This window comes from Aplidium turbinatum, chromosome 17 (genome assembly GCF_918807975.1).
Source record: "Aplidium turbinatum chromosome 17, kaAplTurb1.1, whole genome shotgun sequence".
Taxonomy (NCBI): domain Eukaryota; kingdom Metazoa; phylum Chordata; class Ascidiacea; order Aplousobranchia; family Polyclinidae; genus Aplidium; species Aplidium turbinatum.
The window spans coordinates 20512522-20789702 of NC_137488.1; the positions used below are offsets into that span (position 1 = coordinate 20512522).

The following is a 277181-nucleotide window of genomic DNA, read 5'->3' on the forward strand; positions in this document are numbered from 1 at the left end:
TTTCATGTTTAAATATTCAAAAAAGCTACTTCCCACAACATTCAATGATATAATTATGTGTAAACAATCAAGTAGCCTAACAACAAGAAGTAACTCTCCATATATTCCTATATATTGCAGAATTGACACCTGCAAACAATCAATACGGTACATGGGGCCAACAGTTTGGAACAAGCTTCCAACGACCATAAGAAATGAATGTAAAACTGTAAAAGGCTTTAAATCAAAAATGAACAAGCTAAATCTTCCTTGAAATAATCCTATCTAAGTATTACATACACCAAACATACTAATATTTCTTTGCCCGGCAATGATAGGCCAATGTGTGTAGATTTATTAGCAAAATAATAAGGTTGTAGGTACTCCTACTGGCTTTCTTGTTCTTGTGTTTATTGTCCACAGAAGTTCTACAGAGTCTGCAGAAGTTTTTCCATCCTCTTCGACCAATCGCCATCTTTCGGTGAAGCGGTGGCCATGTGCTCCAACCAGTTGTTTTTTTTTATATTAATGTCTTGGACTGGATCGTCATGCTATTATCTGTTTGTCTGCAATTTTTTTCTACGTAATATGCCGAATTGGATTTTTTTTTTTTACTTTTATTTTGGTTTAACGTGTAAAGCATACGGTAGGCCTAACCCAAATTTCTCATATTACTGTGACATGCCACTACTACATCCCCGCCAGCGATGCCTGTCATTTTTGCATTAATTCAACGTTTGCTAACGTTGGATCGGTGTGGAGGTGACGAGTTTAGCTGACTGGGGTCTAAAATTATCGCTTTATCAACGCAACTTTGTAACAAAGCACGCTTGATATCTTCAAGACATAACTTCCCTGGGTATAATTGGATTTCCGCAAAATGATGATGTTGTTTTTGCTAGTTTGTTTTATTTGTTTTTGTCATTGTTTTCATGTCGTCAAGTTATAGCCTATCTATTTTGTGATTCGTGCAAGGCATGGTGCGTTGCGCTTGAAATGGCTTTGCCCGTGGTAGGATTTCTTTGTGGGGTTTTCTTTGCCTGCCTTGCTCTTCTTTGCTATGAGCTAAACGCATCAAGACGTGTTCCCCTTACGACCATCAGCACTCTTGATAACGCACCATGGTCGATCTTCATAGCAACTGTCCATACAAATCTTAAATATATCAGCTAAAGTTATGTGGGCTAATAAAGTTATAGCCTATATATATAGCCTATGTTTATTTGTTTTGTAACATTTTTTTATTTATTTTGATTGTGTCGTGATCTTCATAGCAACTGTCCATACAAATCTTAAATATATCAGCTAAAGCTATGTGGGCTAATGAAGCAATAGCCTAAATTTATGTTTTTATTTTATTTTTTTGTAACATTTTATTTTTTTATTTTCCCTTTACATCTTAAATTTTTCTGAAGGTGTTGCGACCGTGCCAAATTTTTTTCAACTCAATAACTTACTTTGGTCACAAGCACGTTTTAACGTTCGCGTTTTGTCGCTTCTAGCTTTTTCTCGACCTTTGCTATGTTGACGTGTATTGTTTTTGATATGATGGTCAGGAATAAAAACAACTGAACTGAACTGAACTATTCCCATTTCAACGAGCGCGTCTACAGTGCAACGTGAATTTGGATAAGAAAGCGTTTCAAAGGACCTCGCACCTCTAATTAAATTGTGCAGTTGTGTGTTGAAAGCTGAATAAAATTGTTTGGATATATTATCCGGTATTTTTGCAGATGTCACTTATGTCCGAAAACTTACAAAACCAACGGGGGATTGCGTTTTCATGTCAAGTCAAAGCACGCTGGAATCTTTCTTGTTTTCTTTACAATAATTCTTGCTAGGCACACTAAACAAGTGATGGCGTGGTGTGCCATTACTACATTGAGGCATACAGCATATTATCGGCATTATATCTCTGAGCTTGTGATTCTACTTATCAATTATTGCCTTTTCACTGTTTTATTTGTTACCTACTATTCTATACCTAAACATTAAATTGAGAGCCGCTCTGATATCAATCATTCATTAATCTGAGCGGGATATAAATGCTATCATTATTATTATTATTATAATTTCACGATTCAACTTGCAACAGTGCAAGACTATAGCCTAAGGTTTTAAAAACATTGTAAGACTTACGACGCTAGTCTAGACGGCTTATTAGAAATTCAGGTCCTTCAAAATTGATTAAGTTGCTGACAGGCTAACAGTAGCCTGGCTGGGTTAACTTTAGGGCTGCACTAGAGTTTAATTTTAGGCTTCTGACAATAACATAATGTTAAATAATAGGTTGAAAATAGCCTAACATGTGGATAGCACCTTACCCATGGTACAAAACTATATTACTAATTAGCCAAGCACCTTAGGCGGTGAGATAGCTCAGTGGTAGAGCTCAACGCACATAAAATCGAAGGAACATCCCATCTAAAACTCTTGTGATGTCCGTTTAATCTACTGCGCAAGTGTCTGTAGTGAAGCGTGACGGCCGACACGTAAAACGGAGCAAAAAGAGGAGTTTCCACTCATTGTGTTATATCTCGTTGGTTAGTGTCAAGAATAAACACTTAAACAGGTCACTTGTGAAAGAATGATTTTTATTTTGGATCAAAGCAATTTCAGTGGGCTACCATACAACATGTGATATGCCAGGTCTATAAGGTATTTGAAGATAAGAGAAATTTCATGTGCATATATTCAGAAAAAAGTAAATGCAGAAGAAAGTTTCTGCTAAAAGTATCCAGCATTTAATAAAAAGCAACTCAGATGAGCTATAAAAGGTGGATAACACGTGGTGCAAGTTCCTCAATTGCCTAAATAGGCCCTAAATTTTTTTCCAAAGTTTGCTTTTGTTTAATAGATTCCCTTGCATTTGATGTGCACTTGCACAAGTGCACTCTTATTCTTCATGGTGCAGACTGCAGAGGCAGTATGACATTTCCATTTCGAGATGTTTTGCGCTGCAGTGTACGGGAAGACATGTGCAGTGCGGCAGCGGAAAGGTTTTTTCTGCTCGTGACATCACTAGTCAAGGATATTTATAATTACGGTATTGTAAATGTTAAAAATGAAATGATAAATCATAAAATAAATTGAATATATAGGTATGTGAATTCACAAAGGGCCCAACTCCATTTTTTTTCATTTCACTTTTTGTGCTTTCCGATTTCTTTCAATCAAAATAAATAGCCTACCGGTATGTGAATTCAAAAAGGGCCCTCTAGTATTTTTTTCATTTCACTATTAGTGCTTTCCAATAACTTTCAATGTCTTGTAAATTATACTAAAAAAACAGCCAAATTTTTCAAACATATCGGTAAACACATAAAAAATACCCTATCAATATTTCCATTGATTTTGAAATGGGCCTAACTACATCTATTACACTTCAACTTCTAAATAGTTTCTCCACAGAATCTTCACCGAGTGAACTTATTAGGTATGATGCTTCTTACCAGTAAGCATAAAATCATTATCGAAGTTTCACCACAAAAGTAAATGACCAAAATAATTAAAACGGTTGTGAAAAAACACTTTGTGGCAACTGGGCCCTTCTTGAAATCAATATTCAATTGCATCCCACCTGTTTATGTTAAATACATTTCTGCAGATCATGTTACCGGAACTAACGTTATCGCATTTTAACTTTCTTTTAAGATAGTAACGGTGTTCTTAGAGATGTTTCAGTGTAGTAAGGGCCCAAATTTGAGATGTTTTAGTTTAATAAGACCTAAATCATCTTTATAATGGACAAGTACACGCAGTAAACTTTAGAAAATCAAACAAAATTTCACTGAAACGCAAATATCTGTTATTTGTGGGCCCCCTGAGATGGTGAGACCGGGGGCCGGGCCCCCATTGGCCCTCCCCTTAACACAGCACTGCTCACCCCTATTCATACGTTTTCAAACAGACTGACCGACAAACACTTAGCAGACATCCTTAGAATCAAAACAAAGTCCTTTAATTCAAATGTAAACAACATTTTAGAAAAACGATGTCAAAAATCTAACTGACCACATATTATAGAAGTAAATTTCGGCTTCTTTCTATATGTATGTTATTTGTTGCTATTTTCAAAGATGAAATTAATGATTTCTAATTGTTTTTTGATATACCTATTTCTCTTGAAATTTACTAGGTTCTGTGGCCCATTGAATTATTTCATGTGACAATGCGGCTCACCATAATAAAACTTTGGAGATCCCTATGTTAAGGGAACCATCGATTCTTGATAATACCATTTCTTTAAGTATTTGTACAAATAAAGCCTTCTTTAACTTGCTTACAAGCATCGAGGGAGGAAAAGCTGAGGTTCTCATCACTCTAATTCTTTGGTATTCATCATTATCGAGAGTAAGGTGGCAGCTCCTTTCTCTAGGCCACCTTTCATATCCTGGGTGAGCGGTGTTTATCAACAACCAGCTTAAGCTGGGAGTCGAACTTAGATCCATGGTTAGAAAGCGAGTATGTTATCAGTTATGTTTTCGTAAATGTAGGCAGGGCCGCTGAGAGAATTGTTAGGCGCGGTACTAATGAGACTCTTGGGAAAATCAAGACACTTCAAAGAAATACGTATAACAACATCCAAGGAATACGAGGGGGTTTCTTCAAGTTCCCAGGCCCCTTGAAAAGGTTATGGGCCTCTACAACCATCCCGGGCCCGGATTCAAAAGCACCATGGACCCCTTTTGTCAACGCTACTAAGTGTAAGTGTCCTTTTCATCAGGCAAAGTATCGTTGAAAAAGTATCCCTGAGACCAAAAATAAGCAGGCCGTCTTTTGCCTTGTGAGACGTGATTGTGGTTAATTCTTAAAAACAAGAATCATAGACAGCAAATCAATCGCTTTTAACATCGATTCAACGTCTGCAGACGTTGAATCAATGTTAAAAGCGATTGATTTGCTGTCCGGGACGCGAAATTTTTTTTCCTACGAGATTTTTGTCTCATTTATTTTAGTCACTTTAAAAGTAAGATTTTCCGAAAGTGTTTGAGAGATTGGTTGATTCAGATTGCGAAATAACTATTTGCCAATAAAATTCTGCAATGATAATAAAATATAAGCTTTCCCTAACCCTACTTTTTTGAAAAGCTCTTGTGCACCGCAAAAATTAATTTAAAGAAAAAAAAAAGTTTGACTTCGACGGGGGTCGAACCCTCGTTCTCACGATTACTAGGCAGAGGATGATACCACTGAACCAACCGTGCCAACGAGAAACTGTTGCATTACACACGGTTTTAATACAAACTTTTACCAAAATATGTAAATGAGACAAAAATCTCGTAGGAAAAAATATTTCGCGTCCGGGACTTACCACACTAAATTCTGTTCCGCATGAAAGAAACTTTCCTGGTTCAGTGCATAACATCACGTGACTAGCATTACGTTGCACCAGCTCGTCGCAATTGTTCACTAGCGATAAGCGACGTAAGTCGGTCACTTCCCATCTGTTCTGCAGCCATTCAATGTTGAGGAATATGCACATTTGACTGGATGAGCAACGGATGTTGACTGAAGAAACAAAGCATTAGGATTTATAAATATAAATTATTCCTTTTATGTTTCGATCATTGTGACAAATAATACAAGTCCGCCCCGTTATTTCAGTAGTTACGCGCTCAGCTCGACCACGCGTCGCTGGTTCGACTCTCGGGGTGACCGCTTGAGCAACGCATTTCAGGACTGCTCTCTATTCAGCGACACCAAGTGAATGAAATAATTTCCCGGCAACAACACTTTAACAATCGGAAAACTTCCCTCAGTCAATCTCGGTAACCGGCCCTGCGTCAAGAGCCTCTACAAGTATGCGAAACTACCAGGAATAACCAATCAAGGCTTTGTCAGTCCGAGGATAAAGATTCAAAACCAACCAAACCAATTGTATTTACAGATGGAACGCGGCAGACAGCGACATACAGCGAAAGCCTGTAGGCTACGAACGCACAGGCAACAATTAGGAATCCCATTGAATGAGTTGTTGCATAACTACAGATTATGCGTTACGACAACAGACGTATAAGAACTTGGAGAAAATTATTCTATTCATTAGCAGAAAGTAAAAAAAAAAGTTAAAAGTTACTGCTTTGGTTTAGAAATCCAAATACTTTTTAACAAGAGATATATTTTAAAAAGAGATAATTATTTGATCAGTTGTCAAATTCATTTGCATCAAAAGTTTAGAAATTATGCTTCATTTGGCTAAACCCCCCTCCTGGTTCAACCTTTGGTTACGTCACTGACTGAAAGCACTACCTGTCCATGGGTCCAAAAGCTCTTTCGCCATCTCTTGTGACGCCACACTGTCTCTCATTGCGCTTCCGATGACAACCGTCGATGACGTCATAGCATACGTCAGTAATGATCCAATGCAGACGAAAAATAATAGAATCTGTTCCATCTGCTTGATTAGGTCAGGACGTGAAAGCCAAAAGTTGCCTAACTACATAGCAAGTTGAAAAACAGAAATGTATAATTTAGATTGAGATGACGTTTACATTAATCTTGAGTTCATCAGGTTTCAGTTGTTATTGGTCGTCATCTGCTTCTGATTGCTGATCATACAACGAATTTATTTTCACACGAGTCAATTCTATCATAAATACCTAAAAATCGATATCTATCAGCTAGCACTTGGATCATCTTCAGTTAAGCTTATTCAAATAGAATCTAATGTATTATTCAAATTATTCATTCATTCTTACTCAAATACAACCTAATTCCATTTGAATAAGCTTAACTGAAGATGATCTAGTTACTAGCTGATTGAAATCGTTATTTAGCTATTTATGATTGAACTGACTCGTGTGAAAATAAATTCCTTTGTATTACAAGACATATAACCGAGTCGTTCATATCAAGCATTGTTGCGGGTTTGACACCTGTCAGAAGAAATTTAATTTTCTTGATTTTTAATCTTGATCTTTTTAATCGTTATACACAAAACGAAGTGAACGGATGATAGAAAGACATTAACAATCGGAAAAATATGTTGTTACAAGTACAATACCACTACGGGATACCAACCACTGCACCTCGCGCTGTCGACTTTTATTGTTTTTAATTCATCTGCGCTATAGCCTACGTCAGGGCTACTCAACTGGCGGACCGCGGTCCGAATCCGCACCTTCTGGGTGTTGAAGGTGGACCTCTGGCTTCTGGAAGAATGACCTCATTGCCACATTTTAGGGCCTCTTTAAACGGATTTCCATTAGGGAAAAGCGATTTTTTGTGATTATCCAAGGAGCTGGAGGCTTCGCCCCCAGACCCCTCAACGCTTAGCCGTCTTCTCTGATGTGCGATCTACACAGCTACACTCCAAAGAAACGCAATACATTCTTTCATTTCTTATTTCTTTGTTTGTGTCAGACAAAAATCCAAGTCGTGTTACATACTACCTGAAAAGTGTTTCGGTGCTAGTAGGCTACTGGTTGTTTAAGTTTCGTGGTTGCATATAAAATATTCACCGGACCGCAAAAATATTCAACTTGTCAAAATGGACCTTTGCTAACATTGGTTGAGTAGCCCTGGCCTACTTGATCTACTCTAAACGCCAAAGTAAGTTGTTCGAAACCTTATTTAACTTTATTTGGTTCAAAATCGCCGCCTGAAAATCAAAGTGGACAATGTTCATTTGGTTATTTCTTAGTTTTCTTCTCTAAAAACAAAGAAAGAATTCTAAAAACTTAGTCCGCTATGGAATTTATTGCATAACCTACAAGTCTGGAATTAATGTACCTCTTAGCTCTAACTTAAATATTTAGCTTAAAATTATAACTTTTTGAAACCTTGGCTTTTGGGCAAAACGCGCTTTGGTTTCAAAGGAGTTTAAAATATAACTCGCTTTCATATTTTGTATAAAGATTTAAGTTTCTTCACCAAGACACTAAAAAATCATAAAATTAGATTATGACAAAATACTTTGTGTTAAAACTTCGTTTATTTTGAGCTATTTTAGTTTTGAATACCTCTCACAAGTCACTGCGTTTAACTTTAAGTAATATAATGACTGCGGTCCCAGTTTACACCGAACTTCATTTTGAATTAGAACGCCACAACTTCCTGGAAGAGACCCACCTGATTATCTCGCAAGACTTCACAAATACCTGGTTGTTACGTCATAAATGCCGTTATGACCTTCTAATGCCAGTCTAGGCATTTTCAAAACGCGATTTTGCATTATTAAATTTTCCAACTTAATTCTTTTTCATTCTTTGTAGCACACGACGCTATCTTGCACGAAACTACTCAGCATTTGCACCCAATCATTCAATAGACCTACTACCGCCATTATGACATCACAAATTGATACATTTGTTGCAGAAAAATAAAAAGTCTATTGGTATCAAATATTTATGGACATGACCGAAAAAGAACGCAAGAACTGTTAATATCGTTCAACTAATTCATCCATGTGAGTTACTTGTTTCAGTTGTTAGGTGTGGTGGCAGTGCCTAACTATATTCATCCATAGATATGCAACAGCTTAGAATTAATTCTTTTACAATTAAACCATTATTACACCATAATTAAACAATTAAACCATTACGATTTGGCACTTTTTCCTTTTGGTTCTTTTACTGTATTCTATTTCCACAATATCGTATTTTCTGTATTTCAACCAAAAAAAGCGAATTGAATCGAAAATTGTTTTGCGATTGAGCAAAGTAGAGGGGCCAATGTTGTTACTCAACTCTTCATTGACCGAGATTGTGGCGAAACATTACGGATTGTTGACAAACAATGGTGACGAAAGAAAATAACTCCGTAAAACTTCTTGATTATTTAAACATCGTATGCTTTTAATTTTCTACTTACTTTGTCTCCAGAAGGAGCAAATTAATGCCATTTTAACTTTTGAGTGATTAGCCTACAGAAAATGTTCAAGTTTTATGTTCATTGATCTACAATCTACATCTACAATATTAAATTGTTTTGGTTGTTGTTAAGAGTTCATAATTTCATAGTTTACTGTCCAATGTCCATTGTCGCATGGATTGAACTGTGGCAGTAAATTAATTGCTTAGCCAACTCAAACATTATCATTAACCCTTTCATTCTTTTTCTATTCTGTTGATGCAAATAATCGCGTCGTCACAAACGAAAGAGATTTCGTATCAAAAGTAGGCAACCCCACAATGCGGCTTACAACAATGGATACATTGTTTTGAAACAGTTGTTTCAGACTTTAGAATACTGACCCCTCACAATCATCAAGAGAACGGAAGAATTAAACAAACAGATCAACTTTTAAAACCTTGTTTGAGACAATAATCTATTTTTGTCACGACATAATTGCTTCTTGTTTGCAAACAGTAAAACTACCCAGGATGATGAGAGTAATTACTTCTTTTACGCAAGACGAGAAAAAGTATCTTCTGAAGTGTGCTAGAACAATTCTAAATAGCTTACAAACAAACAAACTACATGTTGAAGATGCCAAAAGAAATTCTTCATCAAAAATAGCATTTTGCGTTGAAGCAAAGCACTGTCTTTGCTTTCGAAAGGATTTCAATACAACTTTGAAGGGAGAAGACATATTTTAACATTTCACACAATTTTCAATAGGTCTACACTTCAATGAGCAACCCAGTGTAGCCTGCTTTAGGACACTGCACGAGCATGGCACCAGGAACGCTGATTGAATTACGAGAGCTTTTAGTTCATGAAATTTCGCACCGGCGATGGTGCATAGGCTACGACGGGGTTGAACCTCATTGTTTTGCTGCACCAACAAGTGCTTATCTCATCATTGTGACCACTGTCAGATCATACAAAATCGCTCTTTAAACCCAACAATATTTCATCTTTCCCTCTCCACCGCCGTCATCATGTGGGGTCTGACTAGGACTTGACCCCTGCTTGACCTTTACTGAAAACTTTATTGAGGAGGAAATTGGTTCGGTTTATCTACGACGGTGCCTCTTCTTGCAAGAGCGTCGTGTCTATGACGTTGATATCCACGTTTATGAGTTCACTGAGGGTAAAAGTGATGTTTATGATGTCATAAGAAGTTAAATATGACAACAAAGCTACAATCAGGTTTCTGTTCAACGTCAATAATTTCTCATTCGCGTTTGTGAAGTCATTTGCTGCAAAGTTTCAAAAGATGGGCATTTAAAAGGTAAGTTAGTAGCAGAAAGATTTTTTTGCTTTTCTTTCTACTGTTTGTCACATACTGACTCATTCCTGATTGAATGAACATTGAAATATTTTATCACGTTTGTCTACGCAGTACACTCCATAGGTTTGTAGCACAAATGGGCTCTGGTACGGGTACAGCCAAACGGCCTCTAGACTAAGCTACGTGTTAAAAAAAAGTCATTTCTTCAGATCGACCCCGGGGGTTCCATCTTCGACTGCTTTGCTTATTAGTTGGTTGATGTCATAAAGGACTTGTTGGCTTATCAACAAGCATATTCTGACGTGTAAACACGTTGCCAAGCAACTTACCAATCGTGTCCTTCCCCAAAAGCAGGTGATTGTGCACAACTTGCTGTTAACATTTAAGCGGAGATGTACGTATACGCCGCAAATTCTACGTCGCATACTTGCGCGTAGACTTTTTATTTACGCTAACGCTTGCGGCCACATTTTTTGGATAGTTTGCGCTTGAGGCTACGCCGTAAAGTTTTCGCGTTTTTTTAGCGCATAGCGTCAACGCATACTTTTTAATGTCTTTTTTTCGCTACAACACGCCAATACCTTCCAGCGCTGCAGTTGAAAGAATGTTTTCAATGGGCAAAGACATATATATTGGAACCAAAACACAGCAAAATGTCAGATGAACACTTTCAGATGCTTGTGTTTCTTCGTGGAAATTCAAAATAAAACTTGTTTGTTTCGAGTGGTTTATACCGTGTGAATGTTTGGCACCTAGCAAACAAAATTAGTTTACGCTAGTGTATGCGCTGACGCTGACAACTTTTTTTACAAGTTACGTTGACGCATACGGCGTATGGTTTTTCGAACGTTTACGTTAACGCTGACGGCGTCAATATTTTTTGTATGCGCGTACATCACTGCATTTGAGTTTACTAAGATTTCCTCGCTTTAATCCTAGTGATAGCAAGCTTGTAGGGTAACATCTTACGCTGCTGCTGGTACTACCTTTTTTTCTAAATCTAATGATATAAAACATTATTAGCCCCCCTTTGCATAGGTTAGATACACTTTTGAAGTGATATCTTTTAATCAATATTTCTTAGACATCAACTTATTCCCTGTCTATCAATGATGTCAACAACAGCGACTAAAGCGAGTTGAATAATGCATAGACGTACACTCGTAATCTGTCGGACCTACCGGGGGTGGCATATACTATGTTAACCCTAACCCTTGCTATCTTCTCCGAGGAACAAGGCGATTGTTACTGATTTTCCATATTATTATTCAAGTATTCATAGTGCAGAAAATACTTTAAATCCTTATGTAATTGCTTCAAGATCAAAACTACAAATTCATAAAGGCCCAATAATAACACAAAGTGCTTCTCACGCTCGGACGTCATACTGTACTGTAATTCAATCTAAACTTTTGTAATTTCTACAAAAACGAGATCGTTTGCTGGCCGAACATGGAAATATGTGTTTGAGAGTTTATGACGAAACAAGAAGAAGCTTGTGTGACGTGTAAATTAGAATACAAGTTTGTTAGTGTCTTTCTAATTCAGTGATGGATGATGCGGCTGAGAAGAAAAATGCCAATTTCAATAACAGCCTATTTGTTCATCGCCGAAGATTATTGAGCAAATTTATTTTCACTGAAAGTGTCATAGAAGTTATTGTTCGGACAGCTACGTCTCAATTTCTAGAAGTGCATGCCCTTGAGCCATTTGCTCGAAAACTTACCAAAACCTCGCAATTAGACCTAGACCCAGTAGCATGTACAGGGGTTCAGGTGGTGCTGTTGGACCCTGGTCCGGAATAATTTTATGGGCTCGTAACTTTTCCAAAGGAGCGGGGAGCTTGAAAAAATCACCAACATTCTTTAAATGTAGAAGTAGAGCCTAGTGCGTTTTTCTTAGAAGTGTGTTGATTTTGTACCCAAAAACTTAATTGGTACGAGGTCCAAAGTACCCTGCCTAAACCTATAAATTAGACTTACCCAGGTTTAAAAAGTGTGGAAAACTACACACTTGAAAAAAAATTTCAAAATGAAACCAAATTTTGTTTCTACCCGGAAGATGTAGCCCATATCTACCCCTACAGACAAAGATTAGCCTATTTAAACCAACGAACCGACAAAACTAACACCAACATACATAGAATTCACAAAGCAAACAACAGAGAATCTTGGAAACTTTTCATGGAAAAGGCAGTCAATGCTAGGAATCAAGTGTGACAATAAAAGAAGAAGACACGGAAGGTTTTTGTCTTCGGTTTCTAGTTGATCATTCTTGCAACAATCTCAGTTTGGTTTCATTTCGAAAGTCTTTTTATAGAGTAAAATTTTATTTCATTTTACTTCCACTGCTCAAAAATAAGTTCGCACAGCCTTAGTTACTGTGCAGGATGAATTTATCACGATGAAAAAATAAAGTTGAGAGCTAGATTTTGTAGGCCAAACCAATATAGCCTACTCAGTCGCGCCTCTATGCGGCTGGATGGACGCTGTCTGATTTGTAAAGCGCTGAAGAGCAACGCTTGCGTAAATATCAGTGTTGTTGACGTTGTGTAGGCAAACGTTGTATCAATGTTAAAGACGACTGGTTTGCAGTCTGGGTATTGTCGCATTCGGGCACAAGAGGTGTCACCGGTGGTGTTTGTTAAACAAGTGTTTAGAAAGCAAATTCTTGCAATCTTTGGGTTTATTTTAAACCTCCATACAAATACACAACAATTTTTAGTAAGTTGTATCTACGTGGGCTGCCATAAGTTGACCAAAAAGAAAAATCATGAGTAAAAGCCGGGGAATGTGTTTCACAACCAGTGTTGGGCGCGATAACTCATTTTTCAGTTAAGCGATAACGATAATCGATAAACGAAAAATGCCTAAAGCGATAACGATAAACGATAAATCAAAAAAAAGTTAAGCGATAACGATAAACGATAAATTATCGCCGATAATGTCCGATAACAATAATTTTTTTTTCTTGATTAGCGCTGCCCCATCCCATGCAGCACGAACTGTTTTCATCAACATGACGAAAAATTGAACATAATAAACTGTAAAGGGACAAAACTTTTTGTAAGTTATGCATGAATAGAATAGCAACAGCGGCAGTGGGTATCGAATCTTCAACCTCTTGATCCAGAATCAAACCACTGAGGTAACCGCAGTGCTTATAATTATACCTTCAGATACCAGTTGGATGCTTTTATCAATTGAGTTACACTGCCGCTTACGTGCAGTAGGCAAAATAATTAAATCAAATGAAAATACCATAAAAAATTTCAAACTTTGTAGGCTATTTGCTTTCTGCAGGGCTGTTTACAGCAAAGCCAGCAATAATTGAAAAAAATTCAAAAAACGCAAAATCAAACGAAATTTATATCGAAACAACAATATCGGATTTTTCAATGTTAAAATTAGCCATTTAATGCCATAAACTCCCTGAGCTTTCGATCCTCGGATTCCACTGAGTGAGTTTACAGCGCTTCCCCAGTTCTCTGGCTGAATTCTAAATGATTTTTCATTCAAATTCACTAGGCTATTATTTGTTACGTTTTTGTCTCTGTGGCCTCTCCTTATAAACCGATTTCTCATTATGTTGAATATAGTTATTTGTTAACTCTGATTTGCGAAATTACCATTCAGCATTCATAATATTGTTGCCCCACGAAAACTTATGACGTTTATTATGTGACCGGCTTTTTTATTACTTGTTCATTAGGTTAACATTTTGGTGCTCTCTCACTTTGGGCAGGTTTCCCCCTCCCTACTTTTTTCGCTCTGGTGAGAGCACTGAACTATAGGCCTACTGTATTGTTCTTGCATCTTTTCTCGACGGTCATACATAGCTTATCTACTTCATACTTACTGTATGGCTAGTTTTTTTTTAACTTTAAACAGAAACAACTTTTAACTTGCTACGCCCCTAATCTAAGCCTATAGGCTATGCAATAAAATCCCACTCTCCAGAGTCTTGATCTTGAAAAGTGCAGTAAAATGCACGATGCTGCAATCAGAGTTCTCTTTCTGCTGCAATGCTTACTTGAAAGCGGCCTCGTATTTATAGGCATAGCCAGGGGGGGAAAAGGGGCCATGCCCCCCCAAATTTTCCAAGTTTGGATTCCGAAGTTGAGCCCTTTGTTGAAAATGTAATAAAATTTGTAGAAATTTATTACGTTTTCCAAGACATCTGGCTATTAACACCTCCAAGGACTTGTTTTAGACACACAGAAAGACACCAATAAATTTTGCAAATTGTAAATCGCGCAAAATTTACGCGATTTACGTTTCTTTGAACTAATTTGTGGAAGCAATTTCAGAATGGCTTACTCTGTTGGGTTTTTGTGTAGTTATTGAGTTGTTGTGTAGCTGAATTTTGGTGTTCTCTAATTTTAGCCGCACTTTTGCCCGTTCGTGTGTAAGAGCTACCTTTAATAAGTTAATAGCTGTTTATCTGCTAATAAATTTCATACAAATATTACCCTAAAAGTGTTTTCAGAATGCGCTATAATCCATTATTTGAGTGTAATTTTTCAATTTTTTTTTAGGGGGTTATGCCCCCGGACCCCTTAGGATACGCGTGCCTTAGGCACGCTCTAACCCCCCACCACTTTCATTTCTTGCGCATCAACGATGGCTTATCAAACACTTTGCTGTTCTTTTCAATTCATCAAATGTTTGCCCCCCCCGCCCAATTTTTTTTCTGGCTACGCGACTGCTCGTATTGCGACACTTTCACAAACCACTTGCCAATTTCTTTCGCTTCGCTTCAAAGGAAGCTGTGTACGTGTGCGCGTACATTTTAATTGCAAAATTCACTCGCGATTGCCGATTGCAGCAAAACAACAAGAGAATTGTTGCATGCATTTCATTGCAATCTGCAACTCTAAACATTATTGTGTTGTCCGGGCCGTCGCTGCTGGGGGTGTGCCCCCTCTCCTGACAACTACCTGTGCACACACACTTCAGGCACTGAAGAAGAATGGTTTCAATTTTACTTTCATTAACTAGGTGGCTATTAGTAAAAATATTAGGCTACTTTTCATGGTCCTTCCACTTGTGTGTTGATCCGAAATAAAATTTATCGGCGATTAATTATCGGCGATAATCAAATATTGCCTTTGGCGATAACGATAAACGATAACTGAAAAAATAATTGAGCGATAACGATAAGCGATAAAAATTTATCGCCGATAATTATCGCCGGTAAATTATCGCCGATAATGCCCATCACTGTTCACAACCAATGGGTCACCATTAGCTTACAGGCTACAGCAACGAATCCAGGGGAGAACTTGGTTATTTGATTTGATCCCATACAAAGTGTGCATCTTAAACAAAACAAAATAAACAAGTTCGATCACAAAATACGCTGAAAAGAGAAATTTGACCTACAAGGCCAAATTTGCTAAAAAAAAATTGTCAAATTGTTATAAATGATGAGACGTAGCCTATTAATCTTTGTGGGGCATGCAATTAGCACAAGAAAAGTGAAAACCGTAATGGATATTGCTTCAATAGAAATTTGTTGTTCTTGCATTGGCTAGTTTAGATTGTCGATTGAGTTGCAGAGTTTTCGGTTTTTCTTGGTTTTATTTCATATGATGATGAAAATTGATAGATGACCCTGAAAACAGCAGACTACGGCTGAGCGTGACGATTACTTTTAATGACGAGAGGTACCTCATGAATCTCAATTCCTTTATTTTCGTGAGATCAAATTATTGATAGACAATTGATGAACAGAAATAGATTCTACATGTTTTTTTGTGTTTCTTGTTCTTGTGTTTTTTGTCCACAGAAGTTCTACAGAGTCTGCAGAAGTTTTTCCATTCTCCTTTCGATGAAGCGGTGGCCATTACGTGTTCTAACCATCTTGGACTGGATCGTCATGCCATTGTCTGTTTGTTTATCTAAGAATTTTCTACTTTTTCTAACGTAGGCTAATATGCCGAACTGGATTTGTTTTACTTTTATTATGGTTTAACGTGTAAAACATATGGTAACCCAAATTCCTCACATTACTGTGACATGCTACTACTTCTACTACATCCCAGCTAGCGATGACTGTCAATTTTGTATTGATTCAAGGTTCGCTAACGTTCGATCGGTGTGGAGGTGACGAGTTTAGCTGACTGGGGCTAAAATTATCGGTTCATTGACTCAACTTTATAACAAAGCACGCTTGATATCTTCAAGACATAACTTCCCTGGGTAAAATTGGATTTCTGCAAGATGATGATGTTGTTTTTGCTAGTTTGTTTTTGTCATTGTTTTCGTGTCGTCAAGTTATAGCCTATATCTATTTTGTGACTGTGAGTCGTGCAAGGCCTGGTGCATTGCACTTGAAATAGCTTTGCCCGTGGTAGGATTTCTTTGCGGAGTTTTCTTTGCCTGCCTTACTCTTCTTTGCTATGAGCTAAATGCATTAATAAGACGTGTTCCCCTCACGACCATCAGCACTCTTAATTACGCACCATGTCCGATCTTCATAGCAACTGTCCATACAAATCTTAAAAATATCAGCTAAAGCTATGTGGGCTAATATAGCTATAGCCTAAATATATGTTGTTTATTTGTTTTGTTTGTACCGTAACATTTTCTTTTTTTATTTTCCTTTTAGGCCTATCTTAAATTTTTCTGAAGGTGTTGCGACCATGCCAAATTTCTTTCAACTTAATAACTTACTTCGATCTCAAGCACGTTTTAACGTTTGCGTTTTGTCGCTTTTACCTTTTTCTCGATCTTTGCTATGTTGACGTGTATTGTTTTTGATGTAATGGTCAAAAGTAAAAACAACTGAACAGAACTGAATGTTCATTCGGAAACTTGAGGTATCTCTGCTTGCTTTTTAGATTTTTGTGTTTACGTCATCATTTGCTTTTTTGGTGCATATGTTGAAGCGCGGGAACGTTTTATTTTTATTTTTTCTCTTGTATTTTAAATTGCAAAATCTTCATTTCTGTAGGGTAGTAGCCTAACTGACAAGTAGACCGTATGGTCGTCTCGTTGTCTCCCTGTCGGTATGGGAACTTGTGTAACTTTTGCATTGTGTATATTACTTGCATATTTCAAACATGTAGGCTACTCTGTTACTGACAAATAAACTATTGTCTGATTGATTGATTGATTGAATACGTGAAAGTGCCTACCCACCCGGTAGCCACTTTAACCGTATCTGTCACTGCTTCCTTTTGGCGTCAAGAGTTACTGGCCGAGACCATCAGGTCTACGTCTCTCTTATTGCTATTTACTCCGTCGGCTTATACCAGGGGCGCCGGAACGATTTTTGACTGGGGGGGCAAGATTACGAAAAAAGGGCACTTTTTTTTACTAAAAGGCAAATTTTTTTTCAATTTTTAAGATAAGATTTAGCGATAATGCTACTGTAATCTATCAGCTCACTATGTATTGAGTAATAATAGCCTACAAGTGTCCAGTATACAAAGAAGGGCATCATGCTATATGTTATAATGATGTAACCTACTGTCAAGCCTTAAAGCAGCCTGCGGCCATGGCCGCTAAGTAGTGCTTAAATGACCACCGGTGCTACCTCCACAATCGGCCAAGTTTGGCCACCGGTCTCTTCTAGCCAAATATTTAATTTCGCAATAGAATGATCGTGGATTAACTGTCGAAAATATGTAGTATCAAAGAGTGACGCAAAATTAGGTCAGCGCGTCATAATCGCCACTGTTGCATTGTGCGGGGATATTTGTTATTGATGAAATATATCCATCTGCGATCACCAACGCTGTAAGTCTTGTTTGTAATTCTCGACGTTTATATTAACAAAATCTTAATCCGAAGTGCTATTTTCCATCGGCTGGCAATATTGTCGTTTTTATGTCGATTCGATGTTGTCGGACATTGAATCGTTGTTAAAAAGGAGAACTAGATTAGTTGACATCCAAGGGGAAAACATTTTTTGATCATATTTTGCAAAAATTATGCTTCTTTTAGTAATGTCCTTCACATCATTGAAATACTTATTTTATTACCTTGTCGTCATCGTCAACACAATCATGTCGAGCGTTGTTTTTCGTTGCTAAAAAGAATTCTAGGGGAGTGGCGAACTTCTTTAAAATCAGCCACATTGGAGACACTCGTGCAAGTGTCGTTAGATGGTCCCGCCGTACTGGATTGCAATCCCGATAAAGCAGTTATTGCGTGGTGCAACGATTCTATTGTATAGGACGTCGCCCAGGCCCAGATTTCAACAACGCTAAGTGATCACTTTAGCATTGTTGCAAGTTTAATTCTATTTACTTGTGCTATCGTTATTTTGTATTTTGGCCTCCAAGCACGCAGATTTGGCCGCCGAGAAGGAGCTCTAGAAAAAAAAACGAGTTTTAAGGTCTGATAGGCTACTGCGTTGCAAAATTTTCTGCCGTAAATATTATTATTAGGCTAAAAGCGAATAGCAGAAATTGTTATATTGCAAAATGTGCAGTTGCTTACATGACTTTAAAAGGGCACCATTGCCCCCCCTGCCCCTCCATCTGCAGAAAATTTGAGGGCAGGGGGGGCATCCGCCCCCCTGCCCCCCCGCTTCCGGCGCCCCTGCTTATATCAAATAACAACGGGAAAAAGTATGCCGTTTGTCAAAAGCCTTATCTATCACTTCAATCAATTTATTTCGCAAAATATATTCGAGATTGTGTATTTTAGGTAGAAAAGGTGATAAAGACTCGGTTTTTGACCTATTTTCGCCATTTCTTGGTCAAATTTCTCAGTTCACATTTTATTTTGAAAGTCCTCTTGCATAGAACACAGAATTTCATCAATTTTGTTTTTCCGTTTCTGTGCAAACAGTATTCCATGCACTTTTTGCACCACAAGCAATTTGCGCAAATAATAAATTACCTTCCCAATTGATGTCTGCCAGCAAAGAATGACTCATATCGCGTCAAAGACCAACTCCCTACCCAGACAGCAAAATCGACGTTGAATCAATGTAAAAATGACGGATTTTGCTGCCTGGGTAGAAAATGGAATTTTAGTGCCGTCGTGTTATGACTGACAAACACAAAATGAAACCGCACGCTAATAGTAAACTGTCAATCAAGCTATTGAATATCAGAAAATTTCTTGCATTTTATAACTGGCTGTGACAAAAGGTTTATTGTGAACTTCACAATTATCCGATACCAACATAATCGGGATTAAAAGTTTGGGCAAAAAAAAAAGTAAAAGTCAAGAAATCTCAGGTTTCTAGCGTCACTGCTTCTATGTGAAATTGCTGAATTAGCAGAGGGCGAGACCATAGGGTCTACGCCAGTAACAGATACGGTTAACAAGTCGAAATTCTGCCACTGAAATTGACTAGAATAAAACCGCCAACCAATCATAAGCTACGGTTTAAGTGACGTAAAAAAATGGCGAAAAGAAGATCATAGAAAGCAAATTAAGTGATGGTTGGCTTAGGGGTTAGGGCGGGTTAGGGCTAGAAAGTAGTCATTTCATTGACGCGTGTTCAATTCTCACCACTGCTATTGCTCTTTTTCTTCTGCAATTACCAAATAAAGTTCAAAACAAGCATTAACTCACTGGATGAGTGCGAGAAGGGTCACAATTGGACGGTAGCCTCTTATAACACGTTCTGATTGGTTGGCGGTTGCATTGTAGTCAATTTCAGTGGCAGAATTTCGACTTGTTAAAGTGGCTACCTACCCACCCAGGCCCATGTTCAATGTTGCCACACGCAGGGATTTATATTGATCACACGCAGCCAGCTTATATTTCCAGGTCTTAAATTTGCGCAAATCCAGTTTTAAGACATGGTCCTGGAGAGTTAATTCAATTCAATTTATTTTTCTTTGCTGGCGCGAACATGTAGAGAACGATAAAGTAATCACACGAATTTTACACCAACAAAAGGAGAAGATGACAAAACCAAAAGGTTTAAAATATGCATCAATAAAACTGTTTGAAAAAGATAATCTTAAAAATGCACAGCCACCAAACCTAGAAAAGAAAGCGTAAAAAGAAAACTTTTATTTCGTCGATAATAAGATAGACCTACAACACTTGCTAGAGTAGCAAGGGCGATTTAACACAAAAGAAATTCAAAAAGTGACAAGTTTCCCGAAGTTTTTACTTTGAGAGTCTGCCATTCAAAACTTGGTTGTGATGTCATAAAAGACTCAAAAAAATAAAAATTGCAGGAAACCGGCTCAGAAAAGAGCACAAATCTTACTTCCGACATTAAAAAAAAGAAGATTGAGCAGGGTTGATTAAGGTCTCTAAAACTACAGTACGCCTTTAGTATGTTCTTTTCCTGAAAATAAAAACATCTGCAGTTTAAAAGTCTACATTTTTAGAGGACATCACTGACGGATCTGTGACAAAGTTTGCGAACAGTCATGCAGGGTTTTTTGAATAACTCTTGTCGGGATTTCGCGATTTGTTGCGTGGCAACACTGGTCATGTTGAGCTTGTTAGCAGCAAGGCTTGGCCTCTGTCTGGGTTTGGAACTTTGGTCTGGTCTTTGACTCTCTGTTACACCCCATAACCCTTTCACTACGTCTTCCATGTGAGAAGCAAGATGCTTGATAGATGTAACAAAGACTAAAAGGGTTGTAATGTTGTGCACTGAACCAGGTAGAAATTCTGAAAGAATCTGAACCACCTTTGATTGATCGATTTGAATCTTTATCCTCGGACTGGGAAAGCTTCTTTAAGAGCTTATTCCTGGCAGTTTCGCATACTTGTAGAGGCTTTGAATCACTGACGCAGGCCTGGTCACGAAGATTTACAGCATGAAGTTTCTGATTGTTGAAGTCTTGTTGCCGGGAAATTATTCCATCCATTAAATGCCGCTGAATGGAGACTTGGAGAGCAGTTCTTAATGTGTGTTGCTCAAGCGCAGACCCCGAGAGTGGAACTAGCGCAACTTGTTCTTGAAGCTTTTTTGTTCCAGAAGTCACACGCTAACCAATTGAGCTAATGGGGCGGACCTTGTCAGACTTGTGATGTACCGGTATCGTAGTTTAGCGTAGTTTATATAGGCTATACCAGAAGAACGTCTTATGTTACACAAACAAAACTGTCAAGAAATTGCATTTCTTTTATAATTCATATGTTCTTTTCAGGCAGAATTATCATAGTTTATGTTGAATTTAAATGTTTTTGAAACTGACATGGCAAAGTCCATGTATGCGGATGTTGCATAGCAGATCTGTCCCCAAAAGACAAAGTGTGCCGGTTGCTTCAAAGTACAGAATGAACAAAGTGATTTTACCAAAGTCATGTGATGTCGTATATTGCCACACACTTGATCATTGTCACGATGTGTGTGATGAAATAATGACTTCAATATCGACTCCCATTGTTGTAGGACTTGATGCAGAGTGGCGACCCATGTTGCATCCAAGCACGGTTAATAAAGTTGCTGTTGTTCAAATTTGTACTTCATTTGAAAAATGTTACATTTTTCATTTATCACAAATTGGTCAACTTCCATTACCCTTGAAAAGTATTCTGAACAATCGCTGGATCGTAAAAGTTGGAAATTCTGTTGATGAGGACTTGGTTAAGTTATGCCAAGACTATTCGATTAAAAGTAATATTAAATCAAATTCTGTTATAGATTTGAGTAAATATGCTCATAGCATTGGATTGAATCATGAAAATAACTCACAATGGAGTTTAGCAACTTTAACGGAGAGTTTACTACAAAAGCGTTTAGAGAAAAACTTATATGTGCGTTTGAGTGACTGGGAACATTTTCCACTTACAAATGAGCAACTCTACTATGCTGCTTTAGATGCTTTCATGAGTTTATTGCTTTTTAAGTATTTGGAAAGAGAAAGAATTTCTAATAAATTAACAGTTTTTCAAGTTCCGTATTTAGTTAAAAAGCTTTATAATTAATATCACATGTGGTACCCTATTTTTAAGTATTTACTGTTTGTCAATAAAAGCATATCAGCAGTTCAAAATGATGTGCTGCTTTGGGCGGTGGAGTGTCGCGTTGTTTGTGCCCAATGTATAATATCAGATTTTTGTTATTTTTGTGTTGGTAATTACGCTGTCTGGATTTTCTCTGAATCTACTTGCCTAAACCTCTGCAACCTCGCTGTCTTGTTTTATCAATATTTCAATCTTGTATATAATATGGTAAATTTTATGGTACGGCACTTGAATGTTATATTGGAATGAAACCTCAACATGTCAGAAAGTTTGATTACAAATTAAATAGGCTAGGATACAGCTATATCGTCATTCGTCATATCCATTTCAGGCCTCGAAATTCGTTTTTGTTGACGGCGGACAAACGTGACCGGTCTGAGCACCTATCTCGGCGGACAAATTAAGTCTCACGGCGGACACACCAGTTTTAGCGTCGATCGTCATGCTTAATCACTTTATCTTGATAATTCTTCGCCATTTGAGAACTATAGCTACGGATTAGAAGGCTTTTTAAAACTTCAGCGAAGTCACTGACTCTGAAAAGCTTTTATCAGACCAACCACGTGTACTTGAAGAGTCAAAGCGCCGGGCAGCTGCTCAATACGCCGCATAACTGATTAACTTCCACCGAACGAGGTCGTGTGGCTTCTTGCGTCACAATGCTCCGGGCACGAGTCGAAAAACGTCTACACTGAAACGCTACTATTTTCTGTTGTGCAAAGTTTCACAGGCTTTTTTCTTTAGGTTTATTTCTGCGCGTCATGTGAGCGAAAGTGAATTTTCCCTTGGCCTTTCTTTCTTACTGTAATACCAAAGCTAAACAAATTTTGCTGCATCTCGCTGTAATATAGCCTACTCGTATAATCTAATTTTGTAACCAACCTTGCCTTATCAATATTACTCGGAGATCAAAGCCAGACATTATGACGTAAGACTTGAACTAAGTTGCGCGTGATAAGTGTAGAAGTACCGGGACTCCCATCGATTCTTAGCGAAGAATTCACCTTTGCTACGCTGATTCAATGTCATCAATCGTTGAAGCAACGTAAATGTCGAAAGTTTTCCTGCTTGAATGGAAGCTAAGGGATACAGTATTTACATTTTCTAGATGCGCGCTAGAATGCACCGGATACTATATATTTGCAACAATTGTTCGTGCTATGCAATGACGATTTCTATCGATATTTCTCGGCGGACAAATATGACCGATCTAGATGGTACTTCCCGCGGACATCACATGCTGTGACGGCGGACATGACCGCCGTGTCCGCCGTGAATTTCGAGGCCTGCCATTTGAATTCTCAACTTTGCTTTTCTTTTTGTTCTGAAGTTGTAAGTAAAATCGTATGCGTGCTTGAAACTGTGCACAATGTTGCCACTTTATTCCTTGATGTGCTGCTGCATTGCCTCCTGTTGCCAATGTGTGGAAGTCAAACACTTGGTGTTTGTTACATCTCAGAGGGAACTTTTAAGTTTCTGAAAATCTAATGTCTGTATGGAATCTTGATAGTATGCAAATTGGAAACATGTCAATATCCTTTGCTAACGTGTCATTCCCGGCTTGGCTTACAAGTACAAATTATTTGCTTTTTATTGCTTTCCATTTATTCTACTTCTTTGATTTGTCAATATTCTGTCAAAATAATAAAATGTCAAAATGTCATAATAATAAAATAATAGCCTAACCCAGTTTTAAGTTCACTGGAGTGTTTTCTAAACAAATGATCGGCAGCGTTATGGAATTTACTATTGTTATGTGATAATATAAAGATGATTGTCATCAAATAATTGCAAACAAACTTTGTGTATCTTTTTGTTTACCAGCCTCAGGATATGTTATTGTACATGTCAACAATATTGCTGCTCATTAGAAGTAGGCCTATTCTATTTAATTTTAAGTGTACATTTTTGAGGGCTTGTATTAAAGCGTTTATATGCACTGTTGTCCTAATCATAAGTCAAATAAGTTTATACTATGAACTTTTGACAGTGACTCTTTTTTGAATCAAACATAAACTAGTTAATAAATGCCCAAGTTCTCTTTAAAAATGACTGATACAGGAAAATTTGTCTTTAAAAATTGGCAAGAGGTGAAAATGTCATAAACCTTCAGTTCAATTGTATTTCTATAGCCACATACAATTTACAAATGCAATTTCAACTTTAGTAGTGTTTTGGGGGTGTGTTAGCTATAGCTGCATTATGTGTTTCACCACCTAAAAGTTTTTCATGCCCGCTTGTACTGTACACACACAGGTTGCCACTTTGTGCTTTGGTGTGCTGCAGCATTGCATGTTATTGCTCTGTCTTTTTCCCACACTTGAAAAGAATGTAATAGAAATAAAAAGAAATGAAAATTTACAAACCAAACAACAATGGCATTCAACAATCAACATTTTTGTTGCAACCAGAAGTGTATATTCAGTAATATTCACGTGTTTACCAGGAGCAGCTAAAAGGCACCTGCTGCCACATTGTCGATGCTAATTATATGCAAAAGAGTGGATTAACTTTTGCATTTAGCTTGCCAGGATTACAGGAAGTAGTTTACTTTGCTTTTTGTCGGCTTTTGACTGCAGTTGCAACATGATGAATTTCGTTATGTATTTTTAAGTAGGCTATGAAAGTACTTTTTGTTGATCATTTTTCTGTTTTTAGACGTGTTTCAAATTATAAGATTTTGTAGTGATTATAGAATGAGTCATAGTAATCTATTTACTGATCTGGAGGAGGAACCACCTGGTGGGATGCAGGAGTCGGAAACTGATCGGAAGAACGATTCTCCACCCTCTTCACAGGAAGACTCACTTTCGTCATCTCCTTTGGTTAGTACTGTCCCAATGAAGAATTACGCTGCCAATGATTCAAAGCAAAGTGACAACTCAAAACACCATGTAAAACCTTCAAAGAGGTTGCCTGAGCAACAACCTGGTGAGATATGTTGTGAAATGTTTTGTATGTGTCTTGTAATTTAATTTTAGTCTAAGTAATTTTTATTGCATTGTACAATATATTTTGCAGTACGGTATTTTCATTGATTGTATTTATCTGTTGTTTTCTTTATTATTTGTTTCACATGCTAAGTATGAAATTTTCGTCCGCCATGCAGCACTTTATTAGCTTACTGCAAATTAATTCAATTGCAACAACAACGACTTTCAGTGTCTACAAATGGATAGAAAATAAAATGATTGCTTGTTTTGTTTGTCAAGTGATCGCTGGGTAAGCTTTCCCGACTGCCCAAGCATGAGGTCAGGACACAAGATGTTAGTTCTGTATTTCGAATTTCATTGTGGTGTATCGTTTTGCTGCGATTGGAAAATTTTATGTCATGTATTGCTTTGCTCAATTTCCTGTAAAGGTTGGAAGATGAAAGAAGAAGACACAGAAGAAGATGATCCTGATGCTAAGAGAAGCTTGGGGAACAACCAAGAGTGAGAAGAGTTTTAACTAAATCTCATCTTTACTTGTCATTAACAATAAAGATGGTTGCTTTAAATCAGTCATGTTTTACCTTTATTGAAATCTTCAGTTTTTTGTTGCTTGTCTATTGTATCATACAAGTAAACATTCCACCCTGTCTCACTGTATCACTCTACGTAAGTGACCATCCATTTCCTTGAAACTACTTCAAGTTTCATATTGTAAGATTGTGCCTGAATACTTTGAGTTGATGAATGTTGATGGTGTGTAGTTGTGTACAGGTTTACGTCAAGTAGTTGAAGATTTACATTAAGTGAACCGGAAGGCAAAGAAGCCAATCTTGGTATCCACCTTCAGGCATGCCTTTAAGTGTCTAGCCAGAGACACAGCCACATGCGCTTGAGCGGTGTTGAACCAGCGCCCTTTCAAATGTCAAACCAGTCCCACCACTTGGCTATGCAGCCGACCTATATACAGTATGATGGTGATAACAAAGAGAAGAATATAATTTCAAACTCTTTTATCCAGGAGGACAAAAGGTGAACCAGTCACTCCTCCATTGAGGAGGAGCTCACGAGCAAACAAAGGAATTGGGAAGGAGATATTTGATCCTTCCTACATCCCAATGTCTCATAAGAAGAGTTTGGATCCACCCAGTAAGCATTTATCTCCGTTGTTGTTTGGTTTATTAACTGGCATAAAAGATTGTGAACATGAAAAGTAATAAATTAAATGTCATATTCAACATCATATCTCCGCTGTCCTTGTGACCGTAAGTGCAAAAGTTTAAACCACAATTAGTTATTTATTGTTTCGGTCTATCATATAGGTATTTGTAATGCACTACAACATAGTCCAAATTTCTCCTTTACCGCTCTTTCCAGAAATGCATAATGCATGGTTGATATTAGCTATTGAATCCATAAAAATATAGTGGGCCAATCCCAGTCAGGATCGTCATCATCATCGACCATGCCTGAATAAGGCGTCGGCTACCGGGATTCTGTACAGCGCTTTGAGTATAGCCTACGTCATAATACGCAAATCAAAACAGTTCAAAATAATATTTTCAAGAACGATTCGATTCTCCGTGCACGGATTGCTCCATGTCTCCGGTCCTCTCTGCCACATCGTCCCCTAACAGAGGGGGGAGGATCGTGGTGGGCCGCTCCCCCAAACGTCGCAAGGTACCTAAGACGACCCAAGAGGAGTCTGAGGAGCTACCCAATGCAGATATGTGAGTGTTTTATTTAAGGAAGTTTAAAATATTTCAAAGTTTATAACATTTGATGATCCAATGAGTTTTTGCACTGATGGAATTTATTTTTGCGTTGTTGTTTATTTGACTTTAATATTATTTTGTTACATTTTAGAAAGTCAAGTTCGACCAAGAAAAAAGAAAAAGGTAAAATGTTTTATTTTTTTTTTCATTCTAAAGGGTGTTTCATTAAGACGGATCGATAAAAACAGTAAATAAAACAACGTTAATTGGTAAATTTTATTGATTTCTTTAAGGAATTTATGGAAATGGGCTTCATCACTAAAGATGATTTTTTGTGAAAAATCTTCACCGGTTTGTCTTTGCTCGTGCGCCCGATCGGCGAACGTACGACGCTTCAAATGATCAGCATGCTTGAGTTCTTGTGTCAATTGAATTTTGTAAGCGTGTAGAGATAAATCTTTTGTCAAAATTCGATGCAACGTGGTTGCGGAGAGGTTCAATTCCTGCGCGCGATGGCGAATAGTGGTACCTGGACTCTCGGCCACATTCTCGCGCACTGCAGCAATGTTTTCAGCCGAACAGCATAAACGAGCACGCAATGGTGTTACTTTCGGTTCCCAGGTCGCATCATCTCTCGAAACAGCGAAGTGAAATGGCCAGCAAGATCGTGCGATTTGACGCCTCTGGATTTTTTCCTTTGGGGTTACCTTAAGAGTAAGGTCTATGCCAACAATTCCATAAATTCCATAAAGAAATCAATAAAATTTACCCATTAACATCAGGCCTTAAAACTCGTGTTTTTTTCCGGCAGCCATCGTGGCCTACCGAGAGCTCCTTCTCGGCGGCCAAATCTGCGTGCTTGGAGGCCAAAATACAATAACGATAGCACAAGTAAATAGCATTAAACTTGCAACAATGTTAAAATGATCACTTAGCGTTGTTGAAGTCTGGGCGACGTCCTGCAATAGAATCGTTGTACCACGCATTAAATGCTTTATCTGGATTGTAATCTGGTATTGCGGACCATCTAACGACTCTAAATTGTTTTAACTGCTCGCAGCTCAGTAAACTGTTTCAACTGCATACCGCCTTTTATAAAACCTGACCATTTATTCCGTTATGATGTCACCATTGAGGGTGTGAAGTCACTAACCCACAGCGTTGTCAACTATGAACATGAAGACACGTGTTTTACCCACGGATGTCAACTAACCCAGTTCTCCTTTTTAACAACGATTCAATATCTGACAACATTGAATCGATATAAAAACGACAATATTGCCAGCCGATGTAAATTAGCACTTCGTTAAAATAAACATCGGGAATTGCAAACAAAACTTACAACGCTGGTGATCGCAGCTGGATATATTCAATACAGCAGTGACTATGATGCGCTGACCTGATTCTGCGTCACTCTTTGATACTACATATTTTCGACATTTAATCCACGATCATTCTATTGCGAAATTAAATAATTGGCTAGAAGAAACCGGCGGCCAAACTTGGCCGACGGAGGAGGTAGCACCGGCGGCCATTCAAGCACTACTTAGCGGCCATTCAAGCACTACTTAGCGGCCATGGCCGCAGGCTGCTTTAAGGCTTGAACATTGTTTTATTTACTGTTTTTATCGATCCGTCTTAATGAAACACCCTGTACGTACAATTTTAGACCAACAGTTTGCTGAAATCAACCGACTCAATGATAAATTTCAGGCCTCGAAACAACTTTTTTTTTCCGGCGGCCAAACGTGTCCGACTGCAGCAAGCTGTTCGGCGGCCAACCACAAGCACATGGCGGCCATCGGAACATCGACACGCATCAACATACAGTCTTCAAAATTAGCACATTTTTACTTCGGCAGAAATGTTGCCGAGGCCAAACGACAAAAGTTGAAATTGCCTCGGCAATTGCTGTGAACGTTTATTACAAAACAATTGTACCTAAACATGCAAAATGAGAAGCGAAAAATATACTAGAGTAGTTCATCACGACCGCACTGTTTGATTTGTTGTGATGTAATAATACCAAAAGTAGCGATAAAGCGAGCAGCAAGATATCAATCAATCAATCAATCATTTTATTTTTCGTCATTAACGCGTCCGCGGCGAAAAAGATACTAACTACAAAAATCCATAGGTTATAGACCTACCAGCTAGTTAATGAACGGGAAAAGGTGGCAAAACCTTGGAAGGTTTAAAACGTGCCTGAATGGAAAATTATGTAGTAGGCTAGCCTATATATCAGTAGTTAGCACGGCCACACGCTGTCGTCGCACGCTGTTACAGTAATTCACGTTAAATAACTCACGGGGAGAAAAGTAAGTTAATTTTGGGTTGATTCAACGTTCGAGTCAGCACAAATCGATTTAATTTTCCCCCGGGTTATATTGCGTAACAACAATGCCCAATAAGAAATTTACGTTTGTTTTACATTAATTCGACATCTAACAACGTTGAATGATCATAAAATAACGTTAATTGCTCAACCAGGTACCGTAACAAATTAATAGCTCCCTGCGAGAAGATTGCCTCGATTTACGTATACACTAACATAATTTCGGCACACTTGGGATACTGCGAACAACACAAAGTATGTTTGATAAGAACTAGCTGTCAGAATCGGAATCATCAGATGCTGTATCGGAGCACGAGGTTGTCGCGTCGTCACTGGAATAAGACACATCAAGAGGCTCATGGTTTGGCTGTAAATCTACACCGTCTTCGCCGTTCGCAATGAAGCGTCCACGTTTTGCGGCTCTCGGGCTTTGATACTAATCCACACGCCTCTTTCTTTTTCGTAGAGCTCCATCAGGGTGTTGACTAAGGAACAAATCTATGGCTGTGCCATAACGGCTGATGAGAGGAATGTCTAACCCTAACCTTACAAGCGCTCTTGTGGCCTCGGCGATTTTATTGCCGATGCTAATGCGCCATTCATGCATCTGCGTCAGCAATGAAGACTGAATATATCACATCAATGAAGTGTATTGTGATGTCACTTGCATCCTGCTCATGACAGACATCAGCTGCTGGGTCCATCAATAATGTTAAGAATTCAAGCATAGACAGTGTGTATTGTGATTGATCGGGTGCTTTGACTGCTTTCTAATCCTTTGTGATTATAAGTGGCAAAGTACTTTATTCACAAGGGCGCTTGCGCAAAATTTTCTCGGAACTTCATGGCGGACAAATACGGCCGACGGAAGGGCGAGACCCGGCGGACAAAATCTTGGTTTTTGTAGGTTAATCGCGGCCATGGCCGCGATGGCCGCCTTCAGTTTCGAGGCCTGAATTTGTATTTTGAAGCTGCAAATACCAACTTTAAATCTGGTTGAGAAAAGTTTATTTGAAGGCATCAACAGTTTCTTCAATAAGCAAAGCTTCATGACCAAATGAACTGATTGTGCTCCAAAAGAGGAAAGTAGTTTCAGTGAAGATCAAGGTTAATAACTAAAGCATACCCTTACCCAGCTCACACAGAGGTTATCCTCAGAATGAAGTAGATGAAGATCTAGTTTATGATAATCTGTTCGTAATCTCGACTGTAGATACTTGATGCTTTTGCATTGCACAGCTCCTCATGGAACTGATTGCTTTTATTTATTTTTATTTTTTTATTCAGGGAAAACTAAAAAAGAGAAATCTGATGAAGAACACAAAGCGTATGTTCAATTGTTCATTGGTTGTTGTCGATATTGTCGCGTTTCAAAACCAACCCAAAGTAAAGTCATCGAGGGCTTACAGACCCAGTATCGTTTATTTACGAACTCACCCACTCAAATTATTAAAAATTGCTTGGCAGTGAGTAGTTTACGAAGGAGGGAGCTCAAGAAACTGGCCACCTTACAGCATCTTACCATATTTGAAAGGCTTGGTTCTTATACCATAAGTACTATGACTTCACTGTCGCTATTGTTGTAGGCATGTTATACTTTTTCAACATGCGTGGTATCTCATACGGGTCTGCTACTATTCGGTGAGTCCGATTCGGTGAGAGCCTTTTTCGGTGAGAGCCCTATTCGGTGATTTTTTTGAATTTTTTTTTGAAAATTATCGGGTACCGTAGCCTAATTAAAACCCCTAACCCCTAACCCCAAAAACCCAAACCCCAAAAACCCAAACCCAAACCCCCAAAACCCCAAAACCGCAAACCCCAACCCCCAAAAACCCCCAACCCCCCAAAAACCCCCTAACCCCAAAACCGCAACCCCCAAAAACCCCCAAACCCCAAACACCCCCAAACCCCAAAAACCCCCAACCCCCCAAACCCCCTATCCTCTATCCCCCAACCCCTAACCCTATAACGGCAATGATAATTAGGCTACGGCGCGCAATAATTTAAAAAAAAACTCACCGAATAGGGCTCTCACCGAAAAAGGCTCTCACCGAATAGGGAACTCACCGAATCGGACTCACCGAATCGGGCCATTTCGTCTCATACATCCAACTATGTTTGAAACTGCAGGCCAATCAGCAAAGTAGATTTCAGCGACGACGATGACAATGTGCCACTGAAGCAACTCAAAGATGATGACGATTCATCATTATCATCATCATCATCATCGTCTTCCGATGATGACAGTGATGATAGCGATGACAGTTACAACAACCCCGATCGGCTGTGGTGCATATGCAAGAAGCCACACAACAACAGGTTTGTACTGACTGATCCCGCACGCACTTGAGTGCCAGGTGTTGCATTTTAAAACCTTGGTCTAATACAGACTCTGTAAATAACATAAAACAGTAGTTTTGTGAGTATGAAGTGATTCCAGGGTGTTGAGGATTGTTTAGCTTCCCAAAGAGCTTCCAGTGTAGTCTGTAGTAATTGTTTGTTGATTGGTAGAAAATGTTATTCCGGCGGATCGTGAAAGTGATGACAGCAACAGACCACGGGTTGTGCTCTTCATCGTGTGATCTGCTAATGAAGCCAAGTCGTTCAACGAAATTGTCAGGTTATGTCGGGCTTGTCGGCTCCATCTTAAAATTTCATCTCTTTAGATTTATGATCTCCTGCGATCAGTGTGAGGAATGGTACCATGGAGACTGCGTTGGGATCACATTGCAACGTGGGAAGAAGATGGAAGAGAATAATGAAGAGTATGTCTGCTCGAAGTGTGTCAAGGTAACACGCATGTGATTTTATGCAGAGGTGTGGAGCCGGAGGGATTGTGGCGTGTCCGGAGAGGGCCAGTTGTAAACTCAGGAGTCAGAGCCGTATATTTATTTTGCCCGACTCCACAGCCTCGGTTCTGTGGAACTATTAACACAACCGTGTATTTTGTTCAGCGAGTTTCTTTTGTAATTCTCTGACAAGGTAAAGTCATTTTATGGTGTGTTGTAGTAAAATAGTTCTTGACCAATTCAAAAAAGGTGACGCGCAAACGCAATTTCAGGCAACTGGTGCGCATGCGCATTTCCAACCATATGACGCGCATGCGCATTTAACAAAGTCTACTGTAGTTCTACTTAGATGCAAGTCAGTGTTTTAACAATATTTTTGTTCCAAGATTTTAGATCTACACTTTTTGCTGGGTCATTCTATTCTAATACAGTCACACTGTGTAGCCCACCCTCTCAGAATTTCTTCATTTTTAATATGTTAGAGCTATTGGCAGTGGCGCGGTCAGACCTTCAACATTGGGGGGGGGGGGGGGCAAAATATTGACAGTGCAAGACAGTAGCATAGTCAAAAATTTTGAAAGGGGGGGTGTTGACAGCCGGCGGGCGAAGCCCGATGGCGTGATCGCCGAAGGCGACACTTAGCGGCGGGGGGTCTGGGGGCCTCCCCCAGAAAATTTTGAAAAATTACTTTCAGTTTGGTGCATTCTGAGAGCATTTTCAACAAAATTGTCGGTATGAATATTTCTGTAAAATGGTGCTGTCCGGTGGCATAGCAAAAGGATAAGATCATGTTTTCTTCGGCATTTTTCGAAAATAAAGCTAAGTCTCTATGTTTTCTTGTTGCTAATTCTAGACAGATATTTGAATGTTTGGTACTGGCAAAACTCGCTCTTTTAATGCAGTTTCGTTTAAAATTAGGCAAACTTTGTTTTAGAGACATAGGTTGATTGCTTTTTTTTGCGAGATTATTACAGTTTTATTATTTATCAATTTTCTCCTTGGTTGATTCAAAAAACGATCTTATTCCGGTAAGTCACTAACTTTTATGCTCTGAAGTCAACCCAAAGTTTAGAAAATGTAACGTCATAGAGGTCATACATCTTAATGAAAGTCAAACAAAAAGCTTTGAGACAATGAAGTTCCTTTAGGTTATTTCTGATACATTCAAGTTTTGTATGACGAATAGCTGTTTAGATGTTAATCTAGATCGAACAAGCGATCTCAGCAGTTGCGGATGGCTTGCATCCTTGCACAGTTTGACAAGAAACTACATCATAGGCTACAACTTTTCTTGTAAACAATGTATTAACATACGTAAATTCAGTTTGAAAGGTTGAAACCCCCAAACCCCCCTCCCTTGGCTACGCCACTGGTGCAAGACAGTGGTATATTATTTAATTTCTCTTGTTTTCTACCAGGGCTGGAAAAAATGTTTAGCTTCCCGGGAATCTGTTTTTAGAGAAAAAATTTCCCGCGGCTTACAATCACGATAATGAGAACCTTATATTTTACTGATCTCCGGAGCTGACGTAAACCTTAAAAGTCATGTCGACATATTCTTGATGCCCCCCTTATCGAAAATTGTTCTTTGTAATACCGCTTTGAAGGAGGATTACGACTATGAACAAAAGAATAAATTATAAACTTCATTTTGAATTGAAAAGACATGACGTAGCCTAATGTCTTCCAACCTTAGTTATATATTTTTTCATTACGTAACGTCTTGTAGGAATAAATTGAAAATCAGTATGATCACTCAAAATGAAAGCAATGGGTCTACGAATCCTCACTAAATCAATCAGTCAATGGTCTTGTTGCACTGAAGATGACAACCTTATATTTCACTGATCCCCGGAGCTGACGTAAACCAGGCATAGATCTGTTGACTCAATGCAAACCCTTTGAAGGTTGGAGGGGGGCTATCAATTCAACTTTTTTGTATCAACAGTTGTATCTCTAAAACCACTGAGGCTGCGACTACGAGATTTACTGACTTTTCCTAACTTTTATTCACCTGTATTGAGCTGAAATTTTGAGCGAATGAAGGTTATAAATTGAAAGACATAAGGCATTTCTCAGCGTATCCTCTGAAATATTTCATATTCTATTGTGAAACATTTTCCCACCAGCTGGATGAAAGTAATTAATTTGGTCCATGTCTCGTTAATCCTAACTGTTTCACAGCGTGAAGGGCATTGGCTGTATGTAAAATAATGTAAAAAAAATTAATCACAACATTACTATGCACGTTCTTCATTACTCTACCAAAAAATAATGTGTAAACTCACGCTACAAATTACACTCATAAGTGACCTCAACATTTCAACGTATATGAGCAGTTCTAAAATTCACATAGTTTTAATTTTCGGATATGCTCAGCGTGAATAATTTTACAAAGTGAATCCCAAATTTTGAAACCATGCCAAAATAACAGAGATATCACTCCTAAAGCATAAGAAGAATTGACAGCCCCCCCCCCCAAACTGAGCAAGACTCCAGGAGCCCAATCTTCTATGGGTTAAAAGTCATGTCGACTTATTCTTGATGCCCCCCTTATCGAAAATTGTTCTTTGTAGTACCGCTTCGAAGGTGGATTACGACTATGAACAAAAGAATAAATTTTAAACTTCATATTTGTATTGAAAATACATGACGTAATGTCTTCCAACCTTATCACATTTTTTTCATTACGTAATATTTACCACCACCAAACCACTTTTGACGATCGAATTTGTTAATATATTATTCGGTAAAATGTTTAGATGATGTCACGTCATTACGCTGATTTGAGATATAATTTCATTCATGACGTCGTATGGATGAAAAACTTTTACAAGTTTTATACTCTGCTGAGATTAAAGAAGTAACATAAATGATAAATATTGGAGAAATTGAGTCTCCTTTACAACTTAAGAATCGAACAACGCAAACTGCTGAAACAAAACGTTTTGTTTAAGTGAAAGAATCACTGCAAGCAACCAATGCCAAAATGCGCGCGGAAGAAGTCATGGGAGTGTGAGGTATCAAAATTTTAACAGGTTGTTATTTTTCTACATCAATGTGACGTTAGTTAAAACTTTAAAAAGTCTATATCTTTGCTTCTGTAGAAAATCTTTTAATCTACTGTACAATTTAGTCATCAAGGTTTTCCATACTTTTTTTTAAAGAGAGAGCTTTTACCCCCCCCCCTTGCAACTTGAGTTGAATTACTAGAGGTTGGGATCCAAATATTAGTATGTATTAATAAAAAATTTTTTTAAAAAGATGATGCCCAAAGCATTGGGGGGGCAGCTGCCCCGCCTGCCCCCCCCCCTTCCGGCGCCACTGGCTATTGGGAAAAGATGAAGATTGGCGTTTACGCCGTCAAAATCCATCAAGCGGTTTTCAAGATATCGACGATTACATTTTTGCCACTAGAAGCGCTGTTTTCGTATCACAAAAACAAAAATGGCTGATAATTCTTAGTTTTTAATATACAGAAAGAATAAAAATATGTATCTTATAGTTTTTTGGGGTAAGGAATTCAAATATGTTATTACATTTGTGAAAAAAGCAAAGGAAAACACTTTATTTTATTGAACAAAAGTTTTGGGGTACTCTATTTCAATTTTCAATGCCCCATATCTTAAATCTGCAAAAAGATTTTTTCCCCAACCAATGCTAAACTGTCAAGAAAAGCTACCTGCTTCATGTGCAAAGGCATGATAAATACGTTTTTTTGTAAACTTCTGCAATTGACATGAATGTTTCATTGCTGATATTCACAATGTTTTCAATCAATAGACTTGAAGTGTAGTACATGATCACAGTCACACAGAATAGGCATTATGATGTTGTAGCGGTTGGGGAACTATCTGACTAGTTGTAAGACTCCAGCAACCGCCCAACCGCTACTCTGGAAAGGGGTTTCTTGTTTGCGGGAGTATGAAAACGAATGTACTCCACTACTCCTAACAGACATACACTTTCAGCTGAGTAATAACAAAACTAGGAGGCAATTTGTGCTTTCAACAAAAAGTTAGTTTCAGACTTAAGATACAAGGCAGGTGCTGTTCTGATAAGGAACCCTCATAAAAATCTTTATCAGAGACTGACCAGCATGCTCAGCTGAATATTAAAATGGTAATTTGAGACATCAATAATACATAAATATACATTGTCATTATACGATATGTTGGAATCCTACAATGTCACAGTAAGTGTTCTGGATTAACAAAAAAGGCTACTTTCTTCTTTCCAAAGATATGATAAATGTGTAGTGTTGCAAACTTTTGCAGTTGGTTACTTGGTATGAATGTCTATTGTTCATTGCAAGAATTTATCAGTTTTTTCATGCAATGGTTGGAACGACTTGTGAAGCATGATTAAATTTGTTAAATCAATTCAGCGATAGTTATTCAGTTATGAAGAAATGCAGAAATCTAAATAATCAATAACAAAATGGCAAGGCTATTTGATTTAATTCCGATAGTTAATGAGACTTCGATTACTACCGGAAGTGTATAAAGTGTATATTTATCTTCTTCGTTTGAACCTTTTTCTTCGCCACTTCAATGGTCGAGGGGCTCTGCCTTTTACCACCCTTGGGCAGTGGTGGCGACGTGGTCTAGATGTTTATAAGTGTATATTATAAAGTGATCAATGCTGTCAGAGTGCTCAATGTGATGTGTGTTACCATCTTGACTTTTAGGAATTTAATAGGCAAATAACTTATTGTAGAACATGCTGTACAATACACAGCATTAACTACAATTTATGTGTCAAAGTTATGGAACTGGAGAAGTGCTTTATTGGCAAATCAAACGAGTCTGATGAGTATCATAAAACGTATTGGCAGTGCAAGACAGAAGCGTAGTTGGCAGCCGGCGGGCGAAGCCCGATAACGTGTTCGCTGAAGGCGACACTTAGCGGCGAGGGGTCTGGGGGTCCTCCCCCAGAAAATTTTGAAAAATTACTTTCAGTTTAGTGCATTCTGAGAGCATTTTCAACAAAATTGTGGGTATGAATATTCCTGTAAAATGGTGCTATCCGGTGGCATAGCGAAAGGATAAGATCATGTTTTCTTCGGCATTTTTCGGATATAAAGCTAAGTCTCTATGTTTTCTTGTAGCTAATTTCAGGCTGAGATATTCGAATGTTTGGTATTAATTGGCAAAAGTCGCTCTTTTAATGCAGTTTCGTTTAAAATTAGGCAAACTTTGTTTTAGAGACATAGGTTGATTGCTTTTTTTTGCGAGATTATTACAGTTTTATTATTTATCAATTTTCTCCTTGGTTGATCTAAAAAGCGATCTTATTCCGGTAAGTCACTAACTTTTATGCTTTAAAGTCAACCCAAAGTTTAGAAAATGTAACGTCATAGACGTCATACATCTTGATGAGTGTCAAACAAAAAGCTTTGAGATAATGAAGTTACTTTATTTCTGATGTATTCAAGTTTTGTATAACGAATAGCTGTTTAGACGTTAATCTATTCTAGATCGAACAAGCGACCTCAGCAGTTGCAGATGGCTTGCATCCTTTCACAGTTTGACGTGAAATTACATCATAGGCTGAAGCTTTTCTTGCAAACAATGTATTAACATACGTAAATTCAATTTGAAAGGTTGAAACCCCCAAACCCCCCTCCCTTGGCTACGCCACTGGTGCAAGACAGTGATATATTATTTAATTTCTCTTCTTTTCTACTGCTATTGTTTATTGCGATATAGCCTACCAAAAGTCCCACATTTTTGACATGTGTGATCTGTTGAAAAAAATAAAATTCAAAATAAATCACAGTTGGATTCCGTATGGGACTTGCAACTGCCATGGCTAGCGAAATTCTGCCTTGCTTTTTTCCAGATTGAAAAACCACTTTTACAAATGCTTCACTGAAAGTAAAAATAATCAATTAAAACGCCAACCCCAGCCAGCTTAATCTGTTGTTTTTACATCGATTCAACGTTGTAGGGCGTTGAATCAATGTAAAAGATGCACAAGCTTGCTCGCGGGGACGCAAGTCTTCCAACTTAAAGGCAATAAGCAACGCAATATCCTCAGAAATAAAAGAATGAGAAAAGAATTTTACTACAAGTGAAACGCATTTTAACGTCTAATAAACGTAGGAACATGTTGACTTTACTTGTATTATTTCGTCATACTGCATTTTTTGCATCTTAATACGTATATAATATAATTGTTCGCTCATTGTGTGTTTTAAACTTTATCGTCATTATATTGCGCATGAAATCTTCGTGGATAAGATAAAGACACATTAAGAATAAAAAATCATTTAACACCGGTGGAGCAAAATTGCAGTTTAATAGAATAAACTTTAACTAATATTAACAGGACAATAACATACCGAGCTGTTGAAAACTCGACAGGGAAAGCAAAATGTGGCATCCTTAGCTTCTGAATACTCCAGCCAGAGATAATCATCAAACCACTGGTTACTTACTGTATTACTTTAGTAGACTTCGTTTTCAATCAACATTACATCCTTGAAACATGGAATGACCCACTGCTGTATGCACTGCCACCACTCAAGAACCAAGCAAGAGCCAATCTGCTGAACAGCCGGTACCAATTGTTACGTGACAGGCAGCAGGCAAAGTATGCGTGAATAGAATCACAAATTCGTAATAATAACAGCAGCAAGAAGAGCAAGTTTAAAATAAAAGAGAAAGCTTTTATCCCCCTCCCCCCCTTGCAACTTGAGTTGGCTTCAGGTTGGGATCCAAATAAAAAAAAAAACAATATGTAAGAATATAAAAAAAAAAATGAAGATGATGCCCAAAACATTGGGGGGCAGCTGCCCCGCCTGCCCCCCCTCTGCCGGCGCCACTGCGTATAGGTTATTTCAAAGAGCCGGAGTCAAAGTGAGAGATTGCAAGGATGACTCAAGTGCAAAAGTTTGCAACAAATTACATTTATCTGCTTTTACACATGAAACAGATAGCCTTGATGTCTTGTTACTTCAGAACATTTACTATGACATCATAATGCATATGCTGTGTGATCATGTATTTTTTATTAAAAGTGTATGGAGAATCAGCAGAGCCCTATTTATGGGATATGCATTTCACTCTTCAACTGTAGAGCATCATTAGTGCCTTATTCAAATAGAAAATAATGTGATTATATATTACACTTCAAGTCTATTGATTGAAAACATTATAAATGTAGCAATAAAACATTTATGTTAATTGCAGAAGTTTACAAAAAAAACGTATTTATCATGCTTTTGCATATGAAGCAGGTTGCTTTTCTTGACAGTTTAGCATTGGTTGGGGAAAAAATCTTTTTGTAGATTTGAGATATGGGGCATTGAAATGGAGTACCCCAAAACTTTTGTTCAACATAATAAAGCGTTTTCCTTTGCTTTTTTCACAAATGTAATAACATATTTGAATTCCTTACCCCAAAAACTATAAGAATACATAATTTTATTCTTTCTGTAAATTAAAAACTAAGAATTATCAGCCATTTTTGTTTTTGTGATATGAAAACAGCGCCTCTAGTGGCAAAAATGTAATCGTCGATATCTTGAAAACCGCTTGATGGATTTTGACGACGTAAATGCCAATCTTCATCTTTTCCCAATAGCTTTAACATATTAAAAAATGAAGAAATTCTGTAGAGTGACCCTGCATTTGGTGGCGAGGAAGACAAAAATCTGGCGACTTGCCCCAAACTAAACATCAACTTAAAAATGCACAAACCAATTTTTTTATTTCAAAACAAAATTTTTGAAAACATGTTTTGCTGTTTGCTCATTGTTAGAATTCAAGATTCGGTATGTTACAGTTGTATAAGTTGGATTACTATTTTCAGCAAAAGAATTACGAAAACGACGGTTTGTATAAACCCGCTGTTAAGGAACCACAAAGAAGAAAATCAACGGAAAGTACTAAAGAAAAAGTAAGTTGAACATTTGCTGTTGCAAGCCACTGTGCTTCTGGTCTATCGCCAGTGGCCTTGTGGTAGTTGCTACATTGCTTGGGAGCATTGTGTAAGTCCTGTTGCTCTTCGTGCAATATTGGCTAAGGAAGCTTCCATACAAATCTTCCACGTTGTTGTCAACCAAGCCAGCTTCTCAATCGAGAGACCTGGGTGCTACCCATTTCGTCCCCTGAAAAGATCGAGAGAAATTTTGAAATGGTTGCGGCAGCTGCGATCAGCAACTTCGGCTCTGTTGTATTTTTTTCTCGATCTTTTCAGGGGACGAAATAGGTTGCGCCCGACCTTGAAGATATTCGTTTCACAAATTTGTCATTGATCTTCACATGTGTATTTTTCCTATCATTTGGAAACTCAATGTTTATGTTATACTTACGTAATAATCAAAACAGTGTGGCAAAATCGCAGTTTAATGTTTAACCCACTCTGGTGAGACTGAGGTTGCGGATCTTCAGTTTTCTTTCTCGAATTTGCTTTTATTCCTCAGGCGTCGCTCCCTCATAAACGATCCGTGGCTCTTGATGAGAAGCTGAGGGCATCCGGGAAGACATTGAAAGGATACGCCCTCCTTGGCCAGATACAACGCTCCTCCAGCAAGCCTTCAGGTAGATAGACTTGATATATTCAGATAGACTTGCGGATTTTCAATAAATTTAATAAATTTCAACGAGCAAAATAACTTCAGGACTTTGCTTCATTGAAGCGAATGATCTTGTTGCGAAAAGTGAAATTTTGAATTCAAAATCGTATTTACTTTTAATAGTTTTGAAGAATTTATTGCTCGGACTTTTCATTAAATTGTGCACAGATAGAAGTGAAGGGTTTTGATATTATTTTGTTTGGTTTGAATCCGTTCCAGTACTAGAAACGTATATTGACAACTTGTTCTGCGGAATGAGCGGATGCAGAACTAACTTGCATAATCAGTTCATTCTCGAATTGAGAAAACCTCATCTGAAGTTTATTCTTGCCAGTTTTGCATACTCGTGAACTGTAGAGGATTTGAACCACTGACGCAGTCCGGTCATCAAGATTGACAGAGTAGTTGTTGTGGTTTTATTATCATCCTGCCATTGCATCCATGGTGACAATAAACGTTTTACAGATTCCGGCGAGCCTCACCGGAAACGTTTGAAGGTGTTCCCAGAAGGGAAAGCCAAGCAGAGTTCAGACCAGGTGAGGTATTTTAACTTATCACATGCAACTTTATTAAGTTATTGAAATTATACTTGTTGTGTTAGTCTCTAATGAATCACAAAAATCTCAGTATCTACTCACACAGTAATCCTTGCATACAGGCTCGCGTGCCGTGCAGTGATGCGTAATTACCATTGCGCGCCGTCTTTGGGCATAACAGTGCATTATGCCTTTACACTACACTACTCACACTTTGAAACATTGTGCACAAAGAATTGCCAACAGATTCTATGCATTCCGGTAGATTCCATACGTTCCAGTGGATTAGATCGCGTTCTACGTTGCCAGTCATCACACTCCCCCACAAGTGTTTGTGTCAACAATGAACAGCACTCGCAACATTTTCATCATTCCCTTGGTTTAATGAATAGTTGGTTAATTCTTATGCCCGTCCAGTTTAAAGAACTGGACGTGGAGATTAATCCACTTCGTATGTAGCTTCACCGAAACTTTCTACAATCTACATTGTAGAGCGGTGAGAGCAACGTTTATTTGTGATAGATATCACCGTGATATAAATCACAAACTACCATTGTTTAAGTTGCTACATTGATAGCGTTTTGTGGCGACGGAAGAGCTCTCCTAACCAGTCGACCACCGATTTGTAAACCAGCAGATGGTTATTCAGGGCAAAACCACCGCAACGGACAAAAAACCAAGCTCGGGTTCTTCCAGCCGGAAATGCATTGTGACGTCATGCGACAACGACGCGCTGCCCGGTTCGGTATATTGCAGCAATCAGTGCATACTACGTCACGCTAAAGAATCCCTCAAGACTATATCGAAGGTAGGTTGGAACCAGCTAATTGCCAGCTCGCCATATTGTATTATGAGCAGTAGAAGTGTATTCCCATCTTACAGCCTTCAACCGATAGAGTTGATTGTGACTTTCGTCAGATTAATCATGTTTGATTGTGGCTGTCAAGTGGCCAACTGCGCATCGAGGCCAGCTGCGTGGGCAAGTGGTGAGAGTCTCAGCACGACGCTCGAAAACACTGCTCAAGAGCATGCAGTTGTTTCGTGGGCAGAACACGACACTTAGTGCCATGCTTGAAGGTGGACACGGAGATTGGCTTCCTTGCTTTGTCCTCCACTGAATCTAAATCTTCAACGATCGGCAGTAGACCTGGATACGACAACAATTGTGACGACCGACTGCAAGTGAACGAGTGCGCTCTTGTATCACGGAACTGTGCACCTTCAAACAATTTCCATGTCGCTACTTTTTAAACGATTGCGATATCCCGCAGTGTGTCAGTAGCGAGCTATTAATCGTTGCTGTCTTTCAGGAAAAGTCAGGTGAAAAGAAAGTGAAGAACCCGAAAGAAACGCGTGAAGGAAAGCCGAGACGACCGCACAAGTACGTGGTTGGTGAAACGTTGGTTGGCGCCCAGTAGTTACAGACCTGTGTTTCTCGGCATTCGAGTGCAGCAAGAATTCAGCGATAGACACGTGTTTCGCCCATGAGGCTAGGCTCATCAGTATCGCACCACTAATTCATGCCATCTAGTTCTCAACCGCTGCTTTTATCAGTCAATTGCATCCTTACCCTTGTCACCTTGTGGAAAGAAAACAACTAAACTAACTGTCGCCTTTGTCACTTGCAATGTATGCAAGCACCGGCACATAACCTAAGCCTCCCATCAACATACGATTGAGCGTTCAGTTCAAAAAGGACAAGTTGCTGCCGATATTGCTTTGAGTTGTTTTGGCAATGATCCCCTACTTGTAGTTGTAACAATCTCTTGTACAGAGATCCAAAGAAGAGGATTCCGGTGATTTGCAAGAAGACACAAAAGATCTTGACTGGACCAAACGCTCCTTACAGAAGAGATTTGAGCGCGTTTTTAAAGCAGCACCCTTCTTATGAGGTAAGTGGGGTGATCGGTTTTGTATGACGTAATAAGATGGTTGTAACCGAAACCAATGTGGTCACAATTGAGGCAAGAACAAATTTCACAGTTCCTGATTGGTCACATGTTTGACATTTTAGTCATGTGACCGCTGATCACGTGTTTGGCGGGAAATTTGGTTGTTGGTGTTGTTACATGTGCAGTGAAGATTGAACAGTAGAGATGTGATTAACTGTTATTTGCGAATTGACTATTGCTATTGCCTTTACATTTGTCCTGTTACATTTATTTTTGATCAGCGGAATGGCCGAGTGATCAGAGAGATTATTAGTAGGCGGGAGGTTAGTTTTAACTTCAACTTTAGCCCTAGTTTTAGAATACAACAGCTAACAGGACATTCTAAGACCTCTGGATTTTTTTTTTTTTTTGAAATTGCGGTCCAAAACACAGGAAAGTGGTCTTTTCGATTTGTCCTTTTGAAAATGCAAAGCTCCGCGGCTCCGGTTCCAGCTCCAAAGCTTTGCTTTAGTTGGTGTACTAGGTAGGCTCATGGCCATGGTAGGCTTTAATAAACTTGCATCGGACGTGAAAAGTCATCCCGGATTTTCAACCGTTTTATTCTCTTTCCTCTCGTTTGCTTTATGAGAATCCGTGTAGTGTTTGTACAGCATGTTTATTCTGCTTCACTGCGTTCACTCCTTTAATATCGACTCCTGTTTAGAAGCACACTGCTTGAAGCTCACGTTTAATCCAGAGTAGCATTAAACAGAATACAGTGGAGTTTTTATTCGCAAACATTTGTCATTCGTTCTTATGGCATCAGCACGGTGGTAGCAGTTGCCATTGGTGGCATAAACACAAACGATCTGAGGGTTGATATTTGAAAGTTGAAAATTGTTGGTTAAAAATACAACATCGCGATTAAATGGCGTTGAAAGTGAAGAATTCGTTGAATGAATTTACCACAGAAAGATTTTATTCTGGCACATTTAAACTTTATTGATCTCCATTGTCTGTGTAAGCATTAATTGCAGGTGTTGTCACATTAAGCTGCACACGACACTGGTGATCGGTTATGACCAGCGTCGCAAACAGTTCGTTTAGCGTCGTCAGTGACGTCACAATCAGTTGATCGATGTGCTCTCTCATGTGTCTCCCATCGATGTCCTCGGTGGTATTTCTATAAGCAAGCTCTTCAGTTCAACGTGTCGTTCTCTGTTTGCTTCGTTTCACCGCACCCGCATTGCCAGATCATGTGATCTGGTGGACCAGCCAATGAGCAACGTTCATTGTTTGAAACGTCAGAGACCACGTCACTGGGGGAATCGGCCTTCACTCTAAAGCAGTGGAGCCGCAGCAGCACATTCCTGTCGAAGACAAAATTCTGTTTAATTGCCACGACACCTGCTCTTCATGGCAATCCTCATGAGATGCTACAGGCGTTCATACAGATTTGGTGGATTGTATAATTGTTACTGTGAGGCGGTTGTGACGACATAATGCCACAATGCAACTTCATGTGCGTGTCGCCTTCTTACCTCGATCGTTGCAGCTTCATGTTGCCATATAGCTCCCGGTTATTTGTCAGCTTTGCCTCTATGACGTTGTTGTTAGTGTCAAACTCTTCATAAAATGTATCCTCGGTCACTTGTTCATCGTCAGTCGATTTCTTTCGTTTTGTTTCATGTTTCCTCGTCATCAGCAATTGCGTGCGGTTTAGCGCGAAATTGTTGTCGCGCAAATCTAAATTTCTCAAATTGATGTTGCTATGGACGACCAGCGGTTCCCAGGCAACTATCGCGTTGCCACGCAGGTCTAGCGCCGCCAAGCGACCGTTTCCAACGAACGTATCCGGGTGTATCTGCCGCAAACTATTGTATGCCAGACGTAGTACCTGAAGATAATGAATCTTTGATTTAGTGATTGTTCGTAGTTACTGGAACATATCTTCGCCTTCATATCAAAGATTCAAACAAGGATAAAATTTGTAATCGCACATAACAAATAAGTCACACAAGCATCTTGTATATCGAAAGTAATGAACATCACAGTTCAAACTTCATTGTATCTTATTTCCCTTCCTAGTTGCACCTGTGCCTCGACACAGATGTTACTAAAGTGAAGTAGGCAACCGCTTTCCACAAGGGAATGCTGGTAGCGCTATACGACGATGATTATTCTTTATTGGTGTATTCGGCAGCTTCTCTGAAGCCGTCTGCACGTTCTAACGAGATTAGCCGTTACAGTCCCACACAGCTGGTTGGTGATTCAAGACCCAATACTAACCTGCAAGTTCTTGAGGTTTTTTAAAGTGTAAGAGTGTAGGTAGGTCAGTTGGTTGGCGCTCAGATCCAGAGTGTGGAGGTTCCTTAGGAATCGAAATCCTCCAGGACTCACCTGCGGAGGAAGGAAATGTTAAAAAGGTCGGAACTTCCGCTTGAATACACTGAGAATATCAGCGGATACATTACTTCAGAAAACTGAAATTTCTCGAAGACTTATTGTGAGTTTAAGATCTGTATAACTGGCCGACTTTTGTGTCATATCCAGGTTTGCGCCCGCCAGATGAAGATTTAAATTTAGTAACTGAAAGGCAAGGAACCCAATCTTTGTTGAACGTTGAAGCTAAATTTATTAGTTTTTTGTGGATCTTTATGTTGGCCATCTTGTCTTTGAAGATTTAATTTTTTTTTTAGAAAATTTGCTTTTTGGGTTCTGGTCTACAACAATATAGTTCGTGCCGTTTTTTTCACACAGTTTTGTCGTGGGTAGGAACAAACATTGGAAAACCGTTGTCACTTAAAAATCGTCAATGCTGTTGATGTTGTTATAACGATGTAATCTGATATACGCTTTGCACGTAAGAGCAATTTCTAGGGTAGACGCCAGACGGTCCATGATGGTCAGTTGATTGTGACGTCTGTGGTTGCTGATTGTTTGGAAGCTTTCGTTTGTTTCCAAAGCATTTTGCGAACTCGTCCGCTATCATTCTATCGGATTTCGTTTGTAGTCGGTGGTGCTCTGATCCAATTTCGTGCTTAATCTTGCAATAAATTACTCAGCAACATCCTATCTGGCGCCTCTGTTTGTCTGGTCCTGTCTGGACCACCGCTTCTCGTGGTGACTTCATTCACGACACACTGCACAAGTGCACAATGCTAGCTCAGAACTGACATGTTTTCCCACCGACCAAAAAGTCAGCATTTGTATTTTTTTTCTTGTTTTCTGTTTTAATTTCTTGTTTGTTGTGAAGACAATTATAGCAGCTAAGCGCTCAAACAAGTAACTCAGTGGATCTTTCTAGATCTTAAGTACATCAAAATTCTTTGTTTAGCTGAACAGCCTCAACCAAGCAGGTTGTCACTTTACATCGTTTCAACGTCTAGTCGAATTAGTTATCTTTTCATGGCTGATCATATGTTAGAGATGAATTGTGTTTGTGTATGCTGCCTATACGATCCCGGGAATAACTTTTTGTGTCGTATCCAGATTTACAACTATGGTTGTTTGTAGTTCAGGTGTCATTAAGTGGCTAGCTGCATGTTACTGCTTTTGAGGGGTGTCGAACAGGCGCCCTTGCGAACGTTGTACAAAGGCTCTCACCATTTAACGACACAGCTGAGTGGATGGTTATTACAATGCTAATGGACGCTTACCGATCGGATGCGGTTGTATGAGGCGTTGAGATTGAGTAGGTTTGGGTTATGGGAAAGCTCTTTCCTTCCTATCCAAGTGATCCTGTTCATTGCAACGTCTAGTTTTTCCAGCTCCTTATTTCTTGACAAGTCAACTTCCCGAAGACTTGCTAGCCTGTGTGGATGGAAATAGATTAATCATCTTACGGCGCAAGATAGTTTTGGAGAAAATTTTGCTAAAAGGAAAGCAGCAGCATTTGGATTTAATAGGTCCTCAATGATCGATCGGCGTTAATACATGGATTGCTACCCGACTAGTAAATCAGTTCTTTCGACGTTGTATCAACGTAAACTTCACTGGCTGGGCATATGCTTAGTGCTTGATGGACATTGCAAAACGGGTGAAAAGTTTCATTTTAAGAATTGAATAGTTCTTGGGCAAAAGCAAACATCGTCAACCTGTGCTAGTAAAAAAGTAGAACCATAGCGACCTTTGGATAGAACCGCACAATACGCTTAAAAGGGCGGAGTAGTTATTGTGATTTATTGTATGTGGAATGCCCGATAAGAAATGCAATTTGTACCACTATGTCCACTATTCTTTGAAGAGTTACATTTAGAAGTTGGTTGTTCTCTTTCTAGACTAACGTTCACACAAGATGTTTCAAACAGAAGTTGCTTGTTACCGATTGTCAGGGACGTATAGAGCCAACAAGTTCTTGTTGTTGGTCAGATCCAACCTGTTGTTCCATCCCACAAATTGTATTCGGTTTCCACCCAAGTCCAACTGCTGGAGGTTCCTGAAAAAACATGGTTTGGTGGTTTTAGCTGAAGTTGTAGAGGAGACATCAACATAAAAACTCTTCCAGCTGCAGCTCTAGATGATTCCTCATCAAAACGTATCTCCCAACGCAAAAATTTGCTACAAATTAGATCATTTTCGTAATTTCTGGGCCACGTTTGATAGGGGTCTGCTACTATTCGGTGAGTCCGATTCGGTGAGTCCGATTCGGTGAGTTCCTAACCTCTAACCCTTAACCCTAACCCCAAACTCTAAAACGGCAATGATAATTAGGCTACGGTACCCGATAATTTAAAAAAAAATTAAAAAAATCCCCCTTTAAGGGATCGGATTCACCGAATCGGACTCACCGAAACGGGCCATTCCGGTTTGATAGACAATGTATATCAATGATGGGCAATATATTTCTATAGTATCTTGACTTAAACTATTGTGGTTACGTTTATTTGGCACGCACTTTTCTTTGGTCTAGATTTGGAACTGTCGCTGTTGCTAATTATGCAATGCCAACGCATTGCCTTGCATTAGATGACACAGTCGCCTTAATAACATCAGAGACACATTTCTCTAAAGAGAGCAGCCAGGTATTAGCCTTAGATTGAATAGGCGCCCTTTATATTCTTTGCGTGCATCGTATCCACTTATGTCGTCATAATTGTTGCAACGCGAAACCACCACAAGTGATTAGATTAAACTTGAACTTGCCGGCCAAGCAACTCTTGGGAAGCTCTATGACTTTCCGCTCTCGCAAGTGAGCGTCATCTCAAATACTTTAAAGCTCCGCGTGTTTTTGGGGAGTATGTGTAAGTTAAACCACCGTAACATGTTGGAAGGGATGACGTACATTTATTCCAATGCATCACCAGTCGGACACGACTGGCAGAGCTGAGTGAATTTATTTGTTATTACATCGTTTTATGTCCTTTCACCATCTGCAATCGTTGAACCAACGTAACGAATGCAGCAAATCGATGGGTAACCCCCGTGTTGTCCATGAACCCCCCGAGCTCATTGTTACGACAATAATACGCAGAAACACAAACCTATTTTTCTTGAACGCTGCTTTGTGCAGGAAAATGATCTTATTTTGATGCAAATCCAATTTCTTCAACCCTGCCATGTAGGATGTGGTTCGTCTGGTGATCCGCTCAATGAGATTTCGTGAAACGTCCAAACTCTTCATGCTGTTGTTCCTCCGGTCGACGATGGCGCTAGAGAGTTTTCGTATCCCGTTTTGTCTGCAACATAGTTTCAATTGATGGTTGCTGAGCGCAGTGTGCGCCCACAACCGGATCTGCTCCTTGAGTGGCCTTGGCAGCAAATTATTGGCGTTTCGAAATTGCCAGAATCGATTTTCAATCCTCAGAATTGAGCAGATGTTATGTGTTTCTTTCGATAAACAGAATTTACTGATCAGAGGAAAAAATAGAAGTCTGAGGAATATTTTGATTAATTTTGTTTCTAAATATTGACGAGAAACTTTCAGTGCGTGTTTCGTGTAATGCGCTATGTCAGTGTATCACTTCGGTGCTGGGCCCGCGCATATATTTAGACTTTGTTAGTTTGTAGCGCTTTTGACAGCTCGTTGGCTCTGCTTGCCTCTTGCAAGTTTTCCCACCCCTGACTACGCCCTTGCTACCGAGGCTGAGCTTTGTTAAATAGTTTTGCGGATTTGAGTCCATTTGCGGTTGTTTTTGTGTTGAACGCAGTTGTTTACTGGTGATCACCAAAGCTACCTCAGCCAGTAAGTCGGTTCTGCATACGTTGAATCAATGTAAAAGAGGATTGATTTGACGTCTGGCTGATCATGAGCAGCCACAACCAGCTGACGTTAAACAATGTTTTCCACGCGTGCGGGATTCTCTTTAGAATTTTAAAGATGTTTATTTTTAACTTATTTCAGTAGGTCCAGTGGCGTACACAGGATTTTCTCAAGAGAGGGGGGCATTCGAAATTATTTTCGAATTGAAACGAATTAAAAAAACGCCCATTTGCTAATAGTAACTAGTAAGTCATATGATGCAAGATCAGCCTACCATAGTCAGCTTGAATTAACGACAATAACCCTTGCGTGATTTAAACTAGTGAATATCGAGCTTCTGCAGCAATATTTACAACATTTTTTCATTTTAAATAACCAAAAAAAAACACTAAACAAAGTGAACTAAGTGGGTTCCTAAACAACCGCCCCCCCCGGCGGGTACGAGGTAGTTAATACGGCCCTGCTACTCAAGACCACTCCTGAACAATAACATGTTTGCACTACAAAATCACAACAACGCTAAAAAAATCAAAAAATTTGAAGGGGGGAGGCATAGCCCAATAGCCTCCCTGTGCGTACGTCACTGAGTAGGCCTATCCATATTTTATTTACTTAATTGTAACTTATCAGCTGAGTTGCTATGTTGGGAGTGAACTCAGTGACAACTTCGAAGTGTCGATTGTTTAATGTTTATCTCAAAGAAGCACGTTATGAGTTGTTTACATGTGTGATACTGATGTGGTTGGGTTTGTGTTTAAAGATTAAGTTTTTATTTGTTTTTATTGTTTACATCGATGTCTGCAGCTTACTTTCTGGTCAGGTAATTGTTTATTTCTTTGTATCCAATCCATGCTAGTCGCGGTACGGATGAGATACTTTCACGACTAGGTGGTCATGGTCATGCCCGGTCGCGCCCATGTTTACCCTCCACTAATGGTTCGATTTTTATGTCTATCCAACCAGGTAAGAGTTCATATAACCCCTGAACACACCTGGCGCCTTTGCAATGATCCAAAACGAATAAAAAAAAATGCAAATCTTCACCGGACATTTGCAATTTTCAAAGCCATGGTATTTAAAAGGCAATGTTACTTTTATTGATACATATTTTTAATGCAGTAAATCTTTGTAACAACCGACTGGCTCTTTAAGTCTTGCTTGTGCCCACCTGACGCTGGCAAACTGTAGTTTCGTGTTTGATTTGAAGACTCCCTTGAGTGCTCCCTCGCCCCTCCTTGCACTCATTCCCAGCTTGTTGTTATTGGCAACCAGACTGACGAGATTCCTGTTTTTGACGAGGCTTCCCTTGAACGATTCTATGTCGTTGTTGCTCACCTCCAGGTATCTCTGGAACATAACGTCACTGCATTTCTCCGATCTGCGTCATCGATTTGATGACGTCATACACGGTCAGTTGACACTCACCAAGTTCCTGAACCTTCGCATGACCCAAGGGTCCAAGGTTCGAAGCTGGTTGTTGTTGAGGAGGATCATGACCGCAGACCGGGACACCATGTTGAGTCGGAACCATCCTCCCATCCCTGGGCACACAACAAACTTGGACCGGTACTGGCACATCCTGGTGGAAAGATATTTTAAGTAGGCTCATGAACAGTGAAGGAAAACAACACCGCACATTGTTTGCATTTCACGAAAACATACAAAAAGTGATATGTGAATTAATAAAATTCAGGGTAGATTTCAAACGCTTCAGACTGCAAGGAATGTGCTCCCACTGAAACATGCCGATTTATGTGGAGAATGGTGATATGGTTCACTGCTTTTAGGTCACGTGATAATGAAAAAACTGTGGTGCTCGCTATAACTTTATTGGTGTGCTGCGATAGCTGCAACAATTAGCCTCGCGCTTTTGATCTATTATTCTGCGTCATGGCGACCGATATACACAGGTATGTTCTGTACGATATCGACATGGTGTTGGACGGTTACTGGCCCTAAACTGATTATTTTGCCAACCTAAACAAATTTACGGAAGATTTTGCATAATTTCACTTTTCAAGATATGTAGGAAGGAGAATTGTATCTTGTTTTTGTAACTTTTTTGTTTTTTGACGTTGAAATAACCGTTCGTCGAATGTTATTGCTATCGGTTATCAGTGAGGTTGGGCTATTTGTGAAGAGTAACTGAGTGACTGGATCTCTTCACCTGGTGAAGACTTGAGATTCCTGTTCTCAAAGAATCTAAACGTAAAGGCAAAACACTTTTCTTGTAAGCTTCCTTCGAGACGTTGAGCATGTTTTGTTAAACGAACAATAATGTTCTGAAGAAGTATGTTGACAAGGACAAAACTTTTGTGCTCGCTTGATTTGGCAATAATCTCGCCAGTTGATTCATCAGAAAACGCGAAACTTTTCATCAAGCCGACTATTCCACACACACTGGTGATGTTTATGCAACAATATAAGTGCTTGTAACATGAAGAGATGTATCAACCGCAACTTGTCATTATCCACCTGTGCATGTAGTTGGATTAACGCGTGAAACATCGTGTCTCTGTACGAGTTCAATCTCTGGATACTTTGCGAACTTGACCGGTAATCTTTTTTCTAATCCTTGATAAATGGCATTTTGATCTATTGCATATCTTAACAACATCGGATTTAAGAATTCCTGTTTAATGCGTTGTTTGATGGAGTTTTGAATTGTCTGGCAAGATTACAGTAAATGCTTGACCGTCGGTCCTTAACGATCTTTATAATTCTGATGTCATCATCAGCCATTCATTCATATTCCTTCACTTTATGTGGCAATCCGGTTGCTATTTGCTGTTCCACCTGACAACATTGAGCCATATCAGATCTAATCGACATGGCGACCTTTGAAAGCCCGGTGATTGTCGCATTGCTTGCTCTAGGCTTGAACTGATACAAGAAATCTTAAAAAGTTTAAAAACAACGTGTTTTACAAAGTGATTGTGAATTTTATGCAATGATTCCCCAAAGCACTTTAGCGAAAGCGTTTTCAACCTAATAAACAACGACGATTTTGAAAATCTTTAGAGTAGAATTTGCCGCAAGTTATGGAAATCATTTCAATTTCTGTGAGGTTGAATGTTTTGGTGATACCTCTTTCAGACAGCTACAATTGGCGTTAAAACTTTTACGAGGTTTTGTGGTATCAGTCGTTTTCTGCTTTAATTCAACGTCTGCAAACGTTGTATCATATTGATGAAAACAGTGGCTGATCTGGAACGACAGATGCCACTTCATTGAGCTTGTGGTAACTTTGCATACCTGGTGAGTCTTCTCTTGCTGGTCCCTGCTATTCTGCCGATCGACTGTTCACTCGATTCGACCAGTGATGTAACAATGATGACCAGAGCGATCCATGACGTCACTATCCTCATGACGCCTCTGTCGCGTGATCCGACAAGAGTTAATTCCAAGCAGTTTTGAGATCGGACCCTAAGCAATTTCTAGGTTCTTCTCCATTTGAACCGCGCAAGCAACGTCATTCGTTATCTTAGTCACTTACTGCGCCTGTAAAACATTTGTTTCTATTTAGTTTGCTTGTATCGTAGTTCAGTTCATACCTGGCTTTGATGTTATTTGTAAGAGTCGAATCAGCCGCCGTTGTCCCTCACTGACAGTGCTGTCTGTTGTTGAATAATGTTGAGCAGCTAAGAGCTTACAAACACGAAATTGATATGAAAGTTGTCAAATTTTTAAACGTGATTACTGAAGCATAGCCAAATGGCTGACAACCGCCTTCAACCAATATGTTGATGGACTACGTCATAAGTTATTTGTCATCTCAGCTGTAAAGTACCTTCTTATATATCACTTCTGCCCATAAGCTTGCTGTTAGGTTCTTATGTTCATCACTTAAATCGAAGACAGTATGCCTTGTTTACTTCGATTACTAAAGTCACGAAAGCGATACTGACCTTGCTTGGGTTGATACAGCTAACTTGTTGCACACATAGTCGACCTTTTATTTTTACGTATCATCAACAAAATAGTTTTACCGTCCATTTTGATCACACGTTTTCTTATGTGCGATCTAAATAATACTACGACGAAAACACCAAACGGGACGCAATTGGAAGTGGTTCGCCTGGTTAGACCAGAGATGGTTGAACCAGCACTTTTAGGAATCGTTGCGTTCACGCATGGATTCCATTTACGCTGAACTTATGACAGGATATCGCACATTGGGTTATCTTGTAAAGATAGCTTCCTGAAGACGTCAGTCTAACTCACCTGGTCAGTCAGGTTGCGTATATTTTCGTTGCCGTACATTTAAATGACGCTGCAACCTCGTTTAAGCTAGTTGGTCACAATCGAACGCTTTTCTGGTATTTTTCATAAGTTCTTAGTGTCCTAACAATATTTTCGCGTTTGGCTGGGTCTCACTCTTTAACTTGACCACGATTTTCTTTAAATCGCTGATTTCCAATTGTATTAATCGACCCCTTTGGGGGGACACGCTGCCCCTTCAATGGAATGCTGCCGCAGATGCATCCTTTTGAGAAATCCAATGATTTTCCCGCTTTCCAATTCGCAATAAAATATAAATAAATTACCTTAATTTTACACTTTTACATTTCAAAAGGTCTCACACTTTCCGCATGTAGTTCTGTAAAGGGATCTCCAATTTGATGACGTGCGTCAAGTTGGTAGTATTGGAAAAGTTAATTACTCCTTTTCCTAACGTCACCGGCGGTCTTCTACAACGGAGAGTCTGCACCAGAAAATGCCTCAAATTGATTTCTGGCAATTTGTTCAGCTGTGATCTTATGTGGCGACACCGTGTTGTCGTCAACTCGTCATGGCACTTGCTTGCTGTAAAATTAGATATATATATTGTACCTAAATTTCTCATCTGCTGGCACTTGTAGAACTTTTGTAGATAATCTTTCCTAATAAAATACCCTAGCCAGTTTTAGAATAAATTTAAACTGCATTGCGTGATGCTGTGTACAATCAACATGTTGAAATTGCCTCCAACTCACTGTGTAGGGTTGTCACTTGTCATCAGTTACAGCTTCAATGCACTGAAACGTAAGTGGTAGTTTTAAATAGTGAACTGATACACTGCTTGAACAAATATTTGCTCCTCTCTCTCCTGGATTTGCTGCTTTAGCCTCGCGTTGCTTTGCTCAGGCATTACTCTCGTAAGAATATTCTCCTTTGAAACATAATTTTGAGGCCTTTAAACGTTGGTTCGATGTCAAAATAGTTGATTTTTCTTAGCAATCATGCAAATCGCGTGTTGCTTTTGCTCTGCCGCTGAACCATTTGTAGACGCTGTGTATTGCTATAAAGAATTAACTTGTATCAATCGTTAATAGATAACTTAGCAAACTGATTTCTTTTTCTTGCTTTTCTGTAAAATGAGATCTTCGTTTTCTAACTTTCTTTACATAAAGTTTACAGTTTGTTACTCCCCAGTTAGAAAGCCAGCCACGTTGAATCAATGTGAAAAGTATCTGATTTGCTGGCTGTGTCTCCAACAAACTTGTTGAGCTTTTTTTCTCTGCAACTCTTCTGCGAGCAAGCGCGACGTCTGATTCAATTACATCGCGGCGTCATTGCCAAGTCCATCGCTGCACGTCATCAATGCTAGGCGCGACGGTTAGTTTTGCATAATTATGGCCACGCTTGTACCCATGCCAGAGCGCATATTCATTTTTGCCACCTGCGTATTGCGTCACATTGTTCACAGTTGTCACAATCCCAGCTAACCCGGCCACCATCTAACTTTCAACCGCAAGAAAGCTTTGAGAGTCTTGCCAGTTACTTGTAGAGGTTTTGAACCACTGACACGGTCCGGTCTCAGGATTGAAAGTTTATCGCTAATTAATTGTTAGTGGTGTCATGATGGGCAATAATTCAATTTTTCTTATAAAAGGTAGAACTGCACTTGTCTTGCGTTTTGTTTGGTGAGTGAAATTTGCCACAAAATATCTTGGCCAGGTTTTTAAATAGGGTAAGGTCGTTAATCAGCAGAGATGAGCATCTACTACTTTAAAGGTAGCGCGCTAGCCGCTACCGCTACTCGGGCCAAAGTAGCTCGCGCTACTGCTATTTTTTCCGCTCCGTTGGACACAGCACTTTGTGACGTCGAAATAACCTTGAAAACGAACGATACCACACGCCGCCATTTCAACGTCGTTATAGTAAATTTATTGTTACCCATCTTTCAAGAATAATATGAAACCAAGGAACTTTCAGAAATAATTAATTAAACTACCATTCAACGTTTTATAGGCAGAGATGAGCATTCTCTGCCTATAAAACGTTGAATGGTAGTTTAATTAATTAATTATCTTTCAAGAACATTAGCACTTAAAAATGGAATATATAATAAATAATGAAAATTGAAATATCACTTTCATCTCTCCTCTATGCCAGTTCGTTTCCTCATTTATAATTTATACCGATCCCAGGTACTTGCTAGCACCTCGTTAGACAAATGCATTGATCTGCGCCACGTTCTGCTTTGTATGTACAGAATTGTGTGACTTCTTGCGCTACGCAACAATTTCTGTTTTCTAACCAATAATGGGTTTATCCAATGAATGATGTAATTATGACGCCATAACGAGTTTTTATCTTCATCTTAATCTATTTTCTTCAGTCTGCTATTTGCCTGAGCTGAAATAAATAATTTAGTTTGCAATTCTAACGTCTTTAAGCGTTACCGTTATCCGATATTTGTCGAGTTTTTAAGCACAACATGTACTTAACACTTTCAGTTTTAACGATTCTTGATGGGACTTGAGGTTTGTTTTTGACCTTATTGTTGTAACGGTTTTGTTACTTTAGTTGTTCTGGAGTGAAAATGCAACTTCGCTGTGCATCGCATCAGGTTGGGTTTCCAGCAAACGGTTGAGATTTAACACAAGACATAATTTACGCATTATACTGTGTTGTAACCATGAAACCATGATTTGGTCTTATTAAACTTAAAACTCGAATCTGCAAGATAAACAATTACATTTAATTCAAAGTTAAACCAAACCCGCTGAACTTACATCTTCGATACAGCCTGCACAAACTGAAACTGCAAATAGAAACCAACAGAGAAGAACAATGGAATCAACACGTCGGTTTCAGGCGCTGGCTTTAGGAATCAGAGCACTTGTTCAATTACAGCTCACACTGCATTGCAAGTGCCATGTGACCAGCAAACGATAACATTACCAAATGGCTGTCAAGGTTTGCTTTGTCTAGTTCCGCTAATAACCGCCTTTAACCTTGTAAGGTTTATTGTGACATTTACTTTTGCCATGACTGACAGATATTCCAGGCCACAGATACAGATAAACCAACTTCTACAGATAAACCAGGCCACATATAAACCAACTTGCTTTGTTTGAGTTTCCATCTTATAGCGTTGTCTATGCCAAAATTGTTTGCTTTGGCTACAACGTCCATTTAAAAGTGATTATGTGCTGAGCGACTTGGAACACTTTGGGACACTGCGCGACAAAGGGAACACTGGAAAAATTTACGAACTGAGCATCTAGTTCATCAAAGGCCGCATCGGCTATGATACTGTTGATGATGATGATGTGCTGAGCATTCTTAATAACATTATATACGTCTTGTTATAGCGATGAAGTGTTTGTTGGTGTTTACTCTGGCCTTTCGTGGTCAAGAGTTTCAAGATATTCGTCTGGGCTTAATAAACATTTCCTTGCATTTACAACTCACCGAGGCCTCACTACCTGGCCACCCTGCCTTGGCCAGGTAATTGCGGTCGGTTAGTTCACGCTACTTTGGGTTTGTTGACTGGACGATGAAGGTGATGACTGAAGGCCTTTCGCATTCACAACTTTGTGTGCATAGGTTTAGTTTGTTAGGCGTAAAATCTTTCATCACGTGGCAAAAATCGGCCAGTTTGTCTCAAGTTTTTCTTAGGGTTGACAAATGAAAAACGAGCCGCATTTTTAAGCGTCGAGTTTCTTCTCACAAGTTTTCAGCGCTTCATTTAAGTTTTATTGATGGCTGAAAATTCGTTTAATGCAGCAAAGCAACAGCTTCATTCGAGCAAAAATTACAAGAATGAAACTATTCTACACCCATGGAAGTGTTGCTCCGAGTCGTCCTAACGATTGTTGTCTTTTAAACGGCAACAGTTGCGCTCAAACGAAGAAAGTTTCAGCTGATCCTTATTTTTCCATCGTTTTTATTAATTCTTGTTTCATATCACATCTTAACTTGGTGTGGTGGGATGGGAGGATTCACTTCCCTCAGGTGGGTTACCCTTTTCACCAAGAGTAAATGCGAAAGAAGAAGGAATGTCTAGGCGATGTGTTGAATCTAAGGTTTGTTGCACGCTGCCGGCTTGTTACGTCATAATCATAACTTTTATTTCTAGATTTACCGTCCGCACCCCAGCAATTCGGGGAAGGATCGCCCGAAACCTTCGCCTTCCGGTGGTGACGCAACAAAGTCCACCATCGACTTCTATCGGCACGTGGAGAGCCAGAGCCGGAAACGCGATCGGTATGGAGCCGACCCTGAGTCCGCTCCCCAACCGAAGAAAGTTAGTTCACATTCATCATCATCATAATCCATCGTCGGTTTGTTCCCCACTAGTGGGGGTGGCCGATTGTTTCCGCGCAGCAATTGTTTTTATCCCTTTTCTCCATTTCACCCTGTCCCTTGCATCTTCCTCCTTCAGTCCGATTTTTTTAAATTCATCCTTCACTTGTTGTTTCCACGTTCTTCTTGGACGACCGCGTTTCCTCTTCCCATCTACCTTTAGATCTAGTGCCTTTCTAAGAAAACTTCCTTCCTCCCTCCTTATCACATGTCCATACCATCTTACTCCACTTGCCCTTGCCATTTGGTCTATGGTCTCTCTCATCTCTAGCATATCCAACAATTCTTCAGTCCTTTTTTCCCTTCTCGTTTTCACCCCACACATAGCTCTCACCATTGAACTTTCTGTTCTTCTCAGGATTGCCAGTTCACTCTCTCTCAATACCCATGTCTCGCTACCACATAGCATTGCAGGCCGCACACAGCTCCGATATACTTTTCCTTTCATCCTTAGTGAAAATTTTCTGCCATACAACATTTCCCCACATTCCCTGAACTTTGCCCAGCCCAATCTTGCCCTTGTTGTCACCGCTGCTTCACATCCACCACTTCCATCTATCCGATCACCCAGATAACAGAAGTCTGTCACTGTTTCGATGCCATGGCAGAACTCATCATCATGGCCTTCCACTTCATCCTTCCTTTACTGCATTTCCCACAAACAAAACACTTCGCCAATCTTGTTGCGGCTCTCTTGACATTAGCACATCTTGCATGTACCCACTTTCCACATTCCTTGCATTGCATTGAATTTCTCATCACTCTCTTGCCACATATTCCACAGGGATCTGCTTTGCTCTCAACAACTGTTCCTTCTGCTCCACTCACCATCACTTTTGTTTTTTCAAGATTCACCTTCATACCCTTGGTTTCAAATGCTTCTTTCCATTTCTCAAACTTTCTCTCCAGTCCCTCCATACTATTACTTGTCAAGACCAGGTCGTCTGCATACAAAATTTCACTCAATAAGCCCTCCCTCACTCCTTCAGTTACAACGTCAACCACAATAGCAAATATCAGAGGTGACAAAACTGATCCTTGGTGTACACCAACCTTCACAAAAAACTCGTTTGAATAATTTGATCCAACTCTCACTTTTGTTCTTGCTTCCTCATACATAGACATCACAGCTCTCACTAATACCTCTGGTATACATTATGTTGCGTTATTTTTAACCCTATTCGGATGCACGTGAAAGCAAGCTTGCTTTGGTGCAAGATCATCTTCTGGTAGTCTGTAAACTTTAATTATATGCTTCCACCTTATTGGCTTGTTCATTTGCACGTCAGCCTTTTAGCACGTGCAGGTTGGAAGACACCTGTTGTGCACCCCCAACAACTTGACCCTCTTTGCTCCCTCAGGTTTCTGACTCGACCTCACAAGACAAGCGACACCGTCTCACCTCCAACGTGGTCAAGATTGCCGGCTCTTCTGCCAATCAGCACAGACCTTCCAACCAATCAGGGTCCACCACGAAGCCCAGTAAGCCACGAAGCGAGAGTTCAGACGCGACTCGGAAGCACGAAGGTGTGTTGTCTTTAAAATATCCATTGTTGTTGTGCAAGAGGGGTGGCTTGTTGCCCATACAGTGGCTTGCATTAGATGTTGCCAGGGCCATATAGAGTTGAGGGTCAAATTGAACTTTTTGCAATAATGGGCGTGCATTTGGGCCGGCATATCGAAACAGCGCTTGGTATATGTTTTATCACTTCACCTTTTGGTCTCTCTCACTCAAACATTGATTTTAAGATTTTGCAAAGTTTGTAACTATCAACAGTTTTGTTCATTACCCAAAGTCCAGTCTTCGATCCTCAAATCAAAGTTTCGATTTTCCCTCCACCAGTCAAAGCTACGCACATGGCCCGGATGGCAACGTAGTGATCTTTCATTGGTGGTTGATCACCCCTAGTTCATAGTTCAATGCTACGTCACTTAGTTTTTAAATTGTGACGTCATATTTCCGACGTACTGCTACATTTGTTCAGTCCCTTTTTCAGCTGCAAAATCGAAAGACAATCGAGGTACGGAGGTGAAACGAAAGATCTCGGTCGATGCCACCAGCACTCGAAAGTGGCCAGAAGACAAACCCAAGAAATTGGAGAGGTCCCACAGTGGAGGGGCGACAAAGGGGTCAGGGGCCGCCCCTAAACCGGAAACGAAAACAAGCAGCAACTCGGATGTTCGACAAAACATCAAGAAGAGTCTCTTTGTGAGTGACAATGTTCACCTTTCTTACGTTGGTTGATGTATCTTCAGCGACTACATGCGGAATAAAAGAAAACAAATCGACACCAATTCCAATGGGAACCAATAATTTACAATATTTGTTTCAGGATATTTTGAAGAGTCGGTCAAGCAGTTCAGAAGACTTGAAGATGCACTACGACTCCATCACTCGGCTTGCCTCCAAGATTGAGGAGTCTCTGTTCAAAGTCTACTCTGACACCACCACCAAGTACAAGAACAAGTACAGAAGCATCATGTTCAACTTGAAGGTGAGGGTTGCCACATTGTTTATGTCTTGAACCATGGAGAAGACTGTAAACGTCTTTATATTAATTTTTTTATTTTCATATAGTTTTATATCTTTTTAACGTCTCCTTTTTGATAATAATAAATAATAATCATGCTTTTATTGCGCCCATTGCGATAACATACAGTACACTGCGATCACAGATGCGATACAACAGACGACAAGAAGAAGCGAAGTGACATATAATCTTCGAGTCAGCTGCTTATTTTGGCTTGCCATTTCTTTCGCCGAGACACAGCCGCGTGCTCTGGAGCGGTGTCGAACCCACGTCCTTTCGAACGTCGCGCAGACATTCTCACCACTCGGCTACGCAGCCGACTTTGATAGAGTTTGGTATGGGGCCGTGTTTAGGATAAGTCAGTAGTTCTCAAACTGGGAGGCACGCCCCACTTTGGTGGGCGTGAAGATTCTCCAAGGGGGGCGCGAACGTGGTGGGCTGTTGTACTAGAATGCCACAGTATTGTACAAGTCATGTTGGTAACGGTAACGAAATGTTGGTAACATTTTACTTAGTGCCTCGATTATTGACTAGTCAGTAATAATGTGACCTGGTTTTGGCTTTATTTCCCAACGCCTGTTTTTGTGGTTTTAGTTTAGTCCATTGTTCGGTAACAATGGCTGTTTGTGACTTTCATCATCATTAAGTTCCTTCCTCTCGTCGGGGGTTGGAGGCAATGAGACGCCAAGTTTCTCTGTTGTGAGATTTTTTTTACTGCAGTTTTGTAATTACTGTAAGTCCTGGCCAGTCTTCAATATCATTAGTCCAAACTCTTGGTGGTCTGCCCCTATTTCGTTTGCCGTTCATTTTTCCTTCTAGTAGTTGTCTTTGAATAGAATTATTGCGAATCATGTGGCCAAAATATTTCAATTTTCTTGATTTAATTGTTTGTAGAATTTCCATGTTGGTTTGTATTCTGGATAGTACATCTTTGTTTGTGATTTTATCCTTCCATGAAATTTTAAGCATTCTTCTATAAATCCACATTTCAAATGCCTCAAGTCGTTTAACCATTTGTGATGACAGTGTCCATGTTTCTGCATTGTAAAGTAACGTAGTCCAGATAAAACATTTCATAATTCGTTTTCGAGTGTTGATGTTAATTTTGCGTGTTGTTAATGTCTTTTTCATTTTTACATTTTGTGACTTTATTTTGTGTGAAAGTGACTTTTCTGCACTTGCAAGTGCGAAGCTACAAGCTCGGAACAAATTTAACTGTGAATCTGACCTGCGATGTGCAATTGTGCATTGTCTTCAACTAAGCCACCAATTAAAGCTGGTTGAAAAAGCAGCTATACTCTTCTCATTAATACGGGGGAAAGTAGATTGTGCTCCACTTAATATTTTGTATAATGGAAAATAAACTTTGTTTGTTTTAAAATCCAAAACGTGTAAACTTTATTTTTAACTTTGATTTATGTATTTTGTATTAAGGGGAGGCACAATGTTTTACAAGTGACGTCAAGGGGGGAGCAGCCCCAAAAGTTTAAGAACCCCTGGGATAAATTATTTGCACAGAAAGTTGGTAAACATTATTAAACAACAGCATTCCTGAACTCAACGTTTCAGCTGAGGACAACCACCCGTTGTGCTGAACCACGTGTATGGATTAGCACAATGAAGGGATTCACTTGGAGACCAACTTGAAACTGTCAAACTCGTTGATATGGTCTGCACTGAATGCTGAGATGTTTGGTTGTGGAGCAGGATTAGTTGACATTTCTATAGAGTTGCAACGCCCATCTGGTGAATGAGAAAGTAGAAGCAGAAACATAAAAATTGATTTTAATGCTTTGCTGTCTACATTGCAACTTATTTTTACAAAAATGATATTTATTGTTAATTAATAAAGTTGAAGTACTGAGCACTCTTCATATGTAAGTTCCTCTTCATCTTTCTCCAGGACACACGCAACCACGGATTGTGGAGGAAGGTGATCATTGGTGAGGTAACCACATCGGAGCTGGTTCAGATGACTGCTGAACAGATGGCCTCCAAGAAGCTTGCTGAGTGGCGACGCAATGAGCTTACACAGGAACTCGACATTATCCAGGTGGGAGCGGCCCGTTTATGACGCGGTAATTGTGACGTCACTTGTCGCAGTGTCTTTATGACGTGATGTGTTGCAGAAACAAGAAAAGGAGAAAGCGAACATCCGGCCTGTGGCAAAGATCACGCACAAAGGAGAGATCGCGATTCAGGAAAATCTATCCGATCTCACGGACAACATCAGCAGGAACACGAGCTCGGCTCCCACTGTAAGCAGCTTACGAATATGTTCGACCATGTTTGCAAAACGGTTAAAACCGAATCATTCATTTATGTATTAAGCAGTAGCGTTTTGTTGTTTATTTTTAGAAGATATGTTTAATATGCCATCATTGACCGTGTCGGCGTCTAGATTATGAGCTACGGCAGCCACGGCTGTGACTAAACGGGAGCGATTATTCACATTATTATTGCCATGAAAACCAGGTTGCTCCTGCGCGAAAGAAGAGGATTTCCCTCTCGGAGGATGATCCATTCGACGTGTCCGCCCCCCTTCCCAGCGACACCACCCATCAGCACCAGGATCACTTGTTTGACCTTAACTGCAAGATTTGTACTGGTGAGACATGACTGCATTGCATACTCCCTAATTGTGAAAGATGAATGGAAGTTTCGATGAGTTATCACCATCAATCTCTACATTCAGTCTCACCCCGGAAGTTGAAGATTCTATTCTTATTTATCGCCGATGTGTTTGTGCTTTTTCTTTTTCTTGACACATTTTAGTAAGCCCGCTGCAACTAAGGAATTGCATTGTGTGATATAAGATCTAATTTTATCAGGCTTAAATTACTAAGAATATTTTTGACATGTTTTGGCACTTCTTGCATTCGTCTATGGGCGTCACCATCATGTGATGTGCTCTTTTATTTCTTCGAATCATCGTGCATAAGGCAACTTTCGTTTTGTTAGATCACTATCACTTTCTTCATAGACTTGCTCTCATTGTTCTTCATCACTCCTTGTTCCTTAATCTGTTGTTGCGTCACAGGCAAAGTTAAGGAGGAAAATGTGGATCATGGAGAAGCTCCTCCGGAAGTGAGAAAGAAAGTTAAAAGATCCACATCCATCATCTTGAGCACAGAGGCACAGCAGAGTACCACGAGCAACCCCTCATCATCACCCTCTTCATCCCCCGCCCCCACTTCCCACATCGTCATATCTGAACAACCCAGGTGCTTCACTGTGATGTGTCAGGGGTGGCCACAATAGTTACCAAGGAAACAATGACTTGTTAATCGTCTGCTCAACATTTTAAATCGACAACCACCCACAGAGCATGTTTAATTAACCATCAAGATTAGAAAACAATCTTTCACCTTCCCTTTGCTGTTCAAGGTTTGACAATAGTAATAATCTGGAGCGGTGGTGTGTTGGATTTAACTTGACTAGTTTCTTGACAGTGGACACGGAAATTGGGTTGCTTTTTTTCACGTTCACTTGGTCTTCGAAGTCTTAATCACTTAATCAATGCTGACAGTGAGCAGTGAAAGAAAGTCTTAATTTTGTATTAACTTGTGTCTTCTTCCAGGCAGAAGAGGCGGAAGAGCGATCCTATGGAAGAGACTGACATCAAGTCTCATGATCGGAGTCTCTCTCCTGCATCATTTCTTTCCGCTCTTTCCCATGAGAAACAGAAGAAGAAGAAACCTGTTCTTCCTGCTCCTCCTCCTCTCTCGGACATAGCGGAGCGGGCCGATCCGGAGACTCCTCCAGAACAAACAGAAGAAGGTGATTGGCTGTTACAATTATCGTTTAATTGTTTGCTTCAGTATCATCTCGATTGCAATACGTCATGGAGAGGAAGTTTATGCTCGGACTGAGAAAATCTTTTCTGAAGCAAAATCGTGGGACTGGCATACAATTCAACCCAGCGCTGCACTCACCGAGAGTCAAACCGTTGCCGCTTGGTTTTAACATTTTAATTGAAGTATCGGTATGAGTAAAAATATCAAGCGTCTTCTGACAACTTTGTTTTGCAGTCGCGGAATTAGATGATGCGAAGAAGAAAGAAGATTCCAGTGAGGCAAGCACTCCAGAGGAGAGCAAGAAAGTGGAGAAGAAAGATCCATCATCGAAGCCTTCCAAGTCCACTTTGATCTGGTCTGGATCGATCAGTATGTTGGAACTATCGACGTTCAAGGCGAACGTCTACCCGGTCAGTTGATTGTTAAGTCACACCCACCCTCGTTGAGGAACCGCTGTCATTGTCTATGACCTGCATAAACTCATATTATTTGTATCTCATTCTATTTGAATAAGATACTGATGAAACCGCCTTTGCAGTGGCCACAATGTTATTAATAAATTATACAAGCTTCCAAACCAACAAAAATTATTAGCATGTGCTTAACTGTCTTGTCTGTCAATTGCGGAGTGGCGCCGCTTTTACGAAAATCGTTATTTCTTTCGTAATAATAAACAGTTCGGATACACTGCTCTAGAGAGAAATGTCTACGGCTCTAATAAGGACTATGGCCTGCTCAACTGAAACCGCCGCTTGTGAGTCTAAGTTGAGACATTTCGTCAATCGGACACCACTGACTTCTTCATCTTAGGTGAATGGTTCCCATGACAACCTGGACATCGACCTACCTGTCAAGTTGGCCCTGGGGGGTCGCATCCATCCCAAAGTAGTCTGGGAGTACCTGGTCAAGGTGAGCAACCTCCCTACCAAGCAGTTATCGGTGGTTCGATTCCACGCGGCGGCAGATGAGGACAGAGTCGGATACGTAGCAATGCTCTCTTACTTCAGTAGCAGGAAAAGGTGACTAAGTTTTTAATTCATGCAACTTTTGTAAAGGTTACAGATTCGCAAAATGTTTCATGTATAAAAATTCACCATTTCAATGTTCAGGTTTTATCAAACTTAGTCATTTTACTCATCTTAGTCTGCTAATCTTTGCCAGCCCGAAACAGAATAATTTGTGATCTTTATTAGGTCTTCTGCATTCTGCCTAGTGTGTCACAATAAAAGCTTCATTGTGACCTTTTGTGCATCTTCTGCATGCTTCTCTGTCCAGCAGACTGGCCACGAAATGCTCCTGCGTCATATGGATTCAAAATTGTTTTCACTCTTTTTTTTTTAAATCCTAGATTCGGTGTCGTAAACAACCAGGATCGGCTCCTTGTCAAGGACATGTATCTGATTCCTCTACTGGAGTCCCAACCCATCCCTGATCAGCTCCTCTCCTGCTCCCCCGGGGTGGACACAGCTCTCCCTCCTAACCGACCCTCTATGTTGCTGGGCATCATTGTCAGGCAGTCCACCAAGCCGGTCAAGCCTGTGTAAGCCATCTCGATAAGTTCTGTTTGTGTACATCTTTTTTTATGTGTTTTTTTATTTTGACAAAACTCAAGGTAATTATTCAAAAAATTCTTTTGATTTGGTGACGTGTTTTCTCATTATTTGTTAATAGTTTCTATCGTAGTGAAGTTTAATGCGTTATGTGCTTTACACTTTGCTACACCATTGGGGATGTATGCTTTATAATGTAATTTTAAAGCAGCGTTGTTCTATACAATTTGATCGAACCTTCCATTGTGTAGTAGTCCAGTTTTTATCCGGTGATGTCCCCGTTACCGAGGGTGGCCGGATTCACCTCCAAGTGCCGCAATCGTCTTCACACCCTGCATCCACATCGATCTGTCTAACGCGTCCTCTCTTGTCAAGCCCACCTTGCTGCTTTCTTCCTCAACTTGCTTTTTCCATGTTTTCTTTGGTCTTCCTTGTTTTCTCCGACCCTCCACTCGCAACTCCAGCGCTCTTCTCAAAACATCATCTTCATCCCTTCTCAAAACATGCCCATACCACCTCACTCCATTCGCTTTTGCCAACTTATCAACACTCTCATTCAACCCAAGCAAGCTCATAAGTTCTTCGGTATTCCTTTTGTCCATCAGCTTTACACCACACATTGCTCTCACCATCGCTCTCTCAGTTCTTCTTAAAATCGCCAATTCGTTTTCCCGTAAGCACCATGTCTCACTTCCGTACAGCATTGCAGATCTCACACAACTAGTATAAATTCTTCCTCTCATTTTCAACGGAAATCTTCTACCACATAACAACTCTCGACACTCTCTGAATTTCACCCAACCAAACCTTCCTCTTGCAGTCACTGCCGCTTCACAACCACCACTGGCATTCAATCTATCTCCTAGATAGCAAAAGGCATTTACTGATTCAACTTCATCATTCAGCTTTTCAACAGGACCAATCATTCCTTCCTCAATCTTCTTGCATCTTTCACATTCAAAACCATCTCCAGATCTGCATGTCACTCTCTTCATCTTTGCACATCTTCCATGCACCCATTTCTTGCATTTCGTACATGTAACAGAATTTGCCATCACTCTTCTTCCGCAGACGCCACATGGGTCAATTTTGCTCATTGTGATTTCCCCTTCCGTTCCGCTTATTACGACCTTTGTCTTTTTGATGTTCACACGCATACCTTTACATTCAAACGACTCCTTCCACTTCTCAAATTTCCCTCTCAGATCTTCCATTGTGTCACTCAACAAAACCAAATCATCGGCGTACAGTATCTCCATTAATGAATCTTCTCTTACACATTCGGTAATCACATCAATCACAATGGCAAAGATTAGAGGAGAGAGGACAGAACCCTGGTGTACACCGACCTTCACCGAAAACTCACCTGAGAGGGCAGATCCAACGCGAACTCTCGTCCTTGCACCGTCGTAAAGACCCATTACGGCTTGAACGAGAGCTTCTGGCATTACTTTTTTTCTCATTGCCCATTCCATCACTCTTCTTGGAACTCTATCAAACGCCTTTTCCATGTCCACGAAACACATGTACAAGTTCTTACCCTTGTCCCGATATTCCTCTTGCAACCTTCTCAAAATAAAAATAGCATCTGTCGTTCCCTTCCCAGGCATAAATCCACACTGCATCTCGTCCAGCTTCACCACAGATCGTATTCTATTCTCCAACACCCTTTCCACTACCTTCATTGCATGCTCCAACAGTTTTATTCCCCTATATGACCCACAATCCATTACATCACCCTTTCCCTTGAAGATGGGTATCACCACACTCATCTTCCATTCATTTGGCATTCCTTTTCCATCTAACACACGTTGACTGATTTCCTGCATTACTTTCAATCCTGTCTCTCCACTTGCGCGTATCATTTCCACAGTGACTTCAGATAGTCCAGGAGCCTTCCCCGATTTCATTTTCTTCATTGCTTGCATCACCTCCTCTCGTCATTGTGAGCTGGTCAAACGGAATAGATAAAAGCGCGGCTTGTTCATTCAATGAGCGACGACTATTTAACAAGTTCAACACAACTAAACATTGTGACGTCACAGAGACGTCGAGCCTGAGAAGCCGGTGGTGTCGGGAGCTTCATCGGAGCAGAAAGTGACTCCTGGTGATGAAGATGAAGAGGAGTATGTTCCTGGAGAGGATCCCATCATTAAAGGTTCATAACTCTTGCTCTATCCTAAAATAATCATACTGATCATAATGATGCTGACATCCTCCCGAGATCTCATTGTTGAGGAAATGAAACAACTCTTCCACTTTCATCGCCACTCGCCACTCCTTGCAATACTGTTATGTTTACTCATTTGAAATTAAATTGATTTTCCAGACAAGATTCCCTCTCCTGGCGCCCTCCTAACAGAGGAGGAGTTGCAACCAACCTCCGAACCAAAACCATCCTCGAGTGGATCCTTATTCGAGAGGAACCGGAGTCTCGCTCCATCCTTGCGCTTTTTTATGAGGAAGCAATCCGAGGAGGAGCAGAGTGCGAAGGTGACTCATTGTGAGATCACTGAAGTGAATGCGTGAACTATGACGTCATTTCGTACCGGACCGCAAGCGATCGATTGCAACATAAAGTCAAGCAAAATTTGTAATTTTTGAGCATGTCATGCAACGCGAGATAAACGTTGGTAAATGTTGAAAACGCGTATGTTGGTAGCAGCAGTTGCACATTTTAAGTTTACATGACATAGATGCTTTTGTGATGTCACAGGAGGGAGAAAAGACGACAGAGGATGATCAACCCTACTCCCCTGGAGAGGGGCTGGATGAAGGTGCGTACATCATCGATTACGTCACTGTGACGTATAAGAATGACGTGTGTTCTGTTATGGTACTATACGCATTGTAGGTATTGATAGCGCAGGGATGTTGATGCCGTGAGAGACTTTGAGAAAGTATCGCATTGGCAACATAATATGATGATGGATGGGACTTGTGGGATTGTGATGCGGTAATTGGGAAGCTGGGAGTGAAGTCACTTTGTGATTATTTCAGTTATTCGATTGTTAATTGCAGGTTCCGAAGGAGGAGATTATGATCCTGCGGATGCTATTGTTCAGGATGAAGATGAAGAGCCTTACGATCCAGAAAAGATGTTTCCTGAAGAAGAGGTGAGCCGATCGTTATTTGGTGATCATACATTTCTGAATTAAACTTCATTAATATTTTATGAAGTGGAGACCGTTCAGCTTCACATACTTTCAAGTCAAGTTGTTTCTGGTGATCATTATTTTGCTGATCAATTTGTGTCTTCATCTGCGTTTTACATTCAGGAAGAATATGATCCTGAAACTGCGTTTGCTCCAGTTTCTCCTAAAGGCAACGATGACATCCCATATGATCCCGAAGATCACGACAAGGTCCTCCAAGAAGTGTCTGGATCCAAAGAAGTGGAGGAGCTCGTTGAGAAACAGGTGATTGTGAGGTAGTTTTGAATTTTAAGAAACGTCAGAAAGTTCCATTTTTTTCCTCGTTCCAACTTTCTCCTTTAGTGATATTTGTCTGAAACGGTTTGTTACGTGGAACATACGTCATATCTGTGAATGAGTTGATTGGCTGCTTGTAGTTGTTGCCACCATCGGCTATAACAGGGCTTCTCAAACTTCAGTAAATAATCTTCTATGTGATCCCTTGGTTGACGGTTTACAGTGGAAACTAACCACTGTAGGCCCATTTTTAATTGGTTTGGCCACCCTGAACTTGCGATTTGCAACCCCGTTTAGGGTCGCGATGCATAGTTTGCCACCATAGACTATACCAGGGCTTCCCGACTGGCGGACCGCGGTCCTAATCTGGACCTTCTGGGTGTTGATGGTGAACCTTGAGCTTTTGGAAGAATAATTTCATTGCCACGTTTCAGGGCTTCTTTAAACAGGATTCTACTGGTAGGAAGCAATTTTTACTGTGATTATCCTAGTTGCTGGGGGCTTCGACTCCCAGACTCCCCAATACTTTTTCAGAAATCCAAGTCGAGTTACATTTTATGTAAAAAAGTGGTTTGGTACAGATAGTTTAACTTTCATGGTTGCGTGTGAAATAACTTCTTCACCGGACTGCTAAAAATATTCAACTTGTCAAACTGGACCTTTGTTAACATTAGTTGAGTAAGACCATTCATTTTATGATGTTGAATATTCAACCAAGGAATGCTCGGTGGCCGCATTGACGACTATGAACCGGGCACCACATTGCTTCTTCTTCGCAAAATACTTTATTGTGTTGTCATTATATTCGTATGTCGTCATACCGCACCAGTGACTTCACAATGCGCGTTGCAGGCGTTTATCGAGAAAATGCAGAAGGAGCTGGAGGAAAAGAAGGCGAAGTTGGCTCAAGTGGAGCAATCTCTCCTGCAATCAGCTCCCGTGGTAAGTGTAGATTCCGATGAGGTTCTTACCTTTTTTACTGAGTGCATGTACTTACCCACACAACACATTATTTCTTCTACATCACAAATTTTTTTTTCAAGATTTTGATTTATTTTTTTAGGAACGATTTATTTGAAAAACTTTTTTCTTCTGCATATACGTCTTCCAGTTCTAAGAAATGTTCATGGGAAAGCGCGACACCAATTTCATTACTTTACGATGAGTGGTTCCTGAATGCTATTCCTGTGTTTGAAACTTCAATGGCCGTGTCCTGCATGTCTATGATGTGACAATAAAATAAAATCTTGTGACTTGTGTGTTGAGTTTTTTTCCCAAAACTCCGCTAATTACACATTTTGACAATGGAAATATGAGGCTCACCACAATATATGCTGCACAGTGAGGGTTGTTCGTTCAGTATCTTCCACGCTTCACTAATGTTGCTTTACTTTGATTATGCTTGTTTTGTTTCACGTTGCTTCCATTGTTTACGTTGCTTCCATTGTTTACGTTGCTTCCATTGTTTACGTTGCTTCCGTTGTGTTAAGGATCCCCGAACCCGAGTGGATCCCCGACTCGCCAAGCGGGCGGTGCAGGAAACGGAGAATGCTAAGAATGCCGAACCTTCTAAGCCCCCTATTGTGAAGGAACCCTCAGTGCAAGAGCAACCGCCGAAGGAACTCTCAAAGTCACCTCTCGTACACGAAACCCCTAAAGAGTCCCCAAAACCTGTGGATCCCCTTCAAACTATTCTATCTGTGCTAAACATGGCCCAGTCCAAAAGCTCAACAGCGACATCGGGTGAGTGCGTTAGTGTTCACCCGAAGAGATCAATCGATAAGCTTTAAGAATGGCCGCTTGGACGCCCACTAAGGGCACATGCGTTTGTTTCGGAGGGACACTTAATGGCGTGCCTGAACGTGCATTCAACCTCGCTTATTTAGTTGCAGGAGCATTGAAGATTTTCCAGAAGCCGTCATCTCCTCCACAGCTTCCGGACTCCACCACCAAATCCGACGCGGAGGATGTGGAAGCCAATGAACCCACAAAATCCGACCCCTCCGGGCTGGTCTCGTGAGTTTAGTTTAAAGTACTTTCTTTAGAGTGTGTAGGCCAATGTTTGATTTGTTTGGCGATTCCTAACATGACGATTTGTGACCCATAGTTTGGGAGGCCATTCCTTGTTGAAGTACTTTTTAGTGCAATTGATTGAGTTTCGCTTTTAGCAGCATGATCGTTGCTTACGTCACAGTGTAGATTCTAACGATCTGTTTAAGCCCAGGCCTCGAAATTCGTTTTTGTTGACGGCGGACAAACGTGTCCGGTCTGAGCAGCTATCTCGGCGGACAAATTAAGTCTCACGGCGGACACACCAGTTTTAGTGTCGATCGTCATGCTTAATCACTTTATCTTGATAATTCTTCACCATTTGAGAACTGTAGCTACGGTTTAGAAGGCTTGTTAAAATTGCAGTGGAGTCATTCTGAAAGGCTTTTATCAGACCAACGACCTGCGCTTGAAGAGTCAAAGCGCCCTGTAGCTGCTTAATACGCCGCATAACTGATTAACTTCCACCGAACGAGGTCGTGTGGCTTCTTGCGTCACAATGCTCTGGGCACGAATCGGAAAACTTCTACACTAACGCTACTATTTTCTGCTGTGCAAAGTTTCACTAGGCTTTTTATTTAGGTTTATTTTTGCGTGTCATGTGAGCGAAAGTGAATTTTCCCTAGGCCTTTTCTTTCTTACTGTAATATCAAAGCTTTAAAGTTTTGTAACCAACCTTGCCTTATCAATATTACTCGGAGATCAAAGCCAGAGATTGTGACGTAATACGTGAACTAAGTTGCGCGTGAATAGTGTAGAAGTACCGTACTCCCATCGATTCTTGGCGAAGAATTCACCTTTGTTACGCTGATTCAATGTCATCAATCGTTGAAGCAACGTATAAATCGAAAGTTTTCCTGATTGAATGGAAACTAAGGGTTACGATACAATATTCACATTTTCTAGATGCGTGCTAGAATGCGAGGGAAATTATATTCTCGCAACAATTGTTCGTGGTATGCAATGGCGATTTGTATCGCTAGTTCCTGTGTTCTTTCTCGGCGGACAAATATGACCGATCTAGATGGTACTTCCCGCGGACATCACATGCTGTGACGGCGGACATGACCGCCGTGTCCGCCGTGAATTTCGAGGCCTGTAAGCCTGATGCTGCGAGTCAGTTGTGGCAATATCGAATTACACGAGCTTTCGGAACACAGTTCCCTAGTCATGTGCTATGACGAATGGTGTTGAATTCAGTGAGTGGTTCTTTCATGTGGCTCTTTGGTTTAGCTTGAGGCTGCCGGCTGTTGAGTTTCTGTGCTGTTAGGCGCTATTGCTGTGAATTTTGTTGAATCAGTTGTTAGTAGATTAGGTGACGTAGTTCTTCCCTTTCGGCACGGTTGTTGATTTTTGGATTTTGCCTGCTGATAAATATGGCCTCTTTGAAACGTAATTGTACCGCGTCATTTTCTCTGGCAATAATTTTAAATTCAAAGTCGGCGTGGCACTGTTGTTGATGATCAAAGACCGAACTTTTATCTGAGCTGAGGTGTTTTTTGATGCGGGAGTGGAGTGGGCGGATCGTGCTGCCTATATAGCTTTCCCTGCATTTTTTGCATGTGATCTTGTAGACACAGTTCTTGGTGGTACACATATCGTCGTTCCGTAGTTGGCAGTTTTGCAGCTGGCAAGGTTCGGATTTTTGTGTTTTTTTAAGTGCGTTTCGGAGGGTTCGTGAGCGTCGAAAGAGGCGGACTGGCAAGTCCAGGTCTTTGAAGACTTTCTTTATGTTACGATCCGCGTCGTCGCTCATATTTAAGGAAATTCGAAATGTATTGGGTTGCATGGTGTTTGAGGTGGGGGCCGTCGGTGTAGTCGTCGTCTGGGTGGTTGCTCAAGAAAGTCCCCGGGGCATCCGCCCTCCCTGACCGTCCCCTCGAATTCAGTCAGGCGCAGCGCTGGTCCATTGGGTGAAGAATATCCATCCCCCCTCTGCATTTCGTTTAAGAGCATGGTCCTCCCACTGCCCGTGAGCAGGGCCGAGTCGAAGTGTGGGAGCAGCCTTGCCCCCGCCCTCCTCTGGCAGAACTCGCGGTGGACTGCGCCGTCCCCGTCGATTTCCATGGTGAAATCCAGTGTACCACCAAGAACTGTGTCTACAAGATCACATGCAAAAAATGCAGGGAAAGCTATATAAGCAGCACGATCCGCCCACTCCACTCCCGCATCAAAGAACACCTCAGCTCAGATAAAAGTTCGGTCTTTGATCATCAACAACAGTGCCACGCCGACTTTGAATTTAAAATTATTGCCAGAGAAAATGACGCGGTACAATTACGTTTCAAAGAGGCCATATTCATCAGCAGGCAAAATCAACAACCATGCCGAAAGGGAAGAACTACGTTACCTAATCTACTAATCAACTGATTCAACAAAATTTAACAGCAATAGCGCCTAACAGCACAGAAACTCAACAGCCGGCAGCCTCAAGCTAAACCAAAGAGCCACATGAAAGAACCACTCACTGAATTCAACACCATTCGTCATAGCACATGACTAGGGAACTGTGTTTCGAAAGCTCGTGTTATTCGATATTGCCACAACTAACTCGCAGCATCAGGCTTAAACAGATCGTTAGAATATACATTGTGAAGTACTTTTTAGTGGTGCGGTACTAGTTAGTGATACTTTTAGTAAGTAAATTTTAGTGGTGCGGTACTGATGAGCCCAGCCTCATGGGCGAAACACGTCTATCGCTGAGTTCTTGCTACACTCGACTGCCGAGAAGTACAAGCCAGCTTGGGTTACTGTGTTCATGTTCTAACGTCACCCAGGGCGGGTTTCGAAGAGAGGTCCCACCACTGATGACGTGTTGCTGCACAAACTATTGTCGCTGCTTAGCGTTGATACTGCGCCAACTGGTTTAATATTTTCACGGTTGCTTCTGGTACATACTTTTTTCTGTGGTATCTCAATAACTTATATCGCTTTCCTGAAGAAGTAATTGCACGAAACACATTGATGTGTTTGATCCTGTGGGCAAATGTGTCTTGAGTAATAGCGCCTTCAGAGGTTTTGACGCGCAATACATTTCAGTTACACGGTGTCGCCAGAGAGTGATGACGAAGGGAAGAAATCAAGCAGGAAGGATGACAGGTAGGTCCCGATAAGAGCTTGTGTCTTCCGGTTGATTAGGAAATAATGAAGTCTGCACTACTGGGCTGACTCCCAGCGACTAAATGTCTTTGTAGGGTTATATCTTGTGATTTCATCGAATTATTCTTTGTGACGTCATGTTTAGGCGACGACGTTCATCATCGTCGTCATCACAGTCGTCACACGATGGACATCGACGTCATCGCCACGATTACGACAACAAAAAGCATCGACGTCACAGACGATCTAGGTGGGTTGCTTCTTCTGATTAGTGATGCGTGGTGTAGCGTCCAGTCGGATTTAGGTGAAGGACAAACTCCCCAAACAGCAAAGTAACCGACCATTGTTTTTTCAACGTAACAAAGTTGCTTTGTTGTTTGGGTCAAGGCTCGGGGAAAGGCAGGGTCTCCGTGCTCGATAATTGTTTAAAAGGTGATCCAAAACCTAAATGAAATGTTGCAAGCCACTACCCTTTCCGTGTATGGCATGAAAGGCTAATCTTTGAGTTTTTGAGACACACTGCGAGTGAGGATTTTACTGAACATTTGTGATGGATTGTAAATCTCGCACGACTCCCATAAAGGTTTGAAATCGGGCACAAAAGTTAAAATGCTTAGTCAAATCCTCACGCACAGTGTCTTTCAAACGCGAGGAAGCACTGCAATGAATTATCAAAGCCTCAGTAGATAGTTGTATGCCGGAGGAGCCTCGCGTTGTTAATTAAATCATCGCCTTGTCATTCCAAGTACATGACGGGACACAGGTCTATATCCGAAAAAGTTTTTAGTTTGGTGTCTAACGTTGCGTGCCTAACGCTTTCAGGTCGAGGTCGCCGCATCGTCGTGGACGTCACTCACCACGTCATCGTCGCCATGACGACCGACCACATCACGACCGGACATGGAATCGAGATCGAAGGCGGTAACACACAGACGCTGTACGCGATTTATTGTGACAAACAAGTGACGACTACGAACAATGTTACTTTCCCACCGCGATTGGATTGTCAATCGGCCATTGTTAGGTAGAACGACCAATAACAGATGTTGAAGATCGTGAACAAAGCCGGGAAGAGGAAGCGGGAGTACAGATCGAACTTCTCCACGTTGTTCTTCAGTGTGTCCTTTGGTGCTGGATCGTCATTGCTGTGATCTGGGTTAAAATATGGTTCCCTGAAGAGAGCTCCGCTTTGTCACATTTTGTAGACTTTCTGATTGAAACATCTGTCAATCATTCTTGGCTGGGGCATTCAAAAACGAAACAATATTATTTCAGTCAGCTCGTCGCCAGAATGTGACGAAGCAGGTGCGGGCAGTTACGTCATGAGATGCCACAATTCCTCTGGAAAGCTTCTTACTGCCGATACTGGCAGTTCATATTCAACGATAGTAAGCCACAAGGTATCTCACCTTCATGATGCTGGGTCTTCATGTCCTTGATCTGAAAGCGGAGTAAATCGGTGTCAAGTGGGAGCAGTACAATGAAGATGTTCAATGCCCAACCTCAGGATTAATTTAATCCATTTCACAGATAGGTTTTACTTTTAACCGTTAGTGTAGATGCAACAAAAAGTTTTTTTCCCGTTTGGGCTGTTTGTGTGCCTGATGTCTCCATGATATTCATGGCTTGGCTTAATGTCTTGAAATAGATTTCGGCCATAAATCTCATACGTACGTTTAAAGCTTTTCCATTTGATTCTGTGCCATCTGGGTGTTTGTCTCGTCCTTGTCTCATTGATCTGTGGCCAGAAGAAAGATACAAATAGATGAAAACGGCCGGAAAATTAATGAATTGTCATTTTCAAGAACTTGGTTTTGTGAAATGCATCCCGTTCATTGATTGCTTTCGTTAATAAATGAAATCGTTCTCGCACCTTTTATATCTCGAAGCCACGTTCCCGAGGGAGTATCTCATCGCGAAATGAGCAGCCGCGTATTCCAACAGCGCAAGGAAAGTGCATCCGTAGCAGAAGGACACGTAGAAGTCAATAGCTGTGAACAAACGAAACCATTGTTGCCACACAATGACGGTCAGGAGTTGCTGACGGTTACCGAGCAATTGTGGGGTCTGTTAGCTACCCGCAGAAACACATCATATAACAAAATCCATCATTTTTTCATTGATTCAACGTCTACAGACAATGTAAAGACAGATCAATGTAAAAAAGTAATTTCAAACAAATGACCGAAAAGTCTCAGCGAAAAAAAAAACAGTATAGGCAAGTGATGTCACTCGGTGTGAACTAATTTTACGAAAAATTTGTTTAGAACTGTTGCTCTTTGGTGAATAGAAACACGTAGCGACTGAACCGGACACAAGCTACAACCAAAGGTGGGCAGTAACTAGTTAAAAAAGTAACTAGTTACTTTTTGAGTAACTGTAACTTCGTTACTTTTTTGAAAAAGTAACGATAAGCGGTAACTAGCTACTATTTTATCGTTTTTCAACAGTTACTAGTTACAGTTACTTGATTTCCCAAACAAAAATGGGTCGTTTGTTTTTCAGTTTATAGCAGTTTTTTTGTAGTGGTCAAATTATTTGTTTGGGAGAGATTATAGGCATTCGGCGACAAGAAGCGAGGTTGTGTACAGAAAGGAGCTGTGTAAACTGCGAGATAAGATTTTGCAGTGTACCAGCGACAGAAAGGAGGCCGCGTAAACTGCGAGGTAGGATTTCGCAGTGTTCTATACGGATTGATGTCTGTGACGCCACAATCCGTTGTTTGTTCCCCCACTAAGCTGTCTGTTTTTAGAAATTTCAGCTTCTCCTTTTTTGTAAAGCGATTCTTTTTTTGTAGATTGTGATTATATAGCTTTGAACACAGGTAGACGCGGTAGTCAGTAGTAGAAAGTCAAAATGGATTAGTTTTTGTCTAAAGTATCAGAGACTGAAGCAAACCCCACTGGTAATGCCACCAATATGCCAATATCTGGACATTCTGCAATCAGAAGAGAAGGCATATATGGGCATGACGAGGAAAAGACTACAAGAACTTCGAAACAGCGACAAGGTGGCTGTCTGCCTGCCATTACTACCCGATTGTTGAAATCTTTGGAAAACAGATTTGGCCATGTTTTTGATGATAGTGACTGCCAGTTAGCTGCTGCTTTTCACCCACAATTCCGACTTTTTTGGCTTTACAAGGGTGAAGAAATTAAGACGCCTCTACATCCCAAAATTGTTAACCTATTACAGAACCACAGCAATTCAACATCGACGATGCAGCAAGCAACAGCGACACTGATGTTGACAGGCATGCAACAGATGACTTTTTTGCTCTGTTATTTAAAAAAAAAAAAAAAAGGAAGTTAGTGCCGCAAAAATTTTAAATGAATTTTTCGAACGTAACCCAACAAAGGCAGTTACGTCTGATGCATTCCCCAATGAAGCCATGAGGCGTTTGTTCTTGCGTCCGCCCCGTTAGCTCAGTGGTTACGCGTCGGGCTCAAGATCAAGCGGCGCTGGTTCGACTCTCGGGGTGTGCGCTTGAGCAACGCATTTCAGGACTGCTCTCCATTCAGCGGCACCTAGTAAATGGAATAATTTCTCGGCAACAACACTTCAACAATCGGAAAACTTCACTCTGCCAATCTCGGTAACCGGCCCTGCGTCAAGAGCCTCTACAAGTATGCGAACAAGTACCAGGAATAACCTATCAAGGCTTTGTCAGTCCGAAGATAAAGATTCAAAAACCATTCAAAAACCAAACCATACAATACCCTTATCCCCTCCAGTGCTGCTGTTGCAAGACTGCTCTCCCTTGGAAAGGATATTTTGGCGCCAAAGCAAGCTGGACTTAGCGATCAACATTAATTTTGAAATATTGATGTTTCTGAAAGGAAATTGATGTTGTGACTCTTCGTTCATTTTAGATACCCGTATAAAAATATTGACACGCTCTATTGCTTATCACGGAGTGTCCTGTACATGTCGTTTTTTCAATTTTTTATTGTTTTATATTCGGTTGGCGGACGTTTTGGTTTTGGGGTTAGATTATGGATTCTTAGAAGCATTATAGTATGTGGACAGCTAGCGGAGTGGTCGCTGTTTTGTAGTTAGGCAACAGCTGTTTTGTAGTTAGGCAACAACAAAGTATCATCTTGCCCTTTATCATGTATTTTTCAACTTGTACTTCATAGAAAGAAGAATAGTTGTAGATCAGTACTCATATACATTCATCTTCTTTGAAAAGTAACTGTAACTAGTAACTGTAACTAGTTACTTTTTAAAAAACGGTAACTGTAACTGAAACTAGTTACTTTTTAAGCGAAGTAACTGTAACTGTAACTCAGTTACTTTAAAAGTAACTAGTGCCCACCACTGGCTACAACTAATGGACCAGTACGCAAATATACAATCTTCATTAGGCTACACGATCATAAAAACGGCGGTTATCACTAATTTCAACTGTTTCCAAACAAAGTACAAAATTATATTGACCTTTGACCTCTGAGGTGGTTTTTGGACCGTTTCCGTTCTCACCAATCATGAGGGTGGTCATCGACAGGACAGTGGTGGCCCCTAAACCCACTCTAGCTGGAACAGAGGTCATGTTGATCCAAAATGACATCCATGAGAGCATGACCAGAAGAGTGGATGGAATGTATGTCTTCATAATGAAGAAGAGCATATTCCTCCTCAAACCGAAGGCAAGCACCAACTGGGAGTGATTTCCTAAACCAAACCAGTCGATTATGCACTTTCAGGATTATGGATTTCCTAACGTGGTGGAAATAATCAGGAAAAACAATGCATTGATATCACCACTGGTTGAACGTTCGTTTGTTTGAATTGTCATCCTAGGATAAGAAAGCCTGTGATAGGTAGTTTCTGGCAGTTTCGCGTAGGCTACGTGTGAAGGCTTTGAACCACTGACGCAGGCCCGGCCACCGAGATTGATAGAGTAAAGTATTTTTCTTGTTGAAATGTTGTTTACAAAATATTTCATCTACTATGTCACGTTGAATGGAGAGCAGTCCTTAGAATGCGTTGTTCGAGCGCACACTCCGAGAGTCGAACCAGCGCCTCTTGATGTTCAGGTTTCTTTGTGTGCAAAGTCGGGCGCTCAACCAACTGAGCTAACGAGGCAGACAAATGCGATGTGTTGAAATTCAGTTCAAGTGACCTGAAATTAGGTTGGAGCACGTCTGTGACATTAAACAACGATAGGAATTGTTGAAGCAACTAACTATGCGCCAATCTAAGTTAGTCACTAGATGAAAGTATAAAAAAAAAATTTTTGCGGCAAAATCTTAACTGAGTCGGCACATAATTGCCATGCACTGACGTGGAAGCGATGACGTAGTTTTCAACCACTGACCTACAAGAGTGCTCAGTGAATCTTTGTAGATGAAGCAAGAAGTGATGTTGAACTGTGGGAGGACAACATCCTTCATTCCTGTCACTGAGCCCTGATCATCTCTGCAACTTTCTTCTTTGTTCCATCGATACCGAAGATGATCATCAGTGAACGACCCTGGAATGGAAGCAATTATCAATTAAGACAATAATCCCCAAGAAGATGGTTTTGTTGCCATCACTGACGTAATTGTTCAAAAATATAATGACGTCATTGCGACGTCAACAAGGTTGACTTTGTCACTCAATCATGATTCGACTCTTTTTGTATGCAAACGGAATTGCAGTTTGTCATCCATACAAATTACGCCATTGTTAACTTCTGGCGTCATATACGTGACGTCACAATGTACATCTGAGAATGATTCTCACTCAGTTGTATGTATATTTTTCCAATTTTTTTAACAGGTACGGTACTCAAATATTAATTTTTCTTCCAATCTATTGCAGCCGTCTTATGGTTTGAGTCCAATGCAATCCCCTGGAAGGGTTTACAATTTGTGTGGCAACGTTGAAACACTTTTTCAGACTATTTGAAACAATGTTTATTGTGGACTTACAACTGGCAAGCTTCAGTCGGCAAACTTGGTGGTCCATCGGATATTTATTAAATTTCATCGGACAAGAAGCCTGAAATAGCACAAAACATTATTTCTATTGCACAAAATCACATTTCCGCACATTTCAATTTATGTGTTTATTTTGCAGCGTTGAAAGAGCCGCATCGTCCTCTGAAAGAGCTTAATAAAAATAAGTTAATGTGTGAGAGTTATCGCAATTTTTGCTTAGGTGGCACATATTCACCTCCAGATTGCTATCCACAGATGCAAAAAAGCTTACAATAAAACCAGTTAAACCCACAACCAGCTCTCCCAAAGGATCTTAAATGTCCCAAATGTAACCGAACTTTTAAAGCCTGAATTAGACTTAGGCCTACTAGCTGTTTAAAAACTCATCGTTAGACGAGGGATAGCTATCATCATTAGAAGCAGCAAAGGAATATGTAATCATTGAGTCAGCTGCTTCTATTACTTTAACATGTCATTGAGGTTGTTGCTGAGACATAGCCACGTGTTTTGGATCGGTATCGAACCAACTTCCTTTCGAACGTTGTACAGTCGGTAATAAACATTTTGGCAACAGCCTCGATTTGCAAACAGCGACTGAAATTATCGAATTGTTTGAGATAGCTCACCCTGCTGGTGATCCTGAGGACATAGAGGACCTTCCCGTCCGGATAGAGCGTGATCAACCCGTTCCTACTTGTGACGTCATGAATGAATGACGTCTGGGCGTTGACCATATAAGTGTCCGGAAGCCAGATCCTGTCGCTGAGAGAACTGTCTACTGTGAGGGGCTAAAGAGTTCATTGCAACATGCAAGTTATAATGAAAGCACTAATGAAAGCACAAGTACAAACAATAAGTTTTCTGGACGCTGTGCAATTAAAGACATATATAAATTCTTCCTACTTTGTCAAAAAATGAAATAACAATGTAGATTATCAGTAGTGACCTACAGCTACTGGTGGCCATGCAGCCTACTGTAGAAAACGTAGTTAAAATTAGGCAACTGGTTACACTTTTAATGCAGATTCTATGTTTTTCACATAATAATGATAATATATCATACACGTAAAAATTCATATATGGAAATTTACAGTTACTGCATCTCTAGTTAAAAAGTTACAATTAACACCAGCAAAGAAAATGACATAACAAAAAGAATATCACTTGATTGGCAAGCCTTCGGCCGAGTAAGTTCAATATTTAGATTAGAATTGCCCCTTTCTCACAAAAAAACAAGTCTAAGACCAGTGTGTTCTTCCAACTGTTAGCCTACTATGGCGCAAAAACTTAGAATCTTACAAAAAGTTAACTCTTAAACTAAAATCAGTGCAAAGAGCACATGAAAGAAATATGATGGGGGTGACATGGCGAGGCAAATAAATGCTGAATGAATTTGAAATCAAACAAAATTACTGGATATTGTGATAACTATCAAAAAACTAAAATGGTCATGGGCAAGTCATATAACAAGACATCAGGACAATAGATAGACTAACAAAATAACAACTTGGACACCCTCGGAAAACGGTACCCGGTCATTTGGTCGACAGTCATTTGGTCGACATGACGTTAGGTCGACAGAACGATTCACTTTAGGGTTAGGTTAGTTAACTAACCGTAACCCAAACCCAAACCCTAACCCAAATGTCTTGTCGACCAAATGTCTTGTCGACCAAATGTCCTGTCGACCAAATGTCTTGTCGACCAAATGTCTTGTCGACCAAATGTCTGTCGACCAAATGTCTGTCGACCAAATGTCTGTCGACCAAATGTCTGTCGACCAAACGTCCTGTCGACCAAATGTTTTGTCGACCAAATGTCCAGACGACCAAATGTCCTGTCGACCAAATGTCTTGTCGACCAAATGACTGTCGACCAAATGACTGTCGACCAAATGACTGTCGACCAAATGACTGTCGACCAAATGACTGTCGACCAAATGACTGTCGACCAAATGACTGTCGACCAAATGACTGTCGACCAAATGACTGTCGACCAATTGACTGTCGACCAAATGACTGTCGACCAAATGACTGTCGACCAAATGACTGTCGACCAAATGACTGTCGACCAAATGACTGTCGACCAAACGACTGTCGACCAAATGACTGTCGACCAAACGACTGGCTACGGGGAAAACAAACGCAAACGAGGAAAGTCAAAAATGAGATGGAGACGAGATTGACAAAGAAAGTTTAACCACAAACTGGTACATAAGAACACACGATCGACTAGATTGGAAAGAAAAGGAAAGGGCCGCCCAGCGGTGTACTACCAAAGGCTGAAAATGATGAAGATGACATCCCCTAGACACAGATTAACATTCGGATTGCTTTATTTCGTAAATACAAATTTATTTCAACAGAAAAATATCTCCGCTAAAAAAGTGGAGTCTCGTACTTGATCCAAGCATCGGGGGATGAGAAGATAAGGTTCGCATTATACTAAGCCTCCAGCACTGACGAGAGTATAATAACCAGTATCTTTCTCTCGGCCGCCTTTCCTACGATACAACGGGATAACCTACCGTACAATCTACAAATAATGGGGAATGGTAAAAGTGTTTCCGCCGTGGGGGAAACACCCTGGAAAGTACTTCTGAGGTACCTTGTGTAATCCGCCTCTATTGCGAGGCTTGTTCAACCGATCATCTCTCCATGACTGGAAAAGCATGAACGAAATCCTGTATTCCTGAAAGCAATGCCAAAGTTGTAAAGGGGGATCTCATTCGTTTTTTCTGCTTCAACCCAACCGCGTGAGGTTGCCATTGGTTCAGGGGCGTATCCTCAATGGAAGCAAGGGAAGCATTGCTTCCCTTGTCAAAATTGAATAAAGAGAAGATGATATTTTTTAGTGAAACGATTTCGTAATTTCTTTACCTGAATACGAATTAAAACAGCTTCTAACTCATGTCCCCGTATGATTTCAACTCAGTTTTAATTTTAAAAAAAAGTTGGAAGCTTAGGGAAGCGGAGATTCGTATCGCATCCCTTGCTCTCGTTTTTGCTATAAGAAGATACAAAGGAAAATAAGCAGAGCAAAGTTTGCGCGATTTACGTTTCTTTTAACAAATCTGCGGAAGCAACTTCTGAATCGCTTCCGTTGCTCTGTTGGGTTTTGCGCCGGCACCGTACATAATCAGAAAATCTAACGCGCTTTCAGGGTTCAGCCTCGTAAGGAAAAGTTTGAGCTTAATGTTAGCTGTGCACTGTTATCCTGGCAGGATAGACTTTGGTATAAGACAGGATACGTGAGGTCTAGGCTAGACTTGACTGAAATGAATACTGACTTAAGCTACTACAGCAGTACTGTAGGTAGCTGAGCAGTTAAATTTCATGTATAATTATAGGCTTTTGTGATTGCTGTAACTTAAAATAACAAATTACACTTCAGTCAGCTGAATAACCAATGAAAGTGGAAATTCATCTATTTTATGATCTGTACAAATTTAGTTATGCTGCTTCTTGGTAGGCTAAGCCAGTACTGGTACAGCACAAGTTAGACTTTTTTGTAACATTATTAGGACATTATATAGGGGTAGGCAGTACTGTGTGAATTTTGGGTCATATCTTCAAAACCAGCTTGCCTGTCTTTTTTTGGGTGTATTTTTGTCCAATTAAGCCAAATGTGAAAAAAAATTTGAAAAATTTTCATTTTTGGCGGTTTGCACCCCAAAAAACTGAAACGAGCCATAATTTCCCCTTAAAATTCACCGCATCACTTTATTTCTTATTAAAATCAGCTGTAGACCTCCTAGAAAGTTGTTTGATGACTCTATTCCTACTGATTACAACCCAAAGATGCCGAATATAGCATTAGTTTTGTCCTATCTCTTGTAGATTTAGAAATATTTGAGAAAATGTTCAACCGCAACCCAATTTTTCACTAATTACGGGTTAGTTTTTGATCTTTTTGCAAAAATAATCATCTCCCAGCTTAAAAAATCATTACTTGTATGACTGATGTAAGCTAGTTGCACCTTTAAACATGTTTTTTAGCATTTATATAAGTACAAATTGCAAGTATTACTGGTCATTAGGCATAGCGCTTGTGAAAATAACATGCGAATCAGTGTTACTATGTTGTATGTATATGCAAAATAATGTTAATAATACTTGTAGAAAAATTGAGTTCATCAAGGACTTTTATTCAACTATTTGAAGTGATGCCTTCTCAACCATACAATTGATGGTACAGCAGGCCTCGAAATTCACGGCGGACACGGCGGACATGTCCGCCGTCACAGCATGTGATGTCCGCGGGAAGTACCCTCTAGATCGGTCATATTTGTCCGCCGAGAAATACCGCAGAAACTGGCGATACAAATCGTCATTGCATAGCACGAACAACTGTTGCAAGAATATAATTTGCGCTGGGAATGAGAAATTATCGCATTCCAAGCGCGCATCTAGAAAAAGTTAATACTGTATCTCTTACCTTCCATTCAAGTAGAAAAACTTTCGAATTTTACGTTGCTTCAACGATTGATGACATTGAATCAGCGTAACAGAGGTGAATTCTTAGCTAAGAATTGATGGGAGTACCGGTACTTCTACACTAATCACGCGCAACTTAGTTCAAGTCTTATGTCACAATGTCTGGCTTTGATATCCGAGTAATATTGATAATGCAAGGTTGGTTACAAAGTTAGATTATAAGAGTATAGGCTACTACAGCAAGATGCCGCAAAACTTAAGTTTTGGTATTACAGTAAGAAAGAAGAGGCCCAGGGAAATTTCTGAAAGTGAGAATGAGGGCGATGAACCTACTACTAGGAATTTTAGTGGTGATAGACGCATATATATTAAAGGAACAACGAATGTAAGGATTAGCTCTGTCAAAGATCACAACACATCGTTTACCCCAAGCCATCAATTTCCGGTCATCAAGGCCATCGACAATATGAGTGACAAAAAAAATCAAAATTAAGAGGTTGTTTGAAATCGCATATTTTATCGCTAAAGAAGAGCTCGCATTTACGCTTTTCCCTCAACTAGCCGGTCTGGAGAAAAGACACGGAATAGATCTCGGTATCACGTATCCTAACGACAAGCAGTGATCTCGTGAAGATTGGCGCACGTCTTTGAAGATCGATGTTATTGAAGCTCTAATCATGCGCATATGTTTGAATGGCCTTGACTGCGCTGATTATAACTCCGAGCCTGCCGTGGTCTCGTGGAATACTGATACTATTTTGGAGAGGCGACCGCATCACGGAGAGGGGAAAAAATAATTGTGCTTTTTCTAATGTTTTGTTTATTCTTTTCGTCACTTTCGCTCACATGACACGCAAAACTAAACCTAAAGAAAAAAGCCTAGTGAAACTTTGCACATCAGAAAATAGTAGCGTTACGCGTTAGTGTAGAAGTTTTCCGACTCGTGCCCAGAGCATTGTGACGTAAGAAGCCACACGACCTCGTTCGGTGGAAGTTAATTAGTTATGCGGCGGATTATTTTTTTATTATTTATTTGCATCAGACACAAAAAGTCCATAGAATTTAAATTTTTAACAATCATCATATTATCATCATCATCATCATATTTAGTAGCTACACGGCGTCAAGCGCACGTCGTTGATCTGATGAAAGCCTTTCAGAGTGACTTCGTTGAAATTTTAAAAAGCCTAAACCGTAGCTATGGCTCTCAAATGGCGAAGACTTATCAAGATAAAGGGATTAAGTATGACGATCGACGTTAAAACTGGTGTGTCCGCCGTAAGACTTAATTTGTCCGCCGAGATAGCTGCTCAGACCGGACACGTTTGTCCGCCGTCAACAAAAACGAATTTCGAGGCCTGGTACAGTATTATGATTTCTTAGGGAAAATGTTTGTTTGAAACATACCATTCACCATTTGCATCACAGTCCAGAATAGAAGTTGAGTGCAAATCTAGAGTGTCTGGTTTTCTAGGATTTTTCCATATGTCAAATTGTTACCCTTTTTAACTCTTAGAAGATGATACATTTGGAATGTGCCCATCATTCCTGTTCTCACAAGAAGCAATATACCAAGTGCTGCATTCACCCTCAGTGATTACAGTAACATAGTACTTTTACTTTCCATATATTCAGTTCCAACTTCTGCCACATTAGATTCAAGAGCTACCTCAGCATCTCTGTTTGTTGGTAATAGGGCACTAGAATAAGAAGATTCTTGTCCAGCCAAAAGTGTACAACGGTTGACTAATCTCTCTTCATGTAAGTTCTTGTTGACCTTGAACATACTGTAGTTGGATTGTCCAAAACATCAGACATGTGCGTATCGCGATAGTATATCAATTCATTTCGTACAATCCTCTCTTTCATGTCAGGATGTGAGCAGAGAATTTCGTGAAGCTCCTCAACACTAGTTGCAGGGCCATCCCATCCTTTGCAAAGCTGGAGACCCTTTTGTGTGTACTGACTCTTTTTCTTGCCCCTCTCGATTTTTTTTCAGCAATCCTGATATTAAGAAGCTGCTTCTGTTCATTGTACCATTTGTTTTCCATATAATTTAGTACTTTGACAACATCATTGAAGCCTTTTCTTGTATCTTTATGGAAAGAATTCGATAAGAGAAGAGTACAGTTATTTCTAATTCCTTTGACAGTGAAATTCTTCTTTGTATTTTTGGCACTGCTGCTCGCCTGCCAAACCTAGCCAAGTGCCTTTCAGCTTCCAAAGTATTAATTGGTAACCCACTTAATTGTTCTGTGGTCAATAAGTTGAGTTCTGTTGCATGAGGTTGTTTCCCAAATATCTCAGCAGCCTCAGTGCACATTTTTAGCCATATCTTCTTTGACAAAGCTGATGTTGGGTTGAGGAGTGGGATATGAGGATAATGGATGACAGTTTTCCTGCAAGAAGATCTGTATATAGTTGAGGAAATGTTTTCAGAAGCTCTTGTTGTGAATATACTTCAACAAAATAAAGGAATGGCAGTGTTACTTTGTGTGTAAAGTATGCAAGAACTTCCAACTCAGTCAAAAGAAACTCTGAATCCAGCAGCAATCGTATTATTTCAACATGCTGATTACTCAAATGCGTTTCATAAAGAAGCATTCTCAAATAAGGCAAGCTTTGAATGATAGATCCAACACAGTAACCAAGTTTAGTGAATCTCCGTTCATGGTAACTGGCTATGTGCTTGACCTGATTTTCTTTTTGTAGAATGAAATCAAAGAGACCAGCTTGGCTAGTGCTTCGTGCTGATTTTTCATGACTAACCAGATACAAAATGGATTTGATGGCACACTCAACGACAGTTGTTTTACCACGAAGAAATGGTTTCACAGCTGGGTTGATGCCGTCAAGTTTTATTCTAAGCTCAAGATTGTTCTCTATTGCAGCTAAAACAATAGATTAGGTCGATCAAGTGCTTTAACAGGATGGGATTTGCACAGTAGATGGTTAGGTGGAGGAAGAGTTGATACCAGAAGTTGTGTAACTTCCTGTTTAATATTTAGATTTTTACTCACAGAATCAGTCATGATAGAGTCAGTTTTCTGCCACAGATCTTTAGGAGAGACGTCCTCAGTTGTAGGTGTTACATATGACAATCTTTTGTATGTTTCAACAAATAATCTGATGATGTTTTCCCGGTCCTCGTATGCAAAAAACAATTGTTTTTGAGAAAATCGACGTTGATCTGAGAAAATATCTTTTCAAAATATTGTCAAAAATTGACTCGCCATCGGAACATTTTGCGAATATTTCAAAATCTATAAGAGATAGGACAAAATTAATGCTATATTTGGAATCCTTGGGTTGTAATTAGTAGGAAAAGAGCCATTAAGCAACTTTCTAGAAGGTCTGCAGCCAATTTCATTGAAAAATGATAAGGAGCGATGAATTTTTAGAGGAAATTAGGGCTCGTTTCTGTTTTTTGGGGTGCAAACCGCCAAAAATAAAAAAAATTTAAAATTTTTTTCACATTTGGCTTAATTGGACTAAAATACACCCAAAAAAAGACAGGCAAGCTGGTTTTGAAAATATGACCTAGTACTGCCTACCCCTACATTATACAGTACCGTAGCCTAGTAAAGTTTTTATCTGTTCTTTTCTCTTCAAATCATTGCTTAGGGTTAGGGGTGTGTTACCACTGTTGATGTTCTTTAATTTTAGCCGTTTTTGCCCGTTTGTGTGTAAGAGCTACCGGTATATACCTTTAATGCCTAATATTCCGAATTTGAAGAAGCTGACTGCTAGTAATACATCTTTAGATAATTTAAAGAAACATGTGCAGTCTAGTCACCCACATGCCTGCAAAAGATTCCAGCTATGCATTGAAGACGAATTGAAGATCGGTATGTCTTAAATATAACATATGTAATTGTTAGTGTTAATACCATTAAAAGACAACAAGTATGAGAAAATATTACTGGAAGTTGTTTCTTGCATTCGGTAAAACAGTTGTAGCCTACTATGATTTATATACCATGAGAAGACAATCCACCTGCAAGAAAAAATTTCACAAGTTGAGTTGGTGGCAACCACTGCAGAGTGCAGATGTGGGTGCTCTTGCACAAGACGCCCTGTTGGTCAACCAGAAAAAATGATGACGTCACACACATATTGGAATAGACTATTATGAAAGAAGAAGAGCGGGGTGGAAATGCACTGAAACACACCGGAAAGAAATTGTCTCCCATTTATTGATTTGTTGTTCAATTTCAACAAATTTGCTATCGTAGGAAAGCACAAGCATAGATCTAACCAACTAAGTTAATACCAAGTCCCAAAATACTACTAGCTCCATCTAGTGGTCACTTAAACTTGACCATCAAAACTTCAACCAAAACTTCACCAAAACTTCATTTTAAATCATAAACAATCTAAATCAAATCCAATTAAAAGAACATGTTACTGTGTATTGAAGTACTAACTTTCATTTTTATATCTTATTTAATATGCGAGCAATCGTTGTTCGAAGACAGCCCCCCAACGAAGCTTTTGCCCAATGCATTTCAATGACGAATCGATCGTCTTTCAGTTCACGCCCTATGTGATCACGATAATTAATTGTCTCCCATTTATTCATTTCTTGCTCAATTTCAACAGATTTGCTATCGTTGAAAAGCAGAAGCATAGGTCTAACCAACTAAGTTAATACCAAGTCCCAAAATACTTCTAGCTCTATCTAGTGGCCACCTAAACTTGACCAAATGCAAACCATCACCAAAACTTCATTTTAAATGATAAACAATCTAAATCAAATCCAATTAAAAGAACATGTCACTGTTTATTGAAGGGCTAACCTTCATTTTTATATCTTATTTAATATGCGAGCAATCGTTGTTCGAAGACAGCCCCCCAACGAAGCTTTTTCCCAATGCATTTAAACGGCGAATCGATCGTCTTTCAGTTCACGCCCTGCGTGTTCATGATAATTAATTGTCTCCCATTTATTCATTTCTTGCTCAATTTCAACAGATTTGCTATCGTTGAAAAGCACAAGCATATATCTAACCAACTAAGTTAATATCAAGTCCCAAAATACTACTAGCTCCATCTAGTGGCCACCTAAACTTGACCAAATTCAAACCATTATCAAAAGTTTATTTGCAATGACAAAAACATTTAACGACAACCAATTAAAAGAACATATTACTGTTTATTGAAGTGTTAACTTTCATTTTTATATCTTATTTAATATGCGAGCAATCGTTGTTCGAAGACAGCCCCCCAACGAAGCTTTTGCCAAATGCATTTCAATGGCGAATCGATCGTCTTTCAGTTCACGCCCTCCGTGTTCACGATAATTAATTGTCTCCCATTTATTCATTTCTTGCTCAATTTCAACAGATTTGCTATCGTTGAAAAGCACAGGCATAGATCTAACCAACTAAGTTAATATCAAGTCCCAAAATACTACTAGCTTCATCTAGTGGCCACCTAAACTTGACCAAATGCAAACCATCACCAAAACTTCATTTTAAATGATAAACAATCTAAATCAAATCCAATTAAAAGAACATGTCACTGTTTATTGAAGGGCTAACCTTCATTTTTATATCTTATTTAATATAGGAGCAATCGTTGTTCGAAGACAGCCCCCCAACGAAGCTTTTTCCCAATGCATTTCAATGGCGAATCGATCGTCTTTCAGTTCACGCCCTGCGTGTTCACGATAATTAATTGTCTCCCATTTATTCATTTCTTGCTCAATTTCAACAGATTTGCTATCGTTGAACAGCACAAGCACAGATCTAACCAACTAAGTTAATATCAAGTCCCAAAATACTACTAGCTCTATCTAGTGGCCACCTAAACTTGACCAAATGCAAACCATCACCAAAACTTCATTTTAAATGATAAACAATCTAAATCAAATCCAATTAAAAGAACATGTCACTGTTTATTGAAGGGCTAACCTTCATTTTTATATCTTATTTAATATAGGAGCAATCGTTGTTCGAAGACAGCCCCCCAACGAAGCTTTTTCCCAATGCATTTCAATGGCGAATCGATCGTCTTTCAGTTCACGCCCTGCGTGTTCACGATAATTAATTGTCTCCCATTTATTCATTTCTTGCTCAATTTCAACAGATTTGCTATCGTTGAAAAGCAGAAGCATATATCTAACCAACCAAGTTAATATCAAGTCCCAAAAAACAACTAGCTCCATCTAGTGGCCACCTAAACTTGACCAAATTCAAACCACTATCAAAAGTTTATTTGCAATGATAAACAATCTAAATAAAATCCAATTAAAAGAACATATTACTGTTTATTGAAGGGCTAACCTTCATTTTTATATCTTATTTAATATGCGAGCAATCGTTGTTCGAAGACAGCCTCCCAACGAAGCTTTTTCCCAATCCATTTCAATGGCGAATCGATCGTCTATCAGTTCACGCCCTGCGTGATCACGATAATTAATTGTCTCCCATTTATTCATTTCTTGCTCAATTTCAACAGATTTGCTACCGTTGAAAAGCACAAGCATAGATCTAACCAACTAAGTTAATATCAAGTCCCAAAATACTACTAGCTCCATCTAGTGGCCACCTAAACTTGACCAAATGCAAACCATCACCAAAACTTCATTTTAAATGATAAACAATCTAAATCAAATCCAATTAAAAGAACATGTCACTGTTTATTGAAGAACTAACCTTCATTTTTATATCTTATTTAATATATGAGCAATCGTTGTTCGAATCAGCCCCCCAACGAAGCTTTTTCCCAATGAATTTCAATGGCGAATCGATCGTCTTTCAGTTCACGCCCTGCGTGTTCACGATAATTAATTGTCTCCCATTTATTAATTTCTTGCTCAATTTCAACAGATTTGCTATCGTTGAAAAGCACAAGCATATATCTAACCAACTAAGTTAATATCAAGTCCCAAAATACTACTAGCTCTATCTAGTGGCCACCTAAACTTGACCAAATTCAAACCATTATCAAAAGTTTATTTGCAATGATAAAAACATTTAACGACAACCAATTGCAAGAACATATTACTGTTTATTGAAGGGCTAACTTTCATTTTTATATCTTATTTAATATGCGAGCAATCGTTGTTCGAAGACAGCCCCCCCAACGAAGCTTTTGCCCAATGCATTTCAATGGCGAATCGATCGTCTTTCAGTTCACGCCCTGCGTGTTCACGATAATTAATTGTCTCCCATTTATTCATTTCTTGCTCAATTTCAACCAGATTTGCTATCGTTGAACAGCACAAGCACAGATCTAACCAACTAAGTTAATATCAAGTCCCAAAATACTACTAGCTCCATCTAGTGGCCACCTAAACTTGACCAAATGCAAACCATCACCAAAACTTCATTTTAAATGATAAACAGTCTAAATCAAATCCAATTAAAAGAACATGTTACTGTGTATTAAAGTACTAACTTTCATTTTTATATTTTATTTAATATGTGAGCAATCATTGTTCGAAGACAGCCCACCAACGAAGCTTTTGCCCAATGCAATTTAATGACGAATCGATCGTCTTTCAGTTCACGCCCTGTGTGATCACGATAATTAATTGTCTCCCATTTATTCATTTCTTGCTCAATTTCAACAGATTTGCTATCGTTGAAAAGCAGAAGCATAGGTCTAACCAACTAAGTTAATACCAAGTCCCAAAAAACTACTAGCTCCATCTAGTGGCCACCTAAACTTGACCAAATTCAAACCATTACCAAAACTTAATTTTAAATGATAAACAATTTAAATCAAATCCACTTAAAAGAACATGTTACTGTTTATTGAAGTGATAACTTTCATTTTTATAGCTTATTTAATATAAGAGCAATCGTTGTTCGAAGACAGCCCCCCAACGAAGCTTTTGCCCAATGCATTTCAATGGCGAATCGATCGTCTTTCTGGATTCGCCCTGCGTGTTCACGATAATTAATTGTCTCCCATTGATATTGAAAAAATGCTAAAGTCATAGAAAGGATTAGGATCAGGCACACAAATAGCCTAATTGGTGGTGTAATGGCTTGTCCGAATCAAGTAATGTAGCCTAACAAACACTGATCAATAGGAAAGCGATGTGTGCTCTAGAGCGGTGTAGAACTTTGATCCTTTGTGAGGTCGTGGAAGAATTCTTGTCACTCGGCGCGCAGTCGACATCAACTGGAAAAGTTCGGTTGAGGAAGCAAGTGATGTCAGCTCCAAGTGCAGGAACCAGAAAATTGTTCCTATTTGGATGGAGAAACTTCTGCAAATAATAAAAAGAAACAACAACCAGCGAGACAGTGGGTGCGGATACTTATGTTTTGTTCAATGCTTAGCCAAATAATTTTTTCACAACACTTAGGCTAAGCCGAATAAACCTAGGCTTAAATATGGATCAAAGGTAAGTAACGAAACCGTAATGAAATGACTTGGGCTTGCATTCTCGTGTTCTTTCATAACCACATGAAGTCATTTTTCCAAAGGCATCCGTGTGTGTAAACAAAATGATTCATAGGTCCAAACCATAAACGTTGACACACAAAAATCATGTTACAAACGTAACTTTTATTAAGTTAAAAAAATAATTTTGTTTCATGCGACATTGCACTTTTGTTAGCCTAGTTTGTTTGTAATAGAATAAACATCACAAAGTATGTGGGCAGCAACTCTTTTTTATCATTAGGTAGCCCTGAAAAGGGCTGTTTTTTGGCAAATGGACGATATGGCGGCTACAGTAATGGGTAGGACTCCCTTATGGCTATGGGACAGTTGTCTGACACTTTTTAATGATGAAAAAAAAACGATAAAGAATATTAGCCTACAGTCATCACTGTTTTGATTTCATGTTATGAAACAATGACTAAACTTTGCAATAAAATTGCTTTAGTTCATGATTTGTTTTAAAATAACGTTTTATTAGAAATAATGTCATATTCGGCCCATAGGTGCCACATCTCCCCTACATATTTTTACTCTCAGTACACCTAGTCTACACAAATGTTTAATCTACATGCATTTTATGTACTTCATCCAATCCATTTAATGTTTAACATAATCCACGTTAAGTGTTTACATGTTAGTGTATGTCATTTTAAAATAGAACTACAAGAAACGCTCGCTAGACAAGTTAGAGTATGCACCCCATCAGTGCCGGTCTTTGGGGTGTGCAAACCGTGCGATCGCACAGGGCCCGCAAATTAGGGGGCCCGCAATTTACTCAAAAAATGCAGTAATTTTGTCATTTTCAATGGAAAAATTCAAAAAGGAATTAACAACAAGAAAACATAGAGACTCAACGAATTCAACCTATTTCGTCCCCTGAACATTTCGTAACCTGAAAAGATCGAGAAAAAAACACGACATAGCCGAATTCGCTGATCGGAGTTGCCGCAAACATTTCAAAATTTCTCGATCTTTTCAGGGGACGAAAAAAAAAAACATTTGTTACACGATTTCAGGGTACGAAATCGGAGTACGAATTTTTCAGGAGACGAAATAGGTTGCATCCAGACTCAACATAGAGACATAGCTTTATTTCCGAAAAATGCCAAAGAAAGCATGATCTTATCCTTTTGCTATGCCACCGGACAGCACTATATTACAGTAATATTCATATCTAAATTTTTGTTGAACATGCTCTAAGAATGCCCCAAATTCAAAGTAATTTTTCAAAATTTTCTGGGGGAGACCCCCCAGACCTCCCACCGCTGATTGTCACCATCGACGATCACGCCGCCCCTCCCCTTTCAAAGTACCTAGCTACGCTACTGAATTGGATCATTGGCATTGGGGCCCGCAAAGCATATTCCGCACAGGGCCCGAAATACCCTAAGACCGGCACTGACCCCATTCATCGGAATGAATCTCTGTTCCTGGTGCGATGTGGCGTAGAATTTCTGCCTCCAGTGTAGCCCTGTCCCGCCACGGTACCATTACGATGAAGCATTCTCTAATAGCACAATTTTACTAGGGATATCTACAGGCATTGAGAAGCAAAAGAACGTGCCCGAAGGAGGGTGGGTTAAATAAAAGTGTTGTCAAATATTCCTTCAAATCCCAAGCTCAAGTGATATTGCTCACCTGCTCGAACGTAGTTGACTAGGCGTACAGGGATGGAGGAACCATTTTAAAAGTAGGTGGGCCCAAAGGCGTAGTAGTCAAAGTTATTCAAACTTCTGGGGGGCTTCGCCTCCCAGACCTCCCATAGCATTGCTGCATTCCTGATACTTCAAATCGCTTATGCATTGTGTTTTCATGATTGCCTTTTGTGCCAGACACCGAAAAAATTGCGTTTTTAGGCCCGATTTGGTCAAACAAATTACACAATTGTTAAATTGTAGCGCTGTACAAAATATGGCGATGTAGGCTACACACAAATAAAAAGGCAATATAGCCTACACGCACAGTTATAATACCAACCTGGGAGAAATAATCTGCAGCATTATACAGTAGGCCTACGTGCATGCACTGCATAATATGTAATGATATCATTGTTTTAACCTTGGAGAACAATTAGATTGATTTATAGATTACTTCACCAATCACACGCAAGACGCAACCACATCCACTGCTCATCAACAGTGGGCTCAACAGAAAAGTTTGAAGATTAGATTTCATCATTGAGCTATCAAAAATAACACAGGCAAACAAAATTTTTTTTTAAAGGCACGGTATGTGAGAGTCATTTTAGTAGTACGGTATAGAAGTACATGGTTAAGCAATTTTAATTAATGCTTTCTTTGCTTTGTAATCCAAGCTCAAGCATATTACGACGAAAAATGCTGCATTGGCAACAGTTCAGGTTTAGGTGGCCACTAGATAGAGCTAGTAGTATTTTGGGACTTGATATTAACTTAGTTGGTTAGATCTATGCCTGTGCTTTTCAACGATAGCAAATCTGTTGAAATTGAGCAAGAAATGAATAAATGGGAGACAATTAATTATCGTGAACACGCAGGGCGTGAACTGAAAGACGATCGATTCGCCATTGAAATGCATTGGGCAAAAGCTTCGTTGGGGGGCTGTCTTCGAACAACGATTGCTCGCATATTAAATAAGATATAAAAATGAAAGTTAACACTTCAATAAACAGTAATATGTTCTTGCAATTGGTTGTCGTTAAATGTTTTTATCATTGCAAATAAACTTTTGATAATGGTTTGAATTTGGTCAAGTTTAGGTGGCCACTAGATGGAGCTAGTAGTATTTTGGGACTTGATATTAACTTAGTTGGTTAGATATATGCTTGTGCTTTTCAACGATAGCAAATCTGTTGAAATTGAGCAAGAAATTAATAAATGGGAGACAATTAATTATCGTGAACACGCAGGGCGTGAACTGAAAGACGATCGATTCGCCATTGAAATTCATTAGGAAAAAGCTTCGTTGGGGGGCTGATTCGAACAACGATTGCTCATATATTAAATAAGATATAAAAATGAAGGTTAGCCCTTCAATAAACAGTGACATGTTCTTTTAATTGGATTTGATTTAGATTGTTTATCATTTAAAATGAAGTTTTGGTGATGGTTTGCATTTGGTCAAGTTTAGGTGGCCACTAGATGGAGCTAGTAGTATTTTGGGACTTGATATTAACTTAGTTGGTTAGATCTATGCCTGTGCTTGTCAACGATAGCAAATCTGTTGCAATTGAGCAAGAAATGAATAAATGGGAGACAATTAATTATCGTGAACACGCAGGGCGTGAACTGAAAGACGATCGATTCGCCATTGAAATGCATTGCGCAAAAGCTTCGTTGGGGGGCTGTCTTCGAACAACGATTGCTCGCATATTAAATAAGATATAAAAATGAAAGTTAACACTTCAATAAACAGTAATATGTTCTTTTAATTGGTTGTCGTTAAATGTTTTTATCATTGCAAATAAACTTTTGATAATGGTTTGAATTTGGTCAAGTTTAGGTGGCCACTAGATGGAGTTAGTAGTATTTTGGGACTTGATATTAACTTAGTTAGTTAGATATATGCTTGTGCTTTTCAACGATAGCAAATCTGTTGAAATTGAGCAAGAAATGAACAAATGGGAGACAATTAATTATCGTGAACACGCAGGGCGTGAACTGAAAGACGATCGATTCGCCATTGAAATTCATTGGGAAAAAGCTTCGTTGGGGGGCTGTCTTCGAACAACGATTGCTCCTATATTAAATAAGATATAAAAGTGAAGGTTAGCCCTTCAATAAACAGTGACATGTTCTTTTAATTGGATTTGATTTAGATTGTTTATCATTTAAAATGAAGTTTTGGTGATGGTTTGCATTTGGTCAAGTTTAGGTGGCCACTAGATAGAGCTAGTAGTATTTTGGGACTTGATATTAACTTAGTTGGTTAGATCTATGCCTGTGCTTTTCAACGATAGCAAATCTGTTGAAATTGAGCAAGAAATGAATAAATGGGAGACAATTAATTATCGTGAACACGCAGGGCGTGAACTGAAAGACGATCGATTCGCCATTGAAATGCATTGGGCAAAAGCTTCGTTGGGGGGCTGTCTTCGAACAACGATTGCTCGCATATTGAATAAGATATAAAAATGAAAGTTAGCCCTTCAATAAACAGTAATATGTTCTTTTAATTGGTTGTCGTTAAAATGTTTTTATCATTGCAAATAAACTTTTGATAATGGTTTGCATTTGGTCAAGTTTAGGTGGCCACTAGATGAAGCTAGAAGTATTTTGGGACTTGGTATTAACTTAGTTGGTTAGATCTATGCTTCTGCTTTTCAACGATAGCAAATCTGTTGAAATTGAGCAAGAAATGAATAAATGGGAGACAATTAATTATCGTGATCACATAGGGCGTGAACTGAAAGACGATCGATTCGTCATTGAAATGCATTGGGCAAAAGCTTCGTTGGGGGGCTGTCTTCGAACAACGATTGCTCGCATATTAAATAAGATATAAAAATGAAAGTTAGTACTTCAATACACAGTAACATGTTCTTTTAATTGGATTTGATTTAGATTGTTTATGATTTAAAATGAAGTTTTGGTGAAGTTTTGGTTGAAGTTTTGATGGTCAAGTTTAGGTGACCACTAGATGGAGCTAGTAGTATTTTGGGACTTGGTATTAACTTAGTTGGTTAGATCTATGCTTGTGCTTTCCTACGATAGCAAATTTGTTGAAATTGAACAACAAATCAATAAATGGGAGACAATTTCTTTCCGGTGTGTTTCAGTGCATTTCCACCCCGCTCTTCCTCTTTCATAATAGTCTATTCCAATATGTGTGACGTCATCATTTTTTCCGGTTGACCAACAGGGCGTCTTGTGCAAGAGCACCCAGATGTGTTGGCATGCAGATCTCGGTATGGATAGGTGTTTTGTATTAAATTGTATACATTTAATACTGCATTTCCATGTCCGCTTTCCACGTCTTATCTGTAGGATTTATTACGTCTAAGCCTTACTTAGCTTTCGCTAAAGTTGGCTGGTGTTCCCATGTCCTGCATTGTCTGAAGCCTCTTACGCTGTAAAGACTTAGATTTTCCACAAACACACACAATGTGTATTTAAACTAGTCCAAATAGAAGAAAATCATTTACACATATGTTTTATTGATACTATCACTTATTCTAAACCAAATCTTCAGATCATACTTGGGTATGACAGTACACTGGATTGATGAAGTGACTGCAGAGAATGAAGAGGGTACTGGCCTGCAAGCACTTAAAAGGATCACACACTTACAACATATTGGCCGTCTTGATGTCTGAAATTCACTGGAATTTATATAAGTAAATATCATGTTTTTGTCAATTTTTCTCTAAATAAGGAATATATATATAAAAGTATTGCTTACATCTTGCAATGACAATTGGAGTATTGCCAAAACTAGTTTTTATAGCATTGCAATCTGCTACTAATAGCATCGCACTTTATCGAATTATCGTATAATGTACAATTCTACACTGTTTATCCTTTCGTAACAGTCAGGACTCTGGTGAAAAAGCATTGATATTTGATCTTTGTAGTGTTTTCGGAGTGCTGGAAAGCAACAACGATGATGATGATGAAGTAAATGAAGTTGAAGTGTCAGATAAAGTTACTGAAGATCACGTTGTTGAAGAAATAACATCCATATTGAAAAGTATGAACATTAATATTGTTGCACATTTCAAGTAGGCCTATAGTATAGTTAACCACTTCAAGGTAGTGTGTGGTACTGTATTATAGCTTCCTGTTTTACAGTGGGTCGTGGTGAGGAAGTTGACGAGGATGTTCGAATTGCATTACCAAAACATAGGCGGTGTGCTGCCCACACACTGAACCTTGTTGCGACAGTCGATGCTGATACAGCTTTGGGAAAAATGCTGCATATACATTATACAAAAAGCTATATCGTAGTGCTTTTGCAAAAACCCAAAACTTGTGGAACAATCCAGGCACGCCTTTACTTTTTTTCTATAATTTTCGAACTTAAGTTGTACGGTAACATTCTTACGTACTGTAAACATAGTTAGAAAAGCTGGTACACTCGTACAAACTGACCAAATGTTTCAATCTGTGTCCGTATGCTTACTGGAGAAATGCAATAAGAAATGATACACTGTTACTGTACCTGTGTTGCAGGAGTAGCAAGGTAGCGATGAGATTCAGAGTGAAGTTGGGATATTGCTCAAAGTGCCCATTATCAATCGCTGGAAATCTGTGTTTGATACTGTAGCACGTTTGCTCACAATATTTGACAGCCGAGAAAAACATGATGGCCTTCAGCGAGCATGCAACAATCTTGGTTTAATAGCTTTTACCAAAAGTGAGTAATGAATATTCGTTACTGATATTGCTACTGTATTTGCAAAAAAATACATCGCTAAGTGCAATGTTAGTGGCGTATCTCAGTAGCTTGCCTATAAGTGAAAAATTGTTTGGTCTACTGTTCACCTCGGAGTGAGCGTCATGTGTTTGGTGCCCTGGCCCCCGTGGAAAGGCATGTTGTGATAGTTACCTCTGGTTGGCAACAGGAGTTTCAAATTTAGTTATGGTTATAACCATAAAATAGTTAATAAACAAGTCAAGCAGATTGCAATTATCTTAATTTCTACGAAAGTGAGTTCGGGCAATTGCTCGACTGTTTCTCTAAAACTCTTTTGTCTGTTATTTCAGTTGATGTGGCTTTCCTGAAAGAACACCATTTGGTAATGCAACTAATATTCCAATATCTGGATATTCTGCAATCAGAAGAGAAGGCATATATAGGTATACTACTACCAACCTTGGGCATGACGCGGAAAAGACTACAAGAACTTCGGGACAGCAACAGGGTGGCTGTTTGGCAGTGTTTGCCTGCCATTACTTGCCCGATTGTTGGAATCTTTGGAAAACAGATTTGGTCATGTTTTTCATGATAGTGACTGCGAGCTAGCTGCTGCGTTTCACCCACAATTCAGACTTTCTTGGCTTGACAAAGCTGAAGAAATTAAGACGGCTCTGCATCTCAAAATGGTTAACCTATTACAGAACCACAGCAATTTCAACATCGACGATGCAGCAAGCAGAAGCGACACTGACGTTGACAGGCATGAAACAGATGACTTTTTGCTTCGTTTTTTAAAAACACAAAAAAATAGAAGCGAGTGCTGCAAAAATTTTAAATGAATTTCTCGAACATAACCCAACAAAGACGGTTACGTCTGATGCATTCCCCAATGACGCCATGAGTCGTTTGCTTTTGCAATATAATACCCTTATCCCCTGCTGCTGTTGAAAGACTGTTCTCCCTTGGAAAGGACATTTTGAAGCCAAAGCGAGCTGGACTTAGCGATCAACATTTTAAAATAGGGATGTTTCTGAAAGGAAATTGATGTTATGCCTCTTTGCTCAATTTATATACCCGTATAAACATATTGACACGCCCTACTGCTTATATACGGAGTGTCCTGTGCATGTCGTTTTTTCAATTTTTTATATTCGGTAGGCGGACGTTTGGGCTTAGATTATGGATTTTTAGAAGCATTATAGTATGTGAACAGCTAGCAGAGTGGTCGCTGTATTGTAGTTAGGCAATAGCTACGAACAAAGTATCATCTTGCCCTTTATCATGTATTTTTCAACTTGTACTTCATGCGAAGAAGAGTATGTTTTCTTTGAGAAGTGACTGTAACCAGTTACTTTTCAAAACACGTTAACTGTAACTAGCTAGGCTACTTTTTGAGCAAAGTAACTGGTGCCCACCACTGAATAGCTATTTATCTGATAATAAATTTCATACAAATATTACCCTAAATGTGTCTCCAGAAAGCACTATAATCCATTATTTCAGTGTAATTTTGCAAAAAATGTCCGGGGGGGCATGCCCCCGGACCCCCCTAAAATACGCGTGCCTTTGGCACGCTCTAGCCCCTCACAAGTTCTATTGCTTCCCGTGCTCAACCGACCAGGATACGCCACTGCATTGGTTGTACATTTTCAAAACCAAAAATGACGCTTTATAAACTGGTTTACAAAATATAAAGTTTGCAACGTTTTTGGTGGCCGCATGAATATTACCACGGTTGAACTATTATGTCCTAATGGCCTTGTTGCTTGGTCTTGGAGATCGGGATAAAGTGACCCTGGATTTGAATAAACAACAACACACACATAATAGGAGTAGCCTACATATTATTGTGCCCACAGAACTAACTTATGTTTGATCCGTTATCAAAAGAGAATCTAAACACAGACAAATTGTTAAGGAACATAAGATTACCAACTTTGGCACCACAGTAGCCTACTTCTAACTTCTCCCACCATATCAGCATCCGATACTTTGTCGAGGTTCATGACTGCTATGGAGACATTCACAGTTAGAAGACTTTCTAAAACAAACGAAATTAAATATTCATATCAATAATTTATCTACTTTAAAAAGTTTTGATCCATAATAATTGTTACACGGGATTGACTTGTTTGGTATGACTATGAAAATTTGGATGCCCAAGACTTGTCTAGCGAAATGAGAAAATAGCTTTTCAACCTCTCGTGCCTACCCCAGAACGAGTTTGAGTACCAAGCACAATCCTGCTTCTCATTTATGTCTTTGCAGTTTTGGATTTAAACACTTCGCGTCAAAACCATGAGACTAAATAATATTTCATAGATTGGAAAAAGTTCCTACAACAGTGGCAGGTCTAGGGAGGCAAATGAATGGTGACGCTGAATGGAGAGCAGTCCGTCCCGATTGCTTAGTGGTTACGCGCCGGCTCAAGATCAAGCGGCACAAGTTGTTCGACTCTCGGGGTATGCGCTAGAGCAACGCATTTCAGGACTGCTCTCCATTCAGCGGCACCTAATAAATGAAATAGTTCTCCGGCAACAACACTTCAACAATCGGAAAACTTCACTCTGCCAATTTCGGTAACCGGCCCTGCGTCAAGAGCCTCTACAAGTATGCGAAGCTACCAGGAATAACCAATCAAGGCTTTTTCAGTCCGAAGATAAAGATTCAAACCAAACCAAGTCCTTAAAATGTGTTTCTCGAAGAAAAACCTTAAGAGTCGAATACTCGCTGCTTGATTTTGCAGTTTTTACGTTCGTAAAGCCAGACGCTTAACTAACAGAGCTTTCGGGAAAGACCCATAGTTTGAGACACCCCGGTCTAGTATAACCTTCTTACGTGAGACAAGATTGTTCAGATTTCAGGGCAGGTGATGGAAAGCCAGGTGCGCGTAGCTTCGTCCGGTGCGGCTATGCCATGCATTCTATTTTTCGATTTGTAAATGTCTCATTTACAAATACAATGAGAACTTAGTATTATTTTCCTACTAATCTTCGATGGTAGCTAACGAAGCAGCCTATGGGAGCAGGCTACAGTGGTAAAAGATAATAATTGAACTCCTATGCACAACCACGGCCACTTGGAGATGCGGCCTGATTTGTCACATATTGCAGATTTTGGTTACAGCTACTGCTAGTGCTTGACTGACATTTTTTTAGATGTTTTTACTTTTTGCGGTTTCTTAATGATGTAAAACTTATTTGTTGCCTTGGGGAAGCAGTAACAAATGAGAAAAAGTAAGTTCAAAAACGCTAAATCAGACTTATTGCAAAATTAACAGTCTGACTAAAATCTTCGAAATCAAATTTTCTTGGTTTTTCATCATGTGAGGACGTTAAAACCTATTGTGTCATCTGGGGAAAAGAGTAAAGAAAGCGAAAAAATCTAATTTTTAGAAAAATTTATTTAAACGTTTGCCCAAAGTTAGAAAAACCTGAAAATTTCTGCAAAATGTGACAAATCAGGCCGTATCTTTAGGTGGCCATGGCACAACCTACCTCCAACGTTGAGACCTGGTCGAATGTACTTATGATAGATCTCTGGGTCCAGTAAAGTCTCAACAGCGACACCAGACGCCACTCTGGCATTCCAATACCTCCTGCTTGGTCCTGCTCTTCGATGCAATCTGGTGATAAATGCACTTTGGTGTTTGAAAATGATAAATGTAGGCAAGCTATGATGCTCGGAACATGGACAATGTATCACCAGTTTTTTAGTGCAACTCTTATTTGAAGCATTTAATAGAATAATTGTTAGATCATAAAAGGAGGAATCCTTCGTTGGAGTTGCAAACGCTACTTGAGAGCCGGATTTGGAATCCTCACCTTGTGCTTTCATTGAGGAATAAAGATGATCCCATCATTAATATAAACAGTAATAATTTCATTTTGTTGATAAATGTTTTTATTGGTAAAAAGAATAAATCACTCTGTACATCGCATTGATGATTCAGCTTGTCCAAATTTTAAACTAAGTTTTCTGCGAGAACAAAGAAAAATGATCACAAATTAATTTGTAGTATTGAAGAAGACTATGTCTCTGGTGAATTCCAAACGTGGTGTTTGGCTACGGCTGCACTCTAATAGTCTTCCAGTGGTCACAGAACATTATGTGAACCTGGGGTGGTCAAAAAACTGATCTTCGGCCCAGAAGCACAAACAAAAAAGATTGTTGACTTTTTCGTCTATGGCCTAACTGCATCTCTATGGAAACCACTTTAACAAGTCGAAATTCTGCCACTGAAATTGATTAGAATGCAACCGCCAACCAATCAGAACATGTTATAAGAGGCTACCGTCCAATTGTGATCCATCTCGCACTCATCCAGAGAGTTAATGCTTGTTTTGAACTTTATTTAGTAATTACAGAAGAAAAAGAGCAATAGCAGTAGTGGGAATCGAACCCGCGTCAATGAAATGACTACTTTCTAGCCCTAACCTTAACCCCTAAGCCAACCAGCTGACAGAAAATCCATCACTTAATTTGCTTTCTATCATCTTCTTTTCGCCATTTTTTACGTCACTTAAACCGTAGCTTGTGATTGGTTGGCGGTTTCATTCTAATCAATTTCAGTGGCAGAATTTCGACTTGTTAATTAAAGTGGCTACCCATCTCTATCGCATGTCACAATGTTGCCAAAATGCTTTTTGAAACATTCAAATAGCTACACAGTTTAATTTCAAAATTCTACAAAACATTCCTGGATTGAAGCGTAACTCCATTTTTCAGTACAAGAATTTCACGCAGTGAAGATCACTTGCTAAGAAAGCTTAAGAAACAACATCATTATGTCAGCCTACATCGCAAAAACTACAGACTTTGACAACTTTCAACCGCTCTTGTCTGTTGAATAGTCAGTCGAGTGGTGAGAGCCCTGATTTGACGTTCGATAGGGCGTCCGCTCGACACCGCTCAAGATCATGTGGCTGCTGCGTATGGCGACAGCCCTTCCATAGTTGTGGTCAACTGAATAGACTAAATAGATCTAGTCCCGGTTGGTTCAAATAGTGCCTAAGCGTGATCAACTGATCATGTCGACGGCTTATATACTGCAGTATAAGTCGATTGGCGTATCTTTTTGACAGCCAACATATATTTATAACTTTCTTAGGGAAGTTTATTCTTTGGAAAAAATCAATATTACCGTTCAGATACACGGTCGCTTTAAGACTGGGGTAATCGTATGGAAACATGGAAATAATTACAGTATTAAAGATTTTTATCTTTCTTTTAAACCTTTGTTGCAAAAGATTCCATCATTCAAGACGCAGTGACATCGTAATTCCAAAACCAATTAGTTTTGCTCTTTTTAAACCAAATTTCGTGTTTGCCTCATTCAAGCATAAAATCAAGTTTCTTTATTCCGATATCGACTGCTGCTTATTGGAGTTCGGTCATTCATTAGAGCTAGATATGACACGGCAATCGGAATGCGTAAGCCCTGCTTAAAATACTAAACACTTTCTGCGGTTCGATCATATTCTCTTAAACTTGACGGTGTATGAGAAAATTAAAATGACGATGTAATATTGCAATTGTTAAACTTTCAATTTTCAATGTTTTTGGCACTCTCATTAAATCTATGCAGGCTACAAAGAACTGCACATGCTACTCTGTCTTAATTTTTTAGGAATTGGGATATTGTGACAAAACAACCAACCGATGGCGCTGACAAGTTGCAACAGACTTTTTGGCCAATTTTTCAATGAGAAAAGGAACGATACATGATGTACGTTGTGGGCGTGAGTGGCATAGGCCTAAAACACACACAGATATATGCTATAGCGTCTGATAAATCAACTAAAAAAAAACCTAATCCACCTGGGAGCATTTTAGTTAACCTCAGTTGGGTGAGATATGTTTTATTATTCATCTAAAATATTTATCAACCTCATTGACTGAAGATTCGTGAAGTTACACATCTCAAAGGGAAATTTCAATTTCTCATTCTTTATAGCTGCGTGCTGGTCATTGCCAAAAATTTCAAGGGCTGCCCAAAAAAATGTAAGTTACATTATCTTTGTGAAAAAGTTATGTAACTGAATAAACGTTATTAGTGTTAACTTGAGTACTCCACAACAATTGGAGTCCTGGAGTAATTGTCGAATGTAATAAGCTTCCAGATTTCCAACCATGATTTCCAATCATAAACTATACAGTATACAAGACCCTGATGGAGTTCTTGTGAAAAGTATAATGAATACTAGGTGTAGGTAGACTATTAAAGGAGTTATACTGGCAAGCAACATTATTTTTTTCTTTTTCCTTGTTATTATCATCCTTGATTGTTATTTACACTTCACATAAATTAACACACTCGAGAAAAAGTAAGAGAATGGTTGGCTACAAAAATTAGTTTTACAGTACTGATGTGCTACAGCAACCTCAATTTTCATACAAGCTACAGTAGCCTACCTGTTATCTTTCTTTTGTGCTATGTTGTTCCAGATGACTTTTCAATGCGATGAGCTAAATGGCTTTCCACAAATGTAAATCGACCGATTCCACCAACACCTACTATTAAAGCTAGTGCAATTCGCCATTACCACAGCGAACTCGCAGCATCAGACTGAAGCAGGTCGTTAATATTTATATTTGAAGAAATCTATTATTAACTGCGATGCAACTTCTACTTGCTTAATAATGTTATAGTTTTTATTTATTGTTGCTTTACAACAGCTAAGGTTTTTTAGCGACAGGGCTCATTTGTAATTTTATAACAGGTTTACATTTTCCTCCTTGCTTGAACTACAACAGAACAGAAACAGCAGTAGCTGAGTTTTCATAACTGTAGATTAGCAGATTGTTGCCACCAAATACGCTCTCGGGAAAAGCGTAAATTATCTCGAAAAAATAAAGGTTTCAGAAATGTAGGCTACACAACGTAGAAATTACGTCATCAATAGTAGTCTAGTGATCAGGTGACTGCTGGTGTCGTCACTCATATACGCTTGTTCGGGTAGGAATGATAGGCTACCAAGCGTGCTCACTGCCAGTTCGCCTATAGGCCATATAGCCTATTGCACCCCACAGATTATATGGTAGCCTAAGGTTTAGGCATGAACAGCCTAACTCTGATTTAACTCAAAAAAGAAACTTTGGTAGGCCTCTGAGTAGCCCATATGCAATGAGCTAATATAAAGTCAAGCAATATATTTATGCAGCTTTAATTCACCCAATTTTTCACCAAATAGAATAATGACAGTCAAAATTCAATACCACATTAGCCTAAAAACCCGATTTTGGGACCTGCCCGTGAGGTTAAATATCAACTATGAACACTGCTGGTTTTTAGAAATTGGCCTAGGTAGGAATTGTATAGAACCGAATCAAGTAGGCTACGGTGGGCTCTGTAGCGCACCCAGCATGGGGCTAAGTGGGCTCAAGCTCCCCCTAAACCTGCCACTAGAAATGAAATTTTTGTATGCTCTCCATTTATACCTTTTGCTTATAGGTTAGATATGAATAACACACAACAATACAACAGGGCTGAGCATTATAACAATATATTTTACATATTTACAAATAGTTTTAACAGTCGAACGTTTTCGGCTTAACTTAAGCCCTCATCAGGAATCTGAAAATATTTATAAAAATGCAATAAATTTCAACTTCTTGAAGTTAAATTACATTAGGAAAAGGCAACTACATAAATAGCTACAAAAAATTTGCACCACAGGGAAAGTGATACATCAAGTAAATGTTGAGAAGAATGGACGCGTCTCTATCAGCAAATAATTGTTTGTTTAAATTTGGGTTGTAGGCTAGCGTTTGATGAACAGTGCTTCCTGAATTTTAGTGTCAACTTGGGATTTGCCTTTGCGTAAAAGTTGAAACGAGTCAGCAGAGAATTTTCGATCTGTGGAAAAAGAACACTCCATGATATGATCTTTGATGGCACTTTTCTTTAACTCTTTAAAGTCCAGATGCTCCGGTACTCTCGTGGTCAAATGTCTGGTGGACATACCGATGTAGCCTACGTCAATGCCGAACCACACGGACTTGCAATACTGTATAGGGCCTACGACATTTGAGCAGAGAGACAAAGACGTCTGGGACGTTATTTGAAAATACGAACTACTTTGACTGTTTTGTAAGTAAAAAAAACGTCCAAGTAATGTTTACAAAATTAGTGTTTTGTTTCAAACTGTTTTCGTGCTAGTTGTTGTTTTCGCACTTATTTGTGTATGCAAACGGAAAGCTAATTCTATGTTGTCATAGGCCTACATGACGAAAAAGTTGAGATCTATAGAAGATTGCGAGAGTGGACGTAGGGATGAGGATTCTGATGGTGCTAGTAGCATGGAGTTCACTAGGCCAACTTCTAATCTGATTGAGAGAGCAAATCCTGATGTATCAGCTGGTGGGTTGTGGACCGTGAGTGCATTTAAATATTAATCAAAGGGATGAGCATTGGCCTATCGTCACAAATCACTCGGCCGACATTTCTGAATTAGCCCCCCTTAATTTTTTTTTTGTGTGCGCTACTGGGTGGGCTACCTCGGTCGTCGGACCACTTGGCATGCGACAACTCAGCAAGTAGCCTAGTTCCCCTACATTTCAGCTACTTCCAAGTCAGCAAATGAGATGTTCTCACGTCTTGCTTGGTTTCGCTTGTCAAACTCATTTTGCTGACTAGTGACATTCCATGTTTCAGCTTGCTTGCAATTCATTGCTTTAAGAATTGGCGCTCCAGATGTTCCAGGAACGAGGAGGCGACTGATTCTTAACTAATTCATCAACTTATTTTAAAGTATCAGGTTTGGTGGCCGTGCTTATTTATTGATGCATATACCGCAATATTAGATCCTTTTATGCACGTCTTAAACCATTAAGGTTTTGCCACCTTTTCCTTTTGTTAGTTTTGTTACTGTATTTCTTTTTCACAATATCATTTCTTTTACATTCTGACAAAGAAAAATAAATTGAATTGAATGAATTGAATTGCTCAGTTTCATCATTTACCAACTTCAGCCACTTGCTCAAATGTTGCTTGCTCGCAGTTATCACTTTCTGAGTTGTCGCTTGCTTTGTCCACAACTGCTGATTTGTAGGAGGTCCGGCTACTTCCAATTCGAGAGGAAAGTGGTTATCAGAAAAAATCTAGTTGGCTAGATCACTGCCTATCAACTGCTGCTGCACATGCTGCCATTACCAAAATTGAAGTGTTGCATAGCTACCTGATCTCTGATCATCGACCACTTCTGGTTGAAATAGCATGCAATTCATTGGCTAGATCCGAACCTGAATCACATGAAAAAGCTGACCGAATTAACTGGGACAGGATTTCCCCTCCTGAAAAAGCTGCCTATTAGTATTATCGTGCAACTGAGCACATGGTTTCACACATATCTGTACCTACCTCTATTACTTGTAGAAATCCTATGTGTAACAATCCTTCACATTTGGAGGATATAACCATGCTTTATGACTGCATTGTCAACGCTATGCTGGATGCATCTAGCTGCTTTGTTACCTCTCAAAGACAGGTAGCCACTTTAATTAACAAGTCGAAATTCTGCCACTGAAATTGATTAGAATGAAACCGCCAACCAATCATAAGCTACGATTTAAGTGACGTAAAAAATGGCGAAAAGAAGATAATAGAAAGCAAATTAAGTGATGGATTTTTTGTCAGCTGGTTGGCTTAAGGGTTAGGGTTAAGGCTAGAAAGTAGTCATTTCATTGACGCGGGTTCGATTCCCACTACTGCTATTGCTCTTTTTCTTCTTTAATTACCAAATAAAGTTCAAAACAAGCATTAACTCTCTGGATGAGTGCTAGAAGAATCACAATTGGACGGCAGCCTCTTATAACATGTTCTGATTGGTTGGCGGTTGCATTCTAGTCAATTTCAGTGGCAGAATTTCGACTTGTTAAAGTGGCTACCTCAAAGACACAGTCAAAATGTGGTTCCCGGATGGAACGAAACAGTCGGGCAAGCACATGATCTTGCACGTGATACCTACTCCTTGTGGGTAGACCATGGGAGGCCACGCAATGGCCCAATGTATTCTCGTATGACCTGCAGTAGAAAGGACTTCAAGTATGCACTACGGCGGTGTAAAAGGAAAGAAGACTCTATAAAAGCTGATAACTTAGCTATTGCAGGTTTTCCAACAAACAAATTCTGGAAGCACATAAATCATGCCAAAGGAAAACCTCCTTTACCACTTTCAGTAGGTGGGGCTACTGGTAGCTCAGATATAGCCCATATGTGGGAAAATCATTATAGAACACTGCTCAACTCTGTTGAGTCCAGTAGTCAACCCAAAGATTTTGTTCGTTCCTATGTTATCAATTCGTCCAATTATGCTGATAGCAGCAGATATTTGTGTAGCCTACTATTGATACTGTAGGCTACTTATTTTGTGTCGAAAGTTGTTTCTGAACCGCTCTGCTGGCCCAGATAATATTTTTGCTGAGCATATTATTCACTCTCACCCAGTTACTGCTTTGTACATCAGTTTATTTTTTATTATGTGTCTTTTTCATGGGTTTGCACCAAACAGTTGCCTGAAGACTGTGTTGGTAGCCTACCTATTGTGTTGGTAGGTGTAGCAGATCTGATATCACTGACACTGGAAACTTTAGACCAATAGCCATTGCTAATGTCATTTCTAAGTTGTTTGAACATTTCATTTTGTATTACATTGAGCATTTTCTATACACTACTGACAACCAATTTGGCTTTAAATCGAAACACAGCACTGACATGTGTGTACACATGCTTAAGCAGGCTATTTCCCATTATGTCAGTCATGGTAGCCCTATGTTTGCGGTATTTCTTGATGCTTCCAAAGCATTCGACCGTGTAAATCATTCTGTATTGTTCTGTAAACTAATTGCTAGGAATGTGCCTGCAATATTTGTTTGTCTAATAGTGTTTTGGTATAGCCAGCAATCAATGATTGTGAGGTGGGGTTGTGCTTTTTCTGACTCATTTAGGCTACTGTATCTAACGGAGTGAGACAAGGAGGTGTAGCCTACTCACTACTCAGTCCATACCTCTTCACTGTGTATATGGATGAACTGAGCAGTAATCTAAACAAATTCGAAATAGGTTGCTATGTTGGCAGTTCATGTTTAAATCATTTAATGTTTGCTGATGACCTGTGCTGCTTTGCACCTAGTTTGAATGGGTTGCAAACATTGGTTAATGAGTGTTATTCATATGCAGGTTCACATGATATTTTATTCAATTCTGATAAAACTGTTGGCATGATGTTTGATACAACTTACCTAAAGCTAAACCTGCAGCCCAAAGTCAAATTTGGAACCTCTTACACAGTGGTGGATTTCCAGAAGATTAGCTTCCGGAGCGCTAGTTTTTTACTTTCCAAATGCGCTAGGTGCCGTAGAAGAAATTCAGAAATACGTCTTTAAATACGTCGGCAGCCGTGGCCGAGTGGTTAGCGCGTTGGTCTCGCAGTCGAGAGCCTGCATGTTCGACTCCAGCCACCCGCACTTGTTGTTGTTTCTCTGGGCAAGAAACTTAACGATAATTGCCTCTACCTAGTGATCGATTTCGAGTAATGGGTAGTACAAAATTTAAGTCATAAGTAAAGTAGACAACCGGAAAACAGACATTGCCGTCGGCTGCAGCGTGGGTCAGGTGTATGTCGGAAGGCGTACACCGATGCATAGCGCTCAAGTCCGCTTTCCCGCAATGCAGGATAAAGATAAACAAACAAATAAGACTTTGAAACAACACACTTGATGTACCGGTACCTAAAACGTTGCTTAAGTAAGTATCATGGTCTATAGATGGTACAGCGTTGTTCAATGCAAATATTCATATTTTAGTGAAACAATAATACAAAAAAAATACAAGTTATAGCCTAAAAAAAAAAAGAAAAAAATTTGTTTTTAGTTTTTTCCACTTTTGATTTTTCAAGTTATAGCCTACAATTTTTAAGACACTTATCGTATTCAAAATCATGAAACCTCTGGCGACTTCGGGTCTCAATTGCCGGGTTACGTCCATGGCGTAATCAAGATCCAACATACTTCGCTGGTTAAAAATTTCTCAGTGGAAGACGGATCATTCGTATAAAGAGTAAACTTGAAACAGTTACAGTGTGTAGAGAAGCACGGTTAGATGTCAGTATGAGGTTCATTTGTGAAAATCCGCGCTCACACTCGCTCGATGAAATTGGAAGGGATTAGCCTATAGCAGTGGTTCTCAACCTTTTTGACCCACGGACTATTCTCAAGCTCGCCTATATATCCGCGGACTCAAGCTATATATTAACGAAAAATAGTGTAGTATTCATGAGTCCCTTTCATTTATATTCTCATATTGATATTGCATGAACCGTTGTGTATTTATGTTACTTCGCACATGTAAACGGATTTCAGAATTATTAAAAAGAAACTGTAAGCAAGCAAAGTGTACTAGTGAGTAAAGGCAGAACATTATAACTGGCGACGAGTAGAGTATCAGAAACCACGTAAACACATCAACATAAGACAGCAAGATGACTGGTCTTTCGCAAGCATTTCCATCTTTTGAAGAGGGTGATCCTTCATCAACTGGACAACGGTGGAACAAGTGGGTTTGTCGCTTAGAAAACTTCTTTATTGTCAATAAAATTAAAGAAGATAAAATCAAACGAGCATCTCTACTGCACTATGCAGGAGAATGGTTGTTCGACATTTTTATAACTTTGCCTAACACTGGTAATGAAAATGATTATGAGGCTGCCAAACAAGCCATCAGTAACTACTTCAAGCCTCAGATAAACATTGACTATGAAGTGCTGCAATTTCGTGAAATGGCACAACTGCCAGATGAAACCATCAATCAGTTTTACGCCCGACTTAGAAAAAAGGCTCAAACTTGTGATTTTGGTGGCGAAATTGACAAAGAAATTAAAAGGCAAATCATCAGCAAAACTTCTGACAAAAAACTGCGTACCAGAGCTCTAGAAGCAAAAAATCTGAATCTAACAAATTTGCTTGAAATAGGAAAAACCCTTGAAACTTCACGACAGCAAACAAAACATCTAGAACAACAGGCTCACAGTCAATCACAATCGATCAACAAAATGCACAAACTCTCAACAAATAAACAGCATTCAATCAAGCCAAAACCTACTAGGCCAACACAACTCAGACAGTCAACAAGCATCAGCAAGTGCTATTTTTGCAGTGGCAGTTATCCTCATGCTAAGGGAAGGCAGTCATGCCCTGCATTTGGAAAGACTTGCAGAAATTGTGGAAAACCAAATCATTTTGAAAAATGCTGTTTAACTAAACAAAAACAATATCAAAGAAATGTTAGAGCTACATCTGAACAGCAAAGCAGTAATGACACATCAGATTCTAATGAAGAAATTGCTTATGTATGTAGAATAAATTCAGAAAAGAATCCTACTGCAAATCTAAACATCAATGGAAAAAACATCAAATTTTTGCTTGATTCTGGATCATCAGCTAATCTTATTGATGAAGAAAACTTCAACAAAATACAATGCAAACTTTTCAAAACCAATGTTAAAATTTTTACATATGGTTCTTGCAAGCCAATGAAACTACTTGGCAAATGTCATGCTGACATAAAGACAAAAACTAAATCAACTTATGCCACATTTTATGTAGTGGAAGGAACACATGGCTGTTTGTTGAGCTACAACAGTGCTGTTAATCTAAACCTGCTACACATAATCAATCAAACTGTCACTGGTACCAATTCTAGCATCATTAACAAGTATGCTGACCGTTTTCAAGGCATAGGCAAACTCAAAGACTTCAAAGCCAAACTCCACATTGACAAATCAGTGATACCTACAGCTATCCCACACAGGCGAATACCATTTCACATTCGAAAAAAAGTCAACACAGAACTGAAATACTTGGAAGACCATGATATAATTGAAAAAGTCAATGGTCCAACACCTTGGGTATCTCCCATTGTCACACCACCAAAACCAAACAACCCAGAAGAAGTAAGAATCTGTGTGGACATGAGAATGCCAAACAAGGCTATACATCGTGAAAGACACATCTGCCCAACTGTAGATGACCTTATTCATGCACTAAATGGAGCCAAAATGTTTTCAAAGCTAGATCTGAACAAAGGATATCACCAAATTGAGTTGGATGATGACAGCAGATACATAACAACATTCTCAACTCATAATGGGTTATATCGCTACAAACGTTTAAACTTTGGTGTGAGTTCAGCAGCCGAACTCTTTCAAAAAACCATTCAGCAAGCACTCGATGGCTTACCAGGTACACTCAACATTAGCGATGACATCATTGTCTATGGAAAGACTGAAGCAGACCACAACAAGAATCTTGATGCTTTATTGCAACGATTGCGAGAAAAGAATCTCACTCTGAACAAAAGAAAATGTGAATTTAACAAAACAAAATTGGAGTTTTATGGATACACATTTTCTGACAAAGGCATTTCTGCACAAGACACAAAAATAAATGCTATAAAAAATGCTGCAACGCCAAAATCAGTCGGTGAAGTGCGAAGTCTACTGGGATTAGCAAACTATTGTGCAAGAACAATCAGAAACTTTTCAACAATCACTCAACCGTTGCGAGAGTTAACACATCAGAACACAGAGTGGAAATGGACTGCTGTGCATGATGACGCAATACAAGCTCTCAAAGACAGCCTGACAGGGAATGAAGTCTTAACATACTTTGACCTGAACAAAGAAACAGAGCTTATTGTAGATGCCAGTCCCGTAGGACTTGGGGCCATTCTCACTCAACGAAGCAATGTTAACGAACCGGCACGGATTGTTGCATACGCAAGTAAAGTTCTCACCCCTGTCGAACAAAGATATTCTCAAACTGAAAGAGAAGCACTAGCAATTGTTTGGGGCTGTGAACATTTTCATCTGTATCTATATGGCATGCAAAAACCCTTCAATTTGATTACAGATCACAAGCCATTAGAACTCATATTCAGAAATGCATCATCCAAGCCTCCAGCAAGAATTGAGCGTTGGAATTTAAGATTGCAACCCTACAATTTCGTTGTGACGTATAAACCGGGAAAAGACAACCCTGCTGACTACATGTCTCGACATCCCGTGGGAAGCACACATTGCACTTCATTGTGTGATGCCACTGAACAATATGTGAACTTTATTTCTCAATCAGCAATTCCGCTAGCAATGACAATTGATGATGTCACAAATGCTGTCAAAGGTGACGACACAATGCAGAAAATCATCAACATCATCAAAAGAAACGCATGGAAATCTGCTATGAAGAACCCAGATCAAGACATCAAGCCATACATTCCTATCAGGAACGAGCTGACATTAACAAACTCTGATTTGATTCTTAAACAGAACAAAATCGTTATGCCGCGAGTGTTAGAAAAACAAGCCGTAACTCTTGCACACCAAGGACATCAAGGCATCGTGAAAACAAAAGCATTAATTCGAGAAAAAGTTTGGTTTCCTGGCATTGACAAAACTGTTGAAAACGCTGTTAAAAATTGCATTTATTGCCAAGCTGCAACCGTTAAAAACACTGTTGAACCATTAAAAATGTCACCATTGCCTAACGCACCATGGACTGAACTGTGTATTGATTTTTCTGGACCGTATAACACTGGTAAATACTTGCTAGTAATTGTCGATGAGTAGGCTACTCGCGATTTCCTGTTGTAGAAATTGTCAATTCTACCAAAGCTTCATCTGTGATACCGGTAGTTGACAAAATTTTCTCGATGTTTGGAATTCCACTAGTGCTTAAATCAGACAATGGCCCGCCATTCAATAGTTACGATTTTAAGCAATTTGCCCAACGTTTAGGTTTCAAACATCGAAAGATAACTCCTTTGTGGCCGAAAAGCAACAGCGAAGCTGAACGCTTCATGAAAACACTTAACAAATCTGTTCGCATTTCAAATGTTCAACACAATTCATGGCAATCTGACTTGAATAACTTTTTGAGAAATTATCGAGCTACGCCACACTGCACGACCAGAACAAGTCCCGCCGAACTCTTGTTTGGGAGGAAAGCTAATATTACTATTCCTCAAGCTCTCACTACTGTAAATGACCAATCGTTGAGAGAGAAAGACATTCGTGCAAAATGTAAAATGAAAAAATATGCAGACAAACGTACACATGCTAAAAATTGTGATATTTCAATTGGTGACTTGGTTTTGTTAAAAGTTAAAAGAGAAAACAAACTATCACTCCCTTATGGATTGCGTCCTTACAAAGTGACTAACATAAATGGTTCGATGATCACTGCAAAAAAAGGATCTCATGTGGTCACAAGAAACTCTTCATTCTTCAAACCAGTCACAAATGACCTTTGTATAGATTGATGACAAGCATGTTTGATTAATTCTTGTTCTGTGTAAAACTGTAATTCGAGTAAGCAACGTTTTGTTATCATCAGACTGGAAAATTGTGACAACTATAATTTATCGTACTCGTCATATGAAAAGCATACCCCTTAATCCAAATCTACAACTTGGGGAGGATTGTAGTATTCATGAGTCCCTTTCATTTATATTCTCATATTGATATTGCATGAACCGTTGTGTATTTATGTTACTTCGCACATGTAAACGGATTTCAGAATTATTAAAAAGAAACTGTAAGCAAGCAAAGTGTACTAGTGAGTAAAGGCAGAACATTATAAATAGGTTTTTTGATTTCTATCCAAGAGAGTTTAATACGGTATCAACGAAAAAAGCAAGCACTGTTTTTCACTCAACACACACTCAATGAGAGCCTTGTCCTTGAACTTGCTTGACAAGTTTATCGAATTCCGGAATTATGGTTGTCAGTGCACATCTGATGTCATCTTCCGGTTGAAGTCTATTGCGATACTTCGTTTTGATCATCGTCAGAGTTGAAAAGCCAGATTCACACAGGTATGTGGTTGGAAATGGCAAAAGAGCTGTTGCAGCTTGCTTGCAAAGATCTGAAAGACTAGGCTCCATCGACTGCACATTTGCCCAAAATTGAGTCAAAGAAGCCTTTTTAAACTTGTCTTTCCACATCTGTCGGCTTTGCAATTCAAGCAACTGTTCAGCAATGCAGTCCATATCTGAATGAAGTTCTAGCGCTGACACCTGAAAAGGATTCCGAACCCAATTAAAGATCCTGCAAAAATCGTTGGAAGGAATATAACGATCCAATTCAGAAAGAAATGTGTTGAGGTGCTCAAGAAAGATGGGAAGAATGACGCCCAAATTGATATCTTTCTCTTCCACAAATAAGTTCAATCCTGGGAAAGCAGCTAACCTCCCACTTTTCATTCGATGCATCCACAGCTTTATTTTACGTTTGAATGCATCAATACTTTCCAAAACATCAAAAAATCGTTTCTCTTTTCCTTGCATAGAACTATTCAGTTGGTTTACATGGCTGAAAACATCGGCCAAAAATAGCAACTTTGCAATCCATTCATCATCACGAAAGCGATCAGCAAGTTCATGATTTTGCTCTTTTAAAAAAGCATGGGTTTCCTCTTTAAGAGTAGCCACTCTCTCAAGCACCTTTCCTCGTGACAACCAACGAACAGTTGAATGGAACAGAAGCCCACTGAGTTCCGCTCCCATTTCGTCACACAAAGCACGAAATAAGCGAGTGTTTAAAGGACGAGATTTAATATAATTTACCACAGATACAACCTCTTTGAAAACTATGGCAAGATTTTCTTGTATTTCTTTTGTTGCCAAATTTTCTCTGTGGAGAAGACAATGAACAACCGAAATGTTATTGTTTTTCTTTTTCACAAAACTCATGAAGCCTTTCTTACTTCCCATCATGGCTGGAGCACCATCAGCACAAACAGACACGCAATTAGACCACTCAAGCTGATGTTCTTCAAAGAAGTAATCCACTTTCTTGAATATTTCTTCTCCTGTGGTATTTTTAGCAAGTGGACGGCAAAACAGAAACTGCTCAACGAAATCATTTGTGTCAAAATATCGCACAAACACCATGAGCTGTGCATCACTTCCGATATCGGTTGTCTCATCCAGTTGCAAACTAAATCTTTCACAGCATCTTATGGCAGCGATTGTTTGTTGCAGAACATTTCTTGAGAGTTCTTCGATACGCCGCTTCATGGTGTTGTTTGACAAAGGAACCATTTCCAGTTTGTTAGCAACAGCATCACCACTCATTATCCTGGCCATTTCAACAGATGCTGGTTTAATCAAATTTTCTCCAGCTGTGTGAGGTGCTTTTGCACAAGCGATTTTCCATGCAACCGCAAAAGCACGCACTGCATGACTGTGAGAATATACTATTCCTCCCCAAGCAGTTGGGCAATCAATGCGACTTCGCTTAACCTGATGCTCTTTTTCTTTAAATACTTCAAGAGATTTGTTAACAAAATTTCCATGGTTTGATTCTAGGTGCCGACGAAGTTTCGTGTCCTTTAAAGAGCTGTGAGCTAAGACCGTTAAGCAAAACACACACTGCGGCCTCACTTCGCCATTCACCTCAATCGAAGTAAATCCAAGCTTCAAGTATTCATCATTATATGCAAAAACTTGTTTTCTTTTAGCCATTTTAAGTAATTCTGTCTGAGACTGTTCACCAGGCATCTAATCTAAAACTGACTGTGTTCTCACCGGTAGAACACAGGACTTCAGTTTTAGAATTTTAGCCAATTTATTATGACATCACAAAGATAAAGTTGGTGAAATAGGAGCATTTTACGTTTTATTTGTAATACAATATGAACTGACTACTAGCAAAAGCAACTGTGCTCGCGGACTCATCCAGGCCCTTCCGCGGACTCATTTGAGTCCGCGGACTCGGGGTTGAGAAACACTGGCCTATAGTGACGTTCAGTGGCGGCTCGTCATAAGGGACTGCGGGACTGCAGCCCCCCAACATTTTTGTGCATATGTGAATTATATTAGATAGTTTTGCCATGTTTTTTTAATTTATTTTGCTTGAAGAATTAAAAAAAACATCTGGGGGCCCCATGCAAAAACCACCTCTACGTCTACAGTAGCATTAATCCAGGACTGTACAGCACTTTGCAGAAACTTCAAAGGCTGAATAAAAATAAGAATAACAACACAAAATCACATTTTTTTCACGTCCCTAGGGGGGCTCATCAAAAATCGGGGGGCCGGGGCACCTGCACCCTCTGCCCCCCCCCCCTTAATCCGGGCCTGCATGTGAGGATAAGAAGATATTGTTGATTTTTGCACAAAAATTTATTTTTGTAGTCTGATAAATTTTTCAAAAATATCTTATATCTTGAAAAACATGCCAATTTTGTAGGTAGCCACTTTAACAAGTCGAAATTCTGCCACTGAAATTGACTAGAATGCAACCGCCAACCAATCATAAGCTACGGTTTAAGTGACGTAAAAAGTGGCGAAAAGAAGATCATAGAAAGCAAATTAAGTGATGGATTTTTTGTCAGCTGGTTGGCTTAGGGGTTAGGGTTAGGGCTAGGAAGTAGTCATTTCATTGACGCGTGTTCGATTCTCACCACTGCTATTGCTCTTTTTCTTCTGTAATTACCAAATAAAATTCAAAACAAGCATTAACTCCCTGGATGAGTGCTAGAAGGGTCACAATTGGACGGTAGCCTCTTATAACACGTTCTGATTGGTTGGCGGTTGCATTGTAGTCAATTTCAGTGGCAGAATTTCGACTTGTTAAAGTGGCTACCAATTTTGCATCGATCGCATTTCATTAAAACAATGTTGCCAAATAAAAACACCTTTGCAAAAACAAAATTAAAATTGGGTAAATTTAGCCGGTCGGGAAAAATCTTACTGTCTGATTAATTTATTTGTGCTTTTAAGGACACCCTGATTTCAATTTTTTATGGAAGCTGGCAAAAGATGTCAAACATTTTGCAAAAATGATGTGAAAATCAACTGGCAAGGGTCTGGCAACATCACGTTGAAGTGGCCAATTTAAAAGCAGAGCTGCTGATGTGGAGAGATTGTCCTTATCACATCACAGCCATCACTATTTACTGTCAGTCAGAGTCAAGTTATTTTGTTTCAGATTGAATACGAGCGATTCGATTGACCAAGGAAGTTTGTCCCTAATATTTTTTTAATTTGAAGGTTTATTGGGAACGTCGCAAAAGGGGATGGGAGCTTGATCAACACCATCATCTACCAGGTCATCCCTCCCATCACCCACCAGGACAAGAAACAATAACTTAAACTGGATATCAAACCTCAATCGTCTTAGGCTACTGTGTGATGTGCAGTCTGACAATAGAAATACCTCAACACCTGCTCTCCTGGGCCACATCGAAACAGGCTTTTGCCTGAGGATGGGTTTCCTTTGTCCAGTTTTCTTTCTCCATCCTATTATTATTATTATGACTGCTTATCCACATCAATATTGGAACTGGCAAATTCAATCCACAACACTTATCATTAGGCTGTCATTCATTACTACATGTGTGCTTCTCTCTGTTTTTGTTTTATTTTTTTGCTATTTGTTTTTTGGGTTTTGTGGCCGTGCTAACTACTGATATATAGCCTACTACATAATTTTTCATTCAGGTACGTTTTAAAGCTTTCAAGGTTTTGCCACCTTTTCCCGTTCATTAACGTGTTGGTAGGTTTATATAGATTTTTGTAGTTAGTATCTTTTTCGTCCCGGATGCGTTAATGACAAAAAATAAAATGATTGATGGATTGAATGTACAGTCTGCTATTCAGGAAAGTTCAGCGTGACAGAGCCCACGTGCCTTACTGAAGAGAATACCGTATGCGCATGGCATTGGGTAAATTTTGGAGCTGTTTGTGAAATTCATAATATGCAATAAAAGCGAATCTTTGTCACTGACAACGTTCAACTTTTTGAAATTTCTGATGCAGGCAGGTGCTGAGAGTTTGGGGTATTCAATATTTATTTTTTCTGTTATCGTACAAAATTTAGCATGAAATGTATTCAAGGCTGGAGGTCTTTGGTGGAAACGAAACATTTATGTTTAACAGTGGTATGCCTGAATATTGAGTAACCAAATTGACTAACCTTTGTTGATGACCTTATAGGTCAGTGGTTCTCAACCGGGGGTCCGCGGACCCCAAGGGGTCCGTGAAGCGATTTCCGGGGGTCCGCGAAAGTTTCCGAGTTTTCAACATGACGGATAAATTAAGAAATTTAAAAATTGTTTGTGCTTTGTTTATGTATTAGCCTACAGTGATTCTTAAACTGTAAGTCGCAACGCACTGGTGTGCGTCGTTTGAAATTGCAAAGGACATTGCACAAAGGTAAAGGTTTCTTAACTAAAATATCATATATATAAATTACTTAAACCTTTTAATAAGGCTATGTTGGCTATGTTCAACTAAATTCTTTTAAGACAACAGATTGTTGATCAATGATTAATTTAGAAATACAAACGTTAGTCAGCAGTCTATCACTACTCAGTACTCACGGTGTTGCAATGACTGTGATTATAACGAATTAATATTGATTTCAAATAAAAAAAGGGAGAAATTCTTTGTAACAGTCGCAAGTATTCTATTAACTTTTGATAAAAGTTATAAAAAAACATCAAATGAGCATATAGCTTACCGATGTTTGATCCTGTGTGCCAACATATAGCTCATAAGTCATAACATAATTTCGTCAATCTCATCAATCGTCAAGTGCGTTGCGAATTCAGCAAATTCTTTTAAGTGTGTTGCTTTGAAACTTATGTAACATATGATTCCATAAGGAAACGCGATATACCAAAAGTTCAAATTGAAATTTTTAGGGGTCCGCGACCGCTTCGAAGACACCAAAAGGGGTCCACCAAGACAAAAAGGTTGAGAACCACTGTTATAGGTCTTTCGTTGCCATCCTGTTGTGCTGATACCCACTCAATTTGTAATGTATACATGTACTTTTTGTTTGTTTATTCCCAGCAAAACAATAAACTGAACTTGTTTTAAATTTGCAATGAAAACACGGTACCATGGCCTATATGTTTGTATACTATTTGTAAAAATCTTTTGTAAATATAATTATGTCACTACAAGTATATGAAACTGCCAAGACTAAGCTTGCAGAGAAGCTCTCAGTCTGACGATAAAGATTTTAACAATCAATAAGAAAACTTTCCTTCAAAATGATACCAAGGCAAAAGATATTGTGTGGCTGTGTGCAAATAAAATTAATGTAGTGGCTATTCTTACCAAGAAAACCTGGCTTTAATAGACTGTTAATTTGTCGTTTTTATGCATCAACTTTGATAGCTCATCCATAGTTTCACCGAGAGATTCCATAGACCTCAGCTTGACAATGAAAACCAGTCTACCACTGAGTGGAGTGCTGTTCAAGTATGCTTATAAACTCCTTAGCTTCCTAACTGCAATAAAAAATAACTGAGTGATGGAATCTTTATCCTTAGACTGAAAAAGCCTTTTCTGAAGCTTAATCCTGTCAGTTCCTCATAATTGTTCAGTATTTGGACATCCGATGAAAGCCCAGTCACTGAGATTGACAGAGTGAAGTTTTCCATTGTGGAAATCTGATCTTATACTAGTTTGCTGCTCAATGCTCTAGCATACAATCTAAAAGTTGAATGGTTGTTCCATGATCTTGCCGTTTCATTGGTCACTTATCAAAACAGTTATTAAGAAAACCTGTATGACATGTTTTAAACTTTCCATGGTTTTCATTTACATTACCTGTCTTCTAGCAAATTTTTTTAGGTGATACAATCTGATGAATTTTTTTAGGTGATACATCAAATATTGTTATTTGTGTAGATTTGAGTGACAGTAATTAAATATGGTAAAATCTAGTTTTTCTCTCGATGAGAAGGTATTGTATGCAATTGCTAGTGCGGCGTGTGGATTATTTGTCGGATGGTGGCTACGTGGAATGAAGAGCAATGATGCTAAAGATGAAAAATCTGAAAACAAACTTACTACTACTAATAATGAAGAAATTCCAAAATATGACTCTGGTGGAGAATTTAAATTGGTCGTTGTTGTACGCCAAGATTTAAAGATGGGAAAAGGAAAAATTGCTGCGCAATGTTCTCATGCAGCAGTGGGAGCTTATAAAAAACTTTTCTCTAAAGATAAAAAGCTGCTTCAATGTTGGGAATATTGTGGCCAACCAAAAGTAGTTGTCAAGTGCCAAGATGAGGAAGAGCTGATGGCCTTGTTTCATCATGCTAAGGCGATTGGAGTCACTGCAACATTAATACATGATGCTGGTAGGACTCAAATCAGTGCAGGAAGTAAAACTGTGCTTGGAGTTGGTCCAGCACCGGAGGACAAAGTGAATATGATAACTGGTCACTTGAGGTTGTTGTAAAATCTAACTTTAGAACTGAAAACAGACGTAACACACTTTCAGTGTTTAGGTCATAAAGGAAGCCTTCTAGTGGAAAGTGTTTGATAAAATCGTTCATAAATCTCAACACTTAACTTTAGTATGTCTGTGTATTTTAGCTCATATGATATGAGTATCAAACATTGTTGGCTGGCAAAATTAACTGTTTATTTGTCTTGTTCAATTAGTGTTTATAACCGGGGAGTTTAAACTGAGGTGAATTTGAAAAAACATAAAATAAATGTTTTATACCATACCTCCAGTTTCATGCTAAAATTACGTACCGGTAGAGATAGTACATTTGAATTCTGAGAGCCTGAAACATTTGAGTTAGAATCCTAATGCATTGACTTATTAAATACATTTTCCCAGATGATACAAACTAACAAAAAAAAATTTCTAAGATAATGTTGTTACATCAACTACTGACATGTAAAGTCGATTTAAATACATGCATCTGTCCGACAACGTTTTCTTGACAAAAGGAATACGGTAGATAATTTTCTGTTAAAGCAGTTAATCTCAATAAGGGGTTCATAGACTACCAATGGATATATAGGTTTGTGAATATCGGTTTGTAAAAAAAAACATTGTATTTCTTTCAGTGAGTTGATACTTTTTTGTTTCAAACGCAAAAATATTTATATACTTTCTTAACAAATGAATCTGCTACCCTGAGCTAGTCGGATTCAATAGATCAACTGCAAATATTTCATAATTCTTGTACAATATTTTCAAACTCTGGACTTTAATTTTACGTTCATGTTGCCAAAAAGATGGTTCGGAATCTGTGTGAACCTGATCAAGCAGGTGCAGCAATCTTTTTCTTCAACTTTTCTTCCGTCATACAAACTGATGTTGGTGGTGCGACAAGACTTGGGCATGTCGAAAGGGAAGATTGCCGCGCAGTGTGCTCATGCCGCGGTTGGAGCTTACAAACAGGCGGTTGGCAGCAACGCGGTGAGACTGTGGGAACTAAGCGGACAACAGAAAGTTGCTGTCAAGTGCAAAGACGTCAGTGAATTATTGGACTTATGTGAGAAAGCAAAAGCCGTTGACTTGCCTGTGACTCTTGTACAAGATGCAGGGAGGACCCAAGTGAAACGGGGAGAGCACACAGTGCTTGCTGTGGGTCCGGGACCGAGCGATAAAATTGATATGATAACTGGACGATTAAAATTGATGTGATAATAATTGTATGATTTCTCTTCTGCCTCGTAGCTAGTTTATTGTCATAGCAACCGTGCTTGCCATTCTTCATCAGTGTTGCGGCAGCATTGATGTTATTCAAAGAGCTTGATTAAATAATTGTATGGAAATGATTAATGAGCTCAATTCGGGCTGTCCATAAAAGACGTCCTCATAAAATTAAAAAAAAATGACCTCCATGTCAATGAGTCCGCAATGTTCAACACCCCTGACTGCGGACGTCTTTTATGGACAACCCCTCATCTAATCAAGATGAGTTTATCACTGATTAGTTATATTTTCTCACCCCTCATCAGTCCTTTGCTATTGGTTTAAAATTTTATCATTGAAAATAACTGGCGGTCCACTTCTCGTACTTGTTCTCTGGTGACAGGTGCTGCATTTTTATGTTTTATTGCTTGTTTTGCTTTAAGTGCGCGATAGCTCAAGAAACAATCTAGGAATTCGTTATTATGAATTGCCCACTGTTAATCATTCATTCACTTCTTGCCGTTTATACTGAAAATAAGGTAGTCTTCGTTTAGATGACACAAAAAAGTAAAGGCGAGTCCAATACTTGATCTAAGCATCGGATAATGAGATGATAAGGTTCTCATTATACTAAGCTTTCAGCACTAACGAGAGTAGTGTGGGCGTGGCCAGTTCCTTTCTCTCGGCCACCTTTCCTTCAACAACTAGGCCCACCCGATTTACAACACCCTAGCTAGAGGGGAGCGGTGTTTTTTTAACAAACAGGAATTCGAACCAGGATTGCATGATTGGTAAGCGAGCGCCTTATCCGCTGCGCTATCCCACCACAAGATGGTGCTTTTGTTTATTCATTTCAAATAAAGCAACTTAAAATTTAAAGCGATCATGGTCGGGCAACGGAAAGCTTCGCGTGAAGCCAAAATGTTCAAACACTACGCGTCGATAATTGGCTGATATATTTATCAAACGTTGTTAAACGTCTACTGAGTTAACGAAGAATGGACAAAAGGAACAGCTGGCAACACTTTTATTTAACACCACACTCTCAGGAAGTCGTGTAGGAATCCAGAGGTCGGTGCAATTGAAACGATGGCTAAGTGTTAAAAGTACTCGATATTACAAAACTGCATCAACTTTATCGAGTCGGAGAAAAATTGAAGATTGCTCCAAAACTCTTATGCAGCCAATCGCTACGTAGAATCCAAACCGAGGCGCAAATAGCGTGCAGTTATGGCGTCATAATACGGTACTAAGAAAACGCCCCACCGCCGGGATAAATAGGTTCTTTAGGCATGTAGCTCTTCAGATGGTCTATCGTCTTTTTATGCGGGTAATCTGACAACGGTGCCTTTCGCTCTGGCGTCGGGCAGAACTCGTACACAGGTTCTGCCATATCTGCAACACAAGTACAGACTGTGACCAGGGATATCTATAGAAGGGGATATGAAGGCTCACAGCGCTTGCCTTATTCTCATGACACTACCAGGGCGGTAGTTTGCAGTGCTTTAAACATGTGTTTATTTTTAAATCATAGAAAGTTTTGTAGTGCAGCTGGTATAATGAGCTACAGAAGACAGTTAGCAAATGTTACGTAGAGCATTTTCAAAGAATACTTGTTTACAAAGACAGTTGAAAAGTTACCAGTAAGCTGTTTTTTTTTTAAACAAAGCCTTTGAAGTAGGCTGGATGTAAAGCAAGTATATGGGTAGTTGAATTAACAAGCAACCATGAGCATGCAGTGAATATCCAGGCCTGATGCTAATAGCGCAATGCAAGTTATCATAACAAGATTTATTAAATTACTATCGGTGCCAATTGTCATTTTACGATAAACACAGATTATTTACGATAAACAAAAGCCCTTCTATTGTCAGACGTAATAAAAGCCTTCGTATCCCCTTCTTTAGATATCCCTGACTGTGACGTCAATGCGAGATGCGGAAGTCACGAGAGAGAGCGGGTCACGATGAAAATTGATAAAATGTCTAGCATTTTATATTTTCCATCATACATGTCCGAGAGACAGTTAGGGCGACAATAAGCATTGTCTGTAACAAAGCTTACGCCTGGTTGTTGAAAATTTGAATTTAATACCGGTACAGTAATAGCATTTTTACAGCACCACAGTGCAAACTATGCTCTTGGGCGCTGTGCAAGTGTGCATGACGATGGTGATAAAATATTCATTCAGTTATAATGTTCAAACAATGATTTCAACTGAGTGTTGAACTGGCAGGCTTGTAATATGCGAGTAAAGCGCCAAGATAACTTGGCGACAATACAGGCAGACGATGAAGCGATTTTAGTATTTGAGGAATATGGCCATGGTTATGTGTTAGAGTGTTTAAGTAAGTGGCAGCATTCTGATATCGCTGAAGGTGCAAAATTGTGGACTGGAGAAAAGAATGTCGACCTTGATGTCCATGTTCAAGCATGCCAAAAAAAGTGCCAAATCACAGCCCAAGGCGCTCTTGAGAGGTGTCGAAGGCCGTCCAAGCGCTGTCACTATACAACCGACAAATGAAGTAAAAGTACAACCACAGCAATTCACTCACTTAGCCTTTGGTGGAAAGTTTCCTGTACCGTTGAGTCCCATTTGGTCTGAAAAAACCTCAAGGACACGGGAGTGAGTTGATCTTTGAATCTTTCGGCGAATAGTTTGGTCTTGAAGGACCGATGCTGAAGAGACAAGCTGTTGACAAAAAAATAATGTCATACAATGCATGAGTGAGCACTGAGCACCACACCCATTGTGATGTCAGGATACCTCTTTCTCTTGTCAACACATTTAACCCCCAAAGCAGTTTATTACTTATTTAAAGCAAAAACAGACATGAATATAAGTTACGCGCTACCTAAGGTTTCAGGTTAGGGAACGTTCAAATATTACGTAACGCCTTCGAGGGGGAGGGGGGGTTTATGCAAAGTGTTACGTTAGCGTCACATTGGGGGGGAGGGGGTTCAAGCAAAACGTTACGTAACGCTTTCGAGTACGGAATGGTAGTTTTTTGTGCTGAATTCGTACTGAAAAAGCGTTACATGGGGGAGGGGGGATTGAAAAAAGCGTTACGTTGGCGTTACATGGGGGAGGGGGGGCTCAAAAATTCGGAAAAAAAGCGTTACGCAATATTTGAACGTTCCCTTAGATAACAATCATCAGGCGCAACACTTATTCAAATAGATTTATACTCTACTTGAATAAGTTTTGTGCCTGATAAATGTTGATTTGCGCTGAACCTACCAAGGAAGTTCTCGCTTTTCTTCTGAAAAATCAATGATTTGCTTTTGTTTGAATAACAAGAAAACCATTCGGACGTAACCGATACCGCGTAGAGGGATGGGTTGCAAGTAGTCCAGCAGTGTTTCCCCACTGGAAACGTCACTTCCTTTTATGTTCCCACTGTTAAACAAAAACATGAATAAACTAGACCTGTGATGACAAGTTTCCGTTAGATGGATTCATCGTCGGCCGAGTGGTGAGAACCCTGGTGCGATGTTCGATAGGGCGCCGGTTTGACACCGCTCATGAGCATGCGGCTATGTTTTTGGCAATGACACTTAAAAGCATGCCTGAAGGTGGACATAAAGATTGGCTTCCTTGCCTTCCCCTCTACTTAATCTAAATCTTCAACCACAAGATGTAAGCCTGGACAGTGGACAAAAAAAAGCATCGGCGGTGAAAGCGATTCTACACAACCAGTGTGACGTCAAATGTTTGCGGTTAATGGGTTTGCTCCAAGTTACGAACTGCAAAGCCTCATCGGGAAGAATGATTGATTAGATCCATGCCATCCTACAAGTATCATCAAAAGGCAGGGATCGCGTTAGTTTTTATTCGGTCAATGACTAATATTTAAGAAAAAAGATAAAGAAGAATGAAGTGGACAACATCGGAATGGAAGAAGATGCGACGGACAGAATGAGATAGAGCATTGAAGTGAAGATAATGTCAATGAAGTAACATAACAAGTAATAATTTTTGTAATGAAGTACAGATGAAGAATAACAGTAAAGACAATCGCTGCAAGGAAATAATCGGTCACCCCCACGGCCCACAAGTGGAAACAAAACCGAATTTAGATGATGACGTAATCCAAAATTCAACAAACTCTGTGCTTGCTAACCAATCCATACAAGCCAGTTTCGGTATGATAGCAATGAGACGCACTCACACGAGCCAGTGGTTGTATTCCGAGTCTCGATCTTCAATGTTGCCATCTGGGCTCGTCAGGAGGAGTGTCCACAAGTCATCATCTGTGCTCTCGATATCAACGATAGGAGGAATCGCAGTCTATCAAGAACAAGGAACAAACTGACAGAAACTCGTCGTGTTAGATCATGACCCGGTGACGATGCGATTGAATGGACCATTAGACGCTAATAAATCTCAAAGTCAAAGGGGTATGCCTCATACGCCATCAAACATTAGCGACATGATTGTTGACACAACAATTGCTATTTTTAGCACAGGCAGATATCCGGAGAATGATGAAGCTGCTACCTCTGCAGGTGAAAGTTCGTTCCCGTAATAGACAGGACAGACGTCATCACCATCCGCCTCGTATCCGAGCATCATCCGCACGACTGGGTAGAAGTGGCAATCATCGAACAAGTCCCTGTATATTCCGTAGTGCATTGCTATGCTATGGATGTCAGACACACCTTTGGAACTTCCTTCCAAGTCCTCCAATATGCTGTCCACGTCGACTTTTACTACAACATTGGTTGAGATGTTACACTGAAGAAATATTAAGTACCGGTAAAGTGTGTAACCTGCAGGAACAGCAGCATGGCCAAAAACGGCCACGTTCCGATCAAATTAATGAGGTCGCGGTCGTTTGAGCCTTCAGGGTCTCTAACGTGATGAACGAGATGGTCACTGTCAAGTAAACCACAGTGGGAGATTATCTAGGTGCGCTGTCCAATGAACAATTGTGTTCGTTGAAAGTGGCCACCGGTTTGCATGCTGATATGGCAATATGGCATACACGACGAAGCAAGTGAGGCAGATCTAGGTTTCTAATGGTACAACTTCGTGTGCGAACGGTTACGATTATACAGCGTCTACATCACGTGCATGGACCAACAATACCCGAACTGTACCATGCTCGTAAAATATAAATTCGGCTAGTTCCCTATTTCGGTACAGTCTTTCTCGGCTAATTCCCTATTCAGCAAATTTTTGAAAATCCAACCATAATCCTTCTGTAGTCCAACAAAATCCTTAAGTAAATCTAACGAACCAGCCAAAAAAGACTGCAGCCGAATCGGACCAGCTGAATCGGACTAGCCGAATAGTAGCAGACCCGTGCCCATGTCCCATTGAAGTCTCTGGCCTGGCTATGTTTATTGTGCTCTTTTCGCCGTGCCATTTATTTGTACCCGCACGTTGTTGATGCAGATAAAACATTTCATCACCATTTATCTCAATAGATGCAGCTTCAACATTAAATGATCACGGAATACGTTGACAGCAATACGGTGGAACTTACATGTCCTGTTCCTGGCCGCTCTTTCTCTTTCCGGACAAGTTTTAATTGACTTCAGTTCCTCCTTCAATGCCTTCACCTCTTTCTTGCTTTTTCTCTGCCGGAGAAGAGGCAAGCCAATGTCAACATAGTCAGGCTCATCTGCACAAATGGTTAAGCACAGTGATTAAATATTTATAGGAAAAGTTTGGTCTAAAAAATGTAGAAAAATGGCGAAAGTAATAATATATTTTAAATATCTTGTCTGTACTTGCTCAACTTAAGCGCCCGACTTACGATCAAGTGGGGCTGGTTCAACTCTCGGGGTATGCACTTAAGCAACGCATTTCAGAACTGCTCTCCATTCAGCGTCACCTAGTGAATGGAATAATTTTCCAGCAACAAGACTTCAACAATGGAAAACTTCACTCTGCCAATCTCGGTAACCGGCCCTGTGTTAGAAGCATCTACTGTAAAGTATTCGAAACTACCAAAAATAACCAATCAAAGCTTTGTCAGTCTGAGGATAAAGATTCAAAACCAACATATATAATCATACCATTAGAAAATACTGGTACCCTTATCCGTAGCCCATAATGGCATCTCATATAAATTTCCAAGTTTTATTAAAAAAACATATAATAAAATTCCAAATATTGTACTTTGTCAGCCTGTCAGGAAATTTAGAGTTTGACAGTCCAACACAAACACAACATTCAAACTTCTTCCATAAACACAATAAAGCACCCACCATTTCGCCTTCTTCCCCAGAAATCTGCAGTTTTCCAAAATATTTCCTGAGTACGCAGCTTCCTCCTTGCCCGTTCAGCTTCTTTCACATAGCTATACAAATCGAGTTGGGTATGAGCAAGAAGCCAGTTGACAACAAATAATTTCTCAAAGCTTTTAAAGAAATTGCAAACTGTATTTTTGTCCAGCTTCCCAAACAAGAAAATCATTATCAAATTATGTTTTTCAAAGTACATGTTTAACAGAACATTTCTACACTCGTAGGCCCCTCTACATGATTGATTAGCTGCACACATGGCAGAATTCACATCGGCTCTCTCATTCTCACGATCTCAACAAACCCATCTTCTGATGAAACTTTTATTCACTTCACAATCATGTTATGACAAACTTCAAAGACCTACTGTGAAAAAGAAAGCTTATACCTTAAACATGTATCAGTTTGGCCCATCATATGATCAAAGGATCCATGTGAATGCAAGTTGACTTAATACCCGTCAACAAATAAAAGAAATACAAAATTATCAACTTCTCAATGCACTGGTAGTTTAACAACAACATGTAGCAAAAATAATGTTGAATTTTGAAGATTACTTAATGAACAGGTCTGGGTGCTTGAGCACCTTTACAGAAAAAGGTTGCTTAAATATTGCATTAACAATATTGCATCATGCAAGTGGAAGAATGACATATTTGGTATTAGAAAGTGGAATAATCAAAGTGGTATGGTAGGCCAAATACTGTAGTTTTATATTTGAATAGTCCAAAACTATCAATCAGTTTGTGTGCCCTCCAGCTATGGGTGTTTTTTTTTATTTTTTAAACTAAGTTTGTGCAGTTGCTTATCAATCATGAGCCCCTTATACACAAACACAGAAAACATTTAGGCTCATAAGATCTTTGGTGGTGCAGCAAGTTAGTCAAGCGACTGTAATATTTGTAAACATCAAGAAATTTGTCACAGTTACTTAAATAATAATACGGTACATACTTGTTGTAGCAGCCGTAAGTAGGTAAGTCATCTCTTCCATAAAATTTTTCATTTGGTAATGGTTTATAATCCTTGCTTTGTCTGTAAGCAGGCACAAAAACTCTATTAAAACCTTTCAGAGGAGATCTTTGTTTGTGAAGCATTGCTTGATACACCTTTTCTTGATATTTCTCCTCATCTGTATAAATAAAAACACCAAGATAATAATAATAATATATATAATAATAATCGTGCTTTTATTTGTGCCCATTGCGATAACATACAGTAGGCTACACTGCGATCACAGATGCGATACAACAGACGACAGGAAGTCAGCGAAGTGACATTATAGTCTTCGAGTCAGCTGCTTCCTTTATTTTGGCTTGCCATTAAGTGTCTTTGCCGATACACAGCCGCGTGCTCTGGAGCCAGGGATATCTAGAGAAGGGGATATGAAGGCTCGCAGCGATTGCCTTATTCTCATGACACTACCAGGGCGGTAGTTTGTAGTGCTTTAAACATGTGGTTCTTTTTAAAATCGTAGAAAGTTTTGTAGTGCGGCTGGTACAATGAGCTACAGAGGACAGTTAGCAAATGTTACGTAGAGCATAGTTAAAGAATACTTGTTTACAAACACAGTTGAAAAGTTACCGGTAAGCTGTTTTTTTTAACAAAGCCTTTGCAGCAGGCTGGATGTAACGCAAGTATATGGGTAGTTGAATTAACAAGCAACCATGAGCATGCTGTGAATATCCAGGCCTGATTCTAATAGCGCAATTCAAGTTATCATAACAAGATTTATTAAACTACTATCGGTGCCAATTGTCATTTTACGATAAACGCAGATTAATTACGATAAACAAAAGCCCTTCTATTGTCAGGCGTAATAAAAGCCTTCGTATCCCCTACTTTAGATATCCCTGTCTGGAGCGGTGTCGAACCCACGTCCTTTCGAACGTCGCGCAGACGTTCTCACCACGCGGTGAGTCGATAAACACTATGATATAGCAATGTTTTAAAAATAGCAAACTAGCATAACTTTTAAACATATTATACTAAATTGGAATAAAAAATAAACCACAGTACCGGTAGCCTACTGAAAATGCATATTTTCATATTCTCACAATTAAGAAAGTTTGGTGCATTACTTTTATGTTTTCCAGGACTACAACCCTCAGAACTAGTTTTTTTTTCGGTCATTTATCGGTCATTGACCGATTTTTTAGAAAAATGTCCGAAAAAAAATAGTCAATTTGGTCAAAATGTCCGAAAAAATATACAGTCAATTGACTGGTCATAACTATATGGTCAATTGACTATGACCAAAAATGACTAAAATGACCGAAATCAATAAAACTGACCAAATGTTTTCAAGTCATTTTGGACAAATGACCGAAAAGTCTCAGCGAAAAAAAAAACCAGCCTCAGAGATTATAGTCCTATGTATAGTAATTATAACCTCTGCTAAGTTTTTGTCACATAAAGACACAATTAAAAAATAGGGACAGGCAATTTACTGTACTGGAGAACTGCACGCCCAGTAAAGCTGGTACGGTACTAAAAAGCTTAACTACGGATCAAAAAGATATGATGCCTGGACATTCTATATTCAAGGAAAATGAATGACATAGTCCGTTAACAAATTATCATGTTGCAGATTGCAATTCCAGATATTGAATCCTCTTCAGTGCAACTTTACAACCAATACAGACATTTTACTGTAACTATACGATACTTATAAAATAGATTGAGTTTCTCTTGTAGCAGCATGATTGTTGCTTACTTTACAATGTAGATATTAACAACCTGTTTTAGCCTGATGCTGCGAGTTTGCTGTGGTAATTAGCGAGTAGCACTAGTTTTCGAAATGACAATCATCATAGCACATGACTAGAGAATTGTGTTTTGAAAGCTAGTGCATTTCGTTATTACCACAGCGAACTCGCATCATCAGGCTAAAACAGGTCGTTAATATCTACATTGTAAAGTAAGATATTGTTGCTGTCGGTTTCATACGCATTGAAGTAACTACTAATGATCACTCAAGCTAGCAAGGTACTTAGGTTCTTGAACAAAATGTAGCCTACTTGCCAAGCATTTTATGCTTGAGTCAGTTTTGAATAGGTAATGGGAAAACTTTTATTGTTTATTTTCTCACAAAGATAGGCATGAAGCACAAAATTAAAACATGCCTGGCCTTAGTTGCTTCACTATAATTGATTGGCATAATTAGATTAGCTTATTGCGTGTAAGTTGGTATGGCTTAGGCAGTTTTCCAACCTGTTTGATTTGGGGTAACCTTCTCTGGATTCAAGTCAGGCTTCAATCGGTACCCACTCCTCAAAAATCGAACCGGTATGTGACAACTTGATGCGGATCGGCAAACACACAACGTATATTTCAGGATAACCATGATTCTTTTGTAGACACTTTAAAAACCACACCCACAATGAAAATTACCAGTCAAACTACGTTCTCAACTTCCAGAGATTTTGATCTGGCGTAGACTAATTTCAAGTAAAAGATAGCCAAGCATCTAACTTTTTATTCAGGTCAGGAATCGCTCTCGAAGCAGTGTTGCCAGATTTTTTGAAAAAAAAGAGCCCAAAAATGAGCCAAAGCGATTTAAAAGTAGCCCAATTTGTCGTCGCGACTTCGACGATCGAGCGACGAAGGCGCAAGCTTTCTAGGGGGGTTTTGGGGCATGCCCCCAAGAGTCATGGACAAAGCAACATCTTTGTCCATCATGCTGATTGTGTAGATACAAAATGCATACACTGTTACAACATATAAGAAGTGGCCGTGGCCGTGGCCGAGTGGTTAGCGCGTTGGGCTCGCAGTCGAGAGCCTGCATGTTCGACTCCAGCCACCCGCACTTGCTGTTGTTTCTCTGGGCAAGAAACTTAACGATAATTGCCTCTACCTAGTGATCGATTTCGAGTAATGGGTAGTACCAAATTTAAGTCATAAGTAAAGTAGACAACTGGAAAACGGAAAGGCTGCTAGCGGAAAACCTAGACAACCGGAAAACAGACATTGCCGTCGGCTGCAGCGTGGGTCAGGTGTATGTCGGAAGGCGTACACCGATGCATAGCGCTCAAGTCCGCTTTCCCGCAATGCAGGATAAAGATAAACAAACAAACAAACAAACAAACAAAGTAGAATGTTCAATATTGAATCAAGCATTGTTCAATAGAAAAAAACTAAGACGGGACAATGCTATATATACAGACTTCCTACAAATTCCTATTTTCAAATTCAAGATACAAATGGTTCTATAGTAGATGCTAACGCATAGCATAAGCCCTTCAACTCAGATGAACTACTAAGAACCAAGACCCGACAACATTCTATCATCAACTGCTGAAGCTTCATTTTCATAAATAGAGCTGTCATACTTCAGCTCTGATGACCGAGGATCAAACGGCATTTTTCCAATTGTTGCAGCAGAGTTCTGATCCTCAAAATCGCTGACAAAAGTTGAAGTCCCATACGATTTCGCAGTTTGGTTTTGATTGCAGAAACTCTCGAAAAGGCTCGCTCAACCAATGCATTGCTGATTGGTAGCCTATACATTGTCAGTGCCAATTGAGTGACTTCTCTAAATTTATACTCCCCTGCACTGCAGCATTTCTAAACTCGTACACCTTGGTACAAAAAGTAGCCTACAACAATTTATCATTGTTTTTTCATCATACAAGGAAGACGAGTTTACATACAGTAAATTTCTCCACTGACATTCAATTTTTCCAACTTTAATTTATAGCTTAGACACCAATAAAAGCTTCAAACATTATGGCACTAAACCAAGATCATAACTATAATTTCCGATATTCGATACAAGTGCAATTTCGCTTTCGCCACTCGCCAGTCAGTCCTTCCATTTTCCCGGATGAAAATGAATACAGCATTAATGTAACAACAGTCAAAGCTGCTCATGGTCAGCGGTAAAATCAATCCTCATGCCAAATCATAAAAATAACGTCATTTTTTTCGTAATAAACCGAAACTTTACCAACATTTTCAAAGGCTCGTCGGATTCTACCAATTATTCAATTTTGCCAACTCAAAATTCATTGCCAAACAACTTAAAATTCTGCCAAATTTAAGCGCCGTATCGCGCCAAATAAGAGACTGAAAGTAGCCCAAAAAAGCGCAAGTCGCAAACCAACATTTTTTGGCGCCAAGCCCAACTAAAAGTAGCCCAATTGCAGATAAATCGCCCAATCTGACAACACTGTCTCGAAGTCGAATTCCGAGTTTCCGACTTGTCAAAAACTCCCGGTTTCAAAAAGACGGAAAAAAACGGAAAGCTAAAATAAGTTGATAAGTTGTCCGCCCCGTTAGCTTAGTGCAGGGGTCGGCAAACTTTCTGTACTACTGGGCCAAATCTACAAACTTTCGGTAACGTGCGGGCCGCATAAATTTCAACCTATAAACAATCGCCACATTATCCTTAAAATCATGGCGCACTTGCAACTCCTATTCCTGTGTCTATTGCACAATGTGACGTGTTTGTTGCCGTTTCATATTTATTATCAAACACGTATTAAAATGCAATGCATTGTTTTTATTTACTTATCATTTATCAATGTGAAGGATGATGTTGTTTCTGTGTCATGGCCAAGGTGTTTAAATCCACTGGCAACTTTGTTGATGATATTTGCAATACGTCATTCAAATCACGATCTGACGGCGAGTGCGAAGTTTATTCTTTGCGTAATTCATTTTTAAAAAAAGCTGCTCACAGCAATATGTGCTTCCAAACATGCACATTACACATTTTGCATTGTCATACAGATGAGGATAGGTGGATTTCTGGACATATTCTTTATAAAAGTTGGCAATTGGAACTGAATCGTATTTGGCCTTCAATATGTTGGATGATTGAAGTTCAATTATTTCCATTTGCATCTCACGTGGCACAGTATTGACATCCATTGAAAACCATAATTTTGAGAGATTTTGTAGCATACATGGGAGTTACCGAGTAATGTCGGGACACATGTTAAAGGGCTTTTTGTTATGATATAAAATAAATTCATGCGTAGATAATGATGAAACTTTGGTTTATGCACTAAAAGTAAGATCGTTCGAGGGCCGCTAGAAGTTTGTCCGCGGGCCGCATTTGGCCCGCGGGCCGCAGTTTGCCGACCCCTGGCTTAGTGGTTAAGCGCCCAGCTCAAGATCACGCGGCGCTGGTTCGACTCTCGGGGTGTGCGCTTGAGCAACGCACTTTCAGGACTGCTCACCACTCAGCGGCACCTAGTGAATGGACTAATTCTCTGGCAACAAGACTTCAACAATCGAAAAACTTTATTCAGCCAATCTCGGTAACCGGCCCTGCGTCAAGAACCTCTACAAGTAGGCTATGCGATACTACCAGGAATAACCTATCAAGGCTTTGTCAGTCCGAGGATAAAGATTTAAAACCAAACCATCTTTAACTTTTGACTGACAAGAGTGGTAAATTTGTAGCTTATTTAATTCGTGCTATACCCAGCAAACATCACAGTACCGGCGCCAATACCAGCCCAGTACATTCGTTAACACGTTGGGCCAATACAGTCTTTGTACCGGTGACTGTACGGTGCCTGTACACAGCCAATACTGGCCTAGTACAGTCTTTGTACCGGTGACTGTACAGTGCCTGTACACAGCCAATACTGGCCCAGTACAGTCTTTGTACTGGTGACTGTACAGTGCCTGTACACAGCCAATACTGGCCCAGTACTGTGCCAATACCGGATTGCCTTTACACAAACTGTGCAGTTTTGCCATTACCAAACTGTACTGTGCCAATACCGGATTGCCCTTACACAAACTGTACAGTTTTGTCATTACCAAACTGTACTGTGCCAATACCGGATTGCCTTTACACAAACTGTACAGTTTTGCCATTACCAAACTGTACTGTGCCAATACCGGATTGCCCTTACACAAACTGTAGCCTACAGTTTTGCCCTTACAACATTGTATCGGCCCGATACAGGCTTTGTATCGGACAAACTGTACCATTTTTGCCGATACAATAATGCACGTTGCCGGTATTGACCCGATACAGTGCAAACGTTACCGATACACCCGATACACGCCGATACAAATACAGTATTGGCCCAACGCCCAATACTGTGATGTTTGCTGGGTAGTGCATCGCCCTGCTTGTGCGTTTACACTCAATTAATGCTCCGAGTGAATGCCTTCAGCTCCCTGTCTTCGTTTCTTAGTTTTACCGCTCTGGTTCTACAAACGCTAGCGTTCTGTTGTGTATTTGTTAGTGGCAGAGGGTGCAGGTTCCCCGGGCCCCCAAACTTTTGAAGGGTTCCCCTACGTGGAAAAATGTGATTTTGTGTTATATTTTTGCTTACAGCCTTTGAAGTTTCCGCAAAATGCTGTGCAGTGTTGGACGTACGGTAAACGTAGAGGAGGTATTTCGCGCCTTATGCGCGAAAATTTTTTTTGCTCAGGGACCCTCCGATCTAAACGTGCCCCGGGCCCCCATCAGCTAAGTCCGGCCCTGGCTGCTAGTCTTAGCCAGCTTAACTTAATTCTTGAGAGACTGTCAGATTAGTTTTGTAAGTTATTTTGTTTCGTATTAGCCTATTATGTCTCTCTTATTTTTGAAACTACTATGGACGTGTCAATTCTATAAGTTTATTAAAGCCTGATCAATGTATCTTTCTCTTGAGGTTGATATGGTCAGTTCACCTATGATTTGTAGTGTAGCCAGATCCATTTTGCAGGGGGCAAAGAAGGGGCAATGCTTTTTCCAGGAGGTGCAGCATTTTTAGGGATGCGATCTCTTTATGTCGCTGCCAATCAGCTTAGGTCCAAGTTTGGAAATTGCTCTACCGAAGTTAAAAATGTAATGTACCAATCATATTGTATGCCAATGTATGGTTCGCAACTATGGTGTAACTATAAAACTTCTACTTTAAATCGCATACGAGTTGCTTACAACGACTCATACAGAATTATCCACAATTTGTCGAGATGCGACAGTGCTAGAGTGTATCAGGTACAGAACGACGTGTTAACATTTGATGCTCTATTAAGAAAAAATTGTTATGCATTTGTAGAACGTTGCAAAAGATCAATTAATCCACTTTTGCGCAATGTTATGTCTTCTGATTATTACTTTAATTCTACATTTTATATTCACTACAACAGTATTTTGTACGTTGTTTGATGTAGCCTGCTTGATGTTGTGTTAGTCTGATATTTTGTGTGATGACTGTTAAAAATTTAAATTCTATGGACTTTGAGTCTGATTGCAAATAAATAAATAAATAAAATAAATAAGTGAAGGCGATACAAAATGCTTTAAAATTGATGTTAGCGTTAAATTTTAATTGACGATAAAAAGTTAACTTTCTGCCTTGGACTGATCATTCGGATTGCATTTGCTGATTCTGGTTCGGTTATAATTGAAGGAAAAGCGACACCAATGACAGTTTCTAAAGAACGATCATGTGGAAACAAGGTGACACCCCATTTCGTGATTATAGCCTAGGCTATGAAAAAATTAACAGTAACCTATCAGTCGCGAAAGGGACAGAGAAAAAGTTGCTGCTTTCTAAAACAATCGTTAGAACACCGGTTGTTAGAAAGCCTTGAAACTTTTTTGGTTTACTGCAAAATGAACAAACTAGCCTACAATAATGAGGGTAATATTTACGTTAGTTAAGTCTTGTGCTTTTGTGTTTTTTTGGCAAAGGAAAACAACTGGCACCACTTACACCAAAACGATTAAATTAGGCGAGCTACTGCAGCCTAATGCTCTACGAGAGACTGAAAAAACAGTTCTCTTTGATCAACGTCTCATAAAAAGGATTTTACAGGGGGAAAAGAATTTTACACGGGGAGAACAAAAGTAGCCTACTGAATAAATGTGTTTTGCAAGAAATCTTTCCTGATGTAGCCTACTCAAAAAGAGTCTGATGATACCTGTAGGCTACCAAAACTTAGTTCACCTTTACACTTTACAGATTTGCGACCAATTTCTTTATCAATTACCGTACCAACGTTTGCCAAAATTTTCGAAAATTTTTTTATATAAACGGATGATGAATTTTATTGACAATATAATATTAGCCTATAACTCCAGCTCAACATGGTTTTCGTGAAAATGATTCAACAAGCTTAGCATTGACAAAAATATATGATGATTTACTTTTTAACTTGAATGATCACAAATGCACATGCTCGGTTTTTGTTGATTTAAGTAGGGTAAAGCTTTCGATACAGTTGATCAGCATGGCATACTTTTAAAAAAACTTCACCATGCAGTTGTTTTTTTTTCAGTTGTTTTTTATTTCTGACCATCATATCAACAGCAATACACGTAAACATAGCAATTAAAGGTCGAGAAAAAGGTAGAAGCGACAAAACGGGAACGTTAGAACGTGCTTGTGACCGAAGTAAGTTATTGAGTTGAGAAAAATTGGCTTTCGTGGCAAGTTTTTAAACGTTTTAACATCTTATCTAACAAATATAATGCAAAGTACAAAAATTAACGGTAAGAATTCTAATTTCAATGTTGTTAAATGTGGTGCCCCACAGGGGTCAATCCTTGGTCCCTTCCTTTTTCTTCTTTATGTGAATGATCTTCCAAATGCATCTTCTTTTTCAACTACACTTTTTGCTGATGACTCAAACTTTCATATGTCAGATAAATGCCTGTCATCTTTACAAAAAAATGTCAATAGAGAAATAGGAAAAATTGATGTGTGGATGAAATCCAATAAACTTTCATTAAATTATAGTAAAACTATTTATATGATCTTCTGCAACAAAAAAAGTGCATCAGAAAATTTTAGTCTGTCCATCAGTGGCCGATCCATCGAAAGGAAGAAAAGTATAAACTATCTAAGTGTAACTTTGGATGAGCGATTGACATGGGATAGTCATATTATTAATTTTAGATAGCAGCTTGCAAAGGTCTGCGGCATAGCGTTTGTGCTGAGATAGCCTACATTGCCCCATTAACAATATTACAAACCTTATATTATGCTTTGTTTCAACCAAGATCCAGTACTCGATTATAAATTGGGGAAGAGCAAACTCTACATTGCTTACTCCAATTCAAGTGTTACAAAACAAGTTCATCCGATCCTGCTTATTTTTGCCGAAGTCAACAAATAGGTACAACTGCTCTTTATCACCAATTTAAAAATAACCTGAACTAAGAAATTGCCCTCCTTTGTCTATGCCGCTGCCTCTGATAGGTTATTCCTGGCAGCTTCGCATAGGCTACTTGTAAAATGCAAAGATACAAAAATGTGTTTTAGGCCTATTTGCTTTTCTAGCACAAAAAAAAATCGAGTAGCGTAATTACACAATAGAACCAGTGCCGGATTAACCAAGTGCGGGGCCTGTAGCAGATTGATTTGATGTACAGATAATGACTGGGAAGTAATTGAATATTATATAGATTTGATATTTTTTTATTGTAGTGTATAGCCGCTCTTGCCCCATCGACCATCGTGTTTCGCAGATAGGCCAGTTTTTAATCAACGTCAATTTTAAAAAATCTCTCTCCAGTACAATTAGTTACCATGCTACATAGATAAATGCGTAACAAATTGTCAATGTTAGGAAACGTGGTGTCAATATTGTTTTCTTTAATCGAAGTGAAATAGTTGAGTTCTGGAGAGGAGCAAAGCAATGTGCTTTACGAATTGGTGTATGCCTTGCGACGTTGCTCCAGCGCAGATTGTAAGCTGTCCAATACTGCAAAGAAAACTTCCACTGGGAATCTGTCTTTAGTTGATATCCATTGCATCTGAAACTGAACGGCCACTGCCTAGTTAGTACCTACATTCTCATCGTGCGTTCGATTTTGGACAATTTTTCTTGTGCTTGTTGGTCGGTAATCCGGCACTTGAGTCAGCTTCTGCGCCTCTGAACACTCCAGAACGGACCACCGGCGTGTTGAAGCAGCAAAGAATAGCCTACATAGCGTAGATATTTTCAACGAAGTCAAAGAACTGAACTGTTTCTGGACACGATTGTGCAGCGCATACACCAACTAAATTCAACGAATGAGCATAGCATGGAACATATTCTGCAATAGCACCATTTTTTTGACAAGTGCCTGTAGGCCTACTCCGTTATATTTTCCGCTCATGTTGGACCCGTTGTGATAACTCTGTCCCAAGGCAATCGGCAAGATTGATACGGTAGGCTACTCTTCTCACTGGTGTACAGATAGCTTAGTTGGTTAGCGCGTGACTTCTGAAACGAAAAAGCTTCAAGATCAAGCTGTGCTGGTTCGACTCTCGGGGTGTGCGCTTGAGCAACGCACGTTAAGGACTGCTCTCCATTCAGCGGCATCTTATGGATGGATTAATTCCCCGGCAACAAGACTTCAACAATCGGAAACTTCACTCTGTCAATCTCGGTGACCGGGCCTGCGTCAGTGATTTAAAGCCTCTACAAGTATGCGAAACTGCCAGGATTAAGCTCTGCAAGAAGCTTTCCCAGTCCGAGGATGAAGATTCAATCAATCAATCAGTACAGTTGAATAATCTTTCAAACAACTAGTAGCCTACGGTGAGCTCGTGGCACTCGATCAGGCAGTTGCCTCCAGCGGAAATTACCCGTTTTTAAAGTTTACAATAATTAGGAAGGGATAAGACGTTGGGACTAAGTAATTTAATCCTACAACTATAATATTCTCCCATGTCATTCCAGTTTGCAAGCCAAAAATTACTTACCAACTATGTTCGACAGTTTTTTGCAAAAAAAATGTTTTGCTCACCAAGCGCGGGGCCTTGTGAAGCGCGGGGTCCGTAGCAGCTGCTGCATCTGCTACTATAGTTAATCCGGCACTGAATAGAACACATAGGCTACTGCAGAGCCTATAGCCCTAATGTAGACAGGACTGGCAGCATCGAATAACCTTGCGGTTTTCTGGTCGAGATGCTGCCTGTCATCAAGTAGGCTATAGGGCTTTGAACCATTGACGCAGGACCTGTTACCGAGATTGACAGAGTGAAATTTTTGCTTGTTACTGAAGTGATGAGCATAAGTCGAACCAGCACCGCTTGATCAAAGTTTTTCGTGTAAAAAGTTGGACGCTTAACTACTGAGCTAACGGGTGGAGAATGACCTATCCTGCTTCTGCGGACACATTGTAGGCTTTGTCGTCATAAAATTGCAAGCAATGCGTGAATTCAAAATCATAACATGATGAAAAAAGAATGAAAGCTGTATCGAAAATCCAAGAAAATTATCACAGAATGTTTGTTCTTTTGGCTATGTTTGGGCTTTTGTTGAGAAAGCAAGGAGATTTGCACACAAGCAATCCTCATCCACTTTCATCCATTCTATAGAAAAACTGAAGATTTTCCTGATAATATGTCAATGTTTTTAGGCTGTAGCCTATAAGTGTATAGGCTACGTAGGCCTGACTGGATTGCAAGGACAGACTTCAATCAAAGTGGTGTTAGCCTATTTTCCTAAATTCCTACTTGAAGTGGATCAATAGTAGCCTAGTAGGCTAAAATAATTGACATCACAGACCACGCGCGCTTGTCAAAGTGAGCACTGTGAAAGAGAATGAACGTTATACAAACGGTGGGATTCATCAAGTGCAGATAATAGAGGTCAAGGAAAGGTGTTTTTGTTTTGTTTGTCGTATCCAGGCTTACACCCGGTGGTTGAAGATTTAGATTAAGTGGACGGGAAGGCGAGGAAGCCAATCTTCGCGTTCTCCTTCAGGCATGCCTTCAAGTGTCCTGCCAAAGACACAGCCGCATGCTCTTGAGCGGTGTCGAACCGGCGCCCTTTCGATTGCCGTTCTAGGGCTCTCACCACTTGGCTATGCAGCCGACATAAGGAAAGGTGTTTATAAAGTTTAACTTGTAATCGTTTGTGAAAATCTTCATTCTCGTTTGAAAATGTCAACAAGCCTCTTTGGAAAAGTAATCCTCTTTGGAAAAGTAATCCTCTTTGGAAAAGTAATCCTCTTTGGAAAAGTAACCAAGGTGATCGATATGGAGTGATGTTTCCTGTCAATCCAAAAGTTGCCAGTGACCAACTGAACTATTCGAGGCGGACAATCTGATTAGCCTACTTAATATGCATTTTGGTTTTCGATTTTTCTTGACTTTTTATAAAATTTACTAAACCTCAGTGACCTTCTTTTTAAACTTTGATGATTTTTCTTTTTAGAAAGCTTCGCATTGCAATCTGCATTTTTGTTCAATGTTATCCACATTAGCAGATCTAGGAACACCAGACCATTCATTCATAATCATTCAATCGTTTTATGTTTCGTCATTAACGCGTCCGGGACTAAAAAGATACTAGCCTGGCACGTTAATGAGCGAAAGATCTTAAAGTTGCTGTTCTGATGCTCATTTCAAGAGCAGGATAGCCTATGTGTAAATAAATCCTTTGATTTTTAACTTTTCTTGAACACGGGAACCTTTAGACAATTTTTTTTTTATATATTTTGCAAATAGGACTTAGGTATGGGACCTTTCAGACACCTTTCAAAATCTATGTCCGAAAGAGTCCTGATAACCGTTTGTAAATTTGTAAAAATTTCACAATAATGAAATTGGTTCAGATTTCCTTGTCTTCAGCGAAAGTTAAGTATCTATAGGCTACCTGATGTATCTAAACACCAAAGACCCTGAATCTTTTTTCTTGTTTATCGATCAACAAAGTCGAAAAAGTATGCTACATCTGTCTTTTTTACTTTGAGCTTTAAAAAACACATTTTTCAGCACAGAACCTATCCTTCTTTGCCGGTTCGTTATAAGACATGTGGTCTGGTAAAACGTGAAATAAGTTAGGGCTTATTGATTAGCCTGTGATAAAAAATATTGGCGCGAAAAAAACACAAGACAACAGAAAAAGTTTGCTGCCGGATTCGTCCCAATGTTCGATATGTCCAAAATTTCTTCTACTTTTTTTCAAATAGCCTGCATTGTAGACGTAGAGTCACGTAGTCTATCCATAGTTCAATTTGAAATAGCCTATACGCAAATAAACTCCAATTCTAAAATAATTCCATCAACCAGTAGCCTAATGGCCAGAAATTGCAAGAAACTTGCTGTTCTAGTCCAACACATTGAGAAATATCCACCAATAGGCGACATTGAAGATTAAAAATCCAAAAGGGAATAAAGCTCTGGAGTAGGCATCGATTTTCTCCACCGTATTTTTGAGGTTTGTCATCTGTAGAATCTTTTTCGCTCTCACTTCATATTCATCCTCCATGTCAAGGACAAGATCACTGGATTTCATGTAGCGACTTGAGTCTCGTTGCTTGAAAACGGAATATTTGTTACCGGAGAAGAGGTTATTTTCTGAAATTTAAAAGATTATTAAAATGGCAACTCATTGAAGAAGTTGGCCACCAGTGGCATAGCGTGACCATGTTTTGGGAGTTCACGTTTTCAGAAAACTTTAATCGACTTGTAAGCCTACTTAAACAATCCCTGGGTGAGATTCAATCGAGTCACATCCATAGGCTATAGCCTACTGTTTTTTAAATACAAGTAGAATACTATTTTATGTCGGTTTTTGTACATTTGCGGTTTGTTGTTTGTATTTTTTCTTTGTTGTGGCTATGGACAGCTTTGTCTGATGCAAATAAATTATAGGCTAATAGTTAATGTACGCTACTATTTGAATTTATTGAAAAAGTGAGTACCAGAGTCACGCTACTCCACTGTTGGCCACATTACTTAAAGTAAAAAGATCAACTTCCAGTTTTGTGGAACAGAAACGTTGTTATATGAAGGGGGTCTTTCAATTTGTTATTCTAATATTTTTATACAAACTATGCAATTAAAAAAAAAGAAATGAAAGCGGAGTTTTGCAACTCGAAATATTCCTAAAATAGTCAAAGAGCCTCCCCCCCGAATGACACAGATGCAAGGGGGCAATTGACAAGTTCAAACGCCTCATCATCCTGCAGCTCAACATTGAAGGTTACACAGCAAGCAAGGGGCAGCTTTTTATACTAATTGGGCACTCGTAATCCCCTTCCACGCCAGTGCCCGTTTCTGCAAATGCCATCGCCTCCTAGCTAGTGCAGAACGGGGTCTACAAGACAGAGGACCGCAAGGCATCCCACCTTGTCGTCAAAGAAGTATCTGCCCTGTGGCAAGTTGAAACTCTACCAGAGGAAACAATATTCGAAGATTTCAATCCAGAGGAGACCACCATCGCCAGCCTAGTGAAACCACACAAGTCTCCAGGGCTGGATAAGATCTGCCCTGAGCTTGTGCTCCATGCTGGCCCTGCGCCTTCGTACTGGCTAAGTAGATTCCTTTCTTCCTGCTTGCACCACCTCACAATTCCAAAAACCTGGAGAAGAGCTTTAGTAGTTGCAATCCCTAAGTCTCACAAGCCACCAAAGGACCAACGGAGCTATCGTTTGATATATCTCCTTTACGTTCTTTTCAAAATCTTTGAAAGACTGGTCTATGTTCGCGTCGATCCAATCATCGACCCGCTCCTTCCAAAAAAGCAAGCTGGGTTCCGGCGCAGAAAATCCACCGTTGATCAGGTCACACTTTTGACCCAAGACATCAAGAATTGTTTTGAGACAAATAAAGGCCAGCTCTGTCTTTTTAGATCTTACTGACTACAACACCATATGGCATAGCGGCCTTACTTGCAAGCTGCTTTGCCTTGACAGCGCACTCCCGCTACTTTGAAAACCTCTAACAATGATTCTTTAAACCAGAAAGTAGCGGAAGTTCGTCTGAGGCCAAACTTGCGCCTCTCCGTTACATTGGAGAAAAAGTAGCATCACTTCTGCAGCCGCTTCTCTAACAAAAATTTGGCATCGCTAATGCTAACAAAAAGTAGCGCACAATTAGCGGCGCTACAAAAATAGCGCGCTACTGCCCACCTCTGGTTGGTAAATTGTTAAAAGTTGAACTATTGTTTTAACTGTTGCAACACGCAAATCAACAGTTCAAGAAAGTATCTGAACAAACCTCTCTTGCAATTGCAGCATCCCATTGGTTTAGAATGCTCTTCCTAAAATTGTAAAACAAAAACACAATTAGCTGATCATATGTGTGTGATAATACCTGCGATAAAGTTATCTTTGAAAATCAATGAATTTAATATAAGATAAAAGTTTTTAAAACGTTTAATATTTTTAATACCAAAGACAGGCAAGACACAACAATAGCCTACAACAGGGCTGAGCATTATAACAATATATTTTACATATTTACAAATAGTTTTAACAGTCGAACGTTTTCGGCTTAACTAAAGTCCTCATCAGGAATCTGAAAATATTCATAAAAATGCAATAAATTTCAACTTCTTGAAAGTAACTAGCCAACTGACTATATAAGCATCAAGAAATACGCAGTAATTAAAAGCAATAGGCCTAGTGTGGAAAACAGACAGAGCGGAAAACAAATTAGGCTACATCAGAAAAAAAGGCAACTGCTGCCTACAAAAGAATTGCATCATAGGATACGTGATACATCTAGTAAATGTTGAGAAGAATGAATTGAAAATATTTTTGTACATTGATTGAAACATAAATCAGCCTAGCGGTTGTCAAATTTTTCAAAATCCTCAGTTCCATAACCGAACAGTGGTAATTTCTCTCCAACCAAAACCACGAAAGAGATAATTGCACAAATGTCGAGATATGGTTTCAAGGTATGTTTTTTACATTTATTTCAAGGATGAAATTAAAATAAAGCAGGTTAAAAGAACAAAAAAACTGCTGTAATCGCTCTTTTGGTAGTTGTAACCGTGAGTCTCAAGTTGTGAAGTTAACAAAAGAAAATCGAGAAAAAAAACGTTCAAGTTGTGCTCGAACATCTCAAACCTTGTGAATATAGAGTGTGTCCTTCTTTTATAAGTCAAAAAAATCCGTGTTGGCATTGAACGTACGTTCATTGGCTGGTTTAAGTCTTTATTCTTGGACTGAAAGTCCCTGATAGATTTGTGGAGGCATTGAACCACTGACACAGCACAGGACTGGTCAGTGGTCACCGAGATTGTCAGAGTGAAGTTTTCGATTGTTGTTAAAGTGTTGTCTGTGAATTAATCCATACACTATGTGCCGCTCAATGGAGAGCAGTGCTGAAATGCGTTGCTCAAGCGCATACCCTGAGAGCCGAACCAGCGCCGCTTGAGCATTCACATTCAACCACATATGGCGTTGAAAATGGCAGAAGTGTTTGTTTTTCCATCATACTTAATTTGGCATATTTGCAGCATGGAGTAACGGATTTAAACACATCAGCTAGTTCAAATTTGGCAGAAAAACTGCCAATTGAGTCCTGTAAAAATGTAATAAATGGAAGGTAGGCCTAATGGAGTGAAGAAGCAATGAAACATTATGGACCCAACTGAATTTTATTTCAACGTCAGTAAATGCAATTACAACAGCCTGTCCTTGCATGGACTGCAGACGTTTCCAATTAAACCAACTCTGCTATGAACCTACTGGTCACAGCGGTAAACCATAATCTCTTCGTGGGAAAATTGTAACATAAGATTCCCGAATCCGTTCGTCTGCGTGTAATGACCGAAAAAGAAACACTCCTTTGAAACGTCTATTCAAAATTGTATTTCTGTAAAATTAGCCACCTGGCTGTCGAAAATGGGATGCAACGCCGTACACCACTAAAACTTGTCACTACAGAACAGATTACTTGGATAAAAGACGGAAATTTTCGTCCAGCTGACAAGCACTAAGCAAAACAGTTAAACATGCGACCAACCTCTTCAAGCAACAATTTTAAAATGACTAGAATAATTATCAATATCTCAAACTCACGTACGCAGTACTGTGACGTAATAGTGAAAGACATTGTCACGCAATTCAAACAGGTGTTCAAAGGTGATGATGCAATATTTCATGTTTAAACAGGTTTGACACAAGTTTTACGAACGATGGTGCAATTTTGGCTCATTTTTTAGGAAAAATTCCATGACGTAATACGCTAAGATTCAGTAGACCTGAACGGTTTTTATATGACGTTTGATTAGGTGAACAATTGTCTGGAACACCTACAGATTTTGCCAATTGAATTTGAAAACAACAAAAACTCAAGTTATTTATCATAGTTTTTCTATCCTGGAACAAGTTTTCTCCTAAAATTAAAAATGCCTTCAGTATTGATTTAAGTAGTTTCCTTGTAGAACCACTAGGCTATTCTTTTATGCAGTGGCGGAACCAGTAAGTAGCCTTAGGGAGGGGGAAATTTCAAGAGAACATATTTACATGTAAGGCTACGTTTACATGACGTTTCATTGCGCCCGAAATGAAAGATTTCCATTTCGGTTCGTTTGGCGGACGCGTAATCTGTTTACACGCGGCGACCGAAGTGAGATTCATGGCGGTCTGGATTTCACATCGGTAGTTTTGACAGAAATGAAACCGATATCAAGTGGTTTCGGCTATGTAAACACGCCGCAATGAGATCCTAGCAATGAAATTAGCCCTAGTAGTTTGATTATAGTCAGTTAACTGGTAGTGTAATAATCTGTAGTGTAACACGTAAAAAGAACTTGAATATAACATAAATAAAATAGTTTTGTTTTTGAAGTCATAATAATAGAATGTTTCCACTGGTTTAGAATGTTGGTTGCGCTTTGGAACCAGCCATCTGCATGATATAGCCTATATTTTCAACTAGGACTAGTCTAGAATGTTGGCTGTTTTTTAGACTGAGCATAAAGGTTTATTGTCAATGTCATCTGTAATCATTTGAGACATGCATTGGACTGGTGCACTAGTAAAGAGCAAATAATTAGTCAATAAATTAAGCTACCGTAGTCCATTCTTGAAGAACACAAGTAAATTATTGGCTCTGAACTTGTGATGTCAGTCTATTGACCCAAAAGAATTTTGAAAATACTTGTGATATTTCAGTAGTGGTTAATGTACCCTTTCCCCTTGGAATTGCACGTTTTATTGTAGAATCTATGTTGTTGTTTTTTTGGTAGAAGAACCAGCCTTATTTTCAGCGTACCCAGTAGCCTAGTTACAGGCACGAAAATCACTCATGCGTAGAGGCTGTATTTCTTTCGCCCGAAACCAAAAGCCGCCGCAATGAGATGGCACGTGAACAAAACTTTTTTCACGCCGCTTTGAGATTTCATTTCGGTCATTTTCATTTCGCCTATCATGTAAACGTAGCCTAAGTCTACAGTACATAAACCCGACCTTGCAAGTAAACCATGCATGAAGTTACTTTTTTTGTGTTTTAATGGGAGTGGGCGCTCCAATCCCCCCCCCTCCGGATCCACCCCTGCTTCTATATTCCTGACACTAATTACACGCTTTCATTTACCGTCACATTTCCAAATGAAGAGAATTCCGTCTCGTGGTCGTCATTGGTGGAATGCATTTTATCAGGATATCTGGAAGCAAAATAATGCCTCTGGAATGTTTTGCTTTAGTCTCGGTTTATTTGTTTTAGTTGTAATTGAGTGAAAGTTTGACATTTATAAATAAATAAAAACGCTTTCATCTCCAAACTGAGTAGAAGAACTTTAATAAAAAACTAAAGACACATTCTCAGATTACGATTGGAATCACTTGGGTGACGTCACATAATGGAGCATCTCGCGCCAAGATATTCTATGTCCATTCTATGTTACAGTGTCACACCTATATATCCATCTCACATCAAACCTATGGCACACAGAGGACTCAACACGAACAAAAGACCAATGTAATCGACGAAATTTGAAGACCAATAGCCTACGGTACTCTAATGGCCTGTTTAACTACATTGTGTTAGCCTAAGGGGTGCATTTTTATCGCACAAAAATTCTGTGATCGACCATTTTTTCACCAAAAGCAACCACTACAACCCTAATTTGAAATCAAAATATTCCTATTTGCTGGCCTCACAAAATGAAAGCTTTGTAGCCAGTGCTGTTGAGAGGATAATTTGGGCATGGTACTAATGAGGCCTTTAAGTCCCAAATTAAGACATTTCTAAGAAAAATGCACTATAGTATATATCCAAAGAATAGGAAGCGTTTTGTTTTTAATTTTTCCGGGCCGCTTGTGAAAGTTACGGGCCCTTAATTCATCCCTGGTCCTCAAGTACTCTCTGTCAAGGCTATTGTTTGTACCTGACTGCCAATGCATTGATTCTTCAAGCTGTTGTGGAAAGCACACGAAAGAAGCATACATCATCTACAATGTAACGTTCTAGTTCCTTGATCTAGTGAGAGCTGCTGAATAGTGCATGCTGCCTCATTCACCCCTTCCCAATAAAGTAATTAGTTTCAAAACAAAACTTCGTTCCTGATAGCAAAATAATATCTTCGGAGCATCCTACCATTCTGTGACTACAAAGTTTCTGTTTTGTAAGAATAGTGACGCAGCAAAGAAACAGCTTTCAAAAATTTTGCACCGTCAGCACAGAAGGGACACACACTGTTGCACAAAACTTGCATATTGATGAGGAATCTTGCATAAATTTGCTAGAGGATTCGCTTTAAAATTGAATGAGATAAGTAATCAATTTTCCTGCTGGTGTTGAAAATGATTTTCCAACCAATTCCAGCTTTCAAGACTTCAAGATTTTTACTACAAAATGCATGTAAAGTATCGATAAAATAAATCTTTTTTCTTTGTAGCTTGAGATCAATCCTTGAAGTCAGACAGTTTCAAATTTAGGTAGAAAATTTTATCATTTAAAGTGGATTGGAATTTTTCATACCGATTCAAGAAGCCTTTCCATCCTTCTCTTGCTTCGAAAATTCCTACAGAAACATTTTCCTTGGATAACCGACGAACAATTGGCCGATAGCACAGAATGAATTCAAGTTTTTAGCATTCATTTCAGAGTATAAGTTTTTAACTAAAACTTGTTTAAAAGCTACTCTCTCCACTCAATTCACCACTTTAATATGTCAACACATTCTCTATTCATCTCTGTGGTTCAGTTACAAACTGGCCAATCCTACTAACCTACTGTACGATTGTATCACAAATGGTTGTTTTATCGTTATCCAATAAAACAAAAAATCATTTTTTTAATTTAAGTTATTAAAATCGTGTTAGGTGGTGAAAGCTTGCTTGAAAATGCAGAATGAAACGTTTTTGATGGTCGATCACATAGTGACATCACAAAAACGGCATTTTGACAGAACAATACCTTGCATAGAACAAGTTGGCTCTTTTGATACAAAATCTCAAAGTAAAATGTGCCCCGGCGTATTCCATCAGCGCAGCGAAAATGAATCCATAACATGCGAACACGTAATAATCGATTGCTGAAAACACATCGGAAGGTAATAACGACTTTTAGCTCCCACGCCTCTAGGGACACACATTTTAAAGAGCTTGGCGCAATTTGTCGCATTTTTGCTCTTCTCCTAGCATCATTTAACTTTTTAATCGAATTTCTTAAAAGGCCCCAAGGTCTTAATAGCTATACAATAAGAAACTGACAATTTTAAATCCAGTCTTGAAATAAATAAATTGCCACTTTCTAAATACTGCGGTTAAACAGCTTTTTCCCCAAATCAATTGAAATCAAAAATTAATTAATTATTTATTGATATAAATCTGGTCAAATTTTTTAAATCTTCCAAACAGAAGCATGAGGTTTGGTTCAGTAAAGATCAAGCCAGCAAGCCAGTCTCATCTTGTGTTGATTCAACGTGTACAGACGTTGAATCAACGTAAATAAAACGGTTGCTTTGCTGTCTGATCCATTTCTTGGTGGGGGTAAACACAAAACGAGCAGTTAATAATGAGGTGCATTAAGATTCGATTGTTGCATAGTTCCAGTATAATGTCTTGAGTTATTGATTGTGGATACAAAATCAATAACTGAAATTATTACGAAACACGATGGGATGCTTGACTAATTTCTGACAGCCTGACAGCGACAGTAGATTAAAATGTAATAAAACAAAAAAACTTATAATTTATCTTCAGATTATAACTTTATCTCAATGAATAATGAATTGGCACATCTCCAAGCAAGGATTCCATCTTCATTGCATATTGCGAAGATGGTTCTCCACTGGGGATAGCCTACTGTAGTTCAGACGGAAAACAACTCGGATACTGACAAAACTTTTGATTTTCCATCCAGAACTTTGCGCTTTGATCCGGAACTTATTACACGTGGTGCGATTGTGTTGGGCTCTTATATCATGAGAATTTTGAAGTATGTTGTGACCGGAACAAATTAATGTGAATCATTCTAATAAAAAGTTGTTGAAATTCCACGGTATAACTGTCTGGTGCCTATAATTAACGCCCCAAAAGTTAAGTAATTAGGTATCAAACGTTGCTTCTAATGTTTCAAATACTATAGGCCCTACTCTATAAATTCCTCCTGGAATCACCTTTTACAAATGAAGTTGATCTCGGGCCATTACCGTACACGCCAATCATGAGAGTGGTCATTGATAGAACAGTAGTGGCTCCCAAAGCTACCCGGGCAGGAACAGAAGACATGTTGATCCAAAATGATATCCATGAGAGGACCACCAACAAGATGGAAGGGAAGTATGTCTGCATCACGAAGAACAACATATTTCTCTTCAGTCCAAACGACAAAACTAACCGCGAATAATTCCCTGTAATGCAAAGAGAGGTAACAGAAGGACATGGGTAATATCATTTACTTTTTGTGAGGGTAACGCTGTGACAGACAGTTCATTGTCATATTTAGACATATGCTAAGTCGTAAAAGGTTTAGACTAAGTAGACAGAAAGACAAAGAGGCCAATCTTCCGACTCCGACACCGTTCCATGTCAAATAAGCTATGACACCACACGGGTGTGGCAGACTTGATGACCAGTTCGGTCCTTCTTCCACTCCCTCATCATCAGCCAACAAACTAACTCACATTGTAATCTTGTAGGCCTATTGTTTTTTTGTTTTTTTTCACATCTGCTGATAATGCAAAATAAAAGAACTTCTTCTTCTTCCCACTCCAAGACACGTCATTAATTGTCTTGCCACTAACACAGCCGTATACTCCCGATCTGCGTCGAACTAACGTCCTTCCGAGTGTAATGCAAGTGCTCGCATCACTTGGCAATGATATTTTGTTATGACGTACAATAAAGTTGTTCATATGATTGGAAAAAACTTTATAAACCATAAACCAACACAAGAAAATTTTCAGGGAGCAGTTTGGTATCTCAATAAAATCCACTCTCAAGAAAAGAAAAATGTTTATTAGACCAAAGGCAGGGCAAGTAAAATAACATCGAAAAAGGCAAGTTTCAAAACTTAAGATTGAACATAAAAAATATCCTTGTTAGAAACAACTTAATCTGACCAAGAATGTTCCCTGGAACATCAGCGTTCGCTGAGCAACATTTCTTGCATGACAATCTAACGAAAATGAGCCTTTTACACTTTGTTTCTTTATTTTACAACAACTCTGTTAAAAAACACATTTTCTTTGCTTTAAATTGCCGAAATCATTCTTGTAATCTTCACCTACTCCAAACCATTCCTGTATCCTTACCGAGCATTCCTGTCTGCAAATCTTTGTAGATGAGGCAAGAAGTGATGTTGAACTGCGGAAGGACAACATCCTTCATTCCTGTCACTGATCCCTGGTCATCTCTGCAACTTTCTTCTTTGTTCCATCGATACCGAAGATGATCATCAGTGAACGACCCTGGAATGAAAGCAATTATCAATGAAGGATACAACTTATACTTAATCGCATCACGATTAGTGAACTGTTAAACTGGCAACTCTGCCTCGTGTTTGGTTAACCGACTATTGACATTGTGTGTTGCTGGGACACAGTTACGTGATTTTGATAAGCGACGAACCGAGAACTTTTCAACCCTTCACTGGGCAATGTGGGTTGTAGATACTTGATGACGTTTATTTTATGTCACCAATAAATGGTATATTAGTTGCGTTTTCAAAACTGCTAGCAGTTGTTAAATTAGTTTCTTTTTTTTGTAAATTTAATTAAGCTGCACTAGAGCAGGGTTTCCCAAACTTTTTTGGGCCACGGACCACTATTTGTGAAATTTTTTGGGTCACGGACCACTAAGTTTTCGGACCACTAAACAACTTTTTAACTGCAACGAAGGTGCAACGAGTAAGATTTACGATACTGGATAGCAAAAGCTTTTGAAATCATTTAAGTTGTAAAGAACTGCGGCAATTATCTTTGACAGGGTACAGCACACAGTGTACATTGTACACTGTACAACGTATATGCGTGACTTTTTAATTTCTTGTCATATCGCCACGGACTACCTGTGCAGTCATCGCGGACCACCAATGGTCCGCGGACCACAGTTTGGGAAACCCTGCACTAGAGAGATCACTTTTCTGCATCACAGACATAGAAAATTGTTACTTTAACTGTTTTAGCATACAATACTTTATTCACGCAAAAACCAGATAGCCTACATACCAACGAGTAAAAAAGACGTCAATTTATCTTTATTTCAGATGCAATAATTATTAGCCTGTACTAGTCTATACCTGATGAGGACACAACAATGCACAGATGAGCGCACAACAATGCACTGATGAGCACACAACAATGCAGCGATGAGGACACAACAATGCAATGGAAACGTTTTAAAATCTTTTTTAGCCATTATATGCTCATTGATTTTGCGTGAATAAAGAATGTCCAAACCTTTGATGTCACAACGTTTTGAAACTGCTTGCAAAAACTTACAGCTAGCCAGCAGGAGGCTGCAATTCTGTTTGTCCATCGGATATTTAAGGAGTTTCATGGGGCAAGAAACCTGGAAGAGCACAAGAGCTATTGAAGTACATGAAGTGAATATGTGCTAGAAACACTGGAGCTATCATACATTAAATATTAGTATTACCATGCTTTAAAGCAAATGCTATATTGAAATAAACTTGATAAATTGATTGACTAAATTGAGCTACAGTAGGCTATAGGCTACCGAACAACTTTGTTGTTGTCTATTATTAGTACTTAAATAAAATTTCAAATTGACATCGAAACATCGTTATAATCGATCCGAAATAATTGAAGTCAATTATTCTAATTTGATTTGTTGAGCAAGAGGAAAATTTGCAAAGAAATTTAATTATATTTTTAAATATTTATATTCCGCATTATCAACTTTAGTTTGAAGTGAACACAAACTAGAAATAGGTTTTTACCATAGAACTTGTAAGTCGGCATCTACAGCTTAATTACTGGAATGAAATTATGGGTCTACCATACAGAAACTTGACAACCTAACCGTTACAATAAGACATATTAAAACTGAAACGTCAGTTATCGCGTCACATTTGCTTTGTGACGTCAGAAATCATTTTAAATTGACCAGCGCGGTCCAAGCGACTGATGAAAAAGCTCTCCAATTGTTTGAGGTAGCTCACCCTGCTAGTGATCCTGATGACATAGAGGACCTTCCCGTCCGGATAAAGCGTAATCAATCCGTTCCTACTTGTGACGTCATGAATGAATGACGTCTGAGCGTTGACCATATAAGTGTCGGGAACCCAGATTCTGTCGCTTAGAGAACTGTCCATCGTCAAAGGCTGAAAAACAGATGATAGATTGTCGACAAACCATCACTGTCAACACTTTATCCGTAGCTGAAAAGTTATGTGTGGGCAGAATACTATTTTGCATGTGACTGAAACTAATTCAATCTAACCTCCTCGGTGAGTTGAGAGTTACTGAAATGTAAGGTGGCTCACATGACAATGGTGATCATCGAATTTGTTCATACACAGCGTCGCACCGAACGCATACATACAGTATAGGCTATATCTATTGCTGGCCAGGTTGATTACAGCAATAACGCTCAAAGTGTGCTATAGTTCATAGCGTTCCAAATAAGGAATGATTTCTTTCTGTATGTGATGAAATTTTGTGATGGGGGTGTCTAGAGCGCCCCCACACTCGTGTAATCGACCTTGATTACAAACATCGTGAAGCAAGTGAGCTCTAGGATTCTCTAGAGACAATAGTGGATACAGAAGAGGGGAATGACTTCCACCCTTAAAATTTGGGAAATTAACTTTTTCACGGTGTTTTTGCAAGGTCGAATTACTGTAGACCTACACAACACATCAGTGCGCTTTGTTGAAATCACCCCACCCCCCCTAAGGTTACTTGCTAGATCCGCCCCTGGCTAGAGACAACTAATGTTTGTGAGGTCAAAGTAGAACGAACACCACCACTTTCGCGTCACAATGCGAGACTAAGAAGTATCAGCAAACGACTGAAAAAAACGACGCCTTTCTTGATGAAGAGGTTCTTACTACACAAGCTCTCAAAAAGAAAGGCAAGGCAATCTCATCACTACTAACCAGTGTTGAGTCACAATTACGAACATTTCGAAACAAATGTTGTTTTGTTTCTAAATCAAATGAATGTCTTCATCTTGGTTTTAGAAAATTATCCTCATGGTGAAAAATTGCGTTTCTTCTGAATAAATGTCAACTTCGCGCACTCCTGGTATAGCCTACAATTTAATCGAAATATTTCATTACTTTGGTCAACCCTCCTTGTCCCGCAGATTTGTCCAGCCTATCATCCCTCCATTGTTGGAACAGGGTGAAGGTAATAGTGTATTCCTGAATGTAAACAACAAATTGTTTTATAACTTTCATATCACAAAATTACAAAAACCAAAGAACTCAACAATTCTCTGTTTTGATAATTTCTTTTCTATTGTTTATTGTCCCGATTGCGTCCCCATCCCATGCCGTACCATATCTGCGTCTGATATCTTGTCGATGCTCGTCACCGCGATCGAAGTGTTCACCTCCAAAGGAGCATCTGAGAACAAACAACGTAAACGAATTTGTTGCGTCACAATTAGATCTTGTTAATGGGGTCATTGGTCGAACTAATATTGCCACACGGGAAAGAATGGGCTGTAGAATTGATAAGCGGTGTATCGGGTTCTTTTGGACCCGCGATGATGTTCGGGGGTTCTCCTTTTCCAAAGGTTCAGGAAACTTGAAAAGAGACCCCGTATTTTTTGGGTAAAGTGTTTTTCTGGAAGTGTCCTAATTTGGGGCTTGAGGATCTTATTGGAACAGGACCTAAATTATCCTCTCGACGGCCCTGTACATGGTCACTCACCGCAGCCTTCAGCTTAGTTAACAATGATGTTTCAATGTTATAATGCATCATCGCTAGACAAGGCTGAACTATGTCACACAGATAGAAGGATGTTCTTTGGTATGAAATGCTTCAACAGTTCACTCTGTGCAGCTCTTGAGCAAAACATTTAAACTTACAGGGAAGGCAAGTAAATATCAGAATATACTTTTTAAATCCGATGTTTTTCTTTCCCTGTTTACGAGCATTGTTGAAAACAAACAACTATTCAAAAGTTATTTGAGAATTAGAGAACAAATAAGATAACTTTTGAAAATGTGGTTTTTCTGAATTTCTACAAAACAAATAGATCAGTTAAACAAGAATAACGCATTACCCAAGAAACCAAAACCAATTCGAAGTTGTATTTGAGCAAGCAAGCCCACACAGTTGCCTGCTGTGAAGATAACAGGATCGATAAATCAGAAGCCTAAATATGGCGCATACTTTATTGATTTATTTTTTCCATCATGAAACGAGAAGCAGGAAATCTATCAATTCCGCCTTCAATTCCTCTCATTGCATTAAATAGATGCTTGCATGGACAATTAAAATGACCAGTAACGCTATTTGCCTTTTAAAGGAGTCTGAAAACAGAGTTGCCAAATGGGGGTATCAACTCAAGCACGCTTACTTTGCAATTCTGTTTGGTTACTGACAGCCTATTCGATCCAGAGTTTGGCCAACGGTGTACAAAAACGCATTTATGATAACTTGCTTGCTCATCAAAAACTATCATTTTTTCGTAGGCTACATTAGATTCATAAGAGATTGGAACTGATTTTTTTTTCTAATCTTTATCCTCGGACTGAAAGCCTTGATAGGTTATTCCTGGGAGTTTTACATAGGCTACTTGTAGAGGCTTTTGACGCCGGGCTAGTCACCGAGATTGGCAGAGTGAAGTTTCCGATTGTTGAAGTCTTGTCTGTGAATTATTCCATCCACAAGATTCCACTGAATGAAGAGCAGTCCTGAAATGTGTTGCTCAAGCGCACACCGCAAGAGTTGAACCAGCGCCGTGTGATCTCGAGTCGGGCATTTAACCAGTGAACTAACGACCTTTGCAATATTTGTTTTGATTTAAACCAAAAAACTGGTCTTTGTTTTATTATTTTTATCCTGCATTGCGGGGAAAGCGGACTTGAGCGCTATGCATCGGTGTACGCCTTCCGACGTACACCTGACCCACGCTGCAGCCGACGGCAATGTCTGTTTCCGGTTGTCTACTCTACTTATGACTTCAATTTGGTACTACCCATTACTCGAAATCGATCACTGGGTAGAGGCAATTATCGTAAAGTTTCTTGCCCAGAGAAACAACAGCAAGTGCGGGTAGTTGGAGTCGAACATGCAGGCTCTCGACTGCGAGCCCAACGCGCTAACCACTCGGCCACTGCTGCCGATAAACGGCGCAACATGCAAACAAAACCACAATGCGAATCACAGATTACAAATATCTGCAGTTTAGTTGCTGTGCCATTAATACACATGCTGTGCTGTTGCTGCCCAGAAAATTTCAAAATCGACAATCAACACATATATCTGGATCTGCTACTGTTCGGTGAGTCCGATTCGGTGAGTTCCTAACCTCTAACTCCTAACCCTAACCCCAAACCCCTAACCCTAAAACGGCAATGATAATTAGGCTACGCTACCCAATAATTTAAAAAAAAAAATTGAAAAAATCTCCCGTTAAGGGATCGGACTCACCGAATCGGACTCACCGAATCGGACTCACCGAAACGGGCCATTCCGCATATACCTACACAAGAGCTTCTGTTGCATGGAAGTCATAATCTGCCTACGGAAAGCGTATTGATCAACCACAGAACAATACCATTTGACGCTTCCTTAAATGTTATTAATGTACAGAGGAAGTTGAGACATGGCTTTCCCAGTGCTACTCTTGAGAAACATTCAATTCAATTTTACTGTTTTGCTTTTGATCCCTTTTAGCAGTGAAAATCGAATTTTTATTTAAGACCAGGAAGACCAAACGCGGTAAACAAAGGGATTTCTAAAAATAAACAACCATCTGAAATACTCCACTAATAGCACCTTGAACAGCTTGATAACCAGAGCGATTTATAACACTCAGAAGAGTTGCAATGCAGCTCTAAAACTTGAAACAATAGAAATGGCTGAAAAAATTAATGATTTTGAGAGGTGGTGCTTCTGTAGAATGCAACGTATTTCATGGCTTGCAACCAAGACAAATAAAGAAGTTTTACACCAAGTGAACCAAACCAGATCTCTGTTTTAAAAATATTAAAATTAGACAATATAAACTTCTCGGGCATGTAATAAAAAAGCAAAAACTGGAACATCTCTTTTTAACTGGTAAAGTTTTTGGAAAGCGGGTACCTGGCATACAAAGACATACTCATCTGAAACCATATAACGACAAAACAGAAACAATCATTCATGCAACATATCATAGGAATATCTGGTCTAATTAATCATTCAAGGACGTCACGCGCTAACCAACTGAGCTTTCGGTTCAGTTTCAAGTATTCATTTATTTTATTTCTTTTCTGCTGAAACTTCTACGTGTCAATTACAACAGCTGAAGAACACAAAAACAACAGCATCTAGCTACTGTAGAATAATCGAGCACATAACATCTTTGATGCACGCGGCTTGATAATTTATGCACAGGAAATAGGACGTTAGTCTTATTTATCAACATAAACCACATCACATACATTTCAAGATATTGGACCAAAATTGCTTGTATAGTCTTGTATTTGAGAAAGTTTTTTCAACTAGACTTTATGATAAATATCAGTGATTAAAGGATAAAGGTGAGTCCCATACTTGATTCAAATGCACCCTAGGTAGAGGTGAACGGTGTTTTCAACAACCAGCATAAGCCGGGAGTCGAACCAGGATTGCATGATTGGAAAGCGAGTGCCTTATTCGTTGCGCCATTTCACAGCAGTAATTACAGTAGTAAAATATTAAAGCATGTCACTGTTACATGGTTGTTACTTTTTTACTGAAAGTAAATGAACTTTAACTCATTTTAGTATAGGCTACAAAGTACAGTATAAATTCAAGAAAAATGCTTCAATATTTTTACAATAATTACTTGTGACTTTGCCATGTTCCCAACAAAGTTATGGCATAAAAACCAACAAAACATTAGCACAGATTTAACAAGAAAAAAATTTTCCAATATTTTTCGCTTAATTTCAATCCCGATGATTTGGCAACTCCGCTAAACACACCAAGTTTGACGAAATAAAATCGGTCGAAAAACGAGGGCTGCCCTATGCATCAAATCACTTCCAAGTCTAGAACACTTACAATCATTTTGAAAAGAACCAAAAGAGCATTTCTTTTGCTTTGATTTACGATTTGCTGGTTTTGTATGCCATGGCCCATGAGTGGCCGTGTCTGAAATGTAGCCTACCAAAGGTCACGTGTTCTTGTGTAAAAAAAAAAAATGGGACCCAAGTTTCACATTTTGTTTGCCAATAGAGAGTTTAACTTTTACGTTCATGTGACAGAATAATCCCAGACATTAAATTAGTCGTTTTTCTACATTGATTTAACGTCTGCGGACGTCTATGTCGTTACGTAGTTGTCTGCAGACGTTGAATCGAAGTAAAAAACGACTGATTTTCTGTCTGTACAATGACTTACCATTCTCAATTCCAGGTCTGATGTACTTGTGGTAAAAGTTGGGATTGATGAGAGTCTCAATTGACGCCCCGTAAGGCATGGGGCGGTTGGATGTGAACACGCGATTGCCTGTACCCAACCGTCTGTTCAATCGTGAGTGCCTGCTGGGAATATAAGTTTGAAAATACTTATTTTGTTTGTTTCTTGAGCCAGATAAAACAGTAGTTTACGCGTATTCCTTTAAACTGTCAATTTTTGTTGTAGATTTTATAGAAGAAAATGCATAAGAACTATAATTTTTGGATTATTTGAAAAACAAAATTTCCTCTTCTTCTGGCAGATAATTTAGCTTTTGCTAACTTGTGAAGAAATGTCTAAGCAGAATATGCGGGAAGCATCAAACCATAGTTAATAAATATAAGGTATATTTATTAACTATGATCAAACGCAGAAAGAACATGAAGTGAATGGCCTCAAGTATTATTCGTCGACGAATTGCCAACTACAGTATTTAGGCGCTCAAACATTTCATTTCAATTTGACGTGAAATTGTCTTGCTTTTATTTCATTTTGAAATATTTCTTTTGAGAAGTATTTGGTGTTGTTTCATTTTCATGAGAAAGATTCGTTTCAAACAACTTTAGTTTATACTTTACTTTGTTTTAATATCTTTTGGCAACATTGAACCGATAGGGTTAGTGCAGCAATCTTCCAGGAAGTAGCCTAGCTCATAACAGAGTTACCTCGCCGGGATTTGAACCTGCGACTTAGTTAAAGGTGCAACTGAGTTTACAAAAATTAATTTTACAAAAAGTTTGCATATTACGATTTGAATTAATTTTGTCTTCAATGGATTAGGCAACTATTGCAACACAATGACCATTGTACGCTAATAAACAATGCACAATCGAAACCATACACAATATCACACCAACAATGACTCACTTTTGGTTTGAATTCACGAGAACTGCCAGAACAAAGATCAGATATGCGAGGATATAAAAACAAAAGTTATCTGGGATTCTTGCCATGACTGGTCTGTTTGCTGCAAACTAAGATGAATAAACTGAATATTTCACTTGTTTAACTCAAACCATTAGCCTACACGTTTCATATCAAAGTAAGTTCGGGTGGGAACTTATGTAAATCCTACCAACTTTGTGAACACACAATCTGATTAAAAATCAAGCGTCTGCATAGACGATGAGGCGAGTATTGTTTCAGTTGCTACTTTGTTAATAAATATTTAAAACTACAGTTAAAAACTAAATACTAAGCTGGGAATGGGATGGAAGGCATATTTTGAGATGGAAGATTGAAAATGTCAAAAATGGAATGGGATGGAAGATTTGGATGGACGGAAGACAATCTTCCACCATTCCATCTCTATTCCATCATTAACTTTCTAGCCTAACACTCATTAAGACATAAAAAAATAGTTAAAATATCTTCAGTAAAAGTTGCCGTTTGATTACGTTTCTTGAATTAAACATTAAAAGCACTACCGTATCCGAAACTATTAGGAATAACCTATCAAGGCTTTGTTAGTCCGAGGATAAAGATTCAAATCCAACCAGCCATAACATTATTATTGTAACAGTAAGAAGCCTCGTCCACACCTAAGGTTGTTGCAATCTTTTCGTTTTCCTTCTCACACAAATACATGAACTTTTCCACACACTCAACTTGTTGGCCCCACAAATCTAATCACTGGCTAGTATGGCTTTCTAGTAGGCCTATAACTATTTTAAAAATCAAAATAACTCTTAATGCTACCGCATCTTTACGTAGGCTACTTCTTAAGCAACTGCACCAGTGCAGATACAATTATTTGACCCGGCAGAGAATTGAACCTCTTCACTTACACAAAAGCTACCGATGCTTTCCTTTCCACATCTGCCTTCCGACCTTGTCTCTTCAAGCAATTCGCTAAGTAAGCCACTAATCTGTTGGTGCTATACTTCAAGTGTCTGAAGCGAGGTTGCGGCATGGAAGCGGCCAAAGAAAGATCGCAGATTAATTAATATTTAAAACTTGCAGGCGTGCACAAAATTTTAAAGCTGATTGCAAAAGCTAATGAACTGCAATGGGAAATGCAAATGAAAATAAACTTTAAAACCCTACCAGCTCAATGGCCTAGTGGTTTCGTCGTTGACACGGGAGCTTGTATAGATCTAAGAACGATTCCTGGTCTGGCCATATCAACGACTTTAAAAATGGTACCGATTGTGTTCTTTCTTGCATATGAGTCGGGGCCATGGCCCCCTCAAAATTTTCAAAGTTTGGATTCTAAAGTTGAGCGTTTTCTTGAAAATACTGTATAATATTATTTGTAGAAAATTATACCGTTTTCCAAGTCATCTGGCAACTAACACCCCCCAAAAACTTGTTTTAGACACACAGAAAGACACCAATAAATTTTGTAAAAACAAATGACCGAAGTATTTTGAGCCACATTCCGGCTTTGCGTAAAGAGCCTGATTACTTTTTTACAGAGCGTTCTCGACCATGACCGCAACGACGTAAATGTTTTGCTGAACATATACAAAGAAACATGTGAAGTAGACTACTCGAAGTACAAAAGCTGACAATGCCTAGAATAGTGGAGGTACAAGTTAACCGTGCTAACGTCTGCGCTGAATCGGCTTCCCAGTATTTCCAACGTTCGGTATATGTCCCATACATCGACGGATTGAGTAACTCTCTTCGGGAACGATTCAGTGACAATCCTTCATTTTTTGCGTTGCTATCCATCCTTCACCAAACAAACCAACCAAGATAGATGAGATTGAGCATTTGTATTCTTTGGATAACTTTGACAGCGAAGTAATTCTCTGGAGATCTTCTCTGACTTCTCAAGTCAACCAGGAAATTTTGCAAGAACTTCTTTTGAGTACCGTACTAAATATTATCCAAGCGTGCATAGTGCAATCCAAGTCATCATGACCTTGTCAGCAACAAACAGTTGAGGCTGAAAGGTCTTGTTCGTGCATGAAGAGGGTCAAGACCTGGCTACTGCAGTGGCGTAACTACCCATTGGATCTTGTGGATAAATCCAGGGGCGGCACGTTGCTAGAGGGCGGCAAAATGTGATAACGTTTTAAAGTTTAAACGAACAATGACAGTCACGTTAATTTATTCTCGGAGAGACTCAGACTTAAATGACATGGTTAACCCTGATCTAAGTGAAGCCAAAAAATTAAACAAGTTATGCCTATAAACTAATTTGCAACTTTTTTAGATTGTGCCTCACCATGTGGTATTTGTGACGGTTTAATGGTACGGTAGCCTACTCATGCTGTTGAAGTAATGATAGAATGTCGGTTGTAACTTGTAAGCTATAGCATTGTTCAGTCAATTTAGCTTTGGTACAGTAGTTAAGTTCAGATTAGTTTTAAGTTTATTTCACTTTCGGGAGGAGACAGGAATGGACCGTGAGGTCATCGAATCAACTGCCACCTTTACTATCTGTCAGTGGTAGACAGACGGGATTCCTCCATTTCATGTGTGAAGATGGGTTAGGCTAGTGAAATGTTTAAGTTTCAGATCTGAAATAAATCACTTGACTTAACTCAGCGAATTTGCAATTATGCTTATTGTTTTTAACTAATGTGCTGCAGATTCCAGAACAAGATTTAAGTTGCAATTTTTTAAAGTTAAGTTTTGCCTATGACGAGAGTAAAAGAAAGTGAAGATTTTTTTAGAACGAAAAAGAAAGCTGGAGAAGAGGAGCTAAAAAGGAGTCATTTTGAAGTTCGTAAAAATTGCCTCTGCTAAAAAAAAAAACAGAAAGAATTAGCACAGTTAGTACGATACGGTACTTCAAATTGAGACGGAAGAAGAATTGTAGGCTACCTCTAGCAAAACAATAACAAAGTGATCATTGAAAGCAGTAGCGTAGCCAGGAATTTTGAAAGGGGGGGTTTGACAACCCAGCGGCGGGGAGTCTGGGGGGCCTCCCTCAGAAAATTTTGAAAAATTACTTTGAATTTGGTGCATTCTGAGAGCATTTTCAACAAAAATGTGGGTATGAATATTCTTGTAAAATGGTGCTGTCCGATGGCATAGCAAAAGGATAAGATCATGTTTTTTTCGGCATTTTTCGGAAATAAAGCTAAGTCTATGTCTTTTTTTGTTGCTAATTCCTGGCTGAGATGTTTGGTATTGGCAAAACTCGCTCTTTTAATGCAGTTTTGTTTAAAATTAGGCAATTTGTTTTAGACTGAAAGCATCATTCTCAATATCGTGACGTCACACGCGTGCCAAAGGAGGGGGTTGTAACCCCCAAAACCCCCCCCACCCCCCCCCCATCCTTGGCTACGCCACTGATTGAAAGCCTGTGAATGAAACACTGTCCTAAAGATAAAACAGATGCTATCTATTATTCTCATAACGATGTGGCTTGGCCAGAAAGCAATAGCGAATAAGCGATAACTATTTGGCCAGAAACATTAACTCATAACATGAGAGTTGAAATAATCAAATTATGGCCCGAAAGATTTTAGAATATACAAGGGCCATTCAAGCCAAGGAATTAGAGTAAATAAAGGAGACAAAGAATCCTTCAGCTGTCTGAGTAAGAAGTGGTTTTATTTTGAACTTTCAATAAAATTAAACAAAACTGATTTAATTCTTCTGTTGTGTGAAATTGTAATCAGCTTTTACGACGGTGTCACAGGGGGGGGGGGGAATAGGGGCGGCGTTTTGTGCAAAAATCCAAGGGCGGCATATTGCGTTGCTACGCCACTGGAGTTTCAACAATGACTTCTGATGGCCTCTCAGATTTGTGTGTGCTTTATTGCTATCGCGAAAGGATCAGTGAGGAGAAGATCAATCGAGTTGTTACGAGTATGGCTGGCAGGAGGCGACGAATAGAGTTTTAGACTAATCGCGATGTTGTCACTTTTTGATCATGTAATAAATTGTTTTTTGCTTTATGTTTAAAATTACTTTTTAAATCTTTCAGAAAGTCGATTTTATAACAAGGCCAGGGAATGCTTTTAAACCCTTTTTCTTTTGTTGTATATTTGGATGGTTTTTATTAAAAATGTTGATGGGTTTCACCAGTCGAATTTTTTTTCTGCGCTTTCAACGTAATATGTATTAGCGTTTGTGTAGGGCGTTGTGAAATGTAGTAGCGGTACCTAATTTGGTTTGCCTTTTTTCCATAATTCTTTTCATATGGACTGTGCGTCTGAATGGAACAACCAATTAATTTGCAAAAGCTAGCAGCTTACTTTGCCCACTAATCAACTTTTATAAGTTTTTGTCTACAGGCTTCTACATCAGGTGGCGGTGTCTTAAAACAAACACTTTGTATTTCCCTTAAACTCATCAAATATTTGGCCCCCCAACTTTTTTTCTGGCTACGCCACTGCCTCAATGTACCGCATTGGTCATTCAATACTGCGTTGCACTCATCATAGTAGGTTATTCTCCTCTTGACTTATCGTCATTGCTTCACTCGAGAAAAAATACGTCACTAAGATTTGCATTTGGTACAAACCGACGTGGAATCAACCAGGTTTCAAGACTTTTCTGACTCAAACCTGGCACGTGAAGTTCATGAAACAGCCAGGAAGTTGAAAAATATGCTATGCCTTATCAGTAGAAAGATAAAAATTATATTTCCTTTTTAAAAATACGCTCAGACTATGATGGAAATTGTATATTAGTTTCTGAAGCTTGATGTGTTCTTACCACGTTCTCGCTACATATTTTTGAAGTCTGTTTGATAGCCAGAGTTGCCATGCCCTTCTTATTTCAAAGATTTGTTCTTATTTTGAAGGGCAATGTCTTAGAAAAAATTACTGTTTTTAATTCTAAAAATGTCCTCATTTTGGACGAGTCCTTATTATGTTTTGTTTTCAACAATTACAAAATTTGTATTTTTTTTGGAATATATTAACAAGTAGCATCGATTTGAGAAGCATCCAATGCACATAAACTGGACCCTGCTAAGAGATCAAACAATTGAGTGAGAGAAAGTTGAGAGGTTGGCAAAGCAAATTGATTCGCTAATGGCAATGAAAGATGAGTTGTTCGATGAGGTCTTGGCTGTTAATGTTCTACTCAAGAAGATTCCGGACGATGTGTTCCGCAAGGGTGATTCTGAGGACAAGTAGATGAAGATCTAAATCTTCAGTTGAGACGAATCTTTTCTGTTGCTCTACAACAAGGGTCACCAAGCTACGGCCCGCGAACTGATTTCATCCGGCCCACCACGTGCTTCGGAAATAACAGCTGCACTACAACTGTTAAGGAAAAAAGTTACCAAACTTCTTGTAAAGGACTGACGTTGCTGTTTATCATTAGGCCACCACAAATGGGGACAGCCAAGGCCAAATTTGGAAAGATGTAGCCTAATGTTTTTTCAAGAGCACGATGCCCTGTAGTGTATCACAGTAGGAGATAACTTTTCCAGCAACCTTACGATTTTCATCACAACTTTGATATTTCACCGCTGACTTTGTTATTTATTGTGCTCAATTCGAGTCAATGCAGATTCTAAACAGTTATATATCTTTTCGCAATTTGCATCCGGCCCGCAGCTGTTAATCTCGCAGCAATCCGGCCCTCAGAGAAAAAAGTTTTGTGACCTCTGCTATACAAGATGGCCCATCATTTTCTCCCTTCCGGTTAGTAATGCGCTTGTGGAGCGAGTTTTCTTTTTTTTAGCATGCAAAATTAAATTTTTAGTTGTCCTTATTTTGGAGTCCATGTCGATGGCAACCCTTCTGATAGCTCTTGGGTAATCGCACAGCTTTGCTAAATGGAAATTTGGCATTAGCAGGAGTTCCTTGAAGTTTCTGGACACCAATTTAACCCTCTATTTCCTCAGGAATTAAATGAACGTATAAAAAGAAACATCTAATCAGATATCCAGTAAAGTGACAATTCCGGACCCGATTTTACTTTTGATTTGTTGTCTATTTCAGATGAGGCTGCTCAAAATATACATGACGTACGTAGATAAACGTCACAACTGTGTGCACATTCCGTTGCTACTGACTTTTAAAAATTTGTGTTACATTGCAAGAAGAATCGCGAGATAATCCACTCTCGTTTGACCTGTTCCTTGCACTTTTGACGCTTTATAAAACAGAGACTGAAAGGAGTTTGCAAAAAAATCTGCACGGAATGTGGAAACACAAAACAAACCGAATGTGTTTTCAAGCAAATATTTTATGAATAATTGATATAACCAGAAAACATGAAGTAAAAACGAAACACCGGAGATGAAATCAAAATAAAAAGCTTACTGCGATCTTTTTGTTCTTTCCAAATGCAACGACTTTTCGAGCTTTTGTTTGTGCTTGGCCCCATCACAGACGCATGAGGCCAAGAAGGCTAATTTGCAAAGCTTGACACTAGCTCTACTTAGATTGAATAAATTTTGTAAGTTTGCTTTCAATCAGAAAAATTATTCTTGTTTATTATTTTGGTAATTAGGCTACTAAAAGTGGTTTGAAAATTTCAACTAACCTGAAAAAATTGCTTCGTAAGCGCTTTATTGCATAAAACTTTACTTCTTAAACCCAAACCCTTGTAATCGAGGCTACTCACCGATAGCCGCACGCGGGAGCCATCGATCAATAAGCGGATTTTTTAAGATTCAGTTTTCATCACTAAAGTTTAATGCGTTATGGACAAAGCGATGGTTTCATAAATATTAATAGTTTTAGGTGTTGTATAATTCATGAAAGTCATCATATTAATGTGCTAAGGTGTGAATAATTATGTTGAACTCCCATTGCTTTCAACAAGCTCGAATTTGAACAAGCAAGGTGTAACCGAATGTCCTAAGCATACAAATGTTTCACCGCGGGAGTTCCAGGTCGGGCACAAAATATCACCAACTAACCGGATTGAAACCAAGCAGATCATAATGGTCGGAAGCTCATGGAATAGGCTGCCGAGTCCATTGTGCGTCATGATCGATATTATGTAGCAGTGTGTAGCTAGCAGGTCATTATGTAGCAGCAGTGTAGCAGTCGGCAGCAGTGGCCGAGTGGTTAGCGCGTTGGGCTCGCAGTCGAGAGCCTGCATGTTCGACTCCAGCCACCCGCACTTGCTGTTGTTTCTCTGGGCAAGAAACTTTACGATAATTGCCTCTACCCAGTGATCGATTTCGAGTAATGGGTAGTACCAAATTTCAGTCATAAGTAGAGTAGACAACCGGAAACAGACATTGCAGTCGGCTGCAGCGTGGGTCAGGTGTACGTCGGAAGGCGTACACCGATGCATAGCGCTCAAGTCTGCTTTCCTGCAATGCAGGATAAAGATAATAAAACAAACAAACAAACAAAATGTAACTATTTAGAAGCGGCTATTCAACACGGAAGATTAAACAGACAAACCTTTCAGAACACTTGCTCGTGTGCACGAAAGTCAAATCATAAGATGGCGTTGATGGAAGGAAGTTGAGTGAAATTTTGTCCTCAGGCTCAGAAGCCTTTTCGAAAGTTCCGAGGCTTTGAACCATCAACGCAGACCCAGTCACCGATCAGAGGTTTCCGCTTGCTTGCTGTGAATTATTCCATCCACTAAGTGTCGATGAATATAGAGCTGTCACTTGCTCAAGCGCACACTCCGGGCGTCGAACCATCGGTTACTTGATCTTGTTGTGTTTTTGTGGCAAACGCCCCAGTTATCGCACCTCCCATTAAACGAGACCACAGCACAAGCTAGCAGGTCAATGTTTCGTGCAACACAACGTTGCGCATCCTCAGAGTCGTTTCCATCAAACGTATATCGTGCGTAACAGCCAAGCATCCCCTGACACCACAGCAGCATAAACAGGCGACAGTACATCAGGCCATTGTAATGATGATATAGATGAGATATAGGCGACAGTATTGCACAAAACTATCCGTGTGGAAAGGGGTGCCCCATTGTTCATCCGATCGCGCTCTCTATAAACCTCGTTGGGGGACAATGGAGCCAGATGGGCTCTACAATCGGGCACCGCCTCAACAACTCCACGGCACTCACAAACTTTTAAGGAAATCACCATAAAATCATCTAATCTTGATTGAATCAACGTTTCACAACGTCTCGGGAAGGTTCTGTAAACACGAACAGTGATAGTTACGTCATTTTGCGTAACTCAACAAACAAAATAGGCCTACTACGCTGTTGACGTTGACCCACTTACGTCGACGCAAAGTAATTCAGTGAAAGCAAATGACGTTACATTCGATTGAGAGGTAAACACTGCGAACTAAAGATGCATCACTCTATGGTCAAGAGAAATATAAACACATGGAAGAGAATATAAAGATTTGCCACAATTTTGGTGAAATGGAGTTGGGGACGGAGGTGAAACCGCGTATGTCACAATCGCGTAGAAACGGTTATAGGCGAATTCTTCGTAAACAATTCTTCGTAAAGCAATTCTTCGTAAGCAATTCTTCGTAAGCAATTCTTCGTAAAACAATTGTTCGTAAACAGTTGTTGGTGAAATGAAATCCGTAAAAGAATTTTTCGTAAAGCATTTCTTCGTATACACCAAATCTCCATTGCATGCACGAATAAATGCTTTGGGAAGAATTGTTTTACAAAGAATTAACTTTACGAAGAATTGTTTTACGAAGAACTGTTTACGAAGAAAACGTCGGACACCCGTACAAACTACGCCTTTACGTAACTTTGCTATCAGGCTTGTAGCTGGTAGCTACCCGGGTGGGCTGGTTTTTTACAACCCTGCACAGAGTACGTACGTACATGGAAAAAAAGACAATTCGAATAAAGTTCAAATGAATGTTGAATGTGTGGGGGGGGGGGGCTTGGGCGACACGGAATGGCCAGTTTCGGTGAGTCCGATTTGGTGAGTTCCCTATTCGGTAAGAGCCTTTTTCGTAGAGTTCCCTATTTGGTGATTTTTTGAATGTTTTTTTTTACATTATCTGGTACTGTAGCCTAATTAATAATTATCATTGCCGTTTTAGGGTTAGACTTAGGGTTGGGGTTATGGTTGGGGTCTTATTTCAACGTTTAGCGACGTTAAAACGATGTAAAAGCGGCAATGATAATTAGGCTACGGTACCCAATAATTTTCAAAAAAATATTCAAAAAATCACCAAATAGGGAGCTCTCCGAAAAAGGCTCTCACAGAATCGGACTCATCGAATAGTAGCAGACCCTGGGCGACGACATGGATATGTGTAAGTCAAACAATTACAAGAAAAACAATACTAATTATCCCATCACAATGATGCAGGGGTTGATTAGTCAAAGGTTAGGAGCTCCAACGATTTGAACGAAGTTTCAATCAAACGCCAAGTTGCAACATCGATCATACAAGCTTCATTAGATGCATCACAAACTCATTGCATTGAGGAATATTCAAACGTTTCACGTCAAAGTTATATGAATCACCATCAACGGATTCTTTCTACCTTGCACAGCTTAGGATGTAAGATACACTTCGTCATAATTGGGTTGCCGCATTGACAAAGTGCAAAGGGGTAAAGGCACTTGTGACCTCACTATCACCTGGGTTGAAGGGGGGATTGCATTTTCCCCAAACGCTGTAAATGGGCCACAGCACTCTGGTGAAAGTTCAAAAGGAGTTGAATCGCTTTCAGACAATAAGGCCACGTTTTCCAATATTATTCGAGTTTCAAATGTTTGTGATGAAAATAAAAGCAGCTTTATCACAATCAACAGATATCTTGCATCAAAACAACAAAAATCTCCAAACGGGAGCTAATCTTTCATATCATAAACTTTCAATTAAATAATATAAACTTTACAAACATTTTCAAATATTATTCTGGAACATTTTTCACTGTATATATTCATCCGCGTGTTCATAACGTCATAAAGGTTCAATGAACTTGAAATTGCAAAGACTGCCAATACGCGCGAGCATGATAATGCTGGGTAAATGCACGGAAAGCGGTAACTGCAGAATAAGGCGTGGGACGCGACATGAGCCAAAATAATTATGCAACCGACGAGACCCCACATGACGTCATAATTCCGAACAATGTGAAGACATCAATTACGTCACAATGAAAAAGCACACAATAGAAAAGGAGCACTGACAAGTACACTGTGGCGATGTTGACGAATGCGTGGACGGATGTGATTGGAGGGTACTGGATGACGTGGCCAAGAGTTCAAAGTTGAATTTTCTGGACACTCGAGTAGAACTTGCTGAACACTGCCAGTCCGTCCCTGGCTGTCTTTATCTGGCAGAGGAACATAATTGCAACAAGTTACAGACTGAAGACTATTTACGTATACGATGACAGGAAAGTTGGCAACACTGGTTTCGTTGAACGTGCAGTTTGGTTTGCAGCTGACCTTGGTGATCTTATGGTATTTTGCTGCCATCCTTGTTGCGCAAACTATTTGCCATTTTGTGTTTGTAAAATTTTTTTCTCGCCCAACAAAATCACGACAACTGAGCACAGAAGAACAAAAACTTGTCTCCCCGCGCTGAGACAATGACAGTGGCCAGCATTCCGATTCGCGCGGTTTTGATTTAACTTATCATATAATCAACATGCATGATTTGTTGAAAGCGTAATGAAAGCTAGTTTGACGTTCAGCTGAATCCAAAGGCCTCATGCATATTTGCAAAAAGCTAAAGGTGGCCCCATACTTGATTCAAGTGTCGGGTATGAGATGATAAGGTTCTCATTATGCTAAGCCTTCAGCATCAACGAGAGTAGGGTGGTCAGCTCCTTTCTCTCGGCCGCCTTTCCTGTACAGCAATTACGCCCACCCAATTTATTGCACCCTGGGTAGAGGTGAGCGGTGTTTATCAACAACCAGCTTAAGCCGGGAGTCGAACCCGCATTGCATGATTGGAAAAGTAACGCCTTATCCATTGCGCCATCCCACCGACATTTGGATTGCCATGCGCAATTACCTCATGCTGAGGCTGTGCAGCACTGAAGCTGTCTGCAGTGCATAAAGCGCATGCCTGTGATGCAGACATACAGCACCATCCGAGGAGATCACTGTCCAACAAACTCACCTCAGATTCAACCATCTGAGTGATGGCGGCCTGGTACGCCAGCACCCTCTGGCGGTTGTGACGCTCCAGCTCCGGTTTGGCTAGTGACGTCAGATCTCCGACCTCACGCTCCAGTGACTTCATCAATTCTTCAGCCTGACGTCAAAATCAATCGATTGTTACACGACAACATCTAATATTTTCTTCGCCAAAGTAGCAAGTATTTATAAACCGTTAATGAGAAATCAAGGAAGAATTTCGAGCAAGAATCCAAGGGCGGCAGATGGCGCTGCTGAACCGACACTAATAGTATCCCACACAACAAAATCCGTCATTTTTACATTGATTCAACGTCTGCAGACGTTGAATCCATGTAAAAATGACGGATTTTGATGTTTGGGTTCACATGTTTTTTCTTATTGCTTTGCAACTGAGTGGCCATCATCTTGGCTTGTGGAGAAGTCCACTCATTTCCTAACGTTACAAACAGTCAGTACGTCTCAAGTTTTTGAAATAACGTTTCTGGGTTGTAAATGCCTAACCAGGCAGTGCAGGGGCACATGCCAAACGTTGCATAACTTGCTTATGATTTTAGTGGCATTCAAATGAAATAATAAACAGAATAATTTAAAATCACAGCCGTTGAACCCAACTACACCTCGACCTCAGAACGTACAAGGACCAAGGCCATCTGCAACCAAGGTAGGAGACCAACCTGCTGTTTTTTCTGAGGTTTCGCCTTTTCAAAACTTTTTTTCGCGTTTTCCAGGTCCAGCAACTTGAGCACTCGCTTCTGCAGCATCTCCTGCTCGGCGACGGAGAAGCCCGCGTACAACTTGAGAGTGGCACCTAGTGTCTGTTGACGGTTGGTGGCAATCACGTGACTCATCTCATTGGCGTGCTCAGCAGCTTGACTCAGTATCTGGCACAACCTGGGGGATATTAACAAGTTAATAACAAACATATTTATGATAAGTTTGACCCATATAGCACTTGAACTACTACATGGCCACATTCAGACTGTGACCACATTTGAAAACAAGTTCCACAATTGAAAAAATTTCAGTGATTTTAGTCGCATTCCAATTCAAATAGAAACGTCGCTAAAGCCGGCGGCCACACTAAACCTGCAACTTCCAACAGAGGGATAAGAAGGTACTTAAAAGTTGTACGTGCTAGGTTGAAGAAAGTGTTTAAAAGTCTTCTGCTTGATCATCGGAAACTTCTTCGTATGTATTTGGCAACAAGCTCTTGTATGAACAGAAACACACCCGCAAACACCGCGACAACTATCATTTGACGAACAATACATTGAGAAAGTGCTGCAGCGGCTGAACACAGATGAGTTGCAAGCTAGTTATAAACAGTAGCGTTGGCAGGGGGGGAGGTCCAGGAAGTACTTTTGGAAATATGTGATACCTTAATAACACCTTAATTATTACCTTAATATTACCTTAATAATATGTGAAACCTTAATATGTGATATTCTATAGTAGATGCATGTGGGTTGATTGCGCGACAAAATTACATTAAAATTGATATTTGAAACATATTTTCCATGTGCAATGTGCATTGCCACTTTCACAAGAGTTACTAACTCTTACGAAATGTTTCTATTCAGTACTTTAAAAGTCGACATTAGTAGTTGCTGCGGCTCGCATCACCACAGCAAACAAAATCCTGCATTCCACAAACATTTGCTTTGGCAACGTCTAGCACCGGCGTAGTGCTGACCACGTAATTTCAAATCGAAACGTTCAAATCAACAAAAATAATGTTACGAACTATTTCGAAACGCTCAAAATAAAGCAGGTTGTCATTCTCAACATCTTATGGTGGCCTAGTTTGTAGTCAACAAATAAACGAAAAATAATATTTTAAAAACAATTTCGTCATCAAATAGTTGGAACTACTTGAAGAGAAGCTGTAAACCTCAACTTGGCCAATAACATCAATGACTTTGTACGGAAAATTTATATGGTGAAAAAAGACAACATTTGAAAATAGTGAGTAGCCACTATTGCTGGAGATCGGGGTTCGCGACTGCTTGCGCGACCGCGAATTGTTGAGTGAAGTCTTCGATTTTGCGAGCGATTGCACCCAGCAAGTCTTGAAGAATATCATTGGGCAATGGGCAGTTCTGCCTGCAACTGGCGCAGTTTAGATCTAGACCACGCATGATGACTATGACGTGGGGAAGGCGACTTACTCGTCCATGCTGGTCGCATCACTCGATGACATCGCCTTTGTCGTTTGTTGGATCTCCGTGTATGAGCTCGATATCCCTGTCAAGACATGACAATGTTGTGGGTTGAGCTACCTTACGTTTTCACAGCGCTGAACTAAGTATAACAAGTACACAGTGAATGCCAGTACGATAGTAAGCCGCTCACACCAGCTGACAATGCAACATGAAGCAGTAACCGCAGAAGGTATGACTCTGAAGAGTCGGCGTTGCGGCGCAAGCCAGATTGAAGAGCTCACTTTGAAGCCAGGCCATACTGGCACCAAGATAGTTGGCTGTTGTGAGACGTTGGATGTTATTGATTGACAGATACCACAGGCTAGCAATGACACAACGACAGCAAGGAACCTACTGTGTTCGACATCAACAGAGTGTTGGAATACAAGGGAGGCTGTTTTCATGTGCTTGATATTTTCGCTGTTAGAGACACGCGTTTGTTGCAGATCGACATCAGAGTCTTTGAAGTTCAAGAGGCGAAGATCGTCCATGGTCTTGTAAAGAGATTCAAAGATCCCACGGCGAACTTTCACTCGGGCTGGAGCCTGGATTGGAAGAAATCAACAAAACAAAAACAAACAAAAATAACATCGAGATCAGAATAAAGGAAAAGGGGTATTTATATATGGTCTTTTAATTTCATCAACTTCATGAAATTCCTCTGTAAACGACTGAGCACAAGGCTTGCAATGATTCTTATCACGATTCACAATAAGTTGAAGGGATACACGACCTAATGGTCCGAATGCCGCAAGACACCAAATCAAGTATTCGCGACATTCGGACGGCAGCTTAAGTTGCTGTAAGTTACCTCTCTTTCACATAAGAACTTTTGAAGAACAGTTGACTTTCCAAGTCTCGGGTGCTCAGAGCAAAGATGTAGAAACTTCTCGTAAGCTTTGCAATGCTCCACGTAATCGTCACCAACCAAAACGCTGGCTTTCTCTCCAACTTGCTTCCGTGTTCGCTTCTCTGCTGCTTGGAGGCTAGTGGCGGGAGCGGGAGGCAATGGTGGAAACTGAAATTATATATAAGTCATAAGAAGATTGGTAATATATATAATTAGAGTTTGCAGATGAGTTGCATAATTTCCTAGCTAGTGACTCTCACTGTGATGTTAACAAAACTTTTGGAGTGTCAGTCATGCAAAAAAGCTTCAATCAAGAATGATACAGATTAAAACCATCCAACCCAATATTTTTTACCAAAACATTAAGAGACCTAGCCCACTGAAGAAGTCAGTCATGTGAAATGTCTGATAAATGAAACGGTGGAATAAATGCGAGTTATCACTACTTACAATACCTTGTGATAGTTTCGCATAATTTACACCAAAAGTTTTTAAATTTCAATGTTGTGCAAGAGCTAAGCTTGCTCCGCTCCAAACACGAATATAGATTACGTGGTAAGCAGAAAACAATAAATTAATGTTACTGACACAATAATGCAATTCGTATAATGTTGGTAAATATTAACGATTGTATATTATATAGTATATACCAATATAATTTTTCACAAAAGTATAGAAACAGTGAATGGCATATCTCACAATAATTGATTTGACATCATCTTGAGTTTTAAGGCAATGAAGAAGCCAAAGAAAGTCCTCATGGAGCCGGATGACAACGATCGCTCGCTCATCGCCATCCTGTGGAGATGGATGTTCGTTACTTATCTTCAACCAGGGTTTTAGTGGATAGCTACCCGGGTGGGCTGTTCTTTTTTTTTACAAAAAAACATTTGATTTTTTAAAGGACGTAGCTTGATCTACAAAACTAACATTAGTTTTGTAGATTGAAAATGCTACACAAATACAAAAAATTGAAAATGCTACACAAATAAAAGTAATCACGTCAGACTTTGGGAAGCGCTGATCTGACAACATTTGTTGTCAGATGAGGAATACTGCTCCAATTGGAGATAAATTCAAAGCTGTTCAAGAAAAAAGGTTATGACAAAACCTGTGACAGAACAAAGCTTTTTCTCAAAACTATCAAAGGTGTTATTGTCAACAACTAATCAAATACTGCAAAGTTTGGCAGTTCATCAGGATTGTAATCTTTTCTAGCATTAATCTTGTTGCAACTATTGCTAGAAACTTATAAAACACGTATAAAGAACGTAGCAATAACATGTATTCATTGAAGGAACCCCACAAATCAAACATACAAACCAAAAACATGGATAATTTTGGTCTGTTTGTTGGATGGTACCGGTAGTCCTGTTAAGTGGGAAAAACTGTGCAGAAATTGAATTTGGATTCGAGAACATCATAAAATGGTTTGAATACGTTGGTGGTTCGATAAAACGTAGGCCAATCAACTCAAGTGATGTTGACTGAAAGTGTTGTAATAAATATTGTATGTTGTATTCTGCATAATAGAACTTTGCATAAGTTACAATTTCTTACAATCTTGAGATATTATCGACATTGCCGCAAAATATTACAGTATATCCTTCCAGCAAAAAGTTAATAAATTAACAAACCTTTAATGTGTCAATGAAAAATTCAACTGCGGTGCCATTTTTTGTTGCTTTTGGAACTTTAATGACAAACTGTGAAGAAAATTGTGGTAGAATTCCATTGGAACTCTGTAGAGGCAAAACCGTTTTTAGTTATTATGCAGTTCCCACTACCTAGGTCTTAGGATGCTGGAATATTTCAACTGAGCATTGATTTTTGATCAATTAGATATTGCACATAAGAACCATATACATAAAAATTAAAAGAAACTGGTTACCAAAAGCATTTAATTTAAAACAATTGCACGCTCTTCTGATATATGGATTATCACGCATAACATGCTGTAATAGTTTAGCTTATTTTACTTAACACCATAAGAGAGTGCTATGTTTTTAAATTAAACTGTATTATACACTTTGTATATATAATATTTATATATGTCATAGTTATGATTTGTGAATAGATAATTAAATACTATGATATGTATATGTAATATGGTAGGTATAGAGCATGAACTACCATACCACAGCAAAAGTAAATAAAGTTTGGTTTCCTATCCATGTCAAACATCTATGTAAATAAATCACTTTTATGGAAAGAACCTTATTTGGCACGATGCACAAATCACTCACTATGAAAATACAAAATATACGATAGTTATTTAACTGGCCACTATGTCAATGAAGGTCAAAATCACATTATTACACAAGTAATATTCTTCAATATAAAAATATAATTATTACTCCCAACTAATTTACCTAACAAATATCGCAGAACACCAACAAGACATTTAGATTGGCTTGGAGAGTTCACTAATTGAAGTGATAGGCTATTGAGTAAAATAATATACAAAATTGCTTGAAACTTACCATAGTTTCATAGAATTGTCAAGATATGACAACAGTTATAACATAAAGGTCTTGAACATGGAATTTTCTGTAAAAATTATGCTAGTTCACAACAAATTAAAACTTATATATATAACTTTCTAATAATCTAAAAGCAACCAAGCATGAACAGACAATAATTGCATCTTCTGGCATGTGTAGCTCTGTGAGCTTTGTCTGACGTCACTCACTCTTGCATTTCACAATGGAATTCAAAGCACTAGATCTCCCAGCATGCCTAGTGGCATCCTGGCAATTATAAATTTCACAGTTCACACGTACGTAGTTTTGCGGTTTTGTTACATTGTGCATACCGGTATTGATTGCAACGCTCCCAGCAGTACATTTCCAATCAAAATTGGAATTCCTTCTTAAGTAGCTGCAACCATAATACCCAGCCTTCGAAATTAGCTTTCATCTACGACAGCAGAAACATTACCGGTACCGTCGCCAAATCAACAACCTTGGATTGCGGCGGCAATTGCCGTATGCTTTAATCAAACGAAATTTTATGCACTTCTTTATCGTGACACACGGCGGTAGACCAGAGCATTACGCAAGCTATGTTATGCGCTGACAATGCTCTTGTGAACTGTAGAAAGTTTGCAACCTTGTAAATACTGGCTTCATTGTTACGCAAAAGTTATTCTTTCATCGAATTATTATTGTCTACCGGTGTCGTTGCGAATATAAATCATGGTGAAGGAAGATACAGTTAAAAAGTGGAATTTACCTGCTAAAGAAAAGTAATGCTTTCAATGATATGGCATCGCAACTTCATAAACGAGCAGTTTTGTGTCTTTAAGTATTCCAGTGACGACGCAACAACTTCATCCTCCAATACAGCATCTGATGATTCCGATTCTGATTAGTTCTTTATCCAACAGACTTTGTGTTGGTCGCGCATCCTAATTGTGCCGAAATTATGTTAGTGTAGCCTATACGTAAATTGAAGCAATCTTCTCGCAGGGGAGCTATTAATTTGTTCCCGTTATTTTATGATAATTCAACGTCGCTAGATATCGAATTAATGCAAAACAAACGTAAATTTCTTATTGGTCATTGTTGTTACGCAATAAAACTGTCGGAAAAATTAAGTCGATTTCTACAAACCCGAATGTTGAATCAACCCAAAACTAACTTACTTTTCCTCCCCGTGAGTTATTCAACGTGAATTACCATAACAGCGTATCGCGTTGCTCGCTTTATTGCTACCTTTCGTATTATTACATCACAACAAATCAAACAGTGCGGTCATGATAGACTACTCTAGTATATTTTTCGCTTCTCGTTTTACATGTATTGGTACAATTTTTTTCGTAATAAACATTCACAGGAGTTGCCGAGGCAATTTCAACTTTTGCTGTTTGACCGTGGCAACGCTTTTACCAAGTAAAAATATGCTAATTTCGAAGACTGCGTGAGTGTTCACAGCAAGTAAAATAGTCCGAGGTGAGGTCTTGGTGCGATGTTTCTGCAGATTAAACTCCCGCTGCGAGTAAATAACACAGGAAGAAATTTTGAACAATTTTTGTCCTAATTAAATGCTCATTTTGCGACAGCATTTTTATTGCCGTAGCAAAATGGCCATTATGACGTTTGCGGCAGCATTTACCACGGCAATTGCCGCGTGCCGCCGCTAATTTCGAGGACTGAATAGTATACCGGTATGTGACTATTTACTCCAACTTTCACTTCAGTAACGTAGTGCAGAGTAGTGTAGTTGGGATTGTTAATTTTTGGTTTTGAGGCTGTCAGCCTTTAGTTTTGGTGTTTTTTGTTTAACTGTTTTGTTCTCTGGATTCCGTTCGACTTGACATCATGCTTGCTGTGTTATATCTTCACCTCCACACTTGGATAATGTGCATTTAGAATCAGTACGTGTAGCACTGCAGGGTGCGATCTTAACGCTAGTCCGCTACCCAATGGCTAGTGAAAATTTGCACGGACTAGTAGAAATGTTGCAGTAATAGTCCGATTGGCTAGTGAAAATATTCGCCGGTGAAAAGTTTTGGTTTACAAAATGGCGATTGGCGACGTCACTCTGAAATACTGCAAAAATTTGCTTGCCAGATGCAAAATTGCACGAAGAAGGCTGCAAAGTCGGTCAACTGAGCATGTGACTACTTTTTTCGTTTTTTCCCTCTTCTTTGGATTGCTACCTTGTCGTAGTTGAAGAGCTTGTGTGCCTCCGTGACCTAAACAGTTATGCTGACCCAACAAGCCAGACAGGTCTGACGGTAGAGGCCTAACCAAACGCAATCCATCCAATAGTCCACTTCTTTTGACAGTGAACGAATATTATGTATTGTTTGTACCACCCTGGCGAGTGGCGTGTCATCTCGTACTACAGATGCACACAATGTAATATTACAACATAAATAAATATTAAGCACACGCCGCATGCCACATTTATTTTTTATGTTTTAAAATTGCATTGTTTGCATCTGTAGTACGAGAAGGTGTTTTTGTGCGTATTGTTGCTCTCTTGTGCGTACTGAAATCTGAAAGCCTTTACTTTAGTTAGTTTTAGTCTAAGCGAAAACACTTATCTTAATACGCAAAGAAATTTATTCTCACACGAGTCAGTTCAATCATATATTGCTAAAATCGATTTCAATCAGCTAGAAGCTAGATCATCTTCAGTTAAGCTAAGCTGGAAGCAAACAGCACAAAATTCAAATGATGAAAGTGCAAAGAAATGAAAAAACGTTTTACTCTAGCTACATTAAAGAATTAATGTAAAGACCTAACAATCAAAGACGAAATAAAAGGAAAATTGCACGAAAGAGTATGGTATACAATTGTAAGGCCTACCATCATAAGCCTAACCAGAAACACATTGTTCAACAATACGAAAAATATTGATTAAAATGACAAATTGTATAAAAACTGGGCTTAAACCGATAATGACGAAAAGAATTAACTACCGTACATCAAATTACCTAGAACTGTATCTACAGAATTAACTACATCAAGCGATATCGAAGTAGTAACCTGACAGCTCTCTGCACAAAATTTTTTTTACTGACTAAATTTACTGATTGACTAAAATTGACTAAATATAGACTATTGAATAAATTGACTAAATAACTTACTGACTAGGATTACTGACCAAATTAACTAATGTTTAAACTAAGATAAATTCAAAATGCCGAACTGTAAAAACTAATTGTTACGTCATAAGTAAATGAATAGACTACAACTAAGCAGTCTCCAAAAAGTTGAAAAACGGAAGGGGTGACAGGGTTTATTTAACAAAAGGTGTGATCATTTTTTGAATATTAATTTTTGCTTTGGTAATTGTTTGCCATTTGTTTTCATGTAGGTCGAGTAAATCAGTGGATGGTTGTTCTGTGAAGGTGACGTCGAAGCAATGTTCTAGCTTGGGTACGTGGTCTTGGTACTTGGGTCTTAATACGTCATCAGACAAGAGAAAAGTCAGTAAACTGGTCGGACTAGTGAAAAATTGTGCGGGCTAGAGAAAACGGGGAGCAACTAGTCCGGTGGGCCAGTGAAAAAAAAAGTTAAGATCGACCCCTGCACTGAAGACTATGTATCTTGGTCACCCCTCGCCACCATCGCGGCCAAGGGTCTTGTTGTTGTGACGACGACTGTGTATGAACGGGCGTCTCAATATGCAACAGTGCAACACAACACATCAGCTACACGTGCATTAATGATATTTTCTCAATCTTACTGAAGCATAATGTAATTTTTATCTATCAATATTCTATTCTTATGTCAGCAAGCTTCAATAAAATGCAATTATGAATTACATATACAAACAGCCTGGATTAAAAAGCTTAGCTGTTTTAAACAGGTAATGGCACTGCACAAGCTGCATTTAGTGTTAAGCCTTTTTCTATGGAGATTGTCTCAATGTTGTTTGTAGTTGTACAAAATATACCATGTTACTTCATGCAAAAAGGCTGCATTTCAGATCATGATGACTTGAAACATATGACACTCTAATATCACATTCTTAGTGATGCATACGGTAACTGTAAGCTGTTTTAATAAAATTGTCCATGACTTATGAGGCAAAGAAGGCGACATGCTTTTAGACGCTGCAACAAAAAATGGTCAAATGGAAGACCATATGATTGCTATCAATTACTGATTTATTTTTTTCTTAAAATATGACAATAAGATTGCTTTATACAATATACCATACATTAGCAGTCTTCGAAACTAGCGTCGGCAGTTGCTGACGCAGATGCATGAATGGCGCATTTGCGTCGGCAATAAAAATGCCGAAGCCACACGATCGCTTGTAAGAGCCACAAGATTGCAAAAAAAAATAATTTTTTTAGACTATATATACCAGACTAGTATGTTGATTCAATCTTACTATTGCTGGATGTTTTATTTGGGTAACTTCTACTTCGCCGGCGCTTAGACACGTGCCCAGCTGGGAGAATTAAATCTTTTATGAAAACATCACCCTATTTGCATTGATTTATTGCCAGTAGAATCAAATTATTATAAGCATCTATATACTCCTTATTGCACCTCGCTTTCCGTTATCTCATCCAGCTGATACAGCATCTGATGATACCGATTCTGATTAGTTCTTCATCAAACAGACTAGCCTATGTGTTGCTCGCAGTGTCCCAATGGTGCCGAAATTACGTTAGCTTATACGTAAATCGAGGCAATCTTCTCGCAGGGAGCTATTAATTTGTTACTGGTACCTGGTTGGGTGCAACCTAGTTCGTACCTTGAACCATTCGTACAGTCAGTTCGTACCCTAAAAAGATCGAGAGAAAAAATAAAAAAAGGCGAAGTCGCTGATCGCAGTTTAATAACACAAAGCCGAAGTCGCTGATCGGACTTTCCCCAAACAAATTGAAACAAACTCGAGGGGTAGGGTTAGCGGAAACTGCGGTTAGCGGAAACTGCAAAACTGCGGAAAAATCTTTGCGGAAACTGCGATCAGCGAGGGTTAGGGTTAGAAGCGAAAACTGCGAAAAAATGTTTGCAGAAACTGCCATCTGCAAGGGTAAGAGCATAGATTACTCTATGGTTAGGTTCAAGGTTAGCGGAAACTGCGGAAAAATGTTTGCGGAAACTGCGATCAGCGAGGGTTAGGGCATAGATTACTCTATGGTTAGAATTAGGGTAAGGATTAAAGGAAACTGCAAAAAAAATGTTTGCAGACACTGCGATCAGCGAGGGTTAGGGTTAGAGCATAGATTACTCTATGGTTAGAGTCAGCGAAAACTACGGAAAAATGTTTGCGAAAACTGCAATCAGCGGACTTCAGTTTTGAGATATTTTTTCTCTCGATCTTTTCAGGGAGAAAATTTTAAAATGATTGCGGAAACTGCAATCAGCGACTTCGGCTTTTTTTAATTTTTTTCTTGATCCTTTCAAGGTACGAACTGACGGTCCAAACTGTTCATGGTACGAACTACCGTAGGTTGCATCCTACCTGGTTGAGCAATTAACATTATTTAATGATAATTCAATGTCGCTAGATGCCGAATTAATGTAAAACAAACGTAAATTTTTTATTGGGCACTGTTGTTATGCAATATAACCAGCCAGGAAAATTAAATTGATTTGTGTTGACTCGATTGTTGAATCAACCCAAAATTAACTTACTTCCCCCCGGGGGGTTATTTAAAGTGAATTACCATAACAGTGTGCATATCGGATTGCTCGCCTTATCGCTACTTTTGATATTGTTACCGTACATCACAACAAATCAAACAATGCGGTTGTGATAGACTACCGGTACTGTAGTATATATTTCGCTTTTTCTTTAACATGTTTTAGTAGGCTACAATCTTTTCGCAATAAGTGTTCACAGCAATTGCCGAGGCAATTTCAACTTTTGCTGTTTGGCCTTGGCAATGTTTTTGCCGAAGTAAAAATATGCTAATTTTGAAGACTAGTAGGCTACATTTAGGTACCGGTACGTACAGTAGTATTTGACTCTGTTTTCTTGGTGTTTGCTTATGGTTTCCTTTGGTAGTATTCTATTTTGTTCTGTTTCTAGTGTTTTCATTAAATAATTTATCATGTATATATATAGAGAAAAAGTACTACTGTGCTGGCAACATCATTTCCATTATGATTAGACACTAGTAGTAACATACGGTAGGCCTACCATACATTATATAACAAAAGGCAGTGGCTATTTGACCGGCTCCGGTCTTTGAATCTGAAACACTATTTGACCGGTCATGACGTCACTACATAAGCACTTTTTTCTTTCAAAGCAAAAGACGATAAGCGCTAGGGTGCATCAAACGCCCCATGATTTCAAAAAGATGTTTGGATTTTAATGCCTATCCTCTCAAATGTTACACTTGTTGGTAGAAACGCGTATGCCAAAAATGAGTGAAATTGGAGGTGGTCCTGGGTGGCCACCGGCCATTTTTATATATTTGGGGTTGTTTCTGGGAGCCGCACTATACAAAAATTTAGGTTTTGTTATTTTACACCCCAACCTAGTCATGCTTGGTATCAAATTGAAGGTCTTAATGAGAGGAATACAAATACAACAAAGTTATGTAACAATTTTATTCAGAAACGATGGTTCGATGGATTTTTTCATTCAAAAAAATATTATAGTTAAAACATACATTTTCAGGAATTGTCTGATATGAGGCATAAAAATTTGTCATACAAAGTAAATGTGCATTTTTGTCACAATTATGTAATCGCGATTTGTCATACAATGTATGGTTTCACATTTTCATCAAAAATTTATCACAACGCCAATTGTCACTACTCCAACTTTGCTTGTTTCCGCAAATTAGCCTTCGCTTTGCGGTCGCATTCAACTACTTGAAGAGGATTTTGGAAGTGGTCTTCTCTTATTGCAGCTGAAGCAAAATCGGTTGTGAGCTTCACTGCTCTCTCTGCATGGTCATTCACAACATTAAGCCCATCCACAATGGCCTTGGGTGCCTGGAATTGTTCACTGTTCTGCCAAGTGTCAACATCCTCTGCTAGGAAGGTAATATCCAGGTGAAGAAGTTTGACTGCAAACCAAGGTTTACCATATTTAGAACCATGGCAATATTTTGGCATGCTTGGCAACTCATCTGGCTGTATGGCCAGCAACGCATCTGCAAGGGCACGGCGCTCCTTTTGAGGTACTACATTGCTGAATAGTGCCAAAACAACTAGGTCCCGAGTTAGATACTACAAATGTCTATCAAAGGCAGTCACAGCATTGACTGAAATTGTTGAGTTGACAGCTTTATAACTGAGCAGAGTCTTGTATAAGCACAGATCAAGCTATGGGGCATTTGAAGCAGACTGACATAAGAGCCACCAAGCACCTCTTTAGTTTCTTCGGAGCTATCTGCAGTGCAGAGGCACTATCATCAGAGGCTACAGAACTTTTTACCACTTGTATGCTGGATGATTCATGACGTTGCCGTTTTGAAGCTTCCGCTAAGAGGCGTTTTTCTTTTCTTCGATCTTTAGCAGCTTTCTTGTTGTCAACACCACCAAATGAGGCTGCTCTGTCAGATTTCATAGATTCTAAAAATTCTCTATCTTCCTCATTCTTAATGCTTGTCGTTGCATCTTTTGTCCATACACCAAAGGTCTTATCATAATCAAGATGTTCATTCATGGAATGCAACTTAGCCAAAGTGTTTGCAGATTCTCGGTGAGAAACTGGTATTTGATGCAATTTGTTATTGTCATTAAGAAGGTCAAGTATTAGTTTGCAGCATTACTGGTCAGAAAGCATAGGAATATTTGCTTTACCATAGAATGCTTTCAGCTGGTTAAGGATTATGCTGGCAGCTTTCCATTTGAGAGGCGGTGTTTGTTTGCCTTCACCTATTTCATTCTGGATATGCCACATCACACATCGAAGAACCTGCCAGCAAGTTGGGAGGCGGACTCCTGTCATTGTGCCATCTTCTTCTGTAACAGCATTGCCAAGACCAAACATGGCCCTTGAGAGTCTTGTCTTCTTAGCTTCCATTGTTACAGCTTGTAAGCAAGTTCACATTTTAGCTAAATACTCAAGATTTAATAATAATAAATAAATGCTAAGCTTTTTTTGACCTCGTTATTTGTTTATACTGGCAATATACAGCTGACGCAAAATGACTTAGGACCTAGCAGTATTTTACGGGTTTGCAATACAGTACAGCTGTACTGTACTGCAAACCCTTAAAATACTTTAGGTCCTAATCATTTTGCACCAGCTGTATATAAAAAGGTCTATTAAATAAGTTTTTGCCTGAAGGTGTGTTATCTACCATCCTTCCATCAACTAATCTAACTAATCAATGCCACATGTGGACTTGTTCAGGTATTTGAAAGGACCCTTTTAGGCTTCTGGAAGGTTCTTACAGACAATCATTTGACGATATTTCACACATTTAAGAACCAGGTTAAAGTGTCGCAGGTTATATAGGTTGCTACTAAGCAATAACAAAGTGGTTCACAAATAAGATCTATGCCAGATAGTGACTATATCTCTAGATTAATTAGGTTCACTGTTACAAAGGAATTTCAGAGTGGCTGGTAGGGTGAAAATTACGTTGGGTGGATTAATTTAGTTTGCAATGTTTAATTAAATAGAATCTTAGACAGTTTCATTGTATGCCTCTCATCAAGACCTTCAATTTGATACCAAACATGACTAGGTTTGGATGTATGACAACAAAATCAAAATTTTTACATAGCGCGGATCCACTAAGGGGCCCTAAATATATAAAAGTGGCCGGTGGCCCCCCAGGACCACCTCCGATTGCACTCATTTTTGGCATACACACTTCTACCAATCATTGTAACATTTGAGAGAATAGGCATTAAAATCCAAGAACCTAAGGGCGTTTGATGCACCCTAATAAGCGCGTTAAGTTTTAAATTCAACACGTTTTCTTCAACTGAGCCCGTGGCGCATACGTAACGTCTCGGGCTGCCATTCTAGAGGGAATGAGTTCGATACTATCCGGAAGCGTTCTTTTTTTTTTTTTTAACTAAATTTTGACCCAAAGTGCATTTTTGTCGTCAATTTTGACCCAAAGTGCATTTTTGTCGTCAATTCTTAATTTGAGTAGCCTACAGCCCATTTTTTTAAATCTTTCCAAATGTGAGTAATAAAGTTAAGTTTTTTAAATTTGTGAATAAAAGAATAACAGTTAACCTCTCAAGTACATGTAGCTCCACACAGAGTGAAATTTACATGCCTTTTGACTCCTTTTTATTTCTTTAAAAGTAATATCTAAAAAGACATTATTGACCCAAAAAGAATGTCTAAAAAGACATTATGAAAAGCAACTACGGACAAAGGCCAGTGTTTCGATCTCCCGACCTCTTCAGCGTAGCGTAGTAAAGTGAAAGTGGAAAGTTGTCTTGAAGGGTTGGTTTAGATGATGATTTGAAACTTGACTGATTGTTGTGCGACAATGAGACTGGATTTAATTTTTAACTTCGGACTTCAGCGAAACGTAATCTTACAGCCTATTTTAGAAGGTGTGATTTTTTCAGAGAATTTGTGCTAAGAAATGAAAGGAATTTGTTAAAAATAAAGACTAGAAAAAACTTTTTTAATTCGTTTTGAAACTTTTTTATTCATATGTTGATTCATTCATATCAGGTTTGTATCCTTTTGTAGTTAAAAAAAAAAAAAAAAAAGAACGCTTTTGGACAGTATCGAACTCATTCCCTCTAGAATGGCAGTCCGAGACGTTACGTATGCGCCACGGACTCAGTTGAAGAAAACGTGTTGAATTTAAAACTTAACGCGCTTATCGTCTTTTGCTTTGAAAGAAAAAAGTGCTTATGTAGTGACGTCATGACCGGTCAAATAGTGTTTCAGATTCAAAGACCGGAGCCGGTCAAATAGCCACTGCCATAACAAAATGAGAGCGTAAGGAAGCGAGAGACCTAATGAAGTCACCAAGCCAGCTTCCACCACTTATCAAATCTTGGCAAGATTTCTTCTTTAGTCGTAAAACTAAACAATTGCAACCACACTAAAACTACAAAACAGCAATCTCCATATCTCACAATTAGGCTACCGTACTCCATCCAAAAAGGCAGCGTTTTGCAGCTACAGCTTTCAGTAGAGCTGGTACATTTTTAAATACTATTTCAAGGTAACACTTCCTTTTCTCTGCTTGGAACGCTCATCAAACATTTCTTCTATTTAACATGACGTAGCCATCAACAAATACATATCTGCCACTGCCTGGTACAAAAATAAAGCATTCACAAAGTTCAGGAAACCAAGTTGCCAAATTAAAATTTGAGAAACGTAAATGATCATACACTTGGCGCATCTTGAGTAATAATTGTTATTCCCAGACAACAAAACCTATCACCAGGCGCGAATCTAAGAGTTTTTTTCGGGGGGGGGGGGGGCAGAAAATTTGAAAATCAATTAAAAAGAAAGAAAAAGCTAAACAGATATGAACAATGATACTACGACATATACGATATGCTAGAAAATAGACATTAAAACAACCATTTTCATCAATTGTGATGCCGAGGGACTAATATCAGCTGTTTAGAAGCATATCAAACCATTTGATGCGGAAACATACAATTTTTCACAAAATTTCGGGGGGGGCCCGGGCCCCCTGGGCCCCCCATAAATCCGCGCCTGCCTATCACCTTTACATCGGTCCAACGTTTGCAGACGTTGAATCAACGTAAAAATGCTAGATCTTTCAGTCTGGTTTGGGACGTGTAACTCGTCTTATCTTGGTTTTTTATTTATTTTTTACTCATCATCATCATAATCATTTTGTTCCTTCCTTGTATGGAGGGTTGGATGCAACGCGACATTGTTCTCGACCATGAGCTGTGCCTACTGCACTTTCATAAGTTAATTTTATCCATTTGTGAAGTTTGTTGTCCAAATCATTCTTGGTCTGCCCTTACTTCTTTTACTGTTTATCTTCCCTTTTATTAATGATCTTTGTAACGAGTTTTGCCTTATTGTGTGTACGAAATACCTTAACTTTCTTGTTTTGACTGTTTATAAGAGCATTTTGCTTGACTTGAATTTGAAGAATGAATTTTATTCATATAAATTTAAAGAACATTTTACTATCCTTTTTTTATTTCGTTTTTCTAAATTTCCAAAATTCTAGGCTACTAAGGTGTTGCGACCGTGCCATATTTCAAACTGATTGTCTTGCTTTGGTATTATGTAGGCTACGTTGTAACCAGGCGCGGATTTATGGGGGGGGGGCAGGGGGCCCTGGCCCCCCTGAAATTTTGTGAAAAATTGTAGAAATTGTATGTTTCCGCATCAAATGGTTTGATATGCTTCTAAACAGCTGATATTAGTCCCTCGGCATCACAATTGATGAAAATGGTTGTTTTAATGTATATTTTATAGCATATCGTATATGTCGTAGTATCATTGTTCATATCTGTTTAGCTTGTTCTTTCTTTTTAATTGATTTTCAAATTTTCTGCCCCCCCCCGAAAAAAACTCTTAGATTCGCGCCTGGTTGTAACGTCCGCGTTTTGTCGCTTCTGCCCTTTTCTATACCTCTGCTATGTTTGACCTATATATTGTTTGTCGTTGTGATAGGCCTATTGAGAAATAAAAACAAACTTAACAGAGCTGTCCACTCCGATAGTTCAGTTGATAATGCTCTCGACGTTCAATCAATCAATCAATCAATGTTTTATTTGTCAGTAACAGGAACATAGGTACATGTTTGAAATATGCAATATACACAGTACAAAAGTTACACAAGTTCCCATACCGACAGGGAGATAACGAGACGACCATACGGTCTACTTGTCAATTGCCACCCTACGGAAATTACAATTTTGCCATTTAAAATAAGCTTTATTTAAAATAAGCTTACGTTGTAGCCTAAAGGAAGAAACGGAAAGATCAAGCGGCGCTGGTTCGACTCTTGGGGGTGTATTTCGACCAACGCATTTCAAAAAAAGCTCTTTTTATTCTTCGGCGCCGAGTGTATAGAATATTTTAAAGACAACGACAAGGGAAACTTCAGTTTGTCTATTTCGTAAAACAAGAAAGCCGGGATTAATCCAGTTTATGTGTTCTATTGGATTCTCCAAAGAAAAAAAGATGTTATAGGATAGGATGATTTGTCAACTTTTTAACTAATTTTTTGATCGATTACTGGGCAGTGGGTTATAGAAACTCGAATACTGGCAATAAACAGCCACAAGCTTGTTTGTTAATCAACGTCACAATGTCAAAATCTTCTCATACAGAGGCAGCATGAGAAATGTTTGAAATAATACAATTTTGGAAGAGAGGTGACTTTAAAACAAAGCAACCACACGGCATTTTTAGCATCATACAATTAGAGTGAACATAAAACTATAAACTACGAACGTTTTCGGCCATACTCAAGTAACGAAAATAACTGATTTTACAATAACATCTAGGCTACATTGAAAATAACTGATCTACTTCTACACAATGAATTGAAAAACGAAATGCACAAGAATGAAACTGCAAAGCAGAGGAGAAAGGCACATCACATGGCGGTTAATTACGCGAGATAAAAAAGCGCATCATACAACATTTATCTGTCTATGTTTGAAATAATTGCCTCACAAAAGTCAATTGATTGGTGAAATCTTTATTCTGAAAAGGCTTATTTTGAAACCTAGCTCAGACAGTGACGCATAAAAAAGTCTATAAGTAGCCTAATTGCAGAACCGCAAAACCATTGACACAGACGATGGACTCAATTATCTGGGCTGATGATGTTAATTTTAACTTGCGCTGAAGTTTTAAATTATTCCATTCGCTGGATGTCGCTAATAGTGACTTTCAGAAGAAAAATGAAAAACTCTTGTGCAGCCAAACAAACAACCGCAGTGGTTGGCAGTGTGAGAGTGCCTAGAATCACTTAATTACATCAAATGTTTTCTTGTGCAACTGAGCTACATATAAATTTATCTTTTTAAGTAGTTTCGTTAGGTTTTCCTAGACCTCTGCTATGTCTGGCCTAATTATTGTTTCTCGTTGTGATGGTCAACAGTAGGCAGTGACTTGCACAACAGTAGGCTATAAACTTGGTCGATGTTTTAATTGAGTAGTTATCATATGCAGGCCGGTTGGGAGGTTGGGCCTGGTGCCAATGAGATCAACGGCCCTAATTTAAAACACTTCCATGAAAAATGCATTATCAAAAGAACACATAGTGTTTTTTTACACTCCCGGGACCCTTGGAAAGGTTATGGGCCCTTAAAATTATCCCTGGCCCGGTCAAAAATTATTGTCTTTTTTTTTCGTTTGCAATGTGTGACAGGAACTTTGAATGACAATAAGACCTTTGGCAATACGGTGTCCTAAAACGTTTGAGGAGCGCTGTCATGAATGCACGGTTGTAAAGAACAAAAGTTGTACGAAAAAAAAACACGAATTCATTCCAAAGAAAAACAATCGGGAACAACGTGATGAAGGAAATTTGTAGTAAAGCGAAGTATTTCGATCTTTCCACTTTCTTGATGCAGGTTTATTTAATTGGGTGGCTGTGCAAACACAAGCAATCCCTTAGTCTTTTCACTTCAAGTTATGAGCCATTCAAGAAACAAAGTTTTTGTTTCATATTTGCTCAATGACTCGTAAAACTTTTTACGGCCTTCACATTATCGTTATTTCTAACTAAACATTGGTTTTTGAAGCAAGGGAGATAACGCCGAGACAGTAAGAAAAGCGTAAACAAAAGGTTGCTATTATTGTTATCACCACTATTAATATTATCACCAGGCTGTTAAGCGTAGCTTACTATCCAAGTCGGTGTTTCAAGAAAACAGTTTATATCTCAACATTCTATATCTCTTGCATTGTTTGCGCTGCAGATTGTCAAGTGGGTTGAAGTGCAACGTGTTGCTGCCAGCACTTTCCAGACAGCAAATTAACCGTTCTTTTAAATTGATTCAACGTCTGCAGACGTTGAAATAATTTAAAAGGTTGCAAAAGGTTGCGGGTCCCAAAACAGGAAAGGTTGCGCTGCGGGTCCTTAAAACCATCTCGGGCTCGGGTCCGAAAGTGCCCCCATGGACTCCCACGTCAACTCTACTGGTTGTGTGAGTGCATTTGTAGAATGTGTATTATTTCGTTGTTTTGGATATGGAAAGCTTTGTCTGATGCAAGTGATGAATAATAATATTTTGAAGACTTAAATTACGAAAGAAAACAAAGCAAGTCAAAAAATTTTGAGGCAAAGGAAAACGAATGCCTGGGTCATCCCATCAAGTTATCATTGGTAAATGATACGTGAATGTCTGCCCCGCGCAAGGTTTGGTTTAAAAAACGGTTTAATTTCTTGTTAAGATACGCTGGTGTTTGCATAGAGATAAAAGACTAAACAACTTTATTCCAAAAGTCGTATTTTGTACTCAAGTATTCCTTTAACTCAGGTCTTCATTTGCTGTTACTGTCGGGTAAAAGCCATTTTCCATTTCACTTTGAGCAACATGCTCAAAATTGAAGCGTATCGGTCTCACTACCCAAATTGCACTGGTATGTTCTTGTTGTCTGCAACAAGTGCTCACAATCACTGCCAAGTTACCCCGCACCGATCTGCGATCTTTTGTCACTGGACTATGTCGGAATAAACGTCGAACGTCTGCAGACGTTGATTCAATGTAAAAGTGATTAGTTTTCTTGGTGAGCAGTGCAAAAGGTTGCCAACCCTGGATCTGCAAAAGCAGTGCAAAAGTTGAATTGTGACGTCACTTGGAAGTTTTTGTACAACCGTTCCAAACGCCCATACAACCGTTCCAAAGATTTGAGGCGATGCTTAGAACAAAAGCAGCAACTGCTGACCGCCATGTTGGTCGCCGTTTGTTTTGATTTAATAACCAGTTGTCTTCAAATTTTTTTTTAAATAGCTCACAGTGACTTTTGTGCATACCAGAAACACAGAATTACTCGAAAATCTGAATCGAGGTAAGCTGACTGACTTGCAGTGAATAGGCTAGCCACTCACCTCGCCAACAGTTTTTTGCATTGTCGTTAACGTTGTGTCTACTGTCTAGCGATGTTGAAATGATGCAAATGCGTCCACTTTTGCTGCAAGCTTGGACCCTCAGATGGCTGAGCAAGCTTTCTAGGCTTTTCTTTCCATCTGCAGATGTTTAACTATGAAGATGATCTACTTAGTTCAGCTTGTCTAAAAGTTAATTGTTCAAATCTCTACCTTTATTGATTGAAGATAGCAGAGTCAACAGTCTGTAACTTGATAGGCTTCCATTTCGTACAGTTTTGATATGCCTAGCCTACAACTAGTGCAGAGAAATGTGGATACTTACCTGTTCAGGCACCAGGGAAGCTTCGTTCTGTGAATCAAACGAACTTAAAAACTTTTAGTTTATTTTTGAATGCCATAATCACATGGCGCTCGACAGACGTGACCGAACGCAAACGTGAAGACGTTAGCAAGTCTAAAATAAAACGTTGTGTTTACCACGGCCGCTGCTTTTACGAACCAGTTTATATTGAAAAGCTGACTATACGTTGTTGTGAGTAATACTTTGTAGAATTAAAATTTGCAGCTTGAAATAGAATAGATTTAGTTTAAAAAGACGGCAAAAACAGATTTTGTTACATTTTTGAGTTGAAAGTCTATCTGGTTGCCAGTGCACAAAATAAAGTAGAAGTTTTTTGTTTGTGAAAGACTGACAGAGACAATCTCGTGCTTTTTTGCGGTAAACATTGAAGTTAAGGCAAGACAGCCTATTTAACGGGTAAACATCGCGCATAACAACAAAAACCTTGAAATAGCTCTGTTAAGGGCTGGCGTCAGGTGTTGCAGAGCAAGAATAAATGAAACAAGAACTTGTGCAACCCCTCCATAGTCAAGGGAAGAAAATAATCGAACTCTGTTTCCAGCTCGGCTGCTTCGAGATTTCATGTGAAGTCAATGACAATATTTTACCAAAATTTGTAAGCAGGAAGGCGAAGAACATTGTTTGTATCTGCCTTGCTTTGATGGAGTGAGCGAACGAGTTTGTGTTGGTGTGTCTGCTTTGTGAGGTATTCTATTTTTCTTTCGAACTATGGACTTGTGTGTGAATGAACCTCCGCCATATGCCCGCTATTGGTGTACGTCTTGTTTCCTTCGCTTTCATCGCTTTTCTTCGACCACTCAGCGTAGTATTTGCACTGAGCCAGTGGAACTTTCTCGGAGAGTAAATTCCCTGGCAGACGCGACAAACGTCGCGCGACGACACCCATTGTGCAGTTGGACTGGCCAGAGTCGGGTTAAAATAGGCACGAGCGGGCGCAAAGACTGGCAAGATAAATGAAAGGCTCTGATTGTTGATTGGAAGCGTCTCTGTACCAGAAAAGATTTAAAAGACAGTTTCAGCTTTTGAGGTTTCCAGGCATAAAGTTTTCAATTCAGTCTGTTAGTAGTGAAAGATGAGAAAATATAATTTAAAAAAAATTCTATCAGACTCTTATGAACATGCGATAAAATCTTCAAAATGTGACAAACCAGCGTGTATGTGAAGGCATCCATGATTGCATTGAAGATCCTAATCGGCCGAGTTGAATTGCTTGTTGTCTCAGAGCAAGGATCGTCTTGGGGCGGGCTCTTGGATCGATCTGCAATTGTGACGTCACGTCACATCACATTTGAATCGGGAACTCGATTCGGTACTTCTGATAACTGGTTCCGAAAGTTATTACAAGCGTTTCGAAGTGTTTTTCAAGCAAACGACTGAGATATTCAATTCTTCTTGCGACTGGAAATAATTTCGAAGCTCCCAATTGCAAATGAGCTAACGCAGTCTGGAGCGGTGTCAATCTCATCTTCTCTAGAAGCAGGGGCGAATCCAGCAAATAGCTTTAGGGGGAGGGCTCAACAAAACACAATTTCAGAAATTGATCATCCTTATTAGCGACTAGAAGTATTTAGAAAGCCCGTTGTTCACAGTGAGTGCAAAAATAATAGTTCCAAGTCCAAATTAGTCCAACAAGTGATTTCTTGTACATCTCAGGTCATGGTTGATTGATCCTATTTGATAAAATTTAAAATCATTCATTTTCAAATATTTTTGTCTAGTTTTCTTTGGAGAAAGTTCAATTCAAGTAAAATATATCTTGGGAGTCGCACTGTTATGTTGATGCTATGGCAACTCCAGTGCTCATGAGTCAAATCGCGTTTTGTTCTTAATTAGCGATCTTGTCGTCCAACTTTGCTTGCACTGTGACGTCACAAAGCGCTGAGTAAAATTAATAATGAGTTATGACAATCAGACCCTGTGGGGAAGATGCTTGGCGCTGAATAAATATTAGTGCTAGTCAAATATTCAGTCAATGCATAAATCAATCAAGTTATTTTGTTGGAGTGGTCCCAGTATCCACAAGAGCAAACGTGCGTATATATTTACATTGAATAGTCGGTGGTTAGTTATTGTGCGTCTTTACGTTGCGTCGTTGCGTAATTGCGTGACTTGCCGTGCTCAGTAGTTTAGAAAGCGTCCAGCTCAGTGGTTCCCAACCTTATTGAAGCCTGGACCCCTTTCTAAGGATTATCAAAACCTTACACCCCAATTTATTGAAAACAGACGTTCAGTGAAACCCCAGAATTATCCTACTCTCAAATATGAATTTTAGTACTTTTTAATATTTCAATGTTTCGACAGAACCTCTTGACACTTTCCACGGAAATCTTGGGGCTCAGTGGACCTTTGGTTGGGTCATTTTGGTATCATAATTGGAAGTTGTTGCTGTTTGATGACGTTAATGACCGTTGCTTCGAAGTGTTGCCAAGTTTTGCTGTTCTGAAAATTACTAGAGCATTACTCTTAAAATCAGCCACATCAGATAAATCAGACCTACGTTTGTTCTGCCGTTTTAGCGAGGTTATGGCACTTTCAAGATTGAAGTAATGAAAAAAGCTTAAAAATCTTTTTTAGCAGTTTCACATCTTATCATTATTGTACATCTTATCTGAGTAGCAAGAAATCAAATTATGGAATTTCCACTCAATTTGGTTTGAACGTGCTTGTTTCAAGAGTATCAGGAGTGAAACTTGTCAACGAAGTGGTTACAACAATAGGGGAAACCAATAATGGTTATTTGGTCAGCTGGCAACCAGCACCAACTTTAACTTGTGATTGGCACCCCTGTCAAAGAATTTACTCCATTTTTACATTAATTCAGCGTCTATAGACGTTTAATCAATGAAACAACGGATATTTTTTTGCTGGGTTTGCTTGAAAAATGAAGTCAGATCATTGATGAGCCACAAACCTCTAAAAGCAATGAAATAGTTTGTTGAAAGCAAACTGATATTTTACTTCTTGTTTATTTTCAATACTTTCGTCAGCCGGAAGGTCGTTTATTGAGTTGCTCCACAGCAAACTTCCTGATACCGGCTCGGATGGGTTTCCTACTTCAACGTTTTGCAAGGATGCAAAATATTATCAAAGATATTTTTTGTAGCTGTTATCCAGGATTATTAAGTTATTTTTTAGCGAAATGCTCAGACGTTACCAGAATTTAACGCGTCCAACTTAACTTCTAACTAGCTTGGCAGTAGCACTAAGTGGTACGAAGTATTAGAAATTTAGGAAGCTCAATTTGAAGGAACATTTTGTTCTGATGTAGCACGAGCTTTGTGCAACAAAAGATTTCAACATCTCTTTAAATGAATGTACCATTCTGTTATTGTGTGCTGTTATGATTTTCTTTGATAAAAGTGCCACCCAGGCGCAGCTGCGTGAGCTCTGTGGTAGCCGTACAGACAACCTTACTGACTTGGTGACGGACAAAAGAGTTTGTTCAACTGATCCAATAAATCCCAGCTACCAGAGTTGATTTTTATTCGAAGAAGCAACTTTACTAGCTGGAGTGTGGTCTTATTGCGTTGCTCAAGCGCACACGCCGAAAGCCAAACCAACGCCGCGTGGTCTTCAGCCGACCGCTAAACCGCTGAGCCAACGGGGCAGACGTTATAAGCCTGATCTTGATTGTTTTGGACATCCATTTTGTCAAGCAATGAATTTGTCAAGGTCTGGACGGGACAACATCATTCAAACTGCCAGTAATCCACGAAGTATCTCATGTCAGAAACCATCGAGAGAGTCAATCGTTCTCGACCGCCATGACAATGAAAACCTGTAAACAATTATCTGTTAGTTCGGCTATAGACGACCAGCTGGGCCAGTTAGCTATGAATATGTTGCATTGTTGAGGTCTTGTCAGAGGAAAGGCGGACGTTCTCTCTTGTTGCAGCAATCACCGCCGTATTGTCATGTTGAAGTGATTTGTTGAAATATTATTTTGTGTTCAACAAATGGTTTTAATAATTAATTTAACCTTCGCAAATGTCAAGTTATTTTATCGTCTAACTGTAGCGTCAGATGTCTCAGCGATGCCATTGTTACGTACCACGATGCGTTGTGCAACGCTGTATTTATAAAGCGTTAGTTTGTCGTGATTTTAACGCGAAACCTTGAACGTGTCATCCCATCCGGGTCGCTCCGTGCATGCTGCGTCCTTGCAGATGCAGCAAGCTCGCGTACTCGAGCGAACGTATTATGACATCAACAGCAAGGATTTTCTCAACAAAAATTTTGAAATCTAGCAATATAAATTTTCTATAAAATTGAATCGTTTGATACTTTCCAGACGCAATGTTATTTTTACACTATTGAGGTGCGCTGCTTTCATTTACGTTTTGTTAACGTCACAATGGACGCGTCAAGTCGTTTGTTTTGATCAAGCATGGAATCGTCATCGAAAGGACGTCAGGCTTCACTCATCGACTGGTATTGTTTAAAAATAGATTTCATCAAAGTTATTTCTATTTTCATGAAACAACGAAGCCACATTCGCGAATCCTTGACCGTTGAGGTATTGTGAGTCACAGCTGTCAGCGACACGAAGCGTTTGTCAAGGATTTGCAAACAACCAGTGCAATAAGACGAGTATGTCCCAAGACATGACCAGATAGCACCATGTTCACCGGAACATGATCAAATATTAGCTAATTCTTAGTAGGCTGAAGTTGTAACAAAGTTTATGAAGACAGCTTTAAAAAAACTTTGTCGTTTGCAAATAAAAAGTTTGTCCATTAAGTTATGTTTGAGATTTACTTTGTGAATGTGGCAACTAACTGGCTAGTCTGTTAGTTTTTTCACTTTTTCCTTTTTATTTAAATGAAACCTCGAGATATTTATCCTTTCATGGTCAACAATTTTGTTGACGCTGTTCAATAAAAAGTAAACTGGTAAATTGAGTCAGCGGCCAAAGATGATTCAGACTTGATGTGGAAATATTCTAGAATTTCGCTTCTTTCAGATTATTGTCAAAGCTTAAATTTTATTTGAAGGAGCCTCTTATCTAGATTTTCAACAAACAGAGTCTGGTCTTTTTGTTTTGGTAATGTTTAGTATTTTCGGCAAATACGAATTTTTGTCGATTTAAATCAACAGGCTATTTGTTCTAGCCGCAACTTTCACTCAGCAAAGCTGATAAACAAAACACTTTTGCGACTGTGGTTCTGTGGTGCTGGGAAATATCCCGCAGACCACATCGTCTACCACTTTATTGTGTTCGTTCACCAAATAGAGCAGACAGTCTTCTTGTCGAATGATAAGACCAAAGTTTGTCGCTCTCCAATATTCTCACCCGTCAATAAAATGGCCTCTATTTTTGCACAGCAAAAGTTCTAATATGGCTTTTGCAAGTTTGTTAGCCTTCTAGAACGTTTTACTTTGAAGAAGTTCTGAAAAAAGACTCAGTGCCATGATTGTGTGTGATTAACTAAATTTTGTTTCCAATCGGCCTACGAGAGCGGCGTGGAAGAACAAACTGCTGACCATGTTGTTCTTGAATGTTTCATTTACAAGGCACCGCAGGAAATGCATGACCTTGCAGAACTTGACGAAGCTGCACAGACCTGGCGCTCCATCAACTGCCCTAAAATCTGAACAAAGCTGTCTCACACTAAAGAAGAACCAACGTTTATTGGTGTTGGATTTTACGGTGTATATCATGCACCATGTACATCGTGAGCCCCTGTGCACGCATTTGTAGAATGTATAGATCACATAGTGACACCAGATGACAAGACAAAAGATTGGCCGCTACCAAGTAGCCTGTTAGTGCAGTTCAGGGAAACATCGTCAACCTGGGTGAGTAGAAGGATGAACCTTTGGCCTTGTTCTCGTTGTCGAAGGTGAAATTCCTCTTCCCTGCGGTTTAAACGAATTACCTTCATACCAGGGCCTCTTTTATTACCACTAAAGAGACAATAATTATCGAGCTGCTGGAGGGCTTCGAGCACTATTTGCACATGTCTGTATATCCAGCAACGACTTGACGAAGGTGAAACACTCAGAGGGGGCATGAGGACTTCCCCCAGAAAAACTTGAAAAGAACACCTAAAAACTGCGCGTTCTGAGAGTACTTGCCTAAATCAACAATAAAACTTTGTCAAATGATGCTGTAACAGAGAGTGAAATGTTTATTTAAAATATTTCGGAGGAAAAGCAATTTCCCCCTCTTCATGACTACTCCACTGGCTAGTGCCAATACACGACCAGTTGTTTCAGTGATGCTGTAAGTTTCATTTTTTACATTACCAGATTCCTGTTTTTTTTATGGTGTCTCCACACTTTTATCTTGGTCTGAAATTATTTGATCTGCATTGCTATACGAGAGAATTCTGTACTTTTTTAACTTAGATCTTCACGAAAAGATGAAATTTGAACTTCTGAATCATCACACTTTTTAGTTGTTTTATAATTTCGAAATATTTTATGTCATGTTGCTTTCAAGCAAAATTATTTGTCCTCAGTTTGTTTCGATACGTTGATAAATGAACTTCCTGCGTCTCTGATAAACAAACAAATACTGACTGACTGTGCAGAAGGCCTTTGAAGTACAAAACTAACTGCGATGATTGTGATTTACCACGATAGTTTTTATTGGTACGATATTCAGGTCTATCAAGCCAAAAGAGTTTTAACCGCAAAGGAATAATGCTGAACTAATACTTGACTCTGAGAGGAAATTCTAAAAAGTCTAGAGCAGGCTACTAATCTTTATGTGAAATTTACAGAGGCTGTTATTGATATTATTTAACTTGAAGTAAAAAAAAATACTAGAAAGTGGGGGAGCAAAACGTTTAGTGAAGAGTCAAAACGTTTCAGTTGTTGAGGGCAATCGCCCCTCCCGCACTTTCCCCTTAAAAGAGGCCCTGCTGCGGACAACAAAGAGGACTCCTTCAAAAATCTTGCAGTTGGTTCCAATTCAAGAGCCCTCAACGTTAGGGAAGGAACCCACATTGCTCAACAGCAACAATCAGCAGTGTCAGCACCAACACTACATCAACTTCAAAATTCTTTGAAGTTAAATATCCTGCTCAGTGCGGTGTTCGTAAAGTGCTTTCAACACACAGTGATGGGAAAATAGATTAATTCAATTTATTTTTGTTTGTCGAAATAAATAAATGAAGAATAAAGGATGAAATTACAAATAGTGAACAGGAACAAAACCGACACAAGAAAAAGGTGTTTCGTGGCAGTCGAGTGGAGCAAGAACTCAGCGATAGACATGTGTTTTGCCCATGAGGCTGGGCTCATCAGTATCGCACCACTAATTTACGCCACATAGCTCTCACCCGCAGCTTTTGTCAGTCAATTGATTCTTGAAAAACTTCAAATAATTTTAGAGTTTGTATAGAGATTTTAAAATATAATTTACTTTTAAGACCGCACGGTTTGAGTGTAATTGAAATCAGATTATTATTTCCAGATTGCTGGGCTTGATCAAATGAGGTAAGTCGATGACCCTTGAAAATACCAAGTAGCTTATTTCATAGGTTATTGGCAAATTAGTTATACGAAAATATTTCTATCAGAATTATGCTTCTTGCGTGTGAGGCGGCAGGTCACGTTGTTATGCAACATGTTTCTAACTAACAAATTTAAATTATGAGAAAATTTGGCAGAAACCTATGAGAAATGCAATTTGCAAATGCTTTACAACTGTACAATAATTCAAAACCCAAATTTCGTGAGAGTGGCATTTAGGTTTTGAATTTGTACAGTTGTAAAGCATTTGCAAATTGCAATCCTCATAAGTTTCGGCCAAATGTTCTAATAATTTAAATGTGTCAGTTAGAAACATGTCACACACATCCCTCCTTACGGCAAAATAACAGATAATTCAGGCGCAGCAGCCAATGGATTGTGTGTTCATCGAGCGCTGTAAGGTCTACAACTACCTATCTATCCTGAGGTCGGTATGCAGGATATTGATAGATGATGTGGCATGCAGTCTGAAAATCTGAGCCACACGCACAAGATGGTGAGTCCGCAAGACCCCATTGAAAAATGTTACTATTGAAACGCACCCCCCTCCCCAGTTCGTAAGCGATTGAGCTTCACTCATTCCATCCGAGGTAGTTCTGCTTCAGGTGGTGTATTGCTATTGGGAAGGACTGTAAATAATGCAGAAGCATTTTAGCCTTTTGCCACCTCCTGAATACCCGGTCAGAAAAATCTACCTATTTCACATTGATTCAACGTTTGCAGACGTTGAATATATGTAAAAATAACGGATTTTGTTCACTGGGTTCGTACGGAACTATTTTCTTTCAGTCGAAACGACATAATTTAGTTTATAAAAGCTAATTCAAACAAATTGTTTAAATTTCAAAGTGAAACCAATAAAATAAATTTGTGTCGAAGCGAAATATTTTAAAAGCGTGAAATATACTGTATTGCTCTCTCCTGTTCATTTTATTCCATTAACCATTTCAACAAGTTCCCCACCACAGCCTCCTACTGGACTTGTCATTTCAAGCGATTCCAAATGGCTTCCATCTTTCACTGGCTTATCGCTTGCTGTCAATTAAAACCATTTTGTGACAATTTTTGACGAGCTGTTTGCTCATGCGTAGGCAAACTTTCGTCGTTTTTCGTTATTGAAACGTCAGATTGCGTTGATCTCAAGCTGGATGCAACGGTACAAAATAGTGATGGTCTAAATTAAGAGCCTTTTACGTCACAGACATTTTTTATGAGAGCACAAATGCAACTGTCTGGCAGATTTGTTATCAGCATGTGAGTCCAGCCATCGATCGGGGTGTTTGTTGTAAATGTGGAAACTGCGTTTGGAATCAAGGAATCATTTCATTCCAGATCTACAGGGTTGCCATGTTTGCCGATTTCATTACTGGCTTAGCCACAACTCTGAGTCAATAGCTGAAAATCTTTAAACCTATTCGATTGATTTGAATGAGATTTAGTCCCGGATGTGCTGCATTCCTTTGGAATTGATCAAATGATCTAACCGATGGATAACTGACTCCGTTGTAGAGTAACCTTGCTAATTCTGTTAACAGGAAAGAATTTTAAGTGGATCATGGGCCAATCTAATAAATGTTTGCTGGTTCTTTTTCTTTGGATTTCAAAGGAGAGTGTTTCAGATCATTGCAATCATTATCACAATAAACTATAAAATATAAGAAATACCAAACAGGTAGTTTATTTCAGATACTTTATGTAAGTTTTGCGTTGTACTTGCGTCTTTGCCACGAAAACCGTCAATGCTCGCTAACGAACAACACTCGTAACCTCAAACTAAACTCGTCGGCTCCATAACTTGCAACCCATTGTCTGGTCGTGTTTACTGTTCAAGCTTTGACCTGCAAAGTAGCCGGGTCTGTAGCCTACAGACAGAAATAAGTTGCTAACTAATGCATTTGTTTGTAATTTCAGTTTCATGACGAATTTTGTTAATTACAACCAATATGATGACGTCAAAATTAAGGATGGCCTGTTTGAACTATGAGGAATGAGTGACGTACAAGAAGAGAAACTCAACAAATTTGATGACGTTTTGTCGAAAAGTGATTTGTTAAACGGCGTAGCTGATGACGTAGAAAAATCACAGAAGCAATTGAGAGACGTTCAAAAGCGCAGCTCATCGAAGCCGCTTTATGGACACGAGAAGTCTTCATCTCATGGCAACGCAAACATGATGCCGAATCCGACTCTAGATGTCCAGAACGATTGTTCAAATATGATTCCTCAAGCAAACGGCGCAGGAGAAGGATGTAGCGAGAAAGTCAAAGAGCCACATTCTTCCAGCCAGCACTCAGGTAAACGTCGGCTGCATTGCGATTGTCACTCATTGTAATTGTTTGAAAAACTGTGCACAATGGTTTTCATTATGATGCAACAACAGCGAACAACGATATTCCTCTAATTGACTCATAAATTGACAAGATTAAGATAAATCTTAAACTTCACGCGTTTATTCACACATAATGAAGTATTTTACTTTTGACTTTGTGGCGCGGCGCGTGGCATCCCGTTGGGGTGGAAAATCAATTGTTTACATTAACAGTTCTGGAAAAAAAGACTGTTTGAAAAAAAATGTTATTTTGTTTAGGAAGTAAATTTCATGTCAATTGGTGCGGTGGTGTTCGATGGGTGCGATGAACTTTTTGTCAGACATTTTCAGCCACCCCCACAATAGCGATGTCTTGACCTGCGTGTGATGTTGACATTACAACAGTAAAGCATTAACTCCGTGCAAGTGTTTCTGTAGTTACGAGTGGTTTAACTTTCTTACTGAGTGCAAATATTTGTGTCTTCTTTTGTTCTTGCCGGCGCGTCTCTCCAAGTGACGCGAGATCCCTCTCTTTCCTGTGGTGATGTCGATTCTTCGATTGTTTTGTTGAACTTTTCATTGTTATTTTGTCCTTTTCTTCTATTGTGCAGTACGTCATCATGACGTAACCTTGTGAAAAACACATGACGTGATTGGCCAGGGAGCGACCTCCATTGTTGATCTCACAAGTGGAAGGGTGCTTGTGAGATGTGATCTTGATCATTTGAAATCGTTCAAAAAAACATGTTATTTGGCTTTTTGAAAGCCATGGGTAGCCAAGCGTATCCAGCAATCATTTGTTGACAAAATTCAATTTTGTCTTTTGAATCTGAATGCGAACAAAGCCAGATAATGAAATGAAGTAGGTAGCAGGATTTGCTTCGATGCAGAGTTTCAGAGATTGCGACTCAAACAATTACAGAGAAACTTGATTCTTCGCAATGGCGTCTGCTGTTGATTTCATCTTGTATCATGAGGAGACACTAAACGTGTGGATGCTGTGCGTTTAGTTTCAAACAACCCAATTCATGATCAATCAAGTTCAATGAGACTCTGATTTAGTTTGAAACAGTTACAGTGATAACTTGCATAAATAAAACTTCTGACAGGCTTCCATAGCTATTACTCTGAGCACATAGAGAAATCTTAATAGTTTTTTGTCAACGTTTTCATATATTAACGTATGTTGGTAGGAAGTGTCACGAAATATTGGGGAAAACAAATCAAACTCTTAGAAGTCGAAACGCGAACATTATGTCTCCTGGAATGATCTTTCCAATAATAAAGATCGGCCGTTTCCGTTCATATTCCAAACAGCAAATCAGTTGTTTTATTACATTGATTCAACGTCTACAGACATTGAATCAATTTAACAAAACCGACTGATTTGCTGTCTGGGTATCTGATATCTATTGTTTGTCCGACTAAGAACTGTCATTGTACATCAATGTAACTTTCAAAGATGTTGAATCAATGTAAATTGAACTAAGCAGTTAGATAAGAAAATTAATTTTTACCCCCCGACCTCTTCTCGCATCAAATAAACGTTTCTTTGCGTTGATTTCACACAACACTGCGGCTCTTATTGGCTAGTGGTCGTCGATTGATCGCCTTGGATATCATGAATGGGCTAATATTTGCTCGGCCAGGGGCGTTGGCCGAATGTTTTTCTCTATAAAAGGAATTCACGGCCAACGGCAGGGAGCATAGAATATCCTCAATCTAAGATTTGTCGAACTTGATTAATTGCTTGAATGTAGCTTAACAAATGACAATTTATCAAAGCTGTGGCATATCAAGCTAACTTTAAATTTCCAACAACAGGCGGCCCTGTTTGATTTATGGCCTCTCGTTACCGACTGTCAGGAATGCTATGAACAAGCTCAATATGAAGCAGGTTTTGCTCATCTGTTCCGGACGGGCACTCCTCAAAAATCTTTGTTTTGCTTTTCTTCGGATTGATTTGAACATCTGCCCATATTGAGATTTATTTTGTAGAAAGTCGCTCTCAAAGCTTCCAACCAACGAATCTTTTCTTTTTTACATTGTGTATGTAAAAAATAAATTCCTAAAAGTCATTCCAAAACTTTTGAAATGTATAAAAACGAATATTTATTCGTTTGGCCATGTTAATAATTTGGTAAATATAATCTGATTTTTTTCAAAGTGACGTGATCGTATCAAAACGCAGAGAGGCGATTATTTGGGGACGTTTGTTTTCGACACGCGTCGCTATTTTCGTTTATTCTGAGCAATGAAGAACTCACTATTTGTCGACAAAGGTCTATTTGCATTTTTGGGCAAATGTTAGCTTTATAACCTGTGCTCCATCCGGGATTCACATCCAATGTAGTTGTTGGTCTGCTTAATAGAGCTGGTATCCATAGCATCTCAAAACATGTTTCAATCTCTAAAAATAAAAGTTCATAATTTCTTTTTCTTGATCTTATATTTCTCAGCAAATAAAAGAAGATGAACTGAGCTGAAAACGTGGCAACGTCCATTGAAAGTTGATAGTTTCAAACTCAACTTTAATGAGCTATTGCCGACATTATCTGTCAACTGTCTATAAATAATCTTTAAATATCAACAATGACTTTTTTCATTGCTATCTGTTGTATTCAGCATGAGCAAACACACCAATAAGAACCAATACTCCTTTCAACCACGCTTCGTCCTTTTGCATATTATTCTGTTGTCTCCGTTTGTTTGAAATATTGTATACTGTCAACATAACCAAACACAAGTGAAGCAAAATAAATGTTCTCTTCAGTTCATATAATGATATTACTAGTAGTCACCCATTTTCTGTCATTGTCGTCTATACGAGATCAAAAAGAAAGTACCAGATAGAATAAACGATATACAGCAGTGTAAGCAGTTCATTATGTTTAGAAGAAGTACGGTATATTCTGTTTGAAGACGTGCGGACGACGAAGGTCTCATTAAAACCAACATAATGATACCAGAGCTACTGTCAGGCCGTCTAATTGTAGCTTTGTTATGCAAAAGTGATTTGCATAACAAACGCAATCTTTAAAATATTGTGTGTTTTATTTTTTTTACCTTCAATCGCACTGCAGTATATAACTTTGTAAAACTTTATTTTGTATGTTATTCGCTCTGAAGATGCGCATTGTCATGGTGCGCGAAACGTCAGTGAAGCAATAAACCATCCTGTTTATTGTTGCTTTTACTTTCAATTTCATCAGATAAACGTTGCAACTAGTGCTAGAAAAGATCATGCGCATTTTAAACTTTGTATCACAAGGCTGAGGCTTTGATGATGTCACAAAGGCTTTCCCCATTTAATTCTTTTCTTCTATATTGCTGTTCCTTCTAATATATTATTATTAGCAAGTACGTCACTGCACGTTGTTTATTACTAATTGTTAACTTGCAGATGGCTCTGAATCTTTAGCTCACATCCCACCATCCCCAACCGAGAGCATTGAAAAAATTGAGATGGAAGCATTTGACAAACATCATCCCACCGGCTCACCAACGACCACATCATATCACAGGGGATTGTATAAGAAACAGTTACGTCACAATGGTGCATCGGGCACCAACGATGACGTCACTAATCCAAAGGTTGAAGCACATGACGTCGATGGTCATCATCAGTTATCTGACGATTGTTTAAGTGCGTCAAGCGCTTCCGAGAACGGATTGTTTTTCATCGCTCCGGATGTGATTCCAGATCAGGATCACGTAAGGAATCCTGGGAGAAAAGCAAATGTGGTGGAAAATATTAAAGAAGCTTTTGTGGAAGATTCTTCCTCGGCTACGACTTTAAAAAATCCATTTCTTGATAGTTTTTCAAAAAAAGAAACAGACCTCACAAAGTCACGCAATTGTGAAGCGCTGTCAACCAATGAAAAGCCTCCACGTCAGCATACCTCGTCTCTCGACCAGCTTTCAAGATTGCAACTACGTAAGCAAGAAGCTGCGAATGTAAATTATTCTTCAACCAAAAAACACTCGTTGGAACTGCCGGACGTTACTCACAATCATCCATTTCACCCATCCCCTCACAAGCCCCCAGTGCCCCCTTCCTCCCCAGTGGAAAGGGCAGCGTTCAATCATATGAAGCATCATGCACACGAAGCAGAGAAGTCCAACAAATGGAAAAATGCGGTAAGAAAGTTTAGTCTGAAGGCTTGATTAAAGGAGTGGTCGTTTAGATATAAAAGTGTACCCAGACAACAAATCAGATTATTTTTTACATTGATACAACGTCTATATACTGATTTTCTGTGGGTAGGTTAGGTACTCATACTCTGTATTAATATGAAGGACGGCCAACTGAAGAAATGTAAAGTGATTCAATTCTGTCAATGTATTAAAATCAAAATTATCAGACTGGTTTAAACAAAATTACTTTTCATGATGATCGTTACAAAATAAATTTTACAATTTTTAACGAAATAAATATGTGCTTTAAGCTCATCAACATGTTTTCGACAATAGGGAATGGATTTTGGAAACAAAATGAAACATTTTCCCGCTTTCTTGATAGTTTCTTGAACCTTTTTGAGCACAATAAAGTGCAAAGTTATAAGATTGTTCCTTCCCGTTCCCATAGTTGTTCAGTGGACGATACAGATGTCACTCAGTTTACACCAGAGTCGGATCAATTGCACAATTTTCACTTCAATTACATTACAATTACACCATCAGCTTTTTTAATTACATTTCAATTACATTGTTCTGAAATTTTTAAATTACAATTTCAATCTCAAATACTTTCAAACGTAATAAAATTATTAATGTCCTAATCGAATTAATTACTTTCAATTACAATTGCATTTCCAACTCTGGTGTGCACTCACGTTATATTCGTTTCAGAAGCCAATTCAATACAAGTTGTTTGTTCATGCGGAGTTGTCGCTACTGGCGTAAACCTTAACAGAGTAAGTCGTTTAGCAGTCGGAAGCTCAATGTGGAAGCAGCTGATCAATCATAGGCACCTGACAAATATTGACGTAATAAATCAAATACTACATCTCACAGATGTTTATCTTTATGCGTAGGTCCGCTTGATGGCGTCTTCGCAAAATCTACCTCCGAGTGAACAAGTTCCTATAAAAGTTCATTCTGACACAATAAAGAAAATTAACAGGTGCAATGTCTTGTAATTACGCTTTGGCTGTTGCGTCAGACAGTTGGGTTGTTTTTGAAATGGACAAGATGCTGGTTCTTGCAACTTGTCAGGCACAGCGGCAATAGACACGTCACAATGGCGCCTGTCGCTAGAACACCGGGAGATAATGCAAAAGATATGCAATCGCATGATATAGACTCTCTCTTCTTTTGCAGGGATATCCTCCGTCGTCGAACGACTCTTGCCAATTTCTCTCAGGCTGATAATGGTAGAGTTGCAGATCGGACCAATCGGCAACCGGTGTACTTATCTGTGGACAACAACCGGGTACGGCCCCTCACTCCCGACCCCTCAAAGTACAATGGTGAATTCCCAATGTTTGGATCCATTGAAATCACTGAGAAGCAAGCCAAGTACAGGTGAGCTGGGATTTCACCAGAATCATGGATGAATTCCACAGTTTTCAAATCTCATTCGCCACCAACATAACTATGGTGTTGGAGGAAGTGATAGCCTTTTTCTATTCTGAAAACCCTGTGGTTGGTGACCCTGTTGCACGAACATATATGTCTCCGGCGACAGCTGTAGCCTACTGACAGGCTTGAATAGCCGAATTAAACTGCTTAAATGTTACTGTAAATGTAATCCCTAACCCCACTTTGAAGTAAAAAAAGGCCAGAATATTTCGAAAGCAAAATGTTTCTTGACAAAGTTTGAAGAAGGGAGACCTTCTCGGCTGCAGAAACTTGGATTGAGTACTCAGTTTCAGTTCAGTTTCATGTTTTGTTTCCGATCATCAAAGCAAAAAAAACAATATCATTTGCCATAACATAAAATAGTACCCACATGGACAAGTATAGACGCCCACCATCTTGCAGCTCAACATAGAAGGCTACACAACAAGCAAGATCAACGCTGTGAAACAGCTTGCCCATACCAACCGGGCACTCGTCATACTCCTCCGTCATACTCCTCCAACAAGCCCATTGCACCTCTGTAGATAACCACCAGCCTGCAACGTGCATCGTTTTTCTTGTTGTTTAGGCTCAAGTGAAACACGTCATAGTTTGAAAATAAAAGAAAATATTGAAAAGGTTTTCTAATACGTCATACTAGCATTATGTCGTATTTGATTCTACTTGAATAAGTTAGACCACTGGAGGTTCATGAGCCAAGAAACCACAGAAAACTCCGGGCTAATTTTTGCTCAAGGCCAACACAAGTGATCGTTGCTTTGTTTCATTGCACGAAATCTGTTTATTGCTTGACTGTATTTGTTTTAAGTTTGTCTGTGTTCTATTTGACGGAACAACGTTATGGTGCAATGTAGTTGGACTGGAGAGATTGTTGAGTTTAAACCCATATACCTGCATTAAATTATTTAACTGGGTATTCATTGGAAGATAAGTTTCATTTGAGGTTTTGCGACTTGCTTTCAGGCCAGGGACCAACATTCGCGGAGTGATTCTTCCATCCATCTTCAACGAATTCCAACCTCATTCTCTGGAAATCCTTTACAATCGATATTTTTTAACTGAGAAAAAATTCTTGCAAATTGCGATAAGTCTAATGGCCATACTTATAAAGGTAAACATTTTAATACTCAGCAATGGATTGAGTTTCGCTTTTAGCAGCATGATCATTACTTACCTCACAAATCTAGATACTAACCACCTGTTTTAACCTGATGCTGCGAGTTTGCTGTGGTAGTAGCGGTTTGCACTAGCTTTCGAAACACTGTTCTCCAGTCTTGTGCTATGACGAGTGGTGTTGTAGTCAGTGTGTATTTTTTTTTATTTTAATGCTCTGTTGGTAGTTGTTTAAATACAGTAGTTTTAAATGCGTAGTTAAAAAAGCTTAAAATAGCGAAGTTGATTTATTTATAGCTCACAAGATCCTTATGCGGCAATGACTGATTGCAGTGACGTAGAAAACTTGTTTACTTTAATGAAAGTTGCTTTCTGTTACGTTTCGTTGGTCGTTCGGAGCATCTAGATTGACATGACGTGCTTAATAGCACGTTTTTCAGCCTTGTTGTCATGCTTCCTTACTCTTAGTGTCGGCTGCATAGGCGAGTTGTGACCTTGTACGGTACTCGAAAGGGCACCGGTTCGACAAGAGCATGCGACTGTGTCTTAGGCAAGACTCTTAAAGGCATGCCTGTCTGACACCAAAATTGGATTTCTTGTCTTCCCGTTCACTTAACCTAAATCCTCAACTGCAGGCCTTAAGTCGTCTTTTCAAATGCTTTGTTTCTTTCCAGGTTGCTTTTATTATTATTTACGCCACAAACGGCAATATAACCTTAGGGCAAGGTTTGCTCTTCGGCATAACCTGCATTTTGTACCTCGTGGTTCTTCTTCTTGCTGTGTTTTATACGTCAACCGAAGACCCAAAATCATACATTTACATGAGGTAACTATCTTCTAGTTTTTTTTAGAGCAGTCAGATCTTAGGCAGCGAAATTCGTCATTTTTAAATTGATTCAACGTTTGCAGACATTGAATCAATGTAAAAATGACGGATTTTGCAGTCTGGAATAGTATTAACGGACTACTAGATTAGCTTCAGTATCACGGTTTTTACCAGCAGCAAGGGCAATCAATAACAATTCTGGAAAAGCCTAAGGTTTTTAAACGTGTTTGAAATGAACATTTGTTGTCGAAATGAACTGAAAACCAACTTCTCCTCCAAGATGGCTCGAAATAAAACAATACAAATTTTTTCAGAAGAAAACTTGTTCAAAGAGAAAGTTAGAATAAAGACAAAGAAAAATCGTGTTAAGGCTGCAAAAACATTTTCTGTTTTGTTCCAGAATTTACGCAATGATAACTTGGATATGCATGACTGGTTACAACCAGGCAACCATCTATATGACGTCACAAGCGGAAAGATCCCACATCACCCACCTCTCTACCGGGTTGGATTTCCTAATGATCCTTGTCTTTGTGACGTACACAATGCTTCCTTTGCCTCTGCACTGGGTGAGTCATGCTTGCATCGCTATGTTTATATATGTACACTGGGAGGATATTCTGTATATTCGTGGCATGTTTATTACATCTATTAAATATAATAATCTGACATGAAACCGCGGTTGTTAGTAATTCAGATTTAATGTCGGTGCTGTTATGAAATATTTAAAATACTTCTTTTGCTAGTTGAAAGCCGAACTAGAGGGTATGCCAGTGAGGAGGACACCCAGAGCCGTGTTAATTGGCCACGTATCTCCCGGCCGGGGGTGGGGGCACGGCTGTTTAGGGGCCCACTCATTATAGTCTGTTTAATGTGTTTTGGCTATTTCAAAAAGAAAAACCTTGCTACAACCGGCGATATTGAGCTTCAGAAGTGGAATAAGTGGAAAATTTTATTAGTAAAGTCTAGTTTTGCTGTTTGATGCACCGTCTTTCAAAATACTTGAAGACGGTGCAACAAACAATAACTGAAAGACCTGAATGAACTGGTTACATTATTTTAAAAAATGCAAAAGTTAGGCTTAAAGATTTTGTAGCAGTCTTCGGTTGCGTAACTTTTCAAATACTGGAATCCTAATGCTTACGCTTTGGTTCCACAAGTCCCTCACTTGAGACCTGCACATGATAACCTGACCCAAGGCCGGGCCGGCAAGTTTCTGGAAAGGAAGCTTCAGTGATGTCACTGTTGCTTGTTGGCCTTTGTGTGGCTGTAGCGCAATTAAGTGTTTCTTCTTTGACAATTATAGGATTGGGGAAGCAAACGTAGTTACATTTTAGTCATCAGACTTTTGAAATCTTGTCTAATAATCTTCGCAGGCGACATTTTGCTCCATCATCTCCACTGTTGCTGAGATTCTTGGTAGGTCACTGACGTATTACTTCGCCCTACAATCCCCTAAACCCCAGGTCAACATCACAGTTGTGACCAACAATACGTCATTACGGTGGGTCGACACGAATGAGCTCCCTTCGGACCTACCAGTGTTGGGGTATCACATTGGGGCGATTGCGACAATGGTGGTCTGTGTCCACATTGTTGGTCTCTGGACAAGCTTCCTCATGGAGAGGTCAAGGAGGGAGGCCTTTCTTGAGTCCAGACACTGCATCCGCGCTCGCATCCGAGTTGAAAGGGAGAACTACAATCAGGTACAAGTCTCTGTGTATATAGATGTATTTGTGCGTGTGTGTGTCTGTATTTTTTGTGTGTGTGTCCTTGTTTTTTGTTTGTATGTGTGTATGTTAAGTTTCTTTTAATCTGGGCACTCCTTCGACTTGTTGAGCACTATAACGTTACAACCCCACCAAGTGGGCGCTTCATACAACGACCTATCGTACCCTCTTTGTATTTATGGGAAATGAACGCATCTTGAATGTTGAAAGCAAATTGCCCGCTTCGTAAGTTTACGATGATGAACAGAGGTTAAACCATTCCACGGATAATTGCGTCGTGACTTTGCATTCGTTGGTTTCGATATACCGAGTTTATCAGGAAACAATCATTCGTTGCATCTTCTCGCCACTCGGTCCAGGTTGTTGTTGGTTCAATATTTTGCGAAAATGACTAACGATCGGTAGTTGCAACTTGGACGTCGCTGTGATGCATCAGATGGCCCACGCCTGACCTGAAATGCATGGTATGCTTCCGACTTCCTAAGTAAACAAATTGTAACGAATGCACGGCAACATGAAAAACGTTTGCAACTTATTTTTGGAATGAACCTTCTTCAACTTACAAGTAATCACTGAATCACTTTCCTACTTAGCGTGGTATCACTGCAGACTTACAAGGTTTCAAAACAATTTCCACGGCACATTTTTGGTAGGATGTTTTCTATAGAAAACGAAGCAGATTTAATGAGTGACAGGCACGGTGAAAAATTATATCTTGGTCAATGGTCATGCTTTTTTAAAAGAAACGTTTTGTTGTTTGTTCTATTTTGCAAATGGAAAGGTGGTTTGCAAGGTTAGGTTTAGGTGGCCCCCTTACTTGAGAAGATAAGTTTTTAATTTGCTGACTTTTCGGCATTTACGAGAATAGGATGGCCAGTTTCTACCCAATCTATCACACAATGGGTAAATGTGAACAATGTTTGTCAACTATCAGCTTCAGCTGGGAGTCGAACCAGGATCACATGATTGAATAGCGAGCGCTTTATCAGCTGCTCCATACGCAAGATCATAGGCCTCTAGTACTTGCAGGGTACAAGTTGCGGCCAATTACCTTGGGTATGTGTATATATTGATAGATGGAATGATGTACCACCAACCGTTTGCCTCATACTCAACTGGTTTGTTTGCTAGGAACGTCTCATCCTGTCAATCATTCCACGGTTCATTGCACTCCAGATGATCAATGACATATCCAACGAAGGGGCGTCTCCTACGGAGGGACCACATAGAAACTCCAGCTTTGCCAACCTCACCAAAGCTCATCAGAACCGAGTGTACATTAGAACCTACCAGAACGTCAGGTGAGGAGTGTATGAAAATATTTAGAACGAAACTTATGACGTCATCAATCTTGTTTCTCGGTGGTCTGGCGCGTCAAGGGCGTCATTGGTGAGTAACTTTCCAATAGCGCCGATTAACTTTCTCTGCGATTTGAAAAGGACAATGGTTAATCTTTTCGTTTTTGTATTGGATCAAAGAATCGTAATCGATGCTTGATCGACTTCTCAAATTGTGACGTAATTTGCGTGCGGTAGCCTTTCTCAAATCGCTGTTCGCATTTCAACAGAATTCCTCAAATCAACATTTTATACAAAATCTGATTTTCTTTGTGTTGCTGAGCAAGTTTTACTCTTGATGTGAGACGAAATGTCTGTTACTCATCCTCGAAACTTTGTCTTGTTCAGCATATTGTACGCGGATGTGAAAGGCTTCACGAAGCTGTCAACAATCCTCTCTCCTCAAGAACTTGTCTCAACTCTCAACGAGCTCTTTGCTCGGTTTGATGGGTGAGTTATGCAACAGACAAACAAATTCAAATAACTTTGTTTTGAAAATATAGGTACAATCATGGCCACCTAAAGATAGTGGCCATGGTACAATACAGGTGGCCATGGTACAATACAGGTGGCCATGGTACAATACAGGTGGCCATGGTACAATACAGGTGGCCATGGTACAATACAGGTGGTCATGGTACAATACATACCAACAATACAAGCACAGCATAGCCTACAGGCAACGAGGTAATTGCGGTAATTTTGATTTCTAGCAGTAAAGTAATTTTGTAGTTGCGTTGTTTATGTTGTTTGTTAATTGAGAATGCAAACTAAAGTTTTTATTACCGTGACACACAGTCAAACCTTCCACATAGCAAAACCTGTCATTTTTACATTGACTCAAAGTCTGCATTGATTCAACGTCTGCAGACGTTACAAAAATGACAGATTTTGCTGTCTGGCTTCTTGCCGGTACCATTGGACTATGATTTACTCGTCCTTCCCAGGCTAGCCCAAAGGCACGATTGTTTGCGGATAAAGATCCTGGGGGATTGTTATTATTGCGTATGCGGGATACCGGAGCCACGTCAGGACCATGCGCACTCATGCGTGGAGATGGCCTTGGGAATGATCGAAACGATCAAACAAGTCCGGAACCTTCACAAGAGCGACCTGGACATGAGGATTGGTGAGAGAGTGTGGTCGTGGTTGGTTTCAAAACTGTAGAAAAGCATTTTTTTTTAAAGAATAATGTTTGTGACCAACTTTTGATCGTTATATAGACGATATTTATTAATGGAATTATCATGGCTTGCTTAACTTTTAGAGCTCCATTAGTAAAGAACGCTTTGCTCTGTCACTAAGGCAGTGGTTTTCAACCTTTTTGGTGGAACGGAACCCGATGAAACATTTCAAAAGCTCGAGGAACCCTTGTTCAATGATTTAGTTGCCTTATGCAAAATACATCGTTTGATTAATAAAATTAAATTAAAAATACTCATGTTCAGATTTATTTATATACAAAACATGTTGACGAAATTTGGCGGAAAAGCAGAAAGTTAAAAGTAATCGCACCACAAGAAAACAACGAAAATTCGGGATCGCAGCGAACGTGTTAAAGTGTAGCAAATTTATTAATAGTGGCAAACCTAATCAATATTTGATTATATTTAAACAATATGCATGTAATAATAAAATAGACTCTCGGATTTGAATGTAAACTTGCGGAACCCCTAGACGTACTGGCGGAACCTTAGGGTTCCGCGGAACCCTGGTTGAAAACCACTGCACTAAGGTAAGAGCAAGCAAAAACAGGTCGATACTGTCAAGAAACATGATTTTCGGGCTGAACTAATTCCAGTCATTTCAATATTGACGTCAAAACGTCTCATGTCTCATTTTCTGTTTCAATGCTGCTGTTTTAAGTTCTGGTTGAGGATATTTCTAACGATGTCGTAGCAGTTACGTAATTATGATGACGTGCAATACCTCACACAGGTATCCACACGGGGTCAGTTATGTGCGGGGTCATAGGTCACCACAAGTGGCAGTTTGACGTTTGGTCACGTGACGTCGACTTGGCCAATCACATGGAAGCTGGAGGCGTACCTGGACGTGTACACATCTCTGCCGCTACCTACCGGTTTCTTGGAAATGACTTTGAAGTAAAAAGTTCCCTTGTAGATTTGTGTGAAGTATTAGAAATACCTGCCTGAGCCTTGAATTATGCGTAGGGTTTAGCAAATGGATTTGATAACAAATTATTGTGATTGTTGTTTGTTTGTTGGTCATAGCCAAACTTCACAATTTGCCCAAACAATATAGTGCTCGTGAACATCAAGTCTTGTGCTACATTGTTACATTTGATGCATTAGTGCCGAGATATGTTTTTTCTTTTGTTGGAAGATGCGAATCGTCGTCAAACTTTATTGTTGACTCCCTGGTGAGGCCTGACTGCTATCGTAAATCGAACTATGTCTTCATTACAATAAGACTAAGCAGTAAGCATGCTGTTACTTAGCCTTGGTAGCTGCCATAGCACAAAGATATCAACAGTCATTGTTTGTTAACATTAAATCTTACGGGTTGGTTGTATGTACAAAATAATCTTGTAATTTCATTCAATTACTTTTACGCCGCAGCTGCGTGTATACTACTGTAACCTATGCTTTGATTTTTGTATTTTTCTCTTTTTGCGTGATTTAAATATGGACATTTTGTCTGATGCAAATAAAAAAATAAAAGAGACAAAAGTTTTTATTCGCTTTATTTTTTCAGTGTAATAACCATTGCTTCTCGGTAGGTGGAGCCAGGACATGGCGGGGAGCGGTCCAATTATTTACGTGAGCGAAACGTTACTACCTACCTCATCAAGGATAGACGGAAAACAACGGAACCTGATCTTTCCAAGGTGAGTTCGCTGCTGCACCGATGAGAATTTATTGATGATTGGCAGCACAATTGCTCCAATCCGCGTTTTATCGCTTCTACTTTTTCTAGACTTCTTCTATGTTTGTCATATATTGTTTTTTTGTTGTGATGGTCAGAAATAAAAATAAACTGAACTGAACTGATCGCTAAAAACGATTAAAAGAGATTTTACGAAAAAACGATTCCACGATCATTGCAACATGCTTTTATGTCATTATTTTCGATTGTAGAACAACAGACGATCTGATCCCATGTCCTCTCCTCTCAATCAAAGGCTAGTCATGTTGAAGACTGGTGAGACATCTAGCGGTTGCAAAATTTCAGGAGATCTTTCCCAGAACCCACGACCGAAGGTTGCAAATGGCTTCCCTCAAAGCGGTAGGAGATTGCTATGCATCAAATATAGTATGGCTAAAGTTGATCTTTCAAGCTTAAGGAAACACTGTTGTTGTTGTTGTTGTTTTCGTGTCAATGCTTACGTCCGATGGTGGAAGATTTACTTTAAGTGGACAGGAATGCAAGGAAGCCAATTGTCACAATTAATATGCGTAGCTTGGGCGGCAGGCTGCGTTCATGTTCTAGAATAAGTGAGCTATTTTGTTGTGTAATTCTGTTGTGGTGTTTCGACGATTACTGACCGATAGTTACCTTTAGTTACGCAATTTGTTATTGTGGAATCTGCTTCTGGAAAGTTTTTGTGAACGTGAAAGTATGGAAACTTCTCTAACTTGTTGACCAGAAGAATGAGTTTTTATGATCTAATATTACCCTAATCTCTGGAAGCTTCTGGTCCAAGAAAACCTGTAAACAATAGTCGCGAGATTTGATTTCTTTTATTAGAGTTGAGTTGAGAATTGTTTATTGTGGGGATTAGAAGTTATAATAAAAAGTATATTGAAGACGATTGTAAGTTCCAGCCGATATTGAATAGTTTGTAAAGTGAAAGTTATTGCCAATTGTAAAGTAGCTGTTTGCCAGTAGTTGTGTACATTTATTTTTAAATTGACGAAGACGTTTGCTGTTCAGAATTTGATTTCTTTATGTGCTGGAAGCGGTGAACCATTTGTCAGATTAAGAATTTTCATCTATCATCTCACAAATAAAACTATTCAACCATTTATTTGATTGTTATACTTCGATTATCCCAATAAACTACGTCATCAATCGCACCAGTCTCTACGTGTAAGAACTGAAAAGAATTGCACCAACCTTCGTGTCCACCTTCAGGAACGCCTTTGAGTGTCGTATCCTGCCTACGACACAGCCACATGCTCTTGAGCGGTGTCGAACCAGCGCTCCTTCGATTGCCGAACCGGTGGTCTCACTATTCGGCTATACAGCCGACAGGGAAACACTGCACACAAGTAATGCGCAATAGGTTGTTCATCTCAGTGCAGATTTGAGACAGTAATTGTGTTGACATCAGCTCAAACAACCCACGTTGAACCTGGTGTAGACCTAATGACTGTTTGTATACGTCACTATTACGTTGCGATAAATTATAACTCATAGTGTTCCTTTTTTTATTACTGATGTTTTATTACTTGTGTAATAACTTGCAATCTTGCTTTTGTTTGTCCATGCATGTTAGGTGATTCCCCATCTTTAATTGCAACCAAGCATACTGGACTTCCGGAAAAACTAGGAAAGCAGATTTCCCACTCACAACGCGTGAGAAAATGGATTGCAGGGCTGAATACTAGGAGCAACTCTGTAGATTGTATTGGTGCCAGGGATGGGGAACTCCCTGCAGGTGAGGGGGTTATTGTAGTTTCAAATCATACACAATAGCCACAAGGAATCGTTTGTAGAATACTACTTCGCTGTTTTTCCAAATAAAATGTCCCCAAAAACTCTTCATTTTATGTCAGTTAGTGACGTCTAAGTATCTGTGACGTAGTTTATGGATGCCGCGATGTGTTGACGTCATCGTTTGTGTCTCAGTAAGTCACTCCCGTGTAAGTCGTAGACAAGGTTAAACTATTATGGACCATGCAATGCATTCAACTGTGATGCATAAGTAGCCACCTTCCATGTGCTCAATGGCATCTCAAAGACGAATGTTTACATGTGTTTATGACGTAACAGATATTGAATCCTCTTCGCATCGACAATCCTCCGAAATCGGGATGGAAAACTCCGAGGTCTTCGAGCCCGACTCTGCGTACAATACCCCACAAGCTTCTGGGTTCATCACTCGAAAACCGGCTTGGGAGACATCGGGAAATTCAGAGGACATGCGCCAGAAAAAGAGTTCCCGAAGGCGGCGAAAGCGTACAAATGTTTCCGATAACGGATGGAGACCTGAAATTCCTTTTCAAAACATTCTTCACACTCCAAATTTTAAAATAAGAAAGTTCAAGGTAATCCAAAGTTCGCGCGGTAACTATTCATTCCTAGGTTACCAAGTAGCGGAATGTGCGACTCAGTTACACTTGACGCGACAAAACTTTATAAATGATTCAAGAAAAAAGATGTTTGCGCAAGCGATCTCACTTTTAGAGTAGTTTTCTCAAGCAAAATGCCACATTGTTTAAATGAGCTACGTCCAGATCTTTATGTCCAACCATTCATGCTCCTAAACTAATTTCTTATATCGCCCAACATGGTCGGACACGCGATGTGTAGAATCCGGTGCAACTTGTACTTCCAGCAAGACAGGTGTTGTGTGCAGGGCATCCGCTGAATAAGTTTTTGTCGCCATTTTCACAGAAAATATCATTTTGGTATTTAACGAACGCAGAATCTTCGAAGGCACGAAAGGTCTACCTCTTTGTTGCCACGTAACCTGACCGTGTCCCTACCTCGCCGGAACAGTTATGACGAAATAAACGCGCGATTAGAACAAAGCGTCGTCTATCACAACTCCAACCTCAAGCAACACGTCAGAGGTGAGGACAACCGGATGGAAATAAATTGAGGAAAGTTTTATTTTCACACTGAAAAAGTGTTATGACATTTTAAGGTTCTTGCAAAGGATTCGAACCCCCGACACAGGTCTGACCACAGAGTTTATGGTTAATGTTCTCAACTCGGGTAAATTTACTCTTTGAGGTAAACTCTACCATCAAGGGGGTAAATTGTCTAAAATTAATCTCTGATCTGAAAATTGCAAGTAAAACCTTTCTGTAGCAGCCATCTTCTTCCAGATCGACAAATAACCTCTAAACGTCTCAGTTGCATTTGTTGAGGGTCGAACCATCGCCTCTAGCCCGTGATTAATTTGTTTAGTTTTAATTTATTTGTTTGTTGTTTATCAGTCAAACCATCGATATAAACTTCACGCCGACCTTCACTTACTGTGGAATTTCACTTTTATCAATTTTAGGATTTTCCTTGCGCTTTCAAGATGCAGGATTGGAAAAGAAGTATTTCATCCTCCGCGATGAAGTTTTTAAATCCAGCTTCATCCTCTCTTCCATCCTCATGATCTCACTTATCATCATTCAGTTTCTCATCTTGCCAACCATGTAAGTTTCCTTCAGTTCGTTTTCAAGACTCCATGGTTTTGCTCTGACTTTATTATTCATCGTTTTGTTTTATTGAATCATAGATTATCCAACAAATTATTTCTCCTCGTATATTGTTCTTGAATTTCAAATGTCGCCTGACGTGTTCACCAATCGCGGTCTTGTTCAAAATCTTTCAAACAATATTGGTTGCATGCTCTATTGCGTAAAGCAACCGATAGCGTTGGAAAAATGCTTATTATGACATGTCCATGACGTGTTCGTGAGGTGTTGCTTACGTGCTCACGTTTTTCAGATACGTGCAGTTTGGAATCAATGTCTTTCTATACACCCTTATTTTTGTCGTCACAATGGCGGAGGAATACCAATCGCTTCCCAAGCATCTTCGTCTCATCAGCTGCTACATCCAGGAGGTCCAGTGGCTGCGCTATGGAATCATGTTCGTCGTCGTCGGTATGAACCTGGGAACTGCCATAGCTTCAATGGTGAGGATAGAGATCGGTGGAACTTGCATCGCGATTTCGTGCGGTGGGCGCATAAACAACCCAGGGATAACTGTTTTTGGTTTTCATCTCCCCCTTACTCTCACCCTCATAGCAATGGGGTGATCAATACTGGGGTTCAAGATCTATTGATAATTTTCCTCGCACATAAGTTGACCGTTACTTGAGCTACCAATGGTATTTAGTTAGTGATACGATTTGATTGGTTATCTTGCTTTAATGTATGACAATTGACAATAGTTGCTTGGGGAAGGCCAAAGAAAATACATTAACTTCATTTAGATTGTTGCTGAGAAATATCTAGTTGCACCAATCCTGGATAACAAGGATGTGGAATGCTGGAAAGCAGAGTGTTGATTTCTGGGGCAGTGAAATATCGTTCCAGATTTAACTTTGTACTAGGATCGGATGCTACCAATCGAGTCATTTGCAGAGTGTGATGACCTGTTTTGTTTTGATTGGTTTTAGATTAGCTGCTCTTGGATACCCACGTCACAATCCAACTACGACAGCGTCAGTGTGACGTGTGAAAATGTGATGTGTGAAAATGGCTCAAGTATCTCAAACACAATTGTGTATTATCATGTGGCACAAAATTCCATATGCAATTATTCAATGGTAAGTATTGCTGAGCTTGGCTAGAAATGTTGTTTAAATTCTTGTCTCAGACGGATATAAAAAACGTAGGATATGTTACCATTATTACATCACACGTGCAGTAATCTAGAATTTACTTTTTGAAACATTTGTCTTTTGGGGCAGTCTAAATTGTGACCTAATTTTTGTAGCATGTTTTAGCGATAGATATTGCAGTTGTAGTGACATTCAAGATGTTTGGATTACTCGAATGAAGCCGGCAGAAGGTAAAGAAGGTAATCGGATCCACCGGCATGCATGGCCTTGAGTACCTCGCCAATACACAACCAGATGCGTGCAATAAGTGTCAAATCAACCACCTTGCTAAACGTTATGTGGCTGTTGTCACTACCTGACCGTACAGTTGGAGTACTGACCAGAAGTTAAAAACTACTGCAGTCTTTCTTTGCATTGCTAACCATGGTTGTGGTTTGAACTATTGATTTTTACAAAAGCATTAGATTTTTTCTTTTTCATTGACGAAACTCAAGTGCTTTCTTCCAAGCACTGGTAACTTCAATTTTTTTGTCTTACTTTGTTTTTATCTGTTTACAGTTTTTCTTTTTAAACGGCGTGTTGTCCGTGTTGACCTGCGCCGTGTTCCTCCGCGTCCATAATTCTCTCAAGCTCTTTGCTTTGATCATGGTCTGTGTGGTCTACACCGGTTTGATGTTCGGAGGATTGAACTTCATCTTTATCGAGAATGCTCGGAGAGTTGCAGTAGAAAAAGACCCATGCAGCTGCAGGTGTGTATGGCGTAAGGTGGCTTTTGCACGTCATAACGACAAGCGGCGTTTAATGTCGTTTGTGCTGCGTTCCACAATCAATATGCGTTCACTTCTACACGCGAAACTTCTGATTTATTTCAGACAAGAATTAGAAATCAGTATTTTCGCTTTCAAATGGACAGAATATTACAAGTTGAAACTGTTCTTTGCGAAAGTGATTCGAGACATGTGGTTAATAAACGAACCGTCACTCATTTTATATTGATCTTAAAAACGTTTAAACTTGAAAGTGAAAACAAATTCTCCATTGCAGTACACTTGAAGGTACGCTTTAGATTTTTCTGTAGATCAATTTTCACAATAATTTTCACAATAATTTTTTCAATCATTGTTTGAAAAGAAGCGTCATTGTGTCTCTAGCACGGCAGAAGGGGTGTGGGTGGGCGTGGCGGCAGAAGCGGCCATCCTTTATTTGTTCTCTGCTATCCTCTACTACCAGGGCAGGAGAGTGGAGTATACGACTAAGTTGGATTTCATAAGGAAAGTCCAGGTATGTTTGTAATGTTGTCCACAATATCCCCCTATAAATAAATCGCTTATGACGTCATAATCACGATACTAGCTCAGTTGTTACGCGCTCGACTCAAGATCACGCGGCGCTGGTTCGACTCTCTGGGTGTGCTCTTGAGCAACGCATTTCAAGCACTGCTCTCCAATCAGCGTCACTTAGTGAATGGAATAATTCCCCGGCAACAAGACTTCAACAATCGGAAAACTTCACTCTGTCAATCTCGGTAACCGGCCCTACGTCAAGAGCCTCTGCAAGTATGCGAAACTACCAGGAATAACCTATCAAGGCTGTGTCAGTCTGAGGATAAAGATTCAAAACCAAACCAACCAAAACATCTCGATTTCAATTTGATTACTTCACAGAACACATTTTTATTCTGTTTTTACTTTGCTTCCTCAAACAAAACTTGTCGTTTATCGCATAGTCGATTGAGAAAGATGCAAAGGTCTGTTTTGTTTTTTTATTTGAAAACTATTCATTTTAAAGATTGGTGCAAATTCAACTTTATCCCATTCAGGCTCAGGAGGAGGTGAATGGGATGTTGAGCCTCCAAGGACATAACTACCAGTTGCTACGCAACATCCTCCCTGATCACGTGGCTCATCACTTCCTGGGGAAGAACAAAAACCATGAGGTTTGTTTCGTCACAATGACGTCGATATTCACTAGGTTTTATTGCAAACGTCATCAATGAACGCCGGAACTCGTTGTTGACAAGATAATTGTAAAATCCCGGCCAACTTCATTCTTATACTTTGTGACTTTTGTTGGAGCTCAAATGGCAAAAAAGCATCGTTCCTGGTTGACCTGTTTTACCTGGTAAAAGGTAAAGGTGGTCCCATACTTGATCCAAGCATCGGGGGATGAGAAGATAAGGTTCTCATTATACTAAGCCATCGGCACTAACAAGAGTAGGGTGGCCAGTTCCTTACTCTCATCCGCCTTTCCTTCAGCAACTACGCCCACCCAATTTATTACACCCTGGGTAGAGGTGAGCGGTGTTTTCAACAACCAGCTGAAGCCGGGATTAAACCAGGTTTGCATAACTGGAAAGCCAACGCCGTATCTGGTGCGCCATTCCACCGCATTTAACTGGTATGGAAGCAAATCTCTAATTATGTTACTGGGGACACAGTCTGTACTTTCAATTTGATCAAAATTCTACCTACAGTACATCATCGTAAGCAGGGGACTCAGCTTGATGAAATATTATCTTCCAGGAATTGTACTCTCAAGGTCATTCTTGTGTTGGAATCATGTTTGCATCCATCGTCAACTTCTCGGACTACTTCCTCCAAATGGAAGAGATTGAGCAAGGAGAAAAGTGTCTCAAACTCCTCAATGAAATAATCTTCGATATTGATAATGTGAGTTTCAAGCGACATTTTAAACGTTTCTCGTAGATTCAGTGACTGCCCAAGTGCATGCATTGTAGGGCAATATAGAAAAGATTTTCTTTGTGACGAAACAAGCACATGATTGTTTTATTGATCATCCTTCTTCCCACAGCTGATCAGTCAGGAGAGGTTTCTTTGTCTTGAGAAGATCAAAACAATCGGGAGTACGTACATGGCAGCATCCGGATTAACTCCTCACAATGCATCCAAATCAACACCATGTGGAAGCGAGGAAGAGCCATCACCATCTTCTTCTTCATCATCATCCTATCCTGATCCCACTATGACCTCACAAAACAACAGCAGAAAACGGTGAGTTCACAAAGAAGTGGGAGCGTCCGCCAAGCGTGTCTTTGTTTTGTCATTTTTAGTTTATCTGGGGCCGAAGTCCTTTCTTTGCTATCTTTAGAGCAACCAGTTTAACAAGAGGTTGAAAAGAAATAACACTTAGTCACGATGCTTTTGTCAATCACTTGATGAGCAGTGCTGGCCCAAGTTTTTATTCAATGACTATTAGGCGTCTGATTAGAAAACCAGAAAAAATTGAAGTTATGCCAAGGCTTGAAACCAAATCTTTTTAATTTAACATAGAGTTGATCTTGGTATTATTTCAACCATAGGAAGAGGAAAGCCTCATATTTCTTGTTGTATTTTTTTCTGAGTACCTTTCCTTCGGCAATTTGCTAATTAGTAACTGTTTGTTTTCTGGACCAGATATCTACAAAAGACCCTGAATATAAATTGTAGTAGCCTGATTGTTTTTAGAAAACATCATTGATAGAATGTGACGTAATTGACTGGTAGTGTGCGGGTGTGTGGTCCAACGTCCAAGTCCTCAATACGAGTTATAGATCATCGCCTGTAGCTGAACATTGCATGGTTTAATATAGTGATGCCCAAACTGCGACACGTGGAAGACTGTCTGTGGTCCTCGCCTGCGCTCTAGAATATACGATCTTACAGCTTAAGCCGAATTTCAAGAAGGAAAAAATGAGTAAAAATTTTAATGCGGCCAACAAGACTCGCGAAAAGAGAAATGTGGCAAGCGACTAAAAAACCTTTGATCACCCCTGGTTTAAGTTAAATGGTGTCCTGTCCCTGTTGACAATAATTTGTTCAGGGATTCGACAAAAATCTCCCAGGAACCGGAATCCTTGACTCCTCGTGACGTCAGCCATCTTTGTATGCTCGCGCATCTCTCGCTGCTCTTGCAGCGCGTCATTGATGACATCAACGCTCATTCGTCGAAGCAATTCAAGCTGCGCATTGGTGAGATCACTGTGACGTGTTTCTGTCGTCATCAACGTTTGTCGATTGTTTCTTTTTTTACTTTTGAAATGTTTTTACTTCACAAATGTACACTTTGTTTGAATTGTCATTTGTTGGCGCAGGGATGGCGTATGGACCGGTTGTCTCTGGGGTGATTGGAGCAAAGAAGCCTCAATATGATATCTGGGGCAAGGCAGTCAACCTTGCCAGTAGAATGGACAGCACTGGACTTCCAAACACGATCCAGGTAAGACCAAGCAAGGCGGCGATGTCGGTTGAATATCGCGCTTTCTTTAGTAAAAGTTGTGACTCACAAGTCCGAAGTTTTCAATATCAACTTGTGCTTTTTGTTAAGTTGATTGTCAAGTTTGTTGTTGCGATCCAATTCGAAGTGAATTGTGACGTCAATCCTCATCAGAAGAAATGAGTTACCACAGCCCGGTCATTGTTTTGGTTCGCAACGCATCTGTGGAGCGGGGCAGAGCGATCATAGTTTCAACTCCAAGAATTTTTTGTTTCAGGTCCCTGAGGATTTGTACCTGGTCTTGAAAGAAAGGGGATTTACCTTCAAGTATCGGGATGAGACGTGGGTGAAAGGGATCGGGAAGATTCGAACCTACTTTTTGACCGGATGCACTGAGGAGGCGGCGAGGAGGGTTGGAATCGAACGCGCGATGTCTGCTCTTGGAACTGTCGTTGGAGCGGATGGTGGTCTTGTCTTAGGGGAAGCACCATCCAAAACAGGACATCATTCTCTAGCGCACGTGGTGTTCAGCATGGTTCAAGCAGCAAACCGGCAGAGGCGCTACGGAGATGCGGTTGAGAACGACCAACACGATAAAGATTCCAATGTCTAATCACGTGGTTTCCAACGCATGCAATGGTTACATCATAAGCAGCTACACGATACTTTCTGACCCCAAACACAATTCCTTCCTACTCTTGCCATAACTGTGCGCAGATGTGCCTCTGAATGCTTCATTCTGCTACTCATCATTCTTCAATACGAAGCAAGCAGAGAAACATCTTTAAATAAAGATGCTACGCTTCAAATTAACCAAGAAACAACTTGTTATGAAGAAGATGCTTTCCGATGTAAATCTGAGATTCGAATGATCGTAATTCGGTCAGAGAGGAATTTTATAAGATGAATATGTGGTATCTTGATCAGCGACGCATTCCAAAGTTTTCTGTCATGACCCTTTCAATTTAACCACGTGACCAATACACGTCACGTTATTATTGGTAAGTTCAGATTCTGGAGTCAACAGCGCCAATAGTGGCGCATGACAGCTCCTTTTTTTCCAATCATAAACTGAAGTTTGCACTTTACTCTGAACGCATGATGACGCAGTTGTGCTTTACATGGCTTCCATAGAACAAACACATTGTGCCATTGATGACAAGTTTATCGTTGCATCGAAGCTTTGTCAATTGAATCGATTTAAAGTTTTATTCAACGTCACACTGGAATCGCGTTCTTTGTAAGCGAAATGTGAATGAACCATAGTGGCACGGCGATTCGTGATAATGCAGTTTGCTTCAAGTGCAATAAATCTTGATCACTGTGACGTCATTGTGCTGTACGTTTCATAATGTGGTATAGAGGTTGCGTGTTGATCACTGAACCATTTGAATGTGGTATCTCCACAGTAGACTGGTCATTAGAGTATCTCACGCAGGTTGTTTAATGTTTACTGTTTAGTTTCAACTCCGAACTGGAAAGTTTGCTAGCAACGCAAATCCTCAAACAATAACTTTTTATGGAAAGGAAATTTTGGCAAAATGAAGCTTAGTTGTGCAATACGTGAAATAACGAGATGTGGGCGGATTTAGCGAATGGTTTTGGAGGGAAGCGATATTCAACAAAACACGATGGTTTGTAGGCCTAGATTAATCCAAACATGCAATATACGGTTACCTTACAGATTGTACGCTTTCACAGACCTACTTATCCGAGCCATCGTTAATAGTGTAATAAGAATAAAGTAATTCTGTATTCTGCGTTCATTGTGAGAACTTGTAGTAGGACACTGCAACACTGTGAGGAAAAAAAGAGTGCGGTTTACGAAAACGAGAAAATGAAATGAGAGACTAACATTTTAGAAAGAGAAGAAGAAGCAGCAAGGAAACAAAACATTTTCTTCTTCACCACTGATGCTTCTCTTTCTCCTTATTTAAGTCGATGGTCATTTTCTAGTGTTTAGCCTACCCTGCGATGATAGGATACAACACAACTAGAAGCTGCGAAGCGACATTAGTCAACGGGTCAGCTGCTTTCATTACGTCAAGAATCTTTGCAGAGACACAGTGGCGTGCTCTGGAGCGGTGTCGAACCGATGCCGAGCGTAGTGCAGACGTTCTCACCACTCGGGTAGCGTACTGTTGTGTAGCTTCATCGGTATGAAATATAAATATCACACAAATAAACTCGTCATCAGAGCAGATCGCCTTAGTGTAGGATTGTAATGCTTCACCATATGGAACGAGTTGGAATCCCTCAACTTACAACCTTCAAAACTGAACTGAAAGGTGGACAAAGAGAAATATAAACAAGAGCTTCGCGAATCACGCCAGAAGCCAACACGTCGACTGTGCACAGATTACGCAAGATCAATTAAACACAACCAATCAGAAGAGAAAATCAGAAGTTCTACAACATACCGCATGCTACATTTTTCAGAAACATCTCAATAGGAGATAATTTTAAGAAATGGGTTAAATCCTGGGCAATTGGCAAGTTGTCCGCCCTGATAGCTCAGTTGGTTAGCGCGTGACTTCGTGAACAAAGAATCTTCAAGATCAAGCGGCGCTGGTTCGACTCTCGGGGTGTGAGCTTGAGCAACGCATTTCAGGACTGCTCTCAATTCCGCGGCACCTAGTGAATGGAATAATTTCCCACCAAAAAAAACTTCAACAATCGGAAATTTCACTCTGTCAATCTCGGTAACCAGCCCTGTGTCAAAAGCCTCTACAAGTATGCGAAACTGCCAGGATTAACTTATCAAGGCTTTGTCAGTCCGAGGATAAACATTCAAAACCAACCAGGAAAAAGGCTGGAGTGACACAGCGCACATTATCATCCTCGAGCGTCTAACAACCGTCACCATTGGTCACAGCGGTAAACCATAATCTCTTCGTGGGAAAAGTGTAACATAAGATTCCGGATCCGTTCGTCTGTATGTAATGACCGAAAGAAACACTCTTCTGAAAACGTCTATTCGAGAATTGTATTTCTGTAAAAATAGCCACTGGCTGTCGAAACTGGGACGTAACACCGTACGCCACTAAAACTTGTCACTACAAAACAAATTACTTGGATAAAGACGGAAATTTCGACCAGCTGGCAAGCACGAAGCAAAACAGTTAAATATGCGACCAACCTTCAAGCAACCATTTTAAGAATAACGAGAATACATTGCAATATCTCAAACGCACGTAGGCAGCTACTGTGACGTAATAATGATAAGCAATGATAAGCTATTCAAGCAGCTGTTCAAGTTTAGCTTACACCTGTTCAAGTAATTAAAGATTTAACGATGATGTATTGTTATGCTGCAGCTGCAATGTTTTACAGGTCTTGCAAGCGATAGTGCAATTTGCTCATTTTTTTGAAATATTCCTATACGTAATACGCTAAGATTCAGTAGACCTGAACGGTTTTACATGACGTTTGATTTGGTGAACAATTGTCTGGAACAACCATTTGTTACGTATCAGACAATTGGCTAGACTGTGCTCCGTCATCAATGTGTTGCAAGATTTCGCGATAATAATGGAGCAGTGACAAGCTATTAACTTTGTTACAATTGCTGCTGATTTGGAGGGCAGCCACTTCGTGTAATGCACTGAATGGACAGATCATTGTTAGTTGATGGGCTGGACAATGCACAGGCCACTTCTTGTTCTGGGTTCGATTCCTAGTCGAACCAAAGCATCGATGGTGTTATTTCGAGCGTGAGAGGCAAGAATAAGTGGTCATTGTGACAATTAACAACAACAAAAGAGAAAATGAAAATAAACAATACACAGGAAAAGAGTTCACTTTTGTAAAATGAAAAAAATATTCAGTCAGATGGGAAATTCCCTATCTACAGTTGAAAATAAACAAAACGTTAAATAATTTTGTAGTTTAGCGTGAGGAGGTCTGGTAGTTAAGTGTTTGCGTGGATACGTTAAAGCTGTTTCTAATCAGATCTTGTCCAATATCAAATTCCAAATCAAGGTTGTGACTGCTTGCAATAGTTTGCAGCTTCAAAAACATAGTTTTTGCTGTGCAATTGAAGACATCATGACTGAACTTCTTCCCAATTTTTCTTTTGTTTCCTCATCACCGCAACAAGGCTCAACAAACTTTTCCCCTTTTCAACAAGATCCAACCAATCTCTTCTTGTCTCAACAAGACCCAACCACCCCATCCCTTTATTTACAAGATCCAGCCACATTCTCTCCTTCCAAACAAGGCCCAAGCAACTTTCCCTCTCATCTACAAGGCTCAACCAACTTCCCCTCTCATCTACAAGGCCCAACCAACTTCCCCTCTCAGCAACATAGCCCAACTAACTTCCCCTCTCAGCAACAAGGCCCAACCAACTTCCCCTCTCATCTACAAGGCCCAACCAACCAACTCCCTCATCCACAAGATCCAAGCACCGCTACCAACATCTCAACGTGTGATGCGCCTCAGGAATTCCAATATGAAAAAATAATTCGGCGACTGGCGGTGAGAAGGCTGTGTAGGATTGTTACGTCAACAACTCAACATATTGTGTGACCAGTTGTTTGGTTTATAATTATTGTTGCTACAATTAATGCTTTTGGTAGTAGAGTTCGATTCCAGGTCGGGTAATAGCAAAGTTTTAATAACTTAACTGCTAATGATCATGTCTTTCCTTGGGAGAAGCACTAAGAGAAAGTGGGATAATAATGTGTTCACTATCGTGATCCCAGACATCACATCAAACGTTTTTTGCAAATCAGTCGTTTATTACGCGGATTCAACGTGTGCAGACGTTGAATCCGCGTAATAAACGACTGATTTGCTGTCTGGGATTAGCCTGTGACACAAAAAGTGCAAAGTTTGAAAAGAAGCAGCAAAGAATTTAGTGTCTTGTTGATTACAATGAAAGGAAACGGAATAACGAGACGCTGCAAAAAAACAACAGGGAGAACAAAATTTCAATCTCACAACATCCGTAGCTGCATTTTTTGTTCTAAAAAATGCTTTCAGCAATAAGAGATTTTTATATACTGATGAATAGAATAATTATTATGTCTTTACTTACTATCTTCCTCCAACCAACAATAATAACTTTAATCATTAAAGTTCTTTCCAGATTGCTGAGCTTGTCCTCGGTAGCTTGTGCATGTTGATTGGCGTCATTCTGATGTCGATCACTGTCTTCTCGATCGGGGAAGGGCTCTGGTGCGGGGTCTGGGTAAGTCAATGTAGAAAGATTGAGCAAAATTAATTTTCAAATTTCTTTAATTTGGAATTAGGCTTAAGACAAACCATACACATATCTTGCTAACAAAACGAGCATCCATTGCAGATCATGATTGCTGGGACTATTGGAATGTTTACTCGAAGCACTGAGTTCAGAATGTGCCTGGTAAGATGTGGTGGTTTTAATGATAGGCTTTGTATCGGTAGACTAAGCCATGGACTTCTAAATAGTAGAATCTGGACTGGAAACGCAGTGGACAACAGTAGGCCAAACAGTTGGTACAACAGTTGGCCAACAGTGGGCCAACAGGGTTAGTTACTTGGCTGTTGGCCCACTGTTGGCCAACCGTTGTACCAACTGTTTGGCCTCATGTTGGTCACTGCGTGTCCAGTCCAGGTGCTACTATTTAGAAGTCCATGGCTTAGTCTCCATGTTATCCAACAAATAAAAACTTAATTAGATGCATTTGTGTTTTATCCATGAAAGTTATCGCTTTTCCGAATGAGATCGGTAATATTACTTTAGGGTTGCTTGTAAAACTATCTCGTTGACTAATAGATTCTTTTGTCGTATCAAAGCTTACACTTTGCAGTTGATGATTTGGATTAAGTGGACAAAAAGGTAAAGAAAAATACGTTTGAAGATATAACTTCTTTCTCTTCCCGTGCAGCTAAACAACCTGCAGTTTTTACATAGAGATCAATTACTGAACGTCCAAATTTTTGTTTTTCTTTCATACTATTCCAACTGTTTCAGATCAACTGCCATGTTGCCTTTGGAATCATTGCAGCATTGGCCTGTGCTGTCCAGTTCGGGATATCTGTTGAATTGATCGTTTTCTACGCAATCTTTCTATCGGTAATCGTCAACAACCTTAACATTACAATCATTAGAGTTGACAGGGGGCCCATGGGGTACTTTCTAACAGGGGAGTACAGAATAAATTTAGGTGCCTGAAACCTTTCCATTATGTTCAACTATTATCTTGCAAGATCTCCACCATGTGATGGAACATGTTTGGACATCTTCTGAGACTTCACCAAGACTCACCTCCCCAGAAAGCCCTTGAATTTGCGATAATTGGCAGCAAAAAGTACCAAGGCCGAACCGGACGTCACCGTACCAATTTATTACAACTGCTGAGATCTGACATCAGAAAAGCTGGCCTAGGATCCCTGCTCAGCACACCACATCTCCATCGATTGCAAAACATCGCAAAGGACAAAACAGAATGGAGATCCTATCAACCTTGTTGAAAGACTGATCGAAGCCAGCGGCTGTCAAACGATTTGGCTACACCGGCGGCGGAGACAGTTACAATAATAAACCTTTCCAAGGATATCAAAAAGTTCACAAATGTTTCTTACATTTTTGCTGCAGTGCACTTGTTTAGCGGTGTCTTTGAGGGCCTTGGAGTAACATTGTTGGTAGGTTACCGGGCTCAATGTAATTTCTTAAAATGCCTGATTAGGCTACAATAGATTTGTGGAAGTCTTAACCAACCCACTCACTGAATGGTTACATGTCCAAGGGCGCTGGAACGATTTTTGACTGGAGGGCAGGATTATGAAAAAAGGGCAGTTTTGTTGCTGAAAGGCCAATTTTTTTAAAGTTTTAAGATAATATATAGCGATAATTCTCATCTATCAGCTCATTATCGAGTAATGATACAAGCAATGTACAAGGGTAAATTTTCTTTCAATTTATGTTACGAATAAAGAAAACGTGCATACCGCTATTTCGTTCATTTTGTGAAACTACAAGCAATGTTGGCTCTTTTAGAGTTTTTTGTTGTTCCTCCGCATCGTGCTTCAGCTCCTCTCAATAGCCGCGTTCGTTCTGTTGGTCACGAGCTCCGTGTATTGTTGCTACTCCATTCCCGGATGTTGCCAGGTTAGTAGAGTGAAAGCAACTTTTTAAAATAAAAATAAAACAGTTGGAATACCGTGGTCTAGCTTACATTGTTTTAGGTCCAAAAAAATAATTGCAAAGCTTACAAGCAGATAACTTCAACCACAAGCCCAAGCTGTAAACTCGTCAACCTCATGACTAGGTTGCAGCGGAACAAGGAACCAGCACAACCAAACAAACTAAGGGGTTGAACAACACGTGTGAATGTTCAAACCCCCAGAAAAGGCTTCAAGAACCGAGTTTACAGCTCTCACGACAAATCGGTTTACGAAATAGAAGCTCTCGCGACAAATCGATTTAAGAAACAGTCTACACTCATTTTTGATTTGTGCATTTTATCTCAAACTTCAAGGATAGTGTCAAGATCAAAACCGCATTCTCATTAGTCATTATTAGCTTGCTATCACCAGAATCAGACCAGGTAGCTTCTACTTCTGCAGAACTACAAAGTTAGACTTTACAAAACCAGAAGCTGCATAATATGCAAGATTGGTGTGATGATGATGGCGTATGAGTGATGATTGGTGATGATTGATGTGATGATGATTGGTGTGATGATATAAACGAAAATTGTTTGTAAACAACAATAATCACACAGAGATAATTTCTGACGAGTTATTTTACATTTCAATACTTACTTCCAAAAAGAATCGCTCATTAATAAATCTGGTACAAATCGCTTTTTGAAGTATTTTCTATAATATGAAACCAAGGAACTTTCAGAAATAATTAATTAAACTACCATTCAACGTTTTATAGGCAGAGAAAACTTTTTCTCAAACCGTAGAAAATTTCATTATCAGATCACCGCTTCAATGCGTGATGGAAATCTACAGATAAATCTGCATCAAGCATTCTTCTTCTTCAATTGCCTTGCCTGAACCAGGCATCGACGGCCTCAGATGAATAATTAGACCAAATGTTCCTATTATATGTTGCATGAATGATTGTTTCTGTCTTGTCGTTAAATTGTTCCAGATGTGTTTGTCTTTGTCTGCCAGGTGCCCGCTTTCCAAAAATTTTACCAGTTAAAGAGAGATGCTCCAGTTTTTGCTTTCTTACTACATGGCCGAGAAATTTATATTGTCTGGTTTTCATACTTTTTAACAGAGTTCTGGTTTGGTTCACTTGGTGTAGAATTTCTTTATTTGTTTTCTTTGCCAGCCATGAAATGCGTTGCATTCTACGGAAGCACCACATTTCAAAAGCATTAATCTTTTCTGCCATTTTTGTTGAAATATTCCAGGTTTCAGAGTTGTAATGAAAAACAGGATAAATATAGCATTTTAAAACTCTAGATCTTGTTTTGAAAGAGATATTTTTATTGCAAAGAATTGGTTTCATTTGTTGGAAGCTTGCTTTTGCTTGGGCTGTTCTTATGTTGAGCTCTGTTTCGTCTCTTGCATCCCAATTCACCATAGTACCGAGGTATTTGAATTTTTGGACCTGTTTAAGAATTGTTCCATTAACTGATAAATTACAAATAGGAGTTTCGGTTGCTTTTTTCTTTGTTATGACCATTGTTTCTGTTTTCTTTTTATTTAATTCCATGCCAAATATCTTGCTTTTCGTACACACAATATCTAATATGTTCTGCAGTTTTACGTCCGATTCGGCTATCAAAACGGTGTCGTCAGCATATCGTATGTGGTTAATGTTGTTTCCTCCAATACTAATACCTCTTTCATCTTCAATATGTCTTAAAATTATTTCGCTGTATAATGAGAAAAGGTCAGGTGATAGCACACAACCTTGTCTTACTCCTTTCTGAATGGGCGTGTAGTCACTGCAGTCATCATTTATCCTGATAGCAGCTGATTGTTCGTAATATAAATTTTGAATGATTCTTAGATCTTTGTCGTCTATTCCAATTCTATCGAGCATGCATAACATTTCATTGTGTTGAACTCTATCAAAAGCTTTTTTATAGTCGATGAAGCACAAGTACAGGTCTTTTTGCATTTCGATTGATCTTTGAGCGAGGTTTTTCAGAATGAAGACCGCATTCCTTGTTCCTTTATCAGGCATAAACCCATATTGGCATTCGTTTATTTCTGGGTGTAATTTGTTTCTAACTCTGTTCATGATGACTCTCAGCAGTAGTTTAATAATATGGGATATCAGACTAATTGTGCGATGTTCTTCGCATTCTCTTGTGCCTGGTTTCTTCGGGATTGTAATGAAAATAGATTTTGTCATATCAGTTGGAATTTCACCGGAGTCATACATTTTGTTGAAGAGTGCGTGGAGTACGTCAATGCCAATGTCATCTAGTGCTTTTATCATTTCGGTGCTTATTTCATCTGGGCCTAATGCTTTGTTTGTTTTTGTTTTACTTAAAGCAAATATTATTTCACTTTTTAAGATGGTTGGTCCTGAAAGTGGCTCAGAGAATTTAAACGGTTTTGTTGTTCTTTCTGGGTCCCCATATAACTCTTCAATGTATTCTTTCCATCTGTTAAGGATCTTGTCTTCTTCCAAAAGTATTTCACCTGATTTAGACTTTAAACACCCAGATTTGTGTACTGATTGGAATTTTCTTGTTATTGCTTTAATCTTTTGGTGTGCTTCACCTGGTGTGAAATTGTAGATTTTTTCAATAGTAGCACATTCGTTATTGAGAAAGTCTTCTTTTGATTCGTTGCAAGCCTTCTTTATTTTGTTGTTTAAGCGTTTATATTCTAAGTCATTCTTGTTCTTATATTTTCTTCTCTCTTTGATCATATCTAAAATTTCGGGTTTCATCCAGTTCTTATGCTTTGAGGCTTCAACCGTGGGAAAAATTTCAGCTGCTTTGATTAGAGAATGTTTAATCACGTTGAAGTCTTCCTCTGTTGATGTTGCGTTTTTGTTGTTGATTTTTGAGCTGATCATTTCATTTTCGAATTTTTGTTGATATTCATTTCTTAGGCTAATATCCTTGCAGAAGTTCCAATCAATTTTTTGTTTCTTTTTAAGTTTCTTAACTTTTTGTAGTCTGAGTCTAAACTTGGCAACCAATAGGTTGTGATCGCTGTCGCAGTCGGCTGTAGGAATTGTGGAAGCATCTGTGATAGTATTTCGAAATTTTTGAAATGTCAGAATATAGTCAATTTGATTTCTCGTGTGATTATCAGGACTCTTCCAAGTCCAAAGTTTTTCAGGGTTTTTCATAAACCAGGTGTTGGCAATGTACAAGTTTTGTTCGTGACACCATTCAATCAATGTTGTGCCTCTTTCATTCATGTATCCTAAACCGTTGTTTCCAGTTGTTTTTCCATGAGCAATATTTCCGACCTTAGCATTGAAGTCACCCATTATAATTGGTATTTCGTTGTGTTTACAGTTTTGTAGGGCTCTTTCAATGTCGCCGTAAAATGTGGTAATTTCTTGATCACAAGCAGTACTTGTTGGCGCATATACTTGTATTAGACTAATGTCATGTTGTAAGTTCTTTAGTTTTACGAGAAGAACACGGTCTGAAATTGCCCAGAACCCAGACAAATTAGCACAAACTTTGGGATGAAGTATTATTCCAACTCCATTAGAGTGTTTTTGATTTCCTGAGTAAATTACATTGTAACCATTCTTCTTTATTTGCCCACTATCGTTCCAACGCATTTCAGCCAAACCAAGAATGCTGATCTTCAATCTCTTCATTTCTTCAATGATATTATCAAGTTTTCCTTTTTGGTAAAGTGTTCTAACGTTCCATGTTCCAATTTTCAATGTTTTGTTTTTCCATTTTTTTCTGAGTTTCTTTTTCATTTGTTGCTGTGTTGTTTGTGGGGCAGTAGCATTGTGACGATCTGGTCCAGCCTGCCCACAAACTGGAGTCCTACCGAGCGAGGAACCTCCCAAAGGGATTGTTCCCTTTACGCTGTTCTTGTTATACTTTATCTTTGTAATATTCATGAGGTATGTTGAGCCATGATTTGACTAGCACAGGCCATTGCTAGTGCCAGAGCTCCGTTGGCCTACTAGGACTTTGCCCCAGCGTTTCCCGATCCTTACTACGAGGAAGTGGAGTTGGTCTTCAAGGATCAAGCATTGCAGAGTGCAAAAAACAGTGTTGCAGAACGCGTTTTCGAATATTAAATTCTCATCAGTGCAACTACGTTTATGAACGCAATAACAACGGTTAAATTTAAACTCAATACAATACATTACAAACATTATAAGGACATATTCTCAGTGTTCAATTGAATATTAATAAATGCAGAGACATCAGAAAATCACTTCCCGCATGCAATTCCAGACCGACATTACTCGCTTAAGGTTTTTTTTGTTGTTAAAACAAACTTAATGTTCAAAGCAAAAAAGCCATCACAATGAACATCTACCGAAGCATACTAATTTACAGTACTTAGATAAGCACTGAAAATTAATAGACGGTATTGTTATTAATATCAATTCAATATGATTTCAGTGATTATAATACAATGTAATACAGTAGTCAGTAGCGTATCCAATTAATTAGCGACGACCTTTTAAAGTACACGTTAATTCGAACAGAAATAAGAATTTATCAAAAGTCTCAGTCATTTTAGAAAGATTTCACCACCGGTTACAGGACCATCTTTGCTTGTTTCCTTGACAGAGTCAACTCTGATTGATTATATACGCCTTGGAGAGTAGCTAGTTGAGAAAATTCAGATAATATGAAACCAAGAAACTTTCAAAAATAATTAATTAAACTACCATTCAACGTTTTATAGGCAGTTTTATTCAACGTTTTCTATTCAAAGTTTTGTTCAATTACAGGCAGTTTTATTCAACGTTTTATATGCTTTTTTGCTTTGAACATTAAGTTTGTTTTAACAAAAAAAACCTTAAGCGAGTAATGTCGGTCTGGAATTGCATGCGGGAAGTGATTTTCTGATGTCTCTGCATTTATTAATATTCAATTGAACACTGAGAATATGTCCTTATAATGTTTGTAATGTATTGTATTGAGTTTAAATTTAACCGTTGTTACTGCGTTCATAAACGTAGTTGCACTGATGAGAATTTAATATTCGAAAACGCGTTCTGCAACACTGTTTTTTGCACTCTGCAATGCTTGATGCAGATTTATCTGTAGATTTCCATCACGCATTGAAGCGGTGATCTGATAATGAAATTTTCTACGGTTTGAGAAAAAGTTTTCTCTGCCTATAAAACGTTGAATGGTAGTTTAATTAATTAGTTTCTATAAAGACGCAAAACATGCAATGGACAAAACGAGAAAAAATGCATGAGATCTTACGAATCTACACGTAGCCTAACTGGTCTACCAGCCTACTCTTGCTCTTGTATTCTTTGTTGCTGAATGTCAGAAATTATAGCTTCGGCTTGTGGTTTAAGATATCTGCTAATAAGCTTTACAACATTTTGGACTTAAAACAATGTAAACTTGAGCAAGCTATTCCAACTGTTTTGTTTCCTCTGAAATATTTTGCAACTTTTCTTCTTTTTCACCTTTCCCCAAGTGAGCTTAAAGCTTCATTTTGAAAACATTATGGCTCGTTTCCAGCACTAGTTGCAACGTTCATCTGATAAAAGTGAAAGTAAAAACAAAACTGAAACCTTTCAGTATTCAACTTTATGGCTGACGATGCTGCGGATAAAGATTGAAAGACACCCATGTTTATAATTTACATGCAGACTCCAGCAAGTACAAGGTCAACCTTCTTTGTGAATCAACAACCAGTTGCTATACATGGTAAGTCTGTTGTTATGGAGTGTTTTGCCTCAACAAAAAGGAGAAAATCGTTGAAAATGCTTTTCGATGTAACCTGCGGATAAAGTGTAAACTACGGTGTTGAAAACAAAAACAACTTTGAAGCAACATTGCCTTGGTGAGGTTTTGTTTCATTTCGTATTAAACTTTTTATTGAAAAACTTCGCTGCGTTCTTGACGTGAAATATTCAAGACCCCTTTCTCTTTTACAAGATAAAGTGGTTGATCTTGAGCCAGTGTAACTTCGTCTTGGCCAAAACAATTTTCTATCAGCAGTGACGCGACCAATTTTAGAACGAACCATCAGAGAACATTTCAACTTGCAGGGTTGCCGTGTGCTCACGCAATCCGAGCATTTGACTTTCTGTCAATTTTAGTGGAAACAAGCTGATGACGTAAAGCGACGTCATATTGTCGTCATCTCTTCTGTTTAAATTGTGGGACGTCCCTTGAACAAAAACGACGTAAAGCATTTCAGATGTCATAGACCTGCTGCAATTGCAGCACTTTGCAATTGCAAATAAAATTTGAAGTTTTATGGCTACAATCGAACAATTTACAAAGTTTTACACAACCATCAAGCCGACAGAGCGTTCAATTCTTTGACACCCACTTTATTGCAAGTACATAACTTTATCAGATCTGGCCAGATTGGTACCTGATCTGATGAAGATATTGTACCTGATGAAGTGGTTGTCTGTGGTGAAACAAATATTTTATAACTTTAAAAGCCTGACGCTATCTGGTCGTGGGAGTTTCTTGCACACAACTTTCTGGCATTGTCCAAGCAAATAGATCATTTGAAGTGTATTTGTTACAACACCCGTGACGTCACATGCAAGATTTCACTGGTAATATGAAATTTTGAAAATTTGTTTTGGATTTGGAATCTTTAAACAGTTAACCGATGACCTTTGTCCACAGACCGCGCACTGCTTGTCTCATCAACACTGGTCATCATTTAAAAGAGTTTAAACGTATTTTTGAAAGCAAGTTTTGTGCGCAATGAATAACTTTGCGATCAACACGGCAGATTTCTCGTTGATAAAATGTTTCTACTGTATTTTCAGAAGCTCATCCTCTTCCAGGAAACTTGGCACCTACCAGCAACCAACAAGTCTACCTGGCCCACTCAGTTCACCAACTACCGCCTGCACCATTAAGCTCAACCAGACGCAATACCACAAAGCTCAACACCATCGCACCTTGATGTGGTGTTGCTGGGAAATATCTGCACTTGATTATCAACATTGAAGCAACATACAGCAATTCTAACGTTTAAGAATGTGGGACAAACGTCATCATTCTGATCATTTCCAAAATTCAAAAATCCATACCAATTCTTTAAACATACAAGAGTGAAACGTTTTGATTCTTTTGCAACTTCATTATTTGATTTTTGTGCTGTTTTTTTTTGGCATAACTGAAGATGGTCTAGTTCAGGGGTTCTTAACCTTTTTTCCCTTATTACCCATTTCTGTCCAGATCAAAGTCCCATTACCCAAAATTTAATTTTATCTATTTTGACATATTAAAAATATAAAACAGCGTTATTCAACAAAAACAACGTTTAATGCAAACAAGGACATCAATAGTGCCAGTAAGACATTTGCTCTTGTTTTATGTGTAGCCTACAATCGGTGCAATATTTGGTGCGATTTTGAATAATTATTGCACAACGCAAATCTGACTCCAGATCTAACAGCTTGTCTGCTAGGCATGCCACCCTGTTCTGAAACATTGTATTTGAAATATCCGTCTTCAATCCTTGTTTATGTTGCATCTCAAGAAATTCAGTAACCTCTGGTAAGAAACACACAAGCCGAATCAACATGTTTCTATTTGAGAGCCAGCGTGCAGAAGTATGAAACAACAGAAAATCATACTCCACTTGCTTATCTTGACATAATTTTCACAAGAGTCGTGTATTAAGGCCACTCGCTTTTATATAGTTCATAACTTTAATAACACAATCAAGTGCTTGCGTGGCTGTGACATAGTTCTTGAACAATCGGAAACTTCACTCTGTCAATCTCGGTGACCGAGCCTGCGTCAGTGGTTCAAAGCCTCGACTAGTATGCGAAACTGCAAGGAGCTCTGCAAGAAGCTTTCCCAGTCAGAGGATAAAGATTCAATCAATCAATAGTGTTGTTGCGAAGATACCAAACAAACACCATCAGTTGAGAAAGATTTGCAACATCAACAGACTCATCAAGCTGTATTCCAAACACAGGAGAAGCTTTGATATTTGTGATGAGTTGTGATTTGTTTGTTACATCTATAATTCTAAATATTCTGGTTCAGCTGATTACCCACCTGCTATCCTGAAATTACCCACATGTGGGTAATTACCCATAGGTTAAGAACCACTGGTCTAGTTGCTAGCTAGTCAAATCGATTTTTAGCTGTTTATGATTGAACTGACTCGTGTAAAAGTAAATTCGTTTGTATTACAAGACATGTAACCGAGTCGTTCATATCAAGCATTGTTGTGGGTTTGACACCTGTCAGAAGATATTTCATTGTCTTGTTTTGTTGACGTCATTTGTATCATTGACGTCATTCAACAATGTGGAGTTTGGGATTGATCCCAGCCGATGAGAAAATGAAGTAGATTGCAGGACGCTGGAAACGAGTAATTATCACTGAAGATGTTACTATAAAATATTTCTTATGATTTGCTTCACCCGATTTTCTTCCATTTTGTAATTTTGTTGTCAATAAAATGTTATCGTTCATAATGATTCCGTTTATCAAGTTGCATTGAGATGGAAGGCGATGGTTTAAAGAACTATCTACCTTCTCCAACACTTGAATTACAAAACCCTCGATTTTTTATTTCAACCTTGAAGCATCGCGTTGGCAGCGAGCTATCTGGAAAACCAATGTGGAGACTTTTTGTTTTGCTTCTTCTTCTTGTGCGTGAGGTGGTAGCAGTTACGCTATTTCATTCAGGCACTGCAGCCATTGGACTGTGTTGCTATCAGGCACTGTATGGCTGGCGTTTCCATTTTGAGGTCCGTAAATCAGGCAGTGATGAATGATTAATGGCACGAGAGCTCTTTGATAGAAAAGGGAGCTGACAAAAAAAATTTACACTTGAAGCACTCCAGAGCGTGCTGCATTCTTGCTTGACTGCGAGGGCGTGTATTGTCTGCCTCTCTGAACTTACCATTGTCTAAGATTTGATAGGCTATGCAGTTAGCGGTAATAAGACAATGGTTTGTTTTGAGCTACGGCATGTAAGGCGCCGAAGGCAGTTGAAAGTCTTCCATGCTACTCTGCTGGAGTGTGTGTGAAAAAAGTTGAAATTACCATCGCTTAGTATACGATTAGATTGCAATCTGTCAACATGTTCCTATTTCAAAGCGGCTTAAAGTACTTTTCTTTGAAAGTGTTGCAAGACAACTAGAAACAAAATTGTATTGAGAAACAAAAAATTATGGTTTCATTCCAGCTCCTCCTTGGAAGTGTAAGCAGGAGGGACATCCATGGGATCATCTAGATTTGATGTCTTCTCCAGCTGTTCAGGAGAGGTTTTGCTTTCTGCAGAAACCTCGACAGCTCCCCCATGTACAGGTTGATGCGCAGGAGATGGTCGTTGCTGTGACGCACCAGGAATGTTTTGGAACATCTGCGGATCAATCTGATTGCCCATGACGTAATAAACTGGTGTCGCACCGGAAGAGCTTGCTTGGCCTGCCATTGTTCCCTGTGGGGGACCGCTGGTGGATATGTAGACCACTTGGGGTTGTCCTGATTGCGGATAGGTCGCCTGCAAGACATAACTCGATGTCAGGTTGTGCCTTGGATTCAGTTATGGAGATTTTATTGATCAAATAATTCAACTCATCATACCACAATATACAATAATGAACATGAGATTATGAAATCATAATACCTCACAGCAGCCTGGAACTGCGCAACAACAGACGCCAGCGCTGATTACTAGAAGGACAATGGAAGTGAATGCGAGTATCGTCAACACAATGTACATCCCAAAAGCAGCTCCCTGCAACACAATCGAAATTAACTCTTCACTCTGAGGATTCTTATTGACTTGTTGTACGAAATGTTAACCAGTGTATTTTTTACGAGATCAATCGTGATGTAAAAAAAGCAATTATTACATCACATCTTCATGGATGCTTTTGTTTAAACAAAGAGCCTTGCCAATGCTTCATATAGTCCTGCACTTCCCCATAAAACATCTGCTCGAGAACCTTGGTCTGACATCACAATACTCAGCACGAGAAGTAGCCGAGTTCAGAGATAAAGAACGTGGGAGATCCTTTTGTACAGAACTTCTCAAACGGTGGGTTGCGACTCCAGACAGGATCTCAAGTCGTAATGTTAAGGGTAGACAAATAAATTGAAAGTAGTTTACTGGGCTGTCCATCAAGGGTCGCATGGAAAATTATTTGCTGAAATAGGATCGCATAATCAAAAAATTGGAAAAGCTCTGCTCTAATGCACACGATAAAGAAGAAACAAAGCGGGTAGTGGCTTTTGTGCGCGATGAACGTGTCTTCAGTGACGTACGGCCAATTTGCAATTTGTAGAAGTCACATTTCCACGTAAAAGCATCAACAAGTGACACTGTTAGATCAGGATATGGTACGATGTCTGGATGCATTGCTTGCAAGTTCACCTCTGGCAACACTATTCATATAGTCATCATTCCCCAATAGCCCATGTAGGCTACGTTGTATAAAATTTAAAGTTCATATGCACTGCAGATTGTGAACCTTTATATGTGCTACATGTACTGATTGTACGATAATAACGATTCTGTTGCTGTTGCTTGATGACAGGCAGTACTGCGCCTAGAAAACTACAAGGTTATTCGGTGGTGCCAGTCCTTTCCGCATTATATATTTGTTCTATTGTGTAATTACTCGATGCTTTTTTCTCGTGCTGGAAAGGCCAATAAACAACACTTCTCTTTCTACTTCTATCTTTCTCTCTGTTACTCACATTGTACGCCAACATAGTGAATGGAACGCTGCATCCGAACAACGCTGAAGCGCACACTGTCGCGAATATACTGAACCCCATGTGGACGTACAACTTCAGGAAATATGAAGTAAAATATTTAAGATTGTTATTTCAAAGAGGAAGTATGTATCTCATCATCCAATTACATCCTATAGATAAATGTGGAAAGATAATTAAATATTTTGTAAATATTACCAAACTATTACTGTCATAATAAATAAACAATCGATTCGTCACAGTAAGAACAGGTGCAAAACATCAAACAAGCATCTAGTTAAACAATGTAACATCGGTGGATTGTTGCGCCCCAATCGAAGAGCCAGCGACAAATGGAGAGTTACTCACGAGACACCTTGGAGAGTTGTTTCCCGATGCCCCGATCCCGAGCCCTCCAGCGACGGCAATCTGCATCAAAACACTGAATGATTGACTGGAAGTGAAATGTTGTACAGATGTTTTCTTAAAAACTTTGTATTGACAAGTGATTGGCCATTGACTTATATTGTATTTGTACATGGGTTATCATCATGATTAATTGTTAAAGGCAGGAGACAATGAAGTGCCAAGTTTCTTTTGTGTGAGATTTTTCTTTCGCAATTTTGTGCTCAAGTCTTGACCGGTCTTTAATACAGGGACGGGCAAACGTCTTTAATACAGGGACGGGCAAACGTTTTAACAAAAATTCTCAGAACTTGACAGGCGGGCCATGTGAGTATCATATTGTAGTTAGAGTGTTTAGCTGGCTGGCTAAACACTAGCAACTATTAGGCTATGCAATAATTCGATTGTAGCACAGACTCTGCAATAGCCTACAACCTAAGCAACAATTTCTTTCTTAGATTTGGCGTTCATACAGTTGCACAACTTTATTAGATGAGTTCTTCTATTAATCGGAATGCCGACACTTTATGAGCAATCTTGTTGGGCTGGCCTGCAGATTGGTCCAACTTAAATAGATTGTCTGCGCTTTGAAAATTCTTAAACAGTTCACGATGCTTAAATGTGACGAAAAGACCAACCAAACTACAAAACAGATCAATTGGCTATCGCGGGAAATTTTGTCTTTAATGTGGGTAAGTTTCAAGGTCATTGTAAATAATTGTACAGTAACTGCATAAGTTTTGAGGTCAATCGAAGGAAAAAATGTGGACTGGAAAGCTGTAAACATCGGCTTTCAAGACAAAAACCTTTTTGAAAATCTTTTTGAAACCATTCAAGGACGATTTGCAATGAAAGAGGACTGACAAAAGTCACAAAATGTAATTGTGATTGGGGCATAAAAAAAAAAAATGATCTGATGCACTAATCTATCGCAACATTTGGAGGGCCAGATTTATAGACTCAGCGGGCCGGATTTGGTTCGAGGGTCGTAGTTTGCCCATGTCTGATTAAATATCATTAGTCCAAGGTCTGCCCTATTTAGTTTTCCATTTATTTTCTGAAAGATGAACAAACAAACACTGAGCAGAAATCCACTAATGTTTTACAATCTAGAGTTAAACATTTTTTGAAACTAATTTATCCCCAGGCGAATAACTTTTGAGGCTATCACAATGTGAATTGATATCATCAAAGCTTAAAAGCATGCGGCTGTGAGGCAATACACACTTAATGGCATGCCTAAATGTAGATAACAAGATATTGGCTGCCTTGCTTTCCCTTCCACTTAATCTAAATCATTAAAAACAAGTTGTTGGCGTTGCACTCATCAGCGAAATCACTACATTACAGCACATTGGCAGAACCTGTTCAATGTCACAGTTGTGCATCTGTTGGCAGGGAAGTAACCATGACAGGGGCAATCGCTCCTTCAAAATTAAATCTTTCCCCCCAAAATAGGTTTTAATACTACAACGTCCCCCATCAGTTGCTTTTGCTCCCTAAAATTGTCTTTTTAATTATTTCACTGCTTCTTGAGTGACTCAGATATTTAAAAATCGAACTCGATTATAAAAGTTTTTATTCCTAGACTCAAAAATCTTCATTGCATGCTTGCTCTTGACAACTTTGCATACTTGTAAACGCTTTGAACCACTAACGTAGTTTCAGTCACCGAGAAGACAGAATGAAGTTTTTGTTTGTTGTTAAAATGTAGTTCTGAGAAAATTAATCAGTCTGCCAGATTCCCTCAAAATTTGGGCTGTCCTTGCACTGCGTTGCGCAAGTAGAAAGACCGACAGTTGAACCATGGTTGGTTGATACCGCAATTTGTTGGCAGAACTTTGTACTTATAACCATTCAGTGTAGTGTAGCTTGCCGTCGAAAGCGTAGAATTATTGGATTTTATTGAAAGTGCTTTCGAAATAATTTTTTTTTATCGCTTTTAATTGGTAAGAACCCATGTGGAATGACGTGGGTAAGAATTGCAACTGTTGCATCACAGTAATAAATAAATACAGTAGTTACCATAGCTCCCAGATAAATTCCTTCGCCAGTCGTTGGTCCCCAATACCGGTTTGCCACGCTGTAGCTTATCAATATTCCACTACCCAGTACCGCGCATACCGCTCCAATAACCAACTCCGTAATCTGTTCAAAAAAGAAATCAGACTTTATCTCATTAAGAGTAGGGGTAGACACTAATTATATCAAATCCTCTAACCCAGGCCCGGACTTAGGGGGGGGCAGAGGGGGCAGTTGCCCCGGGCCCCCCGACTTTTGAAGGGCCCCCCTATGTGGAAAAAATGTGATTTTGTGTTATTTTATTCCTTTTGACCTTTAAAGTTTCCGCAAAATGCTGTGCAGTACTGGACTGATGCTACTGTAGACGTAGAGATGGCTTTTACGCGCCGTAGGCGCGAAAAATTTTTTTGCACGGGGGCCCCCCGATCTAAAAGTGCCCTGGGCCCCCCGTCAGCTAAATCCGGCCCTGCTCTAACCAAGCGCCAGGCAATTGCTTGCTTGCGGAGCCTCCTATTTCTAACCGACTTCAGTTTAGTGTTACGCGTTGTGCTTCACGTATTGTGCATTGTTTGTGCCACCATCTCGTGTTGGACTTCCATCCATCTTGCGCAGTCTGCTTGAACACTTTTCTGAACTTAATTTTCTCTTATCAAATATTTGACCTGTTGTGCTTTTAGTTAATCATTCAATCATCCATGAGATGATATGCGTGTGTCTATCTCAAAGAAAGAACCTCGTTTCAACATGATCATTGACATTGATCAACAAAATAGCGATTCGTAGATTGACTGATGAATATTGTTGAACTTACAAGACTGTTTTTATGCATAGCCTACATTCAACACGTAAGTTATAAATACACTGAGTTTAAATCTTATTATTACAATTATTTTATTTGCTCCGTTGGCTTTGTAGACAGGAGCAGTGCCGGTATTTGGAGTGTGCAAACCGTGCGATCGCACAGGGCCCGCAAATTAGGGGGCCCGCAATTTACTCAGAAAATTAGGGATTGTAGATCTTAACGTACTGTCCCTAACAAAAAATGCAGTAATTTTTGTCATTTCCAATGGAAAAAATTCAATTCGATTCACAAGCAAGTAGGCTATCGATATCCAAGTACCGGTATTTTTGTTGAACATGCTCTCAGAATGCACAAAATACAAAGTAATTTTTCAAAAATTTTTGGGGGGTCCCCCAGACCCAGGGATTCATAGTATAGAGATCGCCAACTCGGCTGGATATCCGACAAGTGAAGTGTAAAAGTGTTGCCAAATATTTTATAAATTTAAAAAAAATCTCATTTGGGCATTTTTAAAGTAGTAGTTGCCCAAAACTTGCCCATAAATAAACGAACAAGCTTTGGGCGACCACTACTCTTTAAAAATGCCAAAAAACTAGTGCCAAAATGCCAAAAAACTAAAAATTTAAAAAATATTTGGCAACACTTTTGCACTCCGCTTGTCAGATATCCAGCCGAGTTGGCGATCCCTATACTATGAATCCCTGCCCAGACCCCCGCCGTTGGGTATCGTTTTCAGCGAACACGCCGTTAGGTTTCGCCCGCGTGCCGTCAAACCCCCTCCCTTTCAAAATACCTAGCTACGCTACTGAATGGAATCATTTTCATTGGGGCCAGCAAAGCATATTCCGCACATGGCCCAAAATACCCTAACACCGGCATTGACAAGGGGTACGAGAAAATTTTATGACAGCTCAAAGGGTACGAGCGCTAAAAAGGTTAAGAAACACTGGGCTAGAGTGTTGTTGCTCAGATGTCAGTTTACGATTATACGGTAAAGCTCTTTGTGTAATGAAGAGCAGTGGTAACAACGTGATGATTTGAAGTATTAGCATTTAGCAATCTTGAAAGAGTCTCCGACCAATCAGCAGGTGTGAACTGAGCAACTGGCAGTTGAGCAGGTGACAACTGAACTAGCAACATTTCAGCAAGTGGCTGAAGTTGGAAAATGATGAAACTGAGCAAGCCGAAACCTAGCATGTCACAAGTCAGCAAATTCAGTTTAGCCAGCGATTACTAAGCAAGTCTGATGAAATGAACTTGCTGAGTTAAGTAGGCCTACTTGCTGAGTTGGCGCAAGTCGAGTGGTCTGACGACCATTTTCAATTCGTCCAATTTTGAAGCGCGAGATCGACAGCGTGGAATCCAATACTTTCAGGATAGAGCGGAATGTGGAAAACTTTCATTCTATATTCCATAGCATTCCCCGGTTAAAACAAGCTTGCTGAATCACTGCGTAGTAGCCTATTGTTAGATAGACGGAGGTAAGGCCACCAGCGTTGACATGGAGACCTGGGGGAAGCGTCTTGTAAAATACAATAAAAATGCCTTGTAGGCTACTGGTTGTTCTGTTACTAAAAAGTTCTTTCCTGAAAGTTGGGTGTCTTGTAACTCCTATAAGTATAAGTAAGCCAACTTATCTTCAAAATAACCTTCGTTTTCTTTTTAGGTGGACTTTTTGTTCCTAAGCCATCTGGATCTAGTAGCGGGTCCGACTAATTGTCCCAACGACCCACTGTAAGAGAGCACGATACATAGAAATAGATTGAAGGCAGCTTTTCATCTACTTTTGCTGTAACAAGGTAGCATACTACAAACTACTTCACTCACCGCTAATCCGCGGATTGCTTTTCTGTAGCGAATTTTCTGAGAAGGAAGGTGCGAATTGTCCCGTTGCATGACAATAGGAATTTGTTGCATCGTGGCCATTGTGACTGTGTGTTTAACACTTTCAATTAAAGAAGAAAAAAAAACTTTTATAGTTGATGTAGTTGTTGTCAATGGAACAACTTTGTTCTTGATGGAGCCATTTCCTTATTAGTATATCATACACACCAGTCCGATAGAGAGACAAACAAATTTAAAACTTCAACCTTAACTTCTTGCTGCATTAAATTAAAAAATAATATTAAGATTGTTTTAATACTCCTATGACGTAACAAAAGCATTTTAATTAATGCATCATGGGCGTCATTTATTATATTGCAGTGTTAACTTTTGCACTTCACTATGGATTTGTTAACACTTAGTGTCATCTTGTAATGTACCGGTATTGTGTAGGTTGTACAGTTCATATACGAAAAGTTGTAGATTTTTGTCCTAGTGGCCACTTCCTGTGGCCATTTAAAACACGACAAAATTTCAATAAATTTTCAAGACACTTCGAGTCAAAACCCAAAGATTGTGAATATTATCACTATATAGATTACTACCCTACAGCGATCGGGGCGAAAAAATATTTACATATAAGTTTAGGTGGAATGATATATTGCTGCCTTCAGGAAATAACGTAGAGAGTAATTTGAATAACTTTTTTTTTAAATAAACCAGTAAATTTGGACTTCAAAACTTAACTTTAAAATAATAATTTCAATTTTCGGGCATCAAAAATATCACATTACACTAAATGAATATTGTTATATATGTCGCCCTGCTGCTTTTTGATATTCGGATAATTCGGTACACCTACATGGCTGCAGTATGTGCAGTGAAACAGTGTTCCACAAAGACTTGATGACAAGCAGTCAAGCACCAGTTTAACAACGCCCGGATGTGTAATAGACAAACACAATGCATTACTCACCGCTTTATTGTCACAACACAATTGTAGTGTTTCCTCACAATGGTTATTATTTCCAGGATTGTAGGTAACGGCTTAAAGACACCGATTCGTTATAAAGTTATAATTTGACAAAGATCTATGCGTTTCTAAAAGTAATATTGTGATGATTGTGGAGAATTGTATTTTTGGCATAATGATTTTATTCATATTTGGCATTGCTTTACTTAAGACCGCAATAACTGATGTAAATATTTAGGTCACAGGTGCGTTTGGGCATTGAGAGCAATATTGCCAGTGACGTATGTAGGAAGGCAATTTGAGGGGGCAGAGGCAACCATTGGAAGAGCAAACGTCGTTCAACATGAATTATAATGATATTGAAACTTTGTAATGATATTAAAACATAGTTTTTAAGTAGAGCAAGATTAAATTTTGAGGGAGCAGTTGCTCCCCTAAGCCCCTTCCTCTGTGGCTACATCTCTAAATATTGCTACTGTAAAAGCAGGTCTGCACTCTGCATAGCCGGAGAGATTTCAGGGTGTCTGCAATCAGAGCAGAGCTGTTTAAAGTAAAAATAATTCCACACTTTAAAATATTTCGTTTTGAAACAAAACATCATGTTTTGGTTTGATTTCTTCTAGTTTCGAAATAGAGATCTTGATGAAGGATTTCGTTTCGAAATTTAAGATGGCAGGTAAAATGATACCCCAACATTGTCTTGCTTAAACGAATGAAGTGCAGCTGAGAATTGAACGCGGGTTCTCGAATTGTTGTCGAAGTTTGAATAATGCTTTATTTGGTGACAATTTATCACTGAAGCAAAATTCTTTTATATTTTAAAGCTTACAAGCGATACCAGAGACAATTGCTTTGCGATTTTAATCAAAATGGCGAGTCTGCAGCGCGAGCGTTTGCATTAGACCTACCATCTGAAAGATGACTTATTTGATAATACAAAGTTGCTGCAATTCAATTTATTCAATTGAGACTTCGTAGTTCCATCGCTTACTCATATCCTTCTACAGCTAATAAAAGTTTTCTACTTTTGTGAACCAACCCAGCAAGTGTTGTCCACTTAAAACAGTTGACTGCCTCGTATCATTAGCCTACCATAAGCCTTGTTACTCAACGCAACAAACCGTTTACCGGCCTCATTATAAATCGATTTCGCTATCACAGCATCCTCAGTATAATTACGTCAAGAGCTTGACATGATCATACTGAGGAATGAGGATGCTATAATAGCGAAATCGATTTATGATTAAAAAATGCGACAGGTAAACTGTTTGTTGCATTGAGTAACAAGGCTTATACTTTCTACAGCCAGTAAGGATTTTAACGTTAATGTAAACATTTTACCGTTCACCATGGCAACCGTGCAACAAGTTCCTCCAGCAAGTAATCCCAACGAAGTGCTCGGCACACACAAGAAGGCGATGAAAGGACTCGCGGTAAGAATTAATTTGAATGTTTGAATGTTTGGTATTGGCAAAACTCGCTCTTTAATGCAGTTTTGTTTAAAATTAGGCAAGTTTTTTTTAGACTGAAACCATCATTCCCAAGCATAAAGAAACTGAAAGCATCATTCTCAATATCGTGACGTCACACGCGTGCCAAAGTGGGGGTGTAACCCCCAAGGCCCACCCCCCCCCCTTGGCTATGCCACTGGCCATTGATATCCCAGACGTCTTCATGATATCCCAGTATGGTTTTAGTTTAGACTTTATCCATTTCTCTCTCACTAATCACTATAATAGGCTTACAGAACACTATGTTACATTGGCATACCTGGGGTGGAGTAGGTGGATTGGGCCATGTATTTCGTATTGGCTTAGTCTATAAAACAACATTGTTACAGTAATTGCTTTGACAGAGCAATGCAAAACATATTAAATGCCTTAATCTACGTCGTTAACTACTAAAACATTTTTAAGGGGGGGGGGGGGGGGGCATGGCCCAATCCCCCCCCTGCGTACGCCACTGCTTGCTACAGCCAGTAAGGATTTTAACGTTAATGTAAACATTTCACCGTTCACCATGGCAACCGTGCAACACGTTCCTCCAGCAAGTAATCCCAACGAAGTTCTCGGCACACACAAGAAGGCGATGAAAGGGCTTGCGGTGAGAATTAAAAATTGAACCGAATTGCAATTGCTGAGATTTTCTTAAATTCGAATATGAACAAATATGCAGGACATCATCGCTTGATTGTACCAGCCATGACTGGAGAGTGACAAAAAACATCAGGCATTGTAGACAACAGACATCAGTTTCAAGAGGTCTTTTTATGTCCTTTGGAAGTTGATGGCAGATGGCCGGATGAATAGTGTGCCATTTGTCAACCTTCTGATCTGCTGTTTAAAATTTACAAGCCTGACACCAAACAGACTTTAGTCAACAAAAATTTAAAGCAGCTATTCAGTTATTTTGATTCCCGCCGCCCTGACGCTACCAAGACAGGCATGGGTGCGTCTCAACCGTCTCCTTACGGGCATCGGGCTTTTTCGCTCAACCATGCACCAATGGGGAATGGTCTTTTTCTCCTCTTGCGAGTGTGGTGTTGAGGAACAGACTGCAGACCACATCATCAACGACTGCAGCATCTTTAGCCTGCCTAATGGAGTGGGAAGTTTGTGTGTCTTGGATGATGAAAAAGAGAATGAGAATGGCTGCTCTCTAGCAACCTTCCAGTGTAATCTGGGAACATGGTGAATCTGGGGTGGTAAAAGTTAGATCGTCTACCCCAGATGCTCATACGACGCAGACGACTGGGCTGTTTTTGTCGGTTAACGATGAAAATGCCACAAAAGTGAAAAAAAGGACGGTACCCTTTTACCTGGACTTGTTTCTAAATACTGAGGCGTTAAGTGGAAGCAGCATAGTTCTTTCTTATAGAATAGGCTACCGGTAAATACTATTTGTACTGTATACTACAACAAAGTGCTTAATGCCAAGCAGAGCGAATTACATCAAATGCAGTTAACATTCACTAAAAACCTTTTAAAAGCTTTTTAATGACTAAGAACTGCATTTGATGTTTATTGTTAAGTTTTTACTCTGACCAAATCATATCTAATTTTAAGGCGCAGTGATAAACCACAAAAGGACCAGCGACATAATAAGTGTTTTTACGCCGAATAATAAACAAGAATACAAAACACAAAGCCGATTTCTTTCATGCTGCTACATGACGTACTATACATAGAAGCCAAGACAACGCACAATGAGATTGTTAAAACTGGAGGCGGATAGTGACGTCACAGTACCAGTGTTTCAATGAAATTGCACGAGTTTTTTGATTGACAGTCAAATTCCTGCTATTGTAGAGCTAAACCTAGACCTGAGGTGTCGTGAGATGCACGAAGTATTTTCTACGAACAATGAGTTGCTAGAACAGATTGTTTCTGGCAAAAATGTGGAATGTTATATGTCATGGCTCGTATGAATTCAAAGATTTTTTCAAAAACGTTTGTTTCGTTTCGTATGAAAATTAAATTTTTTAGCTGTCCTTATTTTGGGATCCATATCGATGGCAACCACGAACGTTCAATGCCCGTTCAAAAGAAGACAATGGTACTATGACGTCACTATCTGCCCTCATTTATAATAATCCCATAATGCGCTGTCTCGGTCTCTATGTAGTACGTCCTGAGTTGTTTGTTTTTTTGAGAAAAAACTATCAGTGTAAAATAAATTTCGTTTGAAGTTGTTAGATTTATGACGTAATAATGTCCGTCTTGGCTTTTATCTGGTCATTTACGCAAAAAAAAAATTAAGTATATTTTAACATTTTTCATCTGTTTTACTTTTACTTATCAAAATGCAACTTGATTGGTTACCGCCTCTCCTAAATTTCACAAAACGAAATTGAATTTTGCGCAGTTGCCTAAATGAAACTGTGATACATAGCAAGCAAAACCAAAAGTCAGGTAACCGGAAAAACTCTTTTGCTTAAGTTTGCAATTGCCACATGGCGTTGTATAACTGTTTTCTAAGAAAATGTGCAGTGATAAGAATTCCTTAGAATTAAGTATGTAACGTAGTGTTTCATAAATCCTTCATTCACAAACATTAAAAACGTGTGTATTGTTTCTACAGATTACTGAGGTTGTGCTGGGATGCCTGTCGCTGATCACTGGAGCCATCCAGGCAGGGTCTATTTATGCGCCCACCGTAGGAGAAGGGATTTGGTGCGGGATATTTGTAAGAGCCATCCGTTCATAACCTTGCAACAACATAGCACATTTGTTGCTCAAGCATTTCAAACTTGTACAATCAATAATGATTTAGTATTGATGGTGAAAACTTCACAACCTGGTTTAAAATAATTTGGAGTCTGTTTAAATAAGTTGTGCACAAAGAAAAACCTAGTTTTCTAATGTTCGTATGTTTACTCCAGTTTAAATTATTAATTACTTATGTAAGTTTTTTGACGTATCCAAATGTTTTCGTGATGATTATAGAAACTATTTCATGTCAGGTGATCGTAGCAGGGGCTGTCGGGATACCAGCGTCTGGGCCGAACTCAACTCGGATCTTGGTGAGCGACAAATGAAATTACGAACCTTTAGTGTGATTACAAAGCAAGCTCCCAGCTACAAAAAAGTTGGTCGGTGAATTTGATTTTTGATTGATTGATTGAATCTTTATCCTCGGGCTGGGAAAGCTTCTTGCAGAGCTTAATCCTGGAAGTTTCGCATACTTGTAGAGGCTTTGAATCACTGGCGCAGGCCAGCTCACGAGGTTGACAGAGTGAAGTTTCCGATTGTTGAAGTGTTGTAGGCGGGAAGTTTTTCCATCCAATATGTGCCGTTGAATGGAGAGCTGCAGTCTTTGAATGCGTTGCTCAAGCGCACACCCCGAGATTCGAACCAGCGCCGCTTTATCTTGCACATTCTTTGTTCGTAAAGTCAGGTGTCTAGCCAACTGAGCTATCGGGGCGGACACAAAGAGGCATCTCGGTATTGTTGCTCTTCATGTCGCTTTGGCGTCGCCATCCGTAGAAACAATGGAAAGCGAGGTTATGTATGCTGGTAGTACTCTGGCCGCTGTTAGAACAAAGAGAGCGGATATTTAACAAATATAAGTGAGGTTTTTTTACAACAAAGATTATCCTGTACCTGTACAGGCATGACTATAGCATTCTAACTATCATGTCGCAAGCAATTTTTGTCAGCAGTGAGCCAGTGAATATGTATTTACTAAAGCGAGAGTGTAGCTTCAAGGTTCATCTTTGGAGCTTTAAACGAAATTAATGTGGACGCATTGTTCTTCTAGGTCAACTGCCACCTAGCATTCTGTATCGTTGGAGCCATTTTCTCATTTATTCTCTTCATCATCAACATCATTTGGACGATCAGTCGATTCATATTTGTAAGCCTCCTGAAAAGTTGAAATATTTATGACCTTTGAGAAGACACATGATGAGGGCTACCCGTTGATGGTCTGTCTTGAATTTTATTCTAAACTTCAACTTTCGACAAAAAATTTTGTTTGGTCTTATTCAAACATAGAGCTGAGTTGCTTCATTTAAATTGCTGATGATTTTTAATTAACGACACAAACTTAATGTATAGTTATATTGTTTTTTTTTCATTTCCAATCATAGATAAAAAAAAATTGCAAAACTATGCTTTTGTACTGTATTATTGAGAATATTTAACACTAAAAAATTAACAACACTTTTTATACAAATCAAACCTGCTACTTCTTGGGGTTGTTACAGATTGCAAGTTGTCGGTTGAAAACGTCATAATTTCTGCTGTCGTTTCCAGGTTATTGGGTTCGCTCTTGCAGTCATTCAGGACATTCTCTCATTCGTCTGTCTGTGCATTCTACCTGCAAGCGCTGGCTTGTGTTGTCAGTCACTACCAGGCTGCTGTGCGGTGAGTTGCAACAGTTTGATGTAGTAGCCTGCTATAGGTCCATATGTGTTGAAAAGTTGGGTGAAAAAAATCTTATTTTTCAATTCTCATTTAGGGTAAAAAATATTAAACACACGATTCCTAAAAATTGCCAAATTCAAAAACGTCTGCGTTTGTTGGACATAACGTAAACGCGCTTTCACGTATCCTGCTCAAAGCAACATTGTAAGTGTTTCCACCGGGAACCGAACCAACCACTTTTTGATTACCTTGCCTTGCTGCAAGAAGCCGGTGGTGTAAAGTATACGTGAATAGAAAGGCGAACATACCTGCATCCTAAATTTCCAACACAAGGTACCAGAGCAGCGCTTACAACGATACGACCTATCTGTTATTCGATGAAGAGCTTTCAACCCAAAGTAAATTTACCCTCTGTGGGTAAAGTATGTCTACTTAAATTTTGATTCGAAAGTAATTTGTGGGATGAAGTTGTTTTTGAAATGTCGACAAAGTGTTGGACAATATTAAGGTCAAAACAATTAATTAATTTGATAAAGACGTAAGCCAATCTAATAAAAACGTTTCCTTTATGTTGTTTTTTAATTTCAGCAAGGGGCTGTTGCTCATATGCAAGTGAGTTACGTCACAACTACGTCACAACCAGTGGCTGTTCAAGGTGATTGTTTGAGTTTAGAGTAGCAGAACTTTTGTAATGGAGGGAAGAGTGATAGACACATTAGTTTCCAAATTGGCAAAATTGATGCTCAATTCTTCCAAAAATAAAGCAAATGGCACGTAAAGCATTCTGTCCAGGACAGTTTGAAGTAAAACTGGGAAACTTAGAAATCGTTATTTCAAAGTAAGATTCTTTGTCTTAATTTTGTGGCGTTTCAAACTAAATTTCTCAGTGAAGAATTTATTTATCAACAACAAAAATATTAGCCGAGCCCACCAAACCAACTGTCGGAGGATGAACTTGACCTCTGTGGTGCTTCTTGCAGGTGCGCCGCCCGGCGGATACGTAGTCCAAGGTTATCAAGCCCCGGGTCAGTTTGTCACAACAACAATTCCAGCACAACCAGTTGGAACCATGCAAGCAGCCCCAGGAAGTCCGACCCAAGTGGGGTACAATGCTCAAGCATATCCAAGTCAACCCGGGAATTACCCACCTAAGTACCAATAGAACAAAAACGCTTCCACAAAACCTGTCAAGTGATGCTTGCAACAGATTTATAAACAAACAATAACAGTCCCAGACAGCAAACAAAATTCGTTCTTTTTACATTGATTCAACGTCTGCTGACGTCTGAGCAATTACTTTGAATCATGTCAATGTAGGGGATAAACGATCAACCTGATCTGAATATTAAAAGAGTAACGTATTGTGCTTCTTACGCGCCATTTGATTGTGACGTTTTACCAAATGCAATCTCAGACCTTTGTGAATACACCAAAACATATATTATTACGTCATTATGCCGAAGCTCCGCAAAATGTTTTCGCGTGGCTCGCGAGATGGTTCCAATATATTTCACTTTGGCTTAATTATTTGGATTTTAAATAAGTACGAATCAACTTTTTCAAATACAACATTGAGATAGTGATATAGCCTACGCTCAATCGAAGGGTTACCTTTAGGATGATTGGGTTTCATTTGTACATATCTGATTCTGAATATTTGTTATCCGATATTTACTTTATAGCAACGTAACCAGTTTGTATACGTCCCGTGAAGTATAGTTTTTTTCTTTGCGTCCCTTGCACCATGTCAAGTTGTGCAGGCCTGCTCTTATCGTGCGGCAAACAAGTCAGCACAGCACCAGCTTGTGTGTTTTACGACAGCAGTGAAATGAGCAAGTTCGCAACCCACCGGTTGCTGGTGCTTCCTTTTGTTTCAGGGTACATATACGTATATTTACAATATTTTTTATCGGGTTTAGTGACAGGGATTTTGGTGTGTCTAGAGTCGTAGTTGTTAAAAAAAAGGTCGATTCCAACTCCAGCTTGATACAAAACGATAAACAATAGAATTTTTGTTTGCAATGTTTTTTCAAAATATTGTTTCTTTGTTCTCCGTATTGAGCTTTACAACTTCACCAGAAATAGAATTGTTTGTTCTTGTTTGTTTTTATGAAAGTCGCCGTTTCAATTTCAATCACAACTTAAACTGAAATTTAATTTTAAAAATATAAAAAAGGACAAAAATTGAAAGAAGTATGGCAAATTGCTCTGGCGGTACTGGACCAGACCTTAGATGATTGTCAGCTTGCCGGCGCCGTTGCATCTTGCACGTTTTTTGTTGGGGTTGATTATCTCACGGTGGGAATTACCAAACAGGATCACCAAACCGGTTGGGGTTACATAGCCTATAGGCTACTGGGCTGTTGCTTGTCCGCTTACTTGCAAAGCTTGATAGAATTTGGCCGACTTTTTTCAAAGTAGGTAGTAGCCTACAACCATCACAGAATATTTAGCAGTAGGCCTGCAACTTGTTTGCAACATTGGACTAGGAAGATTTATTTTCTTCCAATATTCATTGTACTCCCCCACAGTCATGTAGCCTACTGTAATGTTTCCCAAAAAATGTTTGTTACTGATACGCAACATAAGACGTTACGGGGTTAAGCCCATAAGTCTGTGACATCATGGTTGTTCAACAAATTATCAACGATTTGCAGCAGGATCGACGATAAACTTGTGACAAGATTATTTGTATATTCTCAATATTGTGCTCACCTGTGGGATATCATTTTGTTTCAAGTCGTGTTTTGTTTAAATTCTCCAATAAAAACACCAACTCGCTCAACATCTGATTATTTTGGCAAACCAACTTCCACGGGTTGAAGTTGACACCGGAGATGGAAATGTCAATAGAAAACTGGAAGTGGACCAACAGGCCGAGTTTGTTCAAAATAAACTGGCAAACACATTTGCATACCAAAATGCAGTTTGAGTTGCACAAATACTCAACCTTACTTGCTGGGTCTCCCAGACAAGAGGACCAAGCATGTTGTCAATATCAAACCACCGTAGCCAAAGCCTAGTCAGGCATCTTTAGATGTTTTATTTTAAGGGGTCTTCTCATTTTTCAAAGTACGGTTTGCGCTTTGGAGCATTAATAAAAATTGGAAATGGAAAACTCAACGCTTCAATTAATAACACTCCAACCTATCCATCTTACAACATGACAGTGTTGAACCGCATAAAATCCAATTTCATTGTATTTATTTGCTTTAAAGCGAGAAAGTGATAAACAATGCGCCAACACAGGAATAGTGCTTTTCATTATGTCAGGAATACGTCATAATGACGAAGCAACACTTTTGGGCTGACTAACAAGCAAACCGATGGTAATTTCATGATTCACAACTCGAAGAAAGTGAAGTTTAGGCACTCGCATTAGAAATGGTTAGCCTAATCTACTAATTACGTCACCAGCAAGCGCCTACGATTCATGGAAATACAAATATCTACAAGAGACAGAGAGCACGGAAATCATCAATGACTGGGAAAATTGTGGCAATGACAGCCAATGCATCAATCGGTGTTTCATTGATGACCTTACAAGCCAAATCAAGTTGCACAAGCAGTTATCACAGCAACATGATCGAAAAAAGGTTAAAATGTTAACTATTGTAATTAATGCTGAAAATGTCGCTTGGCAACAGTTATGACGTGTGAAGATGTGGCATTGTTAACGATTGTCAGTAAAAGAAAATTTCAACTTTTCACACAGCCACGTCACAATGGTGACAGCCGAAAGCTTCGCGTTCAGCCGTTCATCTCCCGATGCTGAGCATCGATGACTAGCCACTACAAAAGAAGCAAGCAAGAAAAAAGCTATACAACATTCAAAACAAAACCGCAATTATTTTTTATATGTTGGAATAGGATGGGGGGAAGGATGAGGCTGGAGCCTGGTTCCCTTGACAGGACAAGGCTTCCTGTTCTTTCGTCTGGGAAGGATTTTGAGCAGTTGGGGCCATTGCTGGTTGCTGGAAGGGTATTGGCTGGGGTGGAACCACCTGGGGTATCGGCTGATAGCCATGGACGTAGGTTTGTGCCACAGGCATTCCAGCTGGCATTCCAACAGGCATTCCAGCTAAAAAATTTAAACTTTTTTAAAACGTTTTAATCGCAACGTCATACAATGAGCCATCAATGACAAAATATTTTCAAATCCACAAAGGACCCTTGGCCGATATCTTTGATTAATGTTTTTGAGCAGTTCTTAATGTTTTAGATTTCAATTTTGCATTCGGTGAAAATCTTAGCAGATCAATGTAAAGAACAGGTAAAAAATGAGGCAAAGTCTGATCGAAAAAAGAAGAAATAGAATGAAACAGAGAATAAGAGTGAAGACAGTTGCTGCAAGAAAAGAATCGGCCACCCCCGCCAGTGGGGGGAATACCGAGTTGGGATGATGATGATAACTGCATCTATTTTTTCACCAACCACAATGTCTTCAGGTCAAATGAAACCAATTAAATGACGTCATCAATGTTGCAGACAAATTCCTTGAAACGTTTGACATCTCAAATTCATTGAGTTATAATTAACGATAGATACCAACATTCCAACAATGATGCGTCTAAATGTCGCAATTTATTTCTCAGCATATGGGAGAAACGTTCCTGAACAAAAATCTAAAGTTTATGGCGTTTCTTATTTATTTATTTTTTGTGATTTTGGTAAATTTCGACCGTTGATAAATGAAATTGGCCTCCCGAGAGTAAATTTATCTCTGGTTGAGAAATGGTTGATAAAATGGTGATAGGAAAAACACTCTTTGGTAACAAAAAAGTAATAGTAAAATTATGCCATAGATAGCGAAAGATTTTAAATCCAACTACCCACCTTGGTGTAGCATGACTGGTTGCTGGGTGTTCGCAGGGAGGTAGATCACTTGAGGCTGTCCAGCCGCGTATGGCTAAACGTAAATGGAAAGTGAAAAAAGTTTCTACTACAAACGTTTACCAAAATTTGAACAACAAATAAACTTTATGATCCAGCAGCTTTACCACTATATTTCCGATCAGTTTACATCATACTTTGTTGTTATACTTACAGTATTTTGTATACCTATAACTCTAATACTTTTTTATACAGCAATGTCTTTTCAAGGCTTGATAAGGGCTCTTTGCATAGCCGAAAACGTTTGCTATTTTATAATGTTAAATGTTAAAGTTATAATGTTAAATGTTGTGTTGTTGCTCAGTTATGTTTGTTTATTGCTGATTAATGTTCTACCAAACAATGACCAAAACGATTGTTGTGTGCAATCGTCACAAACGTTCGAAACTACTTCAGGACACGTTTCGAGTTGTTGGACACGAAGTTAAAATCGACAAATTAGTTATCAAGTTCACTGAGTGCACAAAAACTGAACAACAAAGATTTTGGGGTTCCACAAATACTTTTGTGAATTTTCATCATTTCAGAAACCGAACTACTTTGCAACAAAGCACATCCGGCTTGTAGAAGCACAAACAATCAAACGCCCTAATAACGTGACTACTCTTACCCCACAGCATCCGGGAACCAGGTAGCAACAATAGGAGGCACTGATGATGAGGAGGATCATAGATGTAAACGACATCAAACAAAGGAGAACCTCCATCACAATATCAACAGTCTGAATACAAAAACTATTTAATGCCATTGTGATTAACAATGGAACTACAGTAGCCTGCAGTAGGCAGATGGTGTTGAAATCAGAATTTGAAACAAAGTTGAAATAAAGAGAATTTTCATTCTTCAAATAAGTTCAAATAAGCAGTTGTCTATGTTGAGAAATAAGAAGCAGCAGAAACTTGTTCCTATAAAATGGTACTCTGCCATCAGTATCAAATTTTTCTTCAGAACATAGCGACATAAACAATGAACAAGGAAAACCTCTCCTGCCAACAAGATTTGTGCAACTTCTCTTGTCGAATCTTTAATGTCTATAGATTAAGTTATTTGCATAGAGATACCAAAACTGCTGAAACGTTGACTTACATAATAGTGTATAAAGATGGATGCGGTGCTGATGCCGAACAGAGTACCAGAAAATACAGCTCCGACTATGCTGAAGGCCATGTGGCAGATAATCTAAGCAAAGAGACGTGGTCAGAACCTTCGTTAGAGGGCAACACCTAAATTCCAGGGAAACAAACACGTTGCGCACTTAATCCTGTAAACACCAAGAAAAACAGAAAACCACAGGCTTTGTTGCTACGTTTCAGCTACGCCGCGTTTTTGCCAGGGCTGTGCAGTCGGAGTCGTTAAAAAAAGGTTGATTCCAACTCCAGCTTGATACAAAACGATAAACAATAGAATTTTTGTTTGCAATGTTTTTTCAAAATATTGTTTCTTTGTTTTCCGTATTGAGCTTTACAACTTTACCAGAATATAGAAGTGTATGTTCTTGTTTGATTTTATGAAAGTCGCCGTTTCAATTTCAATCACAACTTAAACTGAAAATAAATTTTAAAAAAGGACAAAATTTGAAATCTGGCAACTCTCCAAAATCTGGCAACACTGAAACCGGAGTCGAAATCGGCCAGTTTTAAACTGAGAAGTTGGAGTCGTAAATATTTCGCCCGACTCACCAGCCCTGGTTGCTACGTATTCTGAAAACAAATTGACATTTATAGCTTTAGACTTTTTAGATCCCAGGAAAGGTTGAGTCTTGCAGTTTGTCGGGCGCACTTAGGAAGGCTACTCACTACTCAGCCCATCGGTTGTAGGGTTAAATTATATATTTGCTTCACTAGAACAACCCCTGGCCAAAACCCAGTCGCGTTGTATAACATCAACAAATGGACAACACAGTAGTTCGCAAGCGAAAACGGCCGACAGTATTGTCTCATCATAATAGTTCATTAAACAACGATGATTGATACCTAGTTATCGAAACGATACATATATATATACAGTATGATGTCATCATGTCAGTATGACACTAGTTGTCAAATTCAATTTTCCATCTAACAATCCATTCGACAAAGTTCAGTCGGAACAGCTTAGACCACGAGGGAATATATTAGTCACACTCACCAGGCACCTGTTGGAGTTACGGCCAACTGCAGGTACGCCGAGTGCCCCTGCCACGATGATCTGCGAAGAGCAAAACAAAGTTGTAGCCAGCAAAAAATAGGAAATCTTACATAGGGGTACAACGACACCTCATCGATCAGTAAAATAAATTTCAGAGCGCACTTAATTTTCAAACTGATTCCTGCTGCTGTGGGCTGTGGCGAACACAGGTTCCCATGCAAGCTGCGCTGGGCTACGTTCTTTTATTATGTAGTCGAAATTATAACTAATGTGCATTTCAGATAATAAAGAATTCGAATCAATTGCAAGCTACTTTGTAAATCCAAAACATGACTCACCCAAACACCGCACCACAACCCCTCCCCAGCAGAGTTGTATCTACCACTTCTGACCCCAATGATAACAACACCAAGAAGAATGCAAATTGACCCCAACACTACTTCGGTAATCTGAAAAATAATGAAATAAATGCATTCAATTCCTCTGTTGTTTCAACTGAGAATAAGTTTTGTGTACCACAGCTACAGCATTGTTGTCATGCAGAACATGGCATGTATGGCTTATCAACCAATCAATCTTAACGTGCGATCTTGTCCAAGTTGAATAAACTCTTCTTGCTCATGTACAGTCATGTCTCTGTCAAAAGTTGTTGCTGAGGTGTAAGGCTCCCTGACCTAGTCAAAGCGTTCGGTGGGAACAGAAGGAAAATAAAAAGACTGTTTCTTCTCGAGAACTTTCAAATGTTTTTCTATGGTCTCGCATAGAGCAGCAGTGTTCATATTTTTTTGACATTTTTAGGTGAGTGGAAATATAATTATCAAGAACATCAAATGCATTTTACACATGTCGTTGCCAAAGCTGCACTTTTGAACGAAATCCATTTATTTTATCTGTGCTTGTCAGAAGATTTTCATTTCTCACTTACATCCGTGTGTTCAGTTCATTTAAATGATGGAATATGTCAGCCATGTATGCTAACTTTGCTAGCATGTCTTGCCTATAAATGCCAATTAACGCAAACGCTTCTGTCAGAAACAATCACTGAGGCTCCAGGTAAGCAACTATCAAACTTGCTTTCCCAGATTCAAAAATGTCAAAAAACGCCTTCGTCTTATCAAATCCTCACTCGTTTTGCAAAACGTCACCAGCTGCTTAGCCAATCAGATGTGTTATGTTATGGTATGGTTAGTTTTGCTTTCCCAGTGACGTCAATGCGAACATTCGCTGGAGCGGCTAGACTAACTCGTCGGAATGGTGCTCGTCACGGTACAGAGCACAGCATCATAATGCCGAAATAATTGTTGCTGTTTTTTGATGTCTCCTCGCCATGTACTTTAGCCTACTAGCTTTCATAGTCATGCCTTTGCCCTTTTTACAGCGTTGATATAACGTTACTTCGCCAATGAACGTTCAGGTGCGGATGCAATACTTAGTTCGTTAAGCTTCTATACGCAGGAGGCAAACTTATCCAGCTTTTTGTACAAATTGCTTGCGGTTGTAATGTTTAGGCCTAAGTGTTAGTTTTTGTAGTGTAGGCCTAACTGAATATCTGAGAATGAAAATTCATGACGAATTAAATATTTAGACAACTATTATTCCATGTCTAACACTGGATTTTGGTCCTGCAACGTTAAAATTAAGATTGTTCATGACTTCTAAACATTAAATGGATGTATGCTCACGACATAGGCGAAGCACAATTTGTCAGATTTTTATTTTTGATTTGTTTTGGAAATGCTCTCAGAGCGCACCAAATTGGAAGTGTTTTTCAATAACAGTCTGATTTTGCGTTTTTCAACTTACTTTTTCTCATTTGCTACTGCTTCCCCAAGGCAATAAAAAAGTTTTATGTCATTAGGAAACCGCAAAAAGTAAAAACATCTCAAAAAATGTCAGTCAAGCACTAGCAGTATTAGCTGTAATCAAAATCTGCAAAATGTGACAAATCAGGCCGCATCTCCAGGTGGCCATGCAATTCATAAACACGATCTAAGACTTTTCCTCTTGATAACCTTCTGACTTCCGCGTAAAGCAGTAAACTTGTGGAGTCTGCTCCCATTTCTTCGCATAAGCCTGCGAATATGCGACTTTTTAGTGGTCTTGTTTTGACAAAATTAAACATCCTCACCACAACATCAATTTTTCTTTAACTCTGCTAACAAAACCTTGTGACGTTCGACCGTGGCTACTGCTCCATCTGCACAGACACTATTACATTTCTTTCATTTAAGTCTTCCTTGTTCAAAATAATCTGAGGTAACACAAAATATTCCTTTTTCGGTTGTGTTCTGAGGCAGTCTCTTGCAAAACAAAATGTTTTCTGTGATAGAATCTCCATCTCTACAACGTACTTTTGCCAAGAGTTGAGCATGTTCACTGATGTCTGCCGACTCATCAAGTTGTAATGAAAATCTTCCGCTGACACCTTTTCCAAAACAACTTTTTTGATGTCCACAAATATTTTTTCGATTCATCCGGCAATTGTGTCGTCTGAGAGCGGGATTTTAGCTACTTCTTTAACAGCACCATAATCAAGTATATCATTTACAATCATCTTATAAGCCGGTAGTAGTATTTTTGCTGTAGCATTATGAGACTGTTTTGACTTACAGTACAGTAGGTACAAGGCAGCGCACTTTTAGTGTTTTTTCAGATAATGTTGATACTCATTTCATGCAATTCGCTTGCACTTCAAAGTCTTCGTCGTCGTCGTGTGAGCGTCTGGGGGCGAGGGTCTATCCTTTTACCACCCCAGATTCACGATGTTTCCGGACTACACTGGAAGGCTATTAGAGAGCAGCCAGTCTTTACGAACAAGGCGAACGACATAATCTTTTTTCTTATTTTTAAATGATGGATGGTTTGTTTCAAAATGACACTTCAGCTTGGCTGGAACCACGGTACTGTTGCATAGCTTTTTCCCACGCATCAAACATAATGGGATCGGCGCAGTCGGATCACCAGAGAAATTAAATCCAAACGAAATGTTATCTCCACTGCATTGTCTCAACGCAGTTTCGCTTTCTTTTCATTGTTATCAGAACTAGCTTGTTTATTTGCACATTTCCTTTTCAAATAGCTATCCATTATAACCAGTTTAAATTTAAACTCTATTTGTAGCAGTGTTGAAATAACAATAAGTACCTGTGCTGCAAACTCATATAAACATTACTGTAAGGCAAACTGGTGGTAGTAGATAATAACTTTCAAACAATAAAAGCTATTTAAGCTACGCCCATTAATTATGTCAAAGCAGTGATTTTCGACCGGTGTTTCATGGAACACTGCTGTAGTCGAACTAATAAATTTCTTGCGGAACACCTGACGATCTTTCATGGAACACCGGTTGAAATTCACTGACTTAACCTGCTGTAATCCAGACCGGGGGTGGCGCATGAGATTGCGAAAAACTACTATGTTACTTTTGAATGGATTAAAACAACGACTCACCGCCAACCCTCGCACGGTCTTGAAGTATTTTCCTGGCCGAGGTTGCCCTGGGTAAGCTGTTGGCATGGCAACTGGCACTTGTGGTTGCATTGTGACACCAGTTTGTGGTTGCATGGTCGTCATGGTAACAGAAGCTTGTGGTTGCATTATTGCTAATTCAATTTAACGCAAAAGAAATCTAAACAACTGAAATGTAGAAACTGGATGATTTCTGAAACCGTCTGCAGGCGTTGAACCAACGTAAAAATGACGGATTTTGCTGTCTGGGTAAGCACAGTGATCAGATCACTGTTTTTATTTCTGACCATTACAACAAAAAACAATATATACCAAACATTGTAGAGGTCTAGAAAAAGGTAGAAGCGACAAAACGCGAACGTTATAACGTGCTTGATACTGAAACAAGATCATCAGTCTACAATATGGCACGGTAGTAACACTTCAGTGTTTTTGTAAACGCCTTCCACGGTTCATATACCAATGAAATGTAAGTGAAAAGATTTGTTTCAGCAGCAGACCTAGCAGGGGCATTCGGAAACAAGCACCGTGAAATTTAAAGCAACCGAGGTGCTCTTTTCAAAAAGTGACAAAAGCATTCAGGCTTGGAGATGCTCACAAGTCACTGAAAGAATTCGTCTTGAACTCAACTTGTTTTGCCTTGACTTCGTTTTAATAATTATCTCAGAAAAGAAATCAGTTTCCAGTCAATTTTCATATGAATAGGTTCAGTTTACAAAAAAATCATTTTGTAAAGCCTTCTAAGTCCTAGTATTGAAAGCTTCAGCAATCCATTGCTTCCTATCTTTTTATACCTGTTGTATTGGCATGCATTGTTTCAGCAAGCGGAAGTAGCTTCAGAGTTTCAAATACTTTTTCAGATCTTCTTTAGTTTCTCATGCTTCATTATGACGTCACTTATTTACTTTCGATTTACGCAAATTCGACAATTCCGTTTCTCCTTTAAACTTTATTTCGAAATAATACAATTGAAGTGAATCAAATTCTAAACGAACAGAAACCTTGGAAAATTTTAATTGCATGTGCAAACCGTAACTCGTAACTGGGTATAGACCAGGGGTGGGCAAAGTTGTTCAAAGAAAGAGCCGCTTGCGGATAAACTATAAAGACCGGCGAGCCGCAAAATCAGTTGACACAAAATAACATATCAGCAATAAAAACACAATGACTGTTTATCCATATCAGTTTTGTACTTGACTCGCTAATCTCTGAAAATTCGGACGATAAGTTGTTCATGCTGTGCGAATTAGTTCTTCCAAATGTTCATTTGTCAAGGTTGCACGATGTTTTGAATTAAAAAAGTTATAAATTCTTATAAAAATGAATAAATAAATTCTGGTGCTACTTCTAATCTTCAACTAATCGCTGCTTAGCGACTTTATTAAACTTCCAATAGTTGCTGACTGAACGCAAAATGAGCCAGGAGAGGCACAATGTTGCTTTTGCAACGTCACAATTCTATTGTTTAACAATGGCTACAGTAAAAGAGAGACTCCCTTTTGATCTTTGTATTGTAGCCTATTGGGTGCAAATTAGATTTTGAAGAAAGTGTAAGTAACAAATTTTAATTTTTACAAATCGATTTTCTCTCCTCTGTCAATGTGCGCACATGGCTCGAGCCATGCCTGCCATACCTTATAGGTACGCCGCTGCTTGGTTGAGTTCGCGAGAGAACATATTTATAAAATATAAACTTAATTTTTTTGTAATATTAAGATCCAATACAAGAGCCACAAAATTTATGTTGAAGAGCCGCATGCGGCTCGCGAGCCGCAGTTTGCCCACAGTTGGTATAGACATACACACAGGGCCGGATTTAGCTGATGGGGGGCCCGGGGCACTTTTAGATCGGGGGGACCCCGCGCAAAAAATTTTTCGCGCCTACGGCGCGAAAAACTACGTCTACAGTAGCATTAATCCGGTACTGCACAAACATTTTGCAGAAACTTCAAAAGGCTGAAAGAAAAATAAAACATAAAATCACATTTTTTCCACGTAGGAGGGCCCTTCAAAAGTCGGGGGGCCCGGGGCACCTGCTCCCCCCCTAAATCCGGGCCTGCATACACAACAAGGTATGTGAAGAGATGGACGGAAACCAGTGCAGTGATGCGTGACTGTGATGTTAAATTAATTAAATCTTTATCCTCAGACCAGGAAAGCTTACCAAGTAGAAATGAGAGAGTTATTTTACTGTTTTTGTTGATCAATGTATTTTGCTTTGAAAGTCTACGATTAATTCGAGTTTCTTCCGTTATTCCACAAACTAATTCCTGAGTAACATTTTCTCGTATTCAGCTGAATTTTATGATAGTTTCAGGTTTTATTTCCGACCATCAAAGCAAAATATAAGTTACCACAACATAGCAGGGGTCTGAAAACAAGTAGAAGCGATAAAACACAAACATTAAAGATTGTTTGAGAGAGATATAATTTACTGAACACAAGGTTTTAGCAACGGTCGCAACATTTTGAGAAGCTTAATCATCAATCAATCAAGTTTATTTCGGCATAGCTCCACATTCATTTTCAATGTCCACATCAGTAGATATAGCAAATCGCTTTTTTGATATGGAAACTACACCATGAAGGCACCGAAAAAGACCATGCTGTTATCTAAGTCAAGGTGCCCCCACATGGGATGTTTTACTGGATACAATATATAATTGGATTAATAGTACGGAAAAAAAAAACACAAACACAAAGAAAACAACAACAACAAAAAAGGAAAAAAAAGTTATCAACAACAGTAGCCTAAAGCAACAATATAATCACAATTAAAAATTAAAGCATCCAACAAACCAACTTGCTCGACGCAATACCTCAAGTCTGGTTTAAATGCAAATGCTAAACTGATAAATGGCTGCTCTAAAATCTTTCCAAATGACTAAAAAGCAGGTAGGATATTAGTCTGGACTGATTTAAAGTCTTTTCGAAATAGGAGGCAAACCGGTTCAACTTAGTCACTTCCCAGGCAGCAAAATCCGTTATTTTTACATTGATTTGCTGCCTGGGTTGGCCTCGTGATGTTTCGGTTAACAAACCAAACATGATACGTCTCGCGCTTAAATTACCGAGGGCCGTGAACGCTGTAGCTTTCCTGAAAGCAGCTTGGGCTGGAGAAGAAATTACTTGTTGTTACCTCTTACCTGCATTGCTTTGGTTCCTCACGCTCTTTGTAATTATTTATAATAATTAAAATAGGCTAGCAGCTAGCTCTAGGTAAGTTCTAATTAAATCAAGAAAATTGAAATAGTTTGGCCACATGATTCGCTGTAATTCTATTCAAAGACAACTACTAGAAGGAAAAATGAACGGCAAACGAAATAGGGGCAGACCACCAAGAATTTGGACTAATGATATTGAAGACTGGTCAGGACTTAATTACAAAACTGCAGTAAAAGAATCTCACAATAGAGAAACTTGGCGTATCATTGCCTCCAACCCTCGACGAGAGGAAGGAACTTAATGATGATGAGTTGTAGGTAGAGTAGCCATGTAACACCTCGTATTTGAGTATTCTCGATTGTGGGTGAAGGTATAGGCTGCTGAAGCAAACCCAAGTGGTCGATCTCGGGTAAACAGTTAAGGTTCAGTGTAATAACCAACGACCACGCTCATCCCAAAGCAGTAGGCCTAATACTTTCGCCAATTGATTGCTCAAGTCTCAAATCGCTTTTAAAACACAAGTTTCTGTTGCCATAACCTGAAAAACTATAATTTTCCTACTGTAGGAACCTGGCGAACAAAAGTTGTTATCTTTTTGTAGTTTCAATGACGTTTAAACGACGTAAACTAAAGTGACAATGTTTTGTTCACTAGATAATTCTGCGCCTAAAAGTTGCAAATTGTGTTTGACTTTTTCAGTATCTACCATTGTTGTTTGTTTGAGCCAGGCAACTAACCCGGGCCGCGACGTTCACTCCGCTGTGCAGACTAACATTCATTCTCTAGATCAGGGGTCACCAACCTTTTTTACATGCGGGCCACTTTGGCACTAAGGAGAGCTGTGGCGGGCCGCACTAATAAAATGTTAGGTAGGTTGACTCTTATGCTAGAAAAGAACGCATTTCGTACCCAGTATCCAGCGTTACATGTTGTTCATAGTTATGTTAGAATACCGTAGCAACAAAATTAATCGAACAACGCTACTGCTAGGCCAAGCTCCTTTTACAACACTTTTGACTTTTTTAACAATGCCTAATAAATAGAGGCCACTTGTTTTGTGCACTTATAGCGAGGCGAGCGGTTTCATCAGAATATTAATCGCCAAGCAAGAGTGGTGTTGTTACTTCGCTTCGCAAAAGATATCTTGCAATTAACAGTTTCAGTAAACAAGGAAATGTTTGACACATCGCAATACAGGCAACAATAGTGACCTGCAAACATATCAGGGAAAAATAGGCTCCAATAACAGGGAAAAAGAAACCAGGTACCATCTTCTCTTCTCTCGTGTTGTCGCTATATGTCAGGGCATCCGTTGGCTAACCACTGCCTGGTGTCGTCATCGATGGAAACTAGGCCTTCCATACCATGAGGAGGTCTGTATAGCCGGCAATCCTTGATAATGTGGGCTGCCGTCTGCATTTCACCACACTCACAAGCAGCACTCTCTGCCGAAGAAAGCAAGTACCTCCACCTGGCCGCCCCGCAAGTACCGACTTTGGAAAACTAAACTTGCTACAACTGTCGCTATAAAGTTATGCGGAAGAACAATCATCAGAATGGCACCCCCAGACCAAGCACAGCGCCCTTGTCAGGGCGAACAGCACCAGCTGTTGTAGGTCAAGGAGTGACCATTCTGCAACTAAATGTTGAAGGCACCACCAACGCTAAACTAGACATCATCACACCAGGTGCCATGAAACAAACGCTTGTGGAAATCACCGAAAAGTCGTAATTTATGAACAGTCTTCCCTCAAAAAAGCAATGAGTTGGTTTTTCATCCTTTTTGTGAGAATCTATAAAACCGTCTTTCTTTTATTATAGACAACTGTCACTTGCGGTGCTCATCAGCGTGGCAAGAATTTGTTGATTAACAACATTTTGCAGTACTTGCTTCAGCAGTACATATACTATAATTGGAACGATACAGATTAGCATGGCTCCTGCACAAGGATGACACGCAAAATCGTGAAGCGTTTCATATTTCTTAAAAAAAAAAAAGTTTTGCAGTAGGCCTACTAAGCTAAATATTTTCATAATATAATCAGAAAAAGTCTCTAAATTTATATGTAATATATTGCCAATTTATTATAAATTGAGTTGGCACACCGACCCATTTTGTCAACAAAAACTTGCATAAAGAGAACACTGCTCGTGAAACACAATAACGGTGAAACTCGCACTGGTGTTTACATGACATTTGCAAACTTAAAGTAAACAACCCTATGCTCACAGACAATTTCAAAATTCGAAAACAGACGTTTTAATCACCCACTGGGACAGTGTGGCTGGACATCGCATTGGAATAACTTTAAGCAACCCCCACCTAGAACTATAATCTGATTGGTCGATCGGTGGAATCGTATGCAAAGCGAAAATATGCTTCCAGGAAAGTATTTTTTGCCTTCGTGCTCTTTAACTCCTTCAAGAAAAGTATTTTTGGTTATACTTGTACGCTGATACCTTCCGCGGGCCGCAGCGATACAGCGTGGCGGGCCGCATGCGGCCCGCGGGCCGCCATTTGGTGACCCCTGCTCTAGATAGCTCAATTGTAACTCAACAAGCTTTCGAAACCTGTCTAATATCATGGCTCTATGATGCAATAAATCCACAGCGTCTTCTGTATGCGCAATGTGTACCCAGACACATTGCACAAGTCACAAGCACAGCCCCAACACTCCAACAGCGAGCAATTGCGATTCGTTATGACACAAACGCAAATCACAACGATGCAGCCTTCCACGCAGTGACATTTGAGAATGAGATGTTATTCGCGCGCGCACATACACGATCGGAATGTGCTTGAACGAGCGTTCTAGGTTCGTAGCGTTTCTCCCAACTCACGTAGATTTGTGGTTTTTCAGTTGCTGTTGTGCAGAGTGCAGTGTTTACCGCAGTGGTTCCCAACCTTTTTTGTTGCGTTCCTCCCTTTGCCTATTTTGGAACTATTCATTCCTCCCCATATTACTAAAAACAAAAAAGGGAGTCCTAAATTTTAGAAACCCTAGAATTTTAATTAAAATGGTTTCTCTACAATTCCCCCAGATTGTAATAGACACCATTATGTTAGGGTTCTAAGACTCTTTCCTCATTCCGATCGGAAGTAAAAACGGGATCAGGGACCGCACAGCCGGCGGTCTATAAAAATTACCGGATAAGCCAGTTTTTGGTTTGGCTTATCAAAACCATCGTGTCGATCATCCTCATTCTGCGCGAGCGGAACCCAAGGTATGTGAAGGTTTTTTAGTGGGGTGTTGGCCAGTGGCGTAGCTAGAAATGTTTTTTTTGGGGGGGCCAAATATTTGATGGATCGAAGAGAACGACAAAGTGTTTGATTAAAGACATCGCCACCTGATGTGCAGTGGCGTACCCTGGTGGATTGAGCAAGGGAAGCAATAAAAGTGGTGGGGGGTTAGAGCGTGCCAAAGGCACGCGTATTCTAGGGGGGTCCGGGGGAATGGTCCCCCGGAAAAATTTTGCAAAATTACACTAAAATAATGGATTATAGCGCTTTCTGGAAACACTTTTAGGGTAATATTTGTATGAAATTTATTAGCAAATAAACAGCTATTAACTTATTAAAGGTAGCTCTTGCACACGAACGGGCAATAACTGAAATTCCTCCCCTGAACTCATGAAATTCCTCCCTGGGGAGGAATTCCTCCCCGGTTGGGAACCACTGGTTTACCGTGTTAGCTGCGGTGCTTTCTTTTGTGACGTCATGTGAAAAAAAGAATGATCAATGAAACTTCAATTAAACCAGCAAGATATTTGAACAACGTCATCATGAATGACGTCATCAACAAGCATAAAGCAATGAAGTTACGTATCGAATTGACCAATCAATATCAGAAATTCATTTTTGTGTGTTAGAAGTTGAAATCTATAATCGAAATTCTATAATGGTCGTTTCAGTTTGTCCAGTTTTCTTAATTTCCTAAAACCACGTTTTTCTGCCACACATTATATTTTGCAAGTAATTATTGCATTTCGTTTTTAACCACAGAAATAGCTCGATTCTTCAGAAAAGGAATCGAACTTCAAACAAAAAATTTATGTCAGTGAAGATTGCATACAACCAAAATGTTTTTTAAGCCTTTAGCAGTTTTGCTACTTTGCACAAATTCTTGATAAATCAAAAATATTGGGAGATGGAAGGTCGCATTCTTGTATTATTATCAGCTGCGCTGCTGTGCTGACATTTTCATAACTTTTGCATCGGGAATCCCTCGAGCTCACTCATAGCCTACATTGCAGAAACCCAACACTTCCCGAAGATATTGTGGCATCTTGTTTTCAGCTGGATCAAGTAAAACGAATGTATTTAACCTCAGACAGCAAAATCCGTCATTTTTACATTGATCCACTGAAAAAACCAATGTAAACATGACAGAATTATCTGTCTGGGACAGAATTTGGTTAAATTGGGCGAGCTACTGTAGCCTAATGCACTATGAGAGATTGAATTCTGATCAAAAACAGTTCTTTCTGATTAACGTCCCATAAATTGGATTTTTATAGGGGGGGGACAAGAAGAGGAGTAAAGAAGTTTCCAGGGGGAAATTGCCCCCTTTGACTACGCCACTGGGGGAGGTAATTTCAACTAAACACATTGATGTGAAAATCTACGTTAATCTGACCTTGCAAATACATTGAGTAGTCAAGAGTTACCCAATCGCTTCATGTAAATATTTTCAGTCGCTTCATGTAAATGTTAAACATTTAGTTTAGTTGAGCGACCGTTTTTTGTTTCTTTAAAGTAGTTCGAAATGTACAGGGCAAAGAATATGATTATATTTAAACATTACTTTAGCCATTTCTAGTTTGTAAATGTCTTTTATTTTAAGAACTTTTAGCTGCTTGAAGTAAGGGGTAACGTGTTCAGACCACATCACTCCAGCAACTGTTTTTAAAGCTTTGGTTTGCAATGTTTGCAGTTTACCTATTAGGTTTCGAATCAGGGAATAAAGAAACCCAACTTGCTATTCCATTGATAACATGCAGGTGAATCAGAGATATCTAGACACCGGGATGCGAAACTTGTTTTAGCTGCATACAATCGTAGGGCTAGAGGTGGAAAAATAATATATCAAAAATTACTCTCTAATGCGAACAAACTAGATTCATAACCTTAATAGAAGCACTATGCTGAAGCTGACATGAGAAACCAAAACCAGAATATTAGGAAATAAGATGGTATGCCGGAGTTTTTATTTATAACTAAAGCATGATTAATGTACACATACAAATTGAAGATGAGACAAGAACGATACTGTAGACTGCAAACTACTAGGAAATAAGATGGTTTTATTCTAGGATATAAGCATTCCGCAATTGAACAATCATTTTAAACCAAGCAAAGTTTTCTCAAAACTAACAGATAACTTAGGATTATAGAATCCCTTGTGAACTCTACAGGGCAGCAGAAAGTTTGTCTGAAACTATGAGGAGCTAACTAAGCCATCGTAGCCATCGTAACTAAGCCAACACGGTGATGCACAGTGCTGATCATGGAATACGTTGATGAGTTGATCAACAAACGGCATCAGTCCAAAATTATTAAAAAAAAAACGGTAAACAGCATTAAATTAACAAGCGCAACAATGAACGATGGCGAACATATTAAGCAAATTCTGCATAGTTTCCGACAAACCAATGGCATGAGCATTGAGCAACAGCACACACAAACGAAGAACAAGGAGTTAAAAAGGTCAGAAGGAAAGAAAGTCAGATTGCGCGTCTGCTTTGGGCAAGACTCTACAGTCTACACAAAGCAACTCTCGCTCGAACGAAACTATCCCGTCGTTGATGGCTAGCAATAGCTCCACAGGCATTAGTGACTTCCTCAATGAGGCATTCCACAGCCTGAGTATGGGCAGGAAAATGCGGGCATTCAAACTTTTTGTTTGTCAAACTCTTCAGTTAATCCAAGGTAACGTGTGAAAACAAGTGTTGCTGTTCCCAACACAGCAGCTTCTTCTTGACTGATACCCCGAGTTGCAACACTTCCTTCGCAACTGTTGGAAGTGGAAGTCGCATATTTGATGTCCTGAAAATTTTAAAAATACCTTGTCTATTCCTATGTCAATAACCAGTTACAAAGTTGAAATAATATTAGCAATTGACAAAATACTTTAACATTAAACGAAACAATAAGTTTAAAAATTATTAAAAATAAATACATGGTTTACACAAGCAGCAAAAGACAGCAGAAGTTTTAAAGTGGGTGCAGCATTAACCTGAACATTATTAGAGCAAAAAATCTGAAAAGATATGTGAGAACTCACTTTTTTGTAAACTCTTTTTTGAAGAGTTGTTGACATTGTCTTTTTGTCAAGAAGCCCAATTTGATATAGAAGTGCTTCTACCCATGATGATATTATTGGGAGAGGACAAACTTCAGTTCTTTTGGGAATGCGGTCTTCCTCAAGACAAATACATCAAATGTGAGCTCCTCATTGAGTCCCTACAAATACACATACAGACAAGCTGATATTACACAACGACATTTTAAAAAGCTTATCCAATTTGTAGCCTAATTGAAAGTGTTGCACTTTTGCCTGTGAAATCCACTTTGTCAAAAATACTATCGCTGATGACTGAATACCTGATTCTACTAGCATGTGATGATATAAGTTAACACAACAGCAGATGATAACAAGTAGGCTGACATCTTTTGAAAAGAAAATAATTAACCTTTTTTCCAGATTCCTAAAAAACTATTTCATTATGAGGACTCTATCTCTGTAAACGTGCAATTAATTTTAAACCTTTAAAGTTCTAAAAACTGTCTGCTGGTTGGCTTTATATGGTATTGATTCATGATGGCTATTATGTTCACATTTAATATTTTAACACCTTCCTTACATCCATGTAAAAAATACCAGTTAATCTATGTTTCATGTCACGATCAAGCTTGAATAAAACCTGTCAGAGAAAAGGTAATAAGGTAGGCTACTTCAGTACGGTAGCCTGTTACCTTCAACAAAGCTCAGAATGCAAGGACATCTCACGTAGTGTTGGTAAATTAACATTGAGAAGCTCCTTGAAGGGTCCAATAGCAGAAGAGCTTTCCATGCTTTTTAGCCAATTCTCTTTTTAGAACTTTTATGCATGGTTTATCAATTAACAGCACTGCCAAGAACAACATCAGCTTAATGAACTGAAGATAATATGTGAAGACTGAAGAGATTGATATATCATTTTATGAAGAAAAAAGATACAGTGTACACTGACTGACTGAAGTACACACATACAGAAAACTAAGACTTTAATTCCTGCAAACTTAGTTGTCTACGTTTACCGCAATACTATTAACTTTATTACTGTCATTGTCAAAGCTACATATCAACATACCGTAATATAGAAATGTCAGAATGACGAACAGCAACTTATCAGAATAAGCAGTTTTTATTCCAGAAGACATGACCATTCCGAATTTTGCTTTACACAATTTTGAAAACCTAGCCTGAATGATTAATTATAAAATAAAATTATACCAAACAGTTAGCCTAAACATAAATTTCTGTCTAAGTTTTGCAGCTTTCTCGTTTCTCATGATCACAATTCACAACTCGCTGGAAAACCTTTGAGAAGGCCATCACAGACAGCAATCGCGCACGCGTGCGTGTGGCACACACCACATTTGCTTTGAATGACCCATTCAAAGTGCGTTATTTGGGTCACGTGATTGATGCGTTGTGTTGGCATTTTTGGTGGAATCATACTTATGCGAAATTGCTGACGAGTTTGCTCTTTTTTCTTTTTCACGCCGCCCTACGGTTGTATGAGAGAATGATCCATACGTAAGAAGTTTCATATCCGCTACTCTAGAAATCTGTGAGGTGAATGAGTGAATAATATAATTGCGGTCTAGCTTTAGAAGGAAGAAAGTGTTTCAATTTCGATAAAATATCAACAGACCGACCCACATTGGATCTAACATTATCAGTGTGAGGTTCAAATGAGAGCTGTTTGTCTGCTATTATTCCAAGATGCTTAGCGCAGTCGACTGTTTCTAGTTCATCATCGTTGTAGAAAACATTTAAATTATCTAGGTTGTCATAGCCTTATTTAGAAGGAATTACCAATAGGTTGGATTTGGAGGAATTGATGATCAATTTATTGGCGTTGATCCAACCTTCTACATCAGTTAGTTTGGTTTGCAATGAATTTAAAGCTTTGGTAGAGAGTTTGCTTTGTTGAACCATAAAGAAATAAAACAAAGTAATTTCAGCGGGATTAACATGATGTATTACATACACAAATATAACATAATTAAAATATTAATTATTAATTAATAATTTTTAATTATGTTATATTTGTGTATGTAATACATCATGTTAAACCCAATGAATTTAAGTTATCAATTTTAACAATGAGGCATGTATCGTCCGCAAACAACCTTAGTATTGTCTACCTACAGTTTAGTAGGTCATTTATGCAGGCTACATTAAAAACAAAAGTGGACCTAGTGTTGAACC

General features: G+C 39.2%; 14 protein-coding genes, 1 long non-coding RNA gene and 1 other non-coding gene across 20 annotated transcripts in view; 6 read left to right on the forward strand and 10 right to left on the reverse strand.

Annotated features, from left to right (window-relative positions):
• Positions 1–6322, reverse strand: part of LOC145786300 (ZP domain-containing protein-like) — a 13326-nt gene extending 7004 nt beyond the window's left edge. The window contains exons 1-2 of the mRNA XM_082597940.1: positions 6232–6322; positions 5294–5490 (exon numbers count right to left, since the gene is read on the reverse strand). Of these exons, the coding sequence (XP_082454066.1) occupies positions 5294–5490; positions 6232–6322 (288 nt within the window). The remainder of the gene's footprint in view (positions 1–5293; positions 5491–6231) is intronic.
• Positions 6323–24666: 18344 nt separating this feature from the next.
• LOC145786758 (death-inducer obliterator 1-like) lies at positions 24667–74956 on the forward strand. Of its 2 annotated transcripts, none has more exons than XM_082598492.1 (37): positions 24667–24933; positions 25364–25436; positions 25954–26081; positions 26500–26662; positions 26799–26830; positions 30270–30309; positions 31113–31301; positions 31649–31772; positions 39590–39676; positions 40203–40320; positions 40821–40891; positions 41541–41699; positions 42202–42272; positions 42666–42783; positions 57315–57482; positions 58903–59068; positions 59539–59750; positions 59875–60036; positions 61976–62125; positions 62202–62330; positions 62548–62680; positions 63113–63296; positions 63653–63852; positions 64104–64279; positions 64680–64888; positions 65218–65409; positions 67465–67577; positions 67749–67912; positions 68136–68196; positions 68441–68535; positions 68698–68838; positions 69703–69792; positions 70341–70593; positions 70737–70866; positions 73939–73998; positions 74144–74248; positions 74821–74956. In XM_082598492.1, the coding sequence occupies exons 1-37, from the start codon at positions 24699–24701 to the stop codon at positions 74921–74923; spliced, it is 5004 nt and encodes a 1667-aa protein (XP_082454618.1). In that variant the 5' UTR covers positions 24667–24698; the 3' UTR covers positions 74924–74956. The 2 variants fall into 2 exon arrangements, with proteins under 2 accessions (XP_082454618.1, XP_082454619.1); XM_082598493.1 differs by having other exon boundaries at positions 70743–70866.
• LOC145786759 (uncharacterized) lies at positions 43537–52461 on the reverse strand. The gene is made up of 9 exons (XM_082598494.1): positions 52220–52461; positions 50390–50543; positions 50133–50311; positions 48246–48440; positions 47087–47200; positions 46422–46575; positions 45052–45162; positions 44304–44659; positions 43537–44132 (listed from the first exon to the last, which is right to left on the reverse strand). Exons 1-9 carry the CDS (start codon positions 52330–52332, stop codon positions 43961–43963), a joined length of 1548 nt encoding a protein of 515 aa, XP_082454620.1. The 5' UTR covers positions 52333–52461; the 3' UTR covers positions 43537–43960.
• On the reverse strand, positions 74930–105699 carry LOC145786760 (gamma-aminobutyric acid receptor subunit pi-like). Of its 2 annotated transcripts, none has more exons than XM_082598496.1 (12): positions 105512–105699; positions 102595–102722; positions 101071–101138; positions 82533–82616; positions 80552–80713; positions 79917–79986; positions 79319–79474; positions 78439–78672; positions 75872–75989; positions 75673–75736; positions 75408–75438; positions 74930–75150 (listed from the first exon to the last, which is right to left on the reverse strand). In XM_082598496.1, exons 3-12 carry the CDS (start codon positions 101101–101103, stop codon positions 75005–75007), a joined length of 1098 nt encoding a protein of 365 aa, XP_082454622.1. In that variant the 5' UTR covers positions 101104–101138; positions 102595–102722; positions 105512–105699; the 3' UTR covers positions 74930–75004. The 2 variants fall into 2 exon arrangements, with proteins under 2 accessions (XP_082454622.1, XP_082454621.1); XM_082598495.1 differs by lacking the exon at positions 105512–105699 and adding an exon at positions 102922–103070.
• A 10115-nt stretch (positions 105700–115814) lies between these two features.
• Positions 115815–117617, reverse strand: LOC145786301 (protein FAM200B-like). The gene has a single exon (XM_082597941.1). The coding sequence runs from the start codon at positions 117615–117617 to the stop codon at positions 115815–115817; it is 1803 nt and encodes a 600-aa protein (XP_082454067.1).
• A 4156-nt stretch (positions 117618–121773) lies between these two features.
• On the forward strand, positions 121774–122978 carry LOC145786398 (peptidyl-tRNA hydrolase 2, mitochondrial-like). Its single transcript, XM_082598044.1, has one exon. It carries the CDS (start codon positions 121822–121824, stop codon positions 122353–122355), a length of 534 nt encoding a protein of 177 aa, XP_082454170.1. The 5' UTR covers positions 121774–121821; the 3' UTR covers positions 122356–122978.
• Positions 122979–123122: 144 nt separating this feature from the next.
• On the forward strand, positions 123123–124438 carry LOC145786399 (peptidyl-tRNA hydrolase 2, mitochondrial-like). The gene has a single exon (XM_082598045.1). The coding sequence runs from the start codon at positions 123136–123138 to the stop codon at positions 123559–123561; it is 426 nt and encodes a 141-aa protein (XP_082454171.1). The 5' UTR covers positions 123123–123135; the 3' UTR covers positions 123562–124438.
• Positions 124439–124564: 126 nt separating this feature from the next.
• Positions 124565–133277, reverse strand: LOC145786397 (large ribosomal subunit protein mL38-like). Its single transcript, XM_082598043.1, has 9 exons — positions 133021–133277; positions 130762–130939; positions 129772–129863; positions 129045–129182; positions 128054–128265; positions 127725–127843; positions 126794–126952; positions 126108–126244; positions 124565–124947 (listed from the first exon to the last, which is right to left on the reverse strand). The coding sequence occupies exons 1-9, from the start codon at positions 133151–133153 to the stop codon at positions 124802–124804; spliced, it is 1314 nt and encodes a 437-aa protein (XP_082454169.1). The 5' UTR covers positions 133154–133277; the 3' UTR covers positions 124565–124801.
• Positions 133278–143624: 10347 nt separating this feature from the next.
• On the reverse strand, positions 143625–162430 carry LOC145786302 (gamma-aminobutyric acid receptor subunit pi-like). Its single transcript, XM_082597942.1, has 12 exons — positions 162306–162430; positions 160462–160601; positions 156419–156486; positions 156198–156281; positions 155076–155237; positions 154393–154462; positions 153205–153360; positions 152068–152301; positions 150864–150981; positions 149040–149109; positions 145707–145749; positions 143625–144062 (listed from the first exon to the last, which is right to left on the reverse strand). The coding sequence occupies exons 1-12, from the start codon at positions 162428–162430 to the stop codon at positions 143812–143814; spliced, it is 1521 nt and encodes a 506-aa protein (XP_082454068.1). The 3' UTR covers positions 143625–143811.
• A 6819-nt stretch (positions 162431–169249) lies between these two features.
• On the reverse strand, positions 169250–178115 carry LOC145786509 (sorting nexin-6-like). The gene is made up of 9 exons (XM_082598175.1): positions 177987–178115; positions 177141–177245; positions 176203–176301; positions 175465–175671; positions 175009–175198; positions 174621–174696; positions 173127–173343; positions 172433–172567; positions 169250–171638 (listed from the first exon to the last, which is right to left on the reverse strand). The coding sequence occupies exons 1-9, from the start codon at positions 177987–177989 to the stop codon at positions 171567–171569; spliced, it is 1104 nt and encodes a 367-aa protein (XP_082454301.1). The 5' UTR covers positions 177990–178115; the 3' UTR covers positions 169250–171566.
• Positions 178116–206878: 28763 nt separating this feature from the next.
• Positions 206879–226687, forward strand: LOC145786444 (adenylate cyclase type 8-like). Its single transcript, XM_082598099.1, is given in 27 exon segments — positions 206879–207228; positions 208125–208213; positions 208411–208614; positions 209635–209782; positions 210459–210610; positions 211011–211179; positions 211987–212316; positions 213472–213641; positions 214026–214127; positions 214625–214806; positions 215616–215782; positions 216421–216528; positions 216779–216926; positions 218140–218301; positions 218637–218911; positions 219292–219439; positions 219877–220018; positions 220314–220503; positions 220990–221139; positions 221713–221905; positions 222314–222435; positions 222974–223090; positions 223677–223823; positions 223966–224165; positions 224974–225122; positions 225245–225369; positions 225644–226687. Coding segments are annotated over 27 exon segments (4476 nt in total). The 5' UTR covers positions 206879–207177; the 3' UTR covers positions 225980–226687.
• Positions 226688–241578: 14891 nt separating this feature from the next.
• On the reverse strand, positions 241579–248478 carry LOC145786791 (uncharacterized). 2 transcript variants are annotated; one of them, XM_082598533.1, is made up of 6 exons: positions 248212–248478; positions 245586–245708; positions 243525–243584; positions 243159–243251; positions 242083–242193; positions 241583–241956 (listed from the first exon to the last, which is right to left on the reverse strand). In XM_082598533.1, exons 1-6 carry the CDS (start codon positions 248308–248310, stop codon positions 241630–241632), a joined length of 813 nt encoding a protein of 270 aa, XP_082454659.1. In that variant the 5' UTR covers positions 248311–248478; the 3' UTR covers positions 241583–241629. The 2 variants fall into 2 exon arrangements, with proteins under 2 accessions (XP_082454660.1, XP_082454659.1); XM_082598534.1 differs by lacking the exon at positions 245586–245708 and having other exon boundaries at positions 241579–241956.
• Positions 248479–250499: 2021 nt separating this feature from the next.
• Positions 250500–257787, forward strand: LOC145786743 (uncharacterized). 2 transcript variants are annotated; one of them, XM_082598469.1, is made up of 7 exons: positions 250500–250614; positions 253262–253366; positions 253644–253703; positions 254441–254536; positions 254938–255048; positions 255637–255703; positions 256029–257787. In XM_082598469.1, the coding sequence occupies exons 1-7, from the start codon at positions 250531–250533 to the stop codon at positions 256208–256210; spliced, it is 705 nt and encodes a 234-aa protein (XP_082454595.1). In that variant the 5' UTR covers positions 250500–250530; the 3' UTR covers positions 256211–257787. The 2 variants fall into 2 exon arrangements, with proteins under 2 accessions (XP_082454595.1, XP_082454596.1); XM_082598470.1 differs by lacking the exon at positions 250500–250614 and adding an exon at positions 251170–251284.
• A 448-nt stretch (positions 257788–258235) lies between these two features.
• Positions 258236–267824, reverse strand: LOC145786602 (uncharacterized). The gene is made up of 8 exons (XM_082598287.1): positions 267701–267824; positions 265519–265704; positions 262407–262517; positions 262069–262128; positions 261028–261120; positions 260552–260662; positions 259885–259957; positions 258236–259129 (listed from the first exon to the last, which is right to left on the reverse strand). Exons 2-8 carry the CDS (start codon positions 265663–265665, stop codon positions 258903–258905), a joined length of 822 nt encoding a protein of 273 aa, XP_082454413.1. The 5' UTR covers positions 265666–265704; positions 267701–267824; the 3' UTR covers positions 258236–258902.
• A 2760-nt stretch (positions 267825–270584) lies between these two features.
• LOC145787039 (U6 spliceosomal RNA) lies at positions 270585–270686 on the forward strand. The gene has a single exon (XR_014291357.1). It is a non-coding gene; the product is annotated as a U6 spliceosomal RNA (small nuclear RNA).
• Positions 270687–274275: 3589 nt separating this feature from the next.
• LOC145786762 (uncharacterized) lies at positions 274276–275936 on the reverse strand. Its single transcript, XR_014291312.1, has 3 exons — positions 275678–275936; positions 274986–275164; positions 274276–274747 (listed from the first exon to the last, which is right to left on the reverse strand). It is a non-coding gene; the product is annotated as an uncharacterized LOC145786762 (long non-coding RNA).
• Between the last annotated feature and the right edge of the window lie 1245 nt (positions 275937–277181).

Excerpts from the sequence above, each read along its gene's own strand:
- LOC145786397 (XM_082598043.1), bottom strand. The coding sequence starts at position 133,153 with ATGGTTATCCTGAAATATACGTTGTGTGTTTGCCGATCCGCATCAAGT. Across the intron at positions 126,245-126,793 it reads GAAAAGCGAGAACTTCCTTG|CTTGTCTCTTCAGCATCGGT; the intron begins GTAGGTTCAGCG and ends TTTTGTCAACAG. Across the intron at positions 124,948-126,107 it reads AACTTTCCACCAAAGGCTAA|ATATGGCAGAACCTGTGTAC; the intron begins GTGAGTGAATTG and ends CTTGTGTTGCAG.
- LOC145786791 (XM_082598533.1), bottom strand. The coding sequence starts at position 248,310 with ATGGCCACGATGCAACAAATTCCTATTGTCATGCAACGGGACAATTCG. Across the intron at positions 243,585-245,585 it reads GAATTTATCTGGGAGCTATG|ATTGCCGTCGCTGGAGGGCT; the intron begins GTAACTACTGTA and ends GTTTTGATGCAG. Across the intron at positions 241,957-242,082 it reads CAGTTCCAGGCTGCTGTGAG|GCGACCTATCCGCAATCAGG; the intron begins GTATTATGATTT and ends TATGTCTTGCAG.
- LOC145786509 (XM_082598175.1), bottom strand. Across the intron at positions 176,302-177,140 it reads TTTTCATTGACACATTAAAG|GATGGCGATGAGCGAGCGAT; the intron begins GTTTGTTAATTT and ends CCATCTCCACAG. Across the intron at positions 172,568-173,126 it reads AACCTCAGAAAAAACAGCAG|GCTGAAGAATTGATGAAGTC; the intron begins GTTGGTCTCCTA and ends TTTTGACGTCAG.
- LOC145786602 (XM_082598287.1), bottom strand. The coding sequence starts at position 265,665 with ATGCAACCACAAGCTTCTGTTACCATGACGACCATGCAACCACAAACT. Across the intron at positions 260,663-261,027 it reads CCATCTTTATACACTATTAT|ACTGTTGATATTGTGATGGA; the intron begins GTAAGTCAACGT and ends TTTTGTATTCAG. Across the intron at positions 259,130-259,884 it reads ACCAGTCATGCTACACCAAG|CTGGAATGCCTGTTGGAATG; the intron begins GTGGGTAGTTGG and ends TAAATTTTTTAG.
- LOC145786760 (XM_082598495.1), bottom strand. The coding sequence starts at position 102,983 with ATGAAATTATTACTGTTTATATTAATGATGGGATCATCTTTATTCCTC. Across the intron at positions 75,990-78,438 it reads AACCACCTCAGAGGTCAAAG|CTATTGACTTCTACGTGTCC; the intron begins GTCAATATAATT and ends GTTTGTTCACAG. Across the intron at positions 75,737-75,871 it reads GTGGCTTCGAGATATAAAAG|ATCAATGAGACAAGGACGAG; the intron begins GTGCGAGAACGA and ends TTCTGGCCACAG.
- LOC145786399 (XM_082598045.1), top strand. The coding sequence starts at position 123,136 with ATGTTGCCAAAAAGATGGTTCGGAATCTGTGTGAACCTGATCAAGCAG.
- LOC145786759 (XM_082598494.1), bottom strand. The coding sequence starts at position 52,332 with ATGAGGATAGTGACGTCATGGATCGCTCTGGTCATCATTGTTACATCA. Across the intron at positions 45,163-46,421 it reads CATACAACCGCATCCGATCG|GTGAGTCCTGGAGGATTTCG; the intron begins GTAAGCGTCCAT and ends CTTCCTCCGCAG. Across the intron at positions 44,133-44,303 it reads ATGAAGCTGCAACGATCGAG|GAATGTGCTGCTGCGGCTCC; the intron begins GTAAGAAGGCGA and ends TGTCTTCGACAG.
- LOC145786398 (XM_082598044.1), top strand. The coding sequence starts at position 121,822 with ATGGTAAAATCTAGTTTTTCTCTCGATGAGAAGGTATTGTATGCAATT.
- LOC145786302 (XM_082597942.1), bottom strand. The coding sequence starts at position 162,430 with ATGCCGCAACCTCGCTTCAGACACTTGAAGTATAGCACCAACAGATTA. Across the intron at positions 152,302-153,204 it reads TTTGCAGACAGGAATGCTCG|GGAATTATTCGCGGTTAGTT; the intron begins GTAAGGATACAG and ends TTTGCATTACAG. Across the intron at positions 145,750-149,039 it reads CTTCATTTGGAAATGTGACG|GAAGAGCATTCTAAACCAAT; the intron begins GTAAATGAAAGC and ends TTACAATTTTAG.
- LOC145786743 (XM_082598469.1), top strand. The coding sequence starts at position 250,531 with ATGGCAACCGTGCAACAAGTTCCTCCAGCAAGTAATCCCAACGAAGTG. Across the intron at positions 253,367-253,643 it reads GGATTTGGTGCGGGATATTT|GTGATCGTAGCAGGGGCTGT; the intron begins GTAAGAGCCATC and ends ATTTCATGTCAG. Across the intron at positions 254,537-254,937 it reads CGATCAGTCGATTCATATTT|GTTATTGGGTTCGCTCTTGC; the intron begins GTAAGCCTCCTG and ends TGTCGTTTCCAG.
- LOC145786758 (XM_082598492.1), top strand. The coding sequence starts at position 24,699 with ATGAGTCATAGTAATCTATTTACTGATCTGGAGGAGGAACCACCTGGT. Across the intron at positions 67,913-68,135 it reads AGGAGGAGCAGAGTGCGAAG|GAGGGAGAAAAGACGACAGA; the intron begins GTGACTCATTGT and ends GTGATGTCACAG. Across the intron at positions 69,793-70,340 it reads TCCTGCAATCAGCTCCCGTG|GATCCCCGAACCCGAGTGGA; the intron begins GTAAGTGTAGAT and ends CGTTGTGTTAAG.
- LOC145786301 (XM_082597941.1), bottom strand. The coding sequence starts at position 117,617 with ATGGCTAAAAGAAAACAAGTTTTTGCATATAATGATGAATACTTGAAG.